At 40.1% G+C, this 246,960-nt stretch overlaps 3 protein-coding genes across 5 annotated transcripts; 1 reads left to right on the top strand and 2 right to left on the bottom strand.

Moving 5' to 3' along the window:
* Positions 1-3,851: 3,851 nt before the first annotated feature.
* On the bottom strand, positions 3,852-59,132 carry ALDH1L2 (aldehyde dehydrogenase 1 family member L2). Its single transcript, XM_070454020.1, has 23 exons — positions 58,986-59,132; positions 47,069-47,213; positions 45,644-45,878; positions 43,503-43,668; positions 38,854-38,955; positions 38,563-38,652; positions 35,415-35,549; positions 34,162-34,287; positions 33,311-33,402; positions 30,847-30,994; positions 26,823-26,942; positions 26,089-26,216; positions 24,237-24,387; positions 21,389-21,459; positions 21,204-21,309; positions 17,056-17,143; positions 16,409-16,502; positions 15,097-15,196; positions 14,387-14,485; positions 12,027-12,192; positions 10,042-10,147; positions 7,272-7,471; positions 3,852-4,175 (listed from the first exon to the last, which is right to left on the bottom strand). Exons 1-23 carry the CDS (start codon positions 59,031-59,033, stop codon positions 4,120-4,122), a joined length of 2,772 nt encoding a protein of 923 aa, XP_070310121.1. The 5' UTR covers positions 59,034-59,132; the 3' UTR covers positions 3,852-4,119.
* A 22,294-nt stretch (positions 59,133-81,426) lies between these two features.
* Positions 81,427-135,141, top strand: WASHC4 (WASH complex subunit 4). Its single transcript, XM_070454017.1, has 33 exons — positions 81,427-81,565; positions 84,412-84,551; positions 85,438-85,491; positions 85,583-85,648; positions 86,411-86,456; positions 87,465-87,532; positions 90,706-90,788; positions 92,313-92,355; positions 93,028-93,131; positions 93,707-93,827; positions 95,444-95,567; positions 95,674-95,801; positions 96,647-96,807; positions 101,053-101,179; positions 105,052-105,177; positions 107,027-107,134; positions 107,639-107,785; positions 107,909-107,988; positions 109,160-109,265; positions 109,797-109,913; positions 111,045-111,213; positions 111,878-112,032; positions 114,481-114,555; positions 114,813-114,917; positions 117,084-117,218; positions 119,185-119,293; positions 123,421-123,487; positions 123,985-124,071; positions 126,741-126,888; positions 129,570-129,666; positions 130,277-130,473; positions 130,803-130,902; positions 132,875-135,141. The coding sequence occupies exons 1-33, from the start codon at positions 81,505-81,507 to the stop codon at positions 132,940-132,942; spliced, it is 3,522 nt and encodes a 1,173-aa protein (XP_070310118.1). The 5' UTR covers positions 81,427-81,504; the 3' UTR covers positions 132,943-135,141.
* A 3,033-nt stretch (positions 135,142-138,174) lies between these two features.
* On the bottom strand, positions 138,175-191,444 carry APPL2 (adaptor protein, phosphotyrosine interacting with PH domain and leucine zipper 2). 3 transcript variants are annotated; one of them, XR_002314588.2, is made up of 21 exons: positions 191,187-191,444; positions 183,090-183,188; positions 172,300-172,359; positions 171,671-171,742; positions 166,126-166,213; positions 162,275-162,316; positions 162,100-162,158; positions 161,000-161,146; positions 157,642-157,724; positions 154,257-154,415; positions 152,655-152,843; positions 151,216-151,258; positions 151,073-151,129; positions 150,884-150,972; positions 147,823-147,981; positions 147,608-147,660; positions 145,884-146,058; positions 141,733-141,769; positions 141,399-141,539; positions 140,562-141,234; positions 138,175-139,072 (listed from the first exon to the last, which is right to left on the bottom strand). XR_002314588.2 is itself a non-coding variant. In XM_020897911.2 (21 exons), the coding sequence occupies exons 1-21, from the start codon at positions 191,238-191,240 to the stop codon at positions 139,046-139,048; spliced, it is 1,881 nt and encodes a 626-aa protein (XP_020753570.2). In that variant the 5' UTR covers positions 191,241-191,444; the 3' UTR covers positions 138,175-139,045. The 3 variants fall into 3 exon arrangements, 2 of the variants coding, with proteins under 2 accessions (XP_020753570.2, XP_020753569.2); XM_020897911.2 differs by having other exon boundaries at positions 140,562-140,609; XM_020897910.2 differs by having other exon boundaries at positions 138,175-139,288; positions 140,562-140,609; positions 191,187-191,443.
* Positions 191,445-246,960: the final 55,516 nt, after the last annotated feature.

Genomic DNA, 246,960 nt, shown 5'->3' with positions numbered 1-246,960 from the left:
TATTTTTAATTGAAAATAGCAGGTAAAGTTATGTACAGTATATACTAGTTCTTTAAAAAAAGTATATTCATAGAAAAAAATCTGGAATAATTTCAGATATCATCTGGTTATTTGTGGAGAGTGGTTGAATCTTACCTTCTCATTATTTTCACAAAATAAGGTGTGACTTAATCATTAAAAATCCACTTAGGTATTATTTGCATAATAGTAATAATCATAATAATTCATCCTTTCAATCATGTTCATATCTGATAACCTACTTCTATACCAGGTTCCCTTGAGAGCTTCTGTTTTCTTAAAAAGGCAGGTATAGGGAAACCAATTTGTTTCCCCGCCCTGTCTCTTGACCTTTCCACAAAAACTCTCACAGTTCATGTTCCACTCAGTTTAGCTTTGAGTTTGATAAATATTTAACACATGCCTACTATTCATTTCCCAGGGTTTGATTTGGTTATGGCAACAACGGGATCTTAGCTTGGTTAAAAGACTTTGAGCTTCATTGCTTGAGTACCTGCTCTGTCACCAAATAGCTGTTTGATCTGGGCAGGTTACTTAACCTCCTTCATTTGAAAACAAATATTTATTGAACTCCTCCTATGTGTTAGATACTGGAGATACAGCATTGAACAAAAGCCCCTGTTCACAAAGCTTAAGTTCTAATGGGAAGAGATCGATGATTAATAACTATATGCCAGGTGGTGATAGGTGCTGCAAAAACAAGGCAGGAGAAGGCAAATAACAAAATGAGAGGACAAATAAGGTGTGGAGGTGGGAATCTAATGTGCTATTTTAGGAAGAGTGATCAGCGAATGGACCTCCACTGAGATGATGTTTGAGCAGAGACCTGGAGAAGATGAGGCAGCCTGTTAGGAGATGGTGTGTGGGGCAAGTTTCAAAAAGAGGCAGTGGCGTACTGGCTCTAGCCCACACTTGTTCTAATCACACGCATCTCTTCCCAATTCTATGTTCAGTGAAGTTTGTACCTTGAAAGCAGCCAGGATGAGAGCATTTATACACAGAAATCAGAAAATGCTGCAAGTCAGAATTTTGTTTTTTTCCCCAGAGAGCCACTTGTTAAATATTTACCAGCACGCTACTGGGAAGAAGGAGCAGAAAGTGCAAAGGCCCTGCACTTAGGCGTGTGCTTGATCATTTTGAGGAACATCAAGGCAGCCAGGGTGGCTAAACAGAATGAGAGGGTAGATGATAGGAGATGAGGTTAGAGGTAGCCAGGAACAAAGTTGCTAAGACTTTGCAGGCATGGTAAGTAGTGGACTTTATTGTAAGCGAAATGGGGCCCATTAGGAGATTTTGAGCAGAGGAGGGCCACATTCTGACTTAGGGTTTGAACCACACAGGGAGGGATCAGGAAGGCCAGTTAGGAAACTGGCAATGACCTCTTGGTGGGGGTGGAGCCGGTAAAAAGAACACCTCGATTTATTCATCTTTTCAGATGTGAAGGTTAAGTCAGTTGGCTTAGCATAGTGACTAGCATACAGCAGCTCCTACATATAAGTGATAGCTGTTGTTACTGACAGATGCCAATCCTGGGGGTGGGGAAGGGGTTCTCATATCTAATTAGGAAGACCAATCATTCCAGCACCACATGGTAAGAACTGTGTTCCAGACAAAATATAGAGGAGAGATACATAAAACCACGCTGGGCACAGGAAAGGCCAGGAAGGGTGTTTGAACAAAAGGGCAGCACTGGGAAATGGAATTGGAAGGAAAATAGAAGTTTCAAAAGTGTCTGCACCTCCTCAACTCCCCAGTTAGGGGAACAAATCACAGCTTTATCCTTTAGCAAAATAATCAGCGATGTGAAGAAATGGTGATAAATTACTCAGCATGTTAATTAAATTACCTAGTAGGCTGTGGATCATTATACTCTCATTCAAATTCACTTGTCATTTTATAAATTCCGTGTAGCCTTTGATTCCGGTCAGCAATCGGATATAAAAACTCAAGCCGCTGAGAACTTCAAAACTCACTATGGAAAAATGAGTTCTTAATCTGGAGCTCAAGCATGGGTTTTAGGTGGTCTGTGAATTTCTTGAAGATATTTGCAGAATTGGGTGTACAGGTGTGAGTTTTGGACAGGGGGATCCATAGCTTTTATCAGATTCTCAAAAGAGGTTTATGACCCCCCAAAAGATTAAAAGCACTGCTGTTGAGATTAATATTAGAAGGTAAAAGTCAGTCTAAAAGAAATGGGCATGTTTTTGTTTGCCATTTCATCTATCAGTAAAATATTTGGTAAAGCGATATTTTAAATCACATGAAATCAGTAAAAACACTGCATTTAAAAAGTGGTTCCTTTATAATAAGAGTTTTGTCATTTTATTCAAATATGAATTGTCAGTTTGGACCCTGTTGGGTCCAAATTTAGAATTTTACCTGTGCCATCTTGCTTACAGGCAAAATTTGCTCTATTGATCATGCCAGCATTATACCTGATATTCTTCCTTTTGAATGTTTTCTGCCCCTGACTTTTGTTATTGTTGTTTATTGATTAACAATTCCCTACACTCTTCTTGGTTAAACTGCTGAGTTTCCAAAGTAGTAAGTAATCCCTAACAGCTTCTTCAAAGCCAGAGAGATAGGAATGTTTACTGAAATTTTACTTTAAAAAGAGAATTAATGGAAATTAATTGCTCTGACAAACTTCTAGAGACTCAAGTTAGGATCTCACCTTCCGCTAGTTATACCTGGACTATTTACCCACCTATTTTTGTCTGACAACAGGCAATTATGAAGTGCTTCATGAGTTGTAATAATTGCTCTTTCTTGAGCACAGGGAATGATCTAGACACCTTGTTGACTGCATTATGTGTATAATCCCATTGAACCCTTACCACAGCCAAATGAGATAGGAACTTTATCCCTGTTTTATAGATTCCACATCTTGGCTTTATATTAATATATTAGGTAACAAATCTGCCCGTTATTGAGTATTTACCATGAACAAAGCCCAGTGCAAGGTGCTTTACTAAGATTATTGCATTATCCTCACCTCATCATAAGATTCCTGAGGGAGGCATTACTGTCCACATTTTACATACAAGGAAACTGAGGTTTGGAGAAATTGCATCGGTTTCCCCAAGTCACAAAGATAGTAAGATGGTATGATATGAACCAAGATCAGCCTCCAAAAGTTACTTACTTTATAATATATCATACTGTAAAATTCACTTTAAAAGCTGTTGATGAGAATTTCAACTACTTGGGGTCAAAGATCATGTCATTAAATTTTGTGTACTCCTCAGGACATAATATAGCACCTCGTACTTAGTAGGTACTCAAGAACTGTTTATGAGCTGGTCACTTACCACAGTGGGTTGAAAAATAGAACATCACAGGCATAAAGATGTATCTTATTTCCAAAAGACAATAAAAGAATGTCCTTCACTTTCTTTGAGGGATATACTGTTTCTTGAGAGCAAAATTATAGGGGAAGAAAGAATGGGGCAAATGGTGAAAGTAGTATTGACATGTATACGCTACCATTTGTGAGATAGACAGCTGGTGAGAAGTTGGAACATAGCACAGGAGCCAGTTTGCTGCTCTGTGATAACCTAGATGGGTGGGATGAGGGGAGGGGAGGGAGGTGATATATGTATAATTATGGCTGATGTGCCTTTTCTATGGCAGAAACCAATACTATATTGTATGGCAATTATCCTCCAATCAAAAAATACATTTAAAAAATTACAGAAAATCTTTTTCATAAACCCCCATGCCTGGTTTCAGAGGTTAAAACCTTACCTATTATACAAGGGTTCCCAACTATCTGTACTATAACTGCATCATATTGATGTTTGCAAAACGAACAACCATGATTAGGATTAGTCTTGGTGGGGAAAAAAAAGCACCTCAATATTTTAGAAATATGTGTGGTATACAACATAGTCAAAATCCAACAAGACAAATCATTTTAAGGTATAAAAGGGGTATTAGAAAATGCTCAGGCACAGGAGTAAATGCTTAGACACGTGGCCCCACCCTCTTCATGGTCCACGTGCATGTCTTTCGGCTGGCGGCTGACGCCTCTGTCCCCGGCACAGCCAGGCTTCTTCAGTGGAGAGCTGAAGAGCGGTGGGCCTGCGAGGAGGCACTGCTCTAGTATTCCAACGTCACAGACTTGGTTTTGAGGTATTCGTTTAGAGCTTCCTCGCCTAGGAAAGAGAAAAGCAGCTGATGGATCATGTTCACAGGTGGACGTGATGGTGCCAGGTGTAGTATCTTGGACACAGGTGTAGGTGTACCAGTCACTGAGCAAGACAGTGGGGCGAGACAGTGCTTCTCAAACTTTCAGTTTCACGTGAATCACTTATGATCTCACGACACCCGTAGAGTCTGATTGGATTAAGTCTAGCAGAGGCCCCAAGGTCATAAGTGAAATTGCTCAGTCGTGTTGACTCTGCAGCCCCATGGACCATAGCCCACCAGGCTCCTCTGTCCCTGGGGATTCTCCAGGCAAGAACACTGGCGTGGGTTGCCACACTGTCCTCAGGAATAAAACCTGCATCTCCTGCATTTCAGGCAGATTCATTACTGTCTGAGCCACCGGAGAATCCCTACATGCTTCTAAGTGAAAGTGAAAAAGTGAAGTCGCTCAGTCGTGTCCAGCTCTTTGCGACCCCGTGAGCTGTAGCCTACTAGGCTCCCGCGCCCATGGGATTCTCCAGGCAAGGATACTGGAGTGGGTTGCCATTTTCTTCTCCAGGGGCTCTTCCTGACCCAGGGATCGAACCTGGGTCTCCAGCATTGCAGGCAGACGCTTTAACCTCTGAGCCACCAGGGAAGCCCATGCTTCCAACCATTCCCCAAATGCTGATGCTCATGGTCTAGACTTGGAGGATAAGGGCTTAGACCAGCTACCAGGCCTTCTAAGGACCACACTGTTGGTTTGTCAGCCTCTACCCAAAACCCTCCTCCTTTATTTCCTGGCTTGATGACAAATCTACATCTCTCTTCCTCGCCATTTAAGCTGAACAAAAGTGATCAGGATACTGTCCTTTCAATTACATTAAATGTAATTATATTAAATGCAGTTAAATGCATCAAATCCAATTACATTAAATGCAGAATAGAGTGACGTTTGAGATCATTTTGTTTCATCTTATGTTAGAGAAAAGAGAAATGTAGTTTTCCTGACTTACATAGTATGTTAAAGACACAGAAGGCATGCATGCATGCATGCAGTTACTATAGTCGTGTCCAACTCCTAGCAACCCTATGCACTGAAGCCCTCCAGGCTCCTCTGTCCGTGGGATTCTCCAGGCAAGAATACTGGAGTGGGTTGCCATGCCCTCCTCCAGGGGATCTTCCCAACCCAGGGATTGAACCTGGGCCACTTGTGTCTCCTGCACTGTAGGCGGTTTCTTTACCCACTGAGCCACCCGGGAAATCCACAGAAGGCATATCTAGGCAAATAACTGGCCTGCCATTTTGTTTCTATTCTGTTCCTGTTTTGAGCTTCTGCAGTCGTCGATTTCTACAGCAGTTAGGGGGCGTGAATACCATGAGTGAAACTAATGAGTGTGTGATTCTGGAGTTAGGCTTAAACTTGGGGTTCTTACTGTTAAATGAGAATCACCTTAGGGAGCTTTTAAAATTCTTGATCCCAGGTCACACCTCAAACCAGTTAGATCAGCATCTTTGCATTTTTTCTTTTTAAAGCTCCCAGGTGATCCTAATCCAGTGTGCAGCTGGGAATCAGTGAGCTGAGGGAGTTTCAAATTCAGAGGGAAGAAACTGTTAAGACAAAGTCTACTGTGTTATAATAAAACAGACAAATCGATCATTCTCTATCAAAAGACAAATGAAACACTATTGCCTTCCTGATAATGCTAACACTATTGCTTCCTGATAATAATTTCCCTAAGAAAATCTCCCCCTGTATTTTAGATCCAGGGATGAAAGCCAGATTCAAGACATGAAAAAAAAAAATGAATTTAAACTTCATGGAATTTAAACTCAATGGAATTTAAAACAGGAGTCACTCTTACTGTTGCAAATAAATTGTCAAATGTCATCAGGAAAGAGAAGATGTAAAAACACCCCAGATTAACCAAGCAGACTGTAATTTTGGTAAATCACAAACATTTCAACTTTTGAAACAACATGCCAGGCTGACTGAAGGGTGCGGACACGGGCTACACAGCTGGAAGACCTCCCTTTGCAGTCTTTTTGTCCATGGCCGGCTGACTGACTTTGGGCAAGTTACCCAGTCTCTCTGAGTGCCATTTTCCTCATCTGTAAAATAAAGATAATAATAGCACCTGGGCTCCCACGGCTGGGACTTCCCTGGTGGCTCAGTGGTAAAGAATCCGCTTGCCAATGCAGGAGATTCGGGTTCCCTTGGTCAAAAAGGCCCCTTAGAAGAGGAAATGGCAACCCACTCCAGTATCCTTGCCTGGGAAATCCCATGGGCAAAGGAGCCTGGCAGGCTACAGTCCATGGGTCACAAGGAGTTGGACACGATTTAGCAACTGGACAACAGTGCTCCCATGGCTATTGTGAGGGCTGCTCATATGCTCTTACAGACCAGGTATGTATTTAGTTTTCAAAATAAGCTATTACTGGAAATGTGATAGCGTTGCTGCCCACTGTGAATTACGTTTTGGGGGGCTTTCTGCAAACTCTACATCTGAGCTCCCAGATGCCCAGAAAGCTCTGCCAGTTTCAGTGTTGACTCTGAAAGACTGCCAAGCGGTTCAGAGACAGAATACATTCTTGGAGCTGGCTGGTTATTGCCTTCCACCCATTTTCCTTTCTTGGTTCCTCTAGGTCCCATGACATCTAAACCAAGTTCATGCTGAATGTCAGGTTAAGAGAAACAACCAAACGTATTTTAGCTAAATTGTCAGTGTTTTCTTTTCGACAGGAACCTTCTTTTTTAAAAGGAAACCCTTTTCCATACAATTTGTGTTCTTTTCTGTATGTATGTTATGGTCAATAAAATGTTTAACCATTGATATGTGGCAGCCTGGGTTGGGAGGGGAGCTTCGGGGGAGAACGGATACCTGTATATGTGTGGCTGAGTCCCTTTGCTGTCCATGTGAAATTATCACAATATTGTTAATCAGCTATACCCCAAATAAAAAGTTTTTAAAAAATGTTTAACATTGAAAGAAAAATTAATACCCTTGAAACCCCAGATGCAACTACCATGTAGGAAATGCCCTTCAAAGCAGTATACGAGAGTTGGACAAAGCATGAAGCAGGCTTTCTGTGATGTGCAGTAGAAAGGTAAGGCATATTCATACCTAAGTCTTTTCCAAACCCAGACTGCTTAAATCCACCGAAAGGAGCAGCCACGTCCGTCTTGTTGTAGGTGTTAATAAAAACAGTTCCTGCTTCTAGTTTTTCACTCACATACATGGCTTTATTTATGTCTCTTGTAAAAACTCCTGAGGCCAAGCCGTATTCTGTATTATTTGCTCGCTGCAACACTCCATCGATGTCCCTATAAGATGTTTTTAGGAAGACATAAAACATCATTAAACGTAAAAGCAAAACACTTTCATTTTATGTTCTAATATTTTTCCCCTCTGTGCTAGAAACAGGAAAACATGACTGCCAGTGTGCTTACATTTTTATAAATGAAATATTCCAGGCTTATACTAAAAGAAATGCCCAATGAGATATTACAACCCTAGTATTGTATTTTTTCACATATATCATGTGACACCCTTTAAAATCTGAGCGGAAGTCATCTTTTCAATCTTCTTCATTGATTTTCCTTCATGACTACCGCATTTGTCTTTCTCTCCCCTGAGTTCCATATTTGGATATTATATATTCTCAGAGCACCCTCTCAGCCCCTCCATCTGTTCAGATTTTACATGCACAGTTCAAGCGCTCATGCCAAGCCTCACCCTGAAGCCTTCCCAGATCCCATCAGTGCCATCGCCTAGCTGGTAGAGTGGAGTGGCCCAGGGAGAAGGCTCAGCAGCCAGACTGCCTGGAGGACCTTTGGGCAAATGACCCCATCTCCTCCAGCTTTTCTGTATTCTTGTGAAAAATGGAAATAGTAATAATAGCACCTGTCTGTTGTCATAAGGGTTAAATGAGCCAAAAGTGTCTGGAACAAAGGAAATGCTCCGTGAAAGCTATAATCAGGTAGCCCATTTTCCTCCAACTCGGTCACCTTTCAACTGGACAGGAAGTTCCCCGAGGAGAGAGAGAATGTTTTATTTTTCTTTATACTAGGATGTTGCAGCATCAAATGTGAACTCAGTTAATAGGCTAATCCAACAAAAGGGTAGTAAAATCATTCCTTCAATGGGTCTGGTGACTTCCCTGCCTTTTGTCTCAGGATGTGTGCATGGCCAAGTCAGTGCAGACATGAACCCACCCACGTCTCAGCTGGTTTCAGTTCCCATGTGCCTGCCATACTGTGAGTATCTCATTTTTATGAGTGTCATCCTAATGTTTTTTTAAAAAAAGCATGAAATTTCTACAACATGGCTAGTAAATGCAAGCCAGGATTTCAACAGGGGATCCAGCAAGGAAGTGGGAGTCTGTTCCAAAGCTGAAGAAAAATTAGTTGCGCTGAATTCTTTGAGAGACAATAAAGGCTTGAATGTGGTGCCTCCCCTAAGGATTTTCAAAGGTAATCTTGTCTCTATCCAGTTTTCAACTCTCATGAGAAATGTGGAATCTCACTTGGAGTTTGTCTAGGCTCTGCTAAAACTCTCACACTTGATGCACTGCATTTGATCGCACTGCAGATATTCATAGATTGGACTAAGGCTGAGAGATGGCTGGATGCCATTGCCCACTGAGGACCACTGAGATCACACAGCTTCATAGCACACCTTGTCCACTTTTAAAACAATAACAATGATCGCAACTGCACCAAGAGCAAACACATTTAAATCTTCAGTTCAGCTCAGTTCAGGCACTCAGTCGTGTCTGACTCTTTGTGACCCCAGGGACTGCAGCACACCAGGCTTCCCTGTCCATCACCAACAATGACCCCAAAATGTAGATACTATTAATAACTTCACAACTTCACAACTTTACAAATAGATAATTTACTAATAGAGAAATTTAATACAGGAATTACGTGAGTAACCCAAGCCCGCAGGGGTGGTCAGTGCAGACTCCATCCACTGCATCTTCCACCTACACCCTCTTGGGTTAACTGCCTGTCTCTTTGTCTCCCCTATTAGATGGTGACCTCCCTGAGGATAGGATCTGTGATTTATGTAGGCTCACATTCTCTAAACCTGGCTTCTAATACCTGCATGTTTAACACAAAGACTATCATATAGGGGAACTTATAATGAGGAAAAGAGGGTTAAAATGGCATCTTCAGATCAGTATGTCAAAATGTTACTCATCACAATTTAGTGTCCCCAAAGTTCTCTTACAATATATCAAAGACCAAGAAGCCCTTCTGAACTGGGTATTCTGTTTTTTTACCACCTTCTCATTGGTTAAAGGAAAACTAAAGCCAGACTTCTAAAGAACTGTGTGCAGTATACCAGGAGTCTATTATATTAAATATTCTGATAGGAACTCAGTTACCATAGGGACTTCTTTGATATGCTAAACACTTTGGAAAGTTTGAGGCACCCTGACAAACCAGTATGTCATTTATGGTTGATTATAAGGTGACTGTGGACTTTCTACAAAGAGTTAAGTTTTAGGTTTTGGCGGGCATGATCCCCTGAGAAAACACTCTACTCTTTCTTTGGGAAAATCAGATTTCATAAATGCTGCCTTCTCTAGAAATGTGAATGCAAAAACCACTTCTGTTAAGTTTCAGTTACTGACCTTATTCCAGAGATGTTTCAAATGCCAACTGTAAAACTAGCAAATGTCATATAATGTCAGCCATTAATTTAAGCTGTGGAGCAAAAATTTATTACAACTTACATTGGTTAGCATTCTCTTCTAATTATTTGTCAATTATTCTTATGGTAGAAATTGTATGTTCATTAATTTTATGCTCTGTATATAGCACAGTGGGAGGGGGAAAAAAAACTGTATCTAGTCAACCCAGTTAAATTATGCCTAGGAACATACCCATTTTGGAATTTAGAAATGACCATAATAGGCCCAAAGGATTCTTCTTTGGCAAGATACATGTGGTCTTCCACATCTGTGAAGACAGTAGGTTCCATAAAAAAGCCTATTTGAAAACCAGAAGAAAATAATATCAATTATAGTGTAATTTTCAATTAGTTGTTCTCTCATTTAATTACATTATAACTTTTTTTTCTTCCCTTCTGGGTCAGTAAAACCAAGAAGACTTTCATTTTCCTATTTGGTGTTAACAATCCTAGGTTCTTATATTTTTAATGTCCTTATTACAAAACTTTCAAGGAAATGTAAAAATAGAGAAAATAGTATAATGACTAGTAAAATAAATCTTTATGCATATATTTTGCTGTATTTGATTCATTTTTTCCCTTGCTGATATAGTTGAAAGCAAATTCCAGAGATCATAGATTTGTACTGGAATACTTGGGGTATAAATTGTAATGTACATCATCATACCTATCAAAATTAATGCTAATCTCTTATTAATAGTTTGTTTTAATTTAACTTCTAATTTTTTAATTGAGATGCAATTGACACATAACATTAATTTCAGGTGTACAACATAATGATTTGATATTTGTATCAAATATCAAATGATTTCTAGAAAATATCCCTTTGTAGTTGATTTGTTTGATTCAGGGGTTCAAATAAGTTGCACTTTGCATTTGGTTGTTAGATAGCTTTAATCTGGAACATTTCCTCCCTTATCCCCACCCCTTAATTTTCATGCCACTGACTTGTTAAACAGGTGAATTCCCAGGTGGTGCTAGTGGGAAGGAATCTGCTTGCTAATGCAGTAGATGCAAGAGAAACAGGTTCAATCCCTGGGGTGGTAAGATTTCCCCTGGAGTAGGAAATCATAACCCACTCTGGTATTCTTGCCTGAAAAATCCCATGGACAGAGGAGCCTGGCAGGCTACAGTCCATAGGGTCGCAAAGAGTCGGACATGACCGAGGTGTCTTAGCACGCATGCATGACTTTGTTAAACAGGCTGATTCAGTTGTCCAGCAGAATATCTTAAGCATTTCAGATTTGCCATTGCTTCTTTGGGATGACATTTGATTTGTTTCCCTATCCCCTGTGCTTCATGTAAATAGAAGATCTGACGTAAAGGCGTGGTTAGATTCATGGCTAAATGTTTTTGGCAAGAATACTTCATAGGTGATGCTGTGTCACACACTGGATCCCATAGGGGACACATCACATCCAGTCCTACTGCTGGTTCTCCGTCTACCTTTTGCAGTAAGACAGGGGGTTTTACAATTGTCATTTGTTCGTTTTTCTCTCCTTTTGGGTATCATGACATGGAGCCATTCACATACTTCTATAACAAGTACTGGGTTCAGTTCAGTCATTCAGTCATGTCCAACTCTTTGCAACCACATGGACTGCAGCACGCCAGGCTTTCCTGTCCTTCACCAACTCACGGAGCCTGCTCAAACTCATGTCCATGGAGTGGGTGATGCCATCCAAACCATTTCATCCTCTGTCATCCCCTTCTCCTCCCGCCTTCAATCTTTCCCAGCATCAGGGTTTTTTTCTAATGAGTCAGTTCTTCATTAACAGTTACACAACAGGAATGAATCCTTCCCAGGCTAAACTGGCTAGGATTAAGCCTCACATTGCCAGGAATGAAAACTGCCAGCGCCTGAACAACACTTATCCATTACACTTGTTTACTGCACAGCTAAGGGCCTGTCACATCATTTTATTTGATTTTCACAGCCTTGTAAAGTAGGATGTGTACACTTCATCGCATTTTACAACTGGGGCTCAACAAAACTATTGTCGAAGGTGTCACAGCTTAAAAGTGGCCAACCAGGATCTAGAAAGTATTTCTTCTGATCATAACATAAATGCCACTGTTTACTTCTGAGGAAAGATGGTGCTGTAATGAAACCTGTTACCAATGATTCCAACTTAAGAAGCCAGGCCCCCAGCATCCCTCCCCTGGAGGTGATCATACCTGGCCTTTGGACTTTTCTTCCTCCATATACCAGGGTGGCCCCCTCTTTCACTCCAGCCTCACAGTACTGCAGAAGCTTTTCCAGATGGGCCTTATGATTTTGGGGCCCATGATCAGTAGATCTGTCAAGTGGATCACCAATTTTCATCTTTTTAATTTCTTCCACCTGTGTGTCACCCAGTTCACAGAACACAATTGACTGTTAATAATAATAATGGATACCCTTAACTGAGCTTCCGCTGGGTGATGGGTGTTGTACTAAGCTCTTCACAGATGCGTCTTCACTTAGTCTTCAAGGTAGCATTGGAGGTAGATATTTATTTCCATCTTACATATGAGGAAACTGAAGATCAGAGGGGCTAAGTGACTAGCCCAAGGGCACACAACCACTAAATACTGTAGAGTTTTCTTGATGTGAAAGACCAAGCTTTCAACCACTGAGTTTTAACAGAACAAAAGCCACACGCACTATATTAAAATTATCCTGAATGTTAACCCATTAAAATAGCAAACCTGATGTTCTGGAATTTTTGTCAATACAGCATACTCTTCATGGCAAAGTAATTTCTAAAATGACCACATTGTTGTCTTTTTCCTCTCCCTAAATGTGGCAGACTGCCCTCATGAAAATCTCACAGTATAGCCACACCGGAGGATATACTAGAATGTTCTGATGAAAAACCGTCTTTATATGGAACATTCATCACTGACACATGCTCTTTGGTTATCTTTTTTTTTAAACTTTTTATTTTGGAGTATAGCCAGGTAACAATGTCGTGATAGTTTCAGCCAATTAACAATGTTGTGAGTTTCAGGTAGTCAGCAAAGAGACTCAGTCGCACGTATACGAGTATCTGTCTATTTTTTCCCAAACTCCCCTCACACCCAGGCTGCCACATAACATTGAGCAGAGTTCTCTGAGCTATACAGCGGGACCTTGTTATCCATTTTAAATACAGCAGTGTGGACGTGTCGATCCCAAACTCCCTGACTATCCTGTTCCCCCATCCTTCCTGCCCTGGTAAGCGTAAGCTTGCTCTCCAATCTGTGAGCCTGTTTGTTTTGGAAATAGGTTCATTCTGTGTCATTTCCTTTTAGATTCCGATATAAGGAAAGTCACACAATATTTCTCCTCTGTCTGACTTACTTCACTCAGAATGACCATCTCTAGGGCTCCTTAGTTATCTTAATCTGTTTCTGATGTTTTTGATGTTAAGACCAATTCTAATAAGGAGAAAGAATGGGAGTTACCATAACCCCACAGGGCCATGAGTTTTGAATTTAGGTCTGGCTAAAATCCCTCAGTAAGTGCTCAAAAAATAGCCCATTGAATAAAGAAATTAATTCTGTTCCTATGTGTGCAAAACATGTTATTGATGGACTGATAGCAGCAAATCCTTGCCATTTCTGGTCTCAGCATTTGAAATTTCAACAAGTTGTAGTTGTGAAAGCCCAAGATGTGTCATGCTGTGCCCTATATTTTACTAAGGCACAAAAGTGAATTTCCGGGATGCTCATGAGCCAGACATTGCCCGCCGTCTGCCCTTCTGTATAATTTCCTTGTTTCCTGCTCTCATGAGGAAAGATGCCTTTGCTTCTTGGGGGTGGAACTGGGGAATTGGCTTTGAAGGAAAAGAAAAGCTGGGTGCTGGTTTTTCAACTAGAATCAAATTGGTGATTACTATGACCATAATGATGATACAGTGTAGTATGTTTAGACTTCATTTTTACCACAGAATTCATCTTAATAGTTCTATAAATGCTTCTAGTCTCATATTTATGGAATCATGTCCAACATCAGGGGGTATGTAGCAATGTATCTGTCTTAGTGGAGGAAATATATATGCTGTCATCTTACTGTAAATTCAGGATTTGTAAGAATCTAGTGGTATATCTCTCATAGGCAATTTAGGGATTTATAACAACCTACAGGGGTATATACTCCATAAATATCAAGGATCTAATATACTATAAATACAGAGCAAGATAAAGGTAATAATAGCTCTTCAGTATACTTTATCAGGTTTTTAAATATAGACCTATAACTTTTTACTATGAAAAATTATAAAATTACATATAAAAGTAGGCAAATAATATAATGAAACTCCATGTACCCATCAGTCAACTTCAACAACTGCCAACCCATGATCAATTTATTTCCTGACTTACTTCCTCCCCTTCTGCTTTATTTTGGAACAAAGTCCGGATATCATAATCTAATCTGTAAATATGTCAGTACTTCTAAAAAATAAGGATTGTTGTTTTTAAAAAATATACTATCATCACTAATAATCCCAGAAGTACTTTAAAAGTAAAGACAATTTCTGTCCAACTCACAAAGCGAATCTGAAGATGCTTACCACCCTTGTCACAAATTCATCGTGGATGGATTCTTCCACAAACAGCCGACCAGCTGCAATACAGTTTTCTCCTTTGTTGAAAAATACTGCCCCCATGCCCTTTGGCCACAAAAGACAAAACACTGTAGTTATTTGGGAAGTCAAGGTTGTCATAAAATTGCACACACTAAGAACTGTTATCGTAAAATAGCAGGCAACACAGAGAAGTCAGAGAAAAAACACAAGCCCTTGGTCTAGTTAGTGATGGTTAGAGAGTCTTTGTTTTGATATTTTTAGAAATCTCATTTCTCCTTTGCCCTTTTCTATCCATGAGTACTTTACAAGAGATGTACCTATCAAGGATGACATACCGATAAAAAGAGTTTGTGTTATAAGAAAATTTAGACTACTCTATACATTTAAATGTAATATTTGTATGCCAAATTTTGCTTTTAGAATATCTACATCAGTTTATATAAATCATGAATGTTTATAAAACTCTTCATCTGTTTGTAAAAAGCTGGCCTCCAAGTTTTAAAAACACCTTTAATTATAATGACATTATTTTTTAAACTAAGTGCCCTGAGTAATCCCAAATCTAAGCATAAAGAGAATGGTTTCTGTTTATGGTCAGATAAAACCAGACCTCATTTTAAGGCTCCTGATAAACAAGAAGCTGAAGTGTGTTTCAGAAGTAGGCACCTATCTCATTGGACTTGACCTCCTCTTACCGTTCGCACAGCCTTGTCAAGTTCACAGTCACTGAATATTATAAGTGGGGACTTTCCACCAAGTTCAAGGGAAACTTTCTTCAAGTTGCTCACAGCACAGCTGGAGAAAAACAAATGGAATATGAGCATTCACTCTCCCAGTTTCTTTCTCTTATTTCTTGTACACAATTACTACTTAGCATGGAAAATACAATTGAGCCTCAGAAATATTAAGAAACTTATTCAAAGACAAAACATGAATGGTAGAATGGTGATGGCAGCTGGAGCTGGGTGATGAGCACATACATGGAGGTTCATTACACTATTCTGTGAGCTTTGTGACTATTAGAAATCTTCCGTAATAAAAATTGCTTTTTAAAAAAATTCTGTGGTCAAATAATTAGAGATTCTCATGGGTAAATACAGATTCTTTGGGTGTAAGAATTTGATTACATAAAGGCCTGGCAAAGAATTTAACGTTTAACTAGATTACTGGCACACTGGAGGAAAATATCCATTTTTAGAAGTTATTAAAAATTCTGTTTATTACTTCCTATTTGCAAAAAATTTGTTATTAAAGCATTTAAAAATACTTTTAAAAATTCAGAAAGAAGGGGAAAAAAAGTCACAAAATTCCATTCCAATGCTCATTGATGACTATTTTCTTTTTTTAACCATTTTGATATACTTGTTTCTGGTCTGTTTCCAAACACAGCCTTTGCCTTAGTTAACGTAGTTAGGATTACCCAATATGTACAATTTTGTACCTTATTTTTCTTTCCATTTACTGTTTAATAACAGTCTAGTGTTATTAAAAATTCTCCCTGACCACACAGTATTCCATTATGTTAACAAACTTTAGCCACTGCCTTATTTTAGACCTTTAGATGGTTTGCATTTTTTTGAACTAATGTTACTGTTTTTCAGGAATGCATTTTATAAATAATCCAGATTTGTCTTTTATGTCTTTTCAGTTTCTTTCTTTTTTTTGTTTTTTTTTTGTTTTTTTCCATTTATTTTTATTAGTACTTAGGCTTCTAAAACCAATTTGGGCCACAGTTTTAGTATCAAATTTTTTTTGTGCCAGATTATTAAAGCCACCAGAAGCCTGCAGACTTTCAATACCTCTCTGGTTTTGCTGACTTTGGGTTTTCCATTTTGGGAAGTATTTTACTGTATTTGAACATTTCAAAACCCTCCTGTGATAAGATTTCTCTTCTACATTCGATGTGCTTTTTCTCCCTCCAAAAGCACCTTATTTAAAAAACTAAAATCAAAGCCAAAGACCTGGTTTAACAGGCTCCTTAGCATATCAGCCCACGAAAGCCAATACCTCTTCATGATCTGTTTGCCAATCAGAGTGGAACCAGTGAAACCAAGTTTGCGGATATCAGGGTGCTCCGAAAGGCGCTGTCCCGCTATGCCGCCTGTGCAATTACGGAATAAAACACAAATTAAAACTTTATCAAGGTCTTAGGGTAAAGCTGTCTTTGAAATTCACTGAAGCAATTTTCCAAGCTCTCGTTTAAACCTTAGTTTTACATTTTCTATAATAATAACAGCGTGACAAAAATCTGAATAATGTCCTCCATGCAATTGTCAGTACCCCAAAGATGGGTTATGTCTCGATTTTTTTAATCTTCTAAAGTAATTTTTAAAAATTGAAATGGGACACCATAGGGTAGTTCTACGATGTGGTACAACTTCCACCCCTCCCGCCCGACTCACCTGCCACTGTATTTCAACTTTAAGATATTGGCACATGGTGAGTATGCTTAAACTGCACTGTTGGCTAAACTGTATTTAGCTTTAATATTTTGGATTGGCCAGAATGGTCATTCAGGTTTTTCCATAGGATGTCATGGAAAAATGAACTTTTTGACCAATCCAACAGCTATGTCAGGACAAGACTCCAGTGGGAAAACTCAATTACCCTTGACTGTTCATTAGTTACAGCAAAGTGGGTTCTTGTTGGCTTACCTGAGCCTGGAATGATGTTGATTACCCCCTTCGGAAAGCCTGCTTTGACAGAGAGCTCCGCAAACTTCAAAGCAGTCAAGGGCGTGACCTGAGCAGAAGCAGACAGCAATTGCCTTCTTCAGACTCTGTCCTGTCCTGTCGATCAATACCTAGCTCTCCTTTTATGGCCACACCAGTGTTGATTTTTTTTTTTTTTTACTAGAGTTGATTTTATTTTTTCTCTTACGTAATTTCTGACTTATAGCAACATTGCAAAAAACAGTACAAAGAATTCCTACGTATCTGTCACCCAGATTCCTCAAATGTTAATATTTTACTGTTTGCTTTATCCTCTTCCTCTCTCTGTGTGTTTTTGAGCTGTTGAAGGAGTATGATATAATCCTAACATCCACAATATATTTTACTTATTTGCTTAGTCCTAAAATATACAGAAAGTATTTTAAAAATTACTAAGCCACGTCCCTATGAAAAGCCTTACTAACTTCAATACTTATTTACAGTGTTTTTGCCTCCAGTCTGAGGCCATATAGTCCAAATGTCAGTCAAAAGTTTCTCGGGTTAGTGCTTCCTCATTGCCTTTAGCGTGATGCTGCTATTAATTTGAAATTTGGCTTAATTGATTTTTTGTATTTAATGTTGGCCTCATCTATGTTGATTATATTTCTTTTCTTTATTTGCTCATTTGTTGTTTTGTAGAGTATGGGAAACATGCCTCCAGAAGTGAGGATTATACAACAGTACATTCAGAGACGTGTTGTTCTCTTGTACACCCCTTCCCCCATCCTTTCTAGGTCATCCTCCCAAGTAGTTAATCAGTCTCATTAGTCTCTGGTTTATCCTTACTATGTTTCTTTTTGCTCAAACAAACACATAATATTTTCCCTTTATTTTTACCAAAAAAAGTGGTATAGTTACGGATCTCATCTTAAAGATCTATTACAGCAATGCATATCTCAGAAGCAAAATGAGAGTAATAGGTTTACACTGAAAAACCAATGCTGATTAAGTCTTAAATTAGTATTCTGTTAGCTTGGTCTCAAAAAATGGAATGGACAAAAATTGAGTTGTGAAAAGAAAAATAGTAGAGCTTCTATTTACATATTTTAACAGAGAAAGATAGGAAATAAATCAAACCTAGCTAACAGTTATTATGGGGCTGGATCACGGCACTCTCTGTCTGAATGAAGGTCAGGTGATCACTGATCACAGGTAAGTGTGGTGTGCTAGGAAAGAACAGAAACTCACAAGGCCAAGGGACAGACTGTGGCTTCCTCACTTGCTCAGTATGCTATCAGAATATTGCCATGTGTTGGAGTTTACAGGCCAGCTTGCATATTCATAGACTATATTATTGTTTTAGCTAATAAAATGGTCAAGTGACTGAAAAGGAATCTATATAGAAACTGCATAATAAATAGAAATATTAACAGGACAAACACAAGCAACAACAATAAAAAAGCAGGGTTAACATATTTCCTCCTTCTAGTAACAGGTCCATGGCAATAAACATTATGATGTTTAAAAAAAAGTCTATCTAGTTATACCTGATGAGAAATTTTTATTTAAAATTGACAAAAAGATATTTCAAATAGTGGCTTTATATCTACTAAAGAATATCCTAGCCCAAAGTGTATATTTTTATGACTTAGTATGAAATCGTCATGATTAGAAAGACTTTTAAAAACCAGAAATTTTATGACTTTGTCACTGATTATATCCCTGACAATTAGTGTACACTCGATCCATGTTTGTAATTTTTTAATATTCTGTGTACTCACTGGAGTTTTCCATTGCTTAGCACTCTCTTTGGATACCACCATCTAGTGGTTTTCAACTCTGGCTGTACCTTAGAAACTAATGTGAAGAAGTTAAGTAATACCAAGGTCTGGCCTTTGACCCAGACCAATTAAATCAGAATCTCTGCCAGTGGGGCCAAGGTATTAGCATTTTTAAAAGAGAATTCTAAAATTTAGAATTTTAAATTCTAGAGAGAATTTAAAAGACGATTCTAATGTGCAGCCAGGATTGAACACTGCTAGGCTAAGTTATCCACCTCCTCTCATCATTTTACTAGTTTTTTGCTGTTTAGTGAGTGCTGCTGCTTGGGAGAAACAGCACTCATACCAGATGCTGGTGAATTGCTCAGTCCTTGTGAAAGAATGAGCCAATATCTATCACACAAAACATGGATCTATTAACTAAGTGATTCTGCTATTAGGAACATATCCTACAAAGATAGTAGCACATGTGCATGAAGCTGTATATTGTTTTAAATTAAAAAATTTTTTTAGCTGTGCTGCATGTGGGATCTTAGTTCCCTGACCAGGGATCAAATCCACCTGCCTTACACTGGAAGCTCGGAGTCTTAGTCACTGGACTGCCAGGAAAGTCCCATAATGCTATATTTAAAAGGTTATTAATTGTAACAGTTTATAACAGCAAAAAGGCAGGAAAATCTCAATATCCATTAATTAGGTATAGGTTAAATAAAATACTGTCTATTTTTTACACTGGGCTTCCCGAGTGGCTCACATGGTAAAGAAACTGCCTCCAATGAAGGAGACCAGGGTTCTATCCCTGGGTTGGGAAAATCCCCTGGAGAAGGACATGGCAACCCATTCCAGTATTCTTGCCTGGAGAATTCCATGGATAGAGGAGCCTGGCAGACAATAGCCCATGGGGTCGAAAAGACTCGGACATAACTGAGTGACTGACACATTTTTTACACTGGAACTTTTTTAAAAAAAAAAGTTTTTTTCCCTTTTTGGTAAGTATGTATAGAGTGCTTCTGTTTTACTTCATTTTATTTTTATATTGTATTGTACTGTGCTAAGAACACTTGACATCTACCCTCTTAACAATTTGTTTAGTGTACAGCACAACATTATAGTTGTTGAACCGCTAAGTCCTGCCTGACTCTTTGTGACCCCATGGTCTTCCCAGCATGCCAGGCTTCCCTGTTCTCCACTATTTCCTGGAGTTTGTGCAAATTCACGTCCAATAATATGATGTATAGCAGACCTCTAGAACTTAACCTCTAGAACTAACTTACTCATCTTACATAACTGAAATTTTATGCCTCTTGATTAGCAATTTCCCATTTCCCCTTCTCCTCCTGTGTGGCTTTCGGTGGTTAAAAAATATTCTTTAAAAAATTACCTAATTATTTATTTAATTTTAAAAATATGCTTGTATACACAGAGAATATATCTGGAATATGTCAGAAACTAATAAATAACAAAAACATTGGTTGCCTCAGGGAGGTAAATTTGTTAGCCAGGAGAATAAGAGGGAGACTTTTTATCATCTATCTCTGTGTATTTTTTTAATTAAAAAATTTTTGAATGTATATCTTTTTTTTTAAATGAGGAAGACAAGATGACTGTGGTTACATGACTATGTAGTTGTTCCGAATGAAAAAAAAATTTTTAATCCTAAAAGAAGAAATAAAAAAATAATTAACAGGTAACAAACTGTAGACTCTTGTTGAATAGAGACCAAGGTTTCCCCACCAACTTGGGTACTTCAGAATGTCTACTCCTGTGCACTGTCTGGAGGAAATGCTTAGCCAGGTATTAAGTTGGCTACCACAATTTTTTTTTTTTCTTGAAAAGCTACTCTAGCATTAAAAAGATGTTTTTGAGAACTCTATCATTAAAAGATGTTTTTGAGAATTCTATCATTTGAATGATTTTTAAACTAACTTCCTGTTTTCCACATATATATATATTTTTCATATAGCTACAATTATATACACATCTTCCCACATCTTCCATAACTTTACAATATTTTTGATAATTAAAATTTGAATACCTGCATAAAACTTCTTCTTTTGATATTTCATAACTACTGTAAATAACTCCCTCAGTTCGGGGCATGTGGCATTTTGCAAGCAATGAAATGATTTGTAGAAATTCGGGGGATTTCATTGACCTAAACTATGCCTGCTTCCGTTGTCATGGACATTTTAAAGTTTGGATTCCCCAATTTGTTAGCAATTAAAAATGAATATTTACTAATATGAAAAGATGCCCAGGATATATGAAAAGATGGTGTAATATATGATACCATTTTTTTCAAGAAATGATATTTGTCAACGTACGTCTGTGGGAGGGGGTAGATGCCGCACCTGGCCTCGCGTGTCTCACCTGAGCCGGCTTGAGCACTAAGGTGTTGCCTGCTGCCAGACACGCAGCACTCTTCCATGCCAGCATCATCAGCGGGTAATTCCAGGGGATGATAATGGCACAGACTCTGCAAGGGGAGAAAGAGACAGCCTCAGGCCCCTCGAACTAACTTAACCCGTCACTCAGAGGCACTCTCCTTGTCTTACCCAAGTGGCTCCTTCTTGGTAAAGGTCAGATTGCGATTTGGACGGGCCTGGTTGATGGGAATTGTAGAGCCCTAAAGAATAAAAAAAGGTTGACACTACTTTACTAATTTCATTTTTTGTTCTTTGCCATGCAGCGTGTGGGATCTCAGTTCCCCGACCAGGGATCAAACTTGCACCCACTGCACTGGAAGCATGGAGTCTTAACCACTAGACTGCCAGGGAAGTTCCTACTTTATTAATTTAAATGAGTAAATTTAATCTCAATGAATCCATTTTCTGTCTGCCTCACTTACTTTCTCTTAGCTGATATTAAAAAAAGCAGTGTTCACATGGAACTCTACTCAGTGTTAAGTGTCAGCATGGATGGGAGGGGAATTTGGGAGAGAATGGATACATGTATATGGCTGAGTCCCTTCGCTGTTCATCTGAAACTTCCAGAACATTGGTAATCAGCTATATCCCAATACAAAATAAACAGTTTGAAAAAAAAAAAAAGCAGTGTTCAATTTATAAGAAACATAGCCACACCTAAAAAGGAACTACTATGTCTTTCTCAAAAGAACACAGGGGAAAAAAACACATAATTCTAATTTGATCATCTCCATTCCCAATATCTGGGCATGGCAGAGAATATTAACTGCCTGCCCAATATCTATGCTCCCCTCAGTTCTTAGTAACAGAAATCTTTGATTAATAATGGGGGTGGCAATGTGCCAGGTAAAGTACTACGTTCCCCAGTTCCCATAGCAAATAGTGATGATTAATGGAAGATGTAAGTATGATGTACTGGAAGGGGAACACTCTTCAAAGTAGGCTGACTCAGCTCAAACAAGTGCTATTTTAACCCATTCCCTCACTCTCATTTCTTCCTTCTTCCTGCTCAGAATGTTGCTGAAAAGGCTGGTGCTGCAGTGGCCATCATGACACCAAGAGGCAGCTGTGAAGGTAGCAATCATATGGTACTAAGGATGGCCTGGCAAAGAGAGAGAAGGAATCTTCCTTAGACTAGACTTGATTGCCTGCTTCTGGACTCCTTGAAAGTGAGATAAAAACAGACTCCTTGGTTGGGTTTTCTATTATTTGCAGCTAAATTTGATCCCAACTGATTTTTGTCATTAGTCTTTAACTGAAACTATCCATCTGTTTTCCCACATAAAATATTATCGCTGTTACTGATATAAGTGTATAATCTCTCATCTGTAACCCTAGGGTCAGGTGTGTTTTGGGATTCAGAATTTGACTTTAGAAACATAATATAATGCATAAACAATACCTTATGTAATGTTATAATATCTGTAACCTCCATTATGCCTGGGGTAGCCTCCCATAATCAAGCATATTAATATTTATTCAGGGTTTTCCTGGTAGCTCAGCTGGTAAAGAATCCATCTGCAATACAGGAGACCCTGGTTTGATTCCTTGGTTAGGAAGATCCCCTGGAGAAGGGATAGGATACCCACTCCAGTCATCTTGGGCTTTCCTGGTGATTCAGATGGTAAAGAATCCACCTGCAATGCAGGAGACCTAAGTTCGATCCCTGGGTTGGGAAGATCCCCTGGAGAAGGGAAAGGCAACCAACTCAATACTTATTCAGTGAACTATGAGTATTCACTCTAAGTGAGATGAATAAAACTTACAGACTAAAAAAACAAAAAAAAACAAAAAACTTACAGATTTATGTTGGTTCAGGTAAGATTGTGGCACCAAATGAGTTTGAATCAATAAAACAAATGAATTTTCAGGTTTCAGAACTATTTGGATTTCCTAATTGAGAATAAAGGATGGACTTAAACTGCTCTTACTAAATACTTATATATGTATGACTTTGTGGCTGAACAATAATAAACACTACACTTATGTGCAAGACCTACTAGAGTACAGACTTTAATTCTGTATATATAAACACTTATAGTATATAAACACTCATTTCTAATTCTTACAATGTAATTTGCAACGTATGATTATCATGACCATTTCAGAGATGAGGAAAGTAAGGCTGAGAGAGGTAAATAACAACAACTGGTAGTAAGTGGCAAAGATGAGGCCTGGAACCAGGTCACCTCTCTGATTCTATAAAAACGGTGGTACAGCAATGTGACCCGAAAAAAGTTTCCCAGAATCCTTAGCAGACAGAGACAGCCAATGGGAGATACCAGCACAGAGTGTAGGGAGGATGGGAATGCTTTTTAAAGTCCTTTTACCTTTCTCCCTCTTCCCCACTTACTCCTGGCTTCTGGGAATGTGGCTGTGATGGCTGGTGCTTCAGTGGTTACCATGAGACTCGAAGTGGCATGCATTCTGCTGTTTGCTGCAAGCCCTATTTCCCTTCTCTATCTCAATACCAAAGCCAATTATCATCACACATGTGCTATTTATTTTCTTGTAAAAAGAGGGAAAGTGACATTTTTATCGAATTTATGTTTTTAAGAAATTTTTCTTATAGCCAGTCTGCATAGCCCAACTATGTTAGCTCTCTGACCTCCACAGGTATTTGAGTCTTCAATTCCTCCATATCAGGCTTCTCTCTATATGCCAACAAGACTATTAGATGCTCTCAAGAGATATTATAGTACAAAACAAAGAACAACATTAGGTTTTACGCTCAGAAAATCTTGAGTTCAAATCCTAGCTCTACTTACTATGTGACCATAGGTAAGTCTTTCATTGTCCTCAAGCCTCAGTTTCTTCACCTGTAATAAGAGGTAACAACTCTCTAAACTGTTACGAGGATCAGATGAGAAAACCTATGGAAGTGTGACTCTGACAAAGGTCTTTAGAAACTAATAAACATTCGTCCATTTTCCTCTAGGAATGATCTCCCTGGAAACAAACAACATTTTGCACTTACCTGAATTTTGTCACACCAGCCAGCAAAATATCTGAATGTTTGCACAGACATTCCAATGTGAGTCTTCAGAGCCAAGGTGTAGACAGCCCCTGAATCAAGGGCTTCGATGGTTGCCAGCTCTTCTTGTTTTTCTTCCATTAGGTCTGCGAGTCTGTTGGCCAGTGAAAGAAATCCATTCAACAAATATTAAGTCTCTACTGTGTAAAGGGCACCCTCCTAAGGGCCGAGAATTCAGAGGTGAACACAAATGGACCAGGTCTCTGTCCTCATAGAGAACATGGTCTCATAGGGAAGACAGGTATTAAACAGATAATTGCATGAATAATTTGTTTTAAGAGTTATAATGAAGAGGCAGAGGGTGTTGGAAGTCTGTATCAATCGCATCATAGACACATAAGAAGTCAAAGAGTGATCGAGTCACAGTCAGCCAAGGAGATCAATGACAGAACACAGTGGGAACATGGATAGTTCATGAATACACTGGGAGATGTTAGAGGGCAACCCACACCCCTGGAGAACCCATGAACACTTGAGGATTTCTGGTTGGTGTAGAAATATTTCCAACACTGGCTGAAAAGGACAAGACTGAAATACATGGGATGAACTATAAACATCACAACAGGCTTCTGTTTGGTGTCTAGTTTCTATGGAAAGATGACTAGAAACTGTCTGATGACTATGAAATAGTCAAAGTTCATCTTTTGTGTTCACCTCTTCCATTTGTTTTCCCCTCTTCCATTTGTTTTCCTTCCTTCCTTCTTTTCATGGTGCTGATCTGTTTCTTTCGGACCATTCCAGGTCAGGCTTGAAATCTTCCTAATATTTCTTCTAGATCCTGCTCTATGAGATCTTCTGAGGAAGGTCAGCTATTTGTCATTTAGGAAGCAGAAAACCGAATCTGGGATTGAATCTAATTACTCTTAGCATACTCAGCTACCAATTTATAACACCCTTTCCAGGCCTCAGTGTTTTTCCTCCTTGTTTCTACTCCTCACACGTCAAGTAGATTTAAAATTTCTCTTTGGAAACAGCAGGGTGCTGGATGTTCTCCATGCACTGCTCCTAATCCAGTCTCCGCTCAGATCTGTGACCCCTGGAGGATGGCCTTTATAGATTACATCGCAAGTTTCCGGGCTCTCTCACTAGACTTGGCTAATGACAGGCCAGTGAGAGGCAGCCCCAGGGGACTGGCAAACTGGAGGAAAAAGTGGTCTGGGGATGGCTGACTGCTGGGCTGTGGCTCGGCAGCTGCTGTGTCCTTCCACCGAACCCACGGTAGTGTGGTCTCCTCCTGCGGCCACAGATCTTGCCAGATTCTAGTAACAGCTCCTTCCTCTGTCCCTTTAGGCCTTGAAGTAAGAGCAGTTTCCCTGTTCTACCCCCTAGCCTGAGTGCTTCATTATCCTTTGCTGGATTCCCCTGACCTTGCTTACATCTTTACAAATAAGTAGTCCTTTACTAAACTTCTCATACAGAGGCATTGACTGAAACAAGCAAAAATACAAAAATCAGGAATTCCCATATATGGGAGTTTATATGATGGAAGTAACAAAAGACATGCTATCTAATAGGTGCATAATAGAAAGTCTTGAAAAAATGTTTTAAATCTTGGCAATGTTAATCAGTATCCAAAGGCCACAGACTTGTGCTCTTTTTTTTTTTTTTTTTTAATATTTAGTTATTTGGCTGCACCAGGTCTTAGCTGCAGCATGCAGGATCTTTAGTTGCAGCATGTGGGGATCTAGTTCCTTGACCAGGGATCAAACCTGGGCCCTCTGCATTGGGAGCGTGGAATCTTAGCCACTGGACCACCAGGGAAGTCCTCAGATTTGTACTCTTAAAAAAAGCATACCGATACATCAGTCTTCCTCTGTCTCGTGCATTCATTCTGCCCCATTCACCGTTTTCAAAAGCATCTTTCGCTGCAGCTACTGCTTTATCAACATCCACCAAAGAGGCATAGGATACTTTGCATATCGTCTATTTCAAGGTAAGAAAACATAGGTTATAGACTATTTATATAGAGAGATATACAACTTTTTCTTGGGATTAATATTATACCATAAAATTCAAAGAATTTTTATGATGGAAAATCAATACTTCCGGTAAACTTCTGGTAATATCGTGAAGAAAAAGAAACCATTTTAACACAAAAATTGTTAGCCTAAAATTCAGTACTTCTCATTCACATTACACTATAAGAAGACACACGTAGGAAACTGTAACTATTTCTTCTCCTGCCTTAGGAAAGCTGAATTTCTCACTATGAGCTTGCAAATTCTGAGATTTTTCTCACATATACAGCTCCATGTGGAATTGTACCTCTGATGTATATAGGTATAGCGACCCATCTAAATTCATCATAAATATTCATTCTTAAAAGTAAGTTACAGTAGATAACAGCAGCCAGAACCAGAGCTGAATAGAATACATGAAGTACATTTATATTAAGTGCTCAGACAGAGTAACAGAATAATAGAGAGACAGAGTAATAGACTAAGTAATTCTTAAGACTGTTTTATAACGGTGTATAAATGAAAAAAATCCATGATCAGTGGTTATTGCACACACTAAGTCACTACTCACAGATCCATCTGTTGGGTTGATAGTATCGTAAGTCTTTCCATCTTCAGCATCTGTGAACTGTCCATTTATGAAACACTGATATGGCATTTTTACTGTCATGTCATTGATTTCCTTTGAAACCTAAGAGAGAGAATTACATTAATAAAGTCAACAGATTTCTGTACTTATGCAAAAAAGAAGCTTATTCACTAAGGCAGAGAGAGAAGTTGTCAGTGGGACTCTAGTGCTTACTGTCCAGAAGAGACGAGCAGATGTAATAGTTAGGCTTCGTGATGCTTAGAGTGGCCACTGAGATAGGAGGTCAGCTTCCGTGACGACCAAAGTGGTCTGAGCCCGGCATTCTAAAGATCTGTCTTTTCCTCATTCAGATGAAAGAGGACTCTGAAGACCTCCAGATAATGGAAACACCGCCATCTAGTGGCAGCACTTGTGAAGTGAAGTCATTGCTCTCAGCAAATTTTTGAAATTGCCCATCAACACGTTTCCTTTTATACTGGTGCCATTTTAAGTTTTCTCTCCAGTGTCCTTCCCCATTTTCATTCTCCCCCTCTTATATATATGCTGCTTAAATTTTAGTCTGTACTATTAGCTGGCAAGTGAATTTATATTCGTCCATTAACCTCTATAAATCTCGGTTTGTTTCAACAATAAAAGGATAATATACCTGCCTCATACAGTCATTAAGAGACATAACGAAAATAATATATGTGAAAGAGCACTACTGGCATAAAATCCCACTTCAATGACAGGTTTTAAAGAGAACACTTAATGATTTAAGAAATTATTTTATGTAGAGAAATTGAGGATGTTTAGAAAAGAAACAAAAAATACCAAAAGCGTAGTTTGCTGCTCATCATCACTAATTATTAGAGAAAGGTAAACCAAAACTACAATGAGGTACCACCTCACCCTGGTCAGCATGGCCATCATTAAAAAGTCTACAAGTAACAAACGTTGGAGAGGATGTGGAGAAAAGGGACCCCTCCTGCATTGTTGGTGGGAATGTAAATTGGGGTAGCCACTACAGAAAATGGTATGGAGGTTCCTTAAAAACTAAAAGTAGTATCATATCATCCAGTAATCCTAGTCCTAGGCATATATCCAGACAAAACTCTAATTGTGAAAAGATACATACACTCCAATGTTCATAGCAGCACAACTTACAATAACCAAGACAAGGAAACAGCCTAAATGTCCACCAACATACGAATGAAGACATGAGATATACATATGTATATAATATTTTACTATATATAAAATATATATATATATATATAACACAATGGAATACTACTTAGCCACAAAAAAGCAACGAGCAATAACTGAAATTTTAAAAGTCATTAGAGGGGCTCAACAGGAGATTCAAGCAGGCAGAAGAAAGAGATAAAAAACCAAACAATGGGTCAATAGAGACATCAAGTCTGAAAACAGGAAAGAAAAATAGTTTTAAAAATGAATAGAGCCTTAGAAGCCTGCAGGACACTATTAAATGTACTAACATGTACATAAAGAGAGTCCCAGAATGAGGGGAGAGGGATGAAGGGGTAGAAAGAATATTTGAAGAAATAATGGCAGAAAATATCCCAAATTTTATTTAAAAAAATTAATCTGCACATCCAAGAAGCTCAATAAACTCCAAGTAGACAAATCTCAAAGAGATCCATCCTAAACACATCAAGATAAAATGGTCAAAAGACAAAGACTAAAAGGGAATCTCGAAAGCAGCAAGGGAGAAGAGCAATTCATCACGTGAAAGTGATCCTCAATAAAATTGACAGATCACTTATCCTCAGAAACTACAGAGGCCAGAAAGCAATAAGATTATATATTAAAAGTGCCGAAAGAAAGAGAATGTCAACCAAAAATTCCATATACAGCAAGAATATCCTTCAAGAACAAAGGAGAAATTAACTCATTCTCAAATGAACAAAAACTAAGATACTTCATTGCCAGCACATTGCCTTTCGAAAATGACTAAAAGGTGTCCTTCTGACATAAACGAAAGGACACAAGACATTGACTTAAATATGCCTGAAAAAATGAAGATCACTGACAAAGATAAATACAGGTCAGCATAAATGTAATTTTTATTTTAAACTCCTTTCTTCTCCTATCTGATCGAAAATGACTAAAAGGTGTCCTTCTGACATAAATGAAAGGACACAAGACATTGACTTAAATATGCCTGAAAAAATGAAGATCACTGACAAAGATAAATACAGGTCAGCATAAATGTAATTTTTATTTTAAACTCCTTTCTTCTCCTATCTGATTTAAAAGAAAACTGCATAAAGTGATAATTATAAGACTATGTTGATGGGCTTATACTGTATGAAGATGTATTTGTATGACAGTAATAGCGCAGGTAAGGAGGTAGGGAGCAGAGCTATACTGAGGCAATTTTTTTTCTACACTATTGGTATTAAACTGGTATTAAACTGGGCTGGAATGTTTTAAGAAAAATGTTTCTTGGAATCCTCAGCCACTAAGGAAATAACTAAAAAGTATATAGCAAAAGAAACAATAAGAGATTAAAAGGGCGTGCTAGACAATATCCATTTAACAAAAAAGAGAGCAATACGGAGGAAGAGAAGAGAGAAAAAGGCATAAATCAAGACTTATAGAAGCACAAGTGGCCAAAGGACAGATTGATCAAACTTAATCACATTTTAAAACTTTTGTGTGTTAAAGGATACTATCAAAAAACTGAAAAGAAAACCCATAGAATAGGAGAAAATACTTACAAATAATATATCTGATTAGGGTCTACTATTTAAAATATACTAAGGTCATTTACAACTAAAAAATTAAAAAGAAAAATATCCCAATTAAAAAAGCAGGTGAAGGGTTTGAGGGACTTCCCTGGTGGTCCAGTGGTTAGGACGGGGTATTCTCACTGCCAGGGGCTCGGGTTCCCACAAGCCACCTAGTACAGCCAAAACACAAAGGAGTTGAACAGATATTTCTGCAAAGAATATATACCAATGGCCAATGAGCACATGAAAAGATGTGTATCACTAGTCATTCAGTTCAGTTCAGTTCAGTCGCTCGGTCGTGTCTGACCAGTCATGAGGAAAATGTAAATCAAAACCGCAATGAGATACTACTTCACACCCACTAGGACAGCTGAAATAGAAAAAAACAAACAACAGCATGTGCTGGCAAGGACATGAAGAAATTAGAAGCTTCCTGCATCGCTAGTGGCAGTGTAACATGATGTAGTCGCTTTGGAAAGTACATTGGTAGTTCCTCAAAAAGTTAAACACAACAGCTCCCATGTGACTCACCAATTCCACTTCTAGATATTTCCCCAAGAGAATTGAGAACATATGTTCACACAAAAACTTCTATTGCGTTGGCCAAAAAGTCCATTCAGGTTTTTCTGTTGCATCTTACCAAAAACACAAATGAACTTTTTGGCCAGCCCTATATGAATTTTCATAGCAGCATAATTTATAATAGCCAAAAAGCATAAACAACTCAAATGTACACCAACCAAGGAAAGGATTAATAAAACAGTTATCCACACGATGGACTATTGCTTGGCCAGGAAAAGGAATAAAGTGATAATCTACTCTAGAATATTGATGAACCTTGAACACATTATGCTGAGTGAAAGAAACCAGATGCAAAAGGCCACTTATCGCCTAATTCCATGTGTACGAAATGTCTCAAATAGGTAAATCCATAGAAACAGAAAGTAAATTGGTGGTTTCCCGGTGCCAGGGCCCAGGAGAAGAGAGAAGAGAATGAATGCCAGAGAATATGGAGTTTCTTTGGGGGAGGTAAAAAAAAATGTTCCATAATCAGATCATGGTCATGGTTGTACAACTCAGCGAATATACTAAAAAACAATGAATTGTACATTTTTTAAAAGGTGAAATGTATGGTATCCAAATTATAATCTCAATAAAACTGTCATTTAAAAAAAAAGTTGTAAAAGCAAATGGGTGAAAGGCACAGCATTCTTCTATAGCATGAAGGTCTTAACCATGTAGATTTTCAACACCATGGACAGGCTTACATAATCCACCACAAGCTCTGCTTCCTGATCCTCTCCTCTCAGTTTCCTCACGACTTTTTGGATGAAGTCTTCAAATTTGGTGGCCATGTAAACATCCTCATTCTGTAACTGAAGCCCTCCACACTTCTGTCTTATCTCTTCAACCAGTCTGAAACAAAGAACCAGCTCAGGTTACTTACATTTTTTAAAAGAGTTTAGAGGACTGTATGATTACATTTAGGTTGCTTTGAAGTAGGATGTATGTCACATACTTAATTTATAGTCCATGAGATCATCTTAATATATTAGTGAGAAAAATTAATAAGATTGGGAGAAAAAAATGTTAAAGTTTTCTCAAAAGACAGTGGCAATTTTTTTTAATACAAGAAACTGAAGCAAAGATATTTTAATTACTTGCAAGAGAAGACTTGGACACAACTGAGCGACTTAGCACAGCACACAAGCGGGTGATAAAGGGCACAGAAAATCAGCTTCTATCCTTTCAAAAGTACTCAGGGAATAAGAAATAAGGAAAAGTTCTAAACTGTGATAATTATGAGAGACCAAAGTCACATCATAGACTATTTTCTCTGGATCCAGTGTAAGAATAAAACAAACACTTGTTTGTATGACATGGCTAAGTGAAAGTGTTAGTTGCTCAGCTGTGTTCAATTCTTTGGGACCCCGTGGGCTGTAGCCTGCCAGGCTCCTCCGTCCATGGAATTCCCCAGGCAAGAATACTGGAGTGGGTAGCCATTCCCTTCTTCAGGGGATCTTCCCAACCCAGGGATCGAACCCTCATCTCCTACACTGCAGGCAGATTCTTTACCCTCTGAGCCAGCAGGGAAACCCACAGGGCTAAGGTGGGTACCAAACAGAACCTTCCCAGGTGGTGCAGTTAGTAAAGAAGCTGCCTGCCAACGCAGGAGATGCAGGAGATGTGGGTCCGTCCCCGGGTCAGGAAGATCCCCTGGAGTACAAGAGGGCAACCCACTCCAGCATTCTTGCCTGGAAAGTTCCATGGACAGAGGAGCCTGGTGGGCTACCGTCTATGGGGCCACAAAGAGCTGGACACGTGTGTGCACACACACACGTATATAAGATGAATAACTAATAAGAACTACTGTATAGCACAAGGAACTCTACCCAATGCTCTCCAGTGACCTATATGAGAACAGAATCTAAACAAGAGTGAATATATGTGTAGGTGTGAAATGAAAACATCTCCTGCCATTTCAGTTAACAAAAAATGTCATAGCCATCAGCGATTTCTGGCCTCCAAATGTGAATAAGGGCTCCCAAAACTGAGATCCAGCGGATGCTGCCAACCCCCATGATGATTGCTGAGGCACTGGGGGAATGCAAGAAGCGAGGGGAACAAGGAAACAGGATTGCCCCCAGATAGCCGAGGTGCATGTGAAAGGAATGAATTCAGTGAGCCCAGAGGCTTGCATCTTCCCATACACAGAATGCTAAATTCCTTAGCTTGAATACCTGATTTTTGATGTTCAGACGACCTGCTCCCTTTGTTGCAAACTTGTATATAGCCAGACTTCCCCTCCTGCCTCCTTTTTCTCAGAGCTACTGAGATGCTGTCTCCCGGGTTCGGAGTCCTAAACATTCCCACCAAATAAAATACCTCTCTACTTTCAGGTTGCAACTATATTTTTTAATCAACGATGTGTAACTGATTCACTTTGCTATATAGCAGAAAATAACGCAGCACTGTAAGTTAACAATACTCCAATTAAAATTATTTTTAAAAATACATGAATGAATAAATGAACAGAATATTCATCAAGAACACTTGCTTTGTCAACATGAAGACGTTTACCTTGTTTATTTAGTAAATAGCCATACAGTGGCCCTCAAAGGAAAAACACCTCTACAAGACTCTCCACTATTAGGATCCTGGTCTGCTCTTCATGACATAGCAGGCAGCTCTCTAGTCCTCTAGCCCTTTCTACCTATTGCAAACTTCTGCAGAGAAATTCTGACTATAGAGTGACTACCCTTACTCTTGCAAGAAGTCTGATAATCCTCATTCTAGATATACCATACTGGGTAACTTGGGGAGTTAGGAAAAAAGATTTGGGGTAAGCATAATCAATGTTAAGTATCCTTTTAGATGCAATTATATAGGAAAATTCTGATTAACATTCTCACTCAGAGCCTCCCAATTCCAATTGGAGGAGAATCGGCTAAGAAATATGAAGACATATTTTTAAGTGAAATAAACAATTAGTAGGGTGGTTTTCTAGGTGTATAGGCAATATGAAAATACTCCTAGTTAGCAACCAAGAAAAGAGAACAAATACATGTATTTGACCATGGAAACAAGCAAAGAAAGATGAAGGGAAGAGAAATATAATAGATGGGTATGATAGAGTGATGACATCTAGTACAAAGGATTTAGATTCGATTTTCAAGGTCAAAGTGAAAATCCCTGGGGCAGGGGTGTGAATCACTAAGGTGGTGGTTTTACCTGGCAACATCCATTGAGCTTGCTCCAGATTTAAAGAAGTCTGTTGAATCCTCAATAGCAGGGACATTGCTTAAAATCCCAGCCCAGATGACCTACACAACAGGAGGGAAACATTTATGAGGGAGCTGCCATGTAGAACATTGGCAGACACTAGCTAGCTTCTCACCAAACCTACTTCTTTACATGTCTCAGCATCTCTTCAATGAGAGGAGGCCGTCTGACCAACTTCTAGCTGGTGAATGTGAATAGAAGTGACCTGTACTGTCAATCTTGCTTCCCTAGTAGCTCAGTGGTATAAAGATCCACCTGCCAGTGCAGGAGATGTGGGTTTGATTTCTGGGTTGGGAAGATCCCCTGGAGAAGGAAATGGCAACCCGCTCCAGCATTCTTGCCTGGGAAATCCCATGGACAGAGGAGCCTGGCAGGCTACAGTCCATGGGGTCGCAAACAGTCAGGCATGACTTAGTGACTAAACAACAATAACACTCTCAATCTTGGCCCATGAAAAACCTTTCTCACATGATTCTCTGTGCTCTTCTTGGCTGTCTGGGATGGAGATAACACCCAGCGGGCCCTTGAAGACAGCAGAGCCTGCATTGCTGCTTGACTCCACCCCTAACCCTCAAATTCCCACTTTACCCCCACGCAAACCTAGAACTGCCTTGGATTACTTATGTGAATGAAAAATAAATGTGCATATAAGTTTGGCATTGATTTCCTTTTGCAGCTAATACAAAAAAGAGGAAATAAAAGTCCCATCCCAACTCCTTTGAGGACTAATAGTACCAGTTACAAAAATGGTTACAAGAATTGTTCCAAGACAAGGAACATTAAAAACTTCACATGTTCACCTTGATGGTCTCTGCCACCTTCACCTCTTCAGCTGTGAGTTCCACCACTGACATCTCACCCGATGAAAAGTACTGAGAGGCAGGAATCATTTTTCCATCTTCAAACTGCAGATTTCTCACCATCAGCTGTAAAATAACGACAAAACAAGCAGAAGAATTGAGAACTAGGATAATTCAAAAGTGAGATTGGTGTGAGAAAGAGTCTTATGTGAGTATAAGGACCAGCTTATTTGGCAAATACGAAAATATGGAGATTAAAAGCACCACCTACTGTGTGTAAAAGGGCTGAAATGGTATTTCAATTATGGCAGCAGAGAGGAGAAAGTTAAGCCCAGGGGTAGATATATCACAAAATGGATGATAAACACCCCAAAAATTGACCCTTGGGTATAGGTATTGAGTCTAAAGCTGACAATGCCTACCATTGCTGCTAACAGCACTCTTACTTCGTCTACTGCCATCTTCTGAACGCTTAGTCTGCAGCATGCACAGTGCTAAGTACATATATGCTGAGTATCTTATCCAGTCTCCTAAATCCTGATAGATGCAGGTGTCCTTATTACCCCCATTTTTCTAATGAGCAAATGAAGGCTCAGTGAGGTTTAGTAACTTGCCCAGTGCCTCCCAGCGAGTAACAGAGCTGATGTTACAACCCAGGACTGGACTCTGAGGCCTACACTCTTACTAACTGATGTATCCTGTGAGCCAGGAGAAGGTATCTGTGAGCTGCAAATTCCCTTTTGTTTTGCTCATTGAGCACCTGCCCAAGAGCCCACCGAGGGTCAGAGTTTATGCTCCCAAGCGCAGGAGTGCGGATGGGCATCTCCCTATTGGCAAAGGGAGGACCATCTGAGGAGGCTCACATCACCTGATCTTCCCAGACCGGATCACGCTCTCTGTTCTTTAGACAGAGAAACAGAGCCTTAGAGGGGAGAGGCATCCTGCTCACGACCAGTGAGTGACAGAGCAGGGACTCACACCCTGGCTCTGACCAAACGCTAAGCTCTTTCTACTGTATGTATCACAGAGCAGGACTTGCAGGTCCTGTGGGTCCATCCTGAGACACCTGGTTCTCAATCAAGGCACATAAAGCCAGCTCATCCCCAGAGAGAAATGGGCCACAGACATCTTAAACCTCCCATACCCCACTGCAGACTGTCCTGGGAGTCTGCCCAGCCAGACTCCCTCAAGAGCTTGGGTGATTGAAGGAAACCACCAAAATGATTTTATAGGTAACCCTATTGAACACTCACTGCTTTTCCATCGTTACCGAAAAGAACAAGTCCATTTTTGGTAACAAGACCAGGCTTCTCAGCACCTTTAATTTCCAGTGGTTCTCCAGGAGGGATGGAGCTATTCAGCAATGATGAGCCATAGAAAGTGACCACCTAGTAAAGAGACCAAACCCAAGTTGTGAAAGGAGGGAATGAAGGCTGTTTATAAGGGTGTATGAAAGCAGCATGCCTTGCAAAAAAGCAGCTGGCATTCTCATTTATGCCAAAATGAGGGACCTCCCACTGCCAGCGTAAGAGACTATATCAAGCATCTATCAGAATGACATAAAGCAAGAGACAGTCTGTGAGGGTGTGATTGAAGAGTTGAGAAAACGCCCCACATCCAGGGGATGCAAGTATACACGTATCACTTATTTGCATTGACACAAAGGTGAATGACATGAACGCTCTCACAGACTTTGCAGCCTGAAGGTAGAGTTCTTGCAAGAAGTGGAGGTATTGTTGGTGGGGGCGCAGGGAGGCAGGTGCGGAGGAGTAAACAGACGGGTGGGATGTGTGATGGGAGGCACAGGGAGCTTTGTGGGTCAGCTCACGGAAACAAGACTGGATCCAGGCGGTAACTAAGAGAACTGATACTAATTGATTTGCTGTTGTTATAATAATTACTACAATTCTATGCTTGTGTGTGTGCTCAGTCACTCAGTTGCGTCTCTCTGTGACCTCATGGACTGTAGCCTGCCAGGCTCCTTTGTCCATGGGATTTTCCAGGCAAGAATACAGGAGTGAGTTGCCATTTTCACCTCCAGGGGATCTTACCAACCCAAGGATTGAACCTGTGTCTCTTAAATCTTCTACATTGGTAGCTGGATTCTTTACCACTAAGCCACCTCTTATAATTCTGTGGTCATTAGCTACCATTTATTGACAACTCTATTATTTAATATTTATCAAATATTTATTCTATGTCAGGGACTAAGTACTTAGATGAATTAACATGTATTAACTCATTGCATCTTCACAACAACCGCACACCAATGAAGGAGGCACTATTATTAGTCTCACTCTGCAACAAAGAAACGAAGGTACTCAATGGTTAAGTAACCTGCCCATGGTTATACAGCAAATAGTGGCAATGCCAGAATTTTACTGGAAACATTCTGGCTTCAGATCCCACACTTTTGGTGTGTCTGTGAGTATAACTGCTTTGAAAAAGAAGGCATTATCAATTGTGACAAAATATATTCATATGCTATAGGATGTCACTGTATTCCAAGATGTATACCCAGTATTCCTCATATAATCAAGAGTACATTTGTATAAGGATGTCCATGATAAAATGTTTTATTGAAGTATAGCTGATGTACAATATTATATAAGTTACAGGTATACAATAGTGATTTCACAATTTTTAAAGGTCATACTTCATTTATAGTTATTATAAAATATTGGCTGTACCATTAAAAAGAATTCATTTGAATCAGTTCTAATGAGATGGATGAAACTGGAGCCCATTATACAGAGCGAAGTAAGCCAGAAAGATAAAGACCATTACAGTATACTAACACATATATATGGACTTTAGAAAGATGGTAACGATAACCCTATATGCAAAACAGAAAAAGAGACTCAGATGTATGGAACAGACTTGTGGACTCTGGGAGAAGGAGAGGGTGGGATGTTTCAGGAGAACAGCATTGAAACATGTATATTATCTAGGGTGAAACGGATAACCAGCTCAGGTTGGGGACATGAGACAAGTGCTCGGGCCTGGTGCACTGGGAAGACCCAGAGGGATCGGGTGGAGAGGGAGGTGGGAGGGGGGACTGGGATGGGGAATACATGTAAATCCATGGCTAATTCATATCAATGTATAACAAAAACTACTGTAATGATGTAAAGTAATTAGCCTCCAACTAATAAAAATTTAAAAAAAAAAAAAGAAAGCAGAAAAAAAAAAATATTGGCTGTAATCTCTATGTTGTACAATATATCCTTGTAGCTTAATTTACACATAATAATTTGCACCTCTCAATTCCCTACTCCTATCTTGCTCCTCCCCGCTTCTCTCCCCCACTGGTAATCACTAGTTTGTTCTCTATATTTGGAGTCTGTTTCTTTCTTGTTATATTCACTACTTTGTTGTATTTCTTAGATTCCACATATAAGTCACATCATATGGCATTTGTCTTTCTCTGTCTGATTTATTTCACTTAGCATAGTACCCTCCAATTCCATACTCTTAACCACGGCACTGGACTTCCACCTTTGGTTCTTCACTGATCCCACATAGGTTTATTGGTATCTAATATGCACTGAGGACCCGGCTGAAGGGCTGAGATTATCAAGACAAGAGCAGGATGCCCTTGCCCTTGAGGGGCTCCCGGGCTCTGGTGGGTGGAGGGATAGACACACAAAGAAATGCGAATAATAGACAAGATGCTGAGCCAGAGCTAGGGGTAATTACGGGAAAGGAGCAAAGGGGTGCCCGGTCCCGCCAGGCTGGGCGTCTGAGGTCAGCAGACTTCCTAGAGGAGGTGAAGCTTGAGAAGCCGAGTTGAGTGGCGCTTGCCCAGGTCTCAGAAGGCCTTTCCTGCCCCTGCCCCTGCCCGCCGCCCCTGCAGCATCTCTTCCCCGTCCTCTCACTCCCACGCCTCGCATCTGAGGCCCCAGCGTCTCTGAACTCCGCTGCAAGTTCCTGTCCGGGGAGCAAGCTCTCCTACCTCTGGGTCTTAAACTCTGCGTCTTATTCTCTATTTGTTGACCTCTTCTCGAAGTGCAAGCCAAGCAACTTTTCTAGGAAGCCTTTCCTAAGATACCCGGGTCTGGGTCTCAGTTACAGCATTCGTCTTACTGCCTTGGGGGTGCTTATTCATTTTCCTGCTTTCCCCATAAAACTGCAGTCTCCCTGAGAGCAGAGGCTGTGCCTCGTGTCTGCCTCACATCAAACGCTCCATAAGTGCTGAGTGAAAAATGGACCACATGACCTTCTGGACCTAGGCTCTTTTAGCTGGCCACGTGTACCTAAAATCCTTTAGCTGGTCACGTGTACCTAGAACACAAACTCTCCTCACAAGCAAAGGAAGAACCAGGGGAAGCCTAGACTCATGAGTAATGCCTCTTACGAAGGTCACATGCCGAAAGAAAACATTGGGCCCCTTGAACATACCTGTCCATTTATCTCTGCCCAAGCTCCAGGGACTTTATCATGACCTCGGATCCAGTTATGTAAAGCTTCAGCAGACTGATCCCAAGAGATCTAGGGATGCGCAAAGCACAGGTTGAACTTCTCAAGTCTCAAAGGCAATAGAAACATTTCTCTCCATCAGTGGCAGACTTGGGTAGGGATGGGGCAGGTGGCTTGGAGATCGTCCTTTCATTGAGGAAATGGTACACTGAGAACTGCTCAAAGGTGGGGGACAGTGAATTCTGAGATGCGTAACTGAGTTGATATAAATACCTCAGCATTTTCCTTTCTCTGGATACCTTCATATGTTGCTCCTTCTTCTGACTGGGGAACACGAGGAGCTTTACCATCAGCTATGAGTTGGACAGCTTCCACCTAAAGCCAAACATGTTACTGGTGTTAGAGTCCAGTGGTCAACAATGGCAAGGTCTGTTTAACTGAAGTTTCTGTTTAACAGAATTACTATATATAAATCTGTCCAGAGAGTCGGACTTTGATAAAATAACTACCATTTCTTTGACTCTATAATTGTACCACGCAGTGTACAATTCCTAGGTGAGAGAGTCAATTCCTAGACAGGTTGAAAAGAAGTCCGGGGGTCCCCAAGGAGAGAGGGGTCTGGGGTTCTCAAGGAGGAGATAGGGGTCTGGAATTGTTAGCCCCCATCTGTAAGAGAGAAAGAAGCAACCAGAGCCATCTTTCTACTGGAGGCGTCCCTCCCTGCTCTAGGTGGGGGTGTGGACAGACTTTGCACCAAGGCTTCCTTTCCTTGGTCAGACTTAGTCTGTCCCTTACTGAAACAGGCGCTGTACTCATCCCTCCTGGTTCTATCACCAAGGCGGGGCAGAGATGCACCAGGGGTAGACCTGATGGCATCCCAGACTGATGTCCAGTTCCTCACCATTAAAACCTTGCTTGCCTCTGATGCCACCCGAGATACAATCAGTAACCTTCCGGAATGCCTTCCAAGCTAAGACTGCTGGGGGAAACATTTGTCACCTAAATGCCTATGCACAACCCTGAGTATGCTTCTGACCACAATAAGACCGGTACGTTAAAACTGAGATGTTCCTTCCAAGTGTCACCACACCAGTGTCGGCAATAGCAAAAGAGATGGTGAAGGGCTGGCCAGGGAGGAAAAGTTGACTTTTGTCCTCGAGTTATTAGGGCCAGTCCTTCCACTTCATTCCCACGGATTCCACAGAAAGATTATCTAAGGAGTTGGGACAAAAGCCACTGGCAAGCCTCCTCTGGTCCACTAAGAGCCAACGTTACCCACTGCACTTCCAATCTGAGTAACCTTTAACCTCAGAGATGCTCTTGGAGCTAGAGCTCCATCTAGCTTCTGAACTTTGGACTCCTAGCAAGGCTAGGTGCTTCCTGACTACCAATCCAAGCTGGGGACCTAAGTAACAGTACACAGTAACAGCATAGATCACAGGTCCCTTGAAAGTCTATGATCTGACAGATAGGTTAGTCGTTCTAATTCCCAAGAAGTTATGAAATGGTCAAAGAAACCGGAAAGTTTGACCGAGAAAGGAGAGTTCGGTCCACACGCTTTGCCCATTTCTGGTAGGTCCCTGAAGGAGACATTGAGTGCCTCTTGGCATTGGCAGGTCGGTATAAACGCCCAACAGGTTTCTGCCATAAGCCATATGAGGTTACCATGGAACCGCAGAGCAGGGCTCCTCCTCACTTGCTTTGCGCAGGGCGTGTCATTCATTCACACAAGCATACTGTAGAGTTAGTAAAGTACAGCAGAAAATGTGTTCGCTAGGAGAACAAAGAATTAGAGCTCCAAGCATCCTTACCTTGTCCTAAAGAATCCCAGATGAGCCCCCAAGATTAAAGGTTGTTACTGAACCACGAAATACGCTGGGATTCTTGGCCTCTGGAGGAGAAGAATTCAATCCGGGGCCAGAGACGAAGCTTGATCACTCAGAGCTTTTGTGTAATAAAGTTTTATTAAAGTATAAAAGAGATAGAGAAAGCTTCTGACATAGACATCAAAAGGGGCAGAAAGAGCACCCCCTCGCTAGTGTTAGCAATGGTGTTATATACTTTTTAATTAGTTATTACAGTGAATCAAAAGAATGTCTGGAGGTTGTAAAGACCTTACTAGACCCACTCCCATAATTTACATTTTAAGATAACAGGATTAGCCAGAGTGTTTTTTCCAGAAACTGTCCTCAAGCAGGATACATTAATGTTATATAATCCTAAGGAATGTAGAGGGAAAAAAAGTTTGTCCTTTCCTCCTCCTTGAGAACCCCAGACACCTCTCTCCTTGGGGACCCCCGGACTTCTTAGCAACCTGCCTAGGAATTGACTCTCTCACAGGTGGCGCTAGTGGTAAAGAATCTGCCTGCTTGCCAACGCAAGAGTCATAAGAAATTCAGGTTCAATCTCCACATAGGGAAGATCCCCTGGAATAGGAAATGGCAACCCACTCCAGTATATTTGCCCGGCAAATCCCATGGACAGAGGAGTCTGGTGGGCTGCAGTCCAAAGGGTCGCAAAGAATCGTACACAACTGAAGAGACTTAACACACACACACATATGGGTTAGCTTCTTTATGTAAAATATCCCTTGGTGGCTCAGAGAGCAAAGAATCTGCCTGCAATGCAGGAGACCTGGGTTCAATCCTAGGAGAAGGAAATGGCAATCTACTCCAGTATTCTTGCCTGGAGAATTCCATGGACAAAGGAGTCTGGTCAGCTACAATCCATGGGGTCACAAAGAGTCGGACACAATTGAGTGACTAACTAACTAACTAACTAATATCACACAAGTCCTACAAGGTGGATATTATCAGTCTTATTTTACATATGAGGTTGAAAAAAGCCTCAAGCAACTAGCTTGAGAAAAAGCAACTAGCTCAAGATCACAGCAGAGAAGGCACTGGCAACCCACTCCAGAGCTCTTGCCTGGAAAATCCCATGGACGGAGCAGCCTGGTAGGCTACAGTCCATGGGGTTGCTAAGAGTCGGACACGACTGAGCAACTTCACTTTCACTTTTCACTTTTATGCATTGGAGAAGGAAATGGCAACCCACTCCAGTGTTCTTGCCTGGAGAATCCCAGGGACAGGGGAGCCTGGTGGGCTGCCGTTTACGAGGTCTCGCAGAGTCGGACACAACTGAAGCGACTTAGCAGCAGCAGCAGCAAGATCACAGAGATAGCTGGTAGGTGTCAGAGAAGGGTCTGTATCCAGGTCTATCTACTGCCAATATCCAGCCTGCACTTTTAAACATGACTCCTTTATTTACACACATTTCAATCTTCTCTTGCTTTTTCAATGGAAATTTTAGGAAGATAATTGTAAAATAAGCCATTGTGGGTTATTTCTGCTCATGATGATGATTCTAGAAAATAATACATTGTTATGTTTAAGGAATTCACCTGGCTTTATAGTTTAGGACACCTGGAATAAAAAAAATTTCAAGTCTGTCCATGAGTCTGATTGCCTTTGGGATGTGCCCTGTCCCCTTCTGTGCACCACTTATTTTTACCTTGAGTTGAGAGCCTCTGTCCTTCACGGGGAGACCTATGTGAGCTCATGTTCTCAGTTTTCTAAGTACTCACTGCTAAGTACTCCAATCTCTACAAGAGCAGGTGGAGGGAGCCACCTGGGACAGGTTCAAGTTTAGCTCGTTCATCCCACCCATTTCTGGCTATAATCCAGGTTTGCACAAATGCTACTGAACACACAGAATACTACTTTGATTATAATGATCGTTTTGAGCACCTACCGTGTGCCCGATGCTTTACACAATGTCATTTAATTTTCACAACAACAACCTTGTAAGTCAGGCAGTAGTGTCCACATTTTATAGATGAGGAAAACAAGGCTAAAGAGGCTAAATGACTTGCATACCACACAACAAACAAATGGTAGAACAAGAAACTACTCTCTTAATCATCGTGTCATTCACTCAGTCGTGTCCAACTCTCTGTGACCCCATGGGTTGTAGCCAGCCAGGCTCCTCTGCCCATGGGATTCTCCAGGCAAGAATATTGGAGTGGGTTGCCATCTCCTTCTATAGGGAATCTTCCCAACCCAGGGATCAAACCTGGGCTCCTGCATTGCAGGCAGATGCCTTACCATCTGAGCTACTAGGGAAGCCCCCCCTGCCCCAACCGCCTTAATCATTAAATAACAAACAAAATACTGCTCTCCTCTCTCCTAAATCAAAGGCTGCTGTTTCATACCATCTTATTGTCCAGCTCTGTGCTGTACTTCTACCACATCAAACACTAGAAGGCATTAAATGATACTGAAATTATCTTTCAATGTTTTTACAGGTTAATATATTACTTCTTTGTGATGTGCACGTTTTGAGTTTTTAATTCAGAGCATACCTGAACAAATAAAGCAGTATCAAATTTTGCCTTATTACACAGACTGATTTTAAATGTTTTTGAAGGAAGTCCAAATTACATAGTGAAATTTCTTCAGATTCTGCTGCTGCTGCTGCTAAGTCGCTTCAGTCGTGTCCGACTCTGTGCGATCCCATAGATAGCAGCCCACCAGGCTCCCCCATCCCTGGGATGCTCTAGGCAAGAACACTGGAGTGGGTTGCCATTGCCTTCTCCATCAGATTCTGCTACTTCTTTACAATTAGTCATTATAAACAGGATGGAGATCCAAATAGGTGGTAAAGTAAATGAAGTTTGATGACTACTTTATCCAGTTGATCACTGTCCTCAGAAGAATTCAGCTTCACAGAATAAGATATTCTGAAGTTCAGATTTCCTCCCTCAATATACTATCCTATTAGTAAATATAATAAAATCTAATTTTTTTTTCAGACTTTTATTTTTAGTAAAAATTCATAGGAGCAAATTCTCAATAAAAGAGAAACAGTGCCAAAACTTTAAAGGTTTACTAAATTCTCCTTGATGGCATAATTGTACTGACCATGGCCTTGATTCCTTCTGGAAAAAGAAATCGATTATAAAGTGCATCTACTGTATCATTGGGCTCCACATCACACGACCTCTGGAGAAGGATGGGTCCTGTGTCTAAACCATCATCAGCCCAGAAAACAGAAAACCCAGCTTTCTTATCTCCCATGATGAGAGTCCTGTGAAAAGAAGAGTTGCAACGTAACACATTGTTAACTGTATCATAAGGTGAATTAGTAGCATGAAAGTACAATGTGGTTATAGTGGAAAATAGACAGTGAATGAAGCTACTGGGAAAATTACAGCAGGGCCACGCGATATCAGCATTCATAAAAAGTAGAACTTAATGGCTCTGTGATTTTATACATCCCCATCTCTGTAATCTAACACATAGTAATAAAAAGGCATCAGAGACCATCAGTACTACTTCTCACTGACTCCCAGGTGTCGGCTTTCTATTGCAACATCAAGTAATTTTGCCCACCAGGGTCCAGTTCCCACATTGCACCTGACCCTGTATTAGGCAGAATAAGATCATGGAAGATAAAACAGAGGATAGTCAGTGCAGTGTTGAAAGGAGAACTGATGTTTAATTTAGGTTGTATAATTCAGGTATATGCATCACTTAGAGCTGGAATTAGATTGTCTATAAATAAATAATAGTAAAAGAGGGTGGATTAATTCAACAACTTGTATTATTGCTCTATAAATTTAGCAGAAGAGGAAATACTGACCCTACAGACCTTACGGCTTCCCAGGTGGTGCTAGTGGTAAAGAACCTGCCTGCCAGTGCAGGAGACAAGAGACTTGGGCTCAGGCCCTGGACGATTCCCTGGAGAGAGTCATGGCAACTGACTCTAGTATTCTTGCCTGGAGAATGTCATGGACAGAGGAGCCTGGGGGGCTACAGTCTATAGACTCACAAAGAATCAGACACAACTAAGCAACTTAGCACGGACACCCACAGGCCTTATAATATCTACAATAAACCAGATAGATGGGAATACGTATATATGCGTTTACGCATATCAGAGAGCAGGCTAATACAGACAGAGTATGAAGCAATAGGCCAGCCATACTCTGCACTGAAATCATGGTTACCTCTCTGAGCTACTAGCCAAGAAGCCAAACTCAATCAACCGACCAATCAATCAACTACTCATTTCAGAAATATTGAGGAACTAATTGGCACTGTGTTATCAAGAGCCTTGAAAATATCCATATACTTTGAGTCAATGATTCTGCACATGGAAGCAATGTGAAATGAGAAAAAAAAATACATGTTTAAATACAAAGATATTCACTATAGTACTATTTACAAGAGCCAAAAAGAAATCAATTCATGTAATCAGTCTTGAAACACTGGAGTGGGCAAAAAGTTCATATGGATTTTCCATAGTATGCTATAGAAAAATCTGAATGACATTTTTGGCTAGCCCAATAAAATTAAATGTTTTTCACCACATTTAAACCAAGGGTAGATTTTTCTGCCTATATGATAACTTGACCCTGAGAGAGAGCTGGGGGTTATGCAGGTAAAAGAGAGATGGCAGAGACAGTAAGAAAGGCCCTCCTTGACCTACAGGATAATGTACCTATGATACTGGGCAGTAGCAGGCAGTGTTCCTGAACCTGGGCCTTATAGCAGTAAAAACGTTAGACCATAGTCCTTTATCCCCTCAAGAAACTTAACCTTGAATGAGGGAAGATAGACCACGAGAAAGATAATTTCAAGTGATTTAGCATTTCCTGAAATGTACCTGAGATACTCTATGCAAAAAGTTCTATGGCCAAATAAATTGAGAAACAACTTTGTACTCACATTTCCCCTTGGAGATTGGGATGCTCACATGAAAGCACATATTAAATTCTCTAAATTCTGAGAAACAGAAATCCAGCATAAACCAGACTCATCTGAACACAGGACCTTTGCTTGCTCAATACCTAGTTACATCCAGTGGAGCCAATAGGTCATAGAAGATTCTTGGGAATGCTGTTCTGGCTAATGCAGTACCTCAAGATCTCAGGGAGTTCATGCAATCAGGACCTCACAATTGTTCAAGCATACCTAGTTCCTTGATCACCTAGGTTAAAACAGAAAGATTACAGGCAATAGAAATGGGCCCATCTTGGTTATTTAGAGAAAAATCTCACCAGTTGATAGCAGAAGCTCCTCTGTGTCTGGGAAGGATAGACGGGTGATAAATGATGGAACCATGCTTTGGGCCGTCAATTACGTCCATGGGGATGAATTGTGTGCAGAAGGGAAGCACATTGAGCTCAGCACCCACGGACCTGTAGGCCTCTGCCACCTCCTTTATGGTCTTGCCCTTGACTCTCCATCTAGGGAACTTGAACACAGGGGTCCCATTTTTCTCTGCAGCCAATGCTGAGCATGAAAGAGAAGATTATTTTCATCAAAAAAGTTCTGGCCATAATTTTGTATTACTATGAGTTTGCACGTAGTAATTTCATGAAACATCTACAAATAAAACTTGATGAAGAACAATTTAGATTCTGGCTATCTCATGGCCCAAAGTAGCTGCTTTAAGCCCCACTGTATAAGTTTAAGGTGTACAATATAAAGATTTGACTGACACGCATCATGAAAATGATTTATCACAGTAAGCTTAGTAAACATTCTTCCTTTCATATACATACAATATAAAGCAGAAAAAAAATTTTATGATGATAATGCTTTGGATTTATCCTCTTAACAACTTTCATATGTAACATACAGCAGTGTTCATTATATTTATCAGGTTGTACATTATATCCCTGCTCCTTAATTATCTTACAATTGGGAGTTTGTACCTTCTAACTGTCTTTATCCAATTCTCCCAGTAACAGAAACTAGAATAAAAATCAGAGCTGCTTCTTTCAAGAAAAAAAAATTTAGAGTTATCATAGATATTATTTCCCAACCAATACATTGCATCATACTAGTGATTTATAAAGATTCAAGTCACAAGCCAAGATTTCTAGATGCTAGTTCTTATTCTCTACCTGTAGACTGTTTCTATTGGGTTGACCAAAAAGCTCATTTGGGTTTTCTGTACCATCTTACCAAAAAAATGAACCAACTTTTTGGCTAACCTAATATCCGTTTCTTGCCCTTTCTTTCAACATAACTAAAGTGAGCAAATCAGAATCAGACTGTAGCTTTGCTCTGAGGATGGCTCTTTTCTTTATCTAGTGTTAAGAGTCAAGCAGCCATCGCTATAATTTGTTCTGAGATAAATGTGTTCTTTGTAAGCCCACATCAATTGCTATTATTGGATGTGGGCTTCCTTGCATTCGTATTGGCACCTCTGTATCAGACATTATTCTATGTCTCATAGAACCTTTGGAAAGTCACAAGTGTAACTCAGGAAAAACATATGCTTGGAAATTCCTCTGATGGACCTGATGATTACCACATTGGTAAGTGGAGAGACTCAGTACAACAGGGGTCTGCATCTTTGTCTTGAGGCCCACAAGAGAAGGGAGAATGTTTGAGTCTGTATCCACCATACAAATAGACTTGGCCTGAGAAGGCCAAGTGCAGAGTCCATGATCCAGTTGCTCCAAGATACTCACCAAGTGGGTCAGCTTTTCCATCTTTGTCTGGAACCGTGAACACTCCCACGACTCTGTGGCCTTCTTTGCAGAGATGACTATAGACCTCCTGTCCAAAGAGGCTCTGACCAATAAGTGCCACTTTCAGCTTGTTTTTGAAACAAACCTGTGAAACAATTCAGTAGTGACAAGTATTAGCATGGATGGGTTTCCCTGGTGGCTCCACGGTAAAGAATCCACCTGCAGTGCAAGAGACACAGGTCTGATCCCTGGGTGGAGAAGATCCCCTGGAGAAGGAAATGGCAACCTACTCCAGTATTCTTGCTTGGGAAATCCCATGGACAGAGGAGCCTGGCAGGTTACAGTCCATGGGGTCACAAAAAAGTCAGACATGATTTAGTGACTAAACAACAACATAGTATGGATAGAAGATACATGGATAATAAATAATCTTTTCTCAATAATACCAGATGGTAAGGACAACAAAAGGCTTAAAGATCTACAAAGTAAAATATTTATTGACATACACTGAACTCAGACTACATGCTACACACTGCAAGTAATTTCACACCTAGGTATTCCTCATTTTCCCTATGCTTTCACTCACATAATTATTCATTATAATCATTGAGATTGCATATATTTTTACAAGGTATTTCAACTCCTTGATAAAATGAGACCAGATGTTAACAAATCAGCCCAAGTTTCATAGTTAAAAAGAGTGTAAATCTCAGCAAGGTCTACCTCAATAAAACAACACTTTTATGCCCCACAATTTAGAAATAAGAGCTGAATTATCTCTCACCTCCAAAAAAAAAAGCCAAGAACTAACATCTAGTAAAATATAGGGTCAAAACCTAGTGCCACCCATCCCTTATTAGTTGTGTGACCCCAAGCAAGTAACTAACTTTTATTTGCCCTTTTTTCTCATTTATAAAATGTGAATAACACCAACTCACACAATTCTGACTGAAGTAGATGACAATATGTATTAGGCTTAAAGCAGTGTCTGACACACAGCACTGTTTAAGTAAAAGCTTTAATAATGTTTTAAAGGTTTTGCCACATAGTAGACAATTCTATGTTTTTTCACATAGTCCAGAATTCCAAAATTCTTGGTAAGTAATCTAAACTCATTTGGTCTCAAGATCTGGACTGATCTAATAAAATGTTTTTTATAGTCTTTGAAGGTGTCTTATAAATTAACACAAAATCATTTGGCTTCAAATTTGACTGAACTGACAATACTATTTACAGTCTTTAATATAGTATGTTTTGCTGCAGAAAAAATCAGTGTGCTTAGTTACAGATACTATCCCAGACCCTGCTATAAAGTGCACGTAAGTTTCTATGTACCATACTAACTCTATTAGATGTGAATAACTCTGAACCCCAAACACATTTGGCCCCACAGGTTTCAGAGAAGAAACTGAGGTTTGCCCACTATTTCATTAATTTAATCTTCACAACTATCCTGTTTTCCTACCCCTCATTTTGTATCATTCTATGAATAAAGAAACCAAGGCTTAGAAAAATCTAGTTATCACCAAGGTCATACTGGCAAAACAAGGCAGATGTGGGACTTGAATCCAGGGCTGTCAGACTCCAAAGCCCACACATGTACTTAAAAATAAAATGAGCCGGCACTGCCCATCTCTTCCAACTTCTTTTTTTTTCAAATTAAAAAAAAAAATTGGAATATAATTTTTTTACAATGTTGTGTTAGTTTCTGCTACACAACAATGTGAATCAGCTATACATATATTCTAAACTGGAATATAATTGCTTTACAATGTTGTGTTAGTCTACCTTGTTTTTAGAACACTACACTGATGCACAAAAATACACTGATTGTCAATAAATATAAACATCATATATATAAGAATGTCACTAAAGGACTTAAAGTTTTTAAGGGCTGTCTTTAAACAATTATACCTCCTGTAAATTCTCCCAAGATGAAGCCTTTTCACAAAGCTTAAGGTAACATGTTGATGTGATGATTGTTAAGATGGTGAGAAGAGTCACCAGGTGAAGCGGGCTGGATGCAGGATTTTGCGTGTAGGGATGGTAATCAGAGTCATGACCTCCTATGTGAGTCCTGTTTTGGCAAAGAACCAACCCCAGCTCACCAGAGTTCTTTCCATCTTTCATTCCACCACGTTAGAATTCAGCTCCACAGGATTTGGACATAGAACATTTTTCCTTCAGTTTGAATGGGATTCATTAACATTCCAGAAAGTCATTCTAAATTAGCAAAGCCTCACTGTTAACATCTGACTATGAGAAACTTAATTTTCCCTTATTTCTTATCTTATTTATGTATTGGTTTAAATTTTTTTTAATTTAAAAAAATTTTTAAATTTTTTATTTTACATTGGAATGTAGCCAATTAACAAAGTTGTGATAGTTTCAGGTGGACTGAAAGGGACTCAGCCATACACATACATCTATCCACTCTCCCCCAAACGCCCCTCCCATCCGGGCTGCCCAATGAGCAGAGTTCCCTGTACTACACAGTAGGATTTCGTTGGTTATTCATTTAAAATATAGCAGTATGTGTATATAGATCCCAAACTCCCTAACTATCCTGTCTTCCCCTCATTCTTCCCTCCTGGAAACCATAAGTTCACTGTCTCTTTATGTTTTGTAAATACATTAATTTGTATCATTTCTTTTTAGATTCTGTAGAAATATCTTATGACATCCCTTATATGGGGAATTCACTTTACTAAAGGCATAAATGGCATCCCTTTTTAGGCATGAACTTAAAAGCATGCAGGTTCACACCTTCCCTGTGAGATCATAATTAATCAACTAGGGTTTGGGTTTAAAAATTCCTTTCCAGGGCCAGCCAAACTTTCTATCCCCAAAGAGCCTAAAGTTTCAACATCTAACAGATTCTTACAAATGGACAGATTTACTCTGTAAGAACAGCTCAATTTGCCTACAGATAACACATAACTATTTCATTTCCTCTCATTCAAAAACTCAAAATGTTCGGTAAATACTCCATTTTCAGATCCTATAATTAATGCTGTTGCTTGATACAGAACTGATGCTCTTGCTAGCTTACAAAATTTGGCTTTTACCTCACACCATTACCAATGCCAAATATTTTAAGACTTCCTAAATATTAGTCATGAAACATACAAGGGCCATGAGGATCAGCTGACTCAAATGTAGTGTGCCCCCGGCTGTCATCTCATTATTGGGAGTTCAATTCCTAAATCAACAGTCCCCCAGAAAGTGTTTAAAGAAACCTTGTCAGTATCTCTGGAAATTCTACATTCACTGAAACACTTTCTGAGCTTAGTGGTAAAACTGAAACTATAAAAGCAAGTTTCTAACAGTGAGAAAATTTCAGAGTTTATGATTTTAAGTGTTTATAGTGAGTACAATTCTAAAGAACTGAACTGGGATGTTTTACTTTAGTCTTATTTCTCCAAGTATGATCTGAGGACTGACAGGCCGTGTTGGCAGAATCAGCTGGGAGGAAATGTTAAAAATGTGCTTTCCTGGGTCCCACCCTTGATCTAATGAGTCAGACCCTCAGGAAGTTGGCATTAACTCAAAAGCATATGAGGAAGTTTGGATCCTGTCTCTGCAACATATTAGCCCAGGAAGCTGTATTTTAACAAGCTCTCCATTGACTGACACGCATGTGCAAATCAGCAAATCTTTGGTGTTTAGAGTGTGTGTCCATCCCTCCAAAGTGTGTCTGCCCTAGGGAGCCTGGGTCAGAAAGAAGCGGTGGAAGTAACAGCAAACATTTTAATGAGACCCTGGGGTGTGCCAGGTATTTAATATATGTTACCTCATTTTGATTGCCAATGACTCTCAAAGACAGGCATTAATGGGTCGTTTTACAGACGAAGTGGAGACGGGAATGGCAATACACTCCAGTATTCTTGCTGGAGAATCCCATGGGCAGAGGAGCCTGGCAGGCAACAGTCACCAAGAGTTGGACATGACTGAAGCAACTTAGCACAGATGAAGAAATTAAAACAGAGAGATTAAGATACAGCCTGGAGTCCAATCACTACTAAGTGGTAGCTCTGAGATTCTAACCCAGTTATCACGTCAGTGCCATTGTTTTTCTATAACACCAGCTGTCAGGTATTAGTTAAAATCTGAATAATAATAGTACTTATCCTATAAGTTATTATTATTATTATTATTGTCATAAGGATTTACTGAGATAAAGCCTGTAATGTGGCAATGCGCGGTGTGTGGCAATAGTAAATGCTCAAAAAATGTAAACTATACAGAAGAACTATACAAAAAAAGATCTTCATGACTCAGATAGCCATGAAGGTGTGATCACTCACCTAGAGCCAGACATCCTGGAATGTGAAGTCAAGTGGGCCTTAGGAAGCATCACTACAAACAAAGCTAGTGGAGGTGATGGAATTCCAGTTGAGTTATTTCAAATCCTAAAAGATGATGCTGTGAAAGTGCTGCACTCAATATGTCAGCAAATTTGCAAAACTCAGCAGTGGCCCCAGGACTGGAAAAGGTCAGTTTTCATTCCAATCCCAAAGAAAGGAAATGCCAAAGAACACTCAAACCAGAGCACCATTGCACTCATCTCACACATTAGTAAAGTAATGCTCAAAATTCTCCAAGCCAGGCTTCAGCAATACATGAACCGAGAACTTCCAGATGTTCAAGCTGGTTTTAGAAAAGGCAGAGGAACCAGAGATCAGATTGCCAACATCTGCTGGTTCATCAAAAAAGCAAGAGAGGTCCAGAAAAACATCTGCTTTATTGACTATGCCAAAGCCTTTGACTGTGTGGATCACAATAAAGTGTGGAAAATTCTTCAAGAGATGGGAATACCAGACCACCTGACGTGCCTCTTAAGAAACCTGTATGCAGGTCAGGAAGCGACAGTTAGAACTGGACATGGAACAACAGACTGGTTCCAAATAGGAAAAGGAGTACGTCAAGGCTTTATATTGTCACCCTGCTTATTTAACTCATATACAGAGTACCTCATTAGAAATGCTGGCCTGAATGAAGCACAAGCTGGAATCAAGATTGCTGGGAGAAATATCAATAATCTCAGATATGCAGATGACACCACCCTTATGGCAGAAAGTGAAGAGGAACTAAAGAGCCTCTTGATGAAAGTGAAAGAGGAGAGTGAAAAAATTGGCTTAAAGCTCAACATTCAGAAAACTAAGATCATGGCATTTGGTCCCATCACTTCATGGCAAATAGACGGGGAAACAGTGGCTGACTATTTTGGGGGGCTCCAAAATCACTGCATATGGTGACTGTAGCCATGAAATCAAAAGACAATTGCTCCTTCGAAGAAAAGCTATGACCAACCTAGACAGCATATTAAAAAGCAGAGACATTACTTTGCAGACAAAAGTCCGTCTAATCAAAGTTGTGGTTTTTCCAGTAGTCATGTATGGATGTGAGAGTTGGACTATAAAAAAGCTGAGTGCCAAAGAATTGATGCTTTTGAACTGTGGTGTTGGAGAAGACTCTTGAGAGTCCCTTGGACTGCAAGGAGATCCAACCAGTCCATCCTAAAGGAAATCAGTCCTGAATATTCATTGGAAGGACTGATGCTGAAGCTGAAACTCCAATACTTTGGCCACCTGATGCGAAGAACTGACTCCTTGGAAAAGACCCTGATGCTGGGAAAGACTGAAGGCAGGAGGAGAATGGGACATCAGGGGATCAGATGGTTGGATGGCATCATCAACTCGATGGAGTGGAGTTTTAATAAACTCTGGGAGTTGGTGATGGACAGGGCATGCTGCAGTCCACGGGGTTGCAAAGAGTTGGACACAACTGAGCGACTGAACTGAACTGAGCTGAAATGTCAGCTAGTATTATTATTATACTACAAATAATACTCAGGCAAATAAAAATGATGATAATGAACCTTTCCTATGGGAGTGTACCATGAGGCAGGCACTGCGTTGAACCCCTTTCACTAATTAAAAAAATGTTATCAAATCCTTATCATACATCATTAAGACTCACTGTGATCCATTTTACAAATGAGAAAACAGGGCTCAGGGAAGTTAAGTAACCTGGCCACAGATAACAATAATAAGGAGTAAAGGCAGGATTCAAACTCAGGTCTATTTCACTTCAGCAGATGTACTTCTATTGCTTTCCTGTGTTGATGGTCTTACTCCTCCCATCTTTTCTTTTTTTTTTTTTTTAAGAAAAACTTAGCAATAGTTTGATAGGTCACTTATGGGATACAGTTTCATCAGACTTTCTAATGGATTACCACGGTGGTCCTGACATGGGAGACAGTTATCATTTGTTAAAGGGTGAAGGCTGGTGACCAGAGGACATTCTTTAAGATACTGTCAGTGCTTGTTCTGTTTGTTTGTCATAGTCAAGAATTAGGGTTTGCAGAAGCATGAGAGGATGTACCACAAAAATTTGACTTTACAACAAGGAAGTATGGTATCAATGTACAGTGTTGTCAGCAAAACTGGGTGAGAGAGCAGGGGTTCACATTTTTTAAAGGCAATGGATGACATCTACTCTTAAATAAAATAAAATCCTTAAAATAAAAATGAGGAGACCCGCAGAATCTGTTACGTTAGTGACAAAGAAGAAGGGGATGTAAAATGATCCATAGTATTTCTAAATCTGGGTGACAAGTGCTATTATCCTGGAATTCCCTTGAGATAATGTTCTGCATTAGAAGAGCCTTTTGCAGGGTATAGGGCTTTTGCTTCTTTAACGATTAATATCAAATATTGCATTCCCGCGGCAATCCACATCCTGGTGAAACTCTCTTGGGAAGCAAGTTAATATGAACTCATTATGCTCCAATGGTTGAAAAAAAAACACAGTCTTCTACAGAAAACTTAAAGGCACAGTGCTAAGAGTCTGAGCTAATCCGAAGGCCTTCTTAATAAAACCATTTGAGCAGGGTGTAAAATAAGGTCAAAGCTGCCTATGTTAGAAATTGTGAGAACTGGCAGTTTTTCCAATGATAATGGGAAAGGACCATTTTCACGAAAGAATAAAATAAAATAAATTTTTCTGAGACAGTGAGATACCTGACTCTTAAGGGACTGTCTGGCACATGGTTTCCCAGATCGCGCCTGACAGGGTGCGAGATCTGTTCAACAGGCATGTTTTGGGCATTTGCCACGCTCTAGGCGCACTGATGCTGAAGCTGAAACTCAAGTACTTTGGCCACCTCATGCGAAGAGTTGACTCATTGGAAAAGACCCTGATGCTGGGAGGGATTGGGGGCAGGAGGAGAAGGGGACGACAGAGGATGAGACGGTTGGATGGCATCACCGACTCGATGGGCATGGGTGTGAGTAAACTCCGGGAGTTGGTGATGGACAGGGAGGCCTGGCATGCTGCGATTCATGGGGTCGCAAAGAGTAGGACACGACTGAGCGACTGAACTGCACTGAACTCAGGCACAGTATGCGGTTGCTGTTGTTGTTCAGTCGCTCAGTCGTGTCCAGCCCTTTGCGACCCCAAGGACAGCAGCATACCAGGCTTCCCTGTCCTTCACTATCTCCTGGAGTTCGGTCAAACTCATGTCCGTTGAATCGGTGATGCCATCCAGCTATCTCATCCTCTGTCGTCCCTTCTCCTCCTGCCCTCCATTTTTCCCAGCACCAGGGTCTTTTCCAAAGAGTTGACCCTTGGCATCAAGTGGCCAAAGTATTAGAGCTTCAGCAACAGTCCTTCCAATGAATATTTAGGGTTGATTTCCTTTAGGATTGACTGAATTAATCTTACTGTCCAAAGGACTCTCAAGAGTCTTCTCAAGCACCATAGTTCAAAATCATCAATTCTTGGGCACTCAGCCTTCTTCATTATCCAACTCTCACCTCTGTACAGGACTATTGTGTGGTGAAGTGAAGTGAAGTGAAGTGAAGTGAAGTGAAAGTCGCTCAGTCGTGTCCGACTCTTTGCGACCCCATGGACTGTACAGTTCATGGAATTCTCCAGGCCAGAATACTGGACTGGGTAGACTTTCCCTTCTCCAGGATATCTTCCCAACCCAGAGACAGAACCCAGGTCTCCCACATTGCAGGTGGATTCTTTACCAGCTGAGCCACCAGGGAAGCCCAGGAATATTGGAGAGGGTTGCCTATTACTTCTCCAGGGGAACTTCCCGACCCAGGAATTGAATCGGGGTCTCCTGCATGGCAGGAGGATTCTTTACCAACTGAGCTATCAGGGAAGCCCGCTGTTGCACGGTAGGGGTTGCAAATCAGTGACCTGAGAAGAGGATTATATCTGGCTCACAGAGCATTTGTAAAAGAACAGTGATAAGATTTTTGGGAGGTTTTGCATTAGCAGGCTGAATTTCTGACTTCTCTTTAAAAATCAGGAGGCTTGTCAACCATGATCAACATTCCCATGTGGCAATGGTCAGCTGGAGCTGACCAGGGGATGCTGTCCTTCAACTCTGAATGTGGTTTACTCAGTCCAGCCCAAATGCTTCGTTCGTCTTAGCTGTGTGGCCTCTGTGGGCATTTTTGTTTGGGATTCCTATGCTAAAGGCAACCAGAAGAGTCCCTGTGCTAGTTTGGCTGAATGCCTTTTCATATTTTATTTCCCATTTGTATTTCTGTTCCATTATTATTCTTTACCTAAAGGGAAGTTTAATCATCTGTCCTAGTAATCTATGAACTCCTTGAAAGCAGGGACTATTTATCTCTTCTTTTTTTTTCTTCCTTTTTGGCTATGAGACTCTGAAAAAGTTTTTAACTTCTCTGTGTCTATTTCCTGCTTTGTAAAATGGGCATATTAATATTACTTACCTCATTGAGATGTTATGCAGACTAAATGAGTATATGCAAAGCATTTATAACTGCCTGGTGCATATAAAGTCCTAGACCAATGGTATTTATTATTATTTCTTCAGGATTTAGACCAAGCGCTCAGTACATAATATATAATTTAATGTTGTTTGAAGTTGAATTTGAAGGTCCTAAATTAAACTAGACACCAAAGCAGAGGTCATGCAATAAGGAAACAAGTTAAGGACCTAGTTGCTAGATCTAGGATGTAAAGTCAGTACTTGGTTCCAAGAAGCAGGGAGGGGTCCTCTTGAAATGGATCATAAAGTAACCCCAAGTCCTGAACCCAGAGCACCAGCCAGGCTGTCTCAGACACTGGGAGAGGAGCTAAGTAACAGACTGCCAAATAAATAAAAGGCCTAAATAGCCCCTGCCATTGGGAGAAATTAGGAAGCAGTCAGCCAGGCAAGATACTGGAGGTGGACAATAATAGCTCATTGACAAGGGTTTTATTGCTAGATATAGTTGCACTATTTAAAAAGATCCAGCCATATCATTAAGCTGAGATCATTAAATAACTGTAAGTCCATTTCTTTAAGACAGAGAATTAATTATGCCAGGAAGTGTTTTAAGTAAATTTTCTCCTTGGATTTTATTAAATTCTGAGAGTTTTTTTTTTTCATTCTTCCTTCATTCTGGTTTAATACAAACTCAAAAGCGTTGTGTGATTAAAAAAATTTTTTTTTAAGATGAAGGTACAATGTATATACAATAAAACACCACTTACAGTGTAAAATTCTGTGAGTTTGGACAGACACACAGTCATGTAACCCCTGCCACAATCAAGATATAGAACAATTCCATCATCTCGCCAAATTCCCTTCTTGTCCCTTTACAGTCACTCCCTCCCCCTAACTCCAACCCCTGATAATCACTGGGCTTTTTTTCTATCACTATAGTTCACTCTCTCCAAAGTGTCAGATGAATGTGACATGAATGTGCCCAGTTGCTCATTTGTGTCCAACTCTTTGCAACATGGACTCTAGCCTGCTAGGCTCCTCTGTCCATGCGATTTTCCAGGCGAGAATACTGCAGTGGGTTGCCTGAGGGGATCTTCCTGATCCAGGGATTGAACCCACGTCTCCTGTACTGGCAGGTGGATTCTTTACCACTGAACCACCTGGGGACCCATATAAATACGAAACACTTTGGGTTTGTCTTCTTACATTTAGCATACATATTTGAGCTTCATCCCTATTGTTTTTATCGATAGTTCATTACTTTTTTTTTTCTGAGTAAAAGTCTACCATATGGATAGATATACCACAGTTTGCTTATCTTGACACCAATTGAAAGACATTTAAATTGGTAATTATGAAGAAAGCCTCTGTAAACATCCAGGACAGGACCCGGAAGCCTGGAGTGCTGCAGTCCATGGGGTCGCAGGGAGTCCGACATGACTGAGTGACTGCACAACAAGCATCCTTAAATAGATATTCCCATGAACAGAAGGTTTCGTTTCTCTTGGGTAAATACCTCTGAGGGCAACTGCTGGGTCATGGCATGGGTGTATGTAACTTTATAAAAAAAGGTCAGTTGTCCAAAGTGACTGTACCATTTTGCACTCCTACCAGCCATGTTTGATTTCAAACAATTCTTATAGAATACAGTCTAAAGGATGAATCTCCATTTTCTATAGAGTAAAACATCTCAGATGCATCACCTAATATTCCAGGTCCTCCTTTTGGCCACTGAAGAACTTGCCTTCTCCCTAGCCATATGGCACAGCTCTCCCACATGTATTCCTGGAGACAGACTCAGGCACCTGACCTCGGACCATGCCTGGTGCTCCCCCACTTGGGTGTTTTTGTTTATGCCATTTGCTACCTGGAATGTTCATCTTTTATTACTGAAAGTTTATGTAATCCCACTATTGATATCTTTTCATCCTTCAAGAATCCTGTCTGCTCTCCAAAAAAGACAATTAAAGGTGTTGACAGAGAAGGCCAATGAAACAGGCAAACACAAGCCCCTTGCTCTCTATGCCATTCAAGATTCCCGTGTGCCACGTAGCAAGAGAGAGCTAAGGAGGGGTCCAGAGCACTGCAGAGGAAAAACAGCAAAGTCTTTGCCACAGCAGGTCTCTTTCCCCTTATTACAAAAATAACTAGAACTGGCAGCACGGTATAAAGTGAATTCTCATTACTTGTGGCCATCTGGGAGACCAAAGCTTTCCAATTTATGCAATTTTTGGCCAGTTCTGGATGCGACTCAAGACCTCTCTGCTCCAAGTTTTTTTTTTTTTTTTTTTTTAATATCTGGATAGGTACACAGGCAATATGACTCTAGCAGAGAAGAGGAATCAAAATGCCAATTCTTTTATAACACAGCAAACATAGACTTCCTATAAAAGAGACGAGGTACATGGGATGGATCTGTTTTCTTCCCTAAACAGCTTGGACTCTGCCTAGATGCATAGATGCATCTCTTCCCCGGACCCCCCGAAGTGCTGAAGTCAGCGCCACATGCAACGTGTCCTTCATTTCATCACTGGAGAAGCTGATGCAATTCCAAGGCGCCGGGCCGGGCCAGGGCTTGGATCTTGCTCCATTGTTTACCAGTATTCTAGGGTGGCTGCTTCTGCAGCGCCTGGTAATCGTAGAAAGCTTGCCATCTGCAGCTCCGGAATAATGAGCTGGCAGTCACCGGCTGGGACTGCTATTGTGTGAATGGGCCCTGCATGCCCATCGGGAGCGCTGACACCTGTCGGGTTGCGGAGGAGGACCCGGTCGACTTGATGCCACTCTCCTCCAAGAGGTGGACTCGGCCCCCTGGACCCCCGCTCTATCTCGTAACCAGGCAGGGGTCTCAGCGTTGAAATGAAAACGGAAAGGAAGCCGATTCTGTGCTCCTGGCCGAGTGAGTGTTTCCACCCTGTCAATCCCAGCCAGACATCCTCAGCCCGTCCCGCTAGAGGACAATGGCTCGTTCGACAAGCCCATTCGGGACCCTCCCAGGACCTTTACCTCCACTCTCCCAGTTTAAAAAGCAAACAAACAAAACAAAACGTTGTCTTGCAAAGTAAACAGCTGCCCACTCTAGCCCCGCCGCCCGGCCCGCCCCGGATCTGGAAAGCAGCCCCTGGGTGAGAGCCGGGACGCTCGCCCGGGCGAACTCACCCGGCCGGTGGAGAAGCGCCGGAGCGCCTGGCCGCCCCGCCATAGCATGCTGGAAAGAAGCGCTCGCGCGGGCAGCCTGGGAAGAGCTCAGCCCAAACTCGGCCTGCAGCCTCCGGGTCCCAGGCGAGTCCCGGGACCCCGCTTACGGCCCCGCCCCCTCGCCTGGCTGGGCTCCCGCGGCCAATCCCGTGCGACGGGGCGGGGCGTGCGCTGGTCTCCAGGAGCTGGCCTGGTGTCCAGCCAGAGGGACGGCTTCTGGCGGCTGTCTCGGTTCCATCCTCACTAGCTGTGGGATCTTCTAACAGTTACTCACACTTCTGAGGTATGTAAGAATCTGCCTCGAAGTTCAATCTGACACCCCAACTCATGCCCTGAACACAGTCCTGAAAAGACAACGTGGAGCCACAGAAGATGAGGGGTGGGGTCACCTTCGCCACGTCAGGGTCCCGATTCCTACCTCGTAGTCTGATGAGAACATTTAATGAGATTGTGTATAAAGCACCTGACAACGGGCCTGGCACAGAGCTGGTCCCTGATAGATGGTGAGGTGGTTCCCTCACCTGCCTGAAGAAACGCTCAAGGCATGCTTTAGTTGAACACCTGTATCGAACACAGCTCTTTAGCCTGGCATTCAAGGCGTCTGTAGTTTGGCATTTACTCTTATTTCTTGCAACTCCTTTGCACCTGTAATTCAGTCTGAATGTAGTACTTCTCTATGATTTCTTGGACAATACCTCCCAGGAAAATTTGCCGCCTGTCACTTATCACCAACTAAGCGTGACCAAATTCTTTCTCTGCTTAAAGGTATAGCTCAAATGTTGCCTCCTGGAGAAACAAATGTTTTCCTGATTATTTTTCCTCCCCCACCTCCTGACATCCCCAGAGTAATCTTTCACTCCTCTCGACTGGGAAAGATTTTTCTCTGTACATCTCTTCAGTACAGTTCAGTCGCTCAGTTGTGTCCGACGCTTTGCGACCCCCTGCAACAAGCCAGGCCTCCCTGTCCATCACCAACTCCCGGAGTTTACCCAAACTCATATCCATTGAGTCAGCAATGCCATCCAACCATCTCATCCTCTGTCATCCCCTTCCCCTCCTGCCCTCATCTTCCCCAGCATCAGGGTCTTTTCAAATGAGTCAGCTCTTTGCATCAGGTGGCCAAAGTATTGGAGTTTCAGCTTCAGCATCAGTCCTTCCAATGAATATTCAGGACTGATTTCCTTTAGGATTGACTGGTTGGATCTCCTTGCAGTCCAAGGGACTCTCAAGAGTCTTCTCCAACACCATAGTTCAAAAGCATCAATTCTTCGGTGCTCAGCTTTCTTTATGGTCCAACTCTCATATCCATACATGACTACTGGAAAAACCACAGCCTTGACTAGATGGACCTTTGTCTGCAAAGTAATGTCTCTACTTTTTAATATGCTGTCTAGGTTGGTCATAACTTTCCTTCCAAGGAGTAAGTGTCTTTTAATTTCATGGCTGCAGTCACCATCTGCAGTGATTTTGGATCCCCCCAAAATAGTCAGCCACTGTTTCCCCGTCTATTTGCCATGAAGTGATGGGACCGGGTGCCATGATCTTAGTTTTCTGAATGTTGAGCTTTAAGCCAATTTTTTCACTCTCCTCTTTCACTTTCATCAAGAGGCTCTTTAGTTCCTCTTCACTTTCTGCCATAAGGGTGGTGTCATCTGCATATCTGAGATTATTGATATTTCTCCCAGCAATCTTGATTCCAGCTTGTGCTTCATTCAGGCCAGCATTTCTAATGAGGTACTCTGTATATGAGTTAAATAAGCAGGGTGACAATATAAAGCCTCGACGTACTCCTTTTCCTATTTGGAACCAGTCTGTTGTTCCATGTCCAGTTCTAACTGTTGCTTCCTGACCTGCATACAGGTTTCTTAAGAGGCACGTCAGGTGGTCTGGTATTCCCATCTCTTGAAGAATTTTCCACACTTTATTGTGATCCACGCAGTCAAAGGCTTTGGCATAGTCAATAAAGCAGATGTTTTTCTGGACCTCTCTTGCTTTTTTGATGATCCAGCAGATGTTGGCAATCTGATCTCTGGTTCCTCTGCCTTTTCTAAAACCAGCTTGAACATCTGGAAGTTCTCGGTTCATGTATTGCTGAATCCTGGCTTGGAGAATTTTGAGCATTACTTTACTAATGTGTGAGATGAATGCAATGGTGCTCTGGTTTGAGCGTCCTTTGGCATTTCCTTTCTTTGGGATTGGAAAGAAAACTGACCTTTTCCAGTCCTGGGGCCACTGCTGAGTTTTGCAAATTTGCTGACATATTGAGTGCAGCACTTTCACATCATCTTTTAGGATTTGAAATAACTCAACTGGAATTCCATCAGCTCCACTAGCTTTGTTTGTAGGGATGCTTTCTAAGGCCCACTTGACTTCACATTCCAGGATGTCTGGCTCTAGGTGAGTGATCACACCATTGTGATTATCTGGGTCGTGAAGATCTTTTTTGTATAGTTCCTCTGTGTATTCTTGCCACCTCTTCTTAATATCTTCTGCTTCTGTTAGGTCCATACCATTTCTGTCCTTTATTGAGCCCATCTTTGCATGAAATGTTCCCTTGGTATCTCTAATTTTCTTGAAGAGATCTCTAGTCTTTCCCATTCTGTTGTTTTCCTCTATTTCTTTGCATTGATCGCTGAGGAAGGTTTTCTTGTCTCTCCTTGCTATTCTTTGGAATTCTGCAAAATCTTTCCTTTTCTCCTTTGCTTTTAGCTTCTTTTCTTTTCACAGCTATTTGTAAGGCTTCCTCAGACAGCCATTTTGCTTTTTTGCATTTCTTTTTCTTGGAGATGGTCTTGATCTCTGTCTCCTGTACAATGTCACAAACCTCCGTCTATGATTTTTCAGGCACTCTGTCTTTCAGATCTAGTCCCTTAAATCCATTTCTCACTTCTGGATTTGATCTAGGTCATCTTAGGATGCCTCAGTCAGTTACTGGTATTTAGGTACCTGTCGTCTTCTCTACTGGAAGCTCTTTGAAGACTGAATCCATGCCTTATTTATCAGGATTTACAGTACTTAGCACTAAGCAGAGCTCAGAAAATACTTGTTGAAAGAGAGAACAAATCAATGAATGAATGTGTTTAAGAAGGTAGGAGGGAAAGAAAAAGAACCATTAAAAAATTTATTGAAGTATAGTTCATGTACAATGTAGTGTTAATTTCTTATGCACGGCAAAACCACTCAGTTATACAGATGTGTATATATATATATACTAGAAAAGAGTATATATTTTATATACACTTTTTATATACTTTTTTATACTTTATATACTGTCTGTCCCTTGACAATTTAACCCATTTCCCTGACTGCATTTTGTGACTTCTTGCTGCTCTTAAACTTCCGAATATTGATACTCATTTTGAATTGTTCTGAATCAGGGAGGGTAAGCAAGGAGTGGGGCTTTTCCTGAGTGAAGATTCCATAGTTATATACTTCAGCTCCCAACTTTGGAAAATGAGTTTATGTTTACCCAAATATAACAAAACATACATGATGCCTAAAATTTTCTTCTATAAGAACCAGAAATGTAGTTCTTTTTATAATTGAAAGTTAAGCCAAATGCAACTAGAGAGGTTAACAAACAAACAGAAACTAAAAACACCTGCCAATCTAGTCTTCTGCATGCATGCTCAGTCGCTCAGTTGTATCTGACTCTTTTGCAATCCCATGGACTGTAGCCCACCAGGCTCCTCTGTCCATGGGATGTTCCAGGCAAGAATACTGGAGTGGGTTGCCATTTCCTTCTCCAGGGGGACCCCAACCAAAGGATTGAAACCTATTGCTGGCAAATATGGGGATGAAATAAAGCAAACTTTAAAATAAAAAACTTGAGAGCCTTTGTTATCAGTAGACATACAAAAAAGGAATATTTGAGTATCCTTCAAGCAGGAGAAAAATTACCGACTTGGAAGCCCAGACAGACAAAAAAGGCAAATATGTGAGGGAATTTAAGTAAACACTGACCATGTGAACAAAACCAATAATAAAATCTTGGAGATATATATATATATATATATATATATATATATATCAACAAGATATATATATGAAAATATAAAAGCAATAATAAAAAAATTGTTGGATAAGTTGGGAAGGCTGGGAGGAATAGAATAGTCTTCAGGCAGAAAGAAAATTAATACTAGATGGAAGCTCAGAAATGGAGTGAAGAGTACTAGAGAGGGTAAATATGAGGACAAATTTAAATTAGTATTATATAGAATAATTCTAATAATGGTGATCTCATATAATCTCTATTGTGTTACTTTCTTCTGTCTTTTTCTTTTTGGATTTTATGAAAGAGAAGTTTAAGATCACAGGTTAGAAGATATCACACATTTCAAAGAAATGTGAAAGACTTGTGTTTCTAATGTTGAACTTGATTTCCCTTAAACTTGTTTCATTTTTAAAAATAGAATTTTTTTCTTGGGCAATATTTCCCCATTCCTGTATAACTTTGTGTGACACTGATGCTTACTCAAGAGAGCCCATGGTACCTAGTGTTTTTCACTTCTCTAGTGTTAGAATATCTTTTTGTTTTTGTTGAAGATGCAAATGAAGTATGTACATGCATAACTTGTTGAATTCACTTTTGTGCCATTTTTGTGAATATAGTAATTAGTACAACTTTTTGCATATGTCGGAACTGATTTTACACACCAGGTGATAGAGGATGTGCCAGATGGAAGCCCAAGAGATTCCACACAAAGCTCTGTGTAGAGCTGTGTATAGAAAGAGTGGTGGATGGTCTTGGGCTTCTAGAATATCACACTGAAATCTTCACTCAGTTTGCCATCAGTAGTGTCTACTTTTGTGACTGACATCTGTGACTTTCAGGGGCCTTGTTCACTTATAATATGTTGCCCAGCAATCTACTTAATGTTAAATCATGGGTAGAACATCCATTGATAATTTTATGAAACTGCAAGTCATATAATCTATAAATTTTTTAAACATATAAAAATTTTACTTTCACAGTCAACTTCGGGATTTTAGAATAAAATTCTGTGAGTTTTCACACTCTCCTTTTATTTGACTGTTTTTTTGACTCAAACTGATGTGTAGCCATTTATACTGTTTGGAAACATAGCCGTCTGTGTTTATTCTTAATTTGTTCTGCTGAATGCTCTATGTTGTCCATTTTTAGAATGGTATTTTGACTATAAATTCTCATTTTAATTAACCCACTCTTGAAAACCGGTATTATTAGTAATGTTTGATTATTATTCAAGTGAAATTAGTTTCATGATAAAAGAAATACTTGAGAGCACCCACCCAGGGATCTACAAGAGGAAGAACTGGAGTGGAGGTCAAAGGGCAAAGAGTAGAGGTCGAAAGGCAGAGAAACCAGATGTCGGCAATTGCATGGGGGTGGAGAGAACAGCTGGAGTTTGAGCAGCCAGGATGTGCGGAGCCAAGATCTCAGCAGTAAGGGAGATACAGAAAGGCACTTAGCTCTTGACACTTGTTTTCAGTTTCAGATATTTGCTGATTCTTCAGATACATGGATTAGAGGCTATACAACTAAGCAGAAAATGTCTAAAATGCAAAACAGTGTTTTCAATACTCAGAAACTGGAGTTGAACATCTGCCAAGAAGAAGGGAGTCTAAGAAACATCTCATCCCTCAATTGATACTCATAGAAGACATCTCCCTAGAAAGAGTGTGATCTAGAGGCAGATGTATTAGAGGAAACACTGACTGAAACCACCCATCCTGGCCAGGCACCATAGTGACCATTTGCATGAGTTATTTTAGGATAGGAGGTCCTGGTAAGGAACACGGAACTAACAAATCATCACCAACCAGAAGAGTTCAGGGAGTGTGAGAAGGAGATGCCACATATCCTGCCAACCTCCCAGAATCCTCCTTGCTGGAATCCGTCTTGGCCGAGCAAAGCATGCATTCAGGAAGGACCCTGAGTCAGAATGATTGGCCAGAGACAACCCGAAAGCTAATCCCATCACCATGAAACTGGAGACTGCAAGCCTCACGGCACAGCAGTTCTCCTGGATTCCTTTACCCTGTTCTCTGCTCAGGTGCCCCTTCCTAATAACGTCTCTTGATTTGTCAGCATGTGTGTCTCCTTAGACAATTCATTTCTGAGTGTTAGGAGCTCACTCTTGGACCCCAGAAGGGGTCCCCCTTCCTGCAGCAGAGCAACTTGTAGCCCAACTCACATGAGCCCGGCCCTCACTGTAATGAACTGATCTGCCCTACTTTAGCTGCTTGCCAAAAAATAAGGTCAGTGTTTTCTGTAGAAAGATAACATTATCCAGAACATTTGCAATTGTTCATTTGTTCTCCCACATTCAATCAAAAAATGCCAGGGATATCAAGAAAAATGGCCCGAAGAAGCAAACAGTATTATATGAGAATTGCTTAGGGTAGAAATGACCACTTCACTTTCATATTCCCACCAGTCATCTCTGTGCAATAAATAAATAATATACTGCTTTATGATGTCCACCCCTACCAAACTGTGTCCCATTTGAGCGCAAGTGTTCAATAAATAATGTCTGAGCACCTACTATGTTCTAGGTACTGTGGTAGACGCTGGGCATGGAGAGATGAGAAGACAGATAATTCATTTCCCTCATGCTGCTTATAGTCCGGCAGGGGATGGCAAATAAGCAAAGTGTGATTAGTGCTATAAAAGATGAAACAGGGTTTCATGGAAACATGAAACAGGAAGATCTAACTCAGGTCTAGTGAGTGTGCTGATCACCTTGCACCCCAGTATTCAGCATAATTCTTTTTAAAAACTTTTCTTTATTTATTTTATTTTTGGCTGCCCCGGATCTTCGTTGCCGTGCGTGGAATTTCTTCAATTGCAGTGAGCAGAGGCTACTCTCCAGTTGCGGGGCTGAGGCTTCCACTGCAGCGGATTCTGTTGTTGCAGAGCATGAGCTCTGGGCATGCAGCTTTCAGTAGCTGCAGCAGACAAACTCAGTAACTGCGGCTTGCAGTCTTTAGATCGAGGGCTCAGTTGTAGTGGATGGGTTCAGGTGCTCCAAGGCATGTGGAATCTAATTCTTGACACATGGAATACACATTCATGGAACACAGAAGTAAGTGAATGTGGTGACTGGATAGAGGCTGAGGAGCAGAGAGGAAGGAGTGACTAGCTCAGTTTCACATCATAAGGGAGGATTTTCACAGAAGATTTGACACTCTGCCCATTTTGACCTCCCACTCTAAAAGATAAATTTTGAAGTGAAAGAGTTTACCTAAAGGTGGAAAGAGCATCAGAGGTACAAGAAATAGCAAGTGAAAGTTAGGAAGGACAGAAAGAGCTCTGGGCAAGATCAGAAAACACTTTCTTAAGGTTAGTTGAGATAATGACTGTTAAACATTTATTTAGAGGCAAAAATGTATTCTTCAAAGGAAATATTATGAAGAACTCCAATATATTAAAAAATAAATGGCAGGGCATGGGTTCGCTTCACTTCTGAGTGAAGGAAAGCCCTCGATCTCCTGCTGTGACCTCCAAGGCACTTCCGAGAAGAGACTTCGTTAAGCTCATTTTGTAAGCCAGTGGACTACAGAGTGTTCATGGGCGTCAGGGGGGGTAGGCAAAGCCAGCGAGGCCGAGTGCGGTCTTGAAGGGTTTGTATACTGTGCTAAGTAGGTGACAAAAAGGGCTAAATCTTTTTCATCCACTCAGTATTGAATATTGTAAAATGCCAAAACATATAAAGAGCAAAAACATCAAATCACCAATCCTGCGATTCAGCATTTGGGTCCTCTTCCTCACTGAAGCACAGTTAAGCAGTGCAGGGGGTGGGGGCAATTCCACTGCATTTTTAAAAAATGCTTTTTTTTGCAGCATGGAATGTGGTAAGTGACACCGGAGGCTGTTTAGGAAAAACTGCAATAGGTCAAACAAGTCATCCCTGTTACAGTGGGAAGAAAAAGAAGGAACTGATTTGAAAGACATCGTTAAAATCAACTAAACCCTGTGACTGATGGATGCATGCGAATGAGAGAAGGTATATCCACAGTGGGTTTCTGTAGGAAAAGAACCCACTTACTAAGACATGGATCGCATACAGAATGAGAAGCAGGTTTTGCAATGGAAGATCTTGAGTTCACTAGTGAATGAGTTAAATTCGATAAGATGCCTGTGGTTCCTGTGGAGCTGTCTAGCTGGCTACAGAAAAATCATGAGGGATACACCTAAAACCATCGTAAATCTCAAATTTTGGTGACAGGGAAATCTTTTCTTCAGATTCCTGGGATTCTCCAAACCATATTCCTGCCAAGAGAATTTCTTGTGTAAATCATCATCCTTCAAAATGATCACCTTTCAACTTCCCACCTCCCACCAATTTAATCTCTCCTTTGATGATCATTTTTATTAGAGAAAACAATTTATGGCACAATTTCCTTTGAGAACCTATAATAAATGATTGGGGCTTCCCAGATGGCACAGTAGTAAAGAATCCACCTGCTGTTTATCTCTCTTAGGCTAGATGTGACATTATATTGATATGAGACCAAAGTTGCCAAGGACTAGTAAATACAACCTAAAGAAGGTATCAAAAACTGTTCAAGAGATGGAAAAGAAATGGTGAAAAGTCAAGATCTGACATCATAAGGGCCCCAGTCCCACCACTATGTTAACATAAAGTAAAAATTGACTTTGTTTTTGGTGTACACTTCCGTAAGTTTTAACATATGTACAGATTTTGTATAAGGAACACCACAGCCAGAACACAGAACAGTTCTGTCCCTCCCATACACAAAACACTCCCGCATACACAAAAACATCCTTCTCCTGAGCCAGGAAGACCGCAGTCTTTCACTCCCAGATTTGAAGGGGTGAGGACACTGTTAGCTAAGAAGCCACAGACTCATAATTATTACCAGCTGCTCAGGCAGTTCTCCTATGGTTTCTGCCTAAATTTATTCTCTTTCAGGTTTTTCAAAAGTTATCTTTATTTTGTCTACATTTTTTGTTATTAGCAGCAAGCAGCAACCCACTTGCCTTAGGCTGCCTCCAGTATCTCTTGAGAAGGACACAGAAGTATCTTTGAAGATTATTTTAATATGTTAATTATAAGATTTTTCTATTAGTTATGTTTTTGGTTTTTTAATTAGGATATGATTGTTTTATGATGTTGTGTTAGTTTTTGCTGTAAATTAGGTTATTTCAACCCACTTTATAGACTAAAACTCACATGGGCTTCCCTTGTGGCTCAGCTGATAAAGAATCTGCCTGCAATGTGGGAGACCTGGGTTTGATCCCTGGGTTGGGAAGATCCTTTGGATAAAGGAAAGGCTACCCACTCCTGTATTCTGGCTTAGAGAATTCCATGGACTGTATAGTTCATGGGGTCGCAAAGAATCAGACACGACTGAGCAACTTTCACTTTCACTTTCATTTATCTGTATGTATATATACTATATATATAGTTCATTTTGATCTTTTGTAATTAAAACAAGGGTTGGCAAGCTTTTTCTTAAAAGGCCAGATAGTAGAGATATTTTGGGCCTGTGATCCTAAAATGGTCACTGTTGCGACCACTCAACTCTGCCCATTGTATTATGAAGCAGTCATGGACGAAATGCAAATAAATGGGCATGATTGTGTTCTAAAAAACTTTAGTTACAAAAGCAGATGGTGGATCTGCTTACTCTGTCGATGCCTAAGTTAAAATACCTTAATAATTTATCTTACCAGACAACTGGGTTCTTGGAAAGATTTTGGTCAATATGATGTATCGAACAGAGAAGATCCTGATTAAATACTGGTGGAAGAAATGAACAATTTATTTATTTATTTTTTAGGATTATTGCGCTTTTTTAAAAAAATTTTTTTTTCATTTATTTTTATTAGTTGGAGGCTAATCACTTTACAATACCGCAGTGGGTCTTGTCATACATTGACATGAATCAGCCACGGATTTACATGTATTCCCCATCCCGATCCCCCCTCCCACCTCCCTCTCTACCCAATCCCTCTGGGTCTTCCCAGTGCACCAGGCCCAAGCACTTGTCTCATGCATCCAACCTGGGCTGGTGATCTGTTTCACTATAGATAATATACATGTTTCAATGCTGTTCTCTTGAAACATCCCACCCTCGCCTTCTCCCACAGAGTCCACAAGTCTGTTCTATACATCTGTGTCTCTTTTTATGTTTTGCATATAGGGTTATCATTACCATCTTTCTAAATTCCATATATATGTGTTAGTATGCTGTAATGTTCTTTATCTTTCTGGCTTACTTCACTCTGTATAATGGACTGCAGTTTCATCCATCTCATTAGAACTGATTCAAATGAATTCTTTTTAATGGCTGAGTAATATTCCATGGTGTATATGTACCACAGCTTCCTTATCCATTCGTCTGCTGATGGGCATCTAGGTTGCTTCCGAAATGAACAATTTAAAAACCACTTTATTAATTCTTTTGGACACTTACACATTCTTTAACCAACAGTGCCACCTACTGACAAACTAAGAGTAAATAATTTTCTTGTAAAATGAATATTATGGGTGTGTGCTCAGTTGCTAAATTAAATCCAATCCTTTGCAACCCATGGGTTGTAGCCTGCCGTGCTCTTTTGTCCTTGGGATTTCTCAGGTAAGAATACCGGAGTGGTTTGCCATTTCCTTCTTCAGGGGATCTTTCCAATCCAGGGATCAAACCTGTGTCTCCTGCATCATTAGCAGGTAGGTTCTTTATCACTGAGGCACCAGGGAAGTCCCCCAAAATGAATATTATAGAGAAATTGAAAAAATAAAGATTACTTATTCTTTCAACATATATATATGTGTATGTATGTGTGTGTGTCTATATATATATATAATCTGTGTACCAAGCACTGTACTTGGCATTAAACCGTACCAAAGATACAAGGCATGGATGGATGTTTAGAATCTAGGAGGAAGGATAGATATTAAGCAAGTAACCCTCCAGATGTATGATTTAAAATTTTGGTAAGAGTTACAAAGGAAAGAAACATAGTGAATTTCATATAATAGGAGTACATATCTGGGCTTGAGTCATCAAGGATGTCCTTACTAAGAAAGAGATATTTAATCAGAGATGTGAAAGATAACTGGAAAGTAGCCAGATGAGGGGGGAGTAGAACTTTCCAGGCAAAAAGAGGATGCAGTACGTGTGCAAGCCTTCATGTGGAAAAAGAGCTTGGTATTTTGGAGGAACTGAACCACCAACGTGGCTGGATTGTAAGGAGTGGAAAGAAAAGAGGCTGGAGACGATGCTGGTGAGGCAGACAGGACTTTGCTATAGATGCTGGGTTTTATCGTAAGCACAGCTGGAAGCCACTGACAGCTTTTTTAAAAAACAAAGGAATAGAATACTGATTATATTTTAAAAAGCAAACTCTGACTACTAAGTCAAGAATTAAGAGTGGGGGAAAGAATGGAAACAGGGAAGTAAGCAACTATTGCTACTGCTGCTGCTGCTAAGTCACTTCAGGCGTGTCTGATCCTGTGCGACCCCATCCCTGGGATTCTCCAGGCAAGAACACTGGAGTGGGTTGCCATTTCCTTCTCCAATGCATAAAAGTGAAGAGTGAAAGTGAAGTCGATCAGTCGTGTCTGACTCTTCGCGACCCCATGGACTTCAGCCTATGAGGCTCCTCCGTCCGTGGGATTTTCCAGGCAAGAGTACTGGGTGCCTTTGCCTTCTCCGAGTAAGCAACTATACGTATTATTAAAAACAAAAATAGAAACACCTTCAGGGCTTCTGGCTGCCTTGCTTCTGTCAGAACAACTCTCCTGCTGATAACAACTAGAAGAGCTGGTAAAATACATTTTAAAATGTTTTGGGGAGGAGAATGTTTAATTGTAGTAAAAAAGCACATAATATGAAATTTACCTTCTTACATGTACATTTTAGCAGTGTTAACTATATTCACATTGTTGTGTAATTTAGACATGACTGAGCGACTTCACTTTCACTTTTCACTTTCATGCATTGGAGAAGGAAATGGCAGCCCACTCCAGCATTCTTGCCTGGAGAATCCCAGGGACGGGGGAGCCTGGTGGGCTGCCGTCTGTGGGGTCGCCCAGAGTCGGACACGACTGAAGTGACTTAGCAGCAGCAGCAGCAAATTATGTTTAGTCATGACTCTAAAATTTTTTTCACTTCACAAAGCTAAATCTCTATACTCCACAGCACAATTCCCCATTTCTCCTCCCCTCAACCCCTGGCAACCACCATTCTACTTTTCCACAATTTTGGGTACTTTAATCTTAGGTAAGTAGAACAGAAGTATTTGTCCTTTGTTATTGGCTAATTTCACTCAGCATAATGTCTTCAAGGCTCAACCAGTATTACAGCATGTGGCAAAATTTCTTTCTTTTTAAAAGTTCAATAGTATTCCATTGTATGTGTATACCACAGTTTCTTTATCCATTTATCTGTGGATAGATATTTGAGCCGCGTCTTCTTTTGACTGTTGTGAATAATGTACACTGAACACAGGTGTGCTGACGTCTCTTCAAAATTTTGCTTTCAAGATGGATAAAGAAGTTCTCAAAACTATGGTCTTTCCAGTAGTCATGTATGGATGTGAGAGTTAGATCATAAAAAAGCTGAGTGCCGAAGAACTGTTGTGTTTGAACTGCAGTGTTGGAGAAGACTCTTGGGAGCCCTTTGGACCGCAAGGATATCAAACCAGTCCATCCTGAAGGAGATCAGCCCTGGATATTTACTGGGAGGACTGTTGCTGAAGCTGAAGCTCCAATACTTTGGCCACCTGCTTTGAAGAGCCGATTCATCGGAAAAGACCCTGATGCTGGGAAAGATTGAGATGGTTGGATGGCATCACCAACTCAATGGATGAGTTTGAGCAGGCTCTGGGAGATGGTGAAGGACAGAGAAGCCTGGCGTGCTGCAGTCCATGGGGTCGCAGAGAGTCGGATATAACTGAGTGCCTGAACAACAATAACAACAAAAGAAAGAAGCTGTGGTGTAAATGCACAGTGGAGTATTACTCAGCCGTGAAAAAGAACCCGTGTGGGTCGGTTCTAGTGAGGTGGATGAAACTCGAGCCTATTAACAGAGTGAAGTAAGTCAGAAAGAAAAATAAACATCACATGTTAATGCACATATATGGAATCTAGAAAGATGGTACCAACGAACCTATCTGCAGAGCAGCAATGGAGATGCAGACATAGAGAACAGCTTTTGCACACAGTGGGGGACAGAGAGGGAGGGACAAACTTAAAGAGTGACATTGAAACATATACATTACCCCATGTAAAATAGATAGCGGGGATTTGCCGTATGACAGGGAGCTCAAACCCCATACTCTGTGACAACCTAAATGGGTGGGAAGGGGTGGGAGGTGGGAGGGAGGCTCACGAGAGAAGGGACATATATGTATACACATATATACGCATCTATGGTTGATTAATGTGGATGTATGGCAGAAACTAACACAATATTGCAAAGCGATCATCCTCCAACTAAAAAACATTTTGGTATATACCCAGAAGTCGATTATATGGTAATTCTAATGTTAGTTTTTTAAGGAACCTCCATAATGTTTTCCATAGAGGCTGAACCATCCCTCCAGCTGTGCACATGCTTTCCAACTTCTCCACCTTCTCATCAACGCTTGTTATTTTGTGTGTGTTTGTTTATATTTTTGAATAGCTGCCATCCTAATTAGCATGAAGTGATATCCAATCACGGCTTTGATTTACATTGTCCATTGATTAGGCTTCCCTGGTGGTTCATATGGTAAGGAATCTGCCTACAATGCGGGAGACTGGGGCTAGATCCCTGAGTCAGGAAGATCCCCTGGAGAAGGGAACGGCTACCCACTCAGTTTTGTGGCCTGGAGAATTCCACGGGCTGCATAGTCCATGGGGTCACAAAGAGTCAGTCACAACTGAGCGACTTTCACAGACAGACTCATTGAGTACTGATGTTTAGCATATTTTCATATGCTTATCGACCCTTTGTATATCTTTTGGTGAAACATCTATGCAGGTTTTTTGCTCATTTTTAATTGGGTTACTTTTTTAATGTTTGAATTGTAGCAGCTCTTTGAATATACTGGATATTCACCCCTTATCAGATACATGATTTGCATTTTCTTCCATCCCATAGGTTGAGTTTTCACTCTTGATTGTTTCCTTTAATGTGCAGACGTTTTGAAGTTTGGTATAGTCTCATTTATCCATTTTTACTTTCGTTGCTAAAAATCTTTCTGAAAGCATTGGTGTCCTAGGACAGCAAGGATCTGAGGAACTGAGATTCAGCAGAAACAGTCCAGAGAGGTGAACCTCAAATCATTTACTGATTTGCATGTGGTAGCTGAGGTTCTAAGAGGCTGAGAGGCAGAGAGCAGAAACTCTGAGGTTGAAAAGCTGGGCAGAGGTTTGACAGGACTTGTCAAGCACACCTGCAGAGCTGTATATTGAGGATTAAGATGATGCAGAAATAGACCAGCCTCACAAAGACAGAAACCCATCTTGGAATTGCCCTAGTCCTAGACGGGGTTAAAGTAATCTGCCCCTACTCTCATAACCTTCCAGAAGAGGTATTAATAGTAATCCTTTCTGGAGGAAGATAACATCATTCAGGCCCTCAACTTATTTTTATAATTTTTCACACTTAAAGACCAGGATGCACTAAAAAATGATCAGGCTTATCAGGAAATAAGACCAAATGGTAGAAAACCAAGAGGGAAAAGAAACCACTCACACACCAAACAACAGAGACATACAGATAAATCCAGATATTGGAATTATCAGAAAAGATGTCCTATATATACTGAACCAAATAATTGATGCCCAAATATGTCTATGTCTTAATCCCCAAACCTGTGATTATGCTGTCTTATCTGTTTAAAGGGACTCTGTGGATGTGATTAAGTTAAGGCTCTTGAGAAAGGGAGATTAACCGGGATTATCTGCATGAAAGTGAAGTGGCTCAGTTGTGTGACTCTTTGCTACCCCATGGACTGTAGCCCACCAGGTTCCTCTGTCCATGGGATTTTCCAGGCAAATATATATACTGGAGTGGGTTGCCATTTCTTTCTCCAGGGGATCCTCCCAAACCAGGGATCGAACCCAGGTCTCCTGCATTGCAGGCAGACGCTGTAACTTCTGAGCCACCAGGGAAGCCCTTATCTGCATGGGCCCAGTGTAATTATAAGGTTCTTAGAAGAGGACCTTCTTCCCTGGTGAAAGACCTCTTCCGTGGTGGCTCAGATGGTTAAGCGTCTGCCTATAATGCAGGTAGACCCAGGTTCAATCCCTGGGTCAGAAGAATCCCCTGGAGAAAGAAATAGCAACTCACTCCAGTACTCTTGCCTGGAAAATCCCATGAATGGAGGAGCCAAGCAGGCTACATACAGTCCATGGGGTCGCAAAGAGTCGGACATAACTGAGTGACTTCCCTTAGAAGAGGAAGTCAGGAGAATCGATGTCTGAGGTCGATGTGATGGCAGAAGCTAGAGATTGGAATAATGCATGGAAGCCAAAAAAGGCAGAAAAGTGGATTCTCCCTCAGTGTTTCTAGGAGGACTCAGTCCTGCCAACACCTTGATTTTAGCCCAGTGAGGTCCATCTTGGACTTCTGATCTCCCTAAATGTAAGATAATAAATCTGTGCTGTTTTAAGCCACTGAGTTTGTGGCAATCTATCATAGCAATAGGAAATCAACAGATAACCTAATAGGCGATACAACTATATCAACATTCAATTTCCAAGAAGTAAATACTATGGAAGCACAGGGCTGGACTGCTCAGGCCAATCTGGGATTCACAGAATGAGGAATATTCACACATGTGATAATAACCCACATGATCCCATAATCATTGGTTACCCGTGAATATAGGAATACAAGGATGCTGAATGGCAGATTTTTAGAATAACTAGGAGGCTGAAACAAAACTTCATTTTATCTCTAATTAACAAGTTGGATTTAATGAACATAGTACTCTGTATTCAGTGCTTAAAGAACATATTTTTTTCCAGGCTCACGTATTTTCTCGTTTCATCACTTATTAGGCTATAAGTTAGGATACAAATGAAGTCTCGTAATATTTGAAAGAATTGATATCCTGCAGACCATCATCTCTGACCACATGCAGTTGAATTAGATTTCAATTTTGAATGATAAATCAAAAATCCCCCTGCATTTGGAAACTTAAAAACACATTCAAGGGAATTCCCTGGTGGTCCAGTGGTTAAAACTTCATGCTTCCAATGCAGCGGGATTGAGTTTGATCCCTGCTCTGGGAACAAAGATATAAGATCCCACATGTCAAGCAGTACCAAAACAAAACAAAACAAAACAAAACAAGGTAGTTACATCCTCATCTCCCACAGTGAGGGAAGACAATATCTAATTCCCAAAGTCAAAAATTAAAGAAGTAATACTGTTATATTACTTCTGTTACATACTGTTATATATATTTATATAGTTATATATATAAATATATACATATTTATATACTGTTATATATATTCAGTTGGAGAAGGCAATGGCACCTCACTCCAATACTCTTGCCTGGAAAATCCCATGGATGGAGGAGCCTGGTGGGCTGCAGTCCATGGGGTCGCTAAGAGTTGGACATGACTGAGGGACTTCACTTTCACTTTTCACTTTCATGCATTGGAGAAGGAAATGGCAACCCACTCCAGTGTTCTTGCCTGGAGAATCCCAGGGATGGGGGAGCCTGGTGGGCTGCCGTCCATGGGGTCGCAAAGAGTCGGACATGACTGACGCGACTTAGCAGCAGCAGCAGCATGTATATTTAGTAATACTAAATAATGCTATTTAGAAAAATGGAAGTAAATACTAAAATAATCAGCTAAAAAGATAAAATGATTGCCTTTGGGGACAGGAAAATGGGAGAGCAGTCAGTGAGACTTTGCTATTTTTCACAACAGACTTTGTATAACTGCATTATTCTAGATCAGGGGTTGGCAAATCTTTTCTGTAAAGGGCTAGGCAGTTAACATTCTAAGCTTTGCAGGCCATATGGTAGACTTGTTGCAACTACTTAACGATGGCTTAACAAAAGCAGCTAGATACCATTCATAAACAAATGGATATAGTTGCATTCCAATAAAGCTTTATTACAGATACAGAAATTTGAATTTCATGTCATTTCAGATGTCATAAAATTTTTTTTTTTTTAGTTTTTCAACTATTTAACAATTGTAGTTTTGGAGCTGTATATAAATAGACTGGATTTGGACTGAGCTGTTGTTTGCTGATAACTGCTCTAAATGATGTGTCTTTACAGCTATTAAAATAAACAAATAAAAACCCAACACACCTCTTGCAAAGAAAGCTAAGACTAGCAGGAGACTTTATTTTTATCTTGACGTAGTGTACATTTTAAAACACTATAGCAAACAGCTTTCTTTTCACAGTCAAAACTTGTATATATGCACTTCCTTCAGAAAATTGGGAGCGAGACACAGATGTCTGTTATCACCACTTCTATTCAGCAGTGTACAAGGCTCTAGAGAATGCAGTAAGACAACGAGAAAAAAATATAAGGATTAAAAAGGAAAACCAAAAATATCCTTACACACAGACAAAATAACTGTTTAGGAAAAGATGCAAAAGAATCTGCAATTTGTTACAGTTAAATGGAGAATTTGACTGAATATAAGTTCCATATATAAAAATCCATTACTTTGATACACCTGCAAGAAACTGTTAGAAAACATTAAAAATTATTCGGTTTATAATCGCAAACATTGAAAGCAAATTTATTTTAAGAATAAGTCTTCGTGACATGGACTTCTCTGGTGGTTCAGTGGGTAAGAGTCGGCCTGCCCATGGAGGGGACACGGGTTCGATACCTGGCCTGGGAAGATTCCACATGCTACAGAGCAACTAAGCCTGCGTGCTGAGACCATGTGCTGCAACTACTGAAGCCCTCGGGCCCTGGAGCCCGTGCTCCTTAACCAGAGAAGCCACGGCAATGAGAAGCCCAAGCACCCCAGCGAAGAGTAGCCCCCATTCACCGCAACCAGAGAAAGCCTGTGTGCAGCATCAAAGACACAGCACAGCCCAAAATAAATTCATTAATAAAAGAATAAGTCTACGTGCCTCAACTAGGACCCGGCACAGCCAAATAAATAAAAATATTAAAAAAAGAGTAAGTCTGACAAAAGATGTGCAAGGAGTTTATGAAAACTCTGAAGTTTAGAAAGAAAATTTTACACTTGCTGAAAGACTTTGAGGAAAACCCAAATGAACGATAGTGTTAGGAAGACTCAATACCTATAGAAGAGAGATCTATTCCCGCCAAATTGATTTAGTGCCATCTCAATTAGAATTCCAACAGGGTTTCCCTGGAAATCCACAAACTGACTAAAATGTATTTGGAAAATCAAAGGGTCAAAAATAAAAATACCCCTGAGGAGAAAACAGGTATGGGGCTTGTCTAACAAGACAGCAACACTTAAAATTTTATTGTAATTAAGACTGGAGTTTTTGGCATAGAGATGCATGTCTGACTCTTTGTGACCCAAAGGACCGCAGCCCTTCAGGCTCCTCTGTCCATGGAATTCTCCAGGCAAGAATATTGGAGTGCGGTGCCATTTTCTTCTGCAGGGGGATCATCCCATCCCAACCCAGGGATGGAACCTGGGTCTCTTGTTTTGCAGGCATATTCTTTACCATCTGAGCCATGAGGGAAATATATGAACTAACATTGTTGTTTAGTCAGTGAGTCGTGTCCAACTCTTTACTACCCAATGGACTGCAGCACTCCAGGCTTCCCTGTCCTCCACTATCTCCTGGAGTTTGCTCAAACTCATGTCCACTGAGTCAATGATGCCACCAACCATCTTGTCCTCTGCCACCCTCTTCTTTTACCTTCAATCTTTCCCAGCATCAGGGTCGTTTCCAGTGAGTTGGCTCTTCCAATCAGGTGGCCAAAGTATTGGAGCTTCAGCTTCAGCATTAGTTCTTCCAATGAATATTCATGATTGATTTCCTTTAGAATTGACTGGTTTGATTTCCTTGCAACCCAAGTGATTCTCAAGAATCTTCTCCAGCTCCACAATTTGAAGGCATTAATTCTTCAGCGCTCAGTCTTTTTTATGGTCCAATTCTCACATCCATACATGACTAATGGAAAAATCATAGCTTTTTCTATGTGGACCTTTGTTGGCAAAGTGATGTCTCTGCTTTTTAGTACACTTTCTGGGTTTGTCATAGCTTCCCTTGCAAGAAGCAAGAGTATTAACATATTAGGAATCTTTTTGACAGATACACATAGGAATCTGACAAATTACTAACAGAAATAACAGAGTTATTACCATAGATTTTCTATTGTAAGAAACATATTTTAAACATATATTAAGAAACTAGTTCATCAAGACTTTAGCACTACTATCTATACTATGTTTCTGTATGAAATAAACCTGTAGTTAAGTTTAAGTTGTGGGTAGCAGAGTTAAGTGAAAGGATTGCTAGGTGCCTGTGGGTAGGCACATTCTGAGGGCAATTGTTTTAAAGTTCTTTGAAGCTGTCAAAATAGCATGATACTGTCCATATAAAATATTGCCCCTTCTAGTTCCAAGCTTATCTTTCAGAAAGTACTGTTAAGAGTGATGAAAAGTAGAAAGAAGGATATTTAATTTTTCAAAATGATTATTTGCCTTCAATAGCCTATGCCTAAGAAATACAGAAAAATCTGTTGTAATAAATAACTTTTAGATAGCACATTTCAGTTAATAGTTAATGTGCTTTAGATTTAGTCTCTGACTTGTAATTCTCTAATAAAATTTGAAGTTCTAGGCATGGAATTTGATTTAAGATATGCAAGCTCAAGACAGGCAATCCCTGTGATTTCTTTTAAAATTAGGTTATAAAGATTCAAAACAGCAAGCATTTCTATAACATGTAGTTGTCATTGCTCTATACTTCTTACATGTATGAACTAAATTAGTCCTCATAACAATCCTATGAGGATTTTCCTACTATTACTCCCACTTTATAAATGAGGAAATTGAGGCAGAGCTTAAATTACTTGGCCCCAAACCCCATGGCTAGTAGGTGGCAGAGCTATGATTCAGACCTACACAGTTTGACTGCAGAAACTGTGCTTTTAATTATTAAATGAAACTGCCTCTCGCACTGATTTAATAGATTAGTGAATATGCAGATTCAAATTGCTCTGACCTTTAATTTCAATGTATCATAATGAGCTACTAGTGGATTAATTACAGTGATTAGCACAAACATGAAGAATATAGCACAGTCAAATTCATGATCACACAGAAGTAAAAGGAAAAAGTTTGCTAACCATTCAGCACTGATATTTCCTGTTATTTTCAAAATTTTTCTCTTTTCCCTTTCTAAAACGCCCGCTAAAAAAAAAAAAAAAAAGCCCGCTAAGACTGCAAGTACCACAGGGATGGGATCCACCTTTCTGGTCTGTTTTTCCATAACAATCTCTACATCTAGCATGGTGCCTGGTACCTAGTGGGTCCTCAAATATTTGACCAACTGCAGATTCAGGAGCCTCAAGGAATGTTCCTCAAGAGGCTGTTTACTTGCTTTGCTATTTTTGGTTTTTTTTAAGATTACAGAAGACCTTCACAAATTCTTATTGCTAAAGATTAAAAAACATGTAGGTAGACACAATAAAAATTGAAAATTCACTTTCTAAGCACCAATACCGGAGAAGGCAATGGCACCCCACTCCAGTACTCTTGCCTGGAAAATCCCATGGATGGAGGAGCCTGGTAGGCTGCAGTCCATGGGGTCATGAAGAGTCGGACATGACTGAGCAACTTCACTTTCACTTTTCACTTTCATGCATTGGAGAAGAAAATGGCAACCCACTCCAGCGTTCTTGCCTGGAGAATCCCAGGGACAGCGGAGCCTGGTGGACTGCCATCTATGGGGTCGCACAGAGTCGGACATGACTGAAGTGATTTAGCAGCAGCAGCAAGCACCAATACATACTCTTTTCCAGCTGACCACTGTCCTGTGTAGTGACTTCTCTTTATATGCATTTAATGCACATATGCCAGTACAGGTTTACATGAAAACACAAATGTAACCAGAAACACACATTTTCCTGCAACTACCTCCTGTTACTTTCTCATGTCTCTATAAATATACTCCATGTCTTTAAACAGTTATCTAGTATTTCACAGCACAGACATATTCAACTTTGTATAATTACTCCCCAGGGATGGACATGCACAGGGTTTTTTTTACTAGTATCTACTGAAAACCATGCAGCAATGAACACTGTTGTGCAAATACATGTGGACATGTAGCATTACTGAGTAACGCAGATTCCTGCTCACTGAAAAGCCCGTTAGCAGGTAGGCACAGGTAGCTCCTTGGACAGCAAGGAGATCAAACCAGTCAATCTTAAGGAAAATAAACACTGAATACTGGTTGGAAAGACTGATGCTGAAGCTGAAACTCTCCTATTTTGGTCTTCTGATGCCAAGAGCTGACTCACTGGATCAGTCCCTGAAGCAGGGAAAGACCGAGGGCAGAAGAAGAGGGCTCAGAGAATGAGATGGCTGGATGGCCTCACTGATGCAACGGACATGATGAACATGGGCAACCTTCAGCAGATGGTGAGGGCCAGAGAGGCCTGGAGGGTTGCAGTCCATGGGGTCTCAAAGAGTTGGACATGACCGCGCAACTGGACACAACAGATAGCCACTTCAACTGCGCTTCTTCCCCTCTGGCTTTGTAAGAAGAGGTATGAATAGAGTCGGGGCCTCCCAGGCGGCTCAGTGGTCAAAGGATCCACCTGCCAATGCAGGAGATGCCGGTTCATTCCCTGGGTCAGGAAGATCCCCTGGTGGGCTATGGTCCATAGGGTCGAACAGAGTCGGACATGACTGAGCACGAAGCTCAGGTGAAGAGAGCTGATGAGTGCAAGACAAGCAGAGTAGTAAAATTCCTCACTTAAATGGGTTCCTAAAGTAACTCCTCTTGCACACCGTTTTTGGTTTTTCCCTTCAAGAACAACCCGCATAGGGAGTGCAGAACAAGAGCGGCAAGAGCTCGAACGTTGGCGACCGGGAAGTCGTTGGCTAAACGAGCTTCTGGTATCAAGTGCCTGGGATGGCGATGTCCTAGTGACCACGCCTTCCCATTAAGCTCTCACCCCATCAATTTTGCCCTCTTTAGGCTAGAGCGAGGAAGCAACTCTTCTAGTACTAAAAAGTTCCTGGAGACCGCAGGGCTAAACTGAAGGTATAGAGATGTGGCGTGAGAAATGAACTGATGGTTGCGACGCCCAAGTAGGAAGCCGGGGACCTCTAAAGGACCGCCGCCACGGCTGTGGCGGCCTCCGCCGGCCCCCGCGGAGGACTCGGTTTCCCAGCGGCCCCCGCGGCCCGCAGGGGCGTTTAGCCCAGCCGGCCCTCGCGAGCGGGGGCGGGGCCGAATCCGGAAGTCACGTGCTGCTACAGCCGCCGGGGTGAGGCCGCCGTCTTAGCTAAGGCTGGTTTGGGCTGTGACTGTGGGAGGCGCCGGGGTGATGGCGGTGGAGACTCTGTCCCCGGACTGGGAGTTCGACCGCGTAGACGATGGCTCACAGAGTAAGGGAGCGGCAGGGCGCGGGCTGCGGGTGAACGCTCATCGGCCCGCCGCTGTCCGGGCAGCGCTCCTGCGGGAGGGCTTTGCGATGCGGTGGGCGCGCAGCTTTCTGTGCCTTGTGGTGTGAGAGGGACGCGCTCGCGAGCCTAACTTTCGGGGTCGGGAGCCCCAGGGATGGTGGGTGAGGCAGGCCGGACCAGGGCTTGGCGTATGGGGCTGTGACTGTCCTGCGGAGCGCGCCGTGGCCCGGGGGGCGCGGCGTGTCCACTTGGAGCAGCCGGGGCCCCGGGCGGGGCGCCCCCGGGGAGGTCCGCATCCTGGGGAGCGGGGGCGGCCTGGTCCCTGGTCTCCTGGGACTTTCGCCAGATCCTTCGAGCGTGCAGTTTTAGGCGAGGTTGAGGTCCAGGTTCCTGTTTCGGTTTCCTGTTTTTCTTCTTTTTCCTCCCAAACCAACTTTGGGAAGTTTTGAGTGTTTTTGCCTTCATATTCTTAGAACTGTAGAAGGTAGTGAAAAAGAACTCACGCGTGAAAAATAAACACGTGAATGTCAATTTATTACCTTCCATGTCTTTTATTTATGTTTAGTGGTATTTTTCAAAAGTGATGCCCTGTGGTTTCCAGCGCACCTAGAAAGGTTTTGGAAATTAACAGCATATCTCCTGCAGATTTTACTTCATAAAATTGGATTGTCTCAATTTAAATTAGAAGTCCAACCCCCAAAACCTAACAAATTCAGTTCCACGTAGCAAAATTTAGAGGACAAGCTATTTCATTGAAACTACTTAAAATGAATACAAATTGGAAATCTGTGTCTTATCTTTGGTAACATGAATCTGTATAGGTGATTTAAATAAGAGATATTAGGCCTTAACTGCTTTGTGAATTTGTTTATGTAGTTTTCTCAAAAGGTGTAGTTTTTTAAAATTACGTGTAAATTTTGCTTAATTTTTACAGAGACAGACACATTAGATGTAACTAGGTTTTATTAGCCTGTCAAAAGGGTGAGTTTAATTCAGGAGGGTTAGCAGTTTCTCACAAAACTTTCCATAAGTTACTAGCTCTTACACAGCATGAAGAAACAATCCTGGTGGTAGTGACAGGATCTTTCAACTTGTTTGTGGAGAAGAGGTCTGTCTTCCTTAAAAGTGAACTGCACCTTGTCATGTATGAACTTTTATGGATAGAGATTCCTTACTCTGTATCTGTGGAAAATTTGATAAAAAAAGGAATTCAGTCTCTTGGAAGTGATAAGCATGTTAATAGGTTTTTGGAATTTAATTCTTGAAGAATCACTGTAGAGTTCTTATTTCAGATCTTATTTTAACTTTTACCAACTTAAAAACTTACCAGCAAGGAACTTTAATGTTATTACAGGTTTTCTCTTGCCTGCTACTTTAATTTCCAAACAGACTAAATGAATAGTTCATTGGCATGTTTTTGTAGCGTTGTCATTAAGAAGTCATTTGCTGGTTAAATGCAGCTTTGGTCATTTCCCTTGTAACTGAAAATTAGATACTTGGGATTTTGAGAGTCTTACACAGTTTTTAAAATTTAAGCTGTAAGGAAGGGAAGAGCTCTCTTCTCTGGGCCTGGTTTTCATTAATTTTTGGAATATGAATCATTTATATTGTTTTTCAGAATTGCCTAAATTAACGCTATAATGAAGCAGGAACCTTAATTACATGGATCCACCTGATTCCAAGCATTAAGTTAATTAAATGAATCCACCTGATTCCAAACATTAGTTGCAAAATAGAGGAGAATGTGAAGCTAGGTCTTCAGTGAATTAGAACATACTTATAGTTGCTTTGCATTGCCAATTTGAGGAGAGGGAAGTTTTACTTTTTTAAGAAGTCTGCGATTGAATAAAGTAATTCACATCAGTAAGAGAATCTGAGTTGGAGTTGCATTTGCTCCCTTTGGAGTAAGTAATGAGATAATGTCTGGTGCTGAGTCACTTCAGTCCTGTCCCACTCTTTGTGACCCTATGGACTGTAGCCCGCCAGGCTCCTCTATCCATGGGATTCTCCAGGCAAGAATACTGGAGTGGGTTGCTATGCCCTCCTCCAGGGGATCTTTCAAACCCAACATCTCTTTGATCTCCTGCATTGACAAGCAATTTCTTTACCACTAATTTTGATGAGTAGGGAAACTTTTTTGTCCAGTTTATTCCAGTGACTTCTAGAATCCTGTCTTAATGTGTAAAGTCTGTAAATATCAACACAATGTTCTGTACTCAGTGTCCTTTACTGGCTTTTCCAATTCTATTATGATAATTAAAACAGTATATCTTGGGGCATTATAAATATAAAATTAGCAATATAAATGGGGCATTACAGAAATAATATGATGAAGCAGATCTAAAATCATTTCAAAAACAATATTTAGGTGTATTTTTAGGCATAGCTTACTGTGTAATTAAGCATTACAGTTAGAAATTTTGCTTCTGTGACAGCTCAGATTTTTGCACCTAAATCAGCTTTTTTGCACAAAATAGTTGTTTAAAATTAAAATATAGAATTAGGACATTGAGTTGTCTAAGGCATTTTCAGATTGTTTAGATTATAGGGTAAATGGAATAGTGACTTTTTCATAGTACTTTAAAGTTATGGTTTTAAGATGATTTCTTAAAGTACCATCTACTGTATGTACAATTATTGTTCTACTTGGAAAAGATAGAAAGTTCAGTTACTGTTTAACTTTAGAACTTTATTTTCAAGAAGTCCAGACATTCCAAGGTGATACATTAACAATGCTTAGTATCTACTTTTCTGTGACTTTTGAGAATATTTGAAGTAAATGTCTTGTAATTCATTACTTCTCACAAACTTTTCAAATTTATATTTAGAAATTCATGCTGAAGTCCAGCTTAAGAATTATGGGAAATTTCTTGAGGAGTATACCTCTCAATTGAGAAGAATTGAGGATGCACTGGATGACTCAATTGGAGATGTTTGGGATTTCAATCTTGATCCTATAGCATTAAAGGTTGGAATTTGTTTATTTTTAATTTATGTATACATTTTCAGAATATATATGCCTTGAAAATAGTGTTCAAAAATGCGGTGTATATATTTTTTGGGATCTAGAAAGCTAAAAAAAAGCTTGGAGAAACATAGTTAATTTCCTTTTCTCTAAGCCATGCATGTGTTTTTTTTTAAAGAATGACCAACTCGAGTCTTTGAGCTGACTTTAGTCTTTCATTATCAAGAAAATGAAGAGGGTTGGAATAGCATATTCAGGCTTTGTTTTCTTATTGAGACTATTTTACATACAGAAAAGTGCGTAGATTTAAAATATACCGTTCAGTGAATTTTACCAAACACCTATCCCCTTGTAACTCATATCCCAGTCAAGATAAAGAATATTTCCATGATTTTTCAAAAGGTCCTTTATACTATTTAGGGGCTCTTAATATGGGAGTTTTTTTAAAATTATATAAAATAAACTACTCTTCTATTTTGAGGTTGTTCTATTTTGTTTCATCTTTGAAACTGTAGCCTCTTACTACTTAATTAGTAACATTTTTGAGCATTTATTATGTACTAGACATAAATGTGCTAGACATATATGTCCTAATGCACTAGTGTTGACTTTTAATAGCAGCTTTCCTGAGATGTAATTTATGTATCATACAATTTTTTTGGTTTATAGTGTATCCATAGACTTGTGCCACAGTCGATTTTAGAACATTTTCACCGCTCCAGAAAGAAACCCTGTACCTGTTAGCAGTCCCCATCTGCTGTGGGCCGAGTGCTGAGTATAGGGTCTCACACAGCTTTCAGTAAAATAGAGCTAGTCTCAATTGTGTATTTAGAATTTTAATGATTTTTTTTTAAATTAAAGAGGAATTTATTTTCCTTTGTTTCTATAGCTTTTGCCTTATGAACAGTCTTCCCTTTTGGAACTCATCAAGACTGAAAACAAGGTACAGATTCCTAAACCTAAAAATCTTTTTTAAAAATTCTTTAATTATCTTCTATAATTCTTTCCTTTTGTATTTTTCCTCATGAAACTAGGTCCTAAACAAAGTCATCACTGTTTATGCTGCACTTTGTTGTGAAATCAAGAAATTAAAATATGAGGTAATTATTTGTACTCTTTAAGAGATTAAAAACATGATTTAAAACCAAATATGAAAAAAGCAAATATGTGTTTATATGTGTAAGTGTGCACAAATATTTCATGAATATTGGATAAGCTATGTATTTATTTTAGCAATACTAATGAGACCATTCACTAAGTACTATTTACCAAACACCATGCTAACCCTCTTAACAGTAATAACCACTCAGAGAGGTACGTGAGGAATGGATGAGAAAATTGAAGCTTAAAGAGGGTGTCACTCATCTAACATTTTATTGGTAGTAGCGGTTTGAGTCTGGGCCTGCATTCCTTCTGTATTACTTGTCATATACACTGGGTCTTCTGGATATAACTGATTTTTTAAAAAAGGTTTGAATTTTTAATGTTTTGTGTTTCCTCACCCATGAGCCTTTGAAACTGGTAGATGGTAAATTTCATCTTTTCTTCTTTACATTTTTTTTGTTTTGTTTTGTGTTTTACGTTTTTGATACTACATGGTTGCTTTCTTTCATGAACTTATGAGAGGAGGTTGGACAGTTAAGAGTGGTCAGATAAAGGCTAAAGAAATTGAGTATCAGTAATATCTTTGTTATTCTAAAGATAAATTGAATTTACGTATATTATAAGCAGTTTTTGAAGTTAAGTAAATTTGTATGTTTGATGTAGTTATCTGTGTATTATTAAATAGGAATAATGAAGAGAGCCTAGGAATTAAAAAAAAAAATAGTAACCTTTAAAATTATTTTAATTTTTTTAAACAGGCTGAAACTAAATTTTACAATGGTCTCTTGTTTTATGGAGAAGGAGGTAAGTTTTAAAATTTCATATTGTATGGAATATTACTCAGCCATTAAAAAGAATTCATTTGAATCAGTTCTAATGAGATGGGTGAAACTGGAGCCCATTATACAGAGCGAAGTAAGCCAGAAAGATAAAGACCATTACAGTATACTAACACATATATATGGAATTTAGAAAGATGGTAACGATAACCCTATATGCAAAACAGAAAAAGAGACTCAGATGTATAGAACAGACTTGTGGACTCTGTGGGAGAAGGCGAGGGTGGGATGTTTCAAGAGAACAGCATCGAAACATGTATATCTAGGGTGAAACAGGTCACCAGCCCAGGTTGGATGCATGAGACAAGTGCTCGGGCCTGGTGCACTGGGAAGACCCAGAGGGATTGGGTGGAGAGGGAGGTGGGAGGGGGGACCGGGATGGGGAATACATGTAAATCCATGGCTAATTCATTTCAATGTATGACAAAAACCACTGCAATGTTGTAAAGTAATTAGCCTCCAACTAATAAAAATAAATGGAAAAAAAAAATTAAAAATAAATAATTAAAATATTAAAAAAAAATTTCATATTGTAATGTTGTGGTGCCTTTTTTGAGATTGAAATAAACAAAGTTAACTGACAGTTCTAGGACTGTTATGATCATGTAAAGTGTTAATCTGAGCAGTGAACAGTCACATTTTTTGTTGGTTTATGTTTTTGTTTAGTAAACAGATGAAAACCTCAGTAAATAAGTGGCAGCAAATTCTGTATAAAATTGATTCGTGAATATTTTTATAAGTGATAAAGCACAATAGCTGGATGAGGATTTTCCTTGAATTCATTAAATAGTGGAACAGATGGTTGCTTTTAATTGTGTGATTAATGATTGTTTCATTTTTCTCTTTAGTGTAAAATTCTATTTTTCATACTATGCACATTAGAAGATGTCCTAATGAATAAAAATTATTTTCCTTTTTTGATGTTGATTTACTTTAAGATAAAAACTTGAAATATTCATGTTGCCTTTTAAAGCTACAGATTCCAGCATGGTGGAAGGTGATTGTCAAATTCAAATGGGGAGATTTATTTCATTCTTACAGGTAAGTGGTTTTTACTTTTTATTGATTTTTTTTTTTTTTTCCCTCCCAAAAAAGTTTGAGTAAATCATGTAATCAGAAAAGAGTCCTGAAATGTCAAATGCTAAGAAATTGTACTCTGAGGGTAAGGCACTTCGTTGGCATTGGATTATATTTAAGGAGATTGTAATCCTTGAAAGATTTTCATAGCATTTTTAGTGACATAGCTATCAAAATAAGTTTCTTTGTATACTTTCATTTATGGACAGTTTATCACCATGCCTCTTAAAACAATTTTAAACTTTGTACCCGGTAGGAAAAGATCATTTATGTTAGAAAAAGTGGTTAATGGAGCTCATTAAGCTATTACATGGACAAGGATGAAGTTTTAAAAGCAGCAGCATATGATGCTTTTAACCATATGTTTCAATTTAGATATACTTTTCATTACTGTAAAGTTTTATTTTACAGTGTAAAGTTATTCTAGGTCTTTTGGTTTATCAAAAGAATGAAATTAGTTCTGTTTCTCCCCTCCCTATTGTAAAAGCAGTGCTTATATGACAAAAGCAAAAACTGGAAATGAGGAAATGGTAGCCATAATCCCACTTACTTTGACTGTTGGATGTAAGATTTGATACATTTCATTGGATCAAGCATGCTGATATGTCCAAATCCTTTATATCTTTACTGCTTTGTTTTGGTCTTCTCACCTAATTGGGAGCATTTTGTTGCAGTTGTCCTTTATGATGATATGTGTCAGTCAGGGTTCAATCCAAAAGCAGGTATCACACAGGACATTTCAAAAGGGGAGATTTACAAGAGCTTCCATTTGGTCCAGCAGTACCATTCTTGGGCATATATTCTGAAAAGATGAAAACTCTTAATTTGAAAAGTTAACGTGCACCCCAATAATACAACAGTTTATAGTATCGGAGACATGGACGCAACCTAAGCGCCTGTCGACAGATGAATGGATAGAGAAGATGTGGTGTATACATACACAGTGGAATATTACTCAGCCACAGAGAAGTAATGTCATTTGTAGCAACGCGGCTGGACCTAGAGGTTATCATACCACAAGTGGAGGTAGAGAAAGACAAATGTATCGCTTATGTGTGGGATCTAAAAATAATACAAGTAACGTGTTTACAAAACGGAAACAGACTCACAGAGAAAACAAGCTATGGTCACCATAGGGAAAAGGTGGGGAGAGGGATAAATTAGGAGTATGGGATTAACAGGTACACACTACTGTATGCAAAATAGGTAAACAGCAGTGATTCACCACATAGCACAGGGAACTGTACTCAATTTTTTTTTATTGACCTATAATGGAAACTCATCTGAGAAAAAATTACAGTTGAATCACTTTGCTGTACACCTGAAACTGTATTTACAATACAATATTGTAAATAACTGTATTCAATTAAAGAAAAAAGGAATTGATATTAAATCTAGAGAATTGGTTACATAAGAATTGGAGGGCTGAAAGAAAAAGCAGGTAAGCCAGAGGACGCATCCCCTCTACATCTAGGGTAAAAGAGGAGAAAGGTTCAGGTTGTTAGACTCAGAGCTAGGAGGAGGAGCTCCAGGGGACTAGTAGTATTATCACAGCTCTGAGGAGTCAGTGCAGCCTGGCTGTGCTGGTAGAGTTTAAGATTGAATATTGCTTCTGTAGTGCTGAGGGGCAGGTTGTCATTGCTGGGTTGAACTGCTCCTGCCTGGATTATGTTGATAAAAACAGCAAGAAATAGAAAGGATGTCCCTTTCCTGCCTTTTAAGTCTCCTTTTAGTGCCACCTGTTGACAGAACTTAACAGGAAGCCTGCTGGGCTGGGATCTGAGAAATGTTGATTTGCAGGGTTGACGTGAAGGTGTCAGTTTCTCCATCTGGTTTTGTCAAATCTTGCATTTCTTATTTTGAGGACATTTTATTTGGTGCTTATGAGTTTAGAATTGTTAATAATTCCCAGTAAATTGAATTGTTTATTGTGTGATGACCTTCTTAAACTGTGATAATAATTATGTATATAATATATAATTACATATATATTAATTAGCTATACTGATGCTAATAAAAATCTATTTGATATTACTATCACTGCCCCAGCTCTACTTTAGTTAGCATTTTCTTTTTTTTTAATTCTTTTTTATTCTTTCAACCTTTCAGTGTCATTATGTTTCAGTTGTGTTTCTCTAAAACTGGGTCTGTTTGGATTTTGCTTTTTCATATGATCTGAAAATTTCTGTTTTAATTGGTTCTTTTTCTGTCTTTTATAGATAGTCTTTTATGTATCAGAACTCGTTTCTGCCTTTTGCTTTGTGCTGTTTGTCCTGTATTTTCTAGTCTTTGCTTTTATTAGATTTATAGAAGTTTAATAAGATATATAACTGGAGCTGTTTAAATAAAATTGAAATGCATTCTTTTCACTTTTAAAAATTTGAATTGTGGATCTCACAGCTGCATGTAATTTCATTTTATACAGTCGACAAATGTTCTGGGAGCCTGGCATATGTTAGAAACTGTCACTGCTGCTTGGGATACAGCAGTGCACAAAACCGACAAATTCTGCCCAAAGAGGGCTTATTTTTAGAACAGCCATAAATTTAATTAAATTCTAAATACTTTAGGATAGGTGTGAGTTAACTAATGACAAACACACTCCTGGGATAATCTGTATTTCACTTAATGTGTACCAAGCCTGTTAATAGGTAGGGTTAAAGGTTATAAACATTTGAAGTTATTTCAGAGTGATTTCTGAAGACCCTTTCCCTTCCCTTTCTAAACTGGCAGCTTTTGAGCTTCGTTCATTCAGATGTCCATTTAATAGGCAGAAATTGAAAATCAGTTGAAGATTAGCCACCATACTGGGCAGTGGCTATTCAAAGAAGGAGTAAGACAGTCTCTGTCACTTAGGAATTATATGAGCAGACTTAAATACTTAAATAAGACTTAAATAAGCAAGACTTAAAATACAGGAATGAATGAAATGCTATGGAGGCAAAGAGGTAGAAATGACTGGGAGGTAAATGAAGAACTGATTGCTTGAAGGATGCTTGCAGTTGTCTTACTGCAGATTAACTGGAGATTTTTACTGGAAAACACTATTGTTTATGTTTAGCATTGTTAACATAAAACTCAGTCAGAAATGATGACATTTACTCAACTTGTAACATATACTCAACTTGTCATTTCAGGAACTGTCTTGTTTTGTTACGAGGTGCTATGAAGTGGTGATGAATGTAGTCCATCAGTTGGCTGCCCTGTATATCAGTAACAAGTAATGGATTTTTAAAATCATTTTGCATTTTTGATAGAGATGCAGGGAATGTTTTTTCTTAAACTAGCTAAATATCTAAAAGTTTTTTGTGTGTTTACTCACTTATTCACTCATTCCTTCATTCACTTATTCAGCTTTCTTTGAACACTCATGATGTTTTAAAACACTCCTTGTTGTGTGTAATGCAGAGGTTAGTAAGACAGTTTATACCCTGGTGCAGGAACCCATTATCTGTCTGAATGAGAATGTTGACAGGATAATCTTAAATTTAATTGTAGAGAAAAGGGCTAATATAGAATGTACTGAGTTCTCTTATTGCTTTCGAAGTGAAGTTTTCTTGGCTCATTAGAATTATGTAACACCTAAACTATTGAATCTTAGGGAGAGGGGACTAGATAATCTATATTAGATAATCTATACTATATAATCTATACTTCTAATCTTCCAAGTTTGGATATCATTGCCCTAAATCAAGAAAAATGATCAAATTGTCTTAGTTAGTATTCCTAACCACCACAGAGTAATATCTGGCATTTGATTAAAACTTTATACTTAATTTTTCCCACTCAATTACAATCTTAATCACTTTGTTTAGATGTATGATTAGGGGTTCTCAGTTGTGAGAAGAGAGATAACTGAGGCCCAAAGGAAGGATTTGCCAGGATTCCATAGCCATTTCAGTCTGGTCCTTTGGGTCACCAGTCCATTCACTGTTCCTCCTCTGCCATGCTGCGTCTTAACTCTCTTTATAAAATGGAAGAGTGTGTTGTTTCTCAGCCTCGTGTTTTTCTGCTCTGTCAGATATTTATTTTATGTTCTGTGTTCTCACTAAAGTTCTTCTCGTGGCAGAAGGGAATGAGAGCATAGCTACCCCAACCCCTATAGAACCTGGTGTGTGATTCAAAGAGACCCTTCTTTACCACACCCCGGTCCTAGAAAGATGAAAGTTATTTGAATTTTGTGTTTAATTTTTAAAGTATTCTATCTTGCTGAATATTTACATGTGCTTTAGTATATAAGTATTAATTTATTTATTGTTGAGTAGGTTGACTCTCTGGGAAGTAAAATTGAATTATCCTGGGGCTTTGACTTTGGTATAATCCCATTTATATGCATTGTTTTCTCAGTAGGAATGAAAACTCTAGAAATAAATCCAACTGAAGAGAGGACTAGTTTCCAAATGCCAGTTTGGGTAGGATAGTAAAGATTCTAGTTGAAAATTGAGAAATTCTAATAGTTTAGAAATAAATGAATATCAGTTTTGTTATTTCTCTGCTTCATCCCAAGCTAGATGGGCCACATATTGACGTATACCGAGTTGGGTATAGGTGCGGAGAGTAACATTAGTTCTCTTCTTGGGAGTGGACTATGATAGTAAACTTGTGTTGCATAAATTTTAGTGACTGAAGCCTAAATAAAAGTAAATACATTTTTAAATTCCAAGAGATGTTTTCCTTAAAATAAACATGAACTGTGACCAAAAAATGAGGTTTTCTTTTAAACTTGGATGTTATTATATTACAGGATTGCACCCAAAATTATAGAAACAACTGGAGTTCATTTTCAGGTAAAAGTAATTTAACTTGTAAAACAATAATTTTAGTATATTTTACTTTGGCATTTATATGATTGGGGAGCACTACACTTACTGCAAGGCTCTTAGAGGATTTCTTTCTTTCTTTTGCATTTGCTCTCTCATCTGTGAACTTGATGAGGTGTTATTGACCCACTGTCAGTGTAACTCTTCCTAGTACTGGCCCAGTGCAGACTCTCCAAGTCAGTGGTCCCCAACCTTTTTGGCACTAGGGGCCCACTTTTTTGGAAGACAGTTTTCCACAGAACACAGGAGTGGGGGAAGGGGGGTGAAGAGATGGTTTTGGGATGATCCAAGCACATTACATTTACTGTGCACTTGATTATTATTAAATCAGCTCCGTCTCCGATCATCAGGCATTAGATCCTGAAGGTTGGGGACCCCTGCTCTAAGTGGTCTGAGAGAATCTACAGTATCGTGATTAAGGATGAAATTTGGGTGAAGGGTTTTCCAATTTTAGGCTGACTGTTCCATCTTGAGCATTAGTAGTTTCATCTGTAGCTTAACTTACCCACTGCTTTAAGTTAGTAATTATCCCAAGTGTGTTTAACTTTAAAATCCACATGAAAAAAAAAAAATAAAATCCACATGAAGCTTAACTTCTAACTAGTGATTAAATGGTAATCATTAAAGGTTTTTTGACAGACTATGTATGAGCACTTGGGAGAGCTGCTAACAGTTTTGCTAACTCTGGATGAAATTATTGATAATCACATCACGTTAAAAGACCACTGGACTATGTACAAAAGGTGAGCAACCAAAATGCTTAAAATACTCTCTTTGTACAGTTAATGTATTCCTAAAAAGTAAATAGTGCAGATCCTTTAAGAGACCTGAAGATATATATTTAGAAGGATCTTATTTCAGATATTCTTTGAAGACAGTAACCATTCTTTTAATTGCAGATGGACTTTTTGAGAGTATGATATACTTGTATAAAGCATCTTAATTCTTAAAGTATAGTGAATGTTAATTTGACTATTTTAGGACCCAGGTTTATTTTTCTTGTTCTATACAAGTAACAGTTATTTATTCTCAGTTTGGTTTTGTTTTGTTTTATACTCCAAACTTTTTAAAGTGAAGGCATTTTATTCAGTCTATTAAGTATTCACTTTTATCTAGAGAATACCAGGTATCTGAATTGAAGATGATATAAAAAGGTATGTGATTAGAAATTTAAATATATTAGGATTATTTTTGTTCAAATTTTCAAATGTATCAAGCCAAATAAATAATGACAAATATAGAACTTTGATTTTGGGGGATATTTTTAATATAAGAATTTATTGGCAAGTTGAAGGTCTTTCTCCTACTTTTCTACAAGGTTACTGAAATCTGTCCATCACAATCCTTCGAAGTTTGGAATTCAGGAGGAAAAGCTAAAGCCTTTTGAAAAGTTCTTGCTGAAACTAGAAGGGCAGTTACTTGATGGAATGATATTTCAGGTAAGAGCTGTATCAGACTGTAGTAAATGAGCTTCTGTTAGTAGACCCAGCTCAGAATTATAGTGGGGCACTTTTATAACACATTGTTGTGACTGTATTTTTCTCTAAAAGTGCTTAAGCTTGAAACATTGATTATGTTGTAAGATATAATTATGTCAGTATCTAGTAGCTAACGAAATTAATAGTATACTGGTTGTACTTGGGATAAAGTTTTTTTTTAATTATGTAAAGGGATAGAACTGTTGGAGGATTAGTATATAAACAGTTGTGTCAGTGTTTTTTTGTTGTTAATCTCTAGATTTTAGGTTTGTGAAACAGCCTCTTAAAAGTCTGTTTTATTTCTTCCTACCCAGGGAATATAATTTGGATCTATACAATTCAGGTAGCTTCTAACTGCATGTGGCTATTTAAATTTGAATTAAAATAAATCACCATCTGCCATACTAGCAGCATTTCAAATGCCTAATAGCCACATGTATTATAGTTGTCACACTTGTGTGTGCTCGGTCGTGTCAGACTCTTTGCAACCCCATGGACTATAGCCCTCCAGGCTCCTGTATCCATGGAATCCAGGCAAGAATACTGGAGTGGGTTGCTGTTTCCTTCTCCAGGGGATCTTCCCGACTCAGGGATCAAACTCAGAACTGCTGCATTGGCAGGCAGATACTTTGTTACTGAACCACAGGGAAGCCCTCACACTGTAAACTTAACATATGTTACATACTGGTGGTATCTCAGTAAAACGGGGGGAAAAGTCAGCTGTGGCTAACAGTCATACCAGTCAGCACATATATAAAACATTTCCATCATCATAGGAAGTTTTGTGAGATGACACTGCTTTGGTAGTGTTCACCAGAAGTTGCATTACAGTACACCCTTGAACAGCATGGGTTTGAACTGCATGGGTCCACTTGTATATGGATAGTTTTCAGTAGTAAACGCTCCAGTATTACATAGTCCATGGTTGGTTGACTCCCAAGTGTGGAGAGGAACTGTGGATACAGAGGGCTAGTAATAAGTTATATGTGATCTAACCCCCACTTGTTCAAGGGTCAAATGTATATTCCATTTAAAATCTGTTTCAAGGTTACCTTTAATTTACATTTTAGATGGTCACAATTTTTACAGAATGATCACAGCTCTTGTTTATACCAATTTAACTACTAATCCATTAATTTTAGAAGAATTTTTTTGTTGATTCTTTTTCTAGGAGCCATTTCTACACATGATGTAATAAAGTGATAGGAGAGTAATTGTAACCAGAAAAAATAGTCTCTTCTTAAAAGTGTAAATTAAAATAATAAAACATGCTTTCCCATGCTTCATCAGATATACCTTTTGTACATCACCAAGCACCACTGTGTCCCTTCATGTAGGATTATAGATTTTCAGTTCAGTTTTATTACTTTCACATAACTGGTGTTCAAATATATAAGTATATATACATTTCCCATTCAGAAAGATTTAGATATTGGATTAGATTAAAAACTTGAGCCTCAGTGTTAGTAAAATTAAAAACGATGAATGTAGGATTTTATCATTCTATATTGTTTCATAGCATATTAAGTCATAATAACTTATGAGAGTCTAAATTTCTCTAAATGTTTTCTTTACAGGCCTGTATAGAACAGCAGTTTGATTCTCTCAATGGAGGAGTATCTGTGTCAAAAAATAGCACTTTTGCTGAAGAATTTGCACATAGTATTCGCTCAATTTTTGCAAATGTAGAAGCCAGACTTGGTAATGTAAAATGCATTTTTTGGTTTTTGTTTGTAAGGTTTTCATTTCCTTTAAAGCAGAACTTTAAGTCCACTCTTGTTTTTCTCTCATGATGTTGTTTTATAAGGCGAACCTTCTGAAATTGATCAGAGAGACAAGTATGTGGGAGTTTGTGGACTCTTTGTATTGCACTTTCAAATTTTTCGAACTGTTGATAAAAAGTTTTACAAGTCTTTATTGGACATTTGTAAGAAGGTAAGAATTTGTAACTTCTGTTTTTTTCAATTTGAATAGATGGAAAAGATTTTGGATAAAACTAGATATTTTAAAAATGTGTTTTATTCCTGCTTACAAAAAATGATAATTTTGTAATAATAGTTACAAAACTAATAGCATAATATTCATTTAAAAAACTAAGCTATCCAGAAATGAGTAACATTGTACATGAAAATACCCCGTAATTCCACATCATATAAATACAGATTAGTAGGAGCTTTTCTGGATCTTTCCCTATGCATGAACTTCCTATAACTATTAATACTTTTTTCTCTTCTCTTTCTTTTCCTTCTTTTTGTCATTCATTCCCATTACTGAAGTAGGAAAAATATGAAATAATTTTTTTTTCTGTCTTTGCTGTTTCCATGGTGTGGCACCTGATTTCAAAGTTGAAAATTTAAATAATGTGTAGAATCAAGTATAGTGACCATGAGAACCGAGCCATCTTGGATATGTATTTTGCATTTTTTCACTAATATAAAATGAAAGTAAAGGTCGTAACAATTCAAGTTTCTGTTCAATTTTTACATATTTTTGTTCATCTGAAAATCCATGAGTGTGTTTAAGTGTGTGTGCACATGCATGTGTATGTTGTTTAATATTTAGGCAGAATAAAATTAATGTCATGCTCCACACCAGATACAGGAGTGCCTTGCCATGAAGTTTGTGCCATGTTAACATAATTTTTCATATTAATGATTATCTTTTTATCATTATTTTTCTTGAAATAAATGGTCTTCCATCGCCTGTTGTCGGACTGTTAAACAGTTCATTATTTAGCCTGCATTTAGTGATTTCTCCCTTTGTTATGTTTCCTGTTTCAGGTACCAGCCATCACTCTAACTGCTAATATTATTTGGTTTCCTGATAATTTTTTGATCCAGAAAATACCAGCAGCTGCCAAACTTCTGGACAAAAAAAGTCTTCAGGCCATTAAAATACACAGAGAGACTTTCCTACAGCAGAAAGCTCAGTCACTTACCAAGTAGGTTTTATAAGTACCCATAATGAAAATACTTAGATATTTTATATTTCAACTCTTACACTGATTCTGAATATATGGAAAGCATTTGGATTAGAAGATCAAACATAGTTACTCATTACCAGAGGAAAGGCTGGACAGTCTCTTGGAGATTTATTTTCTAGGAGTGTGTTCTTGTTTTAAATGTTTTAGGCTTAAACCTCAGCTTAAGATGTGGACAAATTGTGCTTTTTGGAAATACATGTACCTGTGCGTACTCTCATACATACACACACATACTCTTTCATCAGGCGTTGTATGTTTTTGTGTGAAGTGAAGCCACCACCGTCGATGCCATCTGATGACGTTAACATTGCGTGCGCATGCTTCAGTGTTGATTTTTGCACGATTGACTCTGATGCCATTCTTTTTTTATTTTTGTGAAAGTAATGTATGCACATATTTAAGCAGTTAAAAAGTACTAAAGTTTCAAAGGGAAAACTAATTGTCCTCTTCTGAATTGCCCCCTATACCTTAGTCCGATTCCCTAAAAGAACACTTTTAACTCTTAGTTTCTTTTAAGATTTACATCTTTTAGCTTCTCTTCCTATGTAAAATTCCAAATATGCACAAAATAGAGAAAATAGTATAATGAACTCCCATGTTCTCATCATCTGGCTCAACAGTGAAGTTTACTCACTGGAGTATATTGCATCCTCCCTGGAGTATAGTGCTAAAATTTTATGTTGACCTAGATGAAGATTTTAAGTGAAGTGTCATGGGACTTTGCCACTGGCCCTGTGCTGATCACGGCTTTTATCTGTAACATGGTTATACGATAATACGGAAAACTACCCACTTTCTGTTGATTATCACTGTTGAGGGGGCAGTTGCGTCACTCCTGTACGGTGGGAGAGGAGGAGGGTGTGTGGGATGTATGAGATCCCCTAAAGCATCTTTTAGTACTCCCAAGTCCTGTGATGAAAGTCATGGAGAGTGATAGCAACTCAATTCAGGCAGGACTACTCAGGGCAGAGATTTCAGGGCTTTCCAATACATGGTAAGACAGAGTTGAGAGATGAAGACATAAGTTTGGGTTTAGATTACAGAGATGAATTCAGTAGGATGGAGAGACAGGAATCAGATTTATTAGCAGTAATCTTAAAAAAGATTTGGATATTTTTGTTATCAGAGGCTTAACATTGTTTAACAATGCAATACAATTGCTAAAAATGTCAGTTTGTATTTAGACTACATTAATAATTATACCCAAATTTTGGGAAATCAGTTGCCGTGTCTAGGCTAGGGGAATTGATAGTTGCATTGAATTCTTACTGGTCACATAATTAGTGTTTGGTGGTGCCATGTTTTAAGAGGGCCACAAAGTGCAGCGTCCGTGAATGAAGCTGATCAGGATGTTGGATCTGAGAACCATGACCTTTGAAGACTCAATGGAAAAGTCTCTATATGGTTTGACCTTTAAAAGAGAAATCTGAAGAATGATGTGTTTTCTTTAAATATTTGGAGGGCGTTCAGGTTGAAGAGGGAACAGATTTAATTCTGTGGCTCCAGAAGTTCAGTCAGAACCAAAGGATGAACAGATATTAACAGTAATTGCCAGTGTTTTTAAGCTTGTCCTAGGCCTTCTGCCAAAGGATTTTAAACACAGTCTTACATAAACTCTGTAACAATCCTCTCATGTGGGAAATAGTAAAATCACAACTAATATTTAGTTGTGTGCTTTCAATAAGCCAGTATATTCCAGGAACTTCATATATGTCTTCTTTTTTAATCATCAGAAAATCCTGTGAGGTAGATACTGTTGTTATGGCCATTTTATAAGTGAGAAAACTGAGATACAGAGAGAGTGACCTTACTCAAATTTAAACAACTAATGTGTGGCAGAGCAGGGAGTTCACCTCTAGAGCACAAGCCCTTCACACTACTATAAAGTACTATGTTCATCCCATTTTCAGGTAAGGAAAATGAGGCTTAGAGAAATGAATGTTGCCAGGGCACACCGCTAGGCCCACGTCAGAGGGGCCAGGCAGACCCACGCGCGGCCCGCTCCTCGCCTTTGCAGCAGAGTTGTGTGAGCTGCCCCGAGGAGCAAGGCCCTCACACCGGCGCTGCATAGGCAGTCCACGGTGCTGTGGGAACTGAGTCTTCTTAAGTGAAAAATTAAGTAAGTTGACTTTCAAAGATTCGTCCCCCCATATGATGGCATTTTAATGTTTCTAAATTCTTTTATTTCAAACATAAACCTGTAGTCCCTGCAGAGCGCCTTTGAGTGAAGGGGGCAGTGTCTTTTTCATTCTCAGAACTTGCCGAAGAAACCTCAAATTCACAACACTGAAGTAAAGCCCAGGAGAGGGGAGTCCTGCTTGAGTCCTGATCACGTTCGCCTAAAGGTGGAGGTGTTGCCCTGGGATTCTGCCCTTTATTTGTGTTCCAGGCTTTTAAATCAAATCACCCACAAGTCAAATAATAAATTTTAGCACCATTTGAGGCAGAGTGCAACTGTTGGTGGTGTTTGTTTAATGGAATCCTGGCTCAGCAGAAATAATTTTTCTCAGGTTTGATGGTGAGGTTTCACCTCCTTAAAACCCATTTAATTAATTGAAATTAATTTATTATTTTTTAAAAAAAGAGGAGTATACCTTAAATAGTTGTGCCCTGAAAGTTCTCATCCTGAGTGATTTGATATGCATTGATAGAGTGATGTAGTGTTAATAAGCAACCTGCTTAGTAGAGTTTTATTACTGATTCAGCTTTTCCAGATTGGGACAGTTTCCTAGATTTGGGCTTAAGTCCTGGCTCAGCTGAGTACTAGTATGATGTTGGGCCCATTACTTAATTTCCCTGTGTGTCAATTTCCTGTTCTATAAGATGGAGATCGTAATATGTTAGTTACTTACAAGGTTAATGTGAGGTTGGAATGAGTTTTGTGTTAAGTTCTTATAACAGTGCTTGGGCATTTAGTAAGCATTCTGTAAATGTTAGCTTTTATTTTCAGATGCTATATACTTCCAGTCTGGTTTAGGCTGTCATCCCCTTTCCTCTGCATTACACAGGAACTTCTAAGTGGTTTTCCTGCTTGTACCATTGTCCCTTATGTAGTTTGTTTTCAGTATGCCAACCAAAGTGATATTGATCCTCCTCAGAGTAGTCTGCTCAAATCCGCTAGCAGGTGTCCCCAGCCTTCAGGATCTAATGCCTTGATGACCTGAGATGGAGCTGATATAATAATAGAAATAAAGTGCCCAATAAGTGCAGTGTGCTTGTATCATCCCATAACCATTCACCCCAGCTCCCCCAGGCTGGGGAAATCATCTTACATGTAAACCAGTCCCTGGTGCCAACAAGGTTGAGTCTAGAGGGGGCTTCCCTGGTGGCTCAGAAGGTAAAGCGTCTGCCTGCAGTGTGGGAGACTCAGGTTCAGTCCCTGAGTCAGGAAGATCTCCTCGAGAAGGAAATGGCAACCCACTCCAGCACTCTTGCCTGAAAAATCCCATGGACGGAGGAGCCTGGTGGGCTGCAGTCCGTGGGATTGCAGAGAGTTGCCCACGACTGAGCAGTTTCACTTGAGGCTTTCCACTGAAGTCCTTCCCAGGCCTTATACAAACCCCTTCCTACTCTGCACTCTGCCTGCTCCTCCACCCACTCACCTCTGCGTATCTCTGATCTCCCTTTCTGTTCTCACCGCCCTCTCTGCTCTTCAGTCCTCCTGACGACTTTTAGCACTGCAGCATGGCACACACTTCTGTTGTGAGAGGATTGCATTTGTTCTTTACTTTCCTAAAATTCATCTGTTGTATATTTTCGTGGATTACTTATTTATCTCCTTCAAATCTTGGCTAATGATCACTTTTTCAATAAGGCTACTTTGATCCCTGTGTTTAAACTGTACTTGCTGCCCTAGTCACTTTTCACTGCTATATTTTTTCTGTAGCACATAGCTGACATCTCAGAGTTCAGTTACTGATTGCTTTATTGCACGACTCTTCTTTCTAGAATGTCAGGTTCATGGGAGCAGAGATTTTTGTCTATTTTGTTACTGCTGTTTGTTGTTTTTAGTACTGAAAATTAGTGCCTGGCCTGTATAGACATTGAGTGAATATTTGTTGCTTAAGCAAATTATGTGTGTGTGTATAACATGTGTATTTTGAATTGGCTGCTGCAAGGAAATATTTTATGCTAGCCAGTATGAAGAAATGGAAGTAAATTTTATTTCCTGTGCTGAATAACCTCAATATTTTCCTTTGTTAGAGATGTACAGTCTTACTACGTCTTTGTGAGCTCATGGATGATGAAAATGGAATCTATTTTATCTAAAGAGCAGAGAATGGATAAATTTGCTGAAGACCTCACCAGTAGATGTAATGTTTTTATACAGGTAGTTGCACCTTCTTTCTTAGAATGTTTGGATCATTTATTTGTTAATCCAGTGTACAGAAGGTACACTGTGAAAGAACTGTAAAGGGTAGGATATGTTTTTGTGTTTAGAACTGAAATTGATTTGGTTATGTAAGTTTGGATCTGTGTGACTTGTTTAGATTTTCTAATATATGCTTTTAATATATGCATCTAATGTATGCAAATCTACACTCCATGCAAGTCCTGACTTCTTAGCTGTATCCCATAAGTTTTGATGTGTTGTATCTGTAATATTCTTTACTTCAAAGTAAGTACTTTAAAAAGTTTGTTGTGATTTATACTTTGCTCTCTTGATTGTTTTGAAATAGAATTCTTCATTTCCAAAGGCATGAGGATTTCCTAGTTACCATTTTATTATTGATTTCTCCCAGTATGAAAATACTTTCACTGTTGAAGTTTGTTGAGATTTGCATTGTGGATCGGGCTGTGGACAACTTTGGCACACATTTCATGTACACTTAAAAAGAGCGTAGTTTGCTTTTAGTTGGTCATGGTATTTTATACATATCAAGTAGGATCATATTTGTTTGTTATTTTGTCTGAATATTTTGTCAGTTACTGAGATAATTAACTGTTGGAATCCCCCACTGTGTTAAAGATTTGTCTTACTTATCCTTTGTAGCTTCGTCAACTTTCATTTTATGTATTTTGAGACTAAGTAGGCACATAACATTTAGAATTGTTATAGCTTAGTGGTGAGTCAAACCTTTTGACAGCAAACCTGATAATGCTTTTTGTCATAGGTCTCTTGTGGGATAGTAACATAGCTGTACCAGTTTTCTTTTAATTAGGTCTGTCTGCAAGGTCCTTCTGTGACCATCCTTTTATTTGCAACCTGTTTGGCTCCTTTATTTAATGTGTGTCTCCTTTAAGCAACATATTTCTCTCCAATGAAACTTTTTAATGTATGTCAATACTGATACTCATATTTAATTGGCACCTGATTAGTTGCTTTCTGTTTGTCTCACTTGTTCTGTGTCTGTATTCTTTTCCTTTCTTGCTCTCTTTTGAATTATTTTTATTTATTTTTCCTTCTGTTACTTTCATTCAGTATTTTATTGTTCTTTTAGTGGTTGCTGAAGAGATTTTAAGATGCATTATTGAACATTAAGCTCCAATATAAATGAGTAATTCACTTTCCAGACAGTATAAGGCTCTTCAGTCCTTTTAATTCTATTTACCCCTTCTCACCTGTGCTCCTGTTGTGTATTTTGATTCTATGTATATTTTAAACCGTATAAGGCATTGTTGCTGTTGTCTTTAATAGTATTCATTTAGATTTACCCATATATTTACCTGTTCTGTTGCTTTTTATCCTTCTTGCATCTCCTCATCTTTCTACTTGTGGAAATAACTGTTAAAATTTCACTTAACTTTTTATTGTTTTCTGGCTTCCTTTGTTTTTGTTGAGAAGGCAGCTGTCAGTTTTGCTGTTTTTTTTTTTTTTTTCAATATATGTCTTTGTTGGATTGCTTATAAAATTTGCTTTTTGGTTTTTAAGCAATATGACTTTGATGCACCTACATGAGGTTTTCTATGTTTTTGCTACTTGGGATTTGTAAAGCTTCTGGAATTTGTGGGAAATTCTCAGTTATCAACTCCTTAAGTACTGTTCCTGTTCTAGTCTCTTTTTTAAGTATTTCTTCATCTAACCTACTATTAAACCCGTCTACTGACGTTTAAAATTTTTTGTTAGTTCTTAATTACTTTTCAGTTTCTTGTTTATAGTTTCCAATTTTCAGAAATAATTCTGTGTTTTATTTCCTTCTGCATACTCAGTGTAATTACTTTGAAGCCCATGTCCAATAATTGCATTATCTAGCTATTTCTATTATCTATTTTTTGTTGTTTGTTTTTTGGATATATCTTATCTCTTTGTATGCCTGGTAATTTTTAATAACACAAATTGTATATAGAACTGTAGACATAATTTGAAGATCTGGGTATTGTTTTTCTTCCTCCACAGAGGATTTAATATTTGCTTCCTATACCCATTAGTCTAGGACAACTAGTAACTGAGATTACCTCAGCCCAGTCATGGGTTTAGATGATCTAAATTGGACCTAAATTGTATGGTGGCTGTTTTTTCTAGTTCACCCTTTCTTTTTGGGGGTAGTTTTTAAGAATCCCAACTCAGAGCCTGGTTGATTTAGCAGGACTCCCTCCTCTCCTTGATGGGCCATGAGCTCCTATTTTTATCCTCAGGGATCCTGAAAGGTATGTCTGGCTTCTGTCTTTGTTATCCTCTTTTGGAATGGGCAGATGCCTCTATGGGAAAGCAGCCTCAAATGCCGGGTTCATGTCTCTGGGTTTGTGTTTTCTCCCTATGATGGCTCTGTGGTTCCTTATTTTCTTGATAGCTCTTTGATATCTTCGAAGAGTTAAAGAAAAATGTTTTGTCTAGATTTTGATTGTTTTATATGGGAAGGTTGGTCCAACTTCTCTATTCTGCCATTGACAGAAACAGACCCCAGACCTTCCCCCACCCCATTTAGATGTTTAAAATACATCCTTCTTGTATATCCTTCACAAATTAATGACCATCTGGGAATGAGGTGATAGTAGCTTGTGACCTCTCTGCCCCCTCCCACCTCTCCCCTCAAGAAAACCTCTCTTTCTGCCTGCCTTAGAGTTAACTTTACCTGTTCCTTGTCTTTGCTTTCTAACTTTTCCCAGTGCTGCAGTAGGTTCAGGGTCTGGTGTAATAGTCCTGTAGCTGACAAGGTAAGACTTGCGACTCTTTCCTGCATGCACACCCCAAGTTCTGATCTTACTGTCACTTCTTAGGAAGCGACCTGCTCTCTGATTTCTTAGTCCTCTTACTTGTCGCATCTCTTCACCGTAGAGCTGTTACTGGTTCACAGAAATTTCCCCTCCCTGCATTTTGTCATTGCTTTAGTCAGCCACTGTTACTCATGGTGGAGATGGAAAAAAAGTTTGAGAATCACTGGCATATAGCTGCTGCCCTGGCTCCTTGGATATATTCGCAATAATATAGTTTAGGTTCATCTCTAAACTGTACATGTATCTCTTTTTGGTCCTTCTTTATAAATGCAAGGAATCTCCATTATTCTGTTTCTGTGTGTCCTTCTTGGATCTAAATGAAAATATATTTGAGAGGTAATACCCTTTTTCTTGTTTTGTATTCTATCCTTTTTCTTTGGCTTTATTAGCACTAAATTTTTTTTAATCCTCACAGGACTTGTGGCTTTCTTTATAAGTAGAAGGGTAAGAGAGAACCTGTTCTTGGGCTGGAAGGAGAGAAAGTCTGATTAGCAGCAACATAAGCAGAGGACATGGTAGCAGATGGATGGTAGGAGTTGGTCTGGGTGAAAAAGAAAGGGGAAATTGGTTTGGAACTGAGAAATACTGTTGAATGTCTGTACTGGCCAGAGAGCAGCTCTTTCTCATTTTTCAGTTCCTGCTTCCTTAGAGCCCTCAGCTCTTGTCTTAAGCTGCAGCAAATAGGAGTCCTTAATCCTCTTGTCTGGCAGGTAACATAAGGATGAATAGATATCTTCCTGACATCCCAGTCATTTCTCTGAAAGTTTTGTTTTTTTAATGGAAATATTCTTTAATTGCAATTATATGCTGTAATGTCAATAGGACCAACCTTCTGGTATGTGATAAGTTACATAACTTTAAAGGGGTGCTTTGAAACTTCACCACCATGTATAATACTGCGTGTAAAGAGTATTTCAAAATCTTAAATGCACCCTAGAAACATTAGATGTTGGTGAGTTGAAAGATTATTATCACATAGAGAATGAAATCTTGAAATGAAACCTTTTATTGTGATTTTAATTGATGTTTTATGTTGGTTTTTTATAGGGCTTTTTATATGCATATAGTATTAGTACCATTATTAAAACCACAATGAATCTCTACATGTCCATGCAAAAGCCAATGACCAAAACATCAGTTAAGGCATTATGTAGGCTTGTTGAACTTCTCAAGGTAAGTTTTGGATTATTTTACCTTGCCATTGTAATTGAGAAATTATCTGAGCATAAAGTAGGATTTTGGGGGGTACGGTTTGACTTCATGATTATGAATATAAAAGATTATGGGAATGTATATTTGTCTCTTAGTTAGATAAAGGAACTCGCCAGTGACAGAAATTTCTGAATAATTTTCTGTGAATGGCCAATATACTTAAACTTTGTTAAAAGTTAACATGTAGTTAAAGAGAAAAGAAGGAAAATGAAAAGATTAGTCAAAATATTAGTAGTTTTACTCAGGAAAGTTCTAAGTGTGTTGCATGAGTTTTAAAAACTACACATGAAATGTTATATTTTATAGCATTAAAATGCATATGAGGCTAGTCAGCATGAGGCTCTTTATTTTGTAATTTAGAGGAAGTGTTGTGTTCTTGGGATTTGATTGCTTTTGAAAATGTGGTAAAATGTTTCTTAGCAAACTTTTAAGTAAAAAAATAAAACTCATAGGCAGGAGAGCCTACTTGTAGCTTTTTGTAAAACTTGAGCTAAAGATTTGTTAGTGAATTTCTGTTAATAGTGGCTTTAGATTTGCTTAGGAAATAAAGATAGTTTGGAGATCTTGTCTTTAGATTTTTAGCAGTTTTTTCCTTTAAGATATTATTAGTTATATTTTTAATAAAATGCAAATACAGAAGTGTATATATGTATAAATGCATGTATATCTTTTATTTAATATGTAAGCATAATTTAAAAATAATAAACACTTAAAAACCTATTACCCCGTTTAGGAAAGCGAATGTTACCAGTATTTTCAAAGCCCCCTGTCTTGTCCTTCCCAGATTGCATCTTAATCTACCCTTTCGGAGGACCCACTGTCCTGAACTTTATCATTCCCTTGTTTCTTTTTAGTTTGTGGCATATGACTGAACTTATCAACCCACTCATTGTTTAGTTATAAATGTTTTTGAAGTTTGTACTAATGGAGTGATGTCTCATGTACTCTTTGTCTTGGTTTCTTTTTACTCAGAATTTTTTATTTGGTCTCACCCATGTTGGAATCAGTAGCTGTCATTCATTAATTATCATTACTGTGTTGTCTTCCTGGGGTTGGACTTCTGGGTTGTTCCGTTTTTGCTGTTTTAAATCATGTTGCCATTCTTGTATTAATTTATGTTTTGTGGTATCATTGTGCAGAAGTTTTTATGAGGTGTTATAAACCTATGAGTGCATTGCTGGGTTTTATGCTATGTATATAATCAGCTTTTTAAGATGATGCCAGATTATTTTTCAAAGTAATCAGTTTTCAAACATCAGTTTACATCCCTCCGTCAATATATTAGATTTCTGTTGTTCCCTACCTGGCCAACATTGGTATTATCAACCGTGTGTGTGTGTGTGTGTGTGCGTGCATGTGCATGCACATGTACTTATGAATTAGTGTTTATAGATGACTTTATACTTAACATTTCCCTGGTGATTAATGACAATATCTTTTCAAATATTATTAACTGTTTCTTTTGTGAAAAATATTTTCATGTCTTTTGTTCAGTATCTGTTGAATTATTTGCCTTTTAAAAAAAGTGTTTATTTCCTTTGGTGTCTACATGTCTGAGTACTAACCCCTTGTGTGTGGCAGGCATTTTCTCATACATTGGTTTATCTTTTAATTTTCTTCATAGTGGCTTTTGATAAACAGAAATTTGTAATTTTAATATAGTTGAATTGACCAATCTTACCCTTTATAGTAGTGCTTTTTTCATTTCATTTATAAATTTCTTAGCAGGCCCAAAGTCATAAAGATACTCTAGAATTGTGGCTAAATATTTTAAGTTGATTCTCACAGAATCACTTCTGATTGTTTTTAGGCGATAGAGCATATGTTCTACAGGAGAAGCATGGTTGTGGCTGATTCAGTCTCACATATAACACAGCACCTTCAGCATCAGGCTCTTAATTCTATTTCTGTGGCCAAGGTATAAAAGCATAATTATATTATCTTTTTAGTTTGCCCTTCTGTTGTTTTGTGTTTTCTGGTTAAACCTGTTTATCCACACTATTCCTGGTTATTATCTCCAAGGTATTCCATGATTTTACTGAGAGTGATCAGGATTATCTTTAGCCTGAATTTCCAGCATTAACACAGTTCTACTAAAAAAGGACATACTGTGCATTTCTAAAATAATGTTGTGTCTTTCTTAAATTATCTCCTTGTTAAATTGATACGGTAACTTTGAGGTGCGCCTAGTAATTTGCTGTTCATGACGGTGCTCAGCAAGAATGTTACGAAAATAAAGCATCTGACATTATCATAAGAGGTGAACAGGGAAAGTATTTGTCTTTTAAGTATTTGTCTGTTTTTAAGTATTTGTCTGTTAAGTTGAATCATGGAAAAGATAACTGGAAAATTTTTCCTCATGAGTCTTTTGTTACTGCCTCAAATTTAAAGCTGCTCTGTCCTGTTTCCTTTTATCTTTAAGAAAAGAGTAATCTCTGACAAAAAATATAGTGAACAGCGTCTTGATGTGCTCTCTGCTCTAGTTTTGGCTGAAAACACTCTAAATGGACCAAGCACAAAGCAGCGACGACTTATTGTTTCTCTGGCGCTGAGCGTGGGCACACAGATGGTAAGGGTATTGCTGTTACTTACAGGGTAAAAGTGAGACCTGAGGGTTCACACTTCCCTTTTTACTGACTTAGAAACCTGTCCTTCAAGTGCAACTTCTCTGTGCTTTTCCCCTCCCTGATAGAAAACATTTAAAGATGAAGAACTCTTTCCACTTCAAGTAGTCATGAAAAAGCTGGATCTTATCAGTGAACTTCGAGAAAGGTAAGTAGGGATCTGCAGTGGTAACAAAAGATACGGGTGAAGGAAACATCAGGGCTTTTTTTTGTTTTGTTTTAAATAGGCTAGCAATAGAAGGAATATAATCTAGGTGGACCTTTGGTTCCTCCTTGTAACATCTGTGGCATGACTAGAATGAGACTCTGACAAGGGTTTGTATTTCTTTTACTTGTCTTCTGTAGTAAGGATGACGCTTTTGGAAGAACTCACTTGAAAAATGTGATATAGCCCTTAGAGGATTGGCAGACTCTGGAACTATTTTGCTTATTGTGATGGGTATCTCTGATGGACTCAGAGTTGCTGCTTTATAACAAGCCTTCATCTACTTGTGAGAGACTTAGAGCCATCTCACATGGTCTTCCATAATTTTATTTGGTACAGAATTTGAGTTACATTGTTGGTTAGACAATCACTAAGATGGATTCATTTTTGGAAGGCTTATTTGTATAACTCCTGTGGCTTTATTGTTTTCTTTTTATCAAATAAGCATTGAGTTTCTTAGAGAGGAAAATGGGTTTTCTGAAGTTTGATTTCCAGCCGAACTGAGATTACTGCACAATTTTTATTTAATGCTCATATTTATAGCATAATGTGTTTGTTATTCGGAGAAGCTCAGATTTTTGTTGTTAGTGGCATTTCACTTTCTATCCATGGAAGAAATACTGAACTTTTCTTCACTATAAGATATTTATGATCAAGTTGTTGCCCTATAAAGCATGAAATGGTAACTTGGCAAAGATAATAAATAGGTTGAGTGCCACTGGTTTTTGTGGTTGCTGTTTTGGTCACAGTTTTTTGAAAGGTCTCCTTTTCAACTTTAAGACAGGTAAAATGGTGCATGTGGTGCAGGTCTTGTAAGTCTAGTCATATCAAATAATACTGAAAATTTAAACTATCTTAATTAAAGTTATATATTTTTTAAGTATGCTTTAAAACTAAAATGCATTTATAAAATTATAACAGTGTCAGATATTGGACTGTTTTGTTACCATTATTTGAAAAATATTTATTTTGTGACTTTTCTATGCTAATTTTGGGTTAGGGAATAGAGATATGAATAGACACTCTTACCTTTACAGTATGTAATGTCATTCTTTTCATTATTTTGGGGGGTTGCTTCACTTTTGGTACCACTAATTACTACTTTACATTGTAGAGTCCAGACACAATGTGATTGTTGTTTTCTATACTGGCATCGAGCTGTCTTCCCAATTTATTTAGATGACGTATATGAAAATGCTGTTGATGCAGCCAGACTACATGTAAGTAAAAGAATAGTGTAAAGAACTTTATTTCTTCATTTTTATTAATTCACTGTCAAACCATTTTAGTTAATTTTAAAATAGATCATTTAATAAACCATTTAAAAACTGGTGCTGTTTTTTAACAGTGCTATACATATAAATTTTATATTAATACAAATTAATTTGAATATATATTTAACTCTTCTCTTATTCCTAATCATTCTCATTTCACTGGGTTTTAGTTTGTGTCAAAATAATTGACTTAATTGTCAGCAAGGTATTCAGATCTTTCCATTTCCTTGTGGAAATGAACGTATTTGAATGCTCAAGATAAAAAGGATTAGTTAACGTGATTTTTTTTTTTTTTTTTTGGTTTTAGTATATGCTTTAGAGAATAAAATTCAACTCTTACTTAGGAAAGTAAGATAGTCATGTGTAGAAAAACAGCCTTCAGATTGAGGCTTTGTCTTTTAAGATAGGTGACTTCTGCAATATAATTTAGAGATGTAGTTTTTCTAAATTCATGTACATTCTAATTTTTTTCTTTAGTACATGTTCAGTGCTTTACGTGACTGTGTACCTGCCATGATGCATGCGAGGCATTTGGAGTCCTATGAAATACTTCTGGATTGCTATGACAAGGAAATTATGGAAATTTTAAATGAGGTAACATTTGAGATTGAAAAGCTTAAGATGTGTTTGGAATGCAGTGTTTGGAAAAACTTTTTGGGTTGAAACAGACTTTCACAGGTTTGTGATTCTTACTTACAAAGCACTGTCTGGAACAAAGGAACTGTCACTATTGTGCTTAATTGGTCTTTAATTCCTAATTTTTTGTATAGAAATCCAGATTAGAAATTTGGAAGTTTTTTTTCTTTTACTTTAGTAAGTAGTATATTTGAATTTAAAGTCCTATTCATTAGAAGACTGCAAATGCAAAATTGGTAGAGTACTGTCTGCTGCTCATGGTAATAGAATTAAGACAACTGTCAATGTTGAATTTCATTTTGAGAGCTAATGACTGAAATCTTTTATATTTAAAAGTAAACACTTTCTTGTGTAACAATTTAAATGCATCTTTCCTTGTTCTAATGAAGTGTGTGTTGTAAACACTGCTATCTTTAAAACTATTTTCAGCCAGCAGTATTTTTATATGGAGGGAGGAATTAAAAATGAGTGAGTTTTACAATATAAATCTTACTCAGGTTTGATAAAAATGTGAGATTTTTAATATAATTTCTCGTGCTGAATATTCATATTTAGAAAATAAGATACATGTCTTGGTCAGTGTTTAGAACCCCATGTTACACCAGAAAAGATGATTAATTTCATTGCTGTTAGCTCAGTGAGTTTTGTGCTTTTTGATAATTATTACATGGAAGCATTTAAAAATTTTTCTCTTGCATATTCTCAGGATCTTTCTTCCTTTGTTCTGGTTTATATAAATTTTATGCTTCATGTTGTATATTCATGTTCCTTGTGGTGAAACTATCAGACATTAGCTTTTGATTTTCTTTGCAAGGGTATTATACTTAGAGTACTAATGAACTCATTAGAACTCATCTGACTGCTTCCTGGTTAAAAAAAAGTCATTGATTTAAAATGGATAGCAAAATAATTTCACTTTCCCAGTGAAACAGTATTTTACCAGAGAGTATTTAGTTTGACAGTTTGACAAACTTTTTCATCATTGTACTGAGTGTAAAGCTCTTCACATTGAGAACATGGACATCTAGAAGAATCATATAATTGGAATATCATTTTGAAAATTTAAGATATTAATTCTTTTCTGAATAGCATTTGCTGGACAAGTTGTGCAAAGAAATAGAGAAGGACCTGCGACTTTCTGTGCATACTCATTTAAAGCTGGATGACAGAAACCCTTTCAAAGTTGGCATGAAAGACCTGGCCCTTTTTTTCTCTCTGAATCCAATTCGGTTTTTCAATCGTTTCATTGACATTCGAGGTGAGTGTTCTGGTTTTCTTCTTAGGGTCATATTCTATATGTATTTGCTCTGTTAAATAACAAAAACGAAACCTTGAGAAAAATCTTCCTTTGTATTAGTCCATTTATTCTTGAATTCCTTTTTGTTTCTTCATTTTTGTTTTCCTAGCAGCTTACTTTATTATTTAAAGAACACTTTTTAGCTCTCAGTCGTTTCTTTTTAATTAATTCATTTGTTATTATTATTTTCGGTTGCACTGGGTCTTTGTTGCTCTGTGTGGGCTTTCTCTAAGTGCAGCAAGTGGGGACTTCTCGTTGTGGTGCGTGGGCTGCTCGTCGCAGTGGCTTCTCATGAAGCGCAGGCTGCAGTAGTTGTAGCCCATGGCTTGCTAGTTGCCCCCTGTGGACTCTAGAGCTCAGCCTCATTAGCTGTGGTGCACTGGCTTAGTTGCTCCATGGCATGTGAAATCTTCCGGCCAGGGATGGAACCCATGTCCTCTGTGTTGGCAGGCAAATTCTTATCCGTTGCACCACCAGGGAAGTCCCATTCCTAGCACCTTATTTTAAAGGAAGAAATTTAATGTGCAAAGACAAGTTGTTTCCTTTTCAGTGTCATTTTTCTTCCTTTCCTACTGTTATCATGAATCAAAAAAAGTTTTGATTTTTTTCTTTGTTTGTTTTGAAGCTTATGTAACTCACTACCTAGACAAGACTTTCTACAATCTAACGACAGTAGCTCTTCATGACTGGGCTACTTACAGTGAAATGAGAAATTTAGCGACTCAGCGTTATGGATTGGTTATGACAGAGGCCCATCTTCCTAGTCAGACTTTGGAACAGGTATAGTATAAAGTGTTCTTAGTATAGTCTAATGGTAGCTTAATAGTATTTCTCTAAGGCAATTTTTAAAAAAGTTTTATTTAGTACGTGTTTATATTTCAAAGTTGAAACTGAAAAGAGAATATTTGCTATATATAAAAACCTCATAGTTGAGAAGAATAAAAAATTAGTGCTGATTTGCTTTATGAAAGAATTTATCACATGCTTCCAAATGCTTATACTTTACCTTTTGTTGAAATTTTGGTACATACATGAATTTACATACAGCTTTTCAGAAACAACTTAGGATAGTGAAGTGACTTCTGCTGAACTTTTACAAGTTTAGTCAAGGTCACAGTTAAGAATTTTAAACTAGATATATGTGCTTTAATATCTTAGAAAAATGGTTAAATTTATAAAATTGTTTTTAAATTGAGTGTAAAATATTTAGCTTTATTAATTCAGTAAGCTAATTTACAAAATGGTTGTATCTCAGGAGTGCAAAGATTTGTCTTCATTTAATTTGCATGTAATTCTTTCTAAGATAATCCAGATATAATATTTACTAAAATCCATTAATTTAGTTCCAAAATTTGAAGATCATAATTTTTTGTTCATCTTACTGCATGTATAGGGGCCAGTTCCAGGATCAATTTGTATATCCTTTCATTCACTTATTTATAAAATTAATATTTTTCAAAAATTTGCTAGACACTGCACTGTTACTGGAGAGGGTTGCCATTTCATTCCCCAGGGATCTTCCTGACCCAGGGATTGAACCCATTGACTGCTTTGCAGTCAGACTTTACCACTGAGTCTCCTGTGAAGCCCTCAGTATGTTTAGGGATACAAAAATAAATAGAAACAGTCTTAGCTCATGTACCTGGAGCCTAGTGGGAGAAAAATAATGAATAAATAAATTTTTAGATTAAAATGTGAGAAAATCTATAATAAAAACTTAATCAAAGGGGTGTTGTGATATTACTTTGAGTCCCAATTAGAAAAGCTGTGAAACAGTTTACCTGATACCATTCACTGGATATTAGAGTGATCACTGAAGAATGAAGGGTCCTTACTAGGAACTTGTATATTAAAGGTATGGATGGGTAAGCTCAGTCGCTCAGTCATGTCCTACTCTTTACGAACCCATGGGCTATAGCCCACCAGGCTCCCCTGTCCATGGAATTTTCCAGGCAAGAATACTGGAGTAGGTTGCAGTTTCATTCTCCAGGGGATCTTCCTGACCCTGGAATCAAACCTGCATCTCCTGCATTGACAGGAGGATTCTTTACCACTGAGTCATCTGAGAAGTCCTTACATTCAAGGTAGTCTAGTATAATTAAAAGAAGCATAAAGATTTGGAATCAGACTTTCTAAAATCCCTGGGTTCTGCCTCTTCTTAGCTCTTTGACTTTGCAGAACTCTCTTAGTTTCATTTTCTTCAGCTGTGGAATTTTATTTTTTTCCTCCTTTTTTATTTTTTAAATTACGAAAGTAACACATTTATATAGGAGACTTAGAAAATACAGAACAAAGTTATATATAGTCGACTATACATTACAATTATTTTTTTAAGTAGATCAATTAAGATTTTTATTTGGCGTTTCCTTATCAGACCCTCAAAAGTTTATAAAATGAATAGAAAAGTAGGAGGATATAGTAGACCTGAGAAACACTATGAATCAATTCAACATAATTAAGTTTTATACAATTTTCACACAATAGCAGGATACAAATTCTATTTAAGTTCCCATAAACTATAAACCCAGAGACACTGGAACATATCCAGGGACATAAAACAAGGTGTAAAAATTTCATGGTCTAAAGGTAACTGAAGTCATACAGTGTCTGTTCTCTTATCACTGTGGAATTACGTTAGAAATCAATATCAAAAGGTACTTGAAAGTAGTCCACATATTTTTAAGTGCAATGTGTCGTTTACCAAGAGAGATCTTTAACTTAGCCATTGAAAGCCTCAGTAAAAATAAAAGACTGAAAGAGCAGAGGGTGATCAGCTGTGGAATTTAGAAGAATAATATCTTTTTAAGAATTCCATGTAAAGGACCTTGCACAGTGCCTGAAAAATAGTGTATACTTTAGAGATCACTACATATTCTGGCTGCCTTTTAGAATCTGGCTGTTAATTTACTTTCTGAAAAATATAGAAAAAAATCCTTGGGAAGACAAATATTCTCAGAAGTGGTAGGGAAATGATTGTGAGTCATTGATCTTTGAAGTTTTAACTTTTCCTGTTTACACAAAAGGTATAACAGTCAGATTTCCCCAACCAGTTAGTCCTGATTGTATGTGTCAGAAGCCTCTTCTAACCTTTGATTGTATGTTTTCTGTAGTTCTTTAAAATAATTTAAAAATATTGGGTGACTTAATATAAGCAGTAAGTTACTATATTGATAAGTTTGATTATTTTAAACTAATAATAATAGAACTTATATGTGGATTGTTTTGTAGGGCCTGGATGTCTTGGAAATTATGAGAAACATTCATATATTTGTATCTCGATACCTCTATAATCTCAATAATCAAGTGAGTAAGTTTAAAAAAAAATTTTTAATGTGGGTGTGTGTATAGTAGGAAAAGCTGAGGGGCAAAGGATTGATTCTTAGCAGTGAAAGTTAGTAAAATAAAGGAAACAATGATTGTTTAGAGATCTTGTTTATTTCTTTGCTTTGACTGTATTATCTTCTTGAATGACTTTCCAATTATCTCTAATAAAATAGAGTTCTTAAATTCTTAGGTTAACTGACCAGTGTTTGCTATGAATTGTGTTTGTTTTATTACAGATTTTTATTGAGCGAACAAGTAATAACAAACATTTGAACACTATTAATATTCGGCATATTGCTAATTCAATTCGAACACACGGCACAGGAATCATGAATACAACAGTAAGAAGCTTCTGGGAGGGGGCGTGGTACAGATGTTTGATGCTGCTGTTTTGTTTGGAAGTTAAAAAATAGTTTTTTCATTGAATATTCTGATAAATACACATTATTACCTGTTCATAATACCTGAATTTCCATTTCTCTGGTGTAATTGAAATATCTGGCACTGAAGTTGTGTTAGATGGAAATGGAAGCTTTGTGATTCAAAAGGCACTTTAGAATGTCTTACCATCTCAAGATCATCATCATGAATAACATTGGAGATTTGAAGACATCAGCATAAATACGTATCTATGTGGATTGTCTGATGGTCTGAAAGTTGCTTTTGGAAGCAAATCATTGACAGTTTGTTTACCATCAGTCCCTGCTGGCTGTGCCACCAGGCAGAGTCTGCCTGCGATGCAGGAGACCCAGGTTTGATCCCTGGGTTGGGAAGATCCCCTGGAGAAGGGAATGGCACCCCACTCCAGTATTCTCACCTGGAGAAGTCCATGGACAGAGAAGCCTGGAGGGCTACAGTCCATAGGGTCGCAAAGAGTCAGACATGACTGAGCCACTAACACTTTACACTTACATGCTCTTTTTTGGGGGAGGGCACTTACTAGTTATTGATACCCTTAAAAATAGCAATTTGCTAAAAATATCTCAAATCTTCCTAAAAATGGGCAGTCATGTGAGAGAATGAATCATTTGAGCTTATATGCTATTTGTCTTCTGGGAAAAAGAGAAATCTTTAAATTTACCTGCTTTTCAGGTCACAGTTTCTCCTTGAGGAAAGAATAATGCGAATGTTTAAATAGTACGATCTTGATCTTATTAAGCGTATTTGGGAATAAGGGAATAAGGAAAAGTTACGTGACTGGAAGGTTATAAAGGACCATTTTTAGTGTAGTGGAGAAGCTGTATTTGACCTGATAAGTAATATGGTTGGAGCTCTTTGTTAGTGGTTACCAGGAGAAAAAGGAGACATGGATGGAGTTTCAGATTTCAAGTCAGGAATCATCTGCATAGAGATTTCTGAACCTTTCAGGATCAAACTCCTCTGACCTCATCTATCAACCATTCATGTAACAAATGTAATTATGCTTGTATTTTATGTGTCTCAGGCACTGTGCTAGGTGCTGAGATGAGAAAAACAGACATTTCTTGCTCTCATAGTAATTGTACTCTGGCGGGAGAAACAGCTGTTACGCAGTTAACCACACTAATAAATGTAAATTCCTGATGTCTGGTGATGGTGAGCTGAGCACAGAAAACATCAGAGACTGGCAGATTTACCCACTATTAAGATGGGTAATAATCTTCTAAGAACTACTACAACTGAGGAGATCACGAAAAAGCAGTGTTTTAAGCTGCAAGAAAAGTTCTGAGAAAGCACCCATTTCCATAACTGGGTGATGAAGACTGTTAACATGGGCACACATATGCTAAAATAATTGGTAATATTTGAAGGTGGTGGGGATGGAAATTAATGCAAGGCTTTCATCTGAGGGTCAGAATTAATCTTGTTTTGACTTTAATTTCAGCTTAAATCCTACTTTTTCAATGTTTTCTAAGTCTAGATCAGGGCCTTTTAATCCATTCTCAAAACACCTGCACTTCTCATTTTACAGGTTATTGCAGTTGCGATTTCCTAGTTTATTTAACATATATTATACTTGTCTTAAAATGCCTGTCACTCCCACTAGAATACACTTGATGATGACAAGGGCAATGTCTAGCATGAGAGCAGGTGCGTTGTCTTGCACATAAGAGGTGCTTAAAATATTTATGGGTAAATGATTGAATGTTTACTATCTTCCTTTAGGAAAGGTCAAAGAGCACCGTGTTTTTTACTTTAGTATCAGTTCATTCATGTGCATTGGTGATAATCTCCCGAGTGTGGTTTATGACATAAAACCTAGCGTGTCAGCAAATCTGGTTTATGATTCTCACTATAGATCTTAGTCATATTATTATGTGACTATATTTTCTGTTTTTAAATTTCTTTGTGTCATAAAAATATTTTAAGAGGAGCTTTTAGAAAGTTTTATAAACTTTGGCAATAAAAACTTCATTTAAGTATTTCAGGTCCAAAATGAATTAGACTTTATAAATGGATTATTTTATTTAGTACTACTGATTTGAAATTAAGTTTTATATTTAATTGTTCCAATTTTAATTTTATAGGTCAATTTCACCTACCAGTTTTTGAAAAAGAAGTTCTATATATTTAGCCAATTTATGTATGATGAACATATCAAATCCAGATTGATTAAAGATATTCGGTTTTTCAGGGAAATCAAGGACCAGAATGATCATAAGGTATTGTTACATATTCTTCTGAAAAGGTAGTTTGATTCAACTGTTGAATATATTGGCATCCCTTACATTGCTGCGCTTTACTTCATTGTGCTTCGCAGGTACTGTATTTTTTAACAAATGGAAGGTTTGTGGCAAACCTGCATTTTCAGATGCTGCTTATCTTTTTTTAGCAGCAAAGTATTTTTAAATTAAGGCATGTACATTATTTTTTTGTATGTAATGCTATTGAATACTTAATAGACTACAGTACAGTGAAAACATACTGTTGTATTACACTGGGAAATCAAACAACTAATGTGATTCACTTTATTGCAGTATTTGCCTTGTTCCAGGGTCTTGAACCAAACCTTCAATAACTTCAGTGTTTGCCTATATAGCAAATGTTTATGCTGAAATTCATTATGAGTTACTCTACTAGGGATTTCTTTTTCTTTTTCATATAACTCCCTAGTTTGACTTCCAGTTATCTGTATTTTCTCTTGTAATTTCTTACCCTTTGCATTCTCTGTAAGTGAAAGTATAAGGAAAAAGTAAATGATGAATGTAACTAGATACTACTTTTCTTCATTTTAAAATAATGCAAGAGCAGAAACATTTAAACAATGTATTGTTTAACATTTAAACTAAATGTTCTGCTTCATTTCTGTTTTCTCCCAATTCCATTTTCTGGGGCCAGTTGCTATTAACAGTGTCATGTGACGTCTTCCAGATGTCTGTGTGATAAACATGTATTTGTGCATTACAAATACTGCTTTTTTCCTTAACAAAAATGGGCTGATACTAAGCATACTGTTTTGCAGTGTGCTTATCATGTGTCAGTACCCATAGATCTACCTTGTTCTTTTGCAGAGTTTGATAGTAAAGATGCATGCGGTAAGTCCTTTAACCTCCTACTGAGAAATAGTTATTCAGTAGCTTCTGATTTCTCTGTGCCATAAACAGTGCTACAGATAACATCCTCGCATATTTATTTCTGTGTGTTAGGGACTTTTGAGAGACAGATTCCTTGAAGAGGAAAAGGGCAAAGAATCTGATTATTTAAAATTTTGATACATGTTGCCAAGTACTGTAAAAATACTGCACCAGTTGACAATCCCACCAGTAATTTATAAGAATGCTGTTTTACTTTCGCCCTCTGGACTGAATTTTCCCATAGTGAAGTGAAGAATTATAAGTGTTAACAGTACAGAGGCACGTATAGCCATGTAGGTAGAGAAACCAGCAGGCTTGGATGGATTTTATGTTTGATTTGCCACATCCAGACCTGTTTTTATTACTCTTCTTAAGCATCACCTAGTTCTAGCCCTCTTATATATTAGTTGTTCATTCTTTTCAGTGTCAGAGCGGCAAAATAATTAATAAAATTACAGATTAGTTATCAGGAAATTACATTAACTCATTTTTATTGAATCAGAAATTAATGTTCAGAGAAATGGTGCTGTTGTTGTATAAGAATTGTTTCCATTTGTTACTCGTATAAAATGAATGATTTAAAAATTTTTTTAATTGACTAAGACTTGAAAAACCATTTTTTATCGGTGACAGCAGCTAGAAATTTTAGTTCAGCTGATGTGTGTTATTTGGGAAGGAGTGTGTTTTTATGTAAGCCCCTAATACCTTTCAGCCCATGGAAACTTATCACAAATCTCTGAACAGATGTTTCTAGGAAGAATTGATTTCTTTTATCTGATAGAGCAGTTGGAAGACCAATGTTGGTAATGGGAAACCTGTTTGGTGGCGTTCATAATTATTCCCTTTAATATAAAAATATTTAATTTATATTGACCTTGAATATTGGTAGTTTTCATGCTGTATGTGAATTCTTTGTCATTAAATTCAGTAATTGTTTTTTTGAACATAATGGAAGTGCAAAATTAGAACAGTGATATTGGTATGATTGATTTGGTGGGTATTTTGTGTTTTAGGGTCTTTATTAATAATGGCAGTTTTCAAATTTTCTCTGTAGTATCCTTTTGAAAGAGCAGAAAAATTCAATCGAGGCATCAGAAAACTTGGAATAACCCCGGAGGGACAAAGCTACCTTGATCAGTTCAGGCAGCTCATCAGCCAAATTGGTAAGTTATTGTAAACATGTTGAAAAGTAAAGTACAAATGCCAAGAATCTGTCTGATATATTGTAAATATCTCATAGGAATAAACTTAATATATGTGTGCCTAAGCTTAGTTTTATTCCACTAGTAATTTCCTTTCCTTACCCAAAGTTTTTCAAGTATGATTAGATGGTTGGTGCACAAATAATTGATAGATAAATAAAATATTTATAGATAAAATAGTATAAATAAATATTTTGTGGATAAGTAAAACCTCTTCAATTAAATTAAAAATGTAACTAACTCATCTCAAAGGCCATACTCAGTAAATAGTCAGCTGGTAATTATTGGGTGCCTATTCTTTTCAAGGTCCTAGTTCAAACTTTTAAAAGAGGTTCCCTTAAGTTAAGGCTAGATGCAAAGATGTGCAGTGTTTATGTGAAAAGTTATCCAATAATATTTAATATTTAATTATTAATATTAATATTTATGATTAATATTTAAAATATTAAATATTTAATAATATGCTTTGTCATTTTATATTTATATATAATTTCTTGAGTTATCCTTCTGCCTTACAAGTAGAACTTGTTTTTTGAAATGTGTAACACTATTTAAAAGGAAGAACTTTGCTTAAAAATAATCCATTCACTTAAAAATAATCCAAGATTAAAAAAACTGTATTCTTGTTTGAGCTTTTCATATGCATTCCCTTTATTAATGTCCTCACGGTAACCCTTGAGATAGGCATGTAATCATCTTTTTAAAGATGAAAAAAGAGAAACTCAGAAATAAGTGGTGTTGCTGGGATTTTAACCAGGGTTTTTCGGCTCCAAGTCCAAAGATGTTTCGTTTTCTTCACGGTTGCAGACTGCAAGCAGTTCAGTCAATTCTTATTGACTCTGAAACTGAAACTGTTAGTTGCTCAGTCGTGTCTGACTCTTTGTGACCCCATGGACGGTAGCCCACCAGTATCCTCTGTCCCTGGGACTCTCCAGACAAGAATACTGGAGTGGGTTGCCATTTTCTTCTCCGGGGGCTCTTCCTGACCCAGGACTCAAACCTGGGCTGTAGGCATTGCAGGCAGTCTCTTTACCGCCGACCCGCTGGGGCCCGTTAGTGACTCTGGTTTGGTAAAGTTTGGCCTCCTGAGGTTCACTGATTCATTCATCAAACATTTATAGAGGCTTTGTTACACCAAATATTTTCCCCAATGCTGAGAATACAAATAGCCTTTGTTCTCAAGAGGCTTTAAGTTTACCAGTGAGAAAGGTATGATAAACATTTAGTTAGAGAATAAAGTCAGCACTAGCTAAATTGTATAGATTAATTGGTTTACACATTAAAACTTTCTATTTTGTATTAGTACAAGAACTTAGAGAATTTTACCTTTGTAAATTTTTAATTTTAAGCAATTTAATAGTGAGGTACTAATAGTGAGGTATTGTTTTTTCATAGTGATATTTAATGTCATATTGGATTGTAAATTTATGGAGCAATAGTTTTTAACCCTTTTTGAGAATCTGATGAAAATACTGAATTGATTTTCCTCAGAATAATGCCCCATGCATGTTCACATATAATTTTGCATAAGATATACCAGAGGTCAGATGCCCAAAGCGAGAGTCCATGGTACTCAAATTAAGAGCTGTTTCTTCAGAGCAGTGTTGCTTAAAACTTTAAAATCCACACACCAATAAGGTTTTCCCCTTGTGAATACTGCTTGTGGTAGTACTTATTTCATGTTTTTATATTTTCTAAAAGTACAGTTTTGTACTATGAAATAATCATTAATTCATGAGCTTAGGACGCTAGTCATTTTTCCCCAACATACATCAAAATACACATTTTCCCCCAGTACACAAAAGATCATGTTATCTCCGCCCCTGGCATGTATTGCACAGTTGGTGAATATTATCCTTTTCAGTTTGTTCTAGTATTTTATTCTTTATTTTTTTCTTAGGAAATATAAGTTCTTTACCTCTGCCTGTAAAAATTGTAATGTGCTTTTGAGCCTGTTAACTCTGCTGAGAAAAGGAGTAAGGAATCTAGAGCTAGGAGCAAAATGAGAAGTCTTTTTGTCTAATAACCTGCCTGCTGAATGAATAATCACCACCATTAACATTTATTGAGCATTCATTATGTGCCAAAGTTATTCTGAGTGCTTTATATGTTCTAACACATGTAAACTCAATGCTAAGAAGTAAGTATTATATTCATTGATTCCACATATTTATTGAGGACAGTACAGTATTTCTAGGTGCTGGTAATATCTATGACAGTAAACCCAGTATTTAACCCTTTGTAGCTTAATTTAACAAATGAAGAGACTAAGATACAAAGTTTATAACTTAACCTAGGTTTTGTAGCCAAAAAGCAGAGTTCAGATTTGAACCCAGTAGTCTAGCTTCACAGATTTACTCTTTACTGCTGCTCCCTATCTGCTTCTCACTAGCATATTTTGATCAGCCAGTTTGGAGGAAAACAGTTTGACAATTTGAAGGAAAACAATCAAACTAGATACCTCATTTTTCTAAGATGCATGTTAAAGAAGCATTTAAACATCATTTCTTATATTGGGATAAGCGTTGGATTCAGTGATACCTAATTGAAGGTTTTTAAAGATATCAGATGAGATAATGTCTGTTAAGTGCATAATTATATTATTATAATATATGAAGTGTTGACTGCTTCTTAACTTTTTGTCTGTTCTTACTCACAAGTATTTCCATTTCATTTGAGTAGGAAATGTTGGCTTTAGGGGTAGAGCAGTGAAGAAAACAAAAGGTATATCATAGATCTTACATTCTAGTCGGGGCAGATACAGACAACAAGATATGTATCAGCAATAGGTGCTGAGTAAGGTGACATATCATTAAACGCTTAATGATTTTAAATGATATTGAGGAAATGATATAGTTTAATGATATTTAGGGAGAGCTCTAAGTAGGTGATATGAGAGCAGGAACCTAAAAAACACGAAGGAATAAGCCGTGTGTGTGCGTGGCTAAGGAAAGAGTTTACCAGGAAGAGGTGGCGGCAAATGCTGAAGTCCCGAGTCTGCCTAGCAGTTTTGGAAACCAGTCGGGCTGGAATGGAGTTAGAAACAGATCAGGAAACCATTGCATAGTGTAGTATCCTAGGCAAGAACTGCCGGTGGTTTGGAGTACGGTGAGAGCTGTGAAGGTCAGGAAAACTGGTTGAATTCTGGTGACATTTTGAAGATAGAGCCAATGTAATTTGCCATTGATTAAAGTATGAGGGAAAGGAGGGCTTCCCTGGTGGTCAGTGGTAAAGAATCCTCCTGCCAATGCAGGAGATGCAGGTTTGATCCACAGGAAGAATCACCTGGAGAAGGAAATGGCAGCCCACTCCAGTATCCTTGCCTGGGGAATCCCATGGACAGAGGCGCTTGGCGAGCTCCAGCCCATGGGGCCCCAGGGAGTGGGCACTACTACCTAAACTAAACAACGACATTGAGGGTAAGGAGGGCGGCAGAGAGGACTTCCCTGCGTTTGGCCTGAGCCACTGGAAGGATAGACTTGTCAGCTTCTGAGGGAGAAAATATAACTGGGGGGTGAAGACCTTCAGTTGGAGTTCAACTTCTTAAATTAAAAATTCTTCTTAGACATGGAGATGTAGGCATTGGATAAAAAAAAGCCCAGAGGAATAGTCTTAGTTGGAGATACTAGTTTGGGAGGAATCAAATAAGGATTTCTTGATACCACTTGCAGCTGTGTGTGTGTGTATGTGAGAGAGAGAGAGAGAGAGCCATATTATTTAATGTGAGTGAAGAAGCTGTTGGTAACAGTAATTTTTAAATGTTTGATTTTTTAAAATGTGCTCAATTTAATGCATTTATCAATTGAAACACACTTATTTTTAAAATATTTAATATAGATGGTGTAAGTTTATGTACATTTATATTCAAAGAGTTGGACACTAGTGACTGAGCAACAATATTTTAAGTGCACAAATATGTAAGTTTTATTTTTGTGGAACAAAACTGAAGTAAAATACAGCAAAATCTCTTGGTACTTATGAGTTGAAACCTTGTAATTGAATGCTATATATAATTTTATTTCTGATTATTAGAACTTAGAGTTATTTGTATAAACATCTGATTTTTTTGTGTGTATGTGGTTTTTAAGGTAATGCTATGGGCTATGTACGAATGATAAGATCTGGAGGCCTTCATTGTAGCAGCAATGCCATTAGGTATGGATGCAAACATTTTTGCCTTATTTATGCCATGTAGAAATTTTACGTCATTTAAATCTGTCTTTATTGTAAGTAATATTGTAGAAGGGGCTTTTTTCTCTTCTTACTGATATATTTTGAGATCAGATATGGAAGAAAACCATTAATCCTACTACTTAAATATTTTTCTCAAATTTTAAGACTATAGCAGACTTGAAAATCTGTATTTTTTGAAGTTAATTTCTTTTATCAGTGCAGTTTGAAATGTTCTATAGATTACGTAATTTTTAAAGATTATAATTTGATGATTATATGTAAATAATTAAAAATGCTGAAGTTGAGTTTTGGAACTCAATTGTTCCAAATATAAGTGGTGATATTAATAATATAACTGAAATGCAAAGTTCTTTCCAAAGATATTGTTGAAAAATTTAGTCTTACAGTACTGCTTTTATGTCTGTCAATTTCATATATTTAACTTGCTTTAATAAATGCCTTCCAAAATTCTTATGTAGATTTGTACCTGATCTTGAAGATATTGTAAATTTTGAAGAACTAGTCAAAGAGGAAGGTCTTGCAGAAGAAACATTAAAAGCAGCAAGGTAATCTAATCTTGGAAAAAAAGTTAAATTTGGATATTTAAAAAATGTATATTCATTTAAACATTAAAGACTAGAGGATAACATATAAACTGATATGTCAGTGTTTTTATTATGCAAATAATGGTCTGTTTATGGAATATAATTTTTTTAAGACTACAGTATTCTGAGATCTTTCCAGTGTCACTAAAAGGGATCTTTTAGACGGTGCCCTCAAATACATGTGACTGTTCAACACTTGACATGTGGTTAGTCTATACTGAAATGTGCTGAAGTATAAAGTTCATAACTAATTTTGAGGCTTTAGTGTTTAAAAGAGAATGCCAAATATCTCATCAACAAAATTGGGACTTCCCTGGTGGCCCAGTGGCTAGGACTTCTCGCTCTCAATGCAGAGGACCTGAGTTCTATCCCTGGTCAGGAAACTAGATCCCACAAGCCCTGCAACTCAGAGTTCTTGTGTTCCAGCTTAAAACTGGATGCAGCCAAATAATTTTTAAAAAGTAGAAATTTAAAAAAAAATCTCATTAACAAAATTCATTTCACCTATCTTAAAAAAATAATTGTATTTACTTACTTATCTTTGGCTGTGCTGGGTCTTTGTTGCTGTTTGTGGTGGGTGAGGGCTGCTCTCTAGTGTGGTGCATGGACTCTCACTGCGGGGGTTTCCCTGTCGCGGCTCCCGGGCTCCGGAGCACAGGCCCAGTAGTTGCAGCACGTGGGCTCAGTTGCTCCACGGCGCGTGGGGTCTTCCCGAATCATACACTAAACCCATGTCTCCTGCCTTGACAAGTGGCTTCTTTGCCACTGAGCCACCAGAGAAGCCCCTTACCTATTTCTTTCTACTCTTTTTTAATATTCCTCTTTGCCAGCATGGCTCTAGAATACTGGTCCGTCCTTTTATGTAACCTGGAGCAGTAGTTTCCAGTACAGTGGCCACTACCAATTGTAGCTGTTGAACACTGGAAATAGGGCTAAGGGACTAAGGAACTGAAATCAAATCTTTATTTCATTTAAATTTAAATAGCTAATGACAATCCTATTGAACAGTGCAGATGTATAGACTTTTAACTAGTGATTTTGGAACACACTTTAAAACTTGAAAAGGCATGCAGAATTGTTAAGCAAGTATTTAGAAAATGGGGTTTTCTTACTAATAACTGTAACAGTTATTGAGTCAGGCATGAAGGGGCACCCTTGGACAAAGTGGAAACAATTTGAATATCAAAAAGAATAATGGTAGAAATTGATTATAATACTGAATTTAAGAAGAATCTGTGATGATACAGTGATAATAAAAGTTGGAGAGACAGAGGGAAAGTTCCTTTTTACAGTGCTTGCCAGCTAGTAAATATGAAAGGGATGAGAAAATTTAGGGAAAAAACCAGTTTTGCAACTACCACTGTAGTACTTGACATCAGACAAAAATCATCAATGAATTCTCAAACATTTTTGGAGAACAGAATATTCAGTGTGAAAACATTGTCTCACAAATTGCTTATTAATCATAAAGGGGAAAAAAACCACCTTCCCAATGGAGAGACTGATGTATCCTCCTTACATGCTGACATAGGGCCCCCTGATGCAGTGTGATGGCAAGTACCTGTGTTGTGTTCTTGCCTTAATGTTTACTTGTCAAGTGAAGCAAAGTTTATGGCAGGTGATGTCAGGGAGTTAGGAGGTTATGATAATAAATTGATTCTCTAAATGGACATTAATGTCTTCTGCCACAGGTATCATAGTTGAAGATAAATGGAAGGGCAGTGGTTAAAATGGTTAATAGATGCCTGCTTTCCGGAGGTAGGGGTTGGATAGTTGGACATAGTTGGGTCACATGCATCTCAAAGGAGAGATTTCTACCATTTATTGGTGGAGGAATAGTAATTTGAAAGTGATAATGGCCATACATAAGGATGTAGAAGCAGCAGCTAATGTTTCTGAAGGTTGACTCAGTGAATGAGTGAAAGTCGCTCAGTCATGTCTGACTCTTTACAACCTCACGGACTATAGAGTCCATGGAATTCTCCAGGCCAGAATACTGAAGTGGGTAGCCTTTCGCTTCTCCAGGGGATCTTCTCAACCCAGGGATCAAACCCAGGTCTCCCATGTTGCAGACAGATTCTTTACTGGCTGAGCCACAAGGGAAGGCCAAGAATACTGGAGTGCATAGCCTGTCCCTTCTCCAGGGGATCTTCCTGGCCTAGGAATCGAACCAGGGTCTCCTGCATTGCAGGCTGATTCTTTACCAACTGAGCTATGAGGGAAGCCTGAAGTTTGAGTGAGAAACTAGATTCTTGAAAAGGAGATCGGTTACAGTTGAAGTCAGGAAGTGTAGAAATGTTAGTGAAGAAAGTTAAGATGAAAAGGAATTTATTTACGATGAAATGGACTTCTGCAGGGTTCATTTTGAGAAGAAATACAAAACTAAAATTTCAAGAGGCACTACATATTCTGTTTTAGGGACTAAGTTAATTAAACAATGATAAGCTTCTGTCCATTAAAAAAAAAGTTCATCCTGTACTCCAAGGAAGTTTAGAGATGTCTTATAGTAATTCATATTTTTGAGTGCTCTCATCTAAACTAATGAGAGATAGATTTTAAAAGCTTCCTCTTTATTTGAGAAAGGAACCAAATAAATACTTTTTTTCTTTTTCTTTTTTTTTGCATTTTAGGCACTTGGATTCAGTCCTCAGTGATCACACACGAAATTCTGCTGAAGGCACAGAATATTTCAAAATGCTTGTGGATGTTTTTGCTCCAGAATTTCGAAGGCCAAAGAATATACATCTCCGAAATTTCTATATCATTGTTCCCCCTCTGGTGAGTATTTTTAATACCCAAAATGAATTTTTTGAAGAGTTAATAAATCGATCCAGTTTTTTTACAGCAAGAAATGCACGCAGAAGCAGACTGTACTGCTGACTTTTTGGTTGTAGATAAAACTAAATGTGGTCTCAGTGAATGTGGCCTAGAATTTTCACTTACTGGCTATGCAGAATGAGACTTCTTTATAACTAAGATAGATTCTCATTAGTTAATAACTGCCAGAGGAATCCTAGTGTGATTTAAATGACTTGAGTATACTCCATTTTATATATATACCATGTAATCTTTGGACTGAATTATATAGTCATTTTAAGTGATTAATATAGACTGTTAAAATATGAAGTGTTTCTTAAAAGCATGCTATTTAAAGGGACTTCCCAGATGGTGCTAATGGTTAAAAAACCACAGACGGAGCCTGGCAGGCTACAGACCATTGGTTGCAAAGAGTTGGACATGACTGAAGCAACTTAGCATGGCATAGCATATCTCTAGTCAGTAGTAAATGTTAGCATCTAAGCTAAATTTTTTTTTATCATATATAGCGTGTGCTGCTCTAATTCTGTAGTTGACATCTTAAAAATAACCACAATTGCAGTATGAAAACAGTTATTACAGTGAGGAAAATGGAGTTAAGAGATTAGAGAGGTATATATTAGGAAAAAGTTACTCTGCTCTAAAGGTTTCTTTAACAAAGCTCTTAAAAAAAATTGTAAAAGAATAGCTGTAAAGTCTAAATATCACTGAGCAGATGTAACTTCTGATCACATCTAACTTTGATCAAGAGTACTGACTTTTTTCACGTTGCGCCTGAATTAACACATGTATTCTCACCTACTACTGTTAGTTGCTCAGTCGTATTCAGCGCTTTGCAGCCCCATGGACTTTCGCCCGCCAGGCTCCTCTGTCCATGGGATTCTCCAGGCAAGAATACTGGAGTGGGTAACCATTCCTTCCTCCAGGGAATCTCCCTGACCCAGGCATTGAACCGGGGTCTCACACATTGCAGGCAGATTCCTTACAGTCTAAGCCATCAGGGAAACCCGAAAGTGAAAGTGTTAGTCGCTCAGTCATGTCCAACTCTTTGCGGACTGTAGTCTGCCAACTTAGAACCATTATTATGAATTCAAAGTATCTGATGGGTACGGATAACTTTTTTCTTCATGCATTTTCCTTTCTGTTGTTTCTTTTTTAAATACATTTACTGTTAATACTGTCATAATAATTGTTATACCATGTAGCAAAAATGTCCATATTTGTCTGATAAGCATTATCTTTTCATATTCAGATAGTTGTGAGACTGGAGGCAAATCTTAGTTATATTTCAGTAATAATGTAGTTAACTCATGGTGAGTTCTCACCATCTTTCTTTAATTTGAAGCCATAGTAAACAGCAGTGAGGAACCATTTGTGGGTCTGAGGAAGAGTGGAATTTTGCAGGGCAGCTGTCAAAATTCAGTTAGTGATGGAGAAAACAGGTGGGTTAAGAACACTACAAAGAAGAAAAGTATGGGACACTATTGTTTTCCTTGAGTTTTAATCTAATTTCAGAAAAAAGCATGAAATATCTAAGGAAGAAATCTTTAACAAAGATTTTACAAAATGCAGTTCATTGCCAAATAAGTTTTACAGGCAAAAAAAAAAGTGAAACTTGATCATCTTGTTTCCATTGTAAGCTATTGTAGCACTTGTCATACTGTACCATAATTATTGTTAAACAGGCCTGTCTTTATTCTTGTGCTGTGCTATCGTAGCCCCAAGTGGCCACTTAAATTTAAATCCGTTAAAATTTTATAAAAAGTTCAGTTACTCAGTTTTACTAGCCACGTCTCAAGTGCACAGTGGCCAGATGTGGGTGGTGGTTTACTGGATTGGACAGTGTAGATGCCCTGCATTCCTGCCGTTGTCAGGAGTGTTGCCCTGTCGAGTGTTAGATGGTATTCATTTTCTCACTGTGATCATTTCATTGGGCCTCCCTCGTGGCTTAGTGGGTAAAGAGTTTACCTTCAGTGTATTCGAGATAGGAGGAGTGGGTTCAATCCCTGGGTTGGGAAGATCCCCTGGAGAAGGGCATGGCAATCCACTCCTGTATTCTTGCCTGGAGAATCCCATGGACAGTCCAGAGGGTCATAAAGAGTCAGACACGACTAAAGCACCTGAGCACACATAGTAAGTTTAGTAAATCTTTGCTGAATAAATGCTGTGATTAGTTAAGTATTTTATAGGAGCTAAATTTTTAGGATTGCTAAATTCTAAGGATTGCTGTGTTTAAGAGCACTTAAGCTTTTAAGTAAAGCAGACCTACTTTTCTGACTCAACTTAACTTTAGATTGTGGCTTTAGGGAAGTTACTAAACCTCTCAAGCCTTAGTCCCTTCTTCTGTAAAATGCACATGATATTTTAGAATGAATCTTACAGCAAGGCAGTGTGCTTGGGTTAAGTGGTGATTGAGGGAGTGCTGACATTTAAAGGATTTGGAAAAGAGCCATTATGAGATACTTACACATATTGTGACCTCACTAAGAGGCTTTTTATATGAGGCAAGTGTTTGAAATCAAAAAGGCAGGAACTTAGAAGAGATCCTATTTATAATTTTTGAAATGTCTGTTTTAGGAACTAAATTCTGCTGACTCTTTTTAGCACAGTTGTTTCTCTGATATGTTGTTATATTTTTTTAGACCCTCAACTTTGTAGAGCATTCCATTAGTTGCAAGGAGAAATTGAATAAAAAAAATAAAATCGGAGCTGCCTTTACTGATGATGGCTTTGCCATGGGTAAGCTTAATGAAATTCTTTTCCCATGAATTTTGTGTTTACCTTACAATGAATTTTTCGAAATGTTTGCTTGAGAATAGATCTATGTGCTCTTTGTAGATTTGTTTTTCACAAGCTGTGTGTTTACTGTTTACTTTTTAGCTGGGTCATCTGGTTGGTAATATTTGTTTCCCATCATTTGTACTGTTCATGCTCCTTTGGTGTTGCTGATCACTTGGGTTAATTATTTAGGCTTTGTTTTTGTTGTAGGTTTACAGTTTGACCATCTTTTATTTAGTTTCTCTGGTTTCCTTGTAGTTTCCTCACTTGTTGTCTGTTTAGCAGTAGAACCAGTCTTACAGCCCTGTGTTATCATTAAGTGACCTTCTATCTTCATAGCCATATTATTTCTTTTTATCTTCTTGATTGGCTTTTTAAAAAAAATTTCTTTATAGGATCACATCTTTTTAAGGAGGAATTAAGCCATGTTGCTAAACTTTTCATTTGTGCTGTAAAGTGTAATTGGAAAGAGGATTAATTTTAAAACAGTTAATTTTAAGAATTATTGGTAGAGTAAAATACAGTTTCTGTACACATTGTAATTTGATTTTGGTTTTGCTGACGACTCCAGGGGTGGCTTACATTCTGAAGCTTTTGGATCAGTACCAGGAATTTGACTCGCTTCACTGGTTCCAGTCTGTTAGAGAGAAATACCTGAAGGAGATGAGAGCAGTTGCTAAGCAACAGAATGTACAGTCAACTAGTCAGGATGAAAAACTACTACAAACCATGAATCTCACTCAGAAACGACTGGATGTTTATCTGCAGGTAGAGGAGAATAATAGTCAAATCTGGTTTGACTTTTTAATACCCATTACTTCTTGATCACTGAAAAAATGTCAATCATATTGAAACTCCCATTTTAATAGGTGAGATGAATAGTGGTCATAAAGAGTATATTTTTAAATGAATGATACTGGGAAGCCATTTGACTCATATCTTTAAAAATGGATGGATTGCTTAGTTCAGTTTCTGTATTTATGATTTGCACTCACTAGAGCATTTTAGAAAATGAAGAGATATTAAATATGGTAATTTTGATATTTTGCTCAAATAAGTATTTTAAACTTTTATTTCTGATATTTTTATTTACTTAGGAATTTGAATTGCTGTATTTCTCACTGAGCAGTGCAAGAATTTTCTTCAGGGCTGACAAGACTGCGGCTGAAGAAAACCAAGAAAAGAAAGAGAAAGAAGGTTAGTGAGTGGCTTTTATTTGGAAAGACTAGTAAATCTTTCATCAATAATAGATATGAATACCCCGTATCTAGTCCAGATCTACTATTTATACCCCAGATCTACTATTTATCTAGTCAGACTTTTCTTTTTGAAAAAATATGTAAACCTAGAAATGTCCTTTTTTTTTTTTTTTAAGGTAAAGCCTAAGTGGATCATTTGTGAAACTGAAAAGAAATTTAACATGCATTTCATTCTGGAATAACGCTTTATTCAGTTCGTCTTCTCAATTTAAAATTTTACAAAGTTTGGGTTTTTTCTTTTGCCCTTTAACTGTTAGCAGATGAGAAGGAACAGATAAGAGGAGACTAAGTGCCGCTGAGGGCAGGTCTGCTGATGACTAGATGACTGAAGGCCTGGGCAGGTGACTCGGGCCGTGGAACGGTCAGGACTGTTTCAGAGTCAGGGTGATAGCTCCGGTGCTCCTCTATGGCCTTGGAGAGTCAGAGCGGTCCAGCCGTAACCACTGACGGCCACTGAGGAGAGGTTCTGTCCGAGACAGTCTGTGTGGGTGTAAATCCTTCAGTATTTGTATTTAAGGGACCCTCGTGACCGTTCCTCTCAGATTTGAAATTTAGCATTGATTGTTTTCTCTGAAAAATGGTGATTTCCTTTTTTCTGTTATGGAAGTTATGCCACGTAGGCTTCCTCTTCGGAAACTCAAAACTGGGGACAGCAACTTAACAGGTTTCACATTTGCTCTGTTCCCTTTTTTCTTGTATTTATTTCACTAATCAAGAATAAAAGAACTTCATGAACTGTGATACTTTTATTAATCTTACCAGTTAAATTTTTAAAATATATATTTCACACTGAAGAGAGATCATTCATTTCAGTAGACCACTTACATCCATTACCTTATTCCCTATTGATAATGTTACATATAGCAGTATTACTAGCATATGCAGGCATTTTTGGAATCTATACTAAATAAGTATTGATAATTGTGTGCTTGAAAAATGATTTCAGGCTGTTGCCTGGAAGGTAATCAGTATTTATTAAGTGAAAAAATACATATTTATTACTTTGGGGCTCATTTAAAAATAATATTTAGCCAAGTCATCTGGAAGAATCTGAGTCAGTATAATCTAAACTGTGAAGAGTTTAGTAACTGAAGTGTGAGTTCAGTTTAGATTGGAGTCTAAGAGTTTAGATTCAGCAGTTCAGTCACTGCAGGACATAGGCTGTGCTCAGTTCCGTCATGATGCCAGGACCTTGTCTACTGGTGGGCTGGATGTTTAAGGCCTAGAGCATTAAGACAAAATGAACATCGCAGCCTCAGTAGAGCTCCTTGCTCTGGACTGCTGTTCTTGAGGAGCTCTCTGGGGTTTGGGGTTAATGTATTTCACCCGTATATCTGCCTGATGCCTCGGTGGTGGCGCTGCTGTAGGGCTGTTTTAGCTCAAGGTTGCTCAGAGTTGCTAAATATATTAGCTAAATAGTTTTTCTCTGTTAATGAAGTATATGCATATGACATTTTTCACTAAAAGTCAGAAATTCATTTTATTATATTCATAATAAAAAATCACATTTAAAAATAAATCATAAACATAATTGGGAAGGTATTCATTCTGGACAGTTTTATATGTGAATTTGCAGTCATGTTTTTACCAGTAACAGCCCTATGATTTCCTCGCCCAGGTGGGGGAACGTGCAGTGTGAAACCAACCCCACTCCAGACACAGTTCTGATGTCTCAACAGTTCCACACCCCCATTTCAAACTAGTCAGAACATCACATTTGCAGTATTTAGCCTAGAGTTCTAAAACATGAAGGTAGATAAACTATATAATTTGTGATATTAGAGAAATATTTGGTAGATGCAACATTTTGTTCATTTGAAATTTAGCAGTATTGTCCTTGATTTTAGTTTGTGATTTTTTGTTTTTTTTTAAATGAACATAAATATGTCCATTTTCACTCATGCTTTCAGAAGAGACTAAAACAAGCAATGGAGACCTGCCCGACAGCACTGTGTCTGCAGACCCTGTTGTCAAATGATACTGATGGTGTGCGTTGCCCCTGTGAGATCATCAGAATCGTATGTGAAGTGGATGTTATAAGCTAATAACAGAGTGTTTCCTGGGCTGCATCTCTGGGAAACATTTAGATGCTGCATCTCTCTAAGGCAGTGCTCTAAAGTGAAGTCCATTCTCCGTCTAAAAGCTGTACTTTTCGAAGGTTGAGAATGAGATTTTAAAATAAGATTTTTTTCTTGGACTTTAGGCTTGATATGCCTGCTTGGGAAACCGGTGTTTGAAATGAAATGTTAGAGGGGTTTACCCACATTCCTAAACTGCCACCTCAGATCTCTTATAATCTACATGAATGTTTATAATTTGTATTTGCATAGGTCTTTGGTCCGTATTTGTCTCAGTCATTGGAAATTCAGTGCATATACTATGTTCAGCCAGTAAATATGTTTAAACAAAAGGAATTGAGCCTGAAATTCATGAAGCATACATACCAATATTCTTATAAAAGGGATATATGAAGATGGTATTGTTACTAGAGGTGAGGCACTAGTGTATTCTTTATGTACAGTGTGAACTGGTTCATTGTTAATTTCATGTGACTCACAAGAGCTGCTGCTGTCCAGTGAGAAATTTTATAACTCGTTTACATTGCTTTGAGAACTTATTTAACCTCCAACAACTGCTTTAAATTTAAGATTTACTTAATACTCAAGATGGAGGAAAATACAGATAAAGCCATAGATTCCTGCTTGACGCTTTACATTTGGCTGAAGGCATATTTATACCATAGAAAACTGAATGAATTCTTACTTCTACATCCAAACTCAGGTTTCTTCTACATTAGGTTCAGTTGAAGTCTTGGTGATGGTTTGGGCAGATTTTTTTTCTTTAAACCAAGTATAATCTAAGAAATCAGATTTAGCACTGTGCAGGCTTTAAAAAAATTACCACTGTGAGAATGAAGTTCTAAATAACTAAATCATTTACTGATTTAAAAAGTACAGAAAGATTTAGAGTAAATTTAGTTCCGGACAAGCAATTATTAGCTTTATTTTTGTAAAGATTATATCAGTTAATAGTAAAACAGTTAATCATGGCCTATAATATTTTAATATAATGATACCTTTACAGTGAAAACAAAGTTTGAAATTTTACATGTAATACTAATGTTATTTTAGGAAATACTTGATTTTTCCATTGCACTTGCGCATAAAGCATTTCTTTGGGTAAATTTTGGGAGTAATTCTAACATTGTTTGATTTCCAGCTTTTGGAATGGGTGTACAATGCCCTGTCTGTTCTCATTGATCACAGTCAGGGTAGCTTTCCCAGCTCAAAATAAACATTTTCACTGTTAAAATTCAGAAGAAACAGAATAGGTAGGAAATGTTTTTTATTGTGTCAACTTGACTTACAGAATTATGTACAATGGATGGATTAAAGACATTTAATATTTGTAGTTCATACTAACTGTAGAAATGGCCCTGAAGCATGCTGCATAATTAATAATTTATATTTTCATTATCATCAATGTTTATAGTAATGATCTTGCATTTGACTCTCAAATTAGTCACCATTTCATAGCAACAGTATTATTTTTTTTGTTTTTCTTCTTTAACTTCCCTAAAATTATTTCCTTTAATAGAAATTCTAATTAGAAGATAATCAAAGGTTTCTGTCATTTTCCCCACATATGTCAGTTATTTTATCCATACTAGATGGAGGTCACATGCTGACTCCTTGGATACCTATGATTACAAAAAATGTGACAGATCAATATTTTACCTTTAGTTCAAAATAATGTCACTGCAGACTGGATAGGGTATAATAAGTTTACTTATTTGAAATAAAATCTCTGAAAAAGATTAAGCATATTTAAATGCTGTTAGAGTGCAGAGCAACAGGGCTGAGTGTTCTCACACCTAAGTTAATGTACATGTTTAGATGACGGTTTTCCTTGCCAATGTATTAATGTTAACATTTTCATTTTTTTCAGACATACTGCAATTTAAAATTTGTGTAAGCATTTGTTGTAAATTCGCAGAAAACTTAATGTTCAAATTCTCAGGAATTAAGGACTAACCATAACATTGTCAATTCTAATTAGATTTTATAAAAGATGGTAAGTTTGTTATCTCCCTTAAGTGGGGGCTTTCCTCTCCCCCAGTTCTAAGAGAATACAATATGTATAATAGAACATTAATAAATGCAATTTCCAAAATTTACTTCCTTTGGATGTTTGTTCAGAATTGAATGTCTTAAACCAGTAGTTCTTACTCTTTCTGGAGTTCCCTTTAATAGTATGTGGAAATGTCTTTTAAACAAATGCATGCATGTAGGCAAGAAATTTCAAGTATAAAATTGACATTGGCTCCTCTGTGTAGCCCAGGTGAACTTTTTGTCTTCTTTCCTTTTTATATTTTTAATCTTTCTGTTGCTTGCTGTTTTCAAATAAAAGAACCCAAATGAATGTATAATTTTAAATCTTACTCCTGGGGAGGGATCATTAATCTGTGGTGCTGTAGTGCCATTTGCAGTCATGACTTGGACTGGAACAGTATAATAAAGAAGAGCATTCTAAATGCTATGCTGGAAAAAATGTTCTGCTTTTCTCTTCTGAGGTGGTAAATTTGTAAGGTTGTGGGAAAGCTGAGACTATAGCATCACATACATTGTCCCCTTACTTTTTTATGCTGGACTGGCCAAATATAAATGGTGGACTTTAGCCAGTTTTAATAATTTTAGTTCTTTTTCCAGCTTAAGTTGCAGAAGTTTCAGACTGATGGTATTCCTTAAGAGATTTAATGCTACATTTTTTTGTTTGTTTTTAGATGTTAGGACAATTAAAAGTTTAGATTGTCACAGATTTGTTATAAAAAAGGAGTCCAGAATAAGTGGGTCTGTAGCTATTAAGTGAAGTCATAGAAGTGTGCCGTGATGGTGATGACAAATGAGAGTTTAGTTTATACAGGAATTTCTTATAGGAAAGGTTGATTTGGGCAAGTATATGGATATTTTCCTCTATTGTAATAGTTTGGTTCTTCTTTATCACCTAGTTTACCTAATAGCACTGCTTGTTCCCATGAGTGGAGAACATACTCGGGGAAAATAGGTGAAATTTCTCTCTGTGTAGATCTGATGTCATAATTCTGGAGTCACTTTTAAGGTGTACATTCTGTAATGTAAGATCTTTGTGTGTATTGAAACATTTTCTCATAATGCCATCATTAATCATTAATGTGAGGGGCCAAAAAGTTAACACTTCTATACCCAGAATCTCCTGTTTATATAAAGGTGGTAGAATTACAGTAAACATTTCAGAATCTGTACAAAAGGTAATAAGGCATTAAAGATGCACTTTTAAGTTGATGCAATTACTGAATATCAGAATCTTCAGAGATGACTGCATTGGAACATTTGGAGGTTGCTTTGTCTCTGGTTTTCTGTCTGCTAACAGTATAGCAGAAGCATAGATTCTGGAACCAGGAGTGATTTGAATCCTGAGTTGCCGCTTACAAGTTTACTTATCTTCTGTGCTTCATTTCCTCAGGCCTAAAATGGTGTAATAACATTGTTCATAGATTGAGGAGTTAGTTAGTATGTATAAAGCCATTTTATTAGGAAACAGTAACTGCTATAAATACTGTTACTATGGTTGCTCCTATGGGCAGAAATGCACTTGGCATGTAATTATTAGCTGTTGAAAAGTCTGAAGATAAGCAGTCTGTATTTGACTCTCTGTTGGTCTCATAAAATCTTCCTTTTTAAATAGCTCAGTGGAGCGTTGACAGCGTGAGACAGGTCTTGCTCCTCCCTGAAGCTGGTCTGACAGGTGCCAGTGCTGCGAGATGCAGTTTGGTGAGGCTAGCTGCCTAATAAAAGGTCTCATTTTCCTCCTTCCCACCTTTTATTTACATGGCACTTGTGAATTTTTCAGAGGGCTTTCCTATGCATTAATGCACATTTTAGTTGAGAGAAAGGGAGTCACCCACTGTTTCTGAATTTAAAATATTTAAAAATCTGATACCTGCAAAAACATATCAGTATGTATGTACTATTTAGTGCCTGAGAAGAGAATGCCTGTGTAGCCACCAGGTGGGTTATGAGCTTACTACCTCAGACGCCCCCATTATTCCTACAGTAACCCCTTTTCTACTGCAGAGGAAGCCACAGGGCACTGCGTTTTTCTTGAAAGTTACAACTGTCAATATTTTAAAAAATAATACGGTGATGTTTGTGTTATTTTTTAAAGTTAAATGTATTCTCTGTGCTTATATGACTCTAATTCAGTATCACTTTTGAAATTCATCCACATTGATGTATATAGATCTAGTTCATTTAGCTTTATTTCGCTCATCCTGGATTACATGAATAGAGAGATTTAGTCTGTTGATAAGATCTGGGTTATTTCCAAATTTGGGATAGTGTGAATAGCGCTGCTCTAACCGTCACTACTTGTCCCTGGGAACGTGTGTGGAGTGTCCCTGGGCTGTGTCACAAGTGAACCTCCGTGGTGGCAGGGCCAGCTGTGCCTGCAGGTTCATTGGAAGAGAATGCCAGGCTGTCGTCCCATCCCAGAAGTGGGCGAGGTGACTCCCATTCCCTGCCTGGAGCTGGATTTCTGCAGTCTGGTCAGTATCGTATCTGTGTGGTTTTAATTTGCATTTCCTTGATTTTTATATGATTGGACATATTTCTGTTTGAGTCTTCTTTTTCTGTGAAATGTTTTCATGACTTTTTTAAAAATTAGTTTCATCTTTACTGGATACATACGGTAGCTCTGTTTCATCTTTTAAGGAACTTCCAAACTATTTTCCATAGGCTATACATTATTAAAACTTTTTAATTAAAAACATTGATTTTTATTGTTTTATTATGTAGATATTTTATACCCTGAACGGTTCTAAGCAAGAATTCAGGGGGCTGTGGCTCTTGAAGCTTGTCAGAACTTACTGAGCTATGAGCTGCTATGGTTATGCTATGATCTTATGGTGTATAATTTCATACTGTTTTGACCAGCTGACTGTGTTTCTGATGGTGGCGGTTTAATTTTGAGTTACAAACGTTTTATTAATCCATTTTAAAAGCAGCACGTTTAAAAAGTTGGCCTTGATCACGTTATTCCGCTTAACCTCACATAGTACCTACCCTCTGCTGTGATTTCATTGTGTTTTTAATTAACTGTTAAAGCTACAGAAACAACTTTAGTTTTCTTTCATGGATGTTGTAGAAAATAACCACAAAAAGAAACAGAATGATAGTTTTTATTTGCTAGCATTTATTGCTAGATTAATTTATTACAAAGACAGCTGTATTTCTGTTGAACTTGGTTATAATTAAATACACTGTATCAATTAAAGATCATTATGCTTATTTCCTAATGGGCTAGGATGTCTGGAACCTGTGTGTCAGGGAACTTTTCTACCAAGCCCCATGGCCAGCTGTGCTTCAAGTGAGTTTAAAAGTTCATTGGTCCCTTCTTTAAGGAGGGTCTGGCTCAGAAGAAATAGCAGTTGGTAGAGCTGCACACTGTCCATGGTGCTCCACCCCTAAACAGCACCTGAAGGCCCATACACTTCAAATGCTGGCTCATTAAGGTCCACTGTAAAATCAGACATCTTTTGTGGTACTTATCTGCTTGCCTTTTTATTGTGTGATGTTTGAACAATTACCAAAACTAGACCTGCGTTTCTGCTAGTGCTCAGACTTCAAAGCACAGGGCTCGTCACCTGACTGCACAAATTAATGCTGTTAGGTCGAAATGATGAGACAGACTTGATTATAAACAGACCAATTTCAGAATGACAGGCACTTACAGTTTCATTAAAATACAAAAATAGATTATATTAATAGGAAATATTTAGTGTCTATCAAATTATAAATCTAGACTTTTACCATCTTTTTTAAAAGGATACTGGAAACTGAAAAGAGATGACATTGAAATAAAGTGAACAGTGTATTTTTTTCATAGCTTTCATTCTGAGCACTGAACAATGCAATCTAAGAAAAGGACTTACCACAAAGCACCTAAAATAACATTTGTAGATGGGTATGTTGTCAACCATTCCTTACTGTTTCCCTCCCAAGTCTCAGTACCAAGGCATCAAGAGTACATTCCACAAGCGATTGTCAGCATTCTGAAACCAGGTGGTGTGCCTGTATGTATCAGAGAAGTTGAAAACCCTTAAGGAGGTAGCTCTCCTTCCTGGGTGGTCTTCACCCAAAGGCGCAAAGAAGTTATGCTTCAGATTCTGCGCCTCTATTTTCACTTGGACTTCCATCATTGTCATCTGGTTGATCGTTTAATAGTACATATTTTCCATCATTGGTTAGTGGTATGGACAGCATTAACTGAGCCAGTGCTTCTGGATCCTGAAGTTACGAGAGTTTAAGAAGGAGAAAAGAAAACACTTAAAATGCACTTAAAACCCCTTTCGTTTGGCTGTCATTATATTCTGTAATCTAGCCTCATTTCTTCTGACTCTTGTCTTAGGTATGCCTTCTTGCATCTCTTAAAAAAAAAAAAAACCACACCTCAATTGTTATTACTTCTCCCAAAAACTAGGCAAAGGTTCTACCTGTCAGCCAAAATATCATTTACATAGCAAACTCAGAATCATTTTGTGGAAGAGTCCAGAGCGGAATTTCTTTCACAGCCCGGACCGCTGTCTTTAAACTCCTGTTTTTCCTTTTACTCTTATTTCCTTTTACCAAGAAGTGCCAACTATGGCCGTTTGGCTCACCACTTGTTTTTGTAACGTCTTACTGGAATATAGCCATGCCAGGTCATTTACGTACTATGGCTGCTTTCGTGTTACAACAGCAGAGTTGGGTAGTTTGGCAGCAGAGATGGTGAGCCTGGACAGGTTTATCATCTGGCCCTGTATAGAAAGTTTGCCAACTCTGACCTACACCATAAAATACAAACTTGCCGCGAGTGCTCTTTTTTCATCATGTTGGTCCTAGACCTTGACCTGCCTGCCCTCCCTGATGGAGTAGAACTGTACAAGTGTGATGCCCACTAGCTACACACTACTATTTACATTAGGTAAAACTAAAAATTTCAGATCCAGTTCCTTAGTCACACTAGCCACATTCAATCTGCATACTAAACAGACCGTCTTCGTTACTACAGAAAGTTTACAGAAAGTTTTGTGGGGCAGTGCTCAACTAGAAGCCCCTGGGGGCAGGAACTGTCTCTGGCTCACTGCTATAACTGCAAGGATTTTTCTTACACAGAATTTGCTCTCAAAAATTAGTTGGCTAAATGAAAGATGATAAACTACTGATAGAGAGGTCTGAGAGTCTTCACTTCCAGTTTCCAGATAACATCTCAGTGTTGCTGCGCCTGTGACCACTCTGGGGGGTGAGGCCTTAGCGCACACGGCAGATACTGGTTGGTGTCGTTTAATCTGAAACAGGAAACCTAGCCAACCACCGCAGGAGCTGTAGCCGTGGTATTTGTTAGCAACGCCACGTGTTTCCAGTGACAGAGGAACCAGCTGATCAAAAATGCTTGACACACAGAAGGCCTAAAAGGAAGCCCCAGATGTGGCCACCCTGCCTACTGAGCATTGTTTTTGAGAGAAAGGTAAGTGTACAGATAACTTCTGAGTTGTTCAGCCAGCACTAAAATGAACCTTACCTTCTGAACCTCAATGATTTCTTTTCCCAAATTAATAGCATAACATATCTGCAAAAAAAGAAAAAAAGAAAAGCAGTGTTTGGCAGAGAAGGGTAAGAACTTGAGAAGATGATGTGATCCTGAAAGTACAGTGAGGTCACAGTCTGCTCCCATCACCCTGGAGGCAGAGGACCTGGCTGCAGGAAGTTCGTCAGGTGGGGCTTCTGAACACTAGCGCCCACCTGTACTGGTCTCCTGTTGCCACTTTATGTTAAGTGAAAACTGACGCTATTAAATAGTCTAAAATTCTTACCGGATACTTTTTTCCTTTCTCTCAACCATATTTAGCCACTGCATGTTCATACACACAGTGCTTAACAGATACTTCCTGAAAGAAGGGTTGAATCATTTTGATTACTTCTAAGTAGCGAAGTAGCGAAGGCAGCCACAAAGTTTCATACTAAAGAAAAGAACAGTTAAGATGTACTTTCCTGACATCTGCTTCCTTGGTTTCCTCCCTGAGAAAAGATTTTCTCCATTGTAACTTTTAAAAAAAGAACAAAGTTGAGGTGAACTGCTTTTTAACATTTCCTGATCTCTCCGAAGCAATTATATTTCACCATTAAAGTTCTTCACTCTTTCGCTTGATATGTACTTTCCATGTGGAAATTTTACTCCAGTTTTCAGTGGGGACCTGAAGAATAGTTAACTAAATGTTGAAGAGGTTTGTGCAAAATAACCCTTTAAATATCTATTTTTGGACTGAAATATTATGGCCTCGTCAGTCTAATGCTCTCCCAACTGAGCTGCTATTTTGGCCACCTTTGCAGCATCTTAAGATGAAGAAAAGAACAAGACCTTTTCGCCTTCTGAGTTGCTTTCAAAAACATATGTGCTCAGAGACTCTCCGCCTGTGGATTCAGACAAGCGGACCACAAAGCCAACCAGTCTCTTGTTTTCTTGATGAGCAGCAAACTGGGTGACACTGGTGAGTTCAAACTAGAAAAAAAACAGGAATAGACTGTTATAACGCAGCAGACTAGAGTTAGGGTCATTCTCCATGGAAGCAGTGCACACTACTAGTGACGTGTAATCTGGCAAGTAAATTTTAAGTGCACACTTTGTGTTTCAGGTGACTATAAAGGGGAATTAAAGAGTAATCACTACAGTTAGCATGCAGCAGGGTACTTACATTGGCCCTTGTTACTTGAGTCTGGGGGTCTATCAACCTGAAATTTTAAGAGATTCATTATATCACAAATGTTGGATAAAATTATATTCTTAGATGAGTCTGTAGAACTTCAGAAGGAAACCATATAAAACTTTAAACATGAAAACATATTTTCACATGTTTTTGTCTGGTTGAGGGTGAGGTGAGCGCACCCTATGACCATCCAAAGGGAGCGAGTGCCCTGGTTTCTGCCTTGATTGCACCTGTGCAGTTAAACCTCAGGGCATCTTTAATGGAAGATGATGGCAAACAGTGGATTTCACGGCATGTTAGTGCTTATCCAAAGAGGCAGCATTATAATTCTCCAGAAAAATTAACATGGATGGGTAATACTCTGCAGCCGCTGCCTTAGAAATTCCTATCAGCCTGTTTCCATTAAGTACCAGAAACAGATACTTCTCAGTTTTTAAGTTTTCTCAAACACATGGGGTAGAGGTGAGAACAGTAAGAGATTTAACAGAACTGTTCCCAAATTTAACCAAACTATCAGTTTGGGTGTAGGAGGAATAACTGTAGGAAGGTATTCCAGACACTCTCAACAGCATTTTAAGCATCATCCATATCTGATCTGAGAAAACTATAGAGAGTTTGCTGTTATTTTATAGATACAAATTTCTACTTTCTAAAACATAGTATTGTGTATATAAATTATTATTGATGTGCTGTAAGTTTCATAAGTGAAAGTAAAGTATCCTCTTTTATTAAAAGATGGTTATAATTCTGTTTATATGGAATGTCCAAAATAGGAAAATCTGCTAGACATACTAGTGGCTAGAACTGAGCAGGTTGCAGGGGAAAGGGAGTGACTGCTAATGGGTCTGAGTTTTTTTGGGGGGGGGATGATGAAAATGTTCTAAAACTGTCTGGGTGACAGTTGTACAAATTGTACATACTAAAAAACACTGCAAATTGGTAAATTGTACAGTATGTTGTTATATTTCAATAAAGCTGTCCCCCACTCCATAGTAACAATTTGAAAAATATACACTTATATTTGTTAAAGCACAGGATTTATCATCAGAGGGCTCAAGACTAAACTCCTGCATACTAACTTCATGATCTTATGCACGTCACCCTGCCTTCTCTCATCTGCTTTGTAAAACTGGGATAACAACCTCAGTAAACCTCAAACAGGTGATTAACAAAACATGCATGGAATTTTAAGCTACAAAGCTAAATAATTATTTATGTCTTTTAGTGAGTGGCTCATTAATTAGTGGTGACTTAGAAGGTAAAGCGTCTGCCTACAATGTGGGAGACCCAGGTTCGATCCCTGGGTCGGGAAGATCCCCTGGAGAAGGAAATGGCAACCCACTCCAGTACTCTTGCCTGGAAAATTCCATGGACTGAGGAGCCTGGTAGGCTACAGTCCATGGGGTTTCAAAGAGTCTGACACGACTGAGCGACTTCACTTTCTTTGACTTTCATTAGTGAGTATGAATTTAATGATTTTTAAAATATACATCATAAACAATTACCCTCAAGTTGGGATAACCAGAGTATTTTGTAACTTTTCTATAAATGGAAATTGAAAACTTTTAGTCTGCTGTGTATATCAGGTAACCTGTATTTGCTTCTTAAGATCTGATTTTCTGTGTGACTTCTAAAAACATATGAATTCCCATACAAGGATGTGTGTGTATGTAGTGGTAAAATACACCTAACATCAAATTCACCATTCTTGACATTTAACACATCACACTATTGAACAAGCATCACCACTATCTAGTTCTAGAACAGCTTCATCACCTCAGAGGGAAATTCCGTATCCGTTAGAGCAGTCACTTCCCATTCTACTTTCTTCTCAGCTTTTGGCAGTTCTCACTAATCTTTGTCTCTATAGATTTGCCTATTCTGGATATTTCATATAAATGATCATACAATATGTGGCTTTTTCGTGTCTGTCAATTAGTATGTTTTCAAGGTTCATCTGTGTTGTAGTATATACCAGTACTTCATTCCTTTTTTTAAAATTTATTCTTAATTGAAGGATAATTGCTTACAATAGTGTTTGTTTCTGCCACACATCAGCATGAGTCAGCCATAGGTATACACATGTCCCCCCCCCCCCCCCCCTTGAACCTCCATTCCTTTTTAAGGCTGAGTGGTATCCCACTGTACATGTATACCCTGTTTTGTTTATATATTCATCTTTTTGATGGACACTTGGATTATTTCTCTACCTTTTGGCTATTGTGGATAGTACTCTTATATGAACATTTGTTTTAAATTCTTTTGGCTATCAACCCAGGAATGGAATTCTATGTTTAAGTTACAAAGGAACTGCCAAATTACTTCCCACGGTGGCTGAACCATCTTACATGCCCACCAGCAATGGGTTCCAGTTGCTTCACATCCTTGCTAACACCTGCTATTTTCTTTTTTTAAAAAATCTATAGTCATCCTAGTGGGTATGATGAAGTGGTTCTGGATAAGATTTACATGTTATTCATGACAGCATATTTTCATGTGCTTACTGGCCAATTACATATCTTTGGAGGCATAGATAGTCCTTTGTCCATTTTTAAACTGAGTTTTTCCTTTGTTGATTTCTGAGAGTTCTGAGTATTAGATGAGGATCTGAAAATATTCTCTCCCATTCTGTGTGTGATCTTTGCCCTTTTTTTGGATCGTGTTCTCTGATGCACTACTTTTTTCTTAGTGCTTTTACATATATTTAATCTTTTTGGTGGTGATTATAAGAACAGTGAGCCAATGCCTATGAAAGGTCCAGGACATACTTGGAGAAAAGCTTTAAACAAATGTAAGTTTTTATTCGTAAGAACCTCATTCTTGAAGCAGGGCACTCAAAGCTGGTGCCCTGGGACAACCCAGAGGGGTCGGGGGGGAGGGTGGAGGGGGGTTCAGGATGGAGGGATGCATGTACGCCTGTGGCTGATTCCTGTTGCTATATGGCAGAAACCACCAATTAAAATGAATGAATGAATTTAAAAAAACCCTCATTCTAAGTAGGTTTGTAACAAATGAAAAGGACTGATTTTAATAAATGGAAGAAACTATATTCTGATTTTTGCCAAAGTACTGGTTAATTGTTTTGAAACTTACCATTTATTGAGCACCTTCTATGTGACAGTCATGGCTGTATTTTACATGAATTAACTCATTTACTCCTCATGACAACACTATGTGGTGTGGATATGGTTGTTTTCATTTTATATTTATAACTGAAGAAACTGAGGCACAAAGGTTAAGTAACTTGCTCAAGTTCAAACAAATAAATGCCAGAGTCAGGACTAAGACTCTAAAGCAGTGCTGCTGTCCCACAGAAATGTAATGTAAGCCTTATATGTAATTCAAAAATTTCTAGCAGCCACATCAAAAAAAAAAAAGTGAAAACAAGTGTAATTAATATACTACTATAATAGATCAAAAATATTACCAGCCAGACGTGTTACTAACATAACAATTACTTTGCTTTCTCTTTGAGGTGGGTAACCCTAGTATGAGAGCTTAAATATTGGCATGTGCTTTACACTTCTCAGCTCAGATGAGTTAGGTTTCAGATGTTACATGTAGCTGCAGCATGGACAGTGCAGGTCTTAATAAAACCTGTGCCAACCACAGCTTGACCACTGTTTGCCATCATCCATACAGGTCTTATTATTTGAAACCCCAAATTATGTAGTTGGTATGGCTTGACTTTATTTTCAGCCCAACAAACATTAACCAGATTTTCCTTGTGGTGGTCTAGTTATCTCAGGCAGGCTCATGTTCTGTTTTCACAGTTTTTAAGGTTTTATTCAACAGTACTCTGAGCTGAGGTGAAAGAAAAAACAAAACCCCTTTCATTTGCAAGCTCAGAGAGAGTACACTCAAAGGACAGCATCTTTATGCACAAGGGGTGGGATTCACTCACCACTGAAAATACCAGTTTCTAAAAGTACCAGCTTTCGTCTTTAAGGGCACTTCTTTGAGCCAGTGTATCTTATGAAATCGAAATGTATTATAAAAAGCAAAGCAGAAACATGAACCGTGTTTTCACTTAATCCAATCAAACAAGTATTCTACTGTGAACATTCTAGACGGTTAGACGTGCCTTAACAGGGAGTTGGTAGAAGCTGTAGGAAGTCTGAGAATGAAACTGAACGCACCTCAGGGCCTGACTGGTGACCATCAGGTGGGACTCTGTCATCCGGAAGATGTTATGAATAGCCCGAGCAGCCAGTACTTGTCTCATCGCTTCGTAAATCACTTCCGTAGTGTTGTCTGTTTTGACTGCCATTGATCCCAAAAACCGAACTATAAACATCTGCTGCAAAAGAGAATCTGCAAGAAAGCATTTTCCGCTCAGGATCATGTTCACTTCCTGCCTGCCGACCCATGTACAAGAGGCACACGTTCTGCTCTGAAGACAGGCCAGCTTCAGATTCTCCTTGCCTTCTGGAGGGCTTTCTAAAGCCAAAACTTCTCAGTACTCTGATTATGTAAACCACAAACCGCCAAAGCTCTGAATCTTCTACTGTCTGTATTTTGTTTGGAACTATTCATTAGACTAGAAAAGCACCTCTTTTTCTTCATCTATAAAATGAAACCAGATGAATGTCCTTCTAGTACTAAAACTCTAGGTGACCACATGTAAAAGAAAGTGTATCATCTTCCTTTTGTCTGAAAATGAGCTTTTCCAGATAACAAAATATTCATTCATTACTTTGGCCTGCTGATAAAATCCTCTTATAGAAGAAAATTTATTTGAAGAAAGTAAGACCTGATGTTGGATCTCAATTTATGCACATCATTTATTACTGAAGGGCAGTGATGACATTCCATAAACTCTGGGAGATCTCACACTGTTAACGTATTTGATGCTAATGAGCTTACAGTATTTGCTTCTTGACAATGACACATAACCAGACAAACTGAGTAACAGCGATCACAACTGGAAAATCATGAAGAAGGTTTGGAGGATCTTTTTTTCTGTAAGAACAACAGTTCTCCTTTCTACCATTTGAAAGTAAGCAGCCTACATTTTCTTCACTTTTCTTCCCTATTAGTATCCTAGCCCCTAAAAAATAACTAAATGGTTAAAAAACAAATTAGGAAAATATAACTGACATGTTATAAATGATTACTCCCATATGAAGATACTTTTTACAAGTTTGATGTTTTCTGTATAGACTGGTAACAAAGTGTGGACTGTGTGAAAAGTCAGCTAGAGAGTCAGATCTGAGGCAGAGCCTATTTAATAACATCATTTTTCCTTTTTCTGCCTAAAGCTGTGAGAAATGCCTCTTTACAACTCCTACTTTTAAATTTAAATAAGTGGCATTTCATTCTAACGACATTATGTGGCTTCGGTCAGGAAGCTGTGTTAAAACAAAAGGCCTTGCCAGCACTTCTGAACTGTCCTGGCTGGGAGCCGCAGCTCTGTGGAGTAGCAGGTTATGGTTAGCTCTATTGGGTGTGTTCTTATGTACCTTACAAGAATGTAAATCAGACAACAACAATCTGAGTTGCAATGAATTAAACACCTTTTATCCGCCCCCCCCCCCATCTTTCATATCATCTTCAAATTTAAGAATGAGTTTTTGTGCTTTTATTTTTCTAAAATGAAACAGCCTATTTATGACGCACCTGGATTTTACCCTCTTGGAGTCTGTTTTGCAGTAATGTGATAGCAGATTTAGATTCGGCTACATTGCTCTGCAGGAGCTACAAAAAGGTTATGGATGTGGCTAAATGGTATGATGCTTGCAGAGAATGTGTCAGCCCTCAGTTTCTACGCTAGACCTGTCCTAACATGACTTCACATCTTACTTCAAGGGCCCTGATAATTCTGTGCTGGGGAAAGAAAAAACACACAAAATGAGCCACTTACCTTCTGCTTCTGGAAATGTCGCATCCTCAGTTTCACCAAAGGGATTGGTACGCCTAGGGGGACAGCCAGAGTCAAAACAATCCCAAGGGCTTCAGTTCAAACAACACTTAACACCTGAACTCTACACCAGAAGGGGACAGTCTTTGGGGAGGGGGGGCGGGGGGGGGGGGGAAACGACATTCTCCCAGAGATAACCCCCTCTTTTTAGCCCATACCTGCCGCCTCTGTTCTGATCAAGGAATTCTGTAGCGGGAAGTACAATGTCAAACTGAATAGGTGTTCCAGGTGCAATTAGTTGTTCGGCTTCCGGTATAATGACTGTTGCTTTTGGCACTATCTTGTCATTTTCCATCTCTGAACTTTTCATGTTCTGGCTAGAGTACAAAGTTGGAAAAAAAATTTTTAAATGCCTCTTGACCTTAAGTTTTTACAATCAAATGAATACATGTTGAATGCCTATGTGACTTTTACAGGTAGATAAAGGAGAAGATCTAACTTACTCTACCAGTAAATCTTTTAAGATGTCATTCACATCTGTGGTTAAAATTCGTCAGATATTCCCATTACCTACAGCTGGTTCTGTGCATGACATTCCACATGATGCTAGACTGCTGCTTATATTACCTATTAATTTCCTGTATCTTTCTCTCTTTAAGAAAGGCTTTTGAGAGCAGGAGCTGTAGCTAAATCATATTTAGTGCTTGGTACACAGCAGGCACTCAGAAATGTTTGCTGGATGAATACTACATTTTGGCCTGGCGGTCACACCCTGGCCGCCCTTCCTCCTGAGGGCTCCCTCTCCCCTGCTCAGCGCACCCTCCACTGTGCTCCTCCTGCCAACTCTGCCTCAGTTCCACTGCTCACCCTCTCCTGCACTGCAAACATCAGCTCAGAGCGCCCTCCGTCCACCAGGCCTTTCAAGCCAGCCTGACCCTCTCCCTCTGCAGTCCTGTGGTTCTTCTCCGGAAGGCAGGAGGGTAGTCGTGGACCTCTGTGTGCCTCCGGGGCTTAGCACTGGACCCACACATGCTGTCTGGAGATTGTGGCCACTGTCTGAACAGTGATTCACCCTGTCTGTCCTCTTCCAGTGTCAGCATGCTGTAATTTAACCTTTCCTATGTTTATAATCTTTTCTCCTCAGGCCCTAAATTGGTCTCCTCTTTATTCTTTATGACAGCATTTTTATTTTTACCATAATAGTGCTTTCCTGTATTTTAACTTATTTACCTCTTGCCTGTCTTCCCTTACAAGTCTGTAAGTTTCATGCCCTAGCTCATTGCCTGGCCACATACTGGACATTTAACGGACATGTGTTGAACAACAGGATAAATGAATGAATATTAGATATAAGTAACTGCAGAATGAGTGAAGGCCACACGAGATTTGCTTGGAAGTGAACAGCAATTTGTCCCCAAGAACACAGTTTCTCTGCTTCATCCCCTCACTGTCATCAGAACATTTCTTTATCCTTAATGAGTTGACCCTAAGAGAGTACCCCGCCCCTCCACTGCTCCGAGGCCACCTGGCAGCCATGTGTCACCCTGCCAGTCTCGGCTGATTCAGCCAGCTGGCTACAGTCATTTTTTCCTAGAGATTCTTCTATGGAGTCCTTTCTAAGAATGTAGTTTACATATTATAGAACAGAAGAGAAAAATCAGTTACTGAATCTGAGCTGCAAACTGTTTTTTCAGAAAGCCAATCACACCTAATTACTAACAATAACTGAACTTTGGCACCCCAGAAAGTGTTTTAAGAGTGGGAAGAGGCCTCGGAGGTGGTCTAATTCATTTCATGTCAGAGTCGGGACAGAGGCCTGGAGTGTTGATGACTCACTCAGGGACATCCATCTGTGTTCAGAGCAGAGCTGTTGGTAAGGCCACGTCTCCTAACTCCAGTCTAGGGCATGTTCTCCACTCTGTCCCCCTCACACTCTTGTCCCCTCACACTTGCATGGCTTTACAAAGAGAGGACACTGGCCCAATCCGAGGCTCAGAGAGGAGCCCCACTGGCTGGATCTGGATTTCCATTTCCATTCATAAAGTGCTTTCCTTAAAGCTGCACTTGATAAGCATGCTACCTGTGTGTAAGCTGGTATCCTTAAATTAGGGCACTGGAGTGTTCTCAAGACTTGCCTCTTCCTCATTTTCATTCCCTTGGCTCAGGTTCTCCTCACAAGACAACGCATGGGGCCCTCTGCCCTTCTCCTCTCCCACCGCACCCACTCTCTCCTAGGAAGGGCCACCAAGCAGCCTGGCCACGCCGTTCCGACTGCCCCCCCTTCTCAGAGCCTGCCGCTGCCATTCTTTCACGGTTGGACTCAACCTGTCTTCTGTTTCATCGAGCGCTCTTCCTCCTCCCGTCCCCGTGCTGGGTGTGTGAACACTGGCTCCACACTCACCAGACTGAGACCCTGGCAAGTTACTTAACCACTCTGCGCCTTCTGACAACTGTCTGCTGGAATCACTGGACAGCAGCCGTAAAACACGTAACGGGATTCTTCCTCCCATGCCACTGAAGATGGGTGCCTGATACACTCATGATTTAACTCACCCTTTGATACCACGCTTTCATTAGTGTAACAGATAAATCAGCCTTCTATTATTTAACCAGTGGAAAATCCCATTTAGATAAAGGGTGGCGTTCCTAGAATAAATCCTAATGCAGCATTCAAAACAACAGGATAGCTGTCCATGTGAAAATGCTCATTATAAATGACAACAGCAAGTAAAGGAAGGGAAGACAACCAATGTACTCAAACAGACAATAATATAATTGATGGACTACTGTGGAGTTAAAGGAACAATTATGAAAAAAGTAAAAATATGAAAAATATGTATGTGAAACATGCACATATGAAAATACCACTGTATGTGCTGATAAGGCCTACAGCTGTAACATGGACACACAAAAGGTGATTTTCTTCCTTATTTTAAAAAATTTTGTTTTGGGTCCGTAACTCTACTGATACTGATACGAATGTGGGGAGAACTCCTGAGTAGCAGATATGCTGGTCGGTGCAGGTGCCATTTGCTCAGGCTGTAGCCACACGGACCCGGGGGAGGCGGCTGATGTTGAAAGCAGGCAGCTTGGAATCCTGGCTTGGCCCCCCATCTGTGGTCTGATGCTGAGCGAAGTGTTTACCCTTTCCTGGTCAGTTACTGTTTCTGTAGAACAGGGCTGGACTGGGAGGTCTGGAAGCATGAAATTTCTAGTACATGTTAAATTCCTAATACACAGTTTGGCTCCAAAATCTACTTTTCTTTGTCCTTTAGTTACCTGGGGCATGGACTTTCTTGTTTTTTTGCAAAGCTTGTAACTGGAGTCACTGCTTGGAGAGCCGTCTGATTCAACTTGATGGCGACCGCCTAAAAATCCACAGGAAGACACACTCAGGTCCAGGAGGTGGATGCTTACCTTTCACACTGAGAAAAGTGCTGAGATGCAGGCAGGGTGGCTGTGAATTACCTCTGGGTTGTCAGTCAGGTAGATCTGTCTGGAGATGTTGTTTATTGCACATATCCACTGCAGACGACATTAAAAAAAAAATCCTGCTGAATCCCAAAGTCACCCACCATACTACAACAGAATGAAACAAATGAAATCTTTACCTCTTCATTTTCCTTTCTGCTTTCTGCCTGGAGGATTATTCCCCTGAAATAAAGTACATCTAAGTAAGTGCCTCCCAGATCTCTGTGACTGGGACATACTTCCCTCTCCTGGGCCTCAGGTTTCCCATCTCTACAGTGAAGCAGCTGGACTCAGACCTGCTACCCCAAGGTTATGATTCTGCAGCGTGGACCATCTTGTGGCCCTGCGTAGATGATCCAAGGTGGCCAAAACTGTGGCCTCACCACTCCTCTAGCCACACCCAAAGAAGAACCAGCAGCCATTCCACACCTTCCTAAAACTGAATAGCTGCATGCCATGGGCCGGGAGTAAGACACAAGTCATACTGCCCTACCTCCATAAAGGCATCACTCCTAAAGGGACTCCACACCTGCCAGTTCGTGTGTTCCTCATCTCATCTCTGGGAGCTGGGCAACATGGATCATATCCCTATTTCTTACCTCAGTGAAGTAAAGCCCAGAGGAGTTACATAACTGCCTGGGACTGTGGCTAGAATCCAGAATCTTCATTCCCAAGTCATTCCCCAACACCCAGGGAGGAAGGATGTCTAAATATGCTCTGCCATTCTGGGAGAAGAGACGGTCTACACCATACAACACTGCCCCGCCCCTGAGAACGTCAGTTCAGAAGCCCAGTGGAGAAGGGAAATGTAAGCAGAGCAGCTCTGAGCACAGGGCCGCTCCTCCCCACAAGCAGGTGAGGCCTGGAGCACTTCACGGACTCCGCGGAGCAGTTTCAGACCAATGCTCTAAATGAGAGGGGATCCTGCCTGGACAGGGTCTACTGTGAGGATACGAGTGTGTGGTCTCTTCTGGGCCTAAGGTGCACAGCAGTATGTGGGGACAGCGGGTTAACGAAACGACACTGCTGCAGCCCAACGTCCTGCTCACATCAGCTGGGTCAGCTGGAGGAGTGGACTCCTCAGGCAGGCACCCACTTTCCCCTTCAGCTGCACAGCCAACCCTCATGGTGCAGACACAAAGGCTTGTCTAGTAACAGGATGAGCCTGGCACCACCCCTCTCTCTGAGTTGCTACTGATCAATAGCTCCTTCCACTGCTCTCTACACATGTAGGTCACCCCTTCTCCAAAGTCACAGACAAGTCCTGTCTGGGACTTCTTTTTTTTGGCTGCCTGGCATGCAGGATCTTAGTTCCCTGAACATGGATCCAACCTGCACCCCCAGCAGTGTAATAAGCATGGAGTCTTAACCACTGGACCTCCAGGGAAGTCTTCTCCCTGGGACTTCTTATATAAGGCAGGCTGGACTCTATATGGTCCTGTGTCCTTGGTTAATTAAAGAGAACATAAAACCAGCCTCTGCAAAGGCCCCCAAGGAGGGCCAGCTCGCAGAGTGACCTAGGAGGCCCTCGCAGAGGCGGACTCTGCCCACTCCTCCCGCAGGAGCCCATGTGGCCTACGCTTTTCCACTGGGAGTGGTGATCTGGAAGCAGTATCGCCGGTCCTCACAGTCCACTGCCATCACAGAGCAGTTGTCCAGGTCCTGGATCAGGCCCCCGGCCACGGCGCCCCGGGGCTGGCACATGAGATTCCCGCCTTGGGTGAAGAAGTAGAGTCTCTCCCAGGTGGTGGAGACCAGCCCTGTTTTACTGTGAAAATTGAATTGTGAAAAGCCCGTGAGCGCTAGGAAGCATGAACAGCACCTCAAGGGTCTTGCTGCCTCTTTATGGATATTGGTAGTGTTTTAGAAACAATGGGTTTCTTGACATTAAAGCAAAAGTGCTTTGAAAAGAATTCCAGTGCAAAGACTAGCAGGGGAGGGACCACGCGGCCTGAACGAGTGGGGAGAAGACAGGCTCTGCTGGTCCCGGGGCCAGCTCCAGGATGTGTGCGGGGAAACTGCAGGCACCTAGGCCACTGCAGCCAGACGGCTGCTCAGCCCAGGGTCAGCCATCGGACACTGGAAACCTGGACGACCACTCCTCTTAAGACTCAGAGCTGAACTACTTGAAATCTAGTTACCAGGGTCACCTTAGCCCACAGCACATACCCCAGAATCCTGGGTGCTTTTTATCAGACTAGGTTTTGTTCCAGCTTAGGTGTTGTTCTCGTTTTGTGGGCTGTTTACAAGAGGAAAATCCAGTTCCTGGCCAGTAACACCAGAACCTTGTGGCGTTTTCTGTACAGGACTAAAGGAGATGTGTGGCTTGTGATCTTGACAAGCTTTACAGACTCTCAAAGAGCTCTACCCTGGAAGGAAAACAGCTGGCTATTCCTCTTCATACACCCTCCATTTGTGGGGCATTGAATACATTTACTTCATTCCATGTGTACGGAGTGGTGACTATGTATGGGGCACAGGTTTCCTGCCTCAATAATTACAATTTCCAAAAATGGTAACAGCTAACATTGGAGTGCGTGTACCTGCTAGGAATTACCTCAGGTAATCTTTATAACAATTTTATGATGTAGGTTCAATTTTCAGCTCTATTTGACAAATGAAGTGACTGGGGGCCCGGCCAAGCCAGGGCGTCTGACCGGGGGGAGTTCACCACTGCACCTGCTCTGCTCTCAGGCACAGGTACACCTGAGTGTCTCTTTAATTTGAAATGGGCAATTGGAAGACCTGAAGGTTGAATATGAGACTCTGAAAGGTTCCCTGCCCTCAGACTCTGGCCTCAGTGCTGGGCCACTGGCACACTGCTCTCACCCGCTGGAGGTCTGGGGAAGGGTCTCAGTGGTCTAGGGCGATGACCGGTAGGAGCTGTCTACCTACAGACAGCCCTGGAGAGCAGGAGGGGGTGGCCTGTGGTGTCCTGGAGTCTTACTGGGTCTTACTGGGTGAGTCTCCTGGGTTCTCACTCACACGACTGTTTCAAGGCCATCTCTCGGCACAGTTTGGGACCTGGCCCAGGTCCTGTGTCCCAGGCAGGAGGGGCGCCTGGTGGGAGCTCTTCCCCACCCTCACACACCCCCACCCTTTGATGGGGCACGTAACAGGTGCTCTTCAGCCACTGCTAGGGAACACAGCTTTCAGGAGGCGGCAAGCAGAGCACTCTTACTTTCTAAGATTAAGGTAACCGGCCTTCTGGATAAGGTTCCTGTTGATCTGGGGCGCAGCCACATCGAAGTCTGGGGTGTAAACAGCTTCATCCAGAGAAAGTAATTCTTGCTGGGATGCCCTCATCTTCTCTGCTTCCACTTCTAGTTCCACCTGGATGCTTAGGACAGAAGGTGTCAGGTCAGCTGCTTGTCACAGCAGACGGCGGCGCCTCCCCATGGCTTCCTGCCTCACGCAGGGTACACAAGGCTCCATCCGAGGCCCTGAAAGCTGAAGGCCACAGGGACTCCAGTCTGCGTTACCCCAAGTGTTAATAGGACTGCTGCTTCCAAACAGGGTGTAACCGGGCGAGGCCTGAATCCAGGTAAGCGGTTACTCTGCCCACACAGTGGTGTCCAGGCTCAGAACCACCAGCGCGAGCTTGAGAAGGCAAGCCCATCCTTGGGAGCCACAGGTGCTGGCAGCTGCGGAAGTGCCAGAGAGGCGAGAAGGAGATGGCCGTCATTCATGCACCCACCTGCCTGCTATCTAGGCAGGAGTGGAGGCGCAAACACAAAGGCAAGGCCAATGCTTTTGCCTTGTGTGATAGCTACTCAACTGCTATTGAGTTGAGATGGCACGGGCTGGCGGGCCAGTTTGCCCATGGTCTGGCTTTCATTTCCTTGTGCCCTGAAGTGTGGAAAACCTGGAAGCTTTACCTTGAAATAAGCAGCTGCCCTTTCTCCCCCATAAGGTGAGGCCTCAACAGCTACCCCACCCAGTGAGGACAGCCTGGGTTATAAAGTCTTAAACACAATCTGCCAGGATGGTCCCTCCGCCCAAGAAAACAAACTCTGGAGGCACTGTTCCACGTCCCCACTGCGGTAGGGAGGCAGGACTGAACTCCAGTGTTGGTTTCAGAAGGAAGCCTGGGGGCCAGTGAGCCCAGGGTTTTAGAGTGAGCTCCTCAGCATTGCCTTTCAAAAGCGTTCTGCAGGTGAGCGAGCTCAGGCTTGGTCATTCCATGTTCCCCTCTCAGAGGTTCACAGTGTCTACTGCCCGGGTCTTGTTTAATGTTGCCCTGATACAAGCAGTCAGTCTGAGTTAATTTTGGCTATTGAGACATTTGAATGGAATGCCTGGGGCTCCACCAATGAACCTCATTAGTTTAACCTGCCTGTCACTGCCAAGGCTGAGAGAAAGAAATGAGGGGGAAAAAATTAAGCAGTAAGGACGTAGAAAGAGGAAGCCAAACATATACAGAACCTCGTAGGCTCATCAGCTTTTGTGAGAAGCCTCTGAAGATCTCATGAAAGGTAAGCACGCTTTCCCCCAGAAAAGCCCTCATGTGAACCAACACAACATCGTGCGCACATCTGCAGGGAGCTTTTAGTAACTGCCCCCTCCCCTCCCCACCCATGTGGACTCAGGCTCAAAAACTCTGCGCTAACGCAGGAATTCAGAGAACAGGGTAGAAGGGCTACCACCTTCATATGTTCCCTTCAAAGTTTTTTGTTTTTTACAAAATCATGTTTTATTTAATTAAACAGTGTGTGAGAGAAGGAGCCAAGAAAAAAGGCTGCAGTGTCATCACTTGGAGTAGGGGTAAACGCAAAGCCCCTGGCCCCAGGGGTGGTTTGAAGTACCACCCATTTGGGTCCAGGCTGGGCTCTGAGTCCCCTCACACCTGGATGGGAGGCCAGGCGCCCATCTCCCGGGGAAGCGCTGCAGAGCCCAGAGCCGCCACGGGACACTGTTCCTCGGCCTCTCGGGTGGGCTGGCTGCTGACATGCGGCAGTGTGGCAGCAAGACCCCTCCCGGTGGGGTGGCGGGGGGCAGCAGTGTTTATCTACTCACCAGAAGAAAACATAAGGGACAGGAAAATGAGAATTCTTAACTGAATGCTTTCACTGTTTGAACCAGGAGGTTCTGGGGCTCCCGGGTTCAGCTGGGAACCCCACCTACTGCCTCTGTAGCAAAATGCCTCATCAGGCAGCAGAAACGTAACACAACTCACAAAAGCAGACCCAGCCCTTGGGAGCAAGCTGTGTGGCCAGGGCCCAGTCACTAGACTCTGGGAACAGCTGGTGCCCTGGTGACGGTTCAGAGAGAGGCTGACAAGGAGAGAGGACGCGAGCACTGCAGCATGCCGGAAACGGGCACAAATGTCCTGCCATGCGTTAATACAAAAATCTAGTCCATGAGAAAACCCTGAAGCACAAGTAATTCTCGCAGAGACACAGGAAACCAGGGGATTCTGAGAGTTAAGGCAGGAGAGAGGTGGCGAAGAGATAAGGGAGAGAGCATTTTGTAGTGAGAAGTTAATGGGCTCCCTATTTTCACTTTCTCCTGACACTCCCAGGGGCTCACAATCAAATTACAAGGCAGGAAACTGAATTCAGATTTCACAAGCTGCTTTCCAACATAATTATAAATTTATCCTGCATCCAGAAATCGGGCGGGGGTGGGGAGGGAACAGCTCAGGGACTTTCACGAAGGAATATATGCTTTCCTAAACCACAATTCTCCTCGTGTTGCCCAAATAAATTCTGCTTCTTGGCCTTTTAAAGATACTTTGAAATGCTATGTCCTCAAGAAAATGAACAATTTTCATTTTTCCACACAAAATAAGATCCTATACTTATATTTCTATTTTTTACACTGACTTATCAGTTATACATCTATATATAGAGAGACAACATTTCTATATTCCAGCAATCGTGAGGGGTGCTCAAGGAACTGCACGTCTGTGCTATTAATGAAATGAGCCTGGTGTTGGCGGTGCTTGGGTGCCTTCCATGAGCTTACTACCAGGGACACTGATGGCAGGAAGCAAGGAGACTCTGAGCAGCCGCAGCCTCAATTGAACGTGGGCAGGACGGTCTACATTTGCAAGGCTGAACTGCAGTTTGTTAAATGAATTTTAAAAAGGCTTAATGTCTTATTTATCTATTTGTCATTCACAAATGATGCCAAGTTTCCTGAAAAGCTGCAGCACTTCTGGCTGATAACCCCATTAGTTCTCAAGAGAAAAAAGCAAGCAACTCTTCTAAACTGAACTTGCTAGCTTATAATATGAAACTTGAGTATTAACAAAAGAAGATCTTAAGAAGAGGAACTTGGACTTAATGGGAAAGTACCCTTGTGGATGTCTTAATTTTTATTTACAATTTGTAGTAGATAGGACTCTGGCTCCATATAAGTCAAGAACAGCAGATATCATGACTTTCCAAGCACTACTACTCACAAAGAGCACAGCGAAGAGATGGGTGCTGTCTCTGAGCATTTACGGAGTGGAGGTGTTCGGGGTGGGGGGCTCTGTGGGGCCCTCCCTCCACCTTGCAGAAAGACTGACCCAGGAGAAAAGACAAAAGGCAAAGGAGACTCAAACCAGAGCACAGCATTACCTTTGAACCATGTCTGCAACGGAGGATAAGAAGCCATCCATACTCTGGGAAAACATCTCTGCTCCCTTCTTAAAAAAGTTAATCTGAAAGATACAATTATCACATTCTGAAAACTGTCTGGGAAAGGTGATTGATAAAACTCACGAAATGTGAGCTTGACAGCACCAGGGCGGAAGACACTAGCGGGCCCTCCTGCCCGCAGCACTGGCTGCCTTCTAGCTGAGCCCCACCTCACCAGCTGAGAGTCACTCCCAAAGCCCTCAGTGCGTCGGCAGAGCGAGGGGGGTGAAGCCTGCCAACTTGCCGAAAGGCTGTGAAGACCAGAGGTGGTGTAAGTGCTTGGTGCATACTCCCCTCATCAATAACTACTACTGATAATTATTTAGATATTATCATCCACCTTTTTCCTGTGTGAATTTAAGAGTCATTTCTTCAGGGCCAGTATTAGGTCACGTTCACCTCTGAACCTCCAGCAGCTACTGCGGTGAAATGCACAGCACCAGCAAGAAGCAGAGAGGCAGTGTGCAGCTCTCAGTGAGGGGCAGGCCACACTGACCGCCCTGCTCACTGACCCACGTGTGGCTCCTAACAGGCCGGACAGACGGTGACCTGGCTGCCAGCTTGCAGGGGGTAAATGGGGCTGAGGATCCTGAAAAGGCCCTTCCAACTCTGACATCAACTTAAAGGGGATTGTGCATGAGAAGGACACAGCAGGGCTGTGGCACTGCATGGGTGCTGGACCCTGGGGGCGGGGCCCTCCTGCTCCCCTACATTCTGATCTGGAAGCAGGTCTTGCCTGGGTGGTGGGCATGGAAATCGACCTCTCACCTCGAGGAGGCTAGGAGGTGTCATTGGTACAGTCTGGCATCCTTATGCCTGGCTCCCCAGACGCCCTGGGGAGGTACATACACCAATGTACTTAGCTCTCATGGCACAGAATCACAATGCTCGGGGTATTCCTAACGCAAGGGATACCTGCAGGGAGATGCCCTGGCTCCATGATCTCAGACCCATACAGAGATCAACATTGTAAATGCCACTCTGAGTCCCAGAAATGTTAAACTAATCAGTCTGTTAAATGAGCATTCCACATTTCTGAGGGCACAGCATGAAGGTGGTTTTCCTCTGCTTTCCCTCCCTGAACTCCTCAGAATTGATACTCTAAGTCCATATCTCAGCTCCTCTACTATTCCGTAAATGCCGAGGGCAGAGGCTCATGCAATTCTTAAAAAAAACCTGACGGAAGGAGGGCATTCGCCACTGGCTTCTACAACCACATGATGTACAACTCACCCTGTAAATACAACATTTTTTGTGTTCTCGTGTGCCTGTACACAGATGACAAAACCTCAATCTGTAGGCAGGCATCAAGCCTGAATCATGGCTTAACTGGAAACCTGTTTACTGAGGGCCAGAGAAGGAAAACATGGAGTCAAACCACCACCACTAAAGTGAGTGGTGCTCATCTGGGGCAACGTCATCCGAAGACCTCAGTTCGTGGCCCTCTGTGAACAACAGAAGCACTGTGGTCATGTGACCATCCCTACCAAAGCAGGTGCTCCGTGGGCAGCAGGTACAGAGGGCTGATGAGGCAGGAGGACAGCAAATGCTTCAGAATCACCCAAAGATTCAGTGTCAGACAACAACCTCGTTTACAGGAAGGAACTATAGTTTTTATCAGAATTAAAAAGTCTGCAGGGTGAGACTTTCATCCAGCCTTCTGTCTTGAAATCTGCATACTTTTCATATAAAAAATGAAACATGCCATCCTCAGTCCTCCAAAATGATGCTGCCACCACCCAAGAAGGATGGCGTGTGCTGCTCTGCGTTCCTAGGTGAGAGGGCTACACCAGCGCTACTGCACCCGATGTCTTGTCTTCCCCTCCACGGCCAGGTTGGGAGACGTGCTGGAATCCTTGCCGGTGAGAGCCAGTGAAACCAGCCAGCATCAAACCCATCCTTCAGGCCTTGTGAGGACCCTCCTCTGACCAACCCAGCTCCCCAAGCACTGACCCGTCAGGCCTGGAGCTGTTCATCTTTCTGAGATGCTGAGTCCACGTCCTTCCCTGACTCGGGGCCTCTAACTGAGAAGGAATTACTGCTCCAAAGGCAAGAACTGCTAATCAAGGAGGTCAGAGGTAAGAAGAGGTACCAGTCAGAGAGCAGAGAGTCCTGGCATTGTGTAACTCTGCCAGGACAAGGGCAGGGCAGAGGGGCAGTGTTTAGCAGAAGAGGGGAGGGCAGCATGGTGTGAGCATACACGAGTAGACACACGTGCCCCTTCCGAGGAAGCTGGGCAGCGCCCAAGGATTTGCTGAGGATTGGAGTCCACAGCTGGACAGCGCCAGTTTTTGGTTTAATCCAGCTTTACTCAGCTGACACACAGATTATATTGCTCTAGTTAAATATTACCTCCGAAGACATAAGCTGACATTACTGTCCCCACCACTAAACAATGTAACAAACGTATTGAGAAGATAGCTGAGCTTAAATGTTTCAAGGTTCTCTCTTATTCTTTTTGTATGAAACGAATATTTCATTTTTTTGGAAGTATATGTATTTTTTTTTAAGTGTATTTTAAACATAATAGATGCTCACATGTGGGGTTTTTTTTAAGTTGCTTTTTTTCTTCTCAATGTTTTGCTTCCTCACATTCCCTTCTGTCCCTAGAAGGTTAACTGAGAGGATTCCCAGGTGTGTTTCTCACGTGCCCAAGTGAGGTTTTGGAGCCAAGCTAAGTGGGGCAAATGCAGGGCAGGGGTGGAGGGTGAGGGCTGGTGCCCCAGGTCAAGGCCCCATCCTGAAACTGTAGCCTCCCTGCAGACAGTGTTCAGCAGCCCGTGAAGTGGGAGGAAGAAGCTGGATCAGTATTCTACAGAGACTTCATCAGGCAGTGGCAACGTTTCCCCATGCCCCAGAAGCCAAGGTGCTGGCAATAACCTCAGCAAGGTTACCTTGTGAGAAGAGCCCTTCCCACACAGAATACAAAGGAACATGCAGAGTCTTGGGTTGCAGGCCCAGCTCCACCAATCTGGGAGTCAGAGGCGTCTCAGAAAATTGAACCAGGCCTGGCTTTCATTGGAATCGGACACAAAGGCCACGCCGGCTCTCCCCACAGGAGTCCTGGGAATGGGCCATTGTTTCCTGCACATACAGCCTAACAAGTCCAGCTACTGAGGACCCAGCCCCTCTGGAAGCTCTCCAAGTGCTGCACCTAGTAGCTTCCAGGAAGGCGGTGCACCTGTGTTTCTTTCTCTGATGATGCTTCCGTGTCTCCTAGGGGCTACGTCAGCAGAACACCACGCTGTTCTCCACAGCTGGTCAGGTCTGAGGCCTCGGGGCAGGGGGACCAGCCTACCTGTCCACGGGCGAAGCCCAGCATGGGCTCCATCATGGCCACGCGCTTCCTGCACTGCAGCGCATTGAGGGCACAGTAATACTGAAGGGAGGAAAGGTGCTGTTTCCGCCGGGCCGCGGCCACCTCCTTCACAATTTCAGTCTTCACCTGGTTAAAAGGGGAAGCAAGACCAATGGCAAGCTGTCCAAAGCAAGAGGCAATTCTGTACAAGCTGGCAGCTTCAAAACATGTCTGTTTACTCATTAGAGCAATATTTGTGGAAAAAACATAAGACTCTCTCTCAAGTTTTTAAAAAGTCAAGTCAAAAATACCAAAATTAATGGCATCTCAGTGTCTGGGAGAAGACTTCCTTCTGGCAGCACTACAAAGAACTGCCATCCTTTAGGGAAACAATATGGCAGCATGCAATCAAAGCCATAAACATTCTGGTTCACTCATGAGACTGTATTCCCAGGAAATCACGGGATGGAAGTAAAAGTTATATACCTGAAAGTATTTGATATTCTCTGTGTGTGTGTTAGTCATTTAGTTGTGACCAACTCCTTGTGACCCCATGGACTGTGGCCCACCAGGCTCCTCTGTCCATGGGATTCTTCAGGCAAGAATACTGGAGTGGGTTGCCATTTCCTTCTCCAGGGGATCTTCTGGACCCAGGGACTGAACCCGGGTCTCCTGCAATGCAGGCAGATTCTTTACCATCTGAGCTAGAGGGAAGTCCCCAATATTGTCTATAGCAGCTAAGAAGCTAGAAAGCATGAGTTAAAAGAATCAGAGTCTACATCCAGGGCAAGGAGATCAAGTGCCTGAGTATATATGAGTCAGATAATCATATGAGGCATCAAGCTTAAGTCAGAATCATTACATGGTTATCATTTTACAATGGTTCCAAGTTCATGTTTAATAAACCAGTTGAAAAGCTAGAACAGAGAAGCAGAAGTCTACCTAAGAGATTCAGAATAAATATTTTTTAAAATCCATGTGTAGGAAAAAAAAAAAGAATTCATCAGGATACCCTCAATGCCACAAATTCATAACAGAAAAACATAAAAGGAGCTTAAATAAATGAAGTGAAAAATAACATGGAAAGTAGGTTTTCTTACCTTTTCATTCTCCTTTTTTTTAGGAAGCCTACTATATTTTGCCATTGAGAGGTCGTGTTCTAAAAATAAACAGATATTTTAGCACCCAGATGGGTTGAAAGGCAAGAACATTCATTCAGCATCTCTACCCACAGACAAACTAAACCCTCATACCAAGACCAGAGAAGATGCTTACCGCTGCTGGCGAGTCCGAAAAGATCCTTTAAAGTGCTTACTTCTGAATAAGAGAAAAGAATCATCTTAAAACAAAGAAAAAGAAAGTATGCCAACCCAGAGCTCTGTGCTTTCCCAGGAAAATAAAGATATGTACATGGAAGGGGAAAGTCTTCACCAGCACTCCCAGGTCCTGGTGACTAGGGACGCTTGCTTTAATGAAAAACATCTGAAGTGATCTAGTATACTGTACTTGCAGCAAGCCAACACCAATAAATGTTACCCCATGTAGGTGCCACACACATCATGTATAAAGACAGCTTAAAGTCTAAGACCAAAAAATCAAAGTCAATGTTAGACAGCAATGACTGTCCAAGGTTAAAAACTTAAAAGCATGGAGATATTTAAAAGGAAGCAACACTTTCTACAATTCTAAAATAATCCATTTTTACTTTATCAACAGAGAAAAGCATTTTCACATTTTCTATGTTGTTTTTTGTCTCAAAACTGCCTTCAGCTTACAAATTTCTCTTCACATTTTTGTTCTTTCTAATATGGGGGCTACTTTCTACCTTTCTATTCTTTAATTTTTCTTTCTTTCTCATCTTTTACTTCCCATTGGAGCAGTTTTAGAGTTTTTTCCTTATCAATTTTAAATCACTTGCTTAAAAACTTTTGTATTATCTTCATTCAGATTATGTACTTATACTGGTGGGTAAGCAGGCTTCCCAGATAGTTCAGTGGTAAGGAACCCCCCTGCCAATGCAGGAGACCCAGGTTCAATCCCGTGGTTGGGAAGATCCCCAGAGGAGGGAATGGCAACCCACTCCAGTATTCTTGCCTGGGAAATCCCATGGACAGAGGAGCCTCATGGGCTACAGTCCACGGAGTTGCTAAAGAGCTGGTATGACTCAAGGCAAACGCTTCAAATCTCTGTCTTGGTGTCATCTGAAAGGGATAACAACTTTCTTCATGGATACTAAGAAACTTCTCTTTTCAAAACTACTACTGGGTATTTTTATTCTCTTAAAATAAAAATTAACATCCTGGTAAATACCACTACTCCACAAATTGAGCCCTCTGGACTAACAAAAGCCACATCATCAAGGCTGTGGGGCACTCTCAAGCCGAGGTTCCCATCAACAAACCTGAGAAACATCAGTCTGACCATACAAGTCGTCAGGGGAAATTCTGTCTCCAAAAGACTTAAGAGTTTGTTTTTTAAATGACACCCCTACACGTTTCTAATATTTTCATTTAGAGAAAATCTTTTTTTAAAACGCACTCAATGAAGTTTTCAGTTACCACTGGATAAACAGCACACAACACAATTGTATTTAGGTCTGGGATTTATACGCGATTATAGATAAGCAGCACTAAAAAACATAAAAAGTTCTGCTCAATGGAGATTTCTCTTCGTACAAGCTGACATACTATGTATTATTTTTTATTTATTAATTGTTACTGCTGCCAAACTGCTCTTGGGTAGAGTTTATGCCACTTCTGCCATTTCTCTGGTAGGCCTCAGGTGATATGATCACAGAGGATCTCAAAGTGAGGGGGAAGAAAGCTTCATATTTAAGATTTGGCCTTCCATGAATGGTATCTTTTCTGCCTAAAAAGAAAACTTTAAGGTGTTGTATTTTTAAAGAGGAAGTACTATCCTAAACAACAGATCTTTCAGTACTCAGGTTCAGACTTTCTGTTCTATAATTTTTTATATCGGTGTTGTAGAAAATACAATTCTTTACACTCTGAGCAATGAATATTTTCAATGAATTAAAAATGGACAAAAGGACTAGAAAATCCACATTCCCAAAAGTAATATCAACTAAGTTTTTTCAAGATTATGTTATATTTATTTTTTCACTACCTTCATTTCAAATGATATAAAATTATCCTAAAGTTTTATTTTAGTTGAAGAACCAAAATTAACCCAAAAGAGCAACTAGGTTCTCTGAACTAGTCACAGGTACTCCCTCCCACTAAATGAGCTCCACTGTTGTTGTTCACAGCTGTATCCCAGAATCGAGCACGGATACTGCTTGGTCTCTGCTGGGAGCTAGCACACAAGATCCCACCCATGACAAGGTCATGAGGGAGAAAAACTGACAGGCAAGGCGGATCAGGTTTTCAGGGGTTTCGAAAAGCTGCCCCCAGCGCTCACCTTAAAGATGGTATCTGTCTTTCTGATGCTTGCTTCAATAGACTACTCCCTAATTTCTGTGACACAGGCAGAAGGCCTTCCCCGATCTCTTTCCAAATAACAATTAATTTAGAACTTTCATCAATAAGTTTCCCAGGTGGTGGTATAAGATTATCCAGGATGAAAGGAGTGTTTCAATTTAAACTCCTTTGCTGGCATTCTAGTTTGTTTAGCAAATGCGTTTATGCCCTTGGTATTAATATGCATGACTGCTCTTAATACCCTAATCATAAAATAGCATAAAGAACCTGATCATATACAGGCCCTAATAGACACAGAGCTTTTTTGGGGGGTGGGGGAGTCCTATTAGAAAACATAAGAAAAATTATTCTAAAGGTGGTTATTGGATTAACATTTGCTTGCTGTGTTTTTGCTCTTAATGTGCTAAGGTTGTGTTATGGAATCCATTGTTAATATAGTTACAGATCTAGAAAAATAAGAGCTTAGCCCTAGTGTGGTAACAATGAGATGGTTGTGAATTGTCACCCGGGAGTGCTAGGCAGAGGCTGCCTCACCAAAGTCGCAGAGTCAGTGTGGGGTAAACTTCTTAGATAAACTCAACTGACAACTTCTGCAGAAGGATTAATTTTTATCTTAACAAGGTTATACTTCTACTCTGTACTGTTGCCCTATGAGACTGCTACCTTTCAGTTAAGGTCACCACAGAAACAGGAAAATAGGTTTACATTCACCTGACCTGCATAAAATGTTAATGGGCCCCAAGGCCAAAAGATAATGTACAAGACCCTCATAAACAAAGAAGTATGCAGAAAACACCCTGGTTTTGTGAAAAACAAGCTGATGTAATGTTAAACTATCTTCCCCTTAGAAATGTACTAACTTAGGGTATAAAAACTACGGTAAAAAATAAAGCATTGCCAGACCCTGCAAACACCCCCATCTGGTCTGTCTCTCTCTCTCTCTCTCTCTCTGTGTCTGTCTCTGTTTGTCTCTGTCTGTCTGTCTCTCTCTCTCTCCCCACCTCGCAGACTTGGCCCCATCAAGGCTGGTCTCACGTGTCTTCTCTCGCCGACGCTGTTCATCCCGAAGGTACCCCCTGGATCCTGCTGAGGCTGGACCCTGGCAGGTCCCCCCCACTTTGACCTTTCCTCTTGAAGCTTCCCACTTACATTCCAAAGTATTCATTGGGTCCACAAGAACAGCATGCCTTTAACAAACGCCCCCAACATGAGTTTGGGCAAACTCCGGGAGATAGTGAAGGACACGGAAGCCTGGCATGCCGTAGTTCATGGGGTCACAAACATTGGACACGACTCAGCGACTGATCAACCTGTAATATGAGCCTTGTTATCTCTGTCTACTTGGTAAACATTTATTTATCAAAGCCCAGCTCAGAGATCATCTTCTTCTCTAGGAAGCCTTCCTTGGCACCCTACCCTCAAAAGGGTAATCACGCCTTTCTGTATGCTGTTTCTCTTCCCTGTACAGCTCTATCCTGCTGCCCTCATCACATTACAATTGTTTCCAACTCTGTTTTCTTATTAACCTTTGGCTTCTTTTAGGTGAGCGAAGAACACTGTGAGGATTTAATAAAAGCTGAAAAAGAGGGTATTTCTCAATGATCCACACACTTAAATAGTTGCAGAAAAAAATACTAAAAGAATTAATATTCTGAAAGTATATGGCATTGAACTCAGATACTTTACCTGTAAGATCCTTTTCTCGAAATTGTATAATTGGTAGAACCATTGTGTCTGCCAACTGTTTAGCCAGCTCTGTATGGAGAACATTAAGCTGAAAGAAAGAGAAATCTATTGAAGAAAATTATACCTACTATTTCTGACACTGTCTTATTTCACCAAGCAATCACACCGAACACTTCCATGTGGTTAAAGAGCTCAGTTAGACTTCTTAGCAAATAAATTACCCTTCATAAAGCAGTAAATGACATAGGCTAAGAGGTATTAAAAACTAAAGGCAAGGTTCTAACTGACCAGAGCACCATTTAAGTTTGCTAAAGGAATTTCTGAGCCCATGGTTATTGTTTGTTTACTGTGCAAATTCTGGCTCTGTGTTCTCGATTTGAGCCACATGAAGCTAGAGAAGGAGAAGAGTTCTGATGTGTGGGCAGTAAGGTTAGCACTTTGCCAGGCCTCTGTGCGCATGTGCTCTCTCAGACGGGGCTGAGGTCATACCTTAAAGACTGGCCCACTGGGAACCTACCTACCCGCAAGTGTAGGCACTGGGGACCTGGGAATTTCTCTGGAGAGAGAAAGCTCCCTGTGGAGACAACCCAGCCAGATTGCAGACCTTTCCAGGAGCAAGAAGGCTATATTCAGATATGCTCCTCCTCACCAGATAATTTTGTGAGATAATTTTAACAGCTCTTTATTCTTTCCTCCCTTCCATCTCAAGGCCTTACTAAATCTTGTCTTTGTAAAAGATCTGCTGCTGCTGCTAAGTCGCTTCAGTTGTGTCCGACTCTGTGCGACCCCACAGACAGCAGCCCACCAGGCTCCCCCGTCCCTGGGATTCTCCAGGCAAGAACAGTGGAGTGGGTTGCCATTTCCTTCTCCAGTGCATGAAAGGGAAAAGTGAAAGTGAAGCCGCTCAGTCCTGTCCGACTCTTAGCGACCCCATGGACTGCAGCCCACCAGGCTCCTCCGTCCATGGGGTTTTCCAGGCAAGAGTGCTGGAGTGGGGTGCCATTGCCTTCTCCGGTAAAAGGTCTAGGGGAAATAAAAATCATCGCCACCAGCACTAGCTCTTTAGAGCACCTCATGTGCCACTGTGTGTGCCAGCTTTCTGTGCTTTTACATCACTTAACTTCCCATCTACTCTGTCAGGTGGGTATTATTTATTATCCTCAGTTTTATAGGTGGGCAAATAAATCTCAATCTAGAGAGCAGATAAGTGGAACAGCTAGGATGTTAATCCCTGGCTACTGGGATCTAAAATTCATGCTCTTCTCAAAACAATGCCTAGGATACAGAGTTTGTCTTTCACGCTCACAAAGTGGCCAAAACATTAAACGTGTGGTAGTTGGTAATGAACACAGTGGAAGGCTCAGACTTCCAGATACTATGAGGATGCTCTGGGATTCCTGTTGGGTGTATAAGGAGCAATCACCCAGCGACTGTTTTTTGGGGTAAATGTTAGGCGAAGTTTCTTTCAGCAGTGATCAAAGTCACACGCCCGCATCCCCCTTTTGCACATAGATCTCCCAACAGATCTGGTCCTTCAAAGTCGGGCTTGCAGGGGCTGCTCTGATAAGATTAAAAACTGGCCTAAGGTCAACCATCTGTCAGGCAAGGGAGCAGCTGGCCAAACAGTCAATGTTCCCCTTATCTTTCAATCAAGCCGAAGAATGGCAGTTGTTTTCTTTTCTACCTGTGGGGGAACACATGAAGACAGCCATGCCAAAAAATGCATTAGGACAGAATGTGTTAACTACTTTTCCTGAATAACTGCAATCAGAAGTGTACCTTTTTTGTTTTAACTAACAGTTAATTAGGTGAATTCAATGAATTGGCTCTGCATCGAATGCTCTAATTATTTAATCTTTATAACAGCTTGGCTAAGTGGACTATCCTGCTTCTGTCATTTACAGATGAAGAAAACCAAAACACAGAGAGGTTAAATGGTTTTCTTTCCAACGGTCATATACCTCAGGAATGGCAAATTTCCGAATTATTCATTTTCTTCCTAATTTCTTCTTAAGGATCAAGGGATCTGTGTTGCCAACTCTTTCCTTTGGGGCTTTGGGAGGTAAGGGATAATCACTTCCAAACACACCACCTCTGCTGAGAAGTGTGCAAAGAGCACAAACCACCTCTTGGCACGTCAGTATCATCACACAGAAAATGGGCATCCCAGCATATCCCTTGCATGACTCTTTAGAGGATAAAACAATAACGTGAATAAGTAACACTCAGAGCAGGGGCCTGACACACACTGGGCAATGGAATCAATAATGTCAAAACTTTCCTGTCTCAGATGCACTAAAAATAAGTCATCTAGAAACCTTGCTTTTGGTGAAATCATCCAGGATAAAAATCTCTATATGCCTATAACATCAAAGATCTGAATCCAACACATCCTATTAAATTTAAGTGACACAAATCTCTACTTTTAGTTAGATTTTTCAATTTCTGAGTCAAATTATTTCTTTTGAAAAATTGTCAACCTGATATAGACCCAGGTAGAGAAAACTACCTTGAAAGTTACGCTCCACTTCCCACCGGAGTTAACTGCTTTTACTGGCTTAAGTCTTGACATCAAGAGGCTTGTGTGAAAAGTCACAGTGCTAAGCTTCCAGGAGGCTATGATACTGCCTATAAAAATCACACTTCCAAGCTTCCATCCTTTCGAAATGATCACTCCCCACTGAAAGAATCATCACTGGCCAATAAGTTCATGAAAAGATGCTCAACATCACTAACTGTTAGAGAGATGCAAATGAAAACTACAATGAGGTATAATAAATGCTGGACAGGTTGTGGAGAAAAGAGAAAGCTCCTATACTGTTGGTGGGAATGTAAACCAAAGCAGCTACTATGGAAATCATATGGTAACACTTATATATGGAATTTTAAATATGATACAAATGAGCTTATTTACAAAACAGAATCAGACTCACAGACATAGAAAGCAAAGTTAAAGTTATCAAAGAGGAAAAGGTGTGGAAGAATAAGTTAGGAGTTTGAAATTAGCAGATATAAACTACTACATATAAAATAAACAACAAGGTCCTACTATGGAATCACAACTATATTCACTATTGTGTAAGAAACTATAATGGAAAGGAAGATGAAAGAAAAAATATATATCTCAATCACTTTGCTGCATACCAGAAACTAACACTGAAAAAATCAACTATGTTTCAATAAAAATCAATTCATTAAATTAAAAAAAAAATCATCATTCCTCCCCAGGAAAATATAGTCATGAGTAAAGATCTTAAAGTAGAAATCCTAATTTAGGATTTCTAATCCTAATCCACATTTCCTTAGCAACTCTCTTTTGGTCAAGAAAACATAACTTCAGTGAGTGGACTACTGCTTCTCCCCCTGGGTTATTCATTTACTGTTAATTAAGAAAAATTCTTCTCACCTTCAACAAAATTACTTGTTCAGTTCAGTTCAGTTCAGTCACTCAGTCGTGTCTGACTCTTTGCAACCCCATGAACCGCAGCACACCAGGCCTCCCTGTCCATCACCAACTCCTGGAGTCCACCCAAACCCATGTCCAGTGAGTCGATGATGCCATCCAACCATCTCATCCTCTGTCGTCCCTTTCTCCTCCCGCCCTCAGTCTTTCCCAGCATCAGAGTCTTTTCAAATGAGTCAGCTCTTCGCATCAGGTGGCCAAAGTATTGGAGTTTCAGCTTCAACATCAGTCCTTCCAGTGAACACCCAGGACTGATCTCCTTTAGGATGGACTGGCTGGATCTCCTTGAAGTCCAAGGGACTCTCAAGAGTCTTCTCCAACACCACAGTTCAAAAGCATCAATTCTTCGGCGCTCAGCTTTCTTTACAGTCCAACTCTCACATCCATACATGACCACTGGAAAAACCATAGCCTTGACTAGACGGACCTTTGTTGGCAAAGTAATGTCTCTGCTTTTTAATGTGCTGTCTAGGTTGGTCATAACTTTTCTTCCAAGGAGTAAGCATCTTTTAATTTCATGGCTGCAATCACCATCTGCAGTGATTTTGGAGCCCAGAAAAATAAAGTCAGCCACTGTTTCCACTGTTTCCCCATCTATTTGCCATGAAGTGATGGGACCAGATGCCATGTTGTTAGTTTTCTGAATGTTGAGCTTTAAGCCAACTTTTTCACTCTCCTCTTTCACTTTCATCAAGAGGCTCTTTAGCCTCACTTGCTGCTCTTCTCTAATTCCATTTTCCATTCATCTTCCTCCTCTTCTGGACTAGACACGCATCCATATTATTATACAAAGAGCCCCAGCAGTGGAACAGAGGACAAAGCTCACTACCAACTAGACAGTTTGTATCTACATCCCTAGTGCCTCGAACTGCATCTGCTAAATAGCAGGTGGTCAGTATTTGTTGACTGAATATCGACTTGGTGAACTGAATGAACAAAACAATTGGCACAAATTTATGTGACTGTTAGTTTCTCATTTTATAAACTGAAGACAGTGTCACCTTCACATCAATGGTTGCCCAGTGAAATGGCACCTGTACACTGTCTTGTTTGCTTATCCTCTGAAGATATTCTATTGTAAGTACTACAAACGCCTTGAAAAATGAAGTCGTTTATGCTCATCTAATTTGGCAGAGGGTGCTGCCCAGCACCAGTAGCACCTGAGCTCTTAAGTCTTTTACAATTAGGATTTAGGCACTTTTCCTATACCAATACCTGCTTTTCACAAATATTCCAAATATATTATACAATAGAGCCATAAGAACAGTGGTCAGAATCTCTCTATAGTGGGTTGACTCACGCTCCCTGCAAGGTTATGTCTATACCATATGAATTTTAGGGAAAAGGATCTTTGCAGATACAATAAAGGATCTCAAAATAAGATCTGGGTTATCTAGGTGGGCCCTCAATCCACTGACAAGTGTTCTAGTAAGAAGCTAAGACACAGAGATGAAGAAAACATGCTGGTAAGGCAGGGAGAGAAGGCCACGTGAAGTCAGGGGTAGAGACTGGAGTGATGCTGCTGCAAGTCAAGGAACACCCAGAGTCACCAGAAGGTGGGAGAAGCAAGGACAGATTCTCCCCTGGATGCTCCAGAGGGAACGTGGTCCTGCCAACAACTTGGTTTCATACTTGTGGCCTCCAGAACTGTGAGAGAATACATTTCCATTGTTTTAGGCCACCTATGTGTAACTTTATTATAGCAGCCCCGAGACACTAATTCTTCCTCCTTAGGAAACTGAATTCTTAGAAGTCTTAAATCTTTCAGTCTATTGCTTATATGTACCAAAGGCCCTCCCCTCAAGCCAAAATCAAACATAACCACACACAACCTCATTTATGAAATGAGCCTTGGAAGATAAAGTTGAGATACCTTCTCAGATATTTAAGTAGATATCTAAAAATAAAAAGTAAGCCGAAATAAAGATGAAAGAAAGTTCAAAAAAAGAATCAAATAAAAATTTGCTATGTATACCTATGGCTGATTCATGTTGACGTTTGGCAGAAACCAACACAATTCTGTAAAACCTTTATCCTTCAATCAAAAAAAAAAAAAAAAAATTTGCCATGTTGCTATCTTACCTCATCCACCACTTTGGAAAAATAGTGGAGTGTAGAAATTACCTCTTCATCGCCTTTGCCAAGAGCAAAATTCTAAGACCAAAGAAAAAAAGTGCAAGGTGTTAGCTGAATGCCAGGGAATTCCACACTATAGCATCATCCCGCAAGACACTGCCCTCCACATGGACTTCCTCTCTTCCCAAGAGCACATGATGTCAGAGTGTCTGACTGCAGAGAACCAGAGCTCTCCCTTGGTCTGCCCCAGCCACGCTGTCAACTGCCCTTCCCAGGCTATCCCGCTGGTGGTCATCACCCCCTGTCTCGATATAATGGTATCTTTCAGTTTATTGCCTGAAATTCTTAGTGCTAATGCATCTGTAGTCCCTCAAAAAATATGAACCCTCAGGGCAGTTGATTACTTTTGTAAACTAATTTTAAGCATACATAAGAATATATCATAAAGACTTTGGGATAATCATCAGTTAGAACTTATCAGTGGATAGGAAAAGGCAAGAAAAAAAAAAATGGAACTGGCCTATGGAAAGAAACAAAGGAAAGAAGGAAGGTCTCTAAAGGATGCCCCTAGAAAATTCCTTTATAAGAACTCTACCTAGGACTCTCAAGACATTTGCCACATATATATCAGTTACCTGCTTTTCATATGCCAGCAGTTGCTTAGAAAGCTGTTGAGTAGCCAGGCACATTTCATTCTGTAGAGAAAAGAGAAAAGTAATTAAGATTTGTCCAGTGCACACACACTGAAAATAATGCCACCTTAGAAAATCCCTTAAACATAATATGTATCTATGAAATAATAAAATACTTTGTTAATAAATTATTTGAAATACAAGACCAAAACAAAAATTACAAAAAAAAAAAGCTTTTCTCATACCCACCATTTATAAATCAGTGCTCCTTCTGGTCATTCAGTCAGTAAACAAATGTAGTAAAACCATTAAAATGTGCCAAACATCCAACCAAGGTGTGGTCCCTGCCCTCACAGGGTTTGTTGGGGAAGAAGACATTAAAAACTAGTTACAAGCATGATGAGACCCACAGAGGAAAGACTGGGTGCATTAGGAGGCTCTGACTGGAGGAGCTGGATGGTCTCTAATGAAGAGATGTTTTAAGCAGACAGACCCCTGGAGAAAGACCAGGAACTGGCCACAGGGATGAGCTTTCCAGGAGGGATGGGTGTGTAGAAAAGCACCCAGCATGTTTGAAAAGCTATAAAGCGGGGTGTAGCTGGTGCTTTGGAGAAGGCAATGGCACCCCACTCCAGTACTCTTGCCTGGAAAATCTCATGGACGGAGGAGCCTGGTAGGCTGCAGTCCATGGGGTCATGAAGAGTCAGACACAACTGAGCAGCTTCACTTTCACTTTCACTTATTGGAGAAGGAAATGGTAACCCACTCCAGTGTTCTTGCCAGAATCCCAGGGACGGGGGAGCCTGGTGGGCTGCCGTCTGTGGGGTCGCACAGAGTCGGACACGACTGAAGCGACTTAGCAGCAGCTGGAGCTTGGGGTACAGGGTGTGGAAGTGAGACAAGACTGGCAAGGCAGGCAGAGGGAGGGCATGCAGGACTCTGCGGCCCAGCTGTAAGCAGCATCACGACAGGACACATAGTCGGATTCTACCAAAACCACGGCACTAGGTCAGTGCTATCCATGGGTTATCACTGTGTTACCAGTGACGGACGGTAACTCAGAAGCACAGCTGCAATGCCTGGAAGGGCCCTTTCATACTGTTTTCACTGGCAGACATGGTCCACTTTCACCTTGTTGTATTTCTCCCTCTAATCTCTGGCTACACAGCAGCTGTCTACCACTATCCTCCCACCATCAACACATCTGGCCTAGGAAATGTGTCTTACATTTCTATAGCTCAGTTAAGGCTTCTCTCTAGGTTTGGGGTATACTCCTAAGAGAGGAACAGTGCCAGATGAGGGGAGGGTACTGGCCAGCCTTGACCTTCACTGCTGTTCTAATTCTCCTGGGTTTCTGTGCCTTAGGGGTGAAGGCCTGAGTTCTGCCAGGGCTTGTTTTATTTTTCATGGGCCTCCTTTGCAAGATCCATTAGAACCCAATCCTGTGGCTTTTTTGGCCTTCTTTGCAGATAACTGGTCAACCTGTTCCCCAATTTCCTTCATCTGTCCCAAGAAACAGCCATCAGTAGACCCTGAAACATGGTATGCTCTCTTCTCCCCCATAACAGAGTTAGGCAAACATAATGAAAACTCCTAGCTTTGGCATCCTACCGGGGTGCCACCACTTTGAAAACAAACTGGAGCTGGCAGTCAGGTAGCTAAGAGGGAGGCAAGGAACACACCCAGAAGCACTGCGTCCTGGATCTAGACAGGGATGGGCAACTGTTCTTGGCACAGAGAAGCGCCCACAAGTCGTGATGAATGGAGGAACAGAGAGGGTTAGAAGAGTCACCTAAATTTCAAGTTTTTAAACAATACCTGGGATCACAGCATAAGGGCAAAAATACTTCCTCATCGTATAAGGCAGCATCACAAACAAGGGGGGAACAGACTACAGAGTGGACAGGGATGATGCAGTCAGCCAGGAGACAGTCTGCTGACCATCTTCAGCAGTGCTGTTCTGACGATCAGGGCGCAGGGAAACAAGGTCTGAGCCCATTCACTGAGCTGCTACTCTGCGGTATCAGAAAACCCCCGACTCCTCTTCTCTGAGTTCATGACAGTGGGTCTGAGATGGATCTGTTCAAGTCACCCCAGACAGCACAATGGAGACTATGATTTGCAGATCCACAGAATCATCCTAACCATAGCAGTGAACATCTACAGAGCACTTAATTCAAGCCAGATACCACACTAAGTGCATTCTTGGCATTGTGTCATTTCATTCTGACAACCCTGTAAGGCAAGTTCTAACTATTAACTTGATTTTACAGAAGAAGAGACATTAGGCCATCTGCCCAAGGTCACATAGCTAGTTAGCAGCAGGGCTGGGATATGAGTTCAGGTCTGTCTGAGTCTAAAACCCATGCTCTTAAACACTATTCTCTAAGATCCTAAGTCCTGCTAAGAGAAAAGATCTGAGAAGACCACTACTTTGGGCTAGAGATGACACACTTTTCCTATAAAAGGCCAGATAGCAATTATTTTTGACTTATTGGACAGATGGTCTCTGCCATGACACAAAAGCAGCCATAAATAATTCATGGGCAAATGAGTGTGGCTTTGTTTCCAATAAAACTTTATTTACAAAAATAAGAGGCCAGTCCAAGGGTCATTAAGTGCTGGTCCTGTTTAGACAGTAAATGTCTCACAAGACTGTCCTCTGCCTCACCTCCCTCAGGAGGCTCTCCATGAAGCTACAACCCTTCTAGAGTCAGGAACAGATTCTGCTCTTCTAGTCCATTCTTCTCTTTATTTTAGCTAAGTCTAAAATATTACTGCCCCATATCTGCCTCCTTAGAGACCAATCAACATGATAACCACAGTCCTTGCTTTCATAACAAGCAAGGGCCACAGGCTGCTTGAATCCTTCTCTACCTCAGAAGGTCCTGGCAAGCACCCTCACATGTGGTGGAGATAGCTGCCAGGGAGCCGCCGGCCCCCGACTGTGCCCAGGCCTGCGGGGGAGGGGGGTGCACAGCTCCAGAGGCTCGGGGAGACGGGACGGAGCCAGCAACGCACACGGCCACTTCCAGAACTCCTGTGCACACTGGCCTCTGCCAGGCCTCTACCAGAAGTCATTTCTGAAAATACTGCGCGTCTCAGATGTGTGTGATTCCAGGGAGCAAGACTGTTCCACGAGCGTGACTCCACCAAGGACAAAAACAATACATGCTGCAAAATGGCCTGTCACCTGCCCTGAAAGGAAATGAAACTCCCCTGTACAGAGCACACAATATGAAGTCTTTTTAAACTGGACCAACTTTAATCTTAACTCATACTTAGTCTATTGTACACAAAGGTTTCATGAAACGCTTTACCAACATCAATTAATTAATCCACACCCTGTGAGGTAAGCCTGCCTAATTATCTCTGCAATAAGACCTGTAAAACTGGAACTTGTGTGAAGAGTAAATATTAGCAGTAACAATAATAAAAGTAGCTGCTAATATTTACTGAGTCTCTTCTAGGTACCTGAATTGCTGTTACGCATTGTTTATATATAATCACATTTAATCCTTATAAGGCACTTACAATGTAGAGAATATTCTTACTCTCATACAAATGAGGAGAAAGGTTCTGTAACTATACAATTAGTACCCGGGACGGCAACAACTCAACTCAGATCTGTCAGACTCAAAATTTAAAGTGCAAGTTTTTAACAATATATTGGGTTGGCCAAAAAGTTCATTTATAAAACCCAAATGAACTTTTTGGCCAACCCAATACTATTCCTATCCAAATTCCAAAACTGTACTTAGTTGTACTCTGTAGGCAGGTCTCATAGGGCCTATAAATATCAGCAGAAATTCTCTATTTTTCTAGCTGTAGTTCAGCAAAAGCAGTGGTCTAAAATGCAGACTCTATGAATAATGGAGTTCTGGGAGTAGCGTCCTTCAGCACTCTGGAATAGATCTCTGGTTACTATCTACCCTATCAGATGTGTCATAAGAATCCTTAAGAGAGAACCTGATGAAGGGCTTACTGACAGAATGTTCTATTTTAAACAGCGCTTCGCAAGGCTGGTGTGGAGCAGAAAGACCACTGGTGGACAAACCCAGAAGGAAAACGGAGACTTGGACAAAGGACAGTTCACCTCACGGTGGCAGGGAGCACTCCCCAAGTGCAACCGTCACCTGAAGCGACCTGAAGGCCCGGGCAGGGGAGGAGCGGCCAGGGCGGGGGCGGAGGAAGTCCACTGGTCACCGTCACAGCGAGGCTCTGCTTTCATCTCCACCACACATGTGGCCAGAAGCGCCGCCTGAAGTCAAGTGGTTGAGAGTCTCATTCATCACAGCACTACCCCCAAGCTGACGGGATCGGGAGCCCTGGCTGGAGCGCAGCAAGGAGAAAGGTTAGAGAGCCCTGACGGGGGCAGGCCCTGAGGCGTACCCGCCGAGGACTCCACTCTGCAGGCACCAGGGAAGCCCTGAGGAACCTGGGCAAGAGAATAACAAGGTCAGATGTGAGCAGAATTTCCTAAGTGGCTGGTGTTGCAAAAGAAACCTTGAAGGGACAAAGAGGATGACATGAGGGTCAGGAGACCATTTGAAGCTGAGTGAGACAGAGAAAAGGCTGAAGCCAAGCCAGAAAGTAGAGAAGGTAGCAGAGATCTGCCTGGTATCGCCCAGGCAAAAACATCAGGCTTGAATGAGTGGGGGAGGAGGAGGAGTCCAAGATGGCTGGACCCTAGACTGGCTGACCCACGATGGCAGGGTCCCAAGCTCCGGTGCTGATGGCAGGGCACAGGTCTGGGAGGGACAATCAAGCACACATGGGGGTACGTGCCATTCTAGTCAGTCCTTCACTTAACACCTAGTTATCAAATGGTGAGTGAGGCCAGGCAAGGTGCTGGGCACTGGAGACAAAGAAAATCTGCTCTCAGAGCTCACAGTGCACAGAGGCAAAAAAACCCCCACACACTGTCTCTCAGAGCTCTGACCAACAAGAGAGCAGGGTATCTGGGTGCTTCGGTCAGAAGGGAGAAAAGGAACAAAGGAAAGGCGTCAGATACCGCGGGTCTGAAGTCAGTCTTAAAAGTCATCTGCTGGGAAGGCCATTTGCCAGGACAAAGGGCCCATGGGGGCTCCTGGCTGCAGGAATGGCACAGCGAAGTCTCGAGATGTGTGGAGGGCCTGGCGCACTGGCCTAGCTGAAGACGAAACTAGAGGAGTAGGCTGAGGCTCAGCTCACAAAGGGCTTTGCGTGCCTTACTGAGGGGTTTCATCTCTGCTGTGTGGTTACAGGGAGCCACAGAAGCATCTGAAGACAGGGAGGGAGGGAGGGAAGGTTTGGATGTGGTAGCTTGAGGGTAAAGAATGGACCAAAAAGCAAAAGACAATCCTCTGACTAAAGGGAAACTACTTAGGACCATGCTGCAGTAGCCCAGGTAAGAGCAGAAAACTCACTCTCCACAGTGACAAGAGGCAAAAGTCATTTGTAATAAGGACCTAAAGATGAGGGCTAGAAATAGATTCTGAAATGGCCAGGCTGTGCTACAGTGACCTTGCCCAGCAAGCTAGTAGAGACTAACCAGAGAAGGGTTCCTATGGAATTAGACTTAAGCGGTAGGCAGCAAAGGGTGCCAGGACAAGAAAGCAATCAAGAGTGGTGGGCAGAGACTCGGGAGAGACACTGTCACAGGGAGCGAAGATAGTTGTGCAGGGGCTGCTGGTACCAGCGTCAGGGGCTGCCCGGGAGGGAGGGCGGACAGGGGCTGGGAACCAGGCACCAAACGGCCTGTGCAGCCAGCGGGGGACGGGATCTAGAATGAGGAGCAAACATCAACGATGCAGTGAGGAGTGAGAACGCAGCTACACTGCTCCTTCAGGAAAGTCAAGATCAGAGCACCAAGTTCTACTTAACCCAACCAGTGGACCCAGCGTACAGTGCTATCGTAACTATGATTATTCTAATGCTTAGAAGGTGGTTACTTTAACGGTGAGCACTTCCTGCCAAGGACTGATCTTATACTTTACAGGTATTAGCTCCATTAACCCTCACAACAACCTATGAGGTGGTTATTAATATTAATATGACCTCTGTTTAACTGATAAGGAAACTCAGGCAATCAAGTGACCTGCTCAAGGTCACCCAGCAAGTGGCCAAGGCTGGAACTCAGAGCTGATACAGCTAAGGTCACACACTTAACCTTGTACCTAAGGAATGAGCCTGCCCCAGAATAATCTCTACCAATCTGAAAGCCTTCAATGCTGGCATGAGGGAAGGTGTAGACTCCATATGCAAACCCAGTGCAAAGACCCAGGTCTTTGAGGTTGCTTCCGGAAACATTCAGGGCTCTCCACTCCGGTACCTCACCTTGTACCTGTACCTTGGGCTACACACATTCCTCTGTCCGGGTCACATGAACCTCAGTGTGACTGTTTTGAGAGCTGTTAAAATGCACTGATTGAAACCATTATGAATAAATCCAATTAAACAAGGGAGTTTCCCCGGGACACAAAAAGGAGCTAGCTCCCACCTTTAACACACAACAAAGCTGCTAGGGTGCTAAGCAGGGTTGTTCCATGATGACAAGGATGACTGCTGAAGACTCCCACTTCCCTAGCCTCGGCTGCCACGTCCAGAGACCAGTATGTCAAGAGGGGCGGTGCACAGTGAGAGTGCAGTCAAGCTTCAGAGTCAAAGACCTGAGTTCAAACTCTGATCCCGCCTCTCATCGGCTGTGTGATCACAGGCAAGCTGCGTGACCTCTCTCAGTTTCCCTGCTGTAAACACCTACTATAGTAACACCTCTCTATTGTGGAAGCTAAATGAGATCATACACAAGAGGTGTCTCACCACGTGTGTGGTAGATTTATATGTCTCATACTATTTTTATTATTAAAATACACAGTTCTTATCCTCTATGCCTCCCAAATCCTTCTTTCTCCCCCATTAAGGCTCACACTCCTGGATGCCCACCACTGTTTCCCAAGAGGAACACTGACTTATTTAGCTTGATGTCTATCTATCTATCTATATATATATATCATCATTTATAAAGAAAAGTATTTTCCTTTTTATAATAACAAATGTATGCATATCTTGCAAAGTATTTTACTCCTATCCCCTCCTGCTGTCTAAGCCCAATTTGAAAAGATACGACTCCCAACTGCAGTGTGCACTTTTACATTTTAGAATCAGGAGTTCTGCACTCCAAAAGGTCTGTTTAAGTACAGCTGCAAAGGGACCTTCCTGGTGGTCCAGTGGTTAAGACTCTACCTCCCAATGCAAGGGGTATGGGTTCGATCCCTGTTTGGGGAATTAAGATCCCATATGCTGCAGGGAGTGTTTTAAACTTGTAAAAAAAAATTTAAATAAAAAAGGAACAGCTGCAAAGATGAGACCATGTTTAAGCAAGCCAGTTTTGCTGAAGGAAAGGCAAAGAGCCTGAACCATGGTTCTCACATCAAAAAATTCCATCCAAAATGTAATTAAAAAAAAAAACAAACAGAACAAATGAAAAAAATCCATCCAGACTGAAGGCACCAATTACAGAGACTTGTCATCTGTTGGAGGAGAAAGACAGGTTCTAGGAGATGCCAGGTTTCACTAACACTGCTGGGAACATCATTTGACTTCCCCCTGTTTCTTCAGTACAGTGTCTGAGGGGAGAAGGTACCTTACCAAAGTAAACTTGCCAGATCCCTAATAAATCCATTTTTCAAAGATTTTTAGAAATCTTAACCTTTCTAGGAAAGAAACAAAAGTAAGGCAGATATACAAAATCAAAACAAATATACGAAATATATCAAATGCAAAACTTGGGCAGATTTTTACTGAATATGTATACACGTGCATATATTTAAACACTATGTAAGTTTTAAACTTACTTAGTCAATAGTTTCAAAGACAGAAGAGATTTCTAAGTATGTAAACCACCTCTGCTGCAGGAGACGAGTTCTTTCATCCAGATGACCCACAGTGGCGTGCTCTGCTCCTGCGTGTGCAAAGGCATGTCTAACACTTAGGAAACCACATGCGATCCAGGGACTGCTAAAATGCTGAAAACAGCTTAGAGCCCATAGCTTCATTCTACTGCTTAAGACAAATGAAATTACAGATTTTCCCCAAACCAGCCAATATCAGCAAAACTGCTCACAGAACTTTCCTCTAGTTTTTTTTTCACTCTTCCTCTTTCTAAAACTAAGGCCCAAATGGCCAAGTTCAGTGTATCAGAATCTAGAAAATTACCATGTGGCTTGACTTAAAATATCTTTTATGAACATTTATAATTTATTAACAGCATTAACCTGGTTTTAAAAATGTAATAATGAAAAACATCTTGCTAAGCACCTGTATTTTAAAATGAAATTACAAAACTCTATTAATATAATTTAATAGGTCTAGGTGTAAACTATTTAAGGAAGAATGTTAAATAAAACCAAGAAAACATAACCTAAGGGCAAACGCTGAATGAAAATATTGGTAGCTCTTTCTCTTTCTCCCTCCCTCTCTCTCTTTCTGTTTCTTCCCAACCACATACATGGATGTAAACAAATGGATCAAAGAGGAGTTTAAAAAGTTTTCTTTTTAATTTAATTAAAAAGAAACAAAACATGTTCAAATAAACCTGAAAAACAAGTAGCCCTGACCCAACTAGCCCTGACCTCAGCCAATCCGAGTGCCTCTGGATGCTGCCAGAATCCGTCACTGAGCTGGCAGCCTTAGCCAGACGTTCCTGCTAAGCTTCTGCCACAGGAAACGCCGAGGCAGAAGGAAGGGTTTCTGCCAGCACAAGAGCCCATGTGATGATCATGTGGTGTGAACTGAAAACTGGTTACAGTCTCTTGGAATGCAAGACCCACTTAATTTTGGAAAAATGCAGTTTTCTGGGCTCAGAAGAAACAAAACACATAAAAGAGTGTCTGGACATCTCCAAGTAAATGATTCTGACAGACATGGAGAAGCAGAGCAGAGACTCTTGGGAGTGGCAGTCGTAGTCCCTTAAGTCTTAGGACTCTTAAACCTTAAACAGGAGACCAGTCATTTGACAACAATATTCAAATTCCTGAAGAGCAAGCAAATTTCAGTACAACCTCAGTAAAAAAACTTTCTATTCTCTTAAATTTTGAATATTCAGGAAAAAAAAAACAATGTAATAGAACTAAATAGGGTTTTTAAAAAACTGACAAAGTGGGTCTCCCAGTTTCTGAGTGCTTTACCTAAACAAACAAGCAAAGCCACAAATAAGTGTGTGATTCTTTTGGTTATTAAAATTAGTTCCAATTAGTAAGTAACACTTTTGTAACACAGTAGTTTGCAAATCTCTTATCTCCAGCCTGAACTCTGGATCTGAACTTTCCACATGATCTCTTTCCCCCCTTTGGTGTCTCATGGACACCTCAGCCTTTCAAGAATCAAGACTGGCGTCTCTGCCATTCCTGTCACAGTCACACACACACCCCCACACACATCCTGCTGCTCTTCCTGTGTTCTCCCAACTATGCACCCTGTCGTTCAAGTCAGAGACCTGGGCATCACTCTTGATTCCCTCTTCACTGACCTGACCCCCTCACATTCAGTCAAGCACCAATCTACCTCTTCCTACTGCCACTGCCGCTGCCCTAGCTCAGGCTACCACCCTTATGTTCAGTAGTTAAGAGTCTGGGCTTTGGCTTCAGGCTGACTTGCTCTACCACGTATTAACAGGGTGGACTTGGGAAGTCATTCATCACCAGAATCCTTAAATCTCCTGACCTAGAAAATGAAGAAAACAGTAAAACACTCACCTCACAGAGTTGTGAGTGAATGTAAATGAAATGATTACAGGTAGAAGCTTCTGAAACTGCGCCTGGAACTTAAGAAGTAGTCAATAAATCTCCACTGTCACAATCCTCCTGCTTCTGGGTGTCCAGCACAATTGCTCCGGGTTAGGTGCCCTTTCTCGCCCAGCACGTCTACACTCTTCGGTAACTGTTTTGCCTTCCAACCCAGCTGTAAGCGCCCTAATGGCAAGGACTGAGTCTTTCCCCATATATGATATGAACGAATGAAACAATGACAGTAAGTTATTATACATGAAGAGTAAGTATGTAATAATAAATGACTACACATGATTACTAACATATACTATTATACACTGAATGTGGTATTTATTTAGAGATCATAGGTGAGAAAAAGACAGATTTAAGTCAGCAAGGAATTAATAACGAAATCGGTTGCCGTAATATTTTGATGTGTAATGTAACAAATTTTAAGTAACTCTCAAGTTTTATCCTCCTAGAAAGTAACATACATAGGCAATTCTTAATCTTAAAAAGATTCACTTTTGCTACTCAGCAGTTTATTTTCCAAGGTTTTGCAAGACAAAGATACTTGTTCCTCAAAACAAAGAACCACCCAACTGTTCTAGAACTGTGACTCAAGTCTTTTCAGAGGAAGCACTTGAAAAAAACATCTCTATGCGCCTGCACTGACATCTAAGACTGACCATTTATGAGAAAGAAAAGAGCCATGCCTCAGAATATGAACCCACTCATTCACAGGTAGGAAGAGGAGACTCAAATGTTTCCCTTTGGGACTGCATTTTTTTAAAATTAAAAAGCAGTGATGTGGTACCTTTCTACTGGTTCTACTAGTTACAGGAAAATTACCCTCTTTCTTAGGCTATGAAAGCAAACTGTCCTTAGTTTTTTGAGGTGAAGAGAAGAGAAAAACAATTGTGATTTTATTTCAAAAATTTAAAAGGGGGTGTTCTGACTCAAATCTCTCGACCTCCTGAGAGAAGTTCAAGATTAGGGCAGAGGGCTCCTACTCTGTCCCTTCCAGCTGAGTGGGCAGGAGGATACCTGGGCTCCATAGACGCGCTGCATCGCCTGGAGCAGCTGGTTGGTATAATCCGTGAGAGTGCCGGCATCTTCCTCAAACACACTAAGTAAAGAGCGAGTCTGGAAGAAAAGAGGACAATGTTATTTCTAAGTGGGAAAGTTACAAAGAAGTAAAACAAATACGCAGACACACACAGAAATGGGGAGGGAAGATGCCTATTCTCTGTTTTTTTTTATTCCTAATACTGACACAAGTTGATTCCTGGAGCTTTAATTTAGAATTCCTTTTCTAATCCTTTAGACTACAGTGCAAGGGCAAACTGAATACAGTTCGATTATTGGGAACAGAGAAGGAAAGCCAGTTTCTAAAGGGTTAAGACTCAAGGACTATTATCTGTCTTGACTTTAGCCTCTACCTAAGCACCAGTAAAGTTCATTCAATAGAGCAGTGTTAGAAAGGGCGGCCTCTCCCTTCAAGCCTGTAAACTGAGTTTACTGTCAGTCCTGTCTGTGTGCCTGGGGCGCGGTCACCCAGCACTGCATCATCACAGCAGTTAACCACCTGTCTGGTTTTCTGCAATCTTGAGTGTCTTGCGGGAGTGTGTCATTGCTTCCGCTTAAGACACTACAGTCAATCTCCATGTCTTTCATCACATTCTAGTCAACCAAGTTTTTAAACTCATGGCCAGGAAACTTCGTGTACTGTGGGCATGCCAGCAGAAGTTCTGGGCACAAAACTCAAATAGAAACTTAGGAACGCTAGCTCCATTCCTTTGGGAAGACTACTCAGTGTTTCAAGAACAGATGACCAATGTCTTAGATGAAAGGTATTTCCTATCATTTTCATGCAGAGTGCCTGATCTGCTGAGCACTAAGAAAATATTTATATATTGGAAGATGTCTAAAGAAGTATCACGGCATCACATAAGAGACCATGTCTGTTCAAGGGACTACTGTTAATGTGTCCAGCACAATGGGAAACATTAGTGACAATGGGATCTCTATTTCAGAAAACAACCCACGAGGCACAGAACAGAGAGTAAACTACAGAAATGTCTTTAATAAGGTGATACCAGGGCAGCTTACAAAGAACAATCCATTAAGGTGCACAGTTTCCCTGCAAATGAATTTCAATTCCTTCTTTCTTTTTCTAACTTATCTCAGGCAAGAGAACAATAACTGACCCAAAAGCACCCCCCAATAAACTAGAAGAGAAATCCAGGCATTTGAATCATCCGACCTTGGATTTTGTTGACAAACTCTGGGGCACGTCACAGCAGTACATATTATCCTGGCTTTGCCTGAGGTCTTTATGGCTAAAAATACCTTCTCTGAAACCAGTGAACTCTCTTCAGTACCAATTCCTATCAACAGAAGGATCAGAACAAACAAAACAAAAACCATAGCTGTGACCCAGTGGATCTCTTAATCCATCACTGGATGTCAATGAGTAGGTGAAAAGCATTGGTTTACAATTCTTCATTACATCTCTTTCAAATATGCTATTTGAAAAAAAGAAGATTGCTAAAAGATGTTTTTAGAACCTACAGTGACTAGTCTATTACTTCACTCATATATATACTCAGGCCTTCATCCAATATTGGATGAGACACTGTGATGGGAACTGAGATTCAGTGGTGATCAGAACCAACTCTGTTCTCCAGAAGCTTACAGTCTATTGGGGCCTCTCAAAGGCTCTGTGATCCCCTTGGAACCATGTCAGTCCTGGGTCCTAATTCAGGCCCTAACACTAATTTGCAGGTAGCCCTACAAGTAAAGAAAGCACTTAAGGTGCCTACCAGCGTCTAATACATAGTGGTATCGGAGGATAGTGATCATGAATAAGATAATGACTGTCGGCTGCTTATTACACATTGGCTTCACATGTATGATTTCATTTCAACACTACGGCAACAACTTCATCTACACAGTTAACTACTGATATAAACATCAGCTAATAGGAGAGAACTGTTCGGCATTCATGGTGTCAATGATGAAGGAGTCCTTCAATGTTTATTATGATTCGGGTTCCCTTCTTTGCTGTAACAGTATGTCTCAGAGAATGAAAAAGAGTGATACAACCAGACTGAGGCTATTTAATTTTTTAAAACACTACTGACATCTATTTAGTTGACTCCTACTTACTGTTTTTAAAACTCTTAGGAATAAAACAGAATGGAAAATGAGCTATAGGATGAAATGAGAGGGCTTGTATAAATATCCTCCACAAAGAGAGCAGAAAGAAAACTAAAAACTACCATTTACTCTGTATGTCCTAAGTGTCAGACGCTGTGTCGAGCACTAAACACTACTTCATCTAATCCTTCCACCAACTTTACTAGATACCACAGTTAAACTAACCCCATTTTACAGATAACAAAACTGAGGCTCATCAAGGTTAAGAAACCTCCCAAAACTGGGAAGCAGCAGGGCTGCAATGTAAACCCAGGTCTGGGTGGCACCAATGGCCAACCTTTTTTCCACCACAGGAGTCTGCATCCATCACCCAGTAAAGATGGGTCTCATCAGCGGGCATGCTCCTTGGCCCACAGCCCACCATCCCGTCTGGAGGCAGGATGCAGCTGTCTGGAGCTGGCTTCTCTTTGGCCATCCTACTATCATGCTCTCACCTGTGATAACAGCCAAAACTACATCACAAATCTTTTTTTCTTTATATCCTGAACATGTTTACCATGATACTCATTAAAACTAACAAAAACTCTCCTATCTTCCCTTTCTAACTGAACGAGGCCATGATCATCCTTGAAAAAAAAATACCCAGCTATCTCAGACACTGTTTTAACGTCCACATTTATCAGCTCTATATCTGTTTAAACTTATACATGGAACAACAGGAATGTTCTGAGATATGAAGAAGGAATAGGACCAGTCAAAGGTACACTAGTTGCTGGAAAGTTCTACCAAAAAATCCAGAGGACACTGTTGCATATAATTATAAGGACAATAATGGCAATCATTTATGGAGTTAGTGTAACATGCAAGCATGAAGATACTGATGCTTTACGTAAGTTACTTATTCTCCATAAGAATTAAGCAAGTATTTTATTCTGATTTTACACATGCTGAAACACAAGCTCAGAGAGGTTGAGTCACCTGCTGGATCAAGATTTAAATTCCATCCTTTCTCTACTAGTCTGTACTCTCAAGAGTATGCCTGGACAGAAGAACAAAACCAAACACCTTAGCCTTAGCTCCACACTACCCTCTATCTCAGAATAAAGAAACCAAGCACCATCTAATAAAATAGTCCTATACATTTTTCATGCCTAAAAACAGCATCTAATTATATAATGGCACAATTTTAATAGCTGTGATTATAAAATATACACACGCATATGTGTATATTTTATATATATTTAAAATGTTTCAATATTTATCACATATACTATATACAAGTATAAATATTACATATATATATAAGGTAAAAACAAAACTCTTATTCCCATATTATGGGAGAGGGAGAGAAATGTCTTGGTAGAACCAAGTCTACTGAAATAAAAATGTATTATAAACAAACAGTACAGCAGGACAAAAGTCTTCCACAGTGAAGACAAAACCACTAGGTAATGTTCTGATGCATCTTGCCTGAGTTAAAAAAGGCCTGATTTCCCAGCTGGACCTCTGACTGTGTGATCTCAGAACTTAATCTTTAAATTGTCTGTGCTTCAGTTGTGCCAACTGCAAAAGAAACAAACATCATAACAAAACAGCAAGCAACAGCGCTTCACTTTATCTCAAAAGCACACCACGTACAGGCAAAAGACCAGCCCCTGGAGAAGGGAAAGCTGCAGCAGCTCACAGTTGCATTTGTGTTCCTATCACAGTGGTGCTCACACGGTGCTGCAACTGCTGCGTCCTTATCTGTCTCCCAGAACAGACTGTGAACCAGCAGAGGGCAGGCACTCTCCTCTTATCTGTCATTACATTCCAGCTTTTACCAGCACTCAGCCAGGAGCAGGGGGCTTCCCAGGTGGCTCCAGTGGTAAAGAACCCACCTGCCGACGCAGGAGACAAAGGAGACAGAAGTTCAATCCCTACGTCAGGAAGAATCCCTGCAGAATGTAATGGCAACCCACTCCAGGATTCTTGCCTGGAGAATTCCATGGACAGAGGAGCCTGGCGGGCTACAGTCCACAGGGTTGCAAAGAGTCAGACACGACTGAAGTGACTTAGCAGAGCCAGGATCAGAGGCTCCCAAACAGCAACAGAGACAAGTATCTTAATCCCTAAAACATTCTGTCTCTCATATAGCAGAGATCAAATTGTGAACATCCGTTGGATCACTGAGAAAGCAAGAGAGTTCCAGAAAAACATCTACTTCTGCTTTATTGATTAGGCCAAAGCCTTTGACTGTGTGGATCACAACAAACCATGGAAAATTCTTGAAGAGATGGGAATACCTGACCACCTTACCTGCCTCCTGAGAAATCTGTATGCAGGTCAAGAAGCAACGGTTACAACTGGACATGGAATGACAGACTGGTTCCAAATCGGGAAAGGAGGACGTCAAGGCTATATATTTGTCACCCAGCTTATTTAACATACATGCAGAGTACATCAATCAAAATGTTGGACTGGATGAAGCACAAGTTGGGATCAAGATTGCCGAGAGAAATATCAATAACCTCATATATGCAGATGACACCAACCTTATAGCAGAAAGCAAAGAACTAAAGAACCTCTTGATGAAAGTGAAAGAGGAGAGTGAAAAAGTTGGCTTCAAACTCAACATTCAGAAAATGAAGATCATGGTATCCGGTCCTATCACTTCATGGCAAATAGATGAGGAAACAATGGAAACAGAGAGATACTTTATTTTTGCGGCTCCAAAATCATTGCAGATGGTGACTGCAGCCGTAAAAATAAGACACTTACTCCTTGGAAGGAAAGTTATGACCAACCTAGATAGCATATTAAAAAGCAGAGACATTACTTTGCCGACAAAGGTGCATCTAGTCAAAGCTATGGTTTTTCCGGTAGTCGTGTATGGATGTGAGGGTTGGACTTTAAAGAAAGATGAGCACTGAAGAATTGATGCTTTTGAACTGTGGTGTTGGAGAAGACTCTTGAGAGTCCCTTGGACTGCAGGGGGATCCAACCAGTTCATTCTAAAGGAAATCAGTCCTGAATATTCACTGAAGGACTGATGCTGAAGCTTCAGTACTTTGGTCACCTGATGGGAAGAACTGACTCCTTAGAAAAGACCCTGATGCTGGGAAAGATTGAAGGCAGGAGAACGGAATGACAGAGGATGAGATGGCTGGATGGCATCACTGACTAGACGGACATGAGTTTGAATAAACTCTGGGAGTTGGTGATGGGACAGGGAAGCCTGGCGTGCTGCAGTCCAAGGGGTCGCAAAGAGTTGGGCGCGACTGAACTGAACCAGAAATAATACATGTACACCCATCAACTAGTCTTATAATATGTTGTGAAGCACTGTGAACTATAAAGAAAAAAGGATGTGAATAGATGTATCTAAGGTCAATGAACTGTTATTCAGTTCCTCTTGGGTCACTGAGTTTAAACATAAAAGCTTCTGTGTTCATTAATGAATCCTGTGCAACCAGGTTACTAGAGTAACCCTCATAAATACTCCATATAAAACAAGAGGAAACAAACAATAGACGGTTTCTTAAGAACACTTCCTTTCAGTGAAATATTCTAGGTCACCAGTAACAGAAAAGCCAGGTGCTAGGTAGCTGGGCTAACTTGAACAACACAGGCAGACTGCCTGAGTTCCAATCCCGGCTCTTCCAGTCTATAATGTATAATCTTGGGGGCAAATTATTTAACTTCTCTGCTCCTTGGTAATTTTAATAGAGGACCTACTTCAAAGATTGTTGAATTAGATGAGTTAATATATGTAAAGTATTGAGAAGAGTGCCTGGCACATAAAATGCATGTATGATACAGGTGTTTGCTATGGTTTTTATTCTTTATAGATAAAATGAAGGAGTTGGATTAGATTCCTTCCAATTATAAGTCTATGAATCTCTTAGGAGGAAAGCTGCATTATGCACAGGCCCCACACAAGAACACTATGCTTTGATGTGTCCTAGAAGTTAGCTTCCTTTCAAACCTCACCAAGAACCCTTATAAGTAACACTCATGTCTCAAAAGCAATGACAAATTCATCACATAAAGAGGAACACTAAAGACGAAGGACAAGGCCTCCATACCTCTTCTTCCTCATGCATGATAAAATTTTAAGCCCCTTAAAGATCATCTGCTTCTCATTCTGCAGGTGAGAAAAACCAAGCCAGTCACACGCTTGGGCTTGTGCTGTCGCTCGGTCATGTCCAACTCTGCAACTCCGTGGAGTGCAGCCCACTAGGCTCCTCTCTCTGTCCATGGGATTTCCCAGGCAAGAATACTAGAGTGGGTTGCCATTTCCTCCTTCAGAGGATCTTCCTGATTCAGGGGTTGAACCCGGTCTCTTGTGTCTCCTGCACTGGCACGTGTGTTTTTATCACTGTGCCACCTGGGAAGCCCCAGTCACAGGACAGAGATGAGGAATTCACCCAAATCAAATGATGAATTAATGTTAGAGCCACAGTTAGGACCCAGGTGTCCCGACTTGCTTGCCAGTCCTCTTTAGCCTGCCTCACAGCTGAGTACATCCCGAAAACCACTCAGAACTAGTGCAAATTCATTGATGTGAAAGCCAAAAATTCTGAATGTTAACTCCTCGGTGAGGGCAACGCTGAGATTCAGTTAGTGCAGCCTCTCTAACCTGGCTCGGCCACCACCACGCTCCATTAGGAAAGCAATGTATCTTTGCATCTCAGTTTCTCCAACTACAAAGCAAGGGGAAATCCTTGTTCAAAATGATAGAAATCCCACTTTATTATCTTCAGATCCCATACAACAGGTGTGAGGATGAACAAAATGACTTCTACCAAGGGCTTTTGTCCCATCAAAATGCCAGAAGTACAGAAACTTCAAAGCAGACTTTGAAAAAGTCAATCAGACCAGAGGATGCCAATTAAAACACAAACAGACAAACAAAAAAACCACAGCTTCCTTACAATTTCTTGACTATGTAAGGAAGATCACAAAGAAATGGGCACAAGTTTCTAAGCACAGAGTCCTTTGACTACTAAGTCTGAAGTGGAGAGATGTAGAGTGGGTAAGTTCATCAAAGGATCATCTCCAGGAGGCCCAACTCATTAAGAAGGAAATTGAAAGGAAGCAAAAAGGGAAGAGAAGTTGTGAGAGAAAAACAGTTTTACTCTTAAAATCTTACTCTCATTTTTGAAGAGTTGAGACACTAGGGAATAAAGAGACCTACTTAAATAACCCAGGGATGCAGAACCACTAGGGTAAATAAGAAGCTGGGGAAACGTTAATGAAGGTGAACAAAGGTTCCCTGGGGAAAGGTGCACTGATTTAGGAACTAAAGTCATTCTGCACTCACTATATTTACACACCAGCTTTCTGCAGAACTCAAAGGACTTGAATCTCATCTCGGGAGTGCTAATGAAGTTTCCCCGTGCGACAAATGAGAGAGGTATTGTATTGTTACAATTTCCTCTTCACAAATGGGAAAACAGGGCCAAGCGGAGGTCTGGCACCGCTGGGAAAGAGGTCGAGGCTCTCTGTCTCTCACTCTGGCCCGAAATCCACCAGGTCTCAGCGTATCAGCAGCAGTAATAAGACTGCCTTCTTATTCTGTGCCAGACGTTACTCGCTAACAACTTTACAGGCATTTCTTTAATTCTAACAACTCTAGGAGGCAGGTACAATCATTATCCCTATCTTAACAGATGACGAAACTGAGGCAGAAAAAGATTATCCGCCCGGGGCACTCGGCTAGTAAGCGGTGAGCCCAGGTGTAGGCCAAGCAGCCCCGGTTTCAGCTGAGTTTGGAAAGGGGTCGGGACACAAAGACAGGGGGTCGCTTTCCCGGTGTCTCCAGCTCTGCCTGAGGGATGCCATGTCCCGGAGCATCCCGGGTTCAGGACGCTGGGCCGGGACCCGCCCCCTCCTTGCCTCCAAGGTGGCCCGGCGTACTCCCCGCCTCCACCCCGGGGCTGGAAGGGCCTCCTCGGCCTCAAGCCCTCGGGCGAGGGGGACCCGGGCGGCGGGAGGTACCTGGGGGCTGTCCTGCAACGCCTCCTCTAGCAAGAGCTTGTCCACGGCGGGCATGGTGCCGCGCGGAGAGCCGGGGGCCGGATGGAAGCACGGAGGGCGGATGGCGCGGCAGTCGAGGGTGCTCCAGGCTCAGGCGACGAGCGTATGCTCTGTGCCCTGGGTGGCCCCGCGCGCGCCCACGCCTGGCCAGTGGCCGCAGCCGTCCGCCCGCCGGCCCTCCTCTCAGCCCAGCCCTCAGCTGAGCAGGATCAACAGGAAGTGTGGCCAGCGGCCGACGCGGCCACCGGAAGTGTGGCGGTCCCGCTTCCGCCAGCGCCCTTCTCTCGCAGGAAACCGCATACCCCGCCGGGCCCCAGAGAGCCGGTAGAGTGTGAGGGTCGGTGGTTAAGGGGCCGGTGCTTAATCTCGTCAATGCGTCTAAAGGCCAGGAGGGGGAACTCAAGAGCGGAAGCGAATGAAAGTCGCTCAGTCGTGTCCGAATCTTTGCGACCCCATGGACTGAGTCCATGGAATTCTCCAGGCCAGAACACTGGAGTGGGTAGCCTTTGCCTTCTCCAGGGGATCTTCCCAACCCAGGGATCAAACCCAGGTCTCTCGCGTTGCAGGCAGGTTCTTTACCAGCTGAGCCACAAGAGCGGAAAGATAAGATTTTATCTGCTTGTGGTACCCAGACTTGTTGAGTAAACGAGATTAAGAGTCGATAGGTTTTGAAAATCTGTGAAATGCTGTGTGAAAATCTTAAGCTCCCCACACTTTTTCTAGAAAAATCCCCATGCCCTCGGGACAGCTCTGAGAGCAGAGAGGTCAGTTCTAGGGGAAAAAAATAGGTTAACTGAATCATCTGTGGTATTTAGAAGTAACCTTTTGGCGAAACCACAGCTATTTGGCCAAGTTAGGTCTCGTCCTCGTGAATTGCTACGTTTTATCATTTTGGAAAATGTCCTAATTAAGTTTTTAGGGTAGATGTCCTAGTTCAGTGTTGTCATTTAGAGTTTTTTTTTTTTTAAGGGACCCAAAGAATGATTTGGTCAGAGTCAGTTAATGGAAGCTAGAGGAAGAAGAGAAAGAGGGAAGAGGAGGTGATGGTGAAGACTGGCAAATGAAACTTGGCATCTTCTTATACCAAAGGCAAGGGTTTCAGAATCTCCTCCTTTAGGAATCTAAGATTTTTGTAATAGAACATGTCACCAAAAACAAAGAAACAAAAACACCAAAACCAAACCAACAAACAAAAATGGCAAGCAGAATATGATTTTTTAAAAAATACAAATTCTGTATTTTATAGAAACACCTGGGTATATTAAGGCACAGTCTGAATTGCAAACACCTCTGAAAAGCCAGCAATGTTCTGCCTGATCACTTGAAAGCTCCAAGGCCATTGTTCCCTGTCTGGCTCTGGACAGCACTAACCTTTCCTGAGCCATGGTGTAGGCTCCATGGGGAAATCGTCCACCATCCTTCCCCCACCATATTCTTTCTTTTTGTTGGGTAGCATCATGCTCAAACCGTGTTTCTTCCTTTTCCTGTATTTTCTATCAAGCATCATTCAGAGCTAGTGGTAAAGAACCCACCTGCTGATGCAGGAGGTGTAAGAGATGCTGGTTGGATCCCCTACAGGTAGGGCATGGCAACCCACTCCAGTGTTCTTTCCTGGAGAATCCCATGGACAGAGGAGCCTGGCAGGATGCAGTCCAGAGGGTGGCAAAGAGTCTGACACCACTGAAGTGGCTTAGCACTCATGCACATCATTCGGTTAATTTCACCTCATACACTCTCCCAACTCTTTTGGGACTGAAATTCTTTTCCCCAAGGTCAGACTCAAATACTTTCTTCTCCCTTCCTGGCACCAAAGATTGCTACCTCCTCTGAGCCTTGACCGTCATCCGAAGTGACTTGATTGTCATCCAGCATGACTTACTCGGTAGGGCCTTTTCTTTCTACATGCAGGTCTTACTCTGTCTATAAATAGTGAGTCTCTCTGTATCACCTTCCCTCTACTCTGAATACTGAGACACATAATAACAAGTACAAGTTTGCTGTTTATAGCACACTCATTTCTTCCAGTTCAGTTCAGTTCAATTCAGTCTCTCAGTCATGTCCAACTCTTTGCGACCCCATGAACTGCAGCACACCAGGCCTCCCTGTCCATCACCAACTCCCGGAGTTTACTCAAACCTATGTCCATCGAGTCGGTGATGCCATCCAACCATCTCAGCCTCTGTCGTCCCCTTCTCCTCCTGCCCTCAGTCTTTCCCAGCATCAGGGTCTTTTCCAGTGAGTCAGCTCTTCGCATCAGGTGGCCAAAGTATTGGAGTTTCAGCTTCAACATCAGTCCTTCCAAAGAACACCCAGGACTCATCTCCTTTAGGATGGACTGGTTGGATCTCCTTGCAGTCCAGGGTACTCTCAAAAGTCTTCTCCAACACCACAGTTCAAAAGCATCAATTCTTTGATGCTCAGCTTTATTTATAGTCCAACTCTCACATCCATACGTGACTACTAGAAAAACCATAGCCTTGACTAGATGGACCTTTGTTGGCAAAGTAATGTCTCTGCTTTTTAATATGCTGTCTAGGTTGGTCATAACTTTCCTTCCAAGGAGTAAGCGTCTTTTAATTTCACGGCTGCAATCACCATATGCAGTGATTTTGGAGCCCAGAAAAATAAAGTCAGTCACTGTTTCCATTGTTTCCCCCACCTATTTGCCATGAAGTGATGGGACCGGATGCCATGATCTTAGTTTTCTGAATGTTGAGCTTCAAGCCAACTTTTCACTCTTCTCTTTCACTTTCATCAAGAGGCTCTAGTTCTTCCACTCCTTTCCAATTAAGAGGAATTTCCCTCAACCTTCCATCTTGCTTTGTTTCTACCCTTCCATTCAATTGGAAACACAACAGTTGTTAATTGCCTACCAAACAAACAATAAAAGTCCTTCTGAAGATAAGAATAGTACAAGATTGTACCAAGGGAGAGATATTGCATGCATTTTTATTTGAAATAGATGTAAAAAGGGGACCGAATACTTGAAAGGTCTCAGAAGTCCCATTGGGAATTACCACATTTTTCATGCACCCCCTCATCTCCTGATTAAAGTTACTTTTCCTCATACACCAGTATTCAAAATTGTTTAAACTGTGTTCTTACATGATGCTCTTACTTTTCTATGTTTTATTGCTACATTATGGGCTAAACAGCCTTAGTGGGATTTCTTGGCACTTAAGGACCATTTATAAAATTGTTTCTATGAGAAAATGCATCCCAAATTCAAAACAACTAAGTTATAAAACCAACCTGGGAATACAACACATTTGTAAATGGTTAATTCATTTCATTAATTTATCCAATTATTCGTTCATTTAATAAATATACCCTGCTAGATGCTAAGCACTGTGTCTCTCACTTATTTTCCTGTCTTTTTTGTGGCTCTCATTTAAATTCTGAAGCCAAGGATTCTCCTCTTCAGTAGTTAATCTGTACAAAACTATGTAAGAGGAGTTTTTATGTAAACAAGAGACATTTTTCATTATAAGTATCTGTCCCTATGAACCTCTTATGAAGATAGACTTCAAACATCCACCCAGCTGTATCTGAAATCCCTGGACAGCTGTGAGGTTACTGACAGGAAGAAGAGAAATGGACAATTTAGAGTTGTCATGCCCTCTGGGGAGAGACAGCTGAACTCTATGGAGCTACAATCTTTTTACCCATTGAAGACCAATGGGGAAAAGTACAAGTGTTGTTTCCATAGGTAACTATCTGTGTGTCCTGTATTAGTCAGGACTTTCTCAGTTGCAACTGACAGAAACTGAACTCCTGTTTGCTTAAAGAAAACATAAAGGTATGGGAGAAACTGAGGGGTGAGAAGACTGTATTTCTTAGATTATTTGTACACTGATGAGGATGAACCAGTGGAACAGGGGAAACAGACGGTACAGAAGGGTGGAGAGATAATTGCAGGAACACAATCCTTGAGCAGACAAAAAGAAGTGGGAACCTAGTCACACATGGGGGGAATGGAAGCAGGGATAGAGCATTCAGGTTAATAGATCAGGCAGCAGGTTGGTAGAGTAAATGGAGAATGATGCAGGAGCTCTTTTCTGATTGCTTTTATTTTCACAGGCCTTACTTCACACATCTTTATTTCTTCAACACCAAGCTCAGGACTTGATTTATAATTGGCTTTCAATGAAAATTTGCTCAGTGAGGTATCAGTAGGGTTAAATATGGCTGTAACTAATAAGAAAAAGCTTATGGTGTCAAACATGATATAACTTTATTTCTCTTAAGTACTTAAGAAGTCTAGAGGTGGTGGCATGGCCTTCCACAGTATCAGTCACTGATTCCTTCTATCCTGTCCTCTGGCTTCCCTTCCCAAAGTCACTCCATGGCCCAAGATGGCTGCTGGTATTCCGGTCATTAAGTCTACCTTCCAAACCAGCAGGTTGAATAAAGCAGCAGGGGACATGCTTCCACCAGAAAGTGCAGGTACCACTTCTTATATTCCATCACCTAAGCCAGAACTTAGTCTTATGGCCACACAAAGATATGTGGGAAGCTAGAAAATTGACCTTTTCCCAGGTTTAGTATGCCCAGCTAAAACCAAAGACTCTCTTTGTATACTGCTGGTGGGGATGTAAAATGGCATAGCACTGTGGAAAATAGTTTGGCAGCTTTTCAAAATATTAAACATAAAGTTATCAAATGACCCAGCAACTCCTTCCTAGTGTAAACACAAGAGAATTGAAAAGATCTGTCTGCACCAAAGCTTATATGTGAATGTTCAGGGTAGCATTATTCATAATAGCCAAGAAGTGGGAAACAACCCAAATGTTTATCAACTGTCGATAGATATGGCTTCCCTGGTGGCTCAGGGGTAAAGAATCCACCTGTCAATGCAGGAGACATGGGTTCAATCCCTGGTCCAGGAAGATCTCACATGCTGTTGAACAAATAAGTCCATACACCGCAACTATTGAGTCTGTGCTCTAGAACCCAGGAGCCGCAACTACTGACACCTGCGCACCCTAGAGCCCATGCTCTGCAACAAGAGGAGTCACTGCAATTAAAAAACCCGCACCTCACAACTAGAGAGTAGCCCCCTCGCTGCAACTAGAGAAAAGCCCATGCAGCAACAAAGACCCAGCACAGCCAAAAATGTCAATTAAAAACTTCATTGAAAAAACTATTAATGAATAAATGAAACGTGGCATTATGGTATACTATTCTATCACTGGAAGAAAAGAAAGGGGAGTAATAATCTGGGAACAGTGATTTCTGCTATAGTTTCCTAGAATGCCTTAATTGATGATTCTCTTTGGGCTGCGTTTAGGCTAATTTGAATTAAAGGGAAAAAAATTCTGTAAAGAAGAATATGTGCCACCTCACACCAGTCAGAGTGGCCATCATCAAAAAGTCTACAAATAATAAACGCTGGAGAGGGAGTGGAGAAAAGAGAGCCCTCCTACAGTGCTGGTGGGAATGTAACTTGGTGCCACCACTAGGGAAAACACTGTGGCAATTTCTTTAAAAACTAAAAATAGAGTTCCCATATGATCCAGTAATCCCAATTCTGGGCATATACCTGGAAAAGAGAAAAACTTTAATTCAAAAAGATACATACAGCCCCAATGTTCATAACAGCACTATTTACAATAGCTAAGACATAGAGGCAACCTAAATGTTCATCAAAAGATAAACAGATGAAGAAGATGTGGTAAATATATGCAATGGAATACTGAAAAGTAGTGAGAGAGTTAGTAGCTCAGTCGTGTCCAGCTCTTTGCAACCCCATGGACTGTAGCTCACCAGGCTCCTCTGTCCATGGAATTCTCCAAGCAAGAATACTGGAGTGGGTAGCCGTTCCCTTCAAGTGATCTTCCCAACCCAGGGGCTGAACCCTGGTCTCCCACATTGCAGAATCTTTACCATCTGAGCCACCAGGGAAGCCCCAATGGAATATTCAGTTCAGTTCAGTCACTCAGTCATGTCTGACTCTTTTCAACCCCTTGGACTGCAGCACGTCAGGCTTCTCTGTCCACCACCAACCCCCAGAGCTTGCTCAAACTCACATCCATTTAGTCGGTAATGCCATCCAAACATCTCCTCCTCTGTCGTCCTCTTCGCCTCCTGCCTTCAATCTTTCCCAGCATCAGGGTCTTTTCCAGTGAGTCAGGTGGCCAAAGTATTGGAGCTTCAGCTGCAACATCAGTCCTTCCAATGAATATTCAGGGCTGATTTTCTTTAGGAATGGAATATTACTCAGCCATGAAAAAGAATAAACTAATGCCATTTACAGTGACATGAATGGGCCTAGAGTTTATCATACTAGGTGAAGCATTTTCGACAAAGCAAACATAAGATATCAGTTACATATGGGGTCTAAAAAATGACACAAATAAACTTATTTATAAAAACAGAAATAGACTCACAGATAGAAAACAAACTTACAGTTACCAGAGGGAAAAGGGGAGGCATAAATTAGGAGTTTGAGATTAACAGATATACACTGTTGCTGCTGCTGAGTCACTTCAGTTATGTCCAGCTCTGTGACCCCATAGATGGCAGCCCACCAGGCTCTTCTGTCCCTGGGATTCTCCAGGCAAGAACACTGGAGTGGGTTGCCATTTCCTTCTCCACAGATATACACTACTATATATAAAGTAGATAAACAAGGACCTACTGTGTATTTGATATCTTATAGTAACTCGTATTAAGAAGAACCTGATTGTATGTATGTATCCTGAATCACTTTTCTGTATACCTGAAACTAACACAGCATTATAGATTAACTATACTTCAATTTTTAAAAGAAGAAGAGTACGTGACATGAACAGAGAAGCAGGCTTGAGAAAACTCCCAGAGAGATATTCTCAAGTTCTAATGCCATGGGCTCAGTTTATCATCACCTCCTTGCTGAAGATTAAAGACTTGACTTTCCATTTGAACTCATAAAACAAAACAGTTTAGGAAAATAGTGTCTTGGTCATAAGGTCACTGACTTTAAACTTCTGCAAAATGATCAACTTGGCTCTCTGTTACCAGTGACTTTAAAACTGGAATAGTCAGAGCCTGGGAAATGCTCCAGAGAAACCACTGTCTGGTCCTCATAGCATTTGGTTATCAAGCAAGAAACTTGGATGTTCAGTAGGCAGACCATCTCTAAAGTTGAAGCCCCATATTTATAGAAAAGAATGCTAATAATGAACAGAGTAAGAGGAAAGTGTGGCATTATAAAAAGATAACTGACTTTGCAGTTAGACCTGTATTCAAGTTCTGGCATCGTGGTTTGCTAGCTGTGAAACTTTCAGGCAAGTTATTCAAGTTTTCCAAACCTTCTGAGCCTCAGATCACTTCTCTATGGTATGGGAATGATAGTATCTACAAAGCCTGTTTCCATGGGCACCTGGCCACCTGTACTGTTTTAAGTAGGACTGTTTCAGTCACACACGGCAGAATTCTAACTCCGATTAGCTTAAGGAAAATATAAACAGCTGGGAGAAAGTGGAGGGGCATGAGGGAAGGCTGGATTTCTGAGACTGTCTATCCAGGAAGGGCAGGCATGAAGCTGGAAACTGTTGGAAGGAGAAACTCTAAATCCTCAGGGCTGGCTCTCCACCAGTCATCCTCTCCATGTGGGCTTTCCGCTCTCAGCCCTGAGTCTCAGGCTCTAGAATCATGTCTGCTGGCAGCTGCAGGCTCATCTCTGGCACTGAAGAGCAAAGGGATGTCTCCCATCTTTAGTTAGTTAAGGACTCTGGTAATCCTGCTTTAGGACCCCTACCTATCCACTCCTTGGATCACTAACTGTGGCTGTATGTGTACATGCTACCTCGAAACACAAGGGGCTTGGCCCAGGTCAGGACCACACCCTCGATGCCGGAGGAGATGGGGTTAGTTACCGGAAGACAGAGGAATTCAGGCTTAAGGAGTCTACCCCCTCTCCCAGACCAACCTCAGCCTTCAACCTATCCCTCCTCCCTCACCATCCCTACTCTCTTTTCTATTCCACATCTCAGTGAATAATTTCACCCAGTAGCTGAAGCCAGGAGTCCAGAGTCGAGCTATCTTCACCTCCCCCAGTGGAATGACTCACCCAGCCCTTGAACTCTGCCTGCAAGTTCCTCCCACATCTTATCACTTTCTCTGCATCCCCCTCCACGACCCTGGCACAGGACTCACCGTCCTTCTTCTGTGTGACGCTAACAACAGGTCTTCTTTCTTTTTGTTGTACCTCCTTCTATATTAACTTCCTCACTCTGCTGAGAGTTATTTTTCTAAAGAAAAAATAACTAAATAACTTGTCTTGTGTATTTCTTCCTTGTTCAAGATTTTTTTAACGGCTCCCCGTCAAGGCCAGCTACATAGCTTATGGGACCTGGTGCAAAATATTGAGAAAGCAAGGGGAAAGTGCCATTAAATTTACTAAAATATAAAGTTCTCCCCTTTTTGATCATCTCTTTTTCAACATGTCATGGTATTTTTATTTGCCACAATGTTCTAAGAAAAGAAAAATTTGAATGAGAAATGGTTAGCATGAACTTTACTGTTCATCTGCGCATGCCAGTTTTAAATGGAAATATGAGTCTTTAAGTCATATGAGGATTCACTGAAGTGATATAATTTGTATTTATAGCCCACAGAACAAAACTAGCCCAACTGTTTTATCTCACTTCTTAAAATGCACATGGTCTATCAGCACTTAGGGGCAGCTGGTGCCTTTCATAATATGCTTATCTTGTTCTTGCTTTGAGGGGCTGAGAATGCCTAAGGGGCTATAGTATGCCTACTTTAATTTTGTGCTCATGGAGCATCAATGAAGGCTACATGTGAGTGGAGCAGCAAGATAATGCAGAAGTACACATCGCATACACCTCCTCTGCTTGTGTGTATACACCATTGTCTTATTGGACGTCACTCACAAAACACAAGTTCAGAGATAAAACTATTTCCATCAACAGATGAATGGATAGAAGAAGATGTGATATATATGAATATATACACGATGGAATACTACTCAGCCATAAAAAAGAATGAACTTTTGCCATTTGCAACAACATGGGTCAACTTAGAGGGTCTTATTCTAAGTGAAATAAATCGGACAGAGAAAGACAAATACCATGATACCATATATATCACGTATATGTGGAATCTAAAAAATACAACACACTAGCAAATAGAAAAGAAACAGACTGACAGAAGAAACTAGTGGTTACCAGTGGGGAGAGGAAAGGTAGGAGGGGCGACATGGAGGGGTTGAGAGTTACAAACCACTATGTATAAAGTAAGCTACAAGGAAAATAATTATCCTCCAATTAAAATAATTATTTTTTTTAAAAAGAAATTTAGAAAAAGTAAGTTACAACACAGGAAATATTAACCAATATTTCATAATAACCATAATCTTTAAAAATTGTGAATCACTGTATGATACATGCTAGTGGTAGAGAGTCCGTCTGTCAGTGCAGGAGATGAGGGTTCAGTCCCTGGGTTGGGAAGATCTCTGGAGGAGGAAATGGCAACCCACTCCAGTATTCTTGCCTGGAAAACTCCATGGACAGAGGAGTCTGTTGGGCTACAGCCTATGGGATCACAAAGAGTCAGACACAACTAAACGTGAGCATAACTTAAGTAATACTGTACATCGAAAACTGCACTTCAATCAAATAAATAAATAAAAAGAAAGATTAAATTACTGAGAATTTCAGAACAGCTGGCAGCAGAGTATTAAACCAAGCGTGGGGCCCCTCCAAGCATGAAGCCCCGCGGGACTGTACCGGCTACACACCCATGAAGCCGAACTTGATTTCAGTTTTCTGTAGAGTGAGTTCAAGCTGTTTTAAATGAAATACTGGACCTTTTATGAGTAGCTGGAAGCCTCTTCTTCCCTTTCTCTATCCATTCTCCCACTTCTTTGCCACACAGAATTTTTTTCTCTTCCAAGGATGAGCTTCTTGTAGTAAATAAGTTTCTCTCACACCATCCTAATTGCCTGAAATGTCTGAGATCCTTCACGCCTTTTAAGTCTCAGGTCAAAGGCTGCCTCCTCTGTGGGAATTGCCTTGGTTCTTCCAGGAAGATTTAAGACTTCTTCTATGCTTGCCTGCGCTCTGATATACAGCCTGTGGTCATTATATATTGCATCACCACTGCCTGTAGGTCTATGTCCCTAAGACTGTAAGCTCTTTGAGGGCAAGAACTGCCTCTTTTCTTGTTGGAATCCATGGTGTCCAGCATAGTTCTTGGCAAATGATAGGAGCTCATTCAGTAAAACATTTGTAAATTGAATGAAAGAATGACACAGTGCCTGGCATACGGTGGGTATTCACTTATTGATTCATTCCTTCAAAAATAGTTAACGGTTGCCACTGCTTGCTCTATGCCATGTCTGTCCTTCCTTCAACAAATACGAATGTCTACTGCGTGTCATGACCTATGCTGGGAGCTGGAAACAAACTAGTGAACAAGACGGACCATCTCCCTTCCTTCTATGACCTCATATTCCAGTGAGCTCTCAAGAAATGTGATTTCACTTCCTCCCTTTCCCCCAGCCTCCTAAGAGGTAACCAAATCAGTCATACATATTTTAAGACTTTATCTCTGTTTCCACCTTCTGCTCAGGATTCTCTTTCTCTGCTTCGTTGTCAGGTACCAAGAGGTGGATGCTTGATCTTGCCAGAGTTGTTTCGTTTCTTTCAACCACTGCAGAGATCAATGTGGAATGAACGTGAAATCAGCCTTGTGGCCTCTGCACCAGCTCAGGCCATCTCACTAAATTATTCCAGAGATAATTCCTCCTAGTTCAAGAAAATCACTCAGTGCTGACTACTGTTTTTAATCTCTTCCCCTCCCCTAATTGTTTCTATCTTACAAATTAGAGATTTATGGGACTTGCCTGGTGGTCCAGTGGTTAAGACTCCATTCTTCCACTGCAGGGGGCATGGGTTCTATCCCTGGTCAGGGAGCCGAGATCCTGCATGCTGCACAGCCAAGATAAACAAATTAGAGATATTTCCTTGTAACACATATGTCTGGTAATCAAAACTATGTGTGTCTCATTTGCTGTGCAATTGGTTCCAGAGCTGAGCTCAGGCTAACAAGCAAGAGAACAGAACTGTTTGGACGCTTGAGTTCTGGGTGACATAGGACTATTTTCCATCCTCCCTTCACTTCTCTGTGACCTTCTGCCCTCATGTAATTTCTAAGTGTTCTTTAGGAAAGAGGAATGTCACAAAGCCTCTGTATTAAAGAACTTTGACTCATACGGAACTGATTTTTCCCTGATGTTCTCCCAGCTGAGATAAAATGTTTCACACTTAATCATAGCTAAAAAACACAAATATTTTGGGAAGTTGGACCAGTCTCACTTTCAGGAGTTATTTATGACTTAGAGAATTGTAGAAATGTTTAAGAGATGAAGTCTCATTTGGGGCATACTATGGACCCAATTATGCACTTCCCCCATTCATATGGGCTTCCAAGATGGCTCAGTGGTAAAGAATCTGCCTGCAATGCAGGAGACACGGGTTTGATCCCTGGGTCAGGAAGATCCCCTGGAGAAGGAAATGGCGACCTACTTCAATATTCTTGCCTGGAAAATCCCATGAACAGAAGAGCCTGGTGGGCTACAGTCCATGGGGGTCAGAGAAAAGTCAGACACAATTTAGCAAGTGAACTACAACAGCTCATTTATATGTTGAAACCCTGACCCCTCATTGTGATGGTATTTGGAGATGGAGCCTTTGGGAGGTAATTAGACTTGGATGAGATGGGGTGGGGCCCTCGTGATGGGGTTAGTGGCTTTACAAGAAAAAGAAAGAGAGGTCATTCCCTCCCCCACTATGTGAGGACACAGTGAGAAGACGATTGTCTTCAAGTTAAGAAGAGGGTTCTCACTGGGAATTGACCAGCACTTTGATCTTGCACTTCTTAGTCTGCAGAGGTCATAATTTCCACACACATCTGTTAAGTGCTTGTCACTGTCGAACAGTTTGGGTCCCTCCAGGGCCTATTAGAGTCTAGATTGACCACATCTACTGCCTCAGTCCCTCGCTACACTTTTTGCATTTAAATGAGGACCCTAGCTGAGCTCTGACACATTGGAAGTGGTGGTGGGTTGACTCTTTGCAACCTTATGAATGGCAGCATGCCAGGCTTCTATGTCCCTCACTATCTCTTGGAATTTGCTCAAATTCATGTCCATTGAATCAGTGATGCCATCCAACCATTTCATCCTCTGTCAACCCCTTCTCCTCCTGCCCTCAATCTTTTCCAGAATCAGGGTCTTTTCCAATGAGTCAGCTCTTCCCATCAGGTGACCAAAGTATGGTAGCTTCAGTCCTTCAGCATCAGTCCTTACAATGAATATTCAGGGTGGATTTCATTTACGATTGACCAATTTGATCTCCTTGTTGTCCAAAGGACTCTCAAGAGTCTTCTCCAACACCACAGTTCGAAAACATAAATTCTTCAGCACTCAGCCTTCTTTATGGCCTTCTCTCACATCCATACATGACTACTGGAAAAACCATACCTTCAACTATATGGAATTTTGTAGGCAAAGTGTTGTGTCTGCTTTTTAATACACTGTCTAGGTTTATGTATGAATATAATAACAAAAACGAAGGTTAAAGTCATAGAAACAGATCCAGCATGGAGTGAAAATTAACCCTTCCAGGTTACAGTGGTTTACTGCATTGTTCTTGGAGGAGAGGAGTCTGAAACCATCATGTTTTCCAAACACCATGAAAAATGAAGGCAGGAGTTAATGAAAAATGTAAATTTGTTGCAGCATTTCATGAAGTTGATCACTTTAAGAACTACTCTCTGTCCTTATACCTGGGCTCCAGCCTTTCTAAGAAAACACACTTTCTGGAAGCCGACAGGTTCTCTGGAGCCTTGGCACTTGCACCTCCCTTTCTAAGGAGCATTCGCTCCCTTTCTTGCCACTCTTTCCTAGATGTCCCTCCTGCCCCATCATCTTGGACACTCAATGACCTGAAGATGGCTTCTCACTGTATCTACCTCCATAAAGATGGATGGCACCCTGCAATATAAAGATCTGTTTACAGCTGAGTCTCCTACCTGATGCCACCACCCTGGAGGGTTCCTTCCTTTCCTGGTGTGACTCAGTCCCTGCTTAGCAAAGCCACTGCATGTTGTAGTCCCTCAATACATATTTCTTGAATGAATGAGTGTTTATGCCTTGGATGATGACGGGAACATAATCATTGTTCTCTGAAAAAAAAAAAAAGCACAACATGAGAGCTGTGAGTTAAGTTCTTTGGAGGCAAAATGAGAATATACCCCAGGGGGCGACAGCTTCTCAGATAGCTCTGAGGAGCTGCTTCAAAGAAGCGGAGGGAAGGTCAGTATTACAGATGGGTTTAGTGGAGAGGCGGGTACGTGCAGTCAGACACACGTTTTGGCAGAGAGTTGTTGCTAGTCATGAGGAGCAGATGTCACTGTTAACGATTTTAGTGCTCTTGTAGATATGACAAGATGCAAGAATTCGAGCTCATAAAACCTCCTCCTGAAAATATTTAACTCTCTGAAAGCCTGTTCTGCCAGTTTTTCCCAGAGCACAGGGCACTTTATTCCTAGTCTCCACCCCGAACTCCTTTCAGCATGTTTGGGGCGTTATCATTGTGGTCAGGGTGGCAAAATGAATAAATCATTTTTTTTTTTTCCTGAATGCCTCTCTTGTGAATATGAGTTTCAGGTCCTTGATGCCCAAATCTTCAGACATGAAGCTGGTTTGATAGCTGCTGTGTGACTGTGTCATTCTGACTTCAGATTTCATTTTCATAGCCCTGCTAGTGCTATGAATCCCACACTCTCCTCCCACTACCCCCACCAATTTACTCACCACAAGGTGAGCCCCTCTGGGCTCTGGCTTTCTCTAGAGAGGTCTGCAGAGGGATTCCTTCCTTACTCTTTAGTTTTCTGGATGTCTCCCTGGAGGGTATCAGGTTACCTGGCCAATAGCAGAATTTCACTCCTGGAGTTCTTGGCATCTGCAGCATTGGCAGTCAATGGATTTGCAAGTAAAGCTCTCTGATGGGTAGAGAGAGGAAGGGTCTCTCCTGAGACCCTCCTGTAGCAAGTGTCCAGTGAATACATGGGCTTAGAGGGAAGACTGCCCTGCTTTGGTTACCAGCCAGCCGTTTACTTAGCTTCTTGATCTACAGCTTCCTCACTGATAAGGAGAAGATAATAAAAGTCCTGACATCATAAGTTTTTTATAATAATTAAATAAAGTCATGCACATAAAGTATAACATCAAATCTGGCCTACACTAAGCAGTCAATAACAAAAGCTAATTGATGCCCCTAATGCATGTGTGTGTGTAATTGATGACATAATAAATTTAGTTTTCTAGTCTAGGGATTTCAGATATGATTCATCTAAACCTCTGGGGGAAGGTTTTGGGATATAAGATATTACAAAATATACCAACAAGGAAGCAACAAAATGCAATACAATATCAAGATTAGGTTCAGCAGTAACAGAGACCTCAAATAACTGTGGCTTCTACAACATAGAAATGTCTCTCTTACATAAAAGCCCAGAATTGGCAGTCTAGTGTAAGGATGGCACTTTCTGAGGTCCTCAGAGATCTAGGCTGTCTCCAATCCCCTCCCACCTCCAACTTTATTGAAGTATAATTGACAAAAGTATATATATTTAAAGTGTACAACTTCATGCTTTAATGCATGTGTACATTGTGAAATGAGTACCACAATCAAGTCAATGTCAAGTCATTCATCATGTTACATAGTTACTTTTTTTATGAAAATGCATGAGATCCATTTTCTTAGCCTATTTCAAGTACACAGTACATTATTATTAACTATAGTCACCATGGTGTACATTAGATCCTCAGAACATATTTATCTTATGACTAAGTTTATACCCTTGGACCAACATCTCCCCATTTTCCACATCCTCAGCTCTTGACAATCACCTTTCAATTATGTTTTTATGATTTGACTTTTTTTTTAATTCCACATACGAATGAAGCATACCATATTTGTCATTGTCTGGCTTATTTTACTTAGTGTAAAGCCCTCCAGTTTCATCCATGTTGTCACAAATGGCAGGATTTCATTCTTTTTTAAGGGAATAATGTATATTTATCTATTTCTTTATCCATTCATCCATCCACAGACACTTAGGTTGCTCCTCTCTGTCTTGATGCTTCATCATACATTGATCCCTTGAGTCACTTCTTGACCCAAGAGGGCTGCTCAACTCCATCCATCAGATTTAATTCAAGGCAGGAGGAAGTAAACACAGGAAAGAACAGATGGTATAAACTTGCCCTCCTTTTAGGAGGATTCCTGGAAGTTGTCACATGACATGTCTGCTTAGAATCCATTGGCCAGAACTGAGTCGCATGGCCTTACCCAACAGCAAAGGAGGCTGAGAAAGTCAGTCTTTATTTGGTATTGCCATATGCCCAACCAAAAATCAGTGGTTCTATTATAATGGAGGAAATGGAAAATGAAGAGTGTAAACAGTCTCTGCCATAAAAACCCATCCTTCTCCTCATGATATTCATCATAATCAAGGATCTTAAGTGAGGTCCCTAAAACTTCACTGCATTTTTTCAATAAATTCAGTAATAAGGCCTAGCATTATGCTTGGCACTGATATACATGCCATAAATCTAGGCACTGAGGGTGCAAAGATAAGTAAGGAACAGTTCCTCCCCAAATAAAAATAGTACAATGTTTTGTGTGCTGTACCAGCGGTGGTTACAAAGTGTTACTGGATATGGAGGAAGGAATGATTAAACTTTCTGGGGGAGAAGGTTACAGGGGATGGCCTGAGGAGGCCTCATGGAAAATAATTTTTGTTTGGGACCTTCATAGATAAAGAGAGGCTTCTTAGAAATGAGTGGAATTGAGCCCAAAGCCAACTGCTGGGAACATTCTCCGCTATAGGAAAGGGATGCTCGGCTTAAGTAAGTGGATTCAAGCAAAAAGTTAGAGAGAGATGGAATGCAGAGGGAGAAGAAAAGAATGTAAAGCAATGATCATTTTTTACTTTCAGTGATGAAACTTGGCTGGACCACTTATAGTCTTAACCTAATTTTTTTCCCCTGAAATATTGAGTACTTTTCACAAAGAGCTAATTTAGCATACTGTATATGGGGCAGTGAAGAGGAGAGTGAAAAAGCTGGTTTAAAACTCAACATTCAAAAAACAAAGATCATGGCAACCGGTCCCATCACTTCATGGCAAATAGATGGGGAAACGATGGAAACAGTGGTTGACTTTATTTTCTTGGGCTCCAAAATCACTGCAGATGGTGACTGCAGCCATGAAATTAAAAGACACTTTCTCCTTGGAAGAAAAGCTATGACCAATGTAGATGGCATATTAAAAAGCAGAGACATTACTTTGCCGACAAAGGTCCATCTAGTCAGTTGAACTGTGGTTTTTCCAGTAGTCATGTATGGATGTGAGAGTTGGATTATAAAGAAAGCTGAGTGCCAAAGAATTGATGCTTTTGAACTCTGATGTTGGAGAAGACTCTTGAGAGTCCCTTGGACTGCAAGCAGATACAACCAGTCAATCCTAAAGGAATCAGTTCTGAATATCCATTGGAAGGACTGATGCTGAAGCTGAAACTTTAATACTTTGGCTACCTGATGTGAAGAACTGACTCCTTGAAAAGGCCCTGATACAGGGAAGAATTGAAGGCAGGAGGAGAAGGGAATGACAGAGGATGAGATGGACTTGATGGACATGAGTTTGAGCAAGCTCCGGGAGTTGGTGATGGATAGGGAAGCCTGGCATGCTTCAGTCCATGGGGTTGCAAAGAGTCGGACACAACTGAGCGACTGAACTGAACTGATACGGGCGAGAAAGATTCTTTTTAGGAACAGATTAACAGTACTAAATGTCAGACTTAGCTGAAGTTTATATGATATGGAATTTCTGCTAAAATATAGAAAATAATCTCATTGAAAAAGTAATCAAAGCTCTGGGGGAAAAGCTTCAGTGATAGCAATAAAATCAATCTCAGTTTATGATTACAAATGGGGGAATGAATTTATAAAGTTAACAAGCTTTCCCAAATCACTGGGCTTTATTATGGGAGGAATTCAGATTTTCTCATTCCTGGCAATGTCGGGTTCCCTCAGTTACTAAGCCTCTTTTGAATGTGGATGTGGAATTTTCTATATTGAATACAAGTGATGATAAATTGAAATAATAATGGAGTACAGTTCAGGCAGATAAATATAGAACTGGGTGTACATTGAGGATCTGGTCTCAGGCACATCTCTGCACCATCGAGAACTTGAACTTTCTGTGTACTGTACCAGATACAAGGACATCACCAGCCATATTCAGAACATCACTTGCCAGCTACAACCTTACAATCTCAAGGTCTCCCCTTGTATCTATGCAACCATTTTGGATCACAACCAATCCTTACTTAACAACACCTTTACTTCTTGCCAGATCCAACTATTGTTCAGTTGCTCAGTTGTGTCTGACTCTTTGCGACCCCATGGACTGCAGCACACCAGGCTTACCTGTACTTCACTATCTCCTGGAGTCTGCTCAAATTCATATCCATTGAATTGGTGATGTCATCCAACCATCCTATCCTCACGGTCCCCTTCTCCTCCTGCCTTCAATCTTTCCCAGAATAAAGGTCTTTTCTAATGAGTCAGTTCTTCTCATCAGGTGGCCAAAGTATCAGAGCTTCAGCTTCAGCATCAGTCCTTCCAATGAATATTCTGGGTTGATTTCATTTAGGATTGACCAGTTTGATCTCCTTGCAGATCCAACCATAATTCTTGATAAATAACTCATGTAACCAATTGTAAGCTTGAGATTTTGCCTATATAGGTCTGCTCCATTTTGTAGTCTGGCAGAAAGCAATTCAAGTGCCTCTTGAATCTGTATCTCCCGAGTTACAGTCCCAACAAACCCCAAATAAACATCTTTTTATTTCAATCAGGTCTCTGTTTCTCAAATTCTGTTTAACACATGTAATGTTATAAATTCCAATTTGTTTTCTATTCTGTTCCAGCATGCATACATTCTAACATAAACTCACATGTACAATCTGAAAATACCTATAGTCGATTATAAAAAATGTCTTGATAAAGCTTCATCATGCATCTGGATAAAAAATTAAACACTGTAGACTGTGATGCTACAAAACTGTCATGATAAACATAGAAGCCATCACATGTCAAAACTGGATTCAAGATAATTTTAAGAACTTCTTTCTAAAAGAGCACAGAAAGACTTCAGTTCATCAGAATCTGGAGAAGAAAAAGTATTCAGCCATTTGAGGCACTGCTAAGTGTGACACAAACCTTCCTGCAGTTGGGATGGGAGACTTTGAGAAGCCTAGAGTCTATTCAAGAGAAAGATACAAAGTCTGTATGCAAAATATGCTGCTTTCAGCAGAAAAAAATAAGGATGAAGTAAAATAAAAGTAGCAATTGTGTTAGACTCTTTTGTTTCATGCTAGGGAGCGATTTTCAGTGCTAATCAATGTAAATGGCCCATTTTGAAATAATTTCACTATGTAATTTCGAGGAAACGCAATAAAAGTTTCCCAAACAAGAAATGTCACTATTAATTTATAAAATTTTTGTTGCCCACTGGATTTGTATTCAAGATGGTCTTATTTTCTTTCTATATCTTTTAAGTTACTTTTAATTAGCTTCTGCTTTTGCAGTTTTTTGAGAAGGATTACCATTTCCTAAGTCAGATAAAATTTTGCTCTCATTTCTTTTTTTTTTACTTTTCTGTCTTGGGAACTTTTGTGATTTGTTTTCCTTTTTGGCCACTCCGGATGGCATGTAGAATCTTAGTTTCCTGAGCAGGGATCAAACTCATGCCCTCTGCAGTGGAAGGGCAGTCTTAATTACTGGACTGCCAGGGAAGTCCAAGGATTTTTGTTTTTGACTCTTAAGAACCCACCAACCTCTTGGCCAGGGTCTTCCTCTAGCTGAGCCACACCTAGGTTTCTAGCACAAGAGGTTGCAAGGTGGTAGGCTCAGTTAGCCAGAGGGGCTGTGTGCTAGTAAGCATGCTAACCTGGGGTTTGAATACTAGCCCTGCCACTCTCTAGCTGTGTGACTTTAGACAGGTTGTTTAACCTCTCTGTGTCTCAGTTGCCTACATCATAGGTTGCTGCAAGGATTGAGTGCCCAGTGCATAATGAGTGCTCAAAGAAATGTTACTTAATATCATTATTGTGTTCCCAACAATATATTTATGTCTGAAGCAAATGCTTCTTTTTTAAAAAAAATTATTTATTTTAATTGGAGGCAAATTATTTTACAATATTGTAGTGGTTTTTGCCATACATTGACATGAATCAGCCATGGATGTACATGTGTTCCCCATCCTGAACCCCCCTCCCACCTCCCCCCCCATCCCATCCCTCAGGGTCATCCCAGTGCACCAGCCCTAAGCACCCTGTCTCATGCATCCAACCTGGACTGGCCATCTGTTTCACATATGATAATATACATGTTTCAGTGCTATTCTCTCAAATCATCCCACCCTTGCCTTCTCCCAGAGTCCAAAAGACTGTTCTATACATTTGTGTCTCTTTTGCTGTCTCACATACAGGGTCATCATTACCATTTTTCTAAATTCCATATATATGCGTTAGTATACTGTACTGGTGTTTTTCTTTCTGACTTACTTCACTCTGCATAATAGGCTCCAGTTTCACCCACCTCATTAGAACTGATTCAAATACATTTTTTTTTAATGGCTGAGTAATATTCTGTTGTGTATATGTACCACAGCTTTCTTATCCATTCATCTGCTGATGGACATTTAGGTGAAGCAAATGCTTCTTTAACATTTTCTTTAATATAGTGTGTCCTGAAGTGGAGAATCCAGTTATTGAAGTCAAAAGATCTTGGTTCAAAGCCCAACATTGCCACGTTCTAAATGTGTAACCTTGGCAAAGCATACAACCCTCATGGGCCTCAGTTTTCTCAACCACAAAATGTAAAGAGAGATGGATATACTTTGATGCAAAACTCCTATACATTCCAGTTCCTCCCTTGGCCTTTTCAGAGCAGTTTCTCAGAGCTATCTGAAACGCTGTCTCCCAGGCAGCAGTCCTCATTTTGCCCCAAAGAAAGCTTCACTTGCAACTCTCACGTTGTACAAACTTTTTTCAATATGTATCTGCCCAATATTACCTTTTCAAAGATTATTAATTTTTTCAAATGGAGTCATTTGTCAGGGGTTCTCCCACACATACCACATATTTGTCATGCAGATGAGCTGTGAATTTAATGTTTCCAGGCTTCCCAGGTGGTGGAAGTGGTAAAGAACCCACCTGCCAATGCAGGAGACATAAGAAATTTGCATTTGATCCCTGGGTTGGGAAGATCCTCTGGAAGAGGGCATGGCAACCCACTCCAGTATTCTTGCCTGGAGAATCCCATGGCCAGAGGAGCCTGGTGAGCTACGATCCATGGGGTCACAAAGATTAGGGTACAACTTAGCAGGCACGGCTTAGGGATCTCTTTGGGAAGCTAGAGGATGCCCAGGAGGCTCTCCACACACTGAGGTGCACACAGGCCAGACAGTTCGGGCACTACCTCAGGGGCTGGCTGATGATATTGTAGCCTAATCATGGGCTGTAAGAATAAGTCACAGCCGGGGGAGTTGTACCACTAGATTACCTCTGGTGGTGCAGTGGTAAAGAATCTACCTGTAGGAGATGCAAAAGAAGCAGGTTTGATCCCTGGGTGGGGAATATCCCCTGGAGTAGGAAGTGGCAACCCATTCCAGTATTCTTGCCTGGAAAATTCCATGGACAGAGGAGCCTGGTGGACTAAACAGCCCATGGGTTTGCAAAGAGTCAGATACTACTGAACACGCACACATGCAACAGAATTTCAGAAATCAGGAAAGGAACTTGGTGGCAGCTACCTGTTTGAGGACCAACACAGGCAAAGGTATGTGTCTATCATTCACGTGGGAACTTTGCCTTCTACAAGCAATGACACAGGGGAATGAGAAGCATTCAAAATGTGAAGCAGGTCATCTAACTCCCCAGTTCAAGCTCTCCAATGTTTCCTCATCAAATTACTGTAAAATCTAAAGTCTTCTCCATGGTTTGCGAGGTTCTACCTAATCTGGTCCCTGCCTACCTATGCTCCCTGTCCCCAACTTGCTTCACTCCAAGAATGCTGCCCTTTCATCTGTTTTCAAAGACATCAAGTTGGTTCTTTTATCTTCTGACTGGGGCTCTCTTACTCAGATGTTGTCATTAAGACTTTTCTTGTGACTCAGGTCTCAGCCCTGATGTCATTGCTGACTGAATCTAAAATTGTCCTTTAGACCCTCTCCATCATTTATAATATCCTGGGAACTTATCACTGTCTCAGTTTTCTTATTTGTTATATGTTTATTGTCAATTTCAAGCCTAAAGGGTATAATTCCCCTGAGCGGGGAGTGATCTTTTCTGCCTTGTTTCCTGCTGTATCCTCAAGTAGGGAGCAGAGCACCTAGCACATAGTTGGTGCTCAATAAAGTTGTCAATTTAATATATGGATAAGCAAATGAATGAGTGAGGATGGTAGCAGAGAAGCCTGCCCTCTTCTCCATTTTAATTTCATGTAATTAACAGAAGGGTGGTTTTTGGGAATGGGGGAATTATCACGAAGAAACTCTGAGATGAGTCTCAACATCAAAGTGATGTAGTTTATTGAGGACCACGGAATCTGGAGTCAGACTTGCCAAGTTCAGTTCCCACCCTACTGCTCTGTGGCTTGTAGTAGGTTCTCTAACTCTCTGGAAAAAAGAAATGAGTGTGATAGTAAAAATGCTTCTTATTGTTTGAGTATTAAATGAGATAATGCATATAAAGCTCTTTAAATAATGACAGGCTCATAATAAATCATTGTGTTGTTGTTTGGTAAAACATCAAGTCTTTGATTCCCTTGCCTCCTCCCTCCCCCACTTCATGTCAGCTTTCCCAAATGCTGAGCACTGCCTCATGTGACCGGAGCCTGCTGTCCCAGGAGTTCCCAGTCCTCCCCATGCCACTCCTGTGTGCTGAGGAAATTTCCATCTCCAGATCCCTGGGGTTTAGCTTCAATTCCATTCCTTTCTTTCTTACTAGAGAAAGCACTTTGGAAAACAAAGTGAAAACCCAGTTACTAGAAGGATAACAGGAATCTTCTCAAATTCAAAAAACCATAAGTGTAAATCATTAGAAAACTCCATCATCTCTCAAATGACACTAGATAAGTGAGCCTGGGAACCACTGACCTTCATAGCATACTGAGCAAGAAAAGGATTGAAAATGAAACGGAGAAGAAAGCTGCCTTGAGGTCCCAAATTATAGCTGATGATGTTACCTACCATCAGGTCCCAGGGAAGAATCTTTCCTGAACTGCATCCAGGAAGTTACACCGTCCATCAAGAGTAATGGAATTGGATTCCTGCCCCTCCACAAGGGAGCAATTGATTGAACATGGTATGTAAGTTAATGCTTGAAAAAGTCCATTAGCAGAGATTGCATCCTGCCAGAACCATGCACACGGAGCATCAGCAGAATGAATGGCTTCAGACTACTGCTTGGCAGTGGGTGATACTGAAGCCGTTAGGTGTTATAGGTGTCTGAAGAGCTCTGTCTCCTTAATCCTTTATGTCTCAACGCAGAAAGGAATTCAGCGAGAGGCAAAGTGATAGATAAGAAGTGATTTGTTAGAATAGGATGCTTGTAAGGGTCACAAGCTGGCAGGCAAGCATCGCGCTCGCTGCCCTGGTTGCTCAGTGGGTTATGTTTTTATAATTAGAGAAAGAAATGGGGGGAGCTGATCTTCTTTATCTTTCTTGAGTAGACATCATGTTTCCATCATCAGCTCTTCTCCCAGGTAGGGCAGGGAGGTTTACCTATCCCTCTCTATACAGTCAGGCCAGGACTGTCGTAACGCTTTGGAAAAATATTTTCAGATATCAGTACAATGAGGTTCTTTCATTTTGAAAAGTCACCTTCCCATAAATGACTGTTTTGTGTGTGTGTGTGTGTGTGTGTGTGTGTGTATGCACAGAACCTGTTTTGGAAGTCATTAACTTGATGATTTCATTGGGTAGCTTGTAGGCCTTATTTTCTACTATTGTTTTATTGTTTTGGGGGGCATGGTACAAAGAACATGTCTTAGGGACCAAATAACATGCTTTGTGGTTACTAATTCACTCAGCTCACTGGGCAGGTTGTAGGTCTCATACCACTAATGTTCTTTTGTTTGGGGGCATGTCTCCTATTTCTGTTGCATGACTTTGTTGCTAAGCAAGTTAGCTTGATTTCATCATTAGACAAGCCTGTCTGGCTTTGATGCAGAGTGACTTGTTTTGCTTTATGAGTCAAGCAGGATCACATTGTTTCAGAATTTTCCCATTATTTTCTTGAGTGATCACTAGTCTTACTGTGGTCTCCCAAATTCCTCTAAAGTTCTCTCTATCAACAATACTCTAAGGGTTTCTAAGCTAACTATTTGATCATCCTATTCTGTCCTTATATTCTGTCGTTACCTTAATCAATACCATTATTTTTAACTGAATAATAAAATGCATATAATTCTCCTTCTATATTGTGTTCCATTACACTCTTCATTTGTGGTCTTTGTAGAAACCTGAAAAGAAGTACTCCTAAGGACTAGTTATGGATCTGAAGACTAGTTATATATCTGAGCTGGGTTACATGACTGTCTTAGAGTTTCTTCCCAAACCAAACCCTTAGGCAAGGATTTGAATGTTAAGTTGCTTATTGGCAAGTTCAAGGGGCATTGTTAGGAGAGTGGACTAGTGCTACAGGGAACGGATGAAGCCAGTAAAGAGGGTGTTATGAAACCAGTGGCCTCAGTGGGCAACTGAAATGTAATACCATGGGGAAATTCTGGGAAACAGTATGAAACACATATCTCAGAATAAGCCTACCTGAGGGACAAGGGCTTGGGGCAGATAGAGCAGGAGGGTCATCGGAGTGAGGCAAAGCTGCAATAATTTCCTGGTGCTTCCAGCCTGCTGCAAACACATGTCATTGCAAGTGCTTTAGAGGTTTCCAAAAACAGCCCTCTAGGTCCCAAGATGCCCATGCTCAGAGCTCCATCAGCCGGAGCACAGAGTCAGTGAGGGCTGTAACGGGGATACTGGTGGTAGCTGCATCATTAACCACTGTAGTCGACGTAAGCTAATCTGAACACCATGACTAGCTGGAAGATCCCTGGCAAAATTTTAACCTTCTTTCGTCTCAGTATTTAAGCCTAAAGATTAACACCAGCCTTATCTGGTCGCTGTGAGCATTAAGGCAGACAATGTATGTCAAGTAAACCCTGGCACACAATAACTCTTCAACAAATTTTACATATATATGAAGTCCTTGGGGTCCTGAGACCAGGCCAACTGCTCTCTTATTGAATGTAGCTTTAACAGGGCTTACTTTTTTTTTTAACCATGCTCACTTTGATCTGGGAATGTAACACATTACCAACTACAGCAGGAGAGAAACGGCTCATTTGCATGTCAGATAATCACCCCGTTATTAAGTATATATTATACAAACAGCATCTAGATTGCTATGCCCAGAGGTTTAAACAATTTTTGAACAAGTAACACAAGAGAACTCCTGGGGTCCAGCAGATGGCTTCATGGTTCTCTCTGTCCTCAGTCTGTGGTTTAGTCCCAAATGCAAGCCCCAGATCAACCCTTTTACCCAGGGGATGTGTGGCCCCCTCCCCTGTGCAGTAGACGTGAGGAAACAGGAGGTGTTGTCAGCTTCCAAGGGAACCATTCCTCTCAAGATCCCTAACAGACCTCCATGTTCTTTTCTGTTTGTGGCCATGGTCACTCCATTTGTAAATAATGAAATGTGCTCCTAAACATTATTTCTTTTATGTAACGAAGAACGCTGTCAAAAGATAAAACTCTTCTTGGTTTTACAAAACTCTAAAAGGAACCCAATAGAAACTGTTGATTTATCTGCATGCTTATTTTTCAAATTGGGGAAATAAATACCTTTTTAGAAATTACCTTTCATACAAAAGATACTTACTGACATTTTACAGGCTTAAAAAAATCTCTCTTTACTGTATCATTGACAGCCTGAGAAAAGACCTGTTGTATTTAAAGTTATTTTTGTCTTAAAAAAGAACTACAAATAGCTGCATTCAGTTGGTTTTTAAGTATCAAGATGAAAGTTTGATTTGGATTTTAAAGCTATTAGTCTCCCAGTCAACATTATTGAAGAGCTTCTTTGCCAGAGTACAAATTGAAGGGAGGCAAAATATTTAATAAAAATAGATGGTTATCGAGTTTTCAAGAGAATGTCAATTTCTAACAATCGTTCTTTTTAAATAAGTTTTTTTGATGTGGATCATTTTAAAAGTCTGTTGGATTTGTTACAGTATTGCTTCTGTTGTTTATGTTTTGGATTTTTGGCCACGATGTGTGTGGGATCCAACCCACACACCCTGCACTGGAAGGTGAAGTCTTAACCACTGCACTGCCAGGGAAGCCCCCTAACAATTATTCTTGAGAAAAGATTTGCAGTACTTTCTGGGTATTTTTAAACAATGGATCAAGATTTGCTTTCTGGTTTTATGTAAAAGCAGTTTGCGCAAGAACAAAAAAATGTAACTGGTTCCGTTTTCACCATCTCTTATCTTTTTTCTTTTATGGCTTGACTGCAGAGAAGAACATCTTGGAAGATTACCAGTTCAATGCCTCTTCTTTTCACATTCATTAGTAGTACCATTTTGTTCATAGACTGATTTTTTTCAAGGCTGGAATCAGAGTTGATGCTTTTTTACGTGATAATTTCTGCTCATTTAGGTTTCTTTTTTTTTTGGTTTCTCATAATAAATTTTCGCCTGTCTTAATTTCAGCCTTTCTTCTTAGCCAGTAAACTACTCAAACTACATAATATATATAATGCCCAAGATCTCATATCCTATTCTCTTTAGAGAAATGACCAGAAACCCCGAAAGTTAATGCTTTCGAGCTCACTCAAGCCCTGCTAAAGTGGAACTGAGATTTCTTAATTGCTTCTCCGTTTGGCAGAGCTTTGATTTTTAATCCTTGTCTGTATGGCTCCAAAGTTCTAGCATTTTATTTTATCAAATGCCTCTTTGTTCGGTGCAAAACTGAAAAAAAGAACCTTTTATCTTTTGTGATACTCATACAATGAATGTTGCTTGTTCATCAGGACCAAGGAATGGGAAATTCACAACAAACAGCCAGTAAGCAATCACCTCTAAAGTGCGCAAAATTGGTTGGGAGAAATGTTTGTAATCTTAACAAAACTTTTCACTTACCTCCTTTACCTCGTTTAGTCATTTTTGAGTTCCCCAAGACAGATGTTTAAGATTTAAAAAGCATTCTTCATTCACTGCATCTACTTTTGTATTTACTTTCATTACCACCATTGAAACATCTTGTTCCTGCATTTTTTCCTGCAAATAGATAAAACTGAACAACATCAAGGCATAAATAAGCCTCTGGGTGTTGATCTGGGAGCCCTACCCTTTAGAAATTGTTTCTGTGAGAAAACAGGTACCAATTCTGAACAAACAGATTAGAACATAATCCCTTTGTACATTGGACATGCTGATTTGTACCACATTAAAAATGGATTGGAAGTAGAATGGATTGAAATCTAAAGGTTGACTTTGCCTCCACCTGGGTTTGTCATCTTGAGCAAGTTTCCAAGTTTCCTTTCTAAACCTCTATTTCCCTTTTTTCTAATATGGAGAAAATAATAGTGCCTACTACAAAGGGTTGCTATGAGGTATAAGTGATATATGTAAAGCACCTTGTAAAAGCTAAAGAAATATTAGTTGTTATGATCATGTACTTAAGGCACCCTTTAGACCCCAGATTACAAATATTGGGAGCTAGAAAGATCAGGGTTCAGGCCCAAAGTCCTTTCTAGCATGAAATCCAGTGGTTTATTACAGAGAGATTACTGTTACTAGTAAGGATTCCTATTATAACCCTGGAAAATTTCACAATCTTTTGGGTCTATATTTTCTTCTTTAGAATAGATGTAAGTAATAATAAAACCTACCTCTCCTTTTTTTCCTTTGCTTTTATTGGGCTGTAGTTGACATGTAACATTGCGTAAGTTTAAGGTATAGGACTTGATCATTTGATACATGTATATATTATAAAATGACTGATGTAATAAGGTTAGTTAACCCCTCCATCACCTCACATAGTTAACTTTTATGTTTGTGAATATATGTGATGATTACATTTAAGATCTACTCTTTTAGGAACTTTCAAGTATATAATACAGTTTTGTTAACTATCATCACCATGCTGAATATTAGATCCCCAGAATTTCTTCATCTTTTAACTGGAGATTTTAACCCTTTCCCCAACATCTCCCCATTCCGCCCCCACCCCCCGCTCAGCCCCTGGCAGCCACCATTCTACTGTCTATTTCTGTTAGTTCAAAAATCTCCCTCTCCTGGGTGTGGAGAAAAGGGAATTCTCTTAAACTCTTGGTGGAAAAACCATAGCTTTGACTAGCAAAGCTAGTCAAAAAACCATAGCTTTGCAGGCAAAGTAATGTCTCTGCTTTTTAATATGCTGTCTAGGTTGGTTATAGCTTTTCTTCCAAGGAGCAAGTGTCTTTTAGTTTCATGGCTGCTATTATCATCTGCAGTGATCTTGGAGCCCAAGAAAATAAAGTCTGTCACCGTTTCCATTGTTTCTCCATGGATTTGCCAGGAAGTGATGGGATCAGAGGCCATGATCTTCATTTTTGGAATGTTTAGTTTTAAGCCAGCCTTTTCACTGTCTTCTCTCACCTTCATTAAGAGGCTCTTTAGTTCCTCTTCACTTTCTGCCAGAATGGTAGTATCATCTGCATATCTGAGATTATTGATATTTCTACCCACAATCTTGATTCCATCTTGTGCTTCATCCAGCTCGGCATTTCACATGATGTTCTCTGCATGTAAGTTAAATAAGCAGGGTGACAATATACAGCCTTGACGTACTCCTTTCCTGATTTGGAAAGTGTCTGTTGTTACACACCCAGCTCTAACTGTTGCTTCTTTACCTGCATAGATTTCTCAGGAGGCAGGTCAGGTGGTCTGGTATTCCCATCTCTTGAAGAATTTTCAACAGTTTGTTGTGATCTACACAGTCAAAGGCTCTTGTGTAATCACTAAAGCAGAAGTATATGTTTGTCTGGAATTCTCTTGCTTTTTCTATGATCCAACAGATGTTGTCAATTTGATCTCTGGTTCCTCTGCCTTTTCTAAATTCAGCTTGAACATCTGGAAGCTCATGGTTCATGTACTGTTGAAGCCTGGCTTGGAAAATTTTGAGCATTACTTTACTAGCGTGTGAGATGAGTGCAATTGTGTGGTAGTTGGCGCATTCTTTGGCATTGCCTTTCTTTGAGATTGGAACGAAAATTGGCCTTTTCCAGTCCTGTGGACATTGCTGAGTTTTCCAAATTTGCTGGCGTATAGAGTGCACTTTAACAGTATTGTCTTTTAGGATTTGAATTCCATCACCTCCACTAGCTTTGCTTGTGGTGATGCTTCCTAAGGCCCACTTGACTTCGCATTCCAGGATGTCTGGCTCTAGGTGGGTGATCACACCATCGTGGCTATCAGGGTAATGAAGATCTTTTTTGTATAGTTCTTCTGTGTATTCTTGCCGCCTCTTCTTAATATCTTTGACTTCTGTTAGGTCCATACCATTTCTGTCCTTTATTGTGCCCACCTTTACATGTAAGATTCCTTTGGTATCTCTGATTTTCTTGAAGAGACCTCTAGTCTTTCCCATTCTATTGTTCTCCTCTATTTCTTTGCATTGATCACTGAGGAAGGTTTTCTTATCTCTCCTTGCTATTCCCTCAGAGGGCCATGCTAAAGATGAAACAAGATGTTACACGTGGCCCACTTTGCATAGTGTCCAATTCAGGATCAGTGGTCAAAACATTAGAGATGGGGATGAAGATGGTGATGATGCTGGTGGTGGCTGTGTTGAGAGTAATGATGAGGAGGATGGTGAAGGCGATGATACTGATAATGGTAATGAATGTGATAATGATCATGACACTGGTGCTGGTGGTAATGATGATGATGATTTTGTTGATTTACTGCTTAAAATTGTTTACTCTTTCACTTTTCTTTTCAGTGTTGCTGTTGTTTGCTGTGGCCACGGGCACTTAAAATACAGGCTTGAACTCTCCAAAGATACTCCTTTCTCTATTTTCTAATATAATCTGTTTGAAACTGTTTCCCTGGTCAAATTACCTTGTTGGTTCCATATCTAACTCCTGTTTTATAAGCTACTTGTTAAAACAAAACAAAATGATGATACGAGACAACTATTTCTACATTTTCTTTTTTTCTTTTAATTTAATGAATTTTCTGTTTGTTTTAAAGAAACGATATTGGCAGAGTGTGCAGATTGTCATTTTGATGGATCTTTGTAGTGTTTGACAAGATTCCACAGAGCTTTCAAAAACTGTTAGGTTTATCAAAATTTTATTCTGTACTTTGTCAGGATCCACCATCATTTATTATAAATCAGAGACCTGTCAGATAGAAGCGTCATAGCAGGGGTTGTCTGTGCTCCTCGGGTCACCTGTGCCTCATTCAAACCAAAGAGCTACAATTTTATATCCTGAAATTCCAGATAAGATTTCATTTGAAAAGAGGTTGCACAGCCAAAATATTTGTGCTTTGGTACATGCATGTCTTTCTGTAGACTGAGACAGGAAATATATTTCCAGACAAGAAAAAATTATAATTAGTCATTTTTAGTAGGTCAGAAAGGTAATGGAGAAATGATGAGAAAAGTAAGGAAAAAAGGAGGTAAATAAAGACAGACAGGTAGATAAAGACACACTTGATTAGATAAGCATATTTTAAATTTATTTTTTGTTTGATATAGATTAACATATCCTTGGGATCTAAGTTCAACAAGCAGCTCCTTGAAGATAGAAACTGGAATTTACACAGGGTTTTGTACATCATTAGTCTCTACTCTGGCGGAGTTCAGGTATGGCTGGATCCAGAAGCTTAAAAAATGATTGATTACTCACTTGTCTCTTTATTTTCATCACTCTGCTTTCCTATGTTGGTTTCATAATCAGACAGGATTTTGCCAACATCAGTGATGCCTGTTGCTTCCATGGTTCTTCACTAGTGGTCCTGGGAGTGGAGAATTAAAGGGTGGAGAAGTACTCTACTTTTTCAGTATTACTAGAAATGGTCCTAAGCATGACCCTCATTAGCCTGACTTGAGTCATATGTCCATATTTTAGCTAATCATTGTGGTCAAAGGAATGAAGTATTTTCACTGGCCATTTCTGTGTCACGTGTTTATTACTAGAGCCAGAGTCAGGAGGTAGATCCTATATAATGTATGTGGACTTGAGAGCAAGGAAGGAGTGTTAACTGAAAAGAAAATCAGGGTGCTCTTCCCGAGAGGCAAAACAACTGATATATGTTGTATCTCTGAGGCTGTGGGCTGCCCCGGTGGCTCGGGCATAAAGAATCTGCCTGCTAGTGCAGGAGACGCAGGTTCAATCCCTGGGTCAGGAATATACGCTGGAAAAAGGAAATGGCAAACCACTCCAGTATTCTTGCCTGGGAAATACCATGGACAGAGGAAACTGGTGGGCTACAGTCCACATGGTCACAGAAAAGTCAGACATGACTTAGTGACTAAGCAACAATAGGAGCAGTATCCTTGAAGCTGCCTCTGCCCTTTCTCCCCAGGTTCACTCCTAAAACTCTCCAAAGGAAATCTTCACTCTCCAAAGGAAATATTATGAAGAAAGAGTTAGAATACCAGCTTTGGAATAAGACATTCTGTGTTTAAATTTTGTTACTGCCACTTACTAACTTGGTATGTCGCTGGACAATGACCTAACCTCTTTAAACTTCATTAGTTGCTGACATTAAATAAGACTAAAGCAACACTGAGATGTTTGGACCTAGTAAGAACTCAATCAATGTTATATTTCACAGAAGCTCTGTTAACCTCATCCACCTGCTTAAACTTCTCTCTATTCTCAAAATGCACAGATAGACACCGAGAACACATCTATGGCTTGCTGAATGTCTGGACAGCTCTATTCCCACCTTTTGAGTTGCGATTGTTCCCAAACATGTATATCCCACTTGTGCTTCTTATTATATTAACATAATTATTACTAGACCAATGTCCTACTTCTGTGAAAAGTCTTTTGAATGCTTTATGAATTTTCTGGAAAGATTTGATAAAAGTGAATTACTAAAAAGAATTACTATGAAATTAAAGATGAGCAAAACTAGTGTAAAAGATTGGGGAAAGTAGTAAAGTTCAAGAAGGATTCTGCTCACCGAATAGTTTACAAGTGTGGTTTAGTGAAGAAACATGATATAGAACTCTAATATTAGACCTTTACTCAAGTGAAAATTGTGGCTATAGTATATCAGTTGACTGGTGACTGTATATACAATTATGTGTTTTAAATTCAAATAATGCCCAAGGTATCCATGAACTATGTTTATGATTCCATGCTTTAGATATTTTCCTGACTAAACAATAACCAGTCTTAATTGCTTTATATAGGTAGAAAATGCTATCTCCTATGTTATTATTATTCCTATTATGACTATGATTCATTGTCAACACTTTTTAACCTCCCATTCACTTCTCAACCATTTACCATCTGGCATCTACATCTGTCACTCTCCTTGAAGTTTTATCTAAGAAATGTGCATCCTCAATTCTTTGCTTATTCTTTAAAAGTTGCAGTTTCTTAGAATTTTGCCTCTTCTGAAATATTCAGACTCCAGGGGACTATTTCCAAATGCCTCATGAAGCTAAAGGACTAGAAAATCTAATCAGTCTATTTGGGCTCCACTTTTCAGCATTATCAGTACCACCACTGACAGCCCACCTGGGTCACAGAGTTCTTATTGTAGGACACCTCTGTTGTCCAAAGTACCTGTACAGGCTTCTTTCATGGTCTCCAACATTCCAGGTCCCAGACTCACATCCACATACTCTGTCTCCATTCCTGCATCAGGACCACTACGCCTGAGGGCTCTGGAGCAAAAGACCACTTTGTCACATGCTGGGACCAACACCTTAGACCTCGCTGTTGAGTCTGTCTCCCCTTCCATCTAGAGAGTTCCTCCCTGGGCCTTTGCTGTCCTTCTCTCTCAATGGGCTTCAAGCAGAACATTCTCAGTGTCCTAGAGAATTTTGTAGGGAAAATTGTCAAAGTCCTTAAGATGAACTCAAAGAGTACCATTTGTCTTTAGTGAAAAACAAGGTGTTTTCTGGCACATCATTCTGGATTACCTGTTGGATGGGGCCCTGTGCCTTTTGCTATCTTAAAGGGATTTTATAACTATTGTTTTGAGACAGCTAATAGCAATGTCAATACTTTTCCATGGATAAAAGCAAATTCTCTCCACTATAAGGACAACTGTTTCCCACTCTTCAGCCAAAGAAGCCAGTTTTGCACCTATTTCTAAATTTATTTTAGCACTCATGATTGACTTACATAAGTGTGGCAATATGGATTCTCCATTGAACTGATTGTAACTGCTTATGGCTACTTCATTAATTAATGAGTTAAACAAAGTCTTTGATGAGTGTTCAACTTGCATTTGTATAAGGGTCATGATTGGGCTTCCCAGGTGGTTCAATGGTAAAGAATCACCTGCCCATGCTAAAGCCGAGGGGGTCCCTAAATCAGGAAGATCCCCTGGATAAGGAAATGGCATCATAGTCCAGTATTCTTGCCTCAGAAATCCCATGGGCAGAGGAGCCTGGCAGGCCCCAGTCCATGGGGTCACAAATAGTTGGACACAGCTTGGTGACTGAGCATGCATGCACATACAAGAGTCATGATGACACCATCTTTAAAAAACTTTTCACTTTTTAACAGCTTTTAATATCCTAGATCCTCCCAAGGGTAGCTTTTGTCATATCAGAGTCCTGTTACATCCTCCTCCAGTACAATAGGTAGCGATTTTCCTTACCTTCACACCACTAGGAGAAACCACCTACATGATTCTTCCCAGAGCAGAGAAACTCTGCACCAAGATGATTTACTATTTCCATTTGGAAAGCAGCTGGCAGCTCTGACATGGCAACTTCTCTCTCTCAAGTTCCTTCTAACCAGGTGTCTCCCTACAGGAGGTCACAGACTCATTTTTTACATTCTAAATGAACCTGTTCATCTGTATCCATGTGTCGTCTTCCCATCCACCCACTCTCTGGAGCTTTTGGAGTGAGGATACGTCTTATTCATCTTTATAGTCTCCGTGATGTCTAAAATTGTGCCTTGTATATCGTAGGTGTTCAGAAAATGTTTACTGAATTTATGCCATATTATAGGATGGAAGTGGCTCAGTTGGTAAAGAATCTATTTGCAATGCAGGAGACACAGGTTTGATCCATGGGTTGGGAAGATCCCCTGGAGAAGGAAACGACAACCCATTCGAATATTCCTGCCTGGGACATCCATGGACAGAGGAGCCTGGTGGGCTACAGTCCATGGGGTTGCAAGAGTCAGACATGACTTAGTGACTCAACCACCAACCATAGGGTGAAGAAGAATAGAATGGCAGCCATTTAGAGCAAGGATCTCAAAGTATAATGTTAGGCTGATAGAATTTTAGAATTAAAAGGACTGAGCAAAGTCTGGGAGGTGGTGAAGGATAGGAAAGCCTGGCGTGCTGCAGTCCACGCGGTCACAAAGAGTCAAACATAACTGAGTGATTGAGCAACCATCTCCTAGTGGATTTGATAAAAGGAAAACTAAAGAGGGAGTGGTAACCATCTATCAACCGTTATTTCAGATGTCCCTTCATAATGCCAAGGTCACTGGCTCCCTCCCTAATCTAAGGGACTAACATGTCCCTACAGTCCTAAGAGGCTTTTACTGAATTTGGATCAAGAACAGGCCTTTGCACAAACAAGGTTAACACTTTGTATCTTTTCAAATCTGGGACACACTGAGCTAACAAGGGCAGAGTGATCACAAGCCAAGTAACAACCTGGCACTTGCCGCGCAGGGAATTCTAGACAAAGAGAAGATAGTCTGCGATGCCTTGAGATTCCTTTTTAGCAGCACTCAGTGATCCCAGAAGAGATTAAAAATACCACCAAGATTTTTTTGTTTTTTTCATGAAACTAACCCACAATGTCATCAGTTTAACAAACACATGACTCTGGCCATTCTCCTGAAACTGACTTTTTACTATAGCAAAATCTAAGAACAGTGCTGTTCAGTTTAGTTCAGTCGCTCAGTCGTGTCCAACTCTTTGTGACCCCATGGACTGCAGGACGCCAGGCCTCCCTGTCCATCACCAACTCCTGGAGCTTACTCAAACTTACGTCCATCGAGTTGGTGATGTCATCCAACCATTTCATCCTCTGTCGTCTCCTTCTCCTCCTGCCTTCAATCTTTCCCACCAGTGCTATACATGAGCGTATCAGTGAGGTTTGTTCTTTATATATTTGTAAATGAAGTAACTAGAATAAATGAATTCTATCTTTGGTAGCGTCAAGTTCAGAATCACAGATTTTCAGAACCATGAAGCTAGGATTTCCCAGCTTAACAGCAGTGAGAAACACAATATTTACATTTTGCACATCAGAAGAGGAAAAGAAACTGACTCCCAAAGTAGTAACAGTCATTAATTGAGCACAGTAAACATCCTTTAGCCAAAGGAGCTTGTTCAGTTCACCAGGAACACACCTGTGGTTGGACAGGCTGGGCTTATGGCTCAGTGCGGCCAGGACTGCGCACACCAGGGGAACTGTGGGTATTTCAGAAAGTGGTGGTAGAAAGGACCTATGATAGGATTTAGGTTTTGATCGAGGAATCTTGGGGAGAGGCTAATGAAGCAAGGGTCTTTTCAGGAAGCAGCGGCAATACCGTGATGGGGCATTTCAATAAATCTTATCTCTAGGGAGGGCAGCCCTGAGTCAGGGATGATGCAGTAATTGGTAAGGAAGTAGAAGTCACTCATTTTAGCAGAGAGAGGCATGTGCGCTATTTTGTGGGCTGCACACAACCTTCTTCTCTCTCGTGTCATCATGGTCTCAGAGTGGCCTTGTCTGATGTCAGCGTCCTGTGAGATGGTCTGTGTCCAGCAGGAGAACCACATGGCCTGTCTGGGAACATCACACCAGCAGAGCAGGGGATGTCAGATGCTGCTTTCTCAGCACTAACTATGCACTTAGTGCTTCATACACATCATTTCATTCAAACCCTACAATTCTATTGTTGTTTTTGTTGTTCAGTCGCCAAGTCCAACTCTTTACAACCCCATGGACTATAGCACCCCAGCCTCCTCTGTCCTCCGATATTTCCCAGAGTTTGCTCAAATTCATGTCCACTGAGTTGGTAATGCTATCTAACCATCTCATCCTCTGTCGCCTCCTTCTCCTCCTGCCTCTCAATCTTTCCCAGCATCAGGGTTTTTCCATTGAGATGGCTCTTTGCATCAAGTGGCCAAAGTACTGGAACTTCAGCATCTTTCCTTCCAAAGAATATTCAGGGTTGAGTTCCTTTAGGACTGACTGCTTTGATCTCCCTGGAGTCCATTAGGTAGATATAATTAGTCCCATGTTACAAATGAGGCAATAGAGATTTGAAGAAGCTAATGTTATTGGTGGTGATTTAGTCACTAAGTCGTGTGCAAATCTTGTGACCCCATGGACAGAGGAGCCTGACAGGCTACAGTCCATGGGATTCTCCAGGCAAGAATACTGGAGTGGGTTGCCATTTTCTTCTCCAGGGGAAGCTAATGTTAGCAGTGAGGAAATGACAAGTGGAGTCAAGGCTGATACAAGCTGGAGAGATGTAGGTGCCAACAATAAAAGTTGTTAGGCTGAGGGTTGGAAGGGGTGAATGTATTCCTCAACTCAACATCTGCCTAGGGCTCTTGGGAACCTCTGTAAACCAAAGAAACCCTTCCTTTCAGATGGGTGAAGGCACTTGCTCATTAACTAACATAGACTAACTTTACAAGAAACCCATGTAAGTGTCCAGACCTTTACTCCTGGGTTTTAACCCACTCTAATATTCTTGCCTGGAGAATGCCATGGACAGAGGAGCCTGGCAATTTACGGTCCATAGGGTCAAAAAGAGTTGGACACAACTGAAGTGACTTAGCATGCATGCAGGTCTTTAAAACGTAAAAAGACAAAAACTAACTCTCAAATCTACTAGGCTGCACCACTTCTTCTGACTCTTTGAGATGTTGTTACTTATTTATTAAGAAATATTCTCTGCTGCCAGCAACTTTCTTGTAATTTTCTTTAGAAAATAGCAACTAACATATGCTGCTTTCAGTTGTGGGAATGAATTAATTTCAATTTATAGACTCAGTGATGGGAACTGCTCCAGGATGACCTACTGTAAACAATCTATTAAAGGTAGGTAAGAAATGAAAGAGAAGTTAATTTTTAAAAGTTCAGCCAGAAAAAGGAAATATTAGTCTCTATGATAATTTTTAATTTGAAAAATATGTTCATTACCCTCCCCCTCAATTCTTGAGATTACTGTCAATTTCAAAAGTATCTTCTACTTCTAAATACTACAGGTTTCTTGCTTTTGAAACATACTAGTCTATCCCCTGGAGAAGGGAATGGCTACCCACTCCAGTATTCTTGCCTGGAGAATTCCATGGTCAAAGGAGCCTGGTGGGTTATAGTCCATGGGTCAAAAAGAGTCAGATAGGACTGAGTGACTAACACTTTCATTTTTCAGTCTATGTAATAAAGGAGATGAATATGAATCTACTATGCTTAAAAAGCTAGAAAACAATTTCAGAACAGTCGTCAATGCCTACCCTGAACTAATGTAACAAAATCTAGAGAAAAAAGTTAAACAATTCTCAGTATCCCTAGAAAGGAGAAAAATTTAGTTTTAGATCTTGCTGATGATATTGACTGTAAATTTCTTTAACATTTACCTGGTTCTAGGTATTCCTTTTTACTCTGTTGCTATAAAAATGCTGGTTTCAACAAATAAGTTTAAAAAAGAAACAGCAAAGCAAACACTAGAGAAGGTAGGTGTTTCTTTTCTGAACTCTGAAGGGAAGAAGCACTGCTTTCATTGCTGGTAATCACATTCTGAAAAACCTAGGGCTGAAACTTGTCTTCATTTGTGATATTTCACTTTTCTTCCTTCATTTTCATCATGTATCTTCACTGCTCAAACCTTATTTGAAAGGTGTATTTTTTAAAAAATATTTATTTATTAATTTTTTGGCTGTGGTGGGTCTTCATTGTTGATGCAGGCTTTCTCTAGTTGCAGCGAGCAGGGGCTGCTTTCTAGTTGTGGTGTGCAGGCTTTTCATTGCCGTGGCTTCTCTTGTTGTGGAACACAATCTCTAGAGCATGAGCTCAGAGTTCGGTGCACGGGCTTAGTTGTATCCGAGGCATGTGGAGTCTTCCCAGACCAGGGATTGAATCTGTGTTCCTTGCATTGCAAGGCAAGTTCTTAACCAGTGGACCACCAGGGAAACCCAAAAGGTGTATTTTTTGTATTTTAATGTCAAAGAACAAAAAGATATACAGAGAGAAGTCTTCCTTTGTTCCCTAGAAACTTAATCCTTTCTCAGAGTCAATCTGTGTTTTCAGTTGGTTGTGTATGGCTTTTATGCATTCACATATAAATATGTATCAGTGCTTGTGTGTGTACATGGATCAATTTCTTCTTAAAAGTAACTTTACAGTTTGAACTTATTTATGAATCATAAAAAGCTGGAAGAAATGGCACAGAGTTCCTTTGTACACTTTACCCAGCTTCCTGCAAACATCTAACATCTCCATCCTTTCCAAAATACAGGCATAAAGTAAAAGCACAACTCCATCTACACAGAACTGTTACTAGTTATTATCTCTGGGTTACAGGATTGGGAATGGGAACAACTCGATTTTCTACTTTTATACATTTCCAAATCCATTTTCTACTTTTATACATTTCCAAAATGTCTGAATTTTTATAGAAAATTTATTACTTTGATGTTGATGAGTAAAATGTGATTTGAAAACTAAAGGGAAGGAGAACTCATAGAGGCAGAAAGCAGACTGCTGGTTGCCAGGGGCTTGAGAGGGGGAAATAGGGAACTGTTGTCTAATGGGTATAGTTTTATAAGATGAAAAAGTTCTGGAGATTGACTTCATAACAATGGGAATGTACTTAACACTACTCAGCGGTATGGGCTTCCCAGGTGGCTCAGTGGTAAGAGATCTGCCTGCAATGCAGGAGACACAGGTTTGATCCCTGGGTCGGGAAGATCCCCTGGAGAAGAAAATGGCAACCCACTTCAGTATCCTTTCCTGGGAAATCCCATGGACAGAGGAGCCTGGCAGGCTATGGTCCATGGGGTCGCAAACAGTCAGACACAGTTTCGTGACCAAACAACAATGACAACACAACTGTACAATTAAAAATTGTTACGGTAGTACATTTTATGTGTGTCTTACCAAAATTTTTACAAAAGTAGAGGGTTTTTTTTTTTAAATATTTCAAGAAGTAGAATATAATTCACCATTGGAATGTAGCCAAGATCCAGATAAAAAGCCTTCCAAATAGTTAATGACCATATATGGTGAAGCCCTGAGAAATTATGATCATTCGAAAGAATTAAGCCTTACACCTCTCAGTGAGGGAAAATGACAGCCAGTGAAAATACCCATGGCCATTTTTTCATGAAAATGCCTTTTGATATTGACCACAACTTTAGGATAGGGAAGGAAAAAGATCTAATATTTGTTTTGAACTTTATTCTCCCTCCAAATCCTGAAATCCATAAGTCAAAAAAACTCTGATGTGCAAAACTTTGTATCAATTTATTGTTAAGGATTCCCCACCAAGTAGATTTCTGAGCAAAGATTGTATTACCAGGATAGATAAAGTTAATTTTGTAATACTATAGAGATTGATAAATCAAGAGGACATAGTGATCTTTGATGTTTTTAAGGGTCATGTGCTGATTCCTGTTATTCTAGTTGGAAACCACTAACAAAGATACCTGGTTGGAAAGGGGGTAGAAGTTCTTGTGAAGCAAGAGGCCCAAGTAGAAAAAAAACAGTGGATGTCCATTACAAAGATGCTTGGTTAGACTAGTCCAGGAATATGGATGAGGTGTGGTACAAAATACTTGACATTAGGATGTTCTGAGAAGTCCAGGAGACATCGTTAAGAAATCTATACAGCACCATTTCCTTCTTGTGCTCAAGGGTATTTATTATTGGCATTTGTGGAAGAAATGAAGAAATTTGTGAATTTGTCAATTTCAACTCTAAATTTGATATTTTAATTTCTTTCTTGGACATATGAAATTATTTTACAATGGGAGAAGTATGGCTGATAAGTGATGCAGTGCATTTGATACAGCCATTTAAAAAATATTTATTTAACAAAAGACCGTATGCTTTCTATTGCTTCAGGAAAGTGACCTTTTACAAAGCAGAGCTCTTGGATCCTTGATTGTCTCACATTTCTGTTACCCTAAACCTATAGCTTCTAGGCGTGGTTGCCTGACATAATAAAGGGAATACATGAATGTATAGTGAAACAGAGTGTGAAAAATTTTTCTTGGGTTCTTTTTCCATTTTCATTTGATAATAATTGCACAGCTTTATTTCTATATTAATTTCCTGCATTTTATTTGCTTTCAAATACTTTGTTTCTTGGTAATTTAATTCAAAAGGGTTTCTCTTGGTACAGATTGAAGGAGGCACCAAACTTACACAGTGGGGACTTGATGGAGGAAGCACCCATGTTTGCATTCCGGTGCAACCACATTGTCATTGATGAGGGTACACAGTCAACACATGGACAGGGTATAATAAAGAGGTCATTCCCATCACCATTTTGGAATTCTAGCTTACAGGGATGAGATAAAATTGCACTTCCTATTTACTTGAGAACTTAATAGGTCCCTTGAGAAAACCAATAAAGAGACATTGGGAAACATTTACTTTCTTCTGCAAATACTTTCTGATTCCTTCTCTTTTTTATAAATAACCCTCCTTGTTCCAAAATAGACTATTTGCCCTTGAAAAAAATTTGTCTGCAAAACTTGATTTGCTAAAGCAAACATTTTGTTTTATTTTATTTTTTTCCACTTTTGTCTTGGTTTTATTTTCTTTTTTTTTTTCCATTTATTTTTATTAGTTGGAGGCTAATTACTTTACAACATTGCAGTGGTTTTTGTCATACATTGAAATGAATTAGCCATGGATTTACATGTATTCCCCATCCCGGTCCCCCCTCCCACCTCCCTCTCCACCCGATCCCTCTGGGTCTTCCCAGTGCACCAGGTCCGAGCACTTGTCTCATGCATCCAACCTGGGCTGGTGATATGTTTCACTATAATATACATGTTTCGATGCTGTTCTCTTGAAACATCCCACCCTCGCCTTCTCCCACAGAGTCCACAAGTCTGTTCTATACATCTGAGTCTCTTTTTCTGTTTTGCATATAGGGTTATCATTACCATATTTCTAAATTCCATATATATGTGTTAGTATACTGTAATGGCTTACAGTATACTTATCTTTCTGGCTTACTTCACTCTGTATAATGGGCTCCAGTTTCATCCATCTCATTAGAACTGATTCAAATGAATTCTTTTTAATGGCTGAGTAATATTCCATGGTGTATATGTACCACAGCTTCCTCATCCATTCGTCTGCTGAGGGGCATCTAGGTTGCTTCCATGTCCTTCCTGGCTATTATAAACAGTGCTGCGATGAACACTGGGGTGCACGTGTCTCTTTCAGATCTGGTTTCCTTGGTGTGTATGCCCAGAAGTGGGATTGCTGGGTCACATGGCAGTTCTATTTCCAGCTTTTAAAGAAATCTCCACACTGTTTTCCATAGCGGCTGTACTAATTTGCATTCCCACCAACAGTGTAAGAGGGTTCCCTTTTCTCCACACCCTCTCCAGTATTTATTGCTTGTAGACTTTGGGATAGCAGCCATCCTGACTGGCGTGTAATGGTACCTCATTGTGGTTTTGATTTGCATTTCTCTGATAATGAGTGATGTTGAGCATCTTTTCATGTGTTTTTTTGCCATCTGTATGTCTTCCTTGGAGAAATGTCTGTTTAGTTCTTTGGCCCATTTTTTGATTGGGTCATTTATTTTTCTGGAGTTGAGCTGGAGGAGTTGCTTGTATATTTTTGAGATTAATCCTTTGTCTGTTGCTTCATTTGTTATTATTTTCTCCCAATCTGAGGGCTGTCTTTTCACCTTGCTTATAGTTCCCTTTGTTGTGCAAAAGCTTTTAAGTTTCATTAGGTCCCATTTGTTTATTTTTGCTTTTGTTTCTAAAATTCTGGGAGGTGGGTCATAGAGGATCCTGCTGTGATTTATGTCAGAGAGTGTTTTGCCTATGTTCTCCTCTAGGAATTTTATAGTTTCTGGTCTTACATTTAGATCTTTAATCCATTTTGAGTTTATTTTTGTGTATGGTGTTAGAAAGTGTTCTAGTTTCATTCTTTTACAGGTGGTTGACCAGTTTTCCCAGCACCACTTGTTAAAAAGTTTGTCTTTTTTCCATTGTATATCCTTGCCTCCTTTGTCGAAGATAAGGTGACCATAGGTTCATGGATATATCTCTGGGCTTTCTATTCTGTTCCATTGATCTATGTTTCTGTCTTTGTGCCAGTACCATACTGTCTTGATGACTGTGGCTTTGTAGTAGAGTCTGAAGTCAGGCAGGTTGATTCCTGCAGTTCCATTCTTCTTTCTCATGGTTACTTTGGCTATTCGAGGTTTTTTGTATTTTCATACAAATTGTGAAATTATTTGTCCTAGTTCTGTGAAAAATACTGTTGGTAGTTTAATAGGGATTGCATTGAATCTATAGATTGCTTTGGGTAGTATAGCCATTTTGACAATATTGATTCTTCCAATCCATGAACACGGTATATTTCTCCATCTGTTTGTGTCCTCTTTGATTTCTTTCATCAGTGTTTTATAGTTTTCTATGTATAGGTCTTTTGTTTCTTTAGGTAGATATACTCCTAAGTATTTTATTCTTTTTGTTGCAATGGTGAATGGTATTGTTTCCTTAATTTCTCTTTCTGTTTTCTCATTGTTAGTGTATAGGAATGCAAGAGATTTCTGTGTGTTAATTTTATATCCTGCAACTTTACTGTATTCGTTGATTAGCTCTAGTAATTTTCTGGTAGAGTCTTCAGGGTTTTCTATGTAGAGGATCATGTCATCTGCAAACAGAGAGAGTTTCACTTCTTCTTTTCCTATCTGGATTCCTTTTACTTCTTTTTCTGCCCTGATTGCTGTGGCCAACACTTCCAAAACTATGTTGAATAGTAGTGGTGAGAGTGGGCACCCTTGTCTTGTTCCTGATTTCAGGGGAAATGCTTTCAATTTTTCACCATTGAGGGTGATGCTTGCTGTGGGTTTGTCATATATAGCTTTTATTATGTTGAGGTATGTTCCTTCTATTCCTGCTTTCTGGAGAGTTTTAATCTTAAATGGATGTTAAATTTTGTCAAAGGCCTTTTCTGCATCTATTGAGATAATCATATGGTTTTTATCTTTCAATTTGTTAATGTGGTGTATTACATTGATTGATTTGTGGATATTAAAGAATCCTTGCATTCCTGGGATAAAGCCCACTTGGTCATGGTGCATGATTTTTTTAATATGTTGTTGGATTCTGTTTGCTAGAATTTTGTTAAGGATTTTTGCATCTATGTTCATCAGTGATATTGGCCTGTAGTTTTCTTTTTTTGTGGCATCTTTGTCTGGTTTTGCAAACATTTTATTTTAAAAAATTGTCTAGAAAATTGTTCCTGCCAGTGCAATTTCCATCTATATTTTAATTTTTTCTTTCTTCTTTTAAAATGATTTTTAAAAATCAAAGTATAGTTAATTTCAAATGTTGTGTTAATTTCAGGTGTACGGCAAAGTTATTTGGATATATGAATATGTATGTATTCTTTTTCAGAGTCTTTTCCATTATAGGTTATTACAAGCTAGTGAGTATAGTCCCCTGTGCTATGCAGTGGATCCCTGTTTACCTATTTTATATACGTGTGTGCTTACTTGTGTCCAACTCTTCACGACCCCATGGACTAGCCCACCAGGCTCCTCTGTCCATGGAATTTTCCAGGCAAAATTACTGGAGTGGGTTGCCATTTCCCACTCCAGGGGATCTTCCTGACCCAAGGATCAAACCCAAGTCTCTCACTTCTCCTGCACTGGTGGATTCTTCACCCCTACACCACCTGGGAAGTCCTCTACGTTATATATAGTAGTGTGTGTATGTTAATGCCAAACTCCTAATTTCTCTCTCCCCACCAGCCTTTATGTTCCCTTTGGTAACCTAAGTTTGTTTTCTGTGTGAGTCTATTTCTGTTTTGTGAACAAGTTCATGTGTATCTTTCTTTAGAGTCCACATACAAGTGATATTATATACTATTTGTCTTTCTCTGTCTGACTTCATTTAATATGATGATTTCCAGGTCGATTTATGTTGCTGCAATGGCATTATTTTATTCTTTTCTAATGGCTGAGTAATATTCCATCATGTATATGTACTACATCCTCTTTATCCTTTTCTCTGTCAAAGGACCATTAGATTGCTGCCAAGTATTGGCTATTGTAAATAGTGCTGCAATGAACATTGGGGTGCTTGTATTTTTTCAAATTAAAGTTTTCTCCAGATATATGCCTAGGAGTGGGATTGCAGGATCATATGTTAGTTCCCTTGTTTTTTAAGGAACCTTCATACTATTCTCCCTAGTGGTTGTACCACTTGATATTCACACCAACAGGGTAGGATGGTTCTCTCTTCTCCACACCCTCTCCAACATCCATTACATGTAAACCTCTAAACGATGGCCATTCTGACTGGTGTGATATCATACCTCATTGTGGTGCTGATTTGCATTTCTCTAATAATTAGCACCATTGAGCATCTTTTCATGTGACTGTTGGCCATCTGTATATCTTATTAGGAGAAATGTCAAATTAGGCCTTTTGCCCATTTTTTGATTGGGTTGTTTGCTTTTTTGGTATTAAGCTGTTTGAACCATTTGTGTATTTTGGAAATTAATCCCTTGTCGGTAGCATCACTTGCAAATATTTTCTCCCAGTCTTTTTTGTTTTGTTTATGGTTTCCTTTGCTGTGCAAATGCTTTTAAGTTTAATTAGGTCCCATTTGTTTATTTTTGTTTTTATTTCCATTACTCTAGGAGTTGCATTCCCTAAAGTATTGCTGCAATTTATGTCAAAGAGTAATCTGCCTGTGTTTTCCTCTGAGAGTCTTATAGTATATGATCTTACATTTAGGCCTTTAATACATTCTCTCTAAATGATAATAAATTTTTAGTAAAATCTCTCTCTTTTTGTATACCACTTGATCACCTGCTATCTTCTCATAACTGTTTTGGGTTTGTATATCTTTTATCCTCTAACTCCAGGGAAGAAGGTGGATTTTATTTTTTTTTAATATCCTTCAGTGCTTTGCATATCATTCTGGCATATAATACATATGCAACCAGCATTTGCTTAATGAGTGAACAAACTGATGACTGCTAAAAGCTTAACAATTTTGAAGCTGTCTGTAAAAATCTCTTTTCAATTCATGGTAAATTATCTTACTGCTGTTGTTTACTCATTCAGACATCTCCAACTCTTTGCAGCCCCATGGGCTGCAGCACATCAGGCTTCCCTGTTTTTCACTGTCTTTGTTTTATAGTAAAGCAACCTGTAAGTAGGCATCTCATATTCACATTTTAAAGATACTAGTGACTAAAAGACAGGACAAACTTCTTGGACTAGAGAGAGAAGCTTTCCAAAGTTAAGAGTGTGAAATGTGGGTCTTCCCTGGAGGTCCCATGGCTGGGACTCTGCACTTCAAATGCAGGCAGTATGGGCTTAATTCCTGGTTGGGGAACTAGGATCCTACAGCCACATGGTGTGGCCGAAAAAAAAGGTGTGAAACGTGAAGAGTCTTTGAAGACAAGGTTGGAAAAAAAGAAAAGGAAGGTTTTTAGAGAAACTGATGATCAGCAGGCATGACACTTAAATGAGGGTGAGGGATCAAGCTGGGTTCTGAGACTTGATTTCCAATGTATGGGTAGGGCTTTCCGTTATGGCACCAAGGAATTCTCCAGAAACCAGCTGGTTTCCTGCAGTGAAACTCAGTTCTGGCACTATCCACCTGGAGAAAGCACCAGATCAACTTAAGTTTCAGTCCTACAAGACTGTCCATATCCCCTCCATCTTCAGGGCTGTTAGCTTGACTTCTGACCAACTGGCTATAAATCAGAAGTTCTCATGACTCCTATCTCAGGATTGGTTAACTTGCTAGAGTGGCTCAGAGCACTTAGAAAAACATGTTAATTACTAAATGACTGGTTTATGGTAAAAGGATATAGCTCAGGAACAGCCAGATGAAGAGATGTGTCGAGCAAGGTGTGCATCCAGTTCCATGCCCTCTCCACGCACTCCCCTCTCTCAGCCCCTCCAACTTGGAAGTTCTCCAGAGTTTTTATGAAGTTTCATTGCCTGAGCATGGTTCATTAAATCATTGTTCACTGGTCATTGATTCAACCTTGAGCCACTCTCCTCTCCCTGAAGGCTGGAGGATAGGATTGGAAATCTCAACACTCTAATCACATGGTTGGCTCCAATTTCAACCAGCCCCCATTTCTGAGTGCTTTCCAAAAGTCACCTCTTTCACATAACAAAAGATACCTTTATCATTTCCAATTCTTAGGAAGGTCCAAATTTTGGAAACCATGCAGGGAGAACAAATATTCATGAGAATTATATTTGTCACCTGAATGTATATACATATTTTTCTTATAAATCATCATATCACAGGGTACCACATTGGCTTACTAAGAAATACATTCTATTGATTTCCACAAATAACAGAAACCTCTATTTGGTAGCTTAAGCACATCAGTTTATTTATCTCATGTCTAGGGGGAAGCCATGCAAAGATGTGGCTCCAAATTGTCTCCAACTGTTCCCACATGAGGAGCATCAAAATTGCTTGTTCACTAGCTAAAAGTCAGATTTCTGAACCCAGTACCCAATTCACTAAATCAAAATTCTAGGTATGGCCACTGGGAATCTGAATGTTGAACTGGTACCACCTGTTTTTCTAATGGTGGGTACTGACATAAAACTGTGCCAGTTATTTTTCTGGCAGAAATTCTTTTTGGGGGGTGGGGTGGGGTGGGGAGGGCATCACCAAAGAGTTGCAATACAGACCTGCAACCAACGTGAACCATGTGTGAGTCCTCACGTAACAAGAAGAGGAGAACTCTTTTAAAGAGGGGAAAAGAAAGCTGGGAGGGCTAGAGAAAACAAAGAATTGTTTGGAGGAACTGATAGTTTAAAGCATAGTGCTTTTCATTGGCTGAGTTATGACATTCTCTTAGTGGCTGAGCTATTTCCAGGAAAGAAGAGTCTTTCTACTTCCTGTTAGGCTCTACTACCTGGTCGGGCATAAGAGCTCCCCCTTCTGGCCTCCCAACTCTTATTTTCTAATGAGGTTTCTAAAAGGTTTCTATGAGGTTTCTAAAAGTTGTACAAGCGCCTGACTTGACAATCATTTATATTTTTCTCAATTCCTAGCTGCAGGAATTTCTGTTCTGAGATTTCTGCGGCAAGCTGGTAAAATGGCTTTGATCTCTAAATGGCTGTGGCAGAGTGTTAAGCCAAGAATCCAGCATGGAAGAGGGAAAAGGGAAGCAAAAATGTGTTAAAGCTACTGTCTCAAAGCTGTAAGCTAAAGAGGAGAAGATTCCTGTTCTTTGGCTAACAGCAGTGGAATTTTACCTTTGAGGTATACTAAAAAATATTCCATTTGGGGTTGTTTCAGCCTGTTTCATTAGGACCTATCAAAATGATAAACGATTATAGTTCTTAATAATAACACTCAATATGTTGGCTGTTTCCCCGGTGGCTCAGATGGTAAGGAATGCTCCTGCAATGAGGGAAACCTGGGTTCGATCCCTGGCTTGGGAAGATCCCCTGGAGGAGGGCATGGCAACCTAGTCCGGTATTCTTGCCTGGAGAATCCCCATGGACAGAGGAGCCTGGTGGGCTACAGTCCATGGGGTTGCAAAGAGTTGGACATGACTGAGCAACTAAGTACAGCACATGTTGGCTGTTGAAAATCAGACCTTTCAGTAGGGAACTAAAACAGTAAAAATTATAGCTTGATTTATGGATCCTTCATTAAAGGAAGAGAGACAAAGCAGTTTTATGTATGTGGCATATAAGATGGTGGATGGGAATTTACTTTCCCGTTCTCCATCCCTGCAGTAGTTTTAAGACTTTTTTTTCCTCCTTGGGCTATATTGTTTCCACTTCCAAATTTCAAGTAAGTTGCTTGTCTATTCCCCCGTTATGTATTTTCCTTTATTATTTTCTGTGAACCCAGTGCTAGAAAGTGTCAGTGCTGCTTTGAGTCCTTGTACTTGTGGCATGATTAGGAGAACTTGCATCTTGAGAGAAAGTGCAATTCCTTTAAATGAAAAATTATACTAATGGACTTTTATCTCATTTTCCTGGTGCAGTGGTCCCTAAAACCCGTTGATGATTAGAAAGCCCTGGGAAAATTTTAGCATATTTTTCACTGCTAATTAATTAATTTCAAGTACAAACGTAGCATGTACTTTTTAAAAAACAGTTCAAAAAGTGCAGAAAGGTAAAAAGTGAAAAGTAAATCCCCTCTTCTCCACTTTGAACTTCTTAGAATACCCCTATTGGTAATAAATTATTGTGTATTGCCTTTCAAAAACTTTGGTACTTAATGCAACCGTGAAAAGTGAAAAAAAAGTGAAAGTGTTAGTCACTCAGTTGTGTACGACTCTTTGCGACCCCATGGACTGTAGCTGCCAGGCTCCTTCACTGATAAAATTCTGTAGGCAAGAATACTGGAGTGGGTAGCCATTCCCTTCTCCAGGGTCTCTTCCCAACCCAGGGATCAAGCCCGTCTCCTGCAGTGCAGGCAGATTCTTTACTGTCTGAGGCACCAGGGAAGCCCTAATACAACCATGGTGGTAGCGGTGGTTCAGTCGCAGGAGTCAGACACGGCTAGCATCGCTAAGTCCTGTCTGACTCTCCCGACCTCATGGACTGTAGCCTGCCAGGCCCCTCTATCATGAGATTCTCTAGGCAAGAATACTGGAGCGGGTTGTCATTTCCTTCTCCAATATAACCATATGCATATTTATATCTTTTTTTCCCCCGCACAAATGTGACCATTCTGTATCTACCATTCTGTAATTTGCTTTTCCTGTCTACTGTTTCCTGGACACATTTTTTATATAACATGTGTAGTTCCACTTCAGTCTCTTAAATGGATATGTTTTTCATTAAAATGATTCTGATTCATTCAACCAGGGGAAGGATTTGTGCTTCTCTGAGAAGCTGCTGTATTATTTCTGATACAAACTAATCCATGAACTAGCATTTAGAAACCACTGTCTTAGCTCATGTGGCAAAACATGTTTTAAGATATGTCATCTTCCATGTTTGGCTGAAACTTCTTTATATCAAGATTGGAAATGATGTTTTCCTTTCTACTTCCGGATAAGAATGAGAAATGCAATATACAACTGCCCCCTAAGAGATGTTTTTTAAAGACAAAAATTCTCCTATATATACAAGGAAGAAAAGTTTCCTTGGCAACTGATGGCAAGTATGGAAGATAATGGGTGGAATTTATTGTAAGAGCAAGGCAACATTTCTACTGAGAATGTCAGACTAAAGTAGTCTAAACAAGGTACTTACAGGTCTGCATGCACAGCCAGGAATAAACAACTGAGAGTCACAGATAATTGAATGGACAGTGGCCAAGCAGTTAAAATTAAATACTGCCCCTCCCCTTTTAAAGCAAAGAGTATTTTCCTTCTATCAAAATCATCTTTGCTTTGAACTTGGGTTCTGGTGAATTGTCTTGACTAATGTTTCCTGCCCAGGGATAAAGATTTCATTTTTGAAAAACACTATCCAAAGTTGTGGGTGGGGGTTTTGAATAGTCTTCTAGGAAACAACGAGAAGTCAAAAGGCCTGCCAAGGAGCTTCTCGGGGGCTCCCTGCCCGAGTGGCTTGAGCAGCAGGGAAATGTGCTGCTGTGCAGGCTGAATCTTGGCGGGTCAAATTCAGACTTGATAAGAACACTAATTAGAGTAATGGAAGTTAGACTTCATTTATCCCTTAGGAAAGATTATGAATGGTGTGGGGGTGGGGACTTGAGAATATAGGGTCCATTAAATTCCTTAGTTTAGAAGAAAGGACCTGCCCCTCCAAGCAGAACATCTCCCAGCTTGTGACAAGTGCTAGATGCGGTAAGTTCCCAAGGCCTGAAAATCAAGCTAACACCACATCACAGTTTCCAAAATGAAAAAAATATTAAACAAAACTCAAAAGATCTTTTAAGCTCAATTTCTCCCCCCCAAACATCTATAGAGACAACTGGAATAGAAGCTGAGCACTTTCAAAACACATTCTTAGAGATTTCAGTTTGGATTTAATCAGCCATGAGACTCTCCCATTTTGGAAATTACCACTTTAAGAATTCAAACTGCATGAGACTGCATATCATAATTATGATAACTATGGAAAAGTTGCATATTTGTATTTCTAGGTTGGTTTCTGAAGAAGTATTCATTGATTTAGGTATTTATTAATCACTCTACATTGCTTTGGTTTTAGTTAGAAACCAAGTTTGGTTGCTAAGTCACTTCAGTCATGTCTGACTCTTTGCAACACTATGGACTGTAACCTGCCAGGCTCTTCTGTCCATGGGGATTCTCCAGGCAAGAATACTGGAGTGGGTTGCCATGTCCTCCTCCAGAGGATCTTCTCAGCCCAGGGATTGAACCCATGTCTCTTATGTCTCCTTAATTGGCAGGCAGGTTCTTTACCACTAGTGCTACCTGGGAAGTCAAGTTAGGTTAACTTAAAAAAATAGAATATATTAGAAGGAAATCACACTGCTTTAGAGAATCATAGGAGGAATTTGTCATAGATAAATAATGGCAAAGTAGTTAAATTAAGTAAATGTTTTTAAAGCCAAGAGTATTTCCTTCTATCAACATCATAGTTACCTTGAATTTGAGTTCTGGTAAATTGCCTTAGCTATTTTAGTTAACAGCAGGCCTCGGGAAAAAGGATTCAGGGAAGAGATGGAGATTCCACAAACAGGCTCTTTGGGGGCATTGCCATCAGGATGACTCAGCCCCAACTGCTTTCCATGCTGGTATCACTGCTCAAGAGATTCAGATTCTGGTGGAAGGATTGGATTGGCCTAGGTTGGATCACAGCCCATTTCTCAACCAAGTCTTCTCCTTCGTGAGCTGTTGTGGCCCACAGTCCCATCAGAACCATGTTGAATGGGAGATTAAGAGTTACCCAATGGGTTCTTGTGGTAAGAAGGGAAAAGACGTACTTGGTAGGTCACAACTAGAGCAACCCAGAGGGATAAATTGGGAGATTGGGATTGACATATGTGCTGTGTGCTTAGTTGCTCAGTCGTGTCCGACTGTGATTGCATGGACTGTAGTCCACAGGCTCCTCTGTCCATGGGATTCTCCAGGCAAGAGTACTGGAGTGGGTTGCCATGCCCTCCTCCAGGGGATCTTCCCATCCCAGGGATGGAACCCAGGTTTCCCACATTGAAGGCAGATTCTTTACCATCTGAGCCAGCAGGGAAACCTGGGATTGACATATATACTCTACTGTGGATAGACTAGATAACTAATAAGGACCTACTGTATAGCAAAGGGAATTCTTCTCAATACTCTGTAATAAACTATATGGAAAAGAATCTAAGAAAGGATGGATACTTGTGTATGTATAACTGATTCACTTTGCTGTACAGTGAAACAAACACAATATTGTAAATCAACTATACTCCAAAAAAAAAAAAACTAGAGCAGCCACTGCCGTCAAGTATATTAATTAAGATGATTTCAGTGGCAAGAAGGACTATCTAACAGTTTTGTGAAAAGTAAAAGTTTTATGGTCTCACCACCTTGGAAGAAGTCCAGAGGTCCCAGAAGATACTCGACAAATACTCATAATGAGTAGACAAGGAGTTCTAGAAAGACAGGAGGTGTGCCATAAATGAGGGAAGTTAGAAAGGGTAGTAGGGGGATGGAATCAAACAGCAGAATTTATTTCTACAGCGGAGGAAGATATTCTCACTCTGAAAGTCAGAGAAAAGGTAAAAACTGATGCTCTCTGTGTAAAAGAGGAACGTGATAATTGTGAGATGCCTTTTTTGATATAATGGGTGTGGAGTCCAAGGCACAGGTGGAAGGTGACGTACTTGCAGAAAAAGTACATATGGGAGCTTTCTTCACGTGGGTGAGGGATGGATAATGCTCATCTTAATTTCTATGTGTGACCACATGCAATGACCACTCTAGCAGCCCAACTCTGATAACAAGGCAAATCAAAGAGAAAAAAGTTCGCTGATTTTAAATGCCCTTATCCTGCTTTTGCTGCCATAGGCTTTCTCCTATTAGACATAGTTCATTCTCAGTGATGTTGGTGAAGCACTTTTCAGCACCCTTCACTTAGGGGACCTATGGGTCAAGTCCCCACATCTATTGGCAGAGCCTGAATTGGTCTCATGTATGGCCTTGGCCAGCTATGGAGGATAAGAATTTCATTCTGTGCCAATAGGTGGGAACTATTTCCGATTTATTGCTCAGGGGAATTTAGGTCATGGTCTGTAATGGCTGATAAGAGCTCACTGGATAACAGAAGGAACTCAAATTCCAGGACTGGATTTGATAGGATGTGGGACTCGAAGGATAGTTTCTTCCAGTGACTTTTCTCTTACTGGATGTACATTTCAAAAGCAAGTGCTCCAGAGACTAAAGAGTGAGAAAGTAAGGAAAAGCAGCTTGATTTTTTTTGCATGAAATTACTGTGGACAATCTCTGGTCCGGTTGAGTGGCTCTTTCTTTAACAAGTTCTCCTTGACTGACTCCATGACTTAGTGAATATTTGTCTAGCATTCATCAGAGAAATAATAGCTTAAGATTACTGAGAGTTTGCCATGTGTTTAGTTACGCTCTGAAAATGGAAAGTTGAATAGAATCTTGACCTTGTGGAATTTGTATTTTAGAGTTGGTTGGGGCAGTTGGATAAACACGACCTAATGATACAGTATGGTTAGGAATGTGCCTGTGGTATAGTGAAAGTGAAAGTCGCTCAGTCATGTCTGACTCTTTGTGACCCCATGGACTATAGCCTGCCAGACTCCTCTATCCATGGAATTATCCAGACAAGAACACTGAAGTGGGTAGCCATTCCGTTCTCTAGGGGATCTTCCCAACCCAGGGATCGAACCCAGGTCTCCTGCATTGTAGGCAAATTCTTTACCCTCTGAGCCATCAGAGAAGCCCATAGTATAGAGGCAGGAGGAATTATTTCCTCCTGGGAAAATAGGAGAAGACTTGCCGAGAAGGTAACATTTGATGGGCCTTGAGGATTGAATATGAAGATGTCAGAGAATGGAGGAGAGGGAGGAAGGTACGCCGGGCCGGGGCACCTGTGTGAGCGAAGGTGTGGTGGTGACAGCCTGTTTGTAGTGTTCAGAACACAGTGGTCAGGAAAAGGAGATGGAGCTACAAAGGTGGAAGAATCAGGTGATACAAAGGCTCTAACTGTCACCCAGAGAGCTTGGCCCCTGTCTTACTGGCAGTGAGGAGTCAACATGGGGTGTAAAGGAGGGGAATGATGTGATCAAGTGCGTTTGCACAGAAGGCAGCCTTGGCAGCAGTGTCGTGGGTGGCTGCTTTCTCTCCTGGGATGACCCCTTGTCTTCTCCATCTGGGGACCATTCATATTTAAAGGTTCAGCTCAGGTGTCACCTCCTTCAGAGCCTTCTCTGATCTCCTCCATCTGGAACACCATGGAATCCTATCAAATGTGTTTCATAGCACCCACACACCCAGTGACACATTTCTTTCCTAGTTAACCTGAGGGTTGGCCTCCTATCCTGGCATCGCTGTGTGGTCAGCACCTGGCACCGTCTGCGGCATTTTCTAATTGCTCACTAAAAATTTTGTTGTTGAATGAATGAGCATAAGCATCCACTGTCTTTATATTTGCTGAAGCTGGTTATACATAAAAAGTACTATCAAGTGAATGCTTACTCTTTGTGAGATAATTGTGATCTCACTTAATTCTCACACAAAACTGTTTGCAATAGTGAGAATAATGTTTCTTTTTCTTCTACTACTACTATTACTGCTACTGAAATTTCTTACAGGACTCTTACTATGTGCCAGACACTGAAGTGATTTACATACATTAACTGAATTCTCATGGCAACCTGCTGGTCTACGTGCTATTCCCCACACCACCCTGCCTTTTTTTTTTTTTTTTTTTTTTTTTTTATAAATAAGGAAGCTGAGACAGAGTGTGATGAGGTAACTTGCTAGTCAGTGGTGAATTAGGATTCGGGCTCAAGCAGTCTGGCTCTAAGAATCTGTGTGCTTTCCGTTGTTTAGATTATGTCCAGGACTTCCCTGGCAGTTCAGTAGTTAAGACTACACACTTACACTGCAGGGGGTGTGGATTCAATCTCTGGTTGGGGAATTAAGATCCCATGTGCCATGTCCATATGATAGGTCTAAAACAGTTAGGAGGGTTTAGGTTATTCAGTTATAAATGTCAGGACAAAGAACTAACTCCATGTCTATCTGGCTCCAAAGTCCTAAGACTTCAGATTCCTGCTCTATTTTATATTAAACATAATATGAGTGTTCACCAGCGTTATCACTAGGACATTCAGAAAACTGAATTTCTGCAGAGTTAAACAAAGCATGATAGGGAGAAGTCTGATTCCTAGAGGGTTTAGAAGTAGGGGAGGCTAGAGAAACTCAGCGTGGGTGGATTGAGTGTCTATAAGAAATTGGAAGTCAGAATTGCTTCAGTCTAGGAAGTTTCTAGACTGAGACACTGTATCTGAAATCATATTTTAAGACCTTCAAGCTAGGAAACATCTAGTAGCTTAATAGATCTTGTGTGTGTGTGTGTGGGGGGGGGGGGGGGGGGTCATTTGTTGAAGCACTTAAAATCAGAAAATGATGTACTCGTAATCTCTCTGAATCCTGAAAGATTTTCTTTACTAAAGAAGCCTGAAATTGGAAATCATTTTCTTTAGAAATCCTTTTGTGTCCAAACACAGTTCAATTTTTGTGTGCTTTAGCTAATGATTAAATACCTCCCCTTCACCCTTCAGTTCCTTCCCCCTTTTCCAAGCAATTTAATCTTAGCCATTCATATATATTGTTTAGTTAGTCATGGCAACCAGGTCCTTTGATAAGCCAGTTAGCAACTAAATTTAGATACAATATTGACAGTCTGGCTCTATTAGCCAAAATTTCTAACATAAGGTTTGAGTGATCTACATGGATGGCCAATACCCTTGGAAACGATGACACTAAAACCAAATGGAAAAGTTTCTTTAGCAGGCTAGATTGATGTTGCTTTGTCTTTCAAATGCATTTGTAAGGAAAACATAAGAGGTGACAATGCAGCTCATTTGGTTTCATTTAAGGTAGTCGGTGAAAAAATAATACAGAGGGAAGAAAATTCCTTTGGAAGAAAAGGACTTTTCAGGAGAAATGTGGATGTGAGAATTTCAATATCAAGGTTCCTTTTATTTTTTTGTGTAGAGAAACAAATATGTAACTGTTAAAATCCCATTTTCAAATATCAAACTTATAAATGACAGTCCACGGTAATGAAAACTTCATATAAATGCATCTAAACTGTCACTCTAAGTGATAAGGTTCTCTAAGGTTTGATGGTGTTGTATAATTTAAAATATGTGATCGTAACTGTAATTCAAGTGGAAGGATATTTACAAGTTTAACATTGTCAATGAATATATAACATTGGAAGAGTCTTACTGCATGCTTTTTAAGCCATCAGAGATTATTCAACAATGTTTCAAATCTTCAAAAATAGTATGTAAAAAAATTCATTAAAAAAAATTCAGGCAAATTACTTCCTGCTCTTGAATTCTAGCTTGATGTCTCTTCAGTTTATCAGGGCAAGCTCATCCACTCTCTACAGGTTAATAGCTGCTTTTACATCCTGAATCTTTAGCTGCCCAAGGAAAATGCTCACAGTTCCCTTTAGGAAATGAGAAAATGCTTCAGAGAAAAGGACATGACATTTTTTATTTTACATGTGCATTAAATTTTCATCATGCTGCCGACCAGGCCTCAAGAAGCAGGATTGCCACTTAGCTCCTGCAAGTTTCCCCCAGTATCTTCTCATTGTTATAAAAAACTATTGACTGCAGACAGAACATTTTATTCTAGATCTCACTTGGACCTATTTGGTCTGTAAATTCATGGGCATGCCAAACAATATACAAGCTTTAATAATGTAAAAATACTATGGAATAACCCTAAATGTAAACTGTAATAACATCTCCATTTATATGAAGTGCTCAGAATAGGCAAATCCACAGAGATGGAAAGCATCGGAGTGTTGCCAGGGGCTAGGAATAAAGGTGTGGATGGGGAGTAACCTCTTAACAGGTGCAAGGTTTCCTTCTGAGATGATGAGAAGTGTTTGGATCTAGATAGTGGTGATGGCTGCACAGCACTGTGAAGATTAAATGCCACTAAATTGTATAGTTTAAAATGCTTTATTTATGTTATGTGAATTGTATGTCCATTTAAAAAATGTAGTAACATCAAATTGGGAGCACTGGCAGTGA

The sequence above is a fragment of the Odocoileus virginianus genome, chromosome 23 (genome assembly GCF_023699985.2).
Source record: "Odocoileus virginianus isolate 20LAN1187 ecotype Illinois chromosome 23, Ovbor_1.2, whole genome shotgun sequence".
Classification (NCBI taxonomy): Eukaryota; Metazoa; Chordata; class Mammalia; order Artiodactyla; family Cervidae; genus Odocoileus; species Odocoileus virginianus.
This window is presented reverse-complemented; position numbering and strand designations above follow the sequence as displayed.

Coding starts and splice junctions, on each gene's coding strand:
- ALDH1L2 (XM_070454020.1), bottom strand. CDS start 59,033: ATGCTATGGCGGGGCGGCCAGGCGCTCCGGCGCTTCTCCACCGGCCGG. Junction 38,653..38,853: donor AGAGAAAGGAAAATGCTGAG/GTATTTATATCA, acceptor GCGCATCCCTAG/ATCTCTTGGGATCAGTCTGC. Junction 15,197..16,408: donor GGCAAACAGATCATGAAGAG/GTATTGGCTTTC, acceptor GTTTTTCTCCAG/CTGTGCTGTGAGCAACTTGA.
- WASHC4 (XM_070454017.1), top strand. CDS start 81,505: ATGGCGGTGGAGACTCTGTCCCCGGACTGGGAGTTCGACCGCGTAGAC. Junction 85,492..85,582: donor TCATCAAGACTGAAAACAAG/GTACAGATTCCT, acceptor TCATGAAACTAG/GTCCTAAACAAAGTCATCAC. Junction 119,294..123,420: donor GCAGCTCATCAGCCAAATTG/GTAAGTTATTGT, acceptor GTGGTTTTTAAG/GTAATGCTATGGGCTATGTA.
- APPL2 (XM_020897910.2), bottom strand. CDS start 191,240: ATGCCCGCCGTGGACAAGCTCTTGCTAGAGGAGGCGTTGCAGGACAGC. Junction 162,159..162,274: donor TTTCGGACTCGCCAGCAGCG/GTAAGCATCTTC, acceptor GTTTATTTTTAG/AACACGACCTCTCAATGGCA. Junction 150,973..151,072: donor ACCTGACTGACAACCCAGAG/GTAATTCACAGC, acceptor GTGGATTTTTAG/GCGGTCGCCATCAAGTTGAA.